This window comes from Phyllostomus discolor, chromosome 8 (genome assembly GCF_004126475.2).
Source record: "Phyllostomus discolor isolate MPI-MPIP mPhyDis1 chromosome 8, mPhyDis1.pri.v3, whole genome shotgun sequence".
In the NCBI taxonomy this organism is placed as follows: domain Eukaryota; kingdom Metazoa; phylum Chordata; class Mammalia; order Chiroptera; family Phyllostomidae; genus Phyllostomus; species Phyllostomus discolor.
The window spans coordinates 2,667,943-2,950,428 of NC_040910.2; the positions used below are offsets into that span (position 1 = coordinate 2,667,943).

Here is a 282,486-nt window from a genome sequence, read left to right on the forward strand (position 1 = left end):
CGGGAGGGATTGTGCAGGGGGCGTGGTTTCGGAAGGGTTCTGGGGAAGAAGATCAGGGCAGGGATTCCAGGCCGACAAAAACAAGTGCCTGTGTTACTATTTGTGCCACGGATTCATGTGAAATTTTAGTTTATTCATAGCAGGGATTGCAGCGAAAGACAAATGTTATTCGCAAGTCAAAATGAGGAGTTCTGAATCCAACACGAACTTGTTTTTAAGACATGGTGTGTTTTTTTTTCCTTAATATACCAATTAAGTTTTGAGGATTGGGTTAATATTTTAGCCCTCTGTTTAATCGTTCCAAAAGCTACTTTTGTTTCCAAATTGAAGGGGGCTGTGAACATGTCTCATGTCGAGTGTAAATTGCAAAAGGAATGAAATGGAAACCAGAGACGTCCTTTGTGTTACCAAATCGGGACGATGACAGACGAGCGATAACACAGTGAGATTCTTGAGCGGAGCTATCTATTATGCTCCATCAAAGCGACGATTAAGAAGCCCGATGTAAAGTCATACAGCGTGACTGGGTTCGTGCCAGCCTCTCTGACTGCTTGTCAGCGAAGACCGTTCGGTTAGGAGCTGCCTTCACCATGCGTTGGAAGGCAACCTCCTGTTTCTTCCTTTCCTCTGATTCAGCCTGCACGGAAAGCTTCTCGTCGCAGGATATCGAACACGGGGAGTTCCTGGGAAAAGGAAGGCACACTTCACATTTTCAACTAAGCTTCGCATTTACTGTGAGTTCAGGGACTCGCCTTTTTAAAGAACCGGACCTCCAGATCTGCAGGAACTCGAGACTGCCGCGTTTTCCTTGGCACAAAGACAGAGAGACGTTAATTTCTTGTCCCAGAATAACAGGACATCCTTTATTTCCAATGGAGGTAACTTGAAAACACTGCAGTAATTTATGGATACTATGCACTTGTAAGACAGCATGTTATTCCAAAGGCTGAAGAAAAATGAGCTATTCAGGAGGTGGTTTATCTGAGTCAAAGTTATGGCCTCGCTTTGCCCGGAGCCTTCCAGGGTCTCACGCACACGCGGCTCCTTTTACGTTATCACCTGCGCTGCTGCGCAGTGTGACAGTGCGGTGAGTGGCAAGGCCTGGGTCGGGGGCAAGGTCGTAACCAAATGGAGAGACATCTAAAAAAAGCCCAGTTCATGCACTGTCATCTTTTTATATCTTATTAAGCAGACAGCATCCATCACCACAATGCACAATGATAACATGTTACTAAAGGGAAAAAAATGAGTCCCAAGTGGAAACTGACCGTGGCTGGCTTTCCCCAAGGAGGAGGAGGGGGGGGAGGAGGCGGCGGCATAACTCACTTCAGGGGAGGAATCAATCTCTTTCAGTCTCTGTGCAGCTCCTCCTTACTGACAAGAGGCTGTGGGGGAGGGGGGGGACTGAGCCCCGGGGGACTGATGGTCCCCAGACTCTGCGCCATCCAGTGGGGGGAGGGTAGAGGGCAGAGGGAGCCTCAGCGCCCTCCCCCACCCCACCCACAGCAGCAAGGACCACTGCTGGCTTTGTGGTGGCAGCTGTTCGTGGTGGCGAAGAGGGAGGCGGAGGCAGGGCCAGACAGCTTGGGGGGACGCCACCAGGGGTCTTCAGGGGAGACAGCCCCGCGTCACCCTCCAAGTCGTCTGTCCGGAAACCTGCTCCGTAACCTCCTTGCCATCATGCCTTGGGATCATGAGTGAAAATGTCCTATCTGTCAAACTGCACTGGTTTTCATGACGGGGAGGGTACGGCTGGAAGTCAAGTAATAACATCCTGAGTCCCGCATCCAAGGTCGTGTGTGTGCGTGGGAGAAGTGGAGACAGACGCCGGCGAGACCAAGCAGGAACTGAGTCACACGTGTCCCCGAGGTTGGCACAGAGAGTCTGGGGAGGCGCGGGGGCCGCAGCGCGCGGACACCTGGGTCACCGACATCCTGGTAGTTCTCTCCCTGACGCGGAGATGGCGGAGTGCCGGCCTCGGTCTGAGAGTCTGCACGGGCTCCCGCGTTCCTTCCTCGAGACAGTTCCCCAAGGTTTGCATGGATCTCCCGTGCTGAGACGCAGGAATCTGGGGGCAGCAGAGCCGACTAACTGGCCGAGGGTCGTAAGGGCTGGAGCTGAGCAGAGGGTAGGCACCCGAGGGGCACAGCCCCTGCCCCCCAGCCCCGCACTCAGCCGGGACCCCTCCTGGGGCCAACGGCCCCACCCCACTCTCAGACCCACACTGCTCCCCTTTAGTATGAATAACTCTGAGACATGCTGCCTTCAGATGCTGCCCCGAACTCCCAGATCTTTTTAGTTTTGGAAGACAGCCCTGTTGTCCATAACAAGCTCTGCTTGACTATCTAATTAGTGTGCGTGAAAGGAAGAAAGTGTGATGCCTAATTCCTAGCCTTTTGAGAATTACACTCAAGTTGGGCAAATAGGATAAATTCAAAAATAGAAATAAAAACCAATGTATGGCCGGGCAAACTAACCCCCAGAGGCTCCACCGGTGTGGGATTCTGTGGAGTTCTGGAAGGAGGCCGGCAGCAGTGTGGGGTTCCGGGGCGGCTCCCCGGCAGCGGTGCGGGTTTGGGCAAGTCCTGTCAGCTCCCTCGGTCACGGCTCCCCCTGGCAGCGCGGGGAAGGTCAGAGCGCTTGCTTTACCCTCCGGAGCAGCGACGTGGCGTGAGTCCAAGCGAGATGACAGATGGAAACTTGCTTTGTAAATTGCAGAGCGCTATACAGATTCCAGGTGTTGTTCTAGAATTCCAGTGGAAACGTGCCTGTTTGCCCGTCTTCCATGTCAAGGGCCAAAGGCCAGAAGGTACGATAGCTGGTTCGCTCAAACAGGGTGCCACTTCTTTGCTGTCCCTCACCGACTCCTGGGGGCAGAGTGGTGGGCGGGAGAGCCGGCAGCGGGTGCAGTGAGGATGTAAACAGAGCAGATGTGATCAGTGGACCAGTGGGGCCCTGTCCTGTCTTCTCTCGGCAATGGGAGCAGCCGGCGTGACACCTCGACCTTTGTTAGGGACTCTCTCTCTTCTTTGCTGAGTCCCCACTGCCGTCCCGTGGTGCTCCTTGCCTCTCGCCTGGGCCTTGCCCCAGCCCCTTGTCCACTGCCCACACAGCCACCACCAAGGTCACCTTTCTGAAATGCAGACGTGATCCATGGCTCTCCAGCCTCCGTCCCCATACCGAGTGCCCAGGGCCTGGAGCAAGTGTGGCCTGTTGGCGCTCACCTCCTAGCCCTTCTCCGGCTGCACCCTCGGGCCCTGTGACTCTGCCTTGCAGCTCTACACAGAAGCCACTGCCACAGCCACACTTCGTACGTGCCCTTCCCCCTTGTCCTGGCGATTTGTCACCCGCCCTTCAGGACTCGGTCAACAGCACCCTCCTGCCCGCACCTTCTCCCTGGTCTTCTCCCGCCCCCATCCCGCCGCCCCCCGCCCCACGCAGAGGCAGAGGTGGGGTGGGCTTTGCCCCGTGGACACAGTGCACACACTCCCCTCCCAGCCTTTCCCACAGGGAGCATCATCATTCGAGAAAGGGCAGGAAAAGGCACAAAGTGCAGACACGCCAGGAGTTTAGGGCAAGGAGCCACTACAGCGAGAAAGTTAGGCCGGGGTCCAGTTTGCACGGGGATGTCTGCGCCAGGACAGGGCGCTCTGGGGACAGTGCCCCCCAGCCCCCACCCCCCAAGGAAAACAATATGGATTTTTATCAAAACTCTTTTTGATCTCCATGAAGACCCTTTTTTTAACACCATGAGGACAGTAAGACCTTTTCGACATGATTTGGAATAGTTGTCATTTATTGAGTGCTCATGGCTAATTACTGTGAGCCAGGCCCTTCGGCCAAGCGCTCTGAGAGTGGGGAGAATGGAGACTATAACTTGCCCGAGGTCATACACCAACTAAGTGACTAAGCTGTGGCTTGAGCTCCTGTCTGTCAACTCGGAGCCTCAGTTCTGACTCCCTGAGTGTCCTGCCCGTAAATGTCATTACATTGCCCAGGCCCCGGAACACCCACACCTGTGTCTCCCAGCCCCAGGCTTCCTGCGCGGCACGTGGCGGGCTTCAGGAAGCACGTGTGGAATAGGCACAGACAAGGGGGGCCTGGTAGCTCAGCCCGACTTGCTGGGGTCAGAACGGGCCAGGGGTGGCTGCTCTGCTTCCTTCTGGGCATGCTCCATTCCCTGTGCTGGCCACGCGCACACCAGGCAGCCTTCACTCCCAGATCCCGCTCTCGCGCTTCCTCTGACTGGCAGGGTTAGGGCCCAGCTGGGTGAACCCACACCGGGCCAGCTGGCGGGACTCCCCACTCATGTTCCAGCTGGGGCCAGAGTCGAGCCTTGGGCTCCAGAGGCAGTACAGCTGGAAGAGACATGGGGCATGAGAGCGGTGAGCGGTCACACCCCTCCCCCATGAAGAGGCAGGCCTGAGAACGAGAGGAGGGCCTGGGGGAAGAAACCAAGATCTGAGACAGAGGAACCCTGCGAAGAGATGGTGCACAGAAGGAGAAGGCCCCCACAGCACCCGTGACTGGCAACTGAACAGCCCCAGTGTGCGGCACAGCCATGTCCCCATCGGGGACTTCCATCACCAAGACCAACGGTAAGCACCCTTCCGTGGCTCCCCATCATTGGCTTTTTTACACCAACGAAGGTCCTGGACATGCTCACGTTACTTTCTATAAATAGCAGCCCCACATTCCAGCTTTCTAAGGAGCACGTTCTGCTAAACATAGACCGTGGAGACAAGTAACCTCTGTTTTCCTTGCGGTATATCATGGGTGCTAATTCAGGCTGAGTTTTCCCAATCCCATCCCAGCGTGACCTTGGTTATTTTGGTTCTGTCACAGAGGTCACCATCTGACTTCGAGCGCCCGATAGTTGGAGCTCAGGCCGGCAGCGTCCGGGCCTGGGAGCCTGGGGCCTCACAGCTGCGATCCCCATCAACGGGAAGGGCCGCGCTGTGGCTAAGTCTCACGGAGACTCTGATCCCAAAACCAGCGGTTCGGGAGGCTCCTGGTGATTGGAAGAGCCATCGAGCCCAAATAGCAGCCTATCACATGGTGAGAGTTCAGAATTTCTCGTCACTGCCTCTCTTTCCTAGCATGCATCGGACTTGGTACTGCCTCCCTGTTTGGACCAGGCCGTTCACTGACTTTTATTTTTTTTTAGTCATAAAGAGGCAGAAATTATGACATGACTTCCTTCCACTCTTTTTTTTATCAGTGCAGTGTCTAGCTGTATCCGGATACTGGCTGTTCCGCTTGCAGCCAAGTTTCTGAAAGTGATGATGGGTGTCTCATTTGATGACTGGTTCTGATCTCCGAAACCGATGGCTCTTTGGTAGTCATTCAAACAGCGTAACTGAGAGGAGTTGAGTGAGGGACGATTTGCAAAAGTGCAGGCTGGGTGAAGGGCGAACTCCCAGGGAGGGGTGAGTGCCCCCCCCCCCCCCCCCCCCGAGCAACTATAGGCCCGCTGCACTCTGTGGTGGGAGGGCAGGGAGCAGTCCAGGCGCCTGGGCAGAGGCACAGCCCTCGGTAAAGAAACGCAGCAGCGGCCAGTGCAGCCCGGCACACCCTTCCTTCTGCCCTCAGACCTGCACGCCTCCTCCTGTGACCTCCCACTGGTCAGAGTGTGACGGCAGGGACATCCAATGACGTCACCCGAAAAGGCCTTTCCAGGTCAGTTCCTGGGACTGTTGTAACCGGGCACCCTACACCGGGGGCTAGAGAAACGGAGACTGCCTCTGTCCTTTTGTCCCCCTTCCTCCCCCTCAGCCAGCGGCCAAGTCCAGGGTCACCGCATGGACCGGTGTTCTACTCAGCTCACACACGTGTTCATGACGGCCCTTGGCCGGCCTCCTTGTCTGCACTCTCCCCCGTTTCAGCTTCTCCTTCACTTACAGAATGGTTTTTAGCATCTACTTGGGAAATGATAGACACTTCCAACTACCAACCAGAGGCAGCTCAGTTCTGTCCAATCATAGAGCTCCTTCTTGGCGTCCTGACGGCACCCAGCCTATCAGAAGCAGCTTCTCCTACGCTCGCAGTGGTCGTTGCTACCCCTTGGACGTGAGCCCTGCGCTTCCAGCGCGAGATGGAGCTGGCGTTTCGCCGACCAGGCAGGGACCACCGCAAAGCCCAGGACTCAGGAAGGGTGTTTTGGTGGCATTTGCTACTGTGGTAGAATTATTATCCTTAGCTTAGAAAGCTTTTCAGACTTCGGGTTCATCTGGTCAACCTGTTATTTGGCAACTTTAAAAAATATGTCCTAACCGGGCAACCTCCGCCTCCCACAATTAGGTCATGAATTAAGTTTTAATCATACTAATCATCTATAAATTATGTGGGCTAAATGTGACCGACGGCCCTTGCTAACTAAGCGAGGAAGTATATTGGAGATTAAATCACTTAACGGTGCCTAAGCAGGTAACCAGTCATCTGGTGGTCAAGTCTTCACCAGCTTAGCAACTACATGGAATATCACGACATTTTGCAGAATGACTACAGCATTAAAGATTGAAAGTTAGAGCCCAGAGTCTTCTCTTTGGCCGTGTATATATTTCAACTTTTACAGCAGAAACAAGAGGCTACTTTTATCCTACTATTTATGGTAGCCAATTATCTCTTTGTTAAAAGAGGATTCCGATAACCTACTTTAGGAAAAACACTTCAGAGGCTATTTTGGTTTCCAGTGTCCAGGGATTTCGCATCTGCATTTATAGCCCAGCGCTGTGCTGTGGTCGGAGCAGGGGTTCGGGCCTGGGTTTCCTGGGAGTGTGGAGGGAAGGGGCCGACCTGTTAGGAAGGAGCAGCCATCTCAGGGCCCGCAGGAAATGACTCAGCCTTCTGCTTCCCGCTTCCCTGAAACGCTTCTGCTCCGCGCCCGCCGAGAGAGCAATCCCCGCCCAGGCCCTATAAAGCTAAGCGCACCCGCTGTGCGGGGCCCAGCATTTGGAGACTGCCTCGTCTGGGTCCGCGCGCGTGAATCAAGAACTACTTCGCTCCCCTCCTTGTCTGGCCTGAGTCTTTCCCCGCAGCAGGAGGAAGCTACTGTAACTCAGATATTAATTAATCCCTGCCCCTCGGCAGGGCGACCACGGCTCAGGATGGGTCAATGATTCCCGGTGCTGTTTTCCAGGATGGATTGGAACAGAGCCTGGTGGGGGCGGGGCAGGGCGGTCCTTCAGACGCTGGGTAGTGAACTCTAGGAGAACAGTTGCCTATGTGCGCACGCGCAGTCGCTTGGTTTTGCGGCCTAGCGTTGCCTCTCGGGCTTCGGTCTCTCCACGAAGTCAGGGAGGCCCGTACTCCCTGGTGGTGTCAGTTCGATTCCTGACTTTACCGGAAAGCCCTTCTGGTTGTCTCCGTCCCAGTGTTAGCCTCAGCTCAATCAATTCCTCTTGTGTTTGTTATCTTCTGTCTCAGGAAGGGCTGCCTTGGAGTCAAAGTACAGCAGTGGCGAGGTCTGTCTGTCCGTCCATGCAGAACCAGCTTCAGGGAGAAGGAGCTTGGCCCTTGGAATAGCTGCAGTTTCTACGTGCGAATGTGTAATACGTTGAAATGTTAGCTGAAGAATTGAAATATTTTTCTATTTACTGTACAAAGTTCTTCCTCCTTATAAAAATTTTACTGCAATATAACTGGCTCATTGCCTTATTAATAAAAACAACAGTAGGCGAAAACTTATGTAAGTAATACATTACCATGCAAACAATACTAATTGTCATGGCTCTCGCCGAGTGGGGACCCCACGGCCTAGACGGTGAAACCATCTGTCGGTGCCATGGAAGGGCCCAGCGGTGTGTGGCGCTGCTCCTGGGTGAAGACGTGATACGATCTCCAGACACAGAGTCCCGGGCCTCCTCCAGGCCTCCTCCAGGTCACGTACAAACTCCGCATTGGGATCGAGACACTTCTCTGCTTCTGGAGCCCAATCTCTCACGGGCTCGCCCCTTCACCCACTATTTACATAACAGATGGTGTGTGCTCATCCTGTATGTTTGCCGTCAGAAATACTGTTGTAGCCAAAGCACTTCAAAAGTCGGAGCATCTTTATATTCTCTAGAAGTTGCTCAGTGTGCGTGGGGCCCTAGTGTCTCCACCTTCTGTATCCCAGCTCACCGAAACGCAGGGCTTGGCGATGCGAGATTGAAGGCACTGAATGACCAGGTTGCCCAAATAATGATTTTGCAAAACTGCTTCTCAATATGTAAACAGGAACGTTCAGCTTTAGTTACGGATGATAAAACGTGGGACATCAATGCTGATATATATCATTTGAAGACTTGGCCAAAAAAGTCTAACACTGCTTCAGGTTTGAAGAAATGGTTTCACCCAAAAAACAGTCAAAGTAACCCTAGCACATGTGAATATTAAACACTTGGTTTCAGATCAGGGGCGCCTGGGACATGTGGACTTGGGGCAGTTTGTTGAAGGGCCTGATGCAAACCTTACACAGAAGAGAGTCCAGAGGGTGCCCGGCGACGGAGTGGGCGGGTGCAACACGGGCCATGCGGCTGGTGTGGGAGAGAAACCAGCCAGCTCAGGTGCGACAGGAGAGACCTGGTCTCCGCCGCCGCCACTGGCCGCTGGTGGTCAGGGTCGAGCTGAAGGTTGATATGCTCCCTGAGACCTGGCAGAGTGTCTTTAAAAGGCTGCAGCACTGGGGAAATTCGTGTAAAATGGCAGTAAACGAGAGTCCCAGTGACTTTATGGATTTTCCCCACACTTGGAAGGGCTTTGCCTCTTTGAAGGGCGTCGTAAGCTACCGAGCGCTGTGGTTTTTCCTGCGTGCTGCCCTGGAGTTAGTGCAGCTCCCTCGGAGATGCTGGCCCTGGGCACTGTGAGCTGTGTGCCGCCTGCTCCGTGGTCAGTGGGGCTGATACTTGTGTTCCCATGCGGGTGTTTGTCGCAGGGCGGCGGCCGTCCTGGGCCTCAGCGGCCCCCGGGCGCCTTGCTGTTGTCAGTTAACTCCTGTCGTCTTGGGTGACTTCAGGACACCAGCTGTTTGAATCACCGATGCCGCTTTTCTTAGTTATTTGTATTTATTATTGTTATATAATATCATAGCTGGCAGTTGCTCCCGTGTTAGGCAAACAGCAGTGGGAATTTGCTGGCAGCAGTCTGGGTGCCCAGTGCACTGATCCTAGAACCCGTCCAGGGGCAGTCGGCCACGTGTGCCAGATGTGGGGATGGGGTGCAGTCCAGCTCTCCCTCACCCCTGTCCCCCACACCCTGTTCCCGTGCGGCTATGGAAACCGTAATTGTAACACTGCCCCGATGGCCAGAAGCACACTCAGAAGCCCCCAGTGGGCTGGTCTCCTTATTCTCCCCTTATTCTCCGTGTTCACATGCGGTAAACGTACAAAAATGAGGTTTGTCCTCAGTGCAGGGCGCAGCACAGAGCAGGCGCCCTGAGCACGTTTGCGGCGGAGGCTGCGCTGGGCTCACCCTGGGAGTTTTCTCTCATCCGCCTCAGATCTGCTGACCCGGTTTCTGCTGTCCCCCATCTGTCAGACATGTCTGGACTCAAATGCTGGAGAGTGTTGAGTTGTTTTGTGTGTGTGTTTTCCCCTGAGAGGCTCCTCAGCCCTGTGTAAATCCGCGGTTCAAAAAGATGGATGTTCGCACTCCCTCTGGCCCAGCCCAGCCCAGCCCAGGACGGAGAACTGGTCACAGCGGGAGCAGGGGTGATGGACATGGTTGCTGTACCCCTGACCCGGAAAGTGTGACGCCCGCCCGGCCAGGGGTTCGGGGAGAGTCAGGAAACCGGCACAGAAATATGGTCACGGCCCAGCCAGACGGAGCCACCCTCCTGGGTCAGCAGGGACGGGGGCCTGGGAAGCACTGTGTGACCCACAGGATGGCGAAGCCGCCGGCTGCCCCAGGGCCACACTAGCCATGCCGGCCGGCAGAACCGAGTCCCTTGCCTGTCATTAACATGGAGGGGAAGACGATGCCTGTGAGAAGCCTTTTGTTTTCCGGATGAGGATTCTGAAACCACTGGACAAGTGACATGGGGACACAGCTGGGTCGCCTGGGCTGCCTCCCCCAGGACTGGGGTTTACTCAAGGCCACTGGAGAGGGTGGGGGTCAGGACAGTGACCTGGAGGGACAGCTCCAGGCTGACAGCGAGCCACGTGGTCTGCGCGGTGGGAATTCTGGCAGGACCGGAAAGGAAGTGGATGCTGTTGCATTTTCTCACGTGACATGAACCAAAGCGGGCACATCACCAAGCCCGAGCACCCTCGACCCCTCCCTCCCCCCTCCCCCGCTAGGAGTGAGAGGAAAGAAAGCCAGGGAGTGACTTTCTCTACAGTCTCAGGATACAGGAGCAAATCGTCATCCACTCTCTGTTTTCATTTTGCCAGAGTAAAGCATTATAAAAACATTGTTTCCAGTTTAAAAACAGACAAAGCCATTGAACACTGAAGGGGTTTCCGGAAGAAACAGGCCAACCAGGAGAAAGACTCAGGCGTCTGAGGTCCCTGCACGGCCCGAGGAAGCCCAGGCGGCTCTCTCCATGGACATGCCCCGGCTCTGGGCGCGTCTCCACCCCTGCCTGATGGCTGTGGGGAGCAGCACGGTCCGAGCTCTGCAGACGGAGAACTGAGCTTTGCTGTCTAACTGGAGGATTGAGAAATGGAGACCTAGAAAGGCCAGGTCTCTGGAACACTTGTCCGTGGCTGCTATTGCCGCCGTCTGCCCCCGTGTCACTCCCACGGATCTGTGGTCCCTGCCAAGGACCCTTGGCTGCTCCAGAAGCAGATCCCTCACACCCCGCCCCTGCCCTGTCTCCAGACTCCGCACACCCTGCCGGCATCAAGCCGGGCCTCCGAAGGGGACCCGCTGGGTGTTGCCCACTGCCGAGAGAGGGTCCGAGAAACAGACCAAGCAGGCAGCTCGTGTCCCAGTGCTGGGCAGCGCCGGGGATGCACAGGACCAGAGAGACTGTCATTTACCGGGAAGTGTCTCTCTGGGCTGCAAGTACTTGCTATTTTCATGTTTATGAAATTACCCCACAGGGAGAGGGGAAGCAATTCACTGTCGGAGTAATGTCAAAGGGCAGCACTGCAAAGTTCAGAGGAACAGAAACAGAGCAAAGTGAACATTGTTACTGACACGCCCGTTTACAGCGATCAGAGAACGTCCGTGCACGCCCCTGTTTGCCCAGCGCCAGGGGATCTCGGGAGTCCTAGTGACCCTGAGTCCATCCCCCGGGGAGATCACATACACGGACTGCAGGCTTGTCCACGGGAGCACCTGCTGTGCACGAGAGGCATGTTTAGAAGTGAGTGTTACACGCAGTGGTGTGTCTGTAAACCAGCTCTCCCAAAAAACAACTCTGACTGAACATGACTTCAGTGGGCACGCTTGTCACTGTGAAATGCATCAGTGATATCAAGTGACGATTATCAATGCAGCTGCGTCCGTACCAAGTGCCAGCCACCCACAGTGTTCGCGCTTTGCTGTGGGGCAGCTGCGCCCACCATGGCCGCCACCAGATGCAGAGCTGGGAGGAGGTGTGCACACTGGTCTCCCGGGAGCCGGTGCCAGCCTGCTCCAGACACGCCCATCCTTTGTCCACAGGCACGACACCTGAGGGGCGCCACTCAGACCACAGGTGACCCAGACGTCCGGGGAAGGGAGGCTGGCCAGCCAGACTCCCACGAGGATGCCTTCGTGGGGGAGCAGGGGGTGGGGACGGGGGGAAGATCTTCCTATGGGGCACCCTCAAAGGGTAAGGCTGCTGGCCTTATCCCCCCACCTCTCCCACTCCCTGGCACAGCCTCTGCCCGTAGCAGAGACTCAATAAAGAAACGCTTGTTGAGGAACACAAACAGATCGTTAGACTGGAAGGAAATGTGTCACAATAAAAATATATTTAAAGGAGAATTACGTAAACGGAGGCACGGGAATCGGAATGAACACCATGGGGAGGGTGCTGAGTAGATGCTGCGCTCCGAGCAGAGGGTGGCAGGGAGCCACGAAGTCAAGGTCAGGTGTACGGACACAGGTGAATGGGCCCCCCCACCCCAGCAGGCTGCCGCCTGTCACACTTCCTCCTAAGCGATACTGAAGGATCCAGTCCATTCTGTCTCCTTGGAGTTATAACTCGTGGGTTAAATTTTGAATTTCCGTGTTGGTGGGGGAAGATTATGAGCATCGATCAAAATGAGAATCCGATGGGGAGGGAAACATTTAATCTAATTTCAAAGGGAAGTGAATAGCTCCAACGGACACACTGGTCACTGTGAAACCAATCAGTGGCCTCACGTGGTGTCTTGTCCGCGCGGCTGCCTGCACACTGAATGCCAGCCATCCCAGCTGCCCCTGCCTGTCCCCGACCCCAACACACACACGTGCTTCGAACTCCCTTCAAACAGTGTCCAGGGGCGCAGATGCGTAGGATGGCATCGCGTCCCCTGAATGAGAGCTCCGTGTTCCGTTCATTGCACAAAACAAAGAATAAACCGAACGTAAGTTTACACACGGTTGGAAGTCCACCGTAGGTAAAATGCAAGAGGACTACATGTGACTGTCACGGCAAGCTGGCATGCAAGGCCCTGGAGGAAAGGCAGAGAGGAGCACTCCCCACCCAGCCGGCCATGCGCGCATCGCGCCACTGTGGGGGCGCCCCGCCGGACTGATAGCAGCTGGGAAAGGGACTCGGAAAGGGCGGGAAAGCGCTCGCAGGACACTCACGCCCCTTCGGCGCGCTGCGCTTGGTACCTCCCACACCCTGCAGACGCGCCGCCCCATCACAGCCGCAGGAAGACGCCGGCGCTCGCCGGGAGCACAGGGTTTCTGGAACCGAGGACGGGGCGCATGTGACTCTCCCAGGCTCTGGCCAGCGAGAGCTTGCTCAGACGAGCTCCGTTAGAGCCCATTTACAGTGAATGGCGGCAGTGGTGGCCATCCACCCAGCAAATGGGGCCGCAAATCGGCCACGAGAAACAATCTCCTAAAGGAGATTGGTGGCGGGTTTGCTGGCTGAGGCACACTCCGTGTGCACCCAGCACATGCACGGGGCACCGGCAGACGGTGGGAGCACACACCCCTGTCTGGTGTTTCCCACCCAGGCAGCTGCGCTCGGCCTGAAGTAGTCTGCTGCGCATCCCTCCCTCCCTCCCTCCCTCCCTCCCTCCCTCTCTCCCTCTCTCCCTCCCTCCCTCCCTCCCTCCCTCCCTCTCTCCCTCCCTCTCTCTCTCTCTCTCGTCATCAGTGTCGCTGCACAGTCTTTGTAAGACTCTCCGGGTTTGCCCTCGTGACATTGTTACAGTCCCCCCAGGAATGAGACTCCTACCAGTTACTGTGGAGTTTCTAGGTCAGAGGCTTTCCTCTTGCCAAATGTTAAGTCACGTAAACAAGAAGAGGAGACTCTTCTCCTTCTCCTTCTTCTTTCCCACCAGGCTTCCCAAAGCCTGGTGCTCCCAGGCCGCCGCCAGGGACCCCTGGGGCACCCGGGGGGCTCGCTGCGTCTCGCACACGTTAGGAGAGCCTGTATGCGGAGCAGCCCCCACTGCGGCGTGTCCCCATGTATCCTAGAGGTGCTTCGGCTCCACCTGCCTTCCTGGTGGTCAGCGTGTGGGGTGCAGACCGTGTCCCTCACTGTCACCCCCTCGTGCTCTGCCCTGTGCTGAGAGCGGAGAGGCTCCGTGAACATCCGCTGAAGGAGTGAGCGCCCGTTGCAAACAGTTACCACCCTCACTCCGGCGTCTCAGTAGAAGGGTATCTCAGTCACTGGGGCCGCACAGTCTCACTCCCTAAAGTAAGAGATAGCAGTGGTGTGAAGACTTTCAGTTTCCAAACACTTCCCGACCTCGGCAGACCTCACGATAACCTTTTTTTTCCCCATCAAAGTCAAACAAGCCACCTGCCTATCCAGTCATTCTATGGGGCCCCAGGAATGGAAAATTTATAAAGACCCGCCACAGAATAGAATGCCAGAAACCATGCTGTGGTTGGTATTGCTGCTCACTGTTGGACCTTGGATTGTCAAATATAACATCTACTTCTACAGCATTGTATACGGACGCTTGTCTTTGCCGATACATTTTAAGTTTACTCGATAATAATTGAAATGTATTCTTAAAAACACACAGAACTTTTGAGTAAAGAGAAAATATCAAAGTCATTATGAACCATTATGTCCTGTTAGGAAATCGTCTATTAAAAGCTTTTAATGACACTGACCTTGGGCAACCTTTTGAGCGCATTACAGTTAATGGTTGTGAAGTATTTCCTCGTGCATCCTTCTGGACGTCTTACTGTTAGCTATTTTGAGGAGAAGGGAACACTTTTCTTTTTTGTATTCGCAAACAACATGATGGAAACCAAGATATTTTGCACCAATTAAAGAAGGAGTGCTGCCTCACGTTTTTTTAGCACGTGAACGACCGCGCTGCAAATTCTCCAAAATAGAACAAAAATCGCCGCCTCTGCTGCGTGTGAGTGTGACTGGCCACAGTCTCCTGTCAGGGTACACGACACGGCAAAAGCAAATCCGTCCTGTGTTGGTGCAGCTGCTGCTGGCTTTGCTGAGTGCGAGTTGGTCGGTTAGTCACTCACAACCGGGGGACTCACTTCCAGGGCAGGTGCTGCCACCACAAAGGAGCGGGAGCCTCCTTGTTCTCAGACAACGGCAACAACAACAACAACAACAACAGTAACAAACCATCTCTCTTTCCACTTTGCACTTCTGCCTCCAGAAAATGAGAGCCAAATTCAAGCTCCAAGTTTTCTGCTCTTTCCAGGTGCCTGTGAGCCAGCATTTGTTGTATAATTCATTGACTTTTGAATGCACGCAAACATCAATGAGCTGATCACTTAAGGTTACGTGGAGGGTTTTTGTATCCATCCATACCATACCCAATGCCAGCAAAGCTCAGCCTTGCTTGTGGTAAGGCTCAGTCCACATCGGCCCCAGGTTAACAAAAATATGTGAGAAAATTCTGGTGATTTTACAGTCTCCCTTGCTTCTAGTCGAAGCCAAAACAAGCCATCATCGCACGACATTTTTGCCTTCTGATTCAGCTAATAAATCCAGGTGGAATCTGGACTTTTAAAACAAGAAGGCAATTTATCTCAACAGAAGGAAACCAGCGTGATTTTCAGAACTTTCAAATTACTGCTTTCGTGTGATTGAATCTGGAATCAGGGTCTTAAAAACACCTGCTGCGGTGAATGGGAACACGTTACACATTCTGAAACCAAGACTGCGTTGCCCCACTTGCTGAATTTTGAAATCAAGCAGCCGTGTGAGAGCAACAGCACTTCCCTGGTTCCCATTCAGTGAGCTGCTTTCATGAGAATTGTAGATGACCACAAACATCAGAAAGCATGCACACGGGCCACTTACCTGGCCTCTTTGGAAATTCTGCAACTTGGGTCCATGTGAAAACGGGTTCTAAGTCCACCACTGGCTGATGCCTTCCTTGTCTTGACCGGCGATGGTCAGTAGCTGCCCACTGTTCCTGATTTCTCGTCTGACAATTGCTTAGTTTTCAAGGAACTTCAGTTTCTGGGCTCATTCATATAAAACTCAGCCACAGCCTCGTACCCTCCTCCACCCGGCCCTTGCCCCACTGTCAGTGCTGCCCTGAGAACTAAGACCTGTCTTCCAGCCCCACTGTCAGTGCTGCCCTGAGAACTAAGACCTGTCTTCCAGCCCCACTGTCAGTGCTGCCCTGAGAACTAAGACCTGTCTTCCAAACGCACACACAGAGTAAAGCCTCCCCGACGGGGAGGATCGGAGACGTGGATGTTCACCGTGGTGCTCACACACAGCCCCCTCCTGTGGGTGATGGGCAGGCGTGAGCTGTGCAAAGCAACCTGTCCTCCCAGTCTTCAAGCACTTCTGGGCCGAGAGGAATTTTCAGATCCCAAGTTTACAGTGAAGTCAGGGTGATGGCGCTCCCCCTGAGTGTTAATTATTCATTGGAAAGCTCTTTAAAGGCACAGTTCAATGTTTCTTTACTGACTCACCGCTAATTAAATCACAAGTAAGGAGTCTCCATTCCTCCTAATGGCACTTACCATTGGTTTCCTTTCTAAATCACATTTAAAGCAATACAAGCAATTTTGGGGAAACGTCAAAGTGAGATATTATTTTTGTACATTAAGCTACCATCACTGCCGGACATTAGAGGATGTCCCCAGCCACATGAATGTTGATGCAGCCACTTTCTTTTTTTCTTTTTGTTGCGGTAAGGACCCCTGCGATCCAGTCTCTCCACAGCTTTTTAACCATAAAACCCCGCATCGTGACCTGCAGGGACAGTGTCGTACGTGCAGCAGGCCTGTGGAATTCGTTCCTCTCGTGCGACCGAAACTTTACAGCCCTCCGTACCAGCTCCCTAGTCCCCCACCCCCAGCCCCTGGCGACCACGTTCTCTTCTTCACGACTGTTTTAGACGTTTTTCTCACCTTGATATCTGCACAGGCTAAGGCGAGGGGAGCACACAGAATTATTCTTAAGAGCAGGGGTATCGGGTTTGAGATGGGAAGAGTGTCGGCAGTTGCCCGTTTTTGCTAATTCCTGCCCTGGCTTCCCACGCGCTGAGCCGGTGCCCCCGGGAGAGGAGAGGCCGTGTGGGCAACGGCCAGCGTCGCCGGCGGAGGAGGCCGCACGTACAGCATGCCTGCAGTTTCATTACCTGTCGTTTGGGACGCTGTTAATGTTATTACTGGGATGCAAGCATCAAAGGGAATCAGATCGCCCCCCCCCCCCCCAGGAAAGCCGTCCCTGCCGGAGACGCTGTTCTCCAGCCTCAGTTACGCGGGGCCTCCCCGGGGCAGGAGGCTGTGGCTGCCCCACCGCCCGCCTCTGAGTCAGCCACCCCACGTGCACACGGGTGCGACTCATCGAATCAAGTAAAATGCGATGCGAGTCTTGTCTTGCTCGGATTCAGACTGTAGCATCATCAAAAGTACTCCCATTGCCCGCAGTCTGTCTATGGGTGGTTAAGAGAAATTAAGTTAAGATAAGTTAATTGGATCGAACCCGCATCGGAAAGAGAGCCTTTCAGGTGGAAAGCTCACAGGCTCTAACTCGGATGTTTCTTTCCGGATTGGCGTCCGTTGTTTCCCGAGTGTAACTCAGGATCTGTCGGGTTCCCTCCGTTGTTGTAGTCCCTGAAGGGAAAGCACAAGCGTGTGTTGCACGCAGCCTTTCTGGTTTCCCCCCGTATCGTGTAAAAATGACGCTTCTTCATTCTTTAAACATTTTTTTCTTTTACTCATAGCCAGACGCGTTTGACGGACGATCCGTGTTTTGCTGCTCCAGTCCGCACGTGCAGAAACTGCAAGTAAGAACGAGAGGAAGCGAAGAGCGAGTGTTAGGAGGAGGAGGAGGAGGAGGAGGAGGAGGACTTCACGCTAGTGAGACAGGGGCGGACCCACACGCGAGAGCCGCCTTCCAGAGAAAGTCCTTCTTTAGAAGTTGGTGCTTGTCCACCGCCCCAGAGAGCACTGGCTCGGATCCCCGTTTCATTTGTTTCCGCCCTTCTATGTGGCCCAACAGACATTCTCGGTTTAGCACGAGAAGGTCTTCGGCGCGTAACAGATTCCGGCCTAAACTGTTCACAGAGCCGGCGTCAAGCTCAAGGCCCCAGGCAGGGAGTGACATTTAACTGGAATTTAATAACATCATTTCCCTTCCGTTGAATTTGCTTCTATGGTTTTATTCTATTAATAGCCAATGACACTGGTTTGCTACTTATGGTAATGTCAACTTTTTCACCTTTTAAGTAAAAACCGTGATTTAAGTTAGAGACAAATACTAAGTAAAGGTCAGTGCAGCTGGGCCAGGGGCGTGGCGGACATCAGGGAGGTGACCCAGGACGGTGGAGGTGTGGAGCGCAAGGCCCAGGTGTTTGAGCAACCAGGGCCGAGAGGGCGCTGAGGCCGCGCCTGTGCTGGGGGCCGCTGGGTGGGGTGCGGCCTTCCGGTGAGACTGTTTGCGGGGAGCTCTCTTCTACTTCACTTCAGACAGACTTCCCAGGATTGGTTAGCTCAGACTCCAGCATTAGGCATGCATCCGCTGAGGTCCCACTGCCCCGCCCTTGTCCGAGCCTTCCCAGGTCAGCCACGCCCTGGGGGTCGCTGTCTCCCTGCTGACAGGGAACTGCAGGGTCACACTTGCGTTTAGACTGTTTTTATTACTGTCAGCGCCTCCCCTTGCCACATCCTTCTCCCTTTGCTGAGCTCCAGCACTTATTAACTCCAGACCTTACTAATTCTGATCCCCGTAAAAGGAATCTTAAAAGAGGTCTTCCGCTCTAACTCTACCCCAGTCCACGTCCTGTCCATCCTTCAGGGGCCACCTCCAGAGTCAGTCTCTCCGTGAAGACCTCCCAACGCTCACTGCAGGGAGAATTTGCCTCCTCCCCTGCGCCCCCCTCAAGGGAGCTAGTGGAAGTCTGCTTCGCACACTGCCGTGCGGACGGAGGAGAGAGGGGACAAACTGAGAACATGGAGGTGTCTGCGTCATCTCCTTAGTAAACACCCCCAAAGCATTTGAAGCGAGTTGAACCATTATCAAGTCACAAATCTAAATTATTTTGAAATGATCTTGTAATTATTTTTTAAAAGTGCTCTTTCGTCGTTTCCATAATAATGTCTACTTTCCTCATCATTCCGTTTTCTCCAAAAATGGGTTAAAGAGTCTCAGTAGTGGAAACAATCTTGGGGCATTGTGTTACAATGAAAGGGTATCATTTTAACTGTCCCAGGGCAAACTTGTTCCATGTTGGGAGACATCCAGAAACTGTTGTGTTATCTTCCTGAGAAAGCCATTTCAGTTTTTTTGCATCTTTTATTAGCAGGAAGTTATTCCTCACATTGAACCTAAACCACTCCAAGCTTCAGTTTAATTTGTTTCTCATCATTGGTCTCATCGTCTCCATGAGAAACAGCTGGTCACCATCCATTGCATTGGTTCCCACCACAGTCAAACACCCGCGGTCTCACCAACCTCTGGAAAGTGCACACACAACTCCCTCTTTAATCTGGAGTCGGTAGGTGTCCCACACTAGCAGGGTGAGCCATGACGTTCTCTAATGATGGGCATGGTGAGCTCTTTTAAATAGAGTTCCATAGTTTACTGTCAAGAGGGCAGCATTTTTTCAGAGGTGAAATTCAAAGGGAGACTATATTATACTGCATTTAAGGAAGAAAAGGGATCTGTTAGTGTGTAGGAAAAGAATGTGCCAAATTATGCATTCGAAAGCATGTCTGCAGGTCACCGAGATGATGTGAAAAAAGCAGGTGTTGAGGGAGAGACCGCAGGAAGTGTACACTCTCGTGACCCCAGAAATGAAGTGCTGCAAGTGCTCAGCTGAAATTCGGAGGAGAGGGCCAGCCTGAAGCTTAACTGGGGGCCTGTGTCCCTCCTGGGCACCCTGCTGGCAGGCGCAGCTCCCCACGCGATGACATCAGGAGACAGAAATGCTCATGACTCTCTGAGCACGTCTTTGCTTCCTGGCACAGACGTTCCGGGCTCACCCTGTGCTCGCACTTCACTCGTCTCAGGCCAGGAATCTTCTGGTTTCCCGAGGAGACCTGGTTCCTTTGAATGGGAAGTAGCTTTTAGAAGATGGAGTTCTGGATGCAATTAGAACAGAAATGTTATTTTTCCTAGGCCCTTTCACTAAAAAATGTACTTATGTACTATATCATAAAATCATGAGTTTATACTATGTACAATCAAATACAACACTGTATGATTCTTTTTCTTTATCCTCTTCTTTGTGTCTCCCTTTGCCTCGGTGAAAATAAACTGAGGTTTCCAACCCTAAAATATTTATTCCTTAGTTGTCTCCAACATGCATACAAAACAGTGTCAGAATTACACCACCAATAACAAACACAGAGGGTAAAATCGTACAATTATTTGCAGTGTCTATATATCCTACATTGGTATACAATCTAGAGAGTGCGCTTAAAATTTACTTGAATTAATTTTTTATATGGCTATGCTATTAATTTCACGTACCACTAAAATTATTTGTATGTCATTTTAGTGCTTAATTTTTTATACTTTTTAGTTTAGTTGTATTTTTAAAAAATATATAACATTGACAAGTCTCATAAGTCAAAACTATATTAAAAAATGTCCTCAGCAAAATCTCTCTCCAAACTCCTTCGACTTGCTCCTATCATTGGTGGCCGGCTGGATGGCTGATGACCCTAGGTTAGATGATCGGCAGCTGGTAGATAGATATTCACACGCATCCTTCGTTCACCTTCTTTCTTGCACGAAGGTAGCACACTGTATTTTTCTTTTTTGTCTCTTGCTTTTTTCACTTAAGGTTATATGCTGAAATGACTCCATTACAATAAATAGAGATTTTTTCATTCTACTATCACTCCACTGTTTATTTAACCAGTCTTATATGGATGGGCATTTAGGTTACGATATTTTACTGTCGCAAATAACCCCACAATGAATATGCTTGTACATGTGTTGTTTTGAATTTGCAGAGGTGTGTGTTAAGGGCAAACGCCCAGGAGTGGACTTGCAGGGTCTTAGAGCAAATAGCTACATAGTTTGGTTAGATGTTGCCAAATTTTCCTGCAAAGGAGTTAGGACATTCTGTGTTTCCATCAGCATAGATGAAAGTTTCTTTTTCCCTAGTGCCTGGTCAGTGGAATATGTTGCCAAGTTACTGATCTTATAAGTAAGAAATAATAAATTTAAAAATAATTTCAACTTAGAAATGTAAGTATGAGCAAGTTGCTGAGCCTTTCTGAGCTTGAATCCCCTAGTGCAAATAAAACGCCCATCTTAAAGGGCTGTTCTGATGACCAAGTGCGTGTTAACAGGTAGAGAATTGTGCATACACTAAAAATCTATGACTTGGAACATAATAGACACTCAGTAAGTAGCATTTCTTATTACTATTATTACATACTTAGTGGGCAGTACATTTCAAAGTAACATTTATCTTAATAACCAAGTCTTGGTAGCTAACAGGGAAAACTACTATTCCTATGACAACAGGGACCAGTAGACTCAGAAGCCTTAAAGATCACTGAAGGCAAATCACGTTTATCTCATATTCTGCCTTCAGTTGCTTAGTAGTGACTTCCGGAGTATTGAGAATGACTGAGATGACAAACCTTTGTCGAGCAGGTAAGAATACTTGGTTGATAAGTTATACCCACTGTAGCCATGAGTGTGAGGAGTACCCACATATTTCCTATCAGTGATTTGGCTCAGTGCATTGATTTTTGTAGTGGAGGATCTGAGGGCACAAAGATTGGAATATTCTACAGATGAGAAGCAGATTAATATCAAAGTCAGGATTAAACAGTAGAATTTCTAACTCAGCGCCATGCTTTTTCCATTGTACCTTAACGTTCCCCCCAACCCCCTCCTCCCCACACACGTGCGCACACACACGCACGGGCTCCCCTCACACTTAGGCGGGGGGTGGCCTTGTGGGGTTAGGTTGTGATCGTCGGCCATGTGCGGGGCGGGGGGTGAGCCTCCCGAGTTTGTGCAGTGGGACCACCTTAGGCAGTGGGTGGGGAGCTCAGTGACAAGCATTCCGACCCAGCAGCACATGGAGCACAGACAGCATCTGGTGCCGTCCCGCCCAGCCATCGCTCATCTAGGGGCGCAGCGCTGCAGTGTCGGAGCAAATGGACACCCAGGCTGGGTGATGCGTGCGCTCCCCCAGAGCTGTCTGACTGAGCCACGAGGCGGAAGACTGGGAGGGCCGCGGCTGGCGTTCCGGAGAGGGAAGCTGGCCTTGCTGTGGTTCTCGCTGGGGTTAGTGCAGAGGAGCAGCCCGAACTCCATCCCTAGGACAGGGTTGCCTTTCCCTGAGGACACACCTGGGCGGGACGGGTCCCAGGGCGCGCAGGGAGGCCAGTCAGGAAGCGAGGCCGTGGTGCGGGCAAGAGGTGATGGAGGCGTGGGTCCAAAGGCAAGAGCAGTCCCACTCCGGATATAGGTGGTAGGTGGGGCCAACAGGCTCTCCGGTGAGAATGGATGTGGGAAGCGAGGGACACGGAGGAGGCAGGGACGAGTCCACATTCTTCTCCAGGCAGCTCTCAGGGTGGTATTGCTGCTACAGAATGGGAGAGATGTGGGGCAGGCAGTTTGGGCAGGGAGATGGATGCCTTTTCATGATGGTGCCCCTTGGCAGGAAGAAAAAAGTTAATTTATATTTTAAATGGATTTGGCTGTAAAAGACAGAATGACTAGGTGATATGTCTTTACAGAAAACCTAGCTTTAAAAACCACTCGGGTGACTTACCATTGGCAGTTAAAGAAATAACATGTGTTTCAAAGTTTTTTCCTTGTCTAGAACAAATCATTCCCTCCAAAATGCGGGGGAAGAGTGTTTTCATGACTAGGAACCGAGAGGACACAAAGGAAAGGAATAACCAGAGGCGACTGGGAGAGTCTTCTGGGGCAGGCAGGGTGTAAGGCGGGGGAAGGCAGGCAGAAGGAATCTTAGAGGTGAGCGGCCCTCGGCTTGGAGAGTTCAAGGAGCCTGCTGCTGAAGGCCAAGCACATCGATTCCGGGAGGCAGGGGCCACCGGGGGTCTTGGAGAGGCTCCGGGAGGAGGGAGGAGGCACCGCTGAGTCTCTCTCTGAGTAAGACAAGGAACACACGGCCAGGCGTCAGGCCTTCCGGGCTGCCGCAGACTTGAGGGCCAGTGCCCACTTCCTCGGCGGAGGGGTCGACTGAATCGTGTCACAGGCACCTTTGTGCCTCAGGTCACACCCTGGCACTTTAGGCGAGACTTCCACCTCAAGCCTGGGAAGGGGCTAAGACTCGGAAGGTATGAACCAACTGTCCAGCACCTCCCGCGAGGACCGGATGTGAGGGCCAAGGAGTGTAGGTTAATCCCAGCAGAACTTCTCTCCTGTTATTAAATCTCAGAATGAGGTCCTGAACACAGTCTGTCGCCGGATTAGACCTCGCAAGCACCACTCTGTGCCACTGGCCTGCGCCAAACCCCGTGGTTTCCTGTCGCTGCCAACCCAGGCCTCACCTGCTCCGACCTCAGCGGCCTGGCCCCCAGGTGGCTGGGCAGACTCCACGCCTCCCCCTGTGGTCCACACGCCCAAGGGTCCGGTCAGCGGGAGCGTCCATCCGTCTGCCCATGGAGGCAGTGCCAGCAGCCTCCACAAAGGCTCACGGGTACCACGTCTCCTGAACATCTCCACGTGTGTCCTGCCCTGTGCCCCTGTGGCTCCGGTGCCTGCACACTCACCGATCACCTCTGGTGCCCTGGTCTCTCTCGGCGTCTTAAAATAGCAGTCTCTGTGAACAAGTGGATGGTATTCTCTTGATACTCTCAGCAAACAAGACAGAGTGGTTTCTTGTTGGTTTGGGATAATACAAAGTCCTGATTGCTTAAGTAGAAACTTACAGCTTCTTACCAATGATGAGACTGTTTTCCTCAATGCCGAGTAAGAGGTGGAAAACCGTATGCCCAGTTAACAGTTCACTGGGTTCCTGTTGGCTCTGTGTGCTCACGGTTCTTACCGGGACTAGAGGACGCGTTCCCTGGGATGGTAGGTGCAGGCTAACTCCAGGTACCGACTGTGACAGAATATTTTTCTTTATAGTGCAGAAAGCCAGCAAATTTTTTTAAAAAAATCAGAAGCACAAAGTACATTATTTCAGGTTATCTATGAATTCTAGTCATCACATACTACCTTTACGATAGAGCATATTTTGCCGTGGATAATGTGTACTTTTTGCCCACATCTTTGAGGGAAAAATAAGGGTGGGCATTATACATGAGTATGATGATGACATGCTATGGGGGTAGTGATCCTGTGTATGGCGCACACAAAAACGCTGGTGTGCATTGCACAGGCAGAGCACAACACCAGTCCCACGGGGTGAGTGGAGGAGGAGGAGGAGGAAGGGCCGCATGAGCTTCCCGAAGCACAAAAGAGCTGTTTTAGCGCCTACTGATGACCCTAATCGGAGGTTCCCCATTTTATAAACCATGATTTAAAACATGCATATGTTCCTCAAACTTTAAGAAATGTTTGGTGCAAATTTGGGGAAATGCTCTTCTTTCGCTCTGGCAAGTGACAAGAAGTGAGAGGTGGCCTAGGTGGCGGTGGCCACCGCGCTGTGTGTGGTCAGTGAGCAGGAGGACAGCACCAGGACGCGGGGTTTGAATCCGGCCCCCGGCAAAGGGACCGCCTTATCCATGGCAACGACGTACGCCCAGCTCTGCTTGGCGGCACCGTGCGTGCACTCAGTTTCCCCGGCTGTGATTTCAGATCTCTGCGCGAAAGGTTTCTAGTCCGACCACGTGGGCACGTTGCCTCTTGCCAGCGCTGGCCGTTGCAAGGGTGTCTTCTGCTCACTGTGGTCGTTCTTTTATGGTCCCCGTACTCACGCAGGAGGGCTGGCTGCTTGGCGAGGCCCTCTCGGGAGAACACTGGGGTCGATAACCTGATTTGACACGGAGGAGAGCGATGCCCGCAGAAGCGTGTAGGCACTCCTTTCTCCTCCCCAGGTTTCCGTTCCTCCGCCTCTCTCGGGCTCAGACCCTAGATTTTGAAACGAGGAAAACATATGACACATGTTTTAAGAAATGGAACTCTCCCTGGCTGGCGTAGCTCAGTGGATTGAGCATGGGCTGCGAACCAAAGTGTCACAGGTTCGATTCCCAGCCAGGGCACATGCCTGGGTTGCAGGCCATGACCCCCAGCAACCGCACATGGATGTTTGTCTCTCTCTCTTTCTCCCTCCCTTCCCTCTCGAAAGGTGAATAAATCTTAAAAAAGAAATGTAACTCTCCAGCATTTCTCCCTTGAAACAAATCTAAAAGAATCTCATCATGGATCAGAAGCTGTAAATTCCTACTTAAACAAAAGGTTCCTTTCCTTATTCTTTTTCTTCCCAGAGGCTCAACCTCTTACATTAAGTAGTTGACAAAATGCAGAGTCTTATCGTGGAAAAATGGTAGCAGTCGTCATAGAACCAGGAAGGAACCCAAAACGCTCAGTTTCAAATAGCTAAATCTACCTTCTCCACCGCTGTTAATCTCAGGAGGGTTTTTCCTCCTTAAGAGTGACCGTGTATGTCTGTGTGTGTGTAGATTAATTTTGAGGTTTTATTTGATTTCGATGCAGCCCAGTGTAATCTGCAGCCTGGATGCTTCTCTTGGTTGTCTGACGGGGTGATTGGTGGTGGAATTGTTTGATGCCTATGACAGAAGTGCTGGGCCACAAACATGATGCTAATCTCATGAAAACAGCAGGACTGCCCTCCCCCTCTTGTCTCCCCTCCCCTCCCCTCCCCTCCCCTTGGGGCAGGCTCAGGGCGCACCTGCAGGCGGAGGCCAGAGGCCCTTCAGCTGAGAGCCCGGCTGCTGGCCGAGAGCAGGGCGGACCAATGCCTTCAGACAAAATGTCTCCCTGTGACAGCCTCCCCATCTACTCACCTGCTTCCAGACCGGAGCAAAAAGAGCAGTTATTTTAAATTAAAAATATATATAATTTCAACTGTATAAAACATAAAATTTAAAACGCAGAGAATGAAAGTTTTCTAACCATCTTGACCATGAATTGCGTTTTCACAAAGCCCCCGAGTCTCCAGCTTTGTCCTGAGTGACACCAGAAGTTTTGCCCACCCTCTGGGTTCCTCTCACATCACTCCTCTCCTGTGTGCTCCCTCTTGCCCCCCAACTCAGAAAGTCCTTAAAGTGCCTGGAGTTCAGAGGCGCTGCCCCGAAACTCCCCGCCAGGGCCCCGTCTGAAGGGGTGGCTGCTGCAGGCCGCAGTGCGTGCCGTACGCCCGAGTCACACGGCCTCGCGAAGGATCCTGACTTTTTCCTGGCAAGAGGGGATGGCAAGGAGGGAAGGAAGTGCAGGGAGCCTGGATTCTAACTTTTCAGCCTCACGTTTGAGTTTAGCACCGACGGCACGTCAGACACTGCTATTCGTTCACACACACGCCCCACGCCGAAGTGTGTAGGAGCTGGCTGAATTGTTTCATTCCCTCGTGGGGATTGATTTCGCACGCCCTGGACACGCTTGTGTCGAGATGCTGCCATTCATGAAACTGTAGGACTGACACCGCGCTTCCTCACGGGGAGGCCGACCGCCTCTGAGATCTACGAAAAGGCAAACGGTGATCATTCCTTGGTGGTTGAGCTGTCGTCAAGAACGGGTCCTCCCTCCGGAATCTTCTCTTTTGTGCGGCAGTAAAGATTCCCAGGGGGCACGTCATACGAAGTTAGAGGATCCAGAGGAAGTGAAAACTTTCCGGAAATGAAAATGCCAGTTTTGTGGTCGTAGAAATCATCCTGAGCGCAAACTTCACGTTAGCAGGTGCGGGGCGTGGAATAGGGTCCCGGCACAGATGTCCACGCCCAGGCCCCAGGTCCTGGGAGCCGGGCAGGCTACGTGGAAAGGGGATTGAGGGTCATTAGGGAGTGGGCTCTAAAACAGGGAAATTGCCACAGATTATCCAGGTGGGTCCTTGAAAGGGGAATCGGGGGAGGGGAGGCAGAGCAGTAGACTCCAGAGAGGCGGCCCCTGAGGACTGGGCCTGAGGTTGTCACTCTGAAGGTGGGTGACCGGGCTGCACACTGAGGGGACCAGGCAGCCCGAGGGGGTGGGTTTCCCTGGAGCTCCGCAGGAGATGCAGGCCTGCCCACACCTCCACGCAAGCCCGGTGAGGCACCTGCCCGCCAGACTCCGACCCTCCGACCCCCAGGGCCGTAAGGTAATGCGTCTGTTGTTCCTGTGGGCCGTCCACACCGTGGAATACTCGGCCACAAAAAAGAAGAAAATGTTACCCATTGCAACAGCATGAGTAGACCTGGAGAGCATTATGCTAAGTGCAACAAGCCAGTCAGAGAAAGACAAACACCATATGATTTCACTCATGCGTGGAATCTAATGAACAAACTGAACTAACGAGGAAAATGGAGACAGACTCATAGATGGAGAGCAGGGTGACAGCTAGTGGCGGGGGGAGGTTGGGGGTGGAGGGATCTAGCAAAAAAGAAAAAGGACCCATGGACACGGACAACAGAGGGGTGATTGCAGGTGGCAGGGGGAATAAGGGGACTAAATGGTAGTGGGGAAAAGATAGCAAAAGAATTAAAGTGAAGGAAAAAACATAAAACATCTGTGTTGCGTTACACCTGTGAGCGAGCGGTGGCCGTCCCAGCACAACAGGAAGCTCACGCAGCCCGTCTCTGGGCGGTGGGGCGGAGTCGGGCTTCCCCTGATGACCTGCCACTGGCCTGGAGCCTCGCCCTCGGGGTGGGCACTGCTGGGCGGTGGGGAGGGGTGGGGGCTTCCTGAGGCCAGACGGCCAGGTTTTCTCGGTCTTATCATGAGTCTTCTTCTAGAGAGAATTCCGGGGGAGGACAGAATGGGTTGGGGTTGGGGTTGGAATCTGAGCCCTGACTTCTTAATCTGAAAACGAGAAGGTTGGATCATCTCAAGGGAAGACCGGCTCCACCTCCACACGGCCCTGATTCCGCCGACGAGGAGGTGTGGGCCCGTGCACCTGTGCAGAGCGCCCGACCTTCATCACCCGAGGTCTGCGGCTTGCGTCGCTGGGTCGCCTGGCTCCGAAGGGTGAGGACGTGGGGCATTCTGCTCGTTTCACTGCACTTGAAAGGCCTGTGCTTCCTGTGCTAGACAACAACACCTTCTGAGCTGGCTTGCAATTCCTCAAATGTGGGGTTAAACTCTGACCGGAGCGAGCTCAGTGGGATGGGCTGTGTGACTGGCAGTCACGGGTAGGGGGTGGGGCACTGCACGTGGGTGGGGTACTGGGCTCTAGCTGCCTCCAAGTGATTCCCGGTCTCCCAAGTTTCCCCGAATCCTAGCCACTGCTCTTACTGAAGACTGAATGAATGAAAAATGAGTGAGTGAGTGAATGAGGGAATCCATGAATGAGAGAATGAATGAATGAGGGGCTCATGAATAAGTGAATGAACGAATGAGTAAGGGAATGAGTGAGGGAATGAGGGAATGAATGAATGAACAGGCTTCCCCCCTGCTGCTTGTCTCTGGTCACCCCGTTCTCTGCGCACCCCAGCCGGGAGGTGCGAAAACACAGCGGCTGCCCTGATGCAAGACTTGCATTCCTCTCCCCCAGTGTCTCTCATAAATAAGGTAAGATTGTCTTTTTGTTGAAATGTACTCTTTGCTTTGATAAGTAGGATTCTTATACTAAAGAAAATGAAGTAGGAAGAACATATACCCCTTTAGAGTCTTACGTCTAAAACACACGAACAATTACAGAGAATCACAAGGCTTGAAAAACAACCAGGGGGAAACGAATTTCTGCCTCAGACTGAGCTGTAATGGCACGCACCCCCGACCAGACTGCTCTCCGTGCCCCCCCCCCCCCACCGCATTCTCGCTCGGCCCTCACGGACTCACTGCTCTGCTGCCAGTAGAGCCGTCCACGTCTGGGTGTTGACTTGCGTGGCCTGAGTTTTTCCTGCTGGTCTTCTCTTTGAGTGAACTGAGATTGTCTGTCCGTCTGAATGCATTGCCTAATGCCATGAAGCATGGGGTAGTTCATCCCTTTCACTTTATTTTCCCCACCATGTGACACTGACACCATATCAGAGGCCAGCCTGGGTGGGCGGCCAGAAACAATAATGAGGGAGGAAAGCAGAGGACGGTTTTCAGATATTAGGTCTTAGAGTGTTCGGTTTCCCCCAAAGGCCTGAGACATTTTAAGTTTTCATCAAAAAGAATGTCTTAAATGAAAGGTAAATTACTTACAGAGTATGCCTAGCAACATGTAGTGTGAAGAGTCACACTTAGGTCAGCTGATGGTTGCCTCTGTCACCGAAGGGGAACGGCCTTAGGAAGAACGCACTCCCTTCTTCCCGCCCTGAAGGTCACGGCCGCAGCGAGCACAGCCACACAGCTCTCTGCTCTCCGTTTCCCAGGGCGCTGGGACGCCGCGCAGGAAGCCAGCACAGCCGAGTCCATCTGTGTCCTAAAAGCCATGAGAAAAATGTGAACTGCTCAGAAAGTCACACCCAAGGGAAAAGGCTCGCGCTCAGACCACGGATGCTGTGAGCGTGCCCGGTTACTTTTCTCAAGAGTCCACTTCTCGTCGCTGGGTCAGGAGGCCTGTGGCCCGTGGAGAAAGAGCCCCCTGTCCAAGGTCACGGGGCTGGGGAAGGACTACGCTTCAGAGGCCTCGGTCAGGGCCAGGGACGTTGGCTGTGGCAGGAACAGGGCCCTCCACCCGCTGCCCCTGTCAGCTGCTTGGCAGGGCACGGATTTGATGTGTTGTTCAGTGTGTTTACTGGCTGCCTTCCATCCCCATCAGAGATTTTCATAACATTTCTTTTCCCTACGCCCCAGGCTGCCTTTGTTTATGGTGGTGGCCTCAGCTCTTGCAGAGTGAATTCTGCGTTTAGGTCACCAGCAGGCAGAAGTGTAAGTAAGGAAGCGTCATGCCCTAAGGGACTTTTGGGACAGTAGCCGTCAGGAGAATAGGAGTTGACACAGAGAAAGTGCGGAGTAAGCAGCTCTGCCCGGTGGTGGGCAGAACGGGGAAGTACTGGGGGTGGGGAAGGGAAGGAGAGAGCTCTGTGTGTGAGGGGTCTCCAGAGAAAGCAGGAGAGCGCTGGGTTGGCAAAGGGCGCCACAATGGAAATGGGCTGGGCCGCCCTAGCACAGCACGCAGGAAGAGGCAGCATATCCAGCTTCATTATTTCATAAAACTAGCTCCCCCGATCCAACGGTCGGGAAACGAGCTGAGGAGGCAGAACTTGTGGAGGATAATGACAATTCAAAGGAGACCTCTGCATTATTCTTCGGCAGGGGTGCTATAAACCTTGAAATAAAAAGTGGCCATGAGGAAGGGCTGTAAAACATAAACGTCTCAAGCACATGACTTGAACCTTCTTACTTCTCTTGAGAAAGCCGTGTCTGCCCCTGCGTCTCAGCTCCCCAGCTCCTGGACACGCTGCCTTCTGAGTCGGGCTTTGCTTCGTTAGGTAGGAGTTCTGCAGCCAGCCGGTGGTGGGGCCTCTGTAGCTGTCTGCAGCTCCTACCCCTTTCTCTCAGACATTTTATCTCATCTCATACCTCTGTCTTGATGACGAGGTGTCCCCTGCCCACTACTGGCTTTTTCATCCATCAGAAATTTTGTAGAATAAAGGCAGGATCACGGCAGCTCATGCCCACGGAGCCATTCGTAAGGTGGCAGTGACTCTGGAACGCAATGGCGGGCTCAGGTCATTAAGTGGCAAACGTTGGAGCCCTCAACCTCCTCTCCTTTATTATCATCCAGAGTTCTTTTTAAGTTTTTTCTTTTTTGTCTTAGTAAAATGCTGGCGAAGGGGTCCAGAAGATGCAACTGGTGTGAAGGTTACTTTGTGCAGGGAGTGTTTGAGGATGGGCTTTTTCTCAGCTCCCTCATCCGCCTACGGGCAGGGCCTCTCAGAGAGAACCTGGTTGCGAGTCCCTGCCCCGTGAGATTCCCCACCGGGGAGGGCGGCCTCATCCATCCCCAGGGAGAAGCCAAGTGCGCACATGCCGCCGAGACGTCACTGCTGCCATCTGCTCTCCGGAGGGCCCACTTACCGCTCCCCAAAGTCACTCAGTTTCTCTTCGTCCCTCCCTCTCCTCTGCTAAGATGATAAATAAGCCTCCAATTCTACGTACCTCCTTGAGTTAGATTTTTCTGTGAACTCTCCTGCCTAGTTTCGGGGATCAAATTTTGGCTTTTCTCTTCCTCATCTAATGCGTGGGCCCCCACGTACGGCATGCATGTGGTCAGAGGAGAAGCTTTTCCTCCCTGACACAGGCCTTTCGGTCCGAGCTCCGTCGATGTCCTGCCCCACACGTCTGCAGAGTCCCGTGTGTTTGCCACCCCACTTCGCCCTGTGTCCTGGGCGTCGCCCACCTCCCAGCCACTTACGGTGGGCCTCGCTGTCAGCCTGTGGGCCTCTATTTGAGACATACCTATCTTTTACCCTTGGATTCTTCCTCCTTCTCCATGGCAGTAGCAAGCCCCAGCAGTGAGAGCAGCTAACATCTCACGGGGCACTTACCCTGGGCCAGGAGGTGTCTCTGCTGTCTTCCATTTGAAGGTCAAGAACTGGTTGGAGCTCTCCCGGCTCCAGGCCTCGGGCAGGGGCTCCGGGGCAGGCGGTCTGGGGCCAGAGCTCGCCTCTTCACCGGGGGACACTGCGTTATAGTTCCTCTCTTGTTTTCAGGGGCCGACATCACAATAGTGCCAGGCATGAGACAGTAGGAAGTCATGTGGCCTGGGTCTACAGAAAGCATTCAAATTCAAAATTTTAAAACGTTGTTTTTGCCAAACATGACCATCAGCCTCTGGGTGAGGACTACTGGGCAGGCTGCTGGCGTGGGGCCTCCCCTCTTGGGAGAGCAGATGTCAAAGGGTGGATGGGTAGCCCACTGACATTTCAAGCTCAGAGTGGTTAAAATTAGATTGAACTCCTGCACCCCCAGCAGTGCCTCATAATGGGTTGTCTTTTTAGTGTTTTTGAGTCTGTTATTCTGTAATTAATCTATGTCCAAACCACTAACCTGTGTTAATGGGTATCTATCTGAAGAAAATGAAAATACTATGTTGAAAAGGTATGTGCACCCACCCCTATGTTCATTGCAGCATTATCTGCAACAGCCAAGACATGAAAACAACCTACATGTCCATCAATGGACGAATGGATGAAGGTGGATAAATAAATGGGATACACAGCCACACACAAGGGACTATTAATCAGCCATGAAAAGGGAAGGAATCTTGCCATGTGTAACCACGTGGATGGACCTAGAAGGTATTGTGCTCAGTGAAATAAATCAGACAAAGACAAGTGCCATATGATTTCACGTATATGTGGGATCTTAAAAAAAAAAAAAAAAGAAAAATATCCTTGATGAAAATGCAGCATCCTGTTAATGGCTTATATAGTGCTCGAAGTGTTTTAAATGGACTCTTGCCTCTACTTTCTCATTTGGTCGTCACATGAAGTAAGAGAGACTACTGTGATTTCTTGTTACAGACCAGGACCCCGAAGTTCCAGGACAGCAGTCAGCAATCTTAGACCCCCCCCCCCCCCCGGTCGTGTGCCCTCTGCGAGCTAAGGAGGGTTTTCCTGTTTTTAAATGTCTGGGGGTGGGGGGTGGGGATCAAAAGAAGAAGAATGTTTTATGATGTGAACATCACATGAAATTCCCATACCAGTGTTCACTAGAAAGTTTCACTGGGAGACGCATCTGTGTTCGTCTGTTAAATGTTGTCCCGTGGCGGCCCTCACGCTCCGTCCGCACAGCTGAGCGGCTGCAGCAGAGGCTGTGCGTCAGGCAGAGCTGAAAACACAGGGTGGGGCACACGCAGGCTTAGGCTGAGAAGTAATGCAGCAATCAGTAAGTGAAAACACAAGAATAAACTGTTTCGCGTACTCACAACTATGAACCTACTGTTGCCCCACCCCGTACCTATTTACTGACCAGCCCTTGATGGAACAAGCTAGCTGGCCACTGCTTGGGGAGGGTAAGTGACTTATCCCAAATGACATATTGTAGGGCTGTGTTCTAGAACCTGCATGCTGATCTCTCGACTCTCTCAGAGGACAGGCTCACTAGGTAGATGGCTCATTGCTTTGTCGACAAGAATAAAAGGCACGTTTCTACACATTTCTATGCTTTTGAACTGCTCGGGGATGGCCAGGCTTCTCAGCTTCCATTGCAATTGTAAAGCGCTTCAGTTAGGGAAGCAGGATGAGCAGAACACTCTCAGCCCAGGCTCTGGAGCGCAGCTGGCGTGAACACCTCTCCTGGCTGCTCATCAGACGGCCCCCCCGCCTCGGCCCCGAGCCCCCCTCAGAGCTGATTGTCACCCGCAGGACGCTCATCTCTTTTCCAAGAGCAGCAGGACGAGACTTATTCTTAGCCTGGCCCTGGCCGCAATACTTAACAAGAGTGCTGCCCCCCTCGGTGCTCTTGTGGCTGAGGACAATCGAAATAGCAGATGGCGCAAAAAAACAGCACCCTCGAATCCTGCCTCAACCGTGGCTTCCACTGAAGAAAAAAAAAGGTGTTTTCATGACTGCGGACAGTATCTGCCTGGCGGACAGGACACGCAGAGAAAACGTTCAGACTCCAGGATGCGTCTGCTGCCGGACAGGCTTGCTCAGGGTCGGTGGACAGCCGGGAAGCGGGCCAGCCGTTCTCAACAGGGAGCACGTGGCCCAGAGTTTTTGAACAGGAGCAAGATGGCCAATTTGGGCAGTTTCCCAGACATTACTGGGTTAGCCCATGGTCGCCGTTATTTGCTCTTTCTGCATGAATTCTCAGAAAATTAATCACATCCCTGTCCCAGTAGAAATATATTAACATGTTTCAAAGCCCAGTTAATTTTTAGAACAGCCTGAGCTCTGAAATAAGGCCCACTCTCCCTCCCCTGTGTTGCTGTTGCTGGCCAGGAATTTCTACTTCAGCTTTAGAAAACAGCGTGTTTCTTTTCCTAAAATTACATGGGGTGATGAAAGCAATTACTCGTTAGGGGCTCACATGCTGTGATTTCTGATATATATTATGGTTACTAATGAATTTGTCAAGAATACAGACAAAACACAGAGATAGTACAACACAAACATGTGTAAGGGCTATAGCTAGCTGTACAGCAGTTTATTTCATCGTCATCTTCTTCATCATCACTAATCACAGCCTGTTGGGAAGGCCTCGGGCTTGGTTTTCTGCAAAGCTGTGCACCAGGGGTGCCTCAGCCCAGGCAGAAGCTGATCAGACGCAGCGAGGACGAGTAGGGCCGAGGCTGCTCGCCCGCCGGCGTTCACGCTTGCACCAGGTGGCGGAGCCCTGCTAATGCATACAAAGCGTTTTGTGGTTTATCCTACCAGGGCGGGTCTTGTTTTCTCAGTTTTTATCTCAACGTGATTTAAGACCGACAGAGAAGTCGAAAAAATACTGCGAAGACAAAAGATTTCCCTGCGTACTTCACCCAGATTCCTCAAACACGGACATTTTACATTTGCTTTATCTTTTTTTTTTGTGCACACAGAGCGAGGAGGCTATAATTCTGGTTGTTGCACCCTGGGAGGGGGTGGGGCCCCAGGCGGAGCAGAGGCTGTGGAAGGTGAGGCGAGGTTGCAAACAAAGACGGGTTTAGCGTTAGACTTGCGGAGCGCAGTCCTCCAAGGACACGTCCTGGGGGACTGCCCCGCGCCGGAGAACGGAGACCCAGAGCGCAGGGAAGCAGCAGAGCTGAAGGACCAGACCAGGGGTTGTGCGAGACGGAGGCCTGGGCAGCCAGCGAGCAAGCAGCCTGAGCGGGACAGAAAGCCCACCCGGAGGTGACAAGGGTGGGGTTTCGGGAGCGCCTGTGATTCAAAGGTCGGAAAGGAAGCAGAGCAGGGAGCTTTTTCACACGGCTCCAAGCCGAGATAAGAGCAGTTTCGAAAAGCAGGGAGTGGTCAGTGGAGCCACACCCTGAGGCTGGATAGACCGATGGGTGAGATGAGGTCGTAAACCTGACAATGAGGAAGGCAGTGTCACCGTGAACAGAAGCTCCATAATTTGCAGGCGAACAAGGTGACGTGAGGCCGTGAGAACAGTGAACACAACATATACCTTCAGGGAGCTTAGCTGGGAAATGAAGACCAAACGTGCCAGGGGCGGGGCAGGAGCAAGAGGACTTTTCTTAGGCTGGACGTCGGTCGTTACCGCTGCTGCCTCTAGAGGACAGAGAAGGGGGCAAGATCGAGACTGCCTGTGGGCCCACCCCGCTCCAGTTACTGTTGACTCCGCTGCCCAGAGGCACTGGGCCTGTGGAAGGGGGAAAGTCTTCCCCTAGCTGGAACCCAGGAGGGGACAGGTGTGAAATTACAGAGAGGTCATGGCATGAGGAGGTAGGTGGGTGGCGGAGGCTGATTTTCTCAGTACAGTCAGGGTGAAGGAAGAAAGAGAATGGCCCCTGGCTGGTGTAGCTCAGTGGACTGAACACGGGCTGTGAACCAAAGGGTCGCCGGTTTGATTGCGCATTCAGGGCACAGGCCTGGGTTGCAGGCCAGGTCCCCAGTGGGGGCCACATGAGAGGCAACCGCACATTGATGCTTCTCTCTTTCTCCCTCCCTTCCTTCTCTCTAAAAAATAAATAAATAAAATCTTTTAAAAAGAAGGAAAGAGAATGGATTTGGAGCTGTCTGAGGCGGGGAAATGACTCTGAACAGCGGCCATGGGACTGAGACAGGCCCGAGGGCACTGCAGTGGTGTTCACACGCACGTGAAACCTGACTGTGCGCGCTGTGTTGGTGATGGCTGAGCATGGGGATACCCCAAGGCCATTATGGGTCCGGACGGAGAAACGTGAGGGGATGGGGGGGATGTGAGCGTGCCAGGCTCCTTCAGAACACGGACGGGTGTTGGGGCAGGGCCAGACGTGCGTGAGGGGGTTGGAAGAGGGGGAGCCTCAGCCTGCGTGGGTCCGACCTCTCTGAAGGCCAGGAGAGGCAGGAGGACCAGCCAGGAAGGCTCTCAGACTTCAGCGTGGTCTTCAGCGGCTTGGCCGAGCCAGTGGGAAATCCTGGAGCCGAAGTGCCCTGCCAAGGAAGTGTCCGCCTTGCAAGAAGGAGAGGGCCTTTGTTCTCCGGCCCTGGGGCAGGCCTCGGCTCACTCAGCAGCAGGGGTTTGAGGGACGTATTCCACGGCGGCCAGGCGAGCGTGTGATGAACTCTTTATTTTTCAAAATCAACTCCCTGGGAGCAAGCTGATCACCAGGAGGCCTGCATGTAGGAGGACGTGTCGTCTGCAGTCGGCGGGGACGTAGGGCTGGACGCTGAGCCCTGGTGCATGGACTCAGGGGCTGAGGAAGGTTCGAACTTTCGACCAGAGGGAGGGAAGGAAGGCTGGGGCAGCATCCAGGCAGATCCCCCGCGAGCAGTGCCCAGGCCCTTCCGTCACCGAATCAGAATCCGAATGGGCAGGAGGGCGGGAAGCCCGCCCTGCAGAGGCGCCCGGACCGCTATGACAACTTAATAGGAATATGAGCTGTGGTGCCTCAGACCGAGACATTCGGGGGTTCCGTAAAGGTCGTCGCCACTTCCCGGGAGTTCAGGACACGCGGCTGAACTTTGCGAAGCGGCTGCTGGGGTGTCCCGGGCACTGAGGTGAGGGTGAGGGTGAGGTGGGCGGGACAGGGCTGTGCGTTTGAAGGGGCGGATGCTGTCTTTGCTGAAAATTTGATATTTTGTCCCCCGTGGGTTTTTGCCACTAATTTCGTTGAGTGTTGCCTTACAGTGTTTATCAGGATTACAGAGGTTTGGGCACCCCCTTAAACGGCCTCACTCTGGCCCCAGCCCTGGTTCGTTTCTGTGATCATTTCTTTCTGCTGTTGGTGCTGGGCCGTCTCATGGAGTGGCACAGGCATGAAAGGAAGGACACGCCATTGGGAGGGGAACCGCTGGGAGCGGGAGTAAGGATCTCCTGCTCAGTGCCTCCTGGACCAGGCTTCCGATGGCTCTCTGCGGTGCGTTCGCGGGGGAAGCGGCTTCCTGGCGGACACATTAAAAGATGGACTAGAACACCCGGGACGCAGCTGAGGCCGGGTAGGTTGAATTTTTAATGACACTAATAGCACAATTGATAGGAACGTCCGAGGAACATAGTGAGCACTCTATTAAGTGTTTGTTGAGTGAATGAAAGCAGGTTCCCTTAGATTTTTATGAGACATCCAAGGTCCTTTCGGAGGATAAACAAGAAAACCGGGAAGTCAAAACTTCTTTCTTCGGGCCATCCCGACTACAGAACGTTGTCAGGTCATGGTCACTAATTTGCCTCCCCTGGTGTGTGTCCGCGGGTCCTGTTGCTTCTGGTGTAGATAAACACCACGGATAGCTCCTCTTTGAAAGCTGCTGTAGGTCTGGGTTCTCCAGAGAAACAGAACTGGTTAGATAGGTAGAAAGATAGGCAGATGATAGATAGAGTTTACTGCAAGGAAATTGCTCACAGGATTGTGGAGACTGAGACACTCAAGGCTTACCGTCAACAGACTGGACAGTCTGGAGAGCTGAGGTGTCAATTCTAATCCGAGTCCAAGGTCAGGGGGAAGCCGATGACCCAGCTCTAAGACAGCTGAATTGGCAGAGAGAAGGACTCTTTCTTTCCCAGCTTCTTACTCTGGTCAGCCCTCCAGCGGGACTGAACGAGGCCCGTCCACGCTGGGGGGGCCGTTGCTCTACTCGCACGCAGATCGTACGTTTGTCTGATCCGGAAACACCCTCGGCCACGCCCGGAAGTCACGTGTGACCGCGTTTCTGAGCACCCCGTGGCTCAGTCAAGGTGACACATCGCGGTTGCCATTTGAAAATCTAGGAACATAGAGGTAGCTCTGTGAATCAGATATTTAAATAAGTGGCCCTCCCTTCCATTTTTCCTGCAAAGATAACTGCCTCTTGGGTGCTTCGATGCCAAAGGAAACGAAAACTAGACCTGGCTAAGTCCCAAGTTTTCAGAGTTACAAGGCCGCCTCAGTGAGACCATTGACCAGGGCGAGGCTGTAGAAAACAGCACTTCCCCTTGTAATGCTACGTGACCCTAGGGCACACGAGAGACGTAAAGAACCCAGTGACAGCCGGCGGTCCCCGGGGCCAGGAGAGCAGTCCTAGTTCTGACTACACGTCGTTGTCCTTCAAGGTGTGAGCAAGGGGCACGGCCAGGAGACTTCCGTTTTTAGCTACTGTTCATCTCACTTGAGAATAAGTTCAATTATTTTTCTGACTCGGCATTGGACTTTTCAATCCCTTGCTCTGAACCCAGCTCTTCCGAGGCGTGGTGTTTCTGTGCTCAGCAGCTCCCGAGCGGTGAGCGAGCGGGAGCCGGAGGCCGGCCCCTCTCTGGCCGCAGGCTCGAGGGAAGGAAGTGAGGGCCTAGCCGTCCGCCAACCCCGTCCCGGGCCGGGTCCCTATGTTTTTAACAAGTGAGTACAGAATGCGTTGGAAACTCCTCATTGGAACAAGATTTCATCTTTGCTTAGAAAATTGTTTTCAAGTTTTAAAGCAGGCAGTGGTAAGATTTTTTTAACAGGAGACAGTGACATTGTGTTTTGGTTGTAAAGATAATAGAATCATAGGGAAATTTCTTCATATCTCTTTTCAAAGTGTTCTTTTTCAAAAAGGAGCTATTTTCTCACTTTACTTATTTTTGCATATATCACCTTTCCTTTGATGGCACAGATGGATAAAAAAGTTGTTTTAAAACTAAATGCTACAGTCAGGTGTGGTGTAATTATTTCAGCGTCTTAAAGTGGCCCAGTCAAGTTCACACCACAAGTAAAGGTACGTATCTCTTATGGGTGTGTGAGACCTATGGGCCAGCCTGGCTAGGTTGTGGTACCCAGCCGTTTAATCCAACACTGGCCTGGGTGTTGCTGTGAAGGTACTTGGTAGATGTGATTAGCACCTAAAATCAGTGGACTCGAAGTAAAGGAGTTTACCCTGCACAATGTGGCCAAGAGAGCAAAAACAGGCTTTCCCAAGCATAGGAAAGTCTGCCTGCAAACTGCACCGTTAACTCCTGCTCGGGTTTCCAGCCTGCCCTGTGGATGTCAGACTGGTCAGCTCTGCCGCTGCATGAGCTTGTTCCTTAGAAGATGTATGGTGGGGGGGGGGGCGGGGGGCGGGATGGGGGGGGAGAGAGACATTCCGCAGACACTCCGTTTCTTCCTAAGAACCCAGCCTGCCACCGTTGCTACCACGCTGTCTGCCGTGTTGATTCTGTTTCTCTAGGAGACGCTGACTGAGCACAGGGAATGGCTGCGGGGCAGGGAGATGGATTGGTGGGAGGTGACTGTGATGAGCACAGAGGGGTGGGGAGTGGCCAGGTGGTCTTAAGACTTGGAAAATCCGAAAAACAAGTAGAGATGACAAACAACAGGTTAAGTGAGAAAAGAAATCAACTTTAAGAGGTCGAAAAAATTAAATGAGGTGTTTTGCCAACCAGGTTGGCAAATATTCCAAAGACAGACAGCCTGCTTCATGGGTGCGGCAGTGAGAAACCCGAACCCTCAGACACCTGGGCTGGGAGGGTCCAAGGCCTGTGCCCCATAGGAGGGAATTTGGTGATACCTAACAAAAACTTCACGGTGGCTTATCACTGGATCCAGCATTCCCAGTTCAAGGCCTTTACTCGGAAGATGTGCCCTGACAAATGTGAAAAACACAGAAGGTTACTCTTTGCATCAATTTTTTTTGGAAATAGCAAAATATTGGAAGTAACCTCAGTGCCTCTGCATAGAAGATGGGTTAGCAAAGTCTAGTCCCTGCACGCAGCGGAGTTCCGTGTAACTACATAAAAAAGAAAGATTTCTATGTATGGGTATGAAATGATTTTTAGGGTATTGTATTAAGTGAAAATCAAGGGGGAAATGAATATAGATATAATGCCAACTTTTAAATAAGGAAGGGAATACAAGAATGTGTGTGTGCACTTGCTTATTTTTGCAAAATAAAAATTGCAGTAAAGAAAAAATCCCAAAGGCAGAGCAAAGGAAATGGTTTCTGTGAGATAATAGGAAGTACCTGTGTTGGTCTGTCCCCCAGCTCCTGACACAGGCTCCCAAAACCTTGCTTTGTGCTTTGCTGGGGACGGGAGTGTCTTCCGTTCTGATGACACTGGCTGGTTCCTAGCCAAGGACCGGTCAGGAGACGGAGTTAGCGATGGCTCATGCCGACGTGACGAAGCCTCCGTGAAATCCCAAAAGTGCAGGGTTTGCAGGACTCCCAGGTGGGTGAAGAGGTGGGGGCCTGGGAGAATGGTGCCCGGAGAGGGCATGGAAGCTCCGCCCCTTCCCCCCACACCCCCCCACCCCCGCCCTGCACAGGTCTTCCATTTGGATGTTCATCTTATCCTTTATCGTAGCCTTTCATTATAAACCAGTGAACATGAGTGAACTGTTTCTCTGGGTTCTAGAGCCCCTGTAGCCAATTCATCAAACCCGAGGAGGCAGTGTAGGGCGCCTCCCCTCTGGACATCCCAAAGACCCCACCCTGATCCATTTTGCTGATGGGGTTGTGATGCGAAACACGAGCACACAAGAAGTGGCCGCACGCTGGAGGCCTCCAGGAGACCCGGGCGTTCCTGGCGGCGGAGGGTGCTCCCTGAGGAGTTGCAGGAACAGGCTACATCTGTGACAGTTTCCAGTTCCAGGGGTGGGAGTTGTGTTGGACTGTCCCCTGGAAAGTGTAACACAAGTGCCCTCCTCCTGCACCTCCATCCACAAGACAGGAAGCACATTAGCCGGTGGGCTTGGGGTCCTGGAGGCCAGATTTCTACGGCTGGAAACTGGGTGGTGAACGGCCTCGGGCTTCGGACAGAGCCCAGCGCCAGAAGGGGCTCCGCAGCGCGTCCGGGTTGCGAAGGCGGCGGGGCTGCGGCTGGGTCACGTGATCTGCAAGTCTACAGTGCGAGGACATCAGTGGCAGCAAAGGCTGCTGTGTGGCGTTTGTCTCAAGTCCCCGCAAGAAAACCACAGAGCAGGGTCTCTGGGGTTCTAGAGCAAGGCCGTGCCATCCGGAGCGGAAGACCCTGCACCTGGCATGCTGCTGGGGCCATGTCCCATCCCTAGAGATGGGTACCTGGATGTGAGGGGCCAGGCAAGCACGTGTCCACCCTTGCCTCTCCCGGGAACGACACCTCCGGGGGTCCAGCGGGCTGGCGTCAGTGTCTCACGACAGGGAAGAGGTGCCCCTGGGACTGAGCCTGGTCAGGCCGGCCGGACTCCCACAACGCCCACCGCCGTGGGGCCGGCGGCCCTCTCTCAGGTGGAGGAGAGCGGCCGAGTCTGGTTCCGGTTTGTGGATGGGCCAGCTCCATCTGCGGGCCCACGCCGAGTTGAGGGCAGCGCCTTTGACAGTGATGGGGGGAGTGAGCGCAGAGGGTAGCGGTCCCGTTCCTGCTTCAGGGTCCGGCTGTTCTCACTGACAGTGCTTTGATTCAGTCTTAGTGTAAGACACGCCTCCTGTTCGTCCCTCTTGGTTGTTAAAATTGATTTATGTGTTTGTGCACTTTTTGTTAATATATAATGTATGATGAGTTTTTCTGTATTCCTTACACTGTCAGCTGCATTGAATTTATATATAAAATATAATTTGTACTATGCTAAACGGAAACATTGTGAGCATAGTTGTCTCTTTACTTACTCAGATCTTGTATATCCTTTAAAATTTTGTTCATGAAGACACTGAAATAGAGAACAGGCTGACAGTGAGCAGAGGGGAGAGGGGAGGGAATTTCAGGGGAGCATGGGAAGGGTTTGCAGGAACAAGTATAAAGGACACATGGACAAAAACTGGGAGGGGGGTGGAAATGGGAGGGAGGTGGGGAGGGATGGGTGGGTGGGCTGGGATGGGAGTAAAGGACACAAAACTGTACTTGAACAAGTATTAAAATAAAATTTAAAAAAAGGGTGGAAAGGAAAAAAAATAAATAAGGAAATGATAGCCAATAAAAAAATTTGTTCATAAAGGTTTATACATTCTTCGGTTAACTCCTCGTTCATGCTGGTTTTGTTAATTATGTCCTCTTTTCTAGTGGGACTTGGTTAATGAAGGTATATCATAGTAAGTATACACGATAAAAAGCCAGTGTCAGACAAGATTGTGCGTGTTCAGGGTGGTATGGCCGTGGGCTATAAAAAGCCGGTGTCACTGCTTGGGAAGGAAGTGGACTTTTGCAGTAGGTTCCTGTTTACGAAATGCAGACACTTCAAGAGCACTGTGCGTGTGACTCGTTCCATGGGGAACCCTGTACCCCGTTCTGCTCTTCCCCCTACTCTGCTCAGCATCACCGTTCTGGCTTTCTTTTCCCAGGGTTATAGCATGTCCTTTCCAAGAAACTGAAACGATGTGAAGTCTTGTACAACCTTCATATTCACATACCTTGAAAGTTTTCATTACTTTCATGTCTTCTCAGTTTCGACTCATTTCTTAACTCAAAAGAGAGGAACTTCGGAGGTATTTTTGGCCCCAAAAGCACACAACCTGATTTCAGTATTTCCTAACATTTGTGTTGGCTGCTAGGGAGACAATTCGTTTATATAAACTGAGATGAATTATAATTTGCTGGTTTTTGTAAGAATTATCATTACAGTTTAGGACAAAAGTGGCTTATGATAGCTTGGGTGAGTGGGGCCATCATTCAATTACTTGTTATTGAAGTGGCAGTTTACGGAAGGGAAAATATGATTAGAGTTTAGTAGAAGTATACATTAGAGCATTACATCCTTGATGCATGGGAACAAGGACACATTTTTTTCTTAATGAAAATGCTAACAGTCTGATTTGTGACTTTGACATTACTTAGACGTTCCATAAACATTGCTCTTGAGAATTGTATCTATTGCTGAGAAATTTTAGTAACTTTAGAAGAATAATTCAACGGTGGGATGTCTAACATTTAAACTTGTTTGGAAAACAGAAGAAAATTAATTCCAGAATAATGAAATTGGGTATATGTGTGCCAACTGAAATACATCTTTTTCCTAAGCTATTTAAGTGAAGAAGGCTGGACACTTTTTGCTGTTACTCATAATGCTGATTCTGCTAAGGAGAAATGATAGAAACCTGCAGTCAAGTTTATGGGATTTGTCATTTTAGTTTACATATTCATCCAAAATAGAATCGATGCCATAGGTTTTTTGTCTGGATGAGCGCTCCCCTAAGCGCTCTGTTCCTAGAATGTCTGCCTTCCCAACCACTTGCACGTTCCTACCAATAAATCATACCGATATTTTCTTGTGTATTTTCATCGTCGAGTCCTAATAGGTGTTTGTATATCCGGGATACAAATTCCTTATCAAGCACATGGTCACAAAAGTGTTTTCCCATTCTGTGGGTTGTCTTTTCACTTCTGGATGCCGTCATTTGTAGCGGACATGACCTAGTTCGCTCCCCGGAGTTAAGCCCCGAGGAGAATGGCCGGGCAACCCCAGGACCCGCAGCAAAGAGACCTAGAACTCGAAACGGCCTTCGAATAAATGACTGCTGGAGGGGACAGAGGACACAGTGGGCCTTGAGGAGGTGGAAGGACAGCACAAAACCAGTGGGACTATGTCTCTCCTTAAAGTCCGTCAACGGCTTCCTGTTGAATTTAACATAAATGCCAAACCCCTCATCACAGACCATGACCTTGAAGCTCAAGCGCAGGGCTCAGAGCAGCAGCAGTGCCGCCCGGGGCTGTGGAGCATGCAAAACCTCAGCTCCCGCCGCAGGCCTTGAAGCAGAGTCTGTATTTTATGAACGTCCCCAGGTGGTTTGTCTGCATATGAAAGGATGAGGGGCACTAGCATACATGATCATTAATGAATAGTTTAAACTAGGTGGCGATAGTCAAGTATTTGTTTTCTCAAAGAAGGAGCCACTGTATGTTACATTTGAGGCCTAAAATCCAAGAGTGAAACCCTGCTGGTCCAGTGCCTCAAAAACACCCAAGTACTTTTCCCCTAGTTTGCTGTGCCCCTCCGCCAGATAGACCGTCTAAGGAGAAACTAATCCCACCCATCAGCCCTTTCTGGAACACACACAAGATCAAATGATAACTTACAAAATACAAAACAAAGGTAGCAAGAGTTTTAAAATGGTACGTGGGATGTTTGTGTCAAAGAATCATGGGAGAGTGAGATGAAAATGAGGCCAGTTTTAGGAGAAGATCTTATTTGTCAGGTGTGGTGGGCTCCGCTGTGTGCCCTTGAAGTTGTACGTGGAAGCCTCCCCCCTCCCCCCGGACCTCAGAATGCGACTGCGTGTGGAGGTCAGGCCTCCAGAGCATCACTTCAGTTGCAGCGAAGCTGTCAGGGTGGCCCTGGATCCTGTGTGACCGGTGTCCTCGCAAGAAGAGGAGATGGGGACGCGGGGAGAGACACCAGGGGCACTCGGGCACAGGGGAAGGACCATGTGAGGATGCAGGGAGGAGGCGGCCGTCTGGAAACCACCAGCAGACGGCTCACGAGAAACTGAAACTGCTGACACCCTGATCTAGGACGTTCACGCTCCAGAACACTTAGAAAGTATCTGCTGGCTAAGCCATCCCCTCTGTGATGGTTTGTCATGGCCGCCGGAGCAAACCAATACAAGCGGCAACCCATCTTGTGTTTGGAGGGAGAAAGTGTGACTTGATGGGAGAGCCAAAGAAAAAAATACTTACGGTTCATTAAAATACTTCATTTGCCCTGGCTGGCGTAGCTCAGTGGATTGAGCACAGGCTGCAAACCAAAGCATCACAGGTTCAATTGATTCCCAGTCAGGGCACATGCCTGGGTTGCAGGCCACATCCCCAGTGGGGACCATGTGAGAGGCAACCACACATTGATGTTTCTCTCTCTCTCTTTCTCCCTCCCTTTCCCTCTCTAAAAATAAATAAATAAAATCTTTAAAAAAATACTTTATTGTACTTTAGAATAGGTAACACGCACACGTCACAAAACTTGGTTGTTATAAAAAGGGTATACGGCGGAAGAGAACTTTCCCCAAACTCATCCTGGGTCAGGGCACCCAGTTTACTCCTTGCCCTGATGATAGTCTGTACCTGTTCCTCCAGCATTTGTGCAGTTATACCCTGTGCCTAAAGAGGTGTATGTGTGTGTCCATGTTATCTTACAGTATATGCAGCGACCAGAAAATTTAACTTTTGTCCAATGAGTCTACGCCCAGTATGTTTTGCCAGTCAATGTGTTGGTTTTGGCCTCTTTGCTTATTATTTTTCACACATATGCATGTATTTCTGCTCTCTAGCTTTTTCATACTGTATGTTGTGGCTCCTCTCCTGTCAGGGCATGTGTCAGCTGTCACATTTTGTCACTGCTCCACAATGTTCCACACGTTTTAAACTAGTCTTTTAGGATGGAACATTTTTACACGAACAATCTTTGGCTTTTATAAACAGCGTGGCAACGCGTAGTTTGCACAGTGGTCATTGCGAAGGGACCTGGATGAGTCATTCCAGAAGTGGAAACGCTGGGTCGAAAGAAATGTGCACTTAGAGTTTTAAAAAGGAATCGCCGTATTGCTCTCCATCGAGGCTGATTAATTCACGTGCCCACCAGCAAGATAATGAGGTGTCTGTTTCCCCAAACCCGTTCTAGAACCATGGTGATGAATAGTTCTGAACCTTGTCTGCAGTGGTGCTAACCTGAATTTACATTTAATAAAATGACATGAAGCTTTATGCACACATTATACAGTTGCCAGACTCCTGATGCTGTTTTGCTGTGTATAATGCACACTTTTTTGCTCAGAGTTTTGAGGGAAAAAATAACGATGCACATTACCCATGTGTAGTACCTGAAATACCTTGTATCTGTTCTTGTGTTTTGTAATTATGTGTCACATAAAATTTCTCGTACCATAATATGTTAAAAAATAAATGCTAAAATTCCTTTATAATACAAAAAACAAGTATCTAAATATAAATAAATAAAACAGTGCATTAAAAAATTAAAATGAAATATTTTTTCCTGAAATTTGGGCCAAAAATGTGGGTTTGCATCATGTGTGGCAAAATATGGTAATTATGTAAGATACAAGCATTGGGGGAAATTGGGTGAAAGGTACACAAGGCTACTCTGTACTTTTTTTTTTGTATTTTCCTGTGAATCTATAATTATTGCAAAATAAAAAAATTAAACATAAAAAACCAGTAGAGGACTTCTACCATCAGAGCGATTCTTACTGAGGCCTCTGGATGGAGACAGTGGCTTCTGTGGCCTCGTTTCCTGACCAGCTGGCGGAAAGTGAAAGTAGGCGGGGAACTGGGGATGGAGGGAACCTTGCCAGGATAGTCAGTGAGTCCAATAGACGATCAGGGAGCTGAATGATCTTCACAAAATCAAACATCTTTAGAATAGAAAGCCTTTTAAAAAATAAACAGTTCACTTGGATAATGTCGTCTGGGTGCCTACGTCCAGTTGCAAGGCGGCTCTGGTCATAGGGACGGAAAGGAAGCAGCGTCGGAAGCTCTCCAACAGTCCACTCAACATTTAGGTGCGATCCACAGTGAATTTCTGCCCCTGCCCCTTCGTAATGAACCCTTTCCCCTCGCCCCAAGGCAATTTAGTTTAGTCAGTTTGGATTGGAGGCAACAGAACCATATCTACATAATTTCTACTACAGAGAACTTGTCCTGGGACAATTTCCCTCTTTCTGCAGAATTTGTTTAAACTTGAACCCTTGTGGGGGTCCTGGTGCCTTACTAGGGATCAAGGTTAAGAATGACGAGGATTCTTCCAACCTTTGGAAAGACCGTTGAAATTAATCTCTTTGCAGAAGTACAGAAATAAGCTCTAAAGAGCCCATTCAGATAAGGATGGTAGGTGCGTCCTGATGGCCAATGGAAGGCACTAACATAGGTGGGCGTGTCTCGGTTTCCATGCAGCGCTTCCAGAAACCACTTCTGCCTGGGCCTCCGTTTCCTTCCATGCAATAAAGGCTAATATGGTACCTCACGTGTGTAACCTTTCCCGACTTTATTTTACATTTGGTTTCACGTCTCTTCCTTTCGGGCACGCGTGGAACTCCTATGTGGAACTGTGAGATGAGGGACTTCAACTCGGGGAGGAAGGCAGACTAGAGATTTCGACCCGGAACTCAGCAGGTAGGATACAGGAATATTAGAGGGATGAGCTTTGGAGCCACACTGCTTGTGTTCAAACCCTAGCTCTCCATGTGATTAACTCATGCAACCTCGCTGCACCTGAGCTCTTCATTTGTGAAACAAATAAATGGGGATAAGAGTGTTTCCTTTACAGAGTTTTGGGAGGAGTAAGTGCTTAGAATAGTGACTGGCCCACACTTAACACTAATTGCTATTGCAGGTCTCCTTGTCTCACGTGCGTATTTCACACCTGCCCCTAGCAATCAGAAAGCTTCTGCAGTTAGGGCTCTTCCCCACTTTTCCTGCTACAAATTGTGCCTCGGCCCCGCCCCCGGCCCGGCGAGGGGTGGGGCGAGGGGCGGGGCCCCGCCGATTCCTGGGCGTGACTCGGCGGGCGTGCCTCCAGGCGCTGGCGCCGTGACGTAGGACGTTACCAGCTCACGCAGCCGCAGTGCAGGCCGGCCCCCCAGCTCGGACTCCCTCCCACCTCCTCCTCCGCCCTCCTCCGCCGGTCTCTGTCAGTGGCCTGGGTCGGGGCCAGCCCTCCGACGGCGGGCCTGGGTCTTGGGCAGCGGGCCCGGCTGGTAGGGCTGGAGGGTGTGGGCGCGGGCCGCGTACAGCCGGCGCCGCTGCCGCTGCCCCGGGCCCTTGGCGCCCTCCAATGAGAGGCTGGACGGTTCCGGGCCGCCCCGGCGCTCGCCCAGGTGAGGGGACTGGGCTGGGTTCGGCCGAGCGGGTGGGCGGCGCGTTACCCGGCGTCTCGGGACCTCGGCCGGGTCGCAGTCGGGAGCTGGGGCTCCGGCGCAGCTGCGCGCCGCGGCGTCGGCTCCTCTCCTCGTCTTTGGCCGTGCTCACCTGCGGCACTGAGACGTGCGGAGCCGGAGTCGAAGGTCGGGGGGAAGGCCGGGCGGGCCCTGAGAGTCGCCGGGCTGGGGCTCGGAGGCCGGAGGAGCCCCTGCGGACGGCGCTGAGGCGGGTGGGCGGCGCCCGCTGGCGGGCGTGTGGCCTCGGCGGAAAGGACCGTGCACCTGCCAGCGGCGGCTGCGGCTGCGGCTGCGCGGGCGCCCGGTTGCGGGAGGCTGCGTAGCGCTTCCTCCCGGGCGGTGGGGCTTCAGAGCCCCCTTTCCTGCCCAGGCGACGTGTGTCTGGTGTTCTGAATCGGTGCTGGCTGAGCCTGCACCATGGGAGTGGACACCTTTCAGCGGAAGCATTATCTTGATCAAAGGGAGGTGAAGGGAAGCCGATTTTGTTCTTTAGAGTCGTCGCCGCCCCCCGCCCCCACCCCCCACTCCCGACTCCCGACTCCCACCGCGTTGGCCTTAGTTTCTGCAGCCGCAGCAGCAAGTTAGGGACGCTTGTTTAAGGGAAGGAGAGCTGGTAAATTTCCTCTGTAAGGAAATCGTGGTATCCGAACTGCCTGAGCGCGTAAGCTTCAACTGGTGTCATGTTGCCGGTTCCCCTCTGTGCCTGTCCACGAAGCTGATTTATTCTGAGTTAAGTAGGCACGGGAAGTACAAAAACAGATGAATTTACCAGAATACGCATCCTACAGCACTGCTGAGTGGTACATTAGGTGCATACGTTACCGCATGTAATCGTCATACCAAGCCTATCATGTGAGGTCTGTTATTGTTCTCCTTTTGTATGTGGGGGAACTAAAGCCCGCAGCCCTAAAAAACAGCCCGTCCAAAGTCAGAGCTATGAGTGAACCAGGTGACCTGGCCCCAGGTTACAGCAGCCCCTGAATCAGTGTGCTTTGCCATCTCCCAAGCATATTAGGAGTTTGCAGGGTGGTTTTCACTGGATGGAAAGTGCTCCGGGGGCCGGGAATAGGAAGGAAACCAGGGAGCCGTTCTTGCCGGCAGAGGCCCAGCATTTGAGAGAACTTCTTTAAGGCCACACTTTGAGAAGGTTGTATAGGTAGGTTGGACCGCTAGGACCCTCTGACTACCAGGCCATGCGCGTTCCACAAGTACCGTAGTTTTGAAATGCCTGGAAGGCCATGGGTTGGACATTGTGGCCTTATTGTGGATTTAGGAGTATTTCTTATTTGGAGACTTTAAAGAAAGAAATGTAGTATTGAATTAACATTAAAGACTTACATGCAGGTGCAAATCATTTAATCTGAAATGGCGCAACTGCTGGTAAAGCCAGAATATCTGGGTAATTGGTTGAAATCCTGTGGTTTGGGTTTTTTTTTTTTTTCCAGGTCTGATAAGATGAAACACTGCAGATGGGCCTTTTGAAGATAAGGAGGAGGAAGAACAACACTGAAGACTTTGGGGGAAAAACACCAGGTAAATGTTTTGGCTAAGTTAGAAAGAAAATCTAATTTCCAGTTAAAGCTCAGACAGAGGAGATCAGACTTTCTCTTTCAGTTGTGTTTTAATCTGCCTTAAACGGTGGGGGCTGGGGGTGGAGTGGGGTGGAGTGGGGTGGCGCCCAGCGTGGCCCGTCAGTCACTTGACTGGACTTCGGAACCACTGATGTCTTGCTGACGGTTGGGTCACCTGCTGAGCTTGTGTGTTCGGAAGCACGAGGCCGCGGGCAGCTTTGGCTGGGCCACCCAGTGTTGCTGTGCTTTTCTCTCTTTTGCGCGCACACTGATCTTCCCACGTTGTAAAGGATTTAAAAAGAAATGATGGAAATGCGTTGATTTTTGGTTTGTTCTTCATAGAGTGCTGTGTGTGGTTGAACTCTGGTGCACTTTTACTGTGGGTCCTCTGCAGAAGAGTAGAACATACGGTTTATCGGGACTACGAAACATTTAATTCACTTGGTAAATAGTTAGTGGGTACCACAGTGCCAGGTATTATTTCAGGCTTCCAGTAGTAGAGCAGTGGTCACCCTGGCCCTGAAGACCGTCAGCGCAGTGAGACTTTTTCTAGAAGGTAAAATTTCATAAATCCATACATTTTCTGTTTTTTTTTTTTATTCAAGTGTGTTTTTGGTTTATGTAAGAGACTAGGAAAGCAGCCCTATGCAACCATATTATAGATGTTCGTATTTATAATCTTTCATATTATTTTCATTATTAAAGGAAGATACTCTTAGTGCTACTTCAAGGGACAGTGGGAAACTAGGATTCTTACAGACTTCATTTCTGCACACTTTTTCGTGTTAAAGATAGTGCTAGGATTGCAGAATTTCATGGGAGGCTAAGAAAACATTAACTCTTAAATTTGTGAAAATTTCTGGGAATTTCCATATGTGACAAACAGAAGTGACACGGTCAGGTAGGCAGTCTGGATGGTGGCCTGGAGAGAGAGGAGCTCGGGGCCATGGTGGTCAAGTGCAGGCCGTTGCAGTCCCCCAGGCGGCAGGTGAGAGACAGAACCGAAACCGTGCAGATGGGAAGTGAGGACGCAGATGGACTGGACAGTTGCAGAGGCGCCAGCATGGGTCGGTTTCAGTGGGCTGGGGGGACAGTGGCATCCGGTGCTCCCTCGTCACTGTCACATTCAAGCACATGACATGTAAGAAGTACTTGCAGTGTGAGTGAAAGGGGTCACCTGACGTCCCGGGACCCTGAGCGGATGCCGGGGCCGCTGCTGAGGGAGCGCAGGGGGAGCGGTAGGGTTGAAACACGGCCGGGGAGAGAAGCTCAGCGGGAGCGACTGCGTCTGAGGCCTCTGGGATTTCCTCCAAGAACTGCCATCGGGCAGTTGTGCGTGTGATCTGAGATGTGACCTGCGGACTCTCAGGTCACAGGGATAGTGAAAAGCGGTGCAGGTGGATGGGGTCACTCACGGAGAACAGGGGAGCAGGGGGTCCGACCTGCGGCCCGGGATGGCTGTGAGTGCGGCCCAACACAAAATTGTAAATTTGCCTAAAACACTATGAGATGTTTTTTTGTGATTATATATCGCAATGTGTTTAATGTGTGGCCCAAGACAACTCCTTTTCTCCCAGTGTGGCCCAGAGACGCCAAAAGGTTGGACAGCCCTGGACGTGGAGTGATAGAAGCGAGGATGGGGCACACTGGTCCCGAAGTGTCGGGTGGGAGGAAAACAGGACTCAGGGGAGGCGGGGTAGGCAGGGAGGCAGGAGGGAAAGTCACACGGGTCACAGAGGTCAGTGGAAGAACTGGGTCTGGAGGGAAGGAGTGCATATTAGACCTCTCTGAGACGTCAGACGGGATGAGGACCACACAATGTCCACTGGACAAGCCAGTCAGGCAGCTGTTGACCGAGCAGGAGGAAGTCCATAGCAGGAGCCGATTCACACGGGGTGAGGGATGAGGAAGGAGAGTCGGCAAAGCACCTTCCCTGACCGAGCTGGGTGGGCCGCAGGTCCAGGGGGCTCCAGGCAGGCCTCTGCCGAGACGGGAGGTGGGACGGTGTGATGGTCATGGGCGCAGGTGATGGGTAAGAGCTCGAGCAGAGGGTGCGTCAGAAAGTCCGTGCGGGAGACCCCCACTTCCAGGAGAAAGAGAAGATGGGTCCTTTCCAGGACTGGCAGCTTTTTTGGTGTGGGCTTGCTGGCTCCTGATCTTTCGGTAAGGAGGAAGAGAGAAGGGTGGGGGTGGTTTAGCTGAAGAGGACAACTCTGAACCGTGTGGGTGGAGATACTTTGCAGATATCTTGCAAAATTACCTTCTTAAACGTGGGATTCGTCACCTATTGCTGAGTAACAGCTTACCCCAAAACTTAGTGGCTTAAAACGTTTATTATCTCAGAGTTTGTGGGCTCAGAACTTGGGCGTGACTAAGATGATTGTGTCTGGCTTGGGGCCTCTTAAGAGCTTGCAGCCAAGACCTTGGCTGGGAGGGACTCAGTCACCTGGGCCTCAGCTGGGGCTGGACGATTTGCCGCCCCGACGTCTCGCTCCCGTGGCTGTTGGCTGGAGGCCTGGGATCTGCCCAGCGTGCACCTCTCTAGGGCTTCTTAGCGTCCTGACAAGGCAGCGGGCTTCCCCCAGAGCAGATGCTCTGATGGAGGGAGCCGGGAGGAAGCTGTGGTGTCATCTGTGACCTGGTCACACACCGTGGCTTCTGCCCTGTTCTTTTAGAATTGTATCAGCAGTCCAGCTCATATGTGGGAGGGGGATTCATTAAGCTCCACCTCTTGAAGGGAGGAGGATGGAAGAGTTTTTGGACATATTTTAAAATGACCACATACCTTTTGTCAAGTGCCAGTTTCTTTAGGGGGCGGAGCTCTGCAGAGTGGTGTGGAGATACCGTCTTTATGACCAGGTGAGAGGGAGGTACAGGAGAATGGGGAAGTGGTTCAGCCAGAGTTGCCCATCGGGCTCCAGAACCGGATGTGCTACTGCTTGTGGTTATTTAAAAAAAAAAAAATGACTGCCGATCTTTGATTTAATGGAGGATTTTTTAGGAGGAAAAAAATGCCACAGTGGGCAAAACATTAATTTCTTCTTATACTGAGATATGAATTCTGGTAACATTCATTTTAGCTCCTAAAGTAGCACCTAGAGCTGGGAGGATGGAACTTATTTTTCACAGAAAAGAAACTATGACCCAAGAGATGGTTACTGGTTTCTGTGAACGTAAGTGGTAGCAGGCAGTAGGACACAGACTCCAAAGCCAGGCAGTCCAGTTGTGATCCCAGGACGACCTTGGGCCGTGTTCGTGCTCAGCTTCTGCCCCAGTTTCCTCATCTGCGAGAGGGGAGTTGTAAGTGGGTAGTTATTTGTGGTGGTTAGATGAACAAATACACGTGAAGTGTTTAGAACAGTGCCTGGCACACAGCAAGCAGTGAATCCATGCTAGCCATTGCTTTGGTAGCTCTGTTTTAATGGCGAGCTAATTCCACGGAGTTAACATTTCAGAGTAAGATAACAGTGACCCCAGACTTTAAACTACTGACCTACCTTGTTGTACCTTGTCACTTTCTATTGCATGTGTACAGTGTGTTTCTCTCTAGCTCCATACCCATTTGAAGTACTGTGTCAGATGTCACCAGTAGTGTGGTGTAGGTCATATCCCTATAAAACTCCCTGAAGCAGGCTTTGACATTTTTTTTCTACAAGAGTTCAGTTTCATTTGTAGCAATATTCTTTGCTCATAGGAATTGGCTGTAGGATGAATCTGTTGGCCTCTTTCCATGGCGACATGCTAATAAAAGACATTTCCTTTGGACGGGATGCAGTGAGGGTGCTGGTGAGCAGGTGTGGCCACTGTCCTCCCCCTCTGCCTCCACACCCAGGGCACCCGTTTTCCTGTCCCGTTCTGTGGGTAGTTCGAAGAGCGTTAGGGAAGGTTTTCTGACTGAAGTGACTTACGGGAGAAGATGAGAGAGAAGCTTAAGGAGTATAGACGAAAATGGACATCGTTTTACTACAAAGAAACCCTCTTTAGAATTTTACCTTGGTAATGCTTTTCAGTGTCAGGCCTTCTGATATATTTCTAATCAAGATGGAAGTGATACATTGAATTCTTGATTAAAAGAATTAAAAGAAAGTTGCACAGTGGGTTTACCAGCCGGTACAGAAGGCAAAACAAGCCCACAACTAATTCCTGTGTGGGCTCTGGCGGTGGCAGGTTAGCCCTCTTCTCTACGGCCCTTCCTGCTGGCTGGCCCCTGCAGCCCGGCAGGACGGACCCTGCCGTCGTGGCGGTGAGTCCTGGGGGGCTGCTGGAGGTGGGTGCGGAGAGCGGAGAGGCGGTGGTCAGCTGTTCTCGCCCTGTAGTGGGCGTGTTCTCCGCAGCATTTTAAGGGCTTTTTTTGTCTTTCAGGAGGTATCTAGGTGAAACAGCTTAAGTTTCTGGTTATAAAAGTGAGGATTGCTGCAGGGCAACATTTTTTATTTTTTTTTTTGTTGGGTGACATGATTTCCCAGATGTTGAAAGTTCTTTCAGCTCTAACATGGAGAACCATTTTTATAACCATGCATTACGGTATTGAAAAATGCGTCTGTTTGGTCGGCTGATGGGCGGTGTTCGAGTCAGTAGTCACGCAGGTGAGCGTCTCCGTGGCACTGAGTGCCTGCCGAGGAGCGGGCGTGCCCGGGCGCCTGGTCTCTTCCCACGCGCCCTGCTGCTCGCTGGTGCTGGCACAGCTGTGTTGTTGATCTTCGCTTTGTGATTTGGCCGAATGATGTCTTTGGTTATAAAGCTCTGTTATTTAGCTAAGTAAATATACTTTTTGTTTTATATATTGCAATAAATGAGACACAGGTCATCGTTTACTGCTATAAATTTTACTGTTTTTTACCTTAAACTTTTTTTGTTGAACTCATTTTTTAAAGAACTTAATCACAGTGATTGTAACGAGTTTCTGGTCAAGCACCGTGCTGTGGGTTTTATGTTTGCGGTAGCATCTCCTAACGGCAGAGAAGGCTGTTCCCACCGAGGACGACGCGGCTCAGGGCGGACAGCGACTTGCACCAGCGGTCTCCCAGTGACGGGGGGTGGGGGACCCCCAGCTTCCCATTCCCAGTCTGACTGCAGAGCCCACTCTGGCTCCAGGTGGCAGATGATTTCTGCTTTTCTGATCGAATGTTATGTTGCCACTTAATTTTACTGGGCTTTAGAGTTAGTGGATAGTGAAGTTATGCTGGTCACGGAGAGAATCCCGGGCCTGGAAGAGACCGGGAATGGTTTTTGTGGGTGGAGAGGATTGTGTCTAAATGTTTGACTTCAGAGAGTGATTGTCTGTTTTGTTTGTTTAAATGAACAGAACGGGCAGTTAGACCCCTTTGCTTTATGTACACAACTGCTGACCCTGGCTGAAATTGTTACAGAAGCTAAGTTTGCTTTTGCTGTCCACCCTCTCCTTTTGAAGGTTTTCTCCATCTTCAGGAATCTTGGGACTTGGATAGTATTCATGGGTCTTGCTCATAGCATAACACATGCTAATAATTAATGGTAGCTATTATTGACAGAGAGTTACCTTTGTATTTGAGGAAGAATAGTGGTTAGTGCTCTATTTAAATGAATGGATGGTGGATTTTAGGCGTTGTTTCCTAATGGGTACAAATTTTTAGGCAGAGATTTTCAAATCTCTATACACGCAGGGGTACCACGTTCACGTGAGATGCTCAGTTGCAGTAGGTGCTGCTCCGTTTTCTGTGCTTGATCCACGCAGCAGCGTGGACTCGACTCGGAAGGAGCATCACAGACCCATTCACTGTAGGACGCCCGCCCGCCTGGGATGCTCGAGGGCTCGGGCTGTTTGAGCCACTGCAGAGATGGTTCAAGGAACTGAACACTCTTAAGACTTCCTTTGGATAAAAGTGTTGTGATCGGATTTGTGTTTTATTTTGTCTTGGAGTGTCAGGCAGGAGAGACAGGCAGGAAGTGCACTCAGGAGTTCCTTTGTGTTGGTGCAGACCGAGGTATTTGGGCCAGTTACCCTGCTTGGTCTCTTAACTGTTAAGGAGGACATAAATTTGACATTGAAATTGGGAACCCTGCAAAGGTATCTCAGGATAGTTTGTTACATGTGTGCCGAAACTAACCAGTAACTCCAAAGTTTTCAAGTACGTATGTATGTATTCTTTCTTCGTCCTCTCCAAGGGTATGTTCTTACTGATTTTTAGAGAGAGGAAGGGCGCCCTGGCCGGGTGGCTCAGTGGGTTGGAGCACCGTCTGCACCAAAAAGTCAGGGGTCCGATCCCTGGTCGGGGCACACACTGGAGGCAACCAATCGATGTTTCTCACGTCCATATTTTTTTCTCTCTCTCCTTCCCTTCCTCTCCCTCTAAAATCAGTAAACATATCCTTGGGTGAGGATTAAAAAAAAACAAAAACTAAAAAAAAGGAAGAAAGAGAAAGTTTATGTTGTGAAGTTAGCCCCCACATTTTAAGTTGCTGGTTGATGGATTTTTCAAAGCTTTGAAAAGTCTGAGAACATTCTTTTTCCAGTTTTATTGCGATATAATTGACATGTAACATTGTATTTTCTTGAGGGTGAAAAGGAAATACTTGCTTATCTTGGGCAGCAGCAGTTCACAATTACGTACTTTTGTAATGATACATTTATCTCATTCAAATGTTATCTTCCTTCCTCCTGTGGAGGAGTGAAGCAGGTTGACTTGCAAGGTGTGTCTTTTCCGGTTGGAGAGTGTAACGGATGCCTTTTTGTTGGGCGTGTGATTGAAGTTGAGTTGGTGGTGTGTGAGGGCTCCCCCTTCTGGCCTCTCCCTTCCTTAAGTGAGGTTTCCCGTTATTACAATAATTTTCACAATACTCTCTCTCTCCGCATGGTTGAGATGAGTATCTTTGATTGTATTTCAGAATAATGATGTCCCTTTTATTTGGATCCAGAATACAGTAACTGAACCCGTTTTTCTATTCATACTTAGAATGGTGAAGTCAGGATGTTAAAGTACGATGTATTGTCTTACATTTTATATGGAAATGTGGACATGTTTTGTTGTTGTTTGTTGTATTTTTGCATTCTTGTCGCTGAAAGACCAGACTGTGGTTTAATAAACTTGCATGTTTATTAAATTCACCTTTTTCCCCCCTCACTCGATTTTCCTTGCAGATTAATAAATCTCTGATTCTAAATTTAACTCTGAACTCTGCCAGACCTGTGGATGCTGCCCTGGGAAGCCTGCAGCGATGGATCAAAAGAAGAACGAGAGCATCGTTCCCAGCATCACCCAGCTGGAGGACTTTCTCATAGAGCACAACTCCAATGTCGTCTGGCTCCTTGTCGGTAAGGGGGATGCATTTTCTTACACATCACTGTTTTTCGTGGACGGAATAATGACTGCCACATTTTAAGCAGTGGTTGGCTGCAGTTGGAATGCTTAAAATACCATTTGTTTACTTTTTGGAAAGGAGATTTAATCTATGTTTCCATGAATATTTGCTCTGGGAACTGCTCTGGGAAGCTCTTTCTCTTAGGCTGCGGCCCTGGCTGGCTGAGGGCGGGGGGCGGAGAGGGGAGACCCTGCCCTTGGTCATGCCTCTGCGCTCCGGTCCACTCCCCACCGCATCCCCCGCACAAGGGAGGCACCTCCTGGTAAAATGGGACACGTGGGCCTAAGAACCTCATTTCCTTCCTCGCTCCTCACACACTGGGCAGCGGGCTCTCCTGGTGATGACGCTTTTGTCTAATATCCTGAACGTTTCCTAGGAGCCCGCGAATAATACACAAGAGTGTGTGGTTAAATGGCAGAGCGAGGGATGGAGTGTGAGTGGTTGAGCCTGTGCGATCAAACGAAAGGGAGAAATACAGAAACAGTGTCCTGCAAGGGCAGGGTCCTGTAGGCAGTTTCTCGGCAGAGTGGCGTTTGACTTGAGTCTGGGGTAGGAATTAAACGGGGAGGGGGAAAACAGGAAGGGTGTGGTGGGGTAAGAGGGGACAGGGAGGCTAATGGTCTGTATCGAGCATCTTCTGTGCGTGCACGCTGTCTCCCTGAATGCCCCGAGCAGGCTGAGGAAGGCTGGCGTTACCCTTTTCCTTCAAACACGTGGGGGACTGAGGCCCGTAAGGATCACGCTGTCGGCTCTCAGGGCCGTGTTCTCTGGGTGTGCACTGATGCTTCTGTCCTGCTGCCGCAGACATGCGGTGGGGCCTTGGGTAGAGGGGACGGGATAATGATGATTCATGCATTGTAGGGTTAGATTACCATTTAAACTTCAAGTGCTGTTTTTTCCAGTGGATGAACATGAATCAGTGTAAATTATCATTTAATAAAAGCAAAAAAAAAAGTAAAATGAAATGCAGAACATTGGTATGAAGTAGGACTTCATAAAAGCAGCATCGTTTAATTAAGGACAGAATTCTTCCTTATTCCTTATTTGTCCGCTCTGCTGCCGTCCAGAATTTCTCTTCTCTGGTGTGTACAGCTCCTTTCTTTAAGGAGAAATCAGCAGCAACCCCCAGGAAAACACTGAGCGGCCTCAGGAAATCAGAGGGGGTGGGGCACGGTGCAACGAGAAGGCCCCCAGCCCTGGGCTGTGGAGCACCACACGCTCATCCTGGGCAGGCGCGGCCTCAGCAGGCGCCCCTGGCCTCCCTGAGCTGCCTGCAGCAGCGTGCCGTGGGCGCAGTGGTTTGTAGCAAAAATTCACACAGCAGGACTTAAAACATGGTAAATCAGCAAAGTGACTTTTCAAAAGAGCTGCTCTAGAAACAGGTTTTTGGGCAGATCGTAGCGCCTGCTGCACCAAAGCTGTCACCGTCAATCTCAGCCACCCTGCGGCGTGCCGGGTCAGTGACGGCCTGGTCTCATCTGGATTAAATGATGCTTTTAGAAGTGAAGAGCTGAACTCGACGTTCCTGAAAGGTTACACATGTTAGATTGCTTTGTATGACTTTGTCCTAATTTAGTAAATAGTTACACTTTTTAAATGGATGGGTAAAAAAATTATTATCAGAAAATGCTTTCTTGTATTTCACCTTTTGTATGTTCATGAGCTAGTTTTTTGGGGGGAATATTATACATTATATAAGTGACTATAAACTTCATGACAAATGGACAGGTTTGGAATATCATTTATTGTAGTGTATTTGGTAAAAGTAGGCATTCTTAAAAGGTTATTGTCCTATCAATTACAGCAAAAATAGTATAAGCTGTTCTGTTTAATATAGATATGTCTTTAAGTGGGCGAAATTCCTCTTTACTTCCATAACTTTTTTTAAAAAACAGAGTTTATTGATTTAAAATATAGTGACTTTTCTCTGATTTAAAAAATCATCAATTTTCTTTCTTTGTAAGCGACTTTAGCCCTTAGCAATAGCTTGGGAATGAGCTTCCAGCCCCCTGAAGGTGGGCGTTGTTCATGACGTGTGGAGTGACAGGCTTTGTCGCCCAGAACGCCCTTACCTGTGTTCGGCAGCCGAAGCCGCACGGAGCAGTGAAAGGGGAACCGGAGGAGGAAGGCAGAGGGCGTTCTTGGTCCGACTGGGACCTGTGCCTTTCTGGCTGAGGGGCCGGAGGGAGCCAGGGAAGCTGGGAAAGTGGGACCGGCCTTGGCCTCTGCTCTTCGAACCCCGGGCACTCCGCTGTAAGAGGACGCACTACCTCGCGCTCATTTCTGGACGCGGTGAACGACTGCTCACGAACGAGGTTTTACGGAGATGTCAGTCACGGCGATCGAAAGTGACACGCGTCTGCATTTTCTTCTCCCAACAGCTACCATTTTGTCCTGCGGATGGATTATTTACCTCACCTATTACAATTCTCGGAATGTTGGCCTGATTTTAACGTTGGTTCTTAACAGATTATACAAACGTGGCTATATCCACATTGGTAAGTTTGAGTAATCCTGAGTTTTTTCTTCTGTGTAATCTTAAGGTATTTATTATGTATAAATTTATGTTTTATGATCGGGCAGTAGCTTTAGAAATTTACCTTTGTTTTATGAAGGTTAAAGTAGTCTAATGAATTTCTCTCATGTAGCAGTTTGTGACCTGTCCTTTACCTCATTCTTGTTTCTCAAAGTGTTTTCACAGTTCCTTTTTTTCCCTTGTTTTCCTTTTTATTGATTCTAGATAGAGGGGAAGGGAGGGAGGAAGAGAGGGAGAGAAACATCGATGTGAGAGAGACATCGATCGGTTGTCTGTTGCACACGCCCTGACTGGGAACCGAAGCGCAGCCCAGGCAGGTGCCAGCCCGGGAATTGACCCCACGACCTTCTGGTCTGCAGGATGAGGTCAACAAACCGAGCCACACCGGCCAGGGCTCCAGAGTTACCTTTGACTGTGACTTGAAAATATGGATAAATGTAAAATATGGAAATAGAAATTTCTCATGATTCTACCATCCAGAGGACGTTTTGAATGGTCGATGAAGTATCAGTTATTGGTTTTTCTTTTTTAAGTCAGCCATACTTTAAACATGGGAGTCATCCTGGGTGTTTCATTTTGTGGCCTGCTTTGTTCATTCAGTTTCTGACGACTTATAAGAGGCAGAGAGATAGGAGGGTGTGTTAGGAAGCTCTGTGCTTCGGGAAGTCCCCAACCAGTGGGAACAGGGGGGGGGGACGCCGAAGAGAGCCCTTCTGCCCCTCCCTGGAGTTGAGTGCCTGGTAGTGGACGTAAACCAGTGCCTCTCCAACACCGTCTTCCATCAGTCTGTGGCAGTGACTGGGTCCTGGAGTCACACGAACTGATGGAGAAAAGTGGTCAGTTAGGCGCCGCTTTGGGTTTATTTAATGGCTGTGCATAACTCAGGGAATTATGGGGCAGCTGTTAAAACTGATGTGACTATCTAGTAGCCCAGTCCATGGTGGTGATACATGTGGCACGTGTTTTGAAAGAGTGACAGAAGTTAGTAAGGATGTAAGGATATCAGGAAGGGAGGCGGGAGAGGACATTTAATTATTGAGTAACATAAATGCTAAGGTTATTGTAAGCGTTAAAGGCTCTACTATCTATCAGAAGAATTACATTAATCGTTTTGTTTTTTTCCTGTAACAGGCTCCTTCTCTTTCTCTGTTCTTTCCGGAAAAGTCATGGTTCGTGAAATCTATTACATTACAGAGGACATGTCTATTAGGTAAGAAGCAAAACAAAAGCAAATATAAGAACCTGTCTTAAGCTTGAAATGTTGAAAAGATTTTTCTGATTCTGATACTTTATTTAATAACATTACTTGGTTGTTCAAATAAAACCATAAATCAAAAATCATTACTTTCAGTAAATCAGACCTGATGAGTTAATGTCCTAAAATGTTTCTTTCAGTGGATTAATTTACCTAAGGTTCAGACTGGCAGTAAGTTTACCAAATAGCAGCCTGTAGAAATAGATGATCTCATTTTATTCTAAGATGAAAAATTGAGCCGTTAAATTAACTGATCATTTCTGTTGTAGAATTCATGGTGGCCATTTGTTAGATAAAATCAGGATCAGAGATGCTGATAACTCTCACCCCTTTGGTCCGTATGGGGTCATAAGTTTTTAGAATTGCTTAGCATCTGCTAACAACTGTAATTTTACTTTATAAGAAGGAAACACAAATCTGAATGCAGTAAGAAATTATAATATGTTTGATATGTTCTCTCTCTAAGCCTTGAAAGAAAAGCTTACTCTATTTTTGTGATTTTCTTAAAATTTGCTACTAAGATACAACTTGGAAAAATTTGTGCTATTTGAGAGATGCCAGGGTTTGGCAACACTTATACTTCCCATAAAACAGTAGAAGCAACTTCTTTGTGAGTCTAAAATTACTCCTAAAGTAGAAGTAAAAAGTAAAAGTTGAGATGCTGTAAGTTCATCCTTTTGGAGCATGAAGTGATACATCATTACAGAAAGGAAGGAGTATCTTTAAAAGTTCCCCTTGGTGTGCTAATGTTCCCCTTTCAAGATTGGCTTTATGTAGTTTTCACACCATTAGGAATGTTTACAAAAGAAATTTTTCGTTAGCACTCCATTGCCCTGCCGAAATTACATTTCTCCTGAAGTCAGCTAGGGGAGGTGAGCCCTGGGTGTGCCGGTGGTCTGCTGAGAACTCTTGTGTTTCCTCATTGCCAGTTGCCTGCCTTTTGTGATAACTAATTAAGAATCCAGTTAAGTGAATTGTTGCTTACATTTTTATTTTGTAATTTATCTTAGAATTCAAGATGGATTTGTAATTTTTCGGTGGTGGAAAATGTATAACCCAAAGCAGAAGCAGCACGGTGAGTTCCCGTTTTCTCAGGCATTGGAGATTGTCAGTCATGTAATCAGGTTTCATGTATGGGTTTTGAAATGCTTCACATTTTATAACAGATAAAAATATTTGGAAAAGCTTGGACTTCACAAAACTCTGGCCGAAAATCAGAGTTTTTACCCGTTGGCTGAAAACGCTCCAACTGCTTCCCTATCAGCTGGCTTAATCGGTTTCCTCAGTGCCGGTCTGTTCAGGGGCATCCTCAGTGCCACCCTTACCCACGTTTCCAGCCTTGCCTCGCGCCACCCCTGTGGGCCTGACCCGCCCCGGGGGCGGGCGGCCTCCCCGCTCCCCTTGACCGTTCCTCTGAGACGCTGCTCCGCGTCCCCGCTGTGCTGCCTGCCTTCACACTCCCCCGACATCGCTGCTACTTCTCATTGATCTGGGGTGGCAGCGATGGATGGAAAATGGGGAATGCAGACTGTCTTCTGGTTCTGCTTTTATCTGCAGAATTTGGCTGTCACAGAATCTTCCCAGTTACTTTATGGCTCCGGTCTGTGGCCCTAACCCTCCTACTCAACACTGACCAAACCGGGGGCTTCAATGGGGGTAAAGACCTTCTTTACCTTCTCAGACAGCGGGTCTCAAACCTTCTGATCTCAGGACCCTTCACCTACTTGTAAATGATTGAGGCCCCGCAGAGCTCTCACTTATGTAGTGTATTGATGCTTACTGCACTCAGAATTACACCCAATCATCGTAGAAACACTTCTATTTCATTAAAAATATCTGTGATACATCTGTTACAGATGAAAATAAATAATATACTTTATAGAAATAATGTTTCCAAAGCGGAACAAAAGTGAGAAGAGTATCATTGTTTTGCATTTTGTAAATCTTTTTTAAATGTCTGGCTCCATGGGAGATAAGTAGATTCTCGCCTCTTTTTGTGTGTTTAGCCTGTCGAAGTGCCATACGTCATGTAGCCTTTAAAAATACCCCACTGTCCACTCATGGAAGAATGATTGAGAAACCAAATCAAACATCTCAGTATAATAACACCATTAAAATAGTTTTGACCTTTTGGTCCTCTGGAAAGGTCTTGGGAGCATTCCACAGGTCCCTGGACCATACTTTGATAGATGCACTTGACCCTTGAACCCCACAGGGGTTAGGGGCACCCACCCGCCTCCCTCCCTGTGTGGTCAAAAGTTCACATATAACTTCTTATTCCCCCAAAACTTGACTGGTAGCCTTCTGTTGACTAGAAGCCTTACTGGTAACATAAACAGCCTGTTAACATATTTTGTATGTTATATGTATTATATACTGTATTTTTACAATAAAATAGAGAAAAGGAAATGTCAAGAAAAGTCATAAGAAAAAATATATATATGGTATTTATTTTAAAAATATCCACGTGTAAGTGGACCTGAGCAGTTCCAACCTATGTTGTTCAAGAGTCAGCTGTCATGCTCTAGAAGGCTTTAGGTGGGTCCTGGGAGAGTAGGGTCGGAAGAGGATGGATAAAACACTCCCCCGTGTCTGAGCTCTCAGGCCCTCCCGTGTGTCGCCAGGGCTCTGCATGGTGGTGGGTTGTGCGTGGGGCTCCCAGGGAGCCTGGCCATGGTCCACCGCTCCGGCTCGGTGCTGCCGGAGTTCTGTCAGAGGGCAGCACCGTGTCTTCGTGCCGGGGCATCCCAAGGGAGTTAAAGCTCTGTGGTCGTCTGCAGGTGTGTGGAGATGGGGGCTCTGCTGTGCTCGTCCGGCACGCTGGGTGACACGAAGAGGGCTCCTGCCCTCGTTCGCCTGGTCGGCACTGCTTGCTCAGCGCTGCCAGTCAGCCAGGGGCGAGTCCAGGCTCTCCTGCGCCCACCGCTGCTTCCGCGGCCCCTCTGCCCGTCTCCACGGCACACTCCTGGCGATCGGGTGTTTGCGCTCGGGGCTCGTGGAGAGCCATTGTGTAAGGACATTTGAACACAAGTGACCTGAATGGGTTTGGGGGTAAATGGTGATTGAGTTGGTTAGGACCTTGCAGAATCGTATGATAATTGGTCCTATTTGTATAGATCAGAGTGGGAATAGGAAAATCTACTTTGCATTTACTATGCCCCTGCGTGTTGGGTTGCCAGCCGGTCTAAGTAAGATCTATTTGTGGATATTTGTGCTTTACTCAGGACTGTGTCTTGCAGTGAGATGCTGCGGCATTCTTTCACGCAGACAAGCCCTCTGTGCACTGGGAATTGTCCGGGCACCAGGGACACCGCAGCGAATGAGACTGGTCATTCCTCTTGCGGAGCTGGCTCCATTCAAGCAGTTGAGTGGGAGGGTTTCAGATAATTAGCAAGTAAATACACACACACGCACACACACACACACAAACACACACACCCGCAGTACTCCTCGGCCTCAGAACTCATCAAACCCTCTCCTTGTCATGTTTGACGAGAAAAAGTGTTTCGGCACTCTGTGCTTGTTTGGGACCTGTTGCACTTGCTAGAATTTGCACGAGTCACAGTGCTGACCCTCGAGAGAAGAATGCTGTATCGTTTGCTCCGCATTGGTTTCGGCGCTCAGCAGGAGTTCTGGAACGATTTAACCACGGGTACCGAGGTACCAGTGTAGTGCACATGCACATGCGGGGCACGAAGGAGTGAGTGCGGGAAATGGGCGCGGAGGAGGACGGGCGCGGGGCCAGTGGAACCTCGAGCCAGTCTGCGGGGAGGGCGTCAGGGTGTCCCCGGGTGGTCAGGAAAGGCCGTGCAGATCGGAGCAGGTCAGCAGAGAAACATGAAGCCAGTGAGGAAACGCGTGGCTGCCGGTATGGGGGGCCGGGGGAGAACACCCACTTCCTGGTGGTCGTGTCCCGTTCCGTTCCCGAGGTGGAAGCCAGCTCACTGGGAGTGGGCACTGCGAGGGAGAAGCCTGCAGCCCCGCAGGAGTTTGTACGGTCCCTGAGAGGACCTTGGCATTGGTCTGAGAGAGGAGAGACGCCGCCAGAAAACTGGGGAACGGAGTGGCATGGCGTCCCCTGGGCTTTGAAAGGCGGTCTGGCCGACGCTAAAGCCCGGCTCGGTCGGGGTCAGGTCGGGGTCAGGGCCGGAGCAGGGAGGCTCGGGGGAGCCACGGTGCTGTGTTCCGTGCTGTGTTCCGTGAAGACGCTCGGGGTGCAGCGGTGCGGGCCTGGGCCAGGGCCTGGGCCAGGGCGGTGGCGAGGGGCTGGGCAGTGGGTCTGCACTGAACGAAAAGCTGGTGGCGCCTGGGGCGGGACAGAAAGCGAGCGCCAGAAGAGACGGGCTTGCGGCCGAGGAGATGGTTGCTGTGGGACAGGTTCAGGGAGAAACCGGGTGTTCGGTTGGTGTGCAAGTGGGAGGTCCTGGGAGCCGGCACGGAGGAAACTTGGAGTGGGCTGCCGGACGTGCGGCCCTGGCGCTTGGGGCAGAGGCCGTGGGTGGTGGCTGGGGAAGGCTTAGCCCTGGTCAGGGCTGGAGCCTGATTTCCTTGCTTGGAGATGGATGATGGTACTCACTACCATCAGGTCTTCAAGTACACGTGTGTGCTAGGTCTGGAACAACTAGTGTGTCTCCTGTTCTTTGCAGCTGGGAGAACTGGGCCTGCAGCAGAGCAGGGGCGGACTTCGGGACGCAGCTATGCAGGGTCACCTGGGCTTTTCGCCGTGCGGCAAGTCCGCGGGGGCCGGAGGGAGCGCGGGCCGAGAGCTAGCGTAACAATGCCTGAAAAGTCACAGCTCCCAAACACGGTGCTTTGAAGGGAGGGTCGGGTTTATGTTTCCCATCAGTGGTCTCAGGGAGTGACGAGGGAAACAGTGGATTGGAGCAGAGCTGAAAGTGTTACTGGGAAAGGTGGAGCCTTGTTGGTTGGTTTTCCTCAGTTAACCTTCGAGACGGGAGCGGCACTGTGTTTCTCATTTGTTAGTTTAAACTAAAGTTCCTATTTATTTAGAGCATTTGGCATGTCATCTGCTCTTTTTGCTAATAACTTGAGAAATTTTGGAGACATTTGGCATCTTACCACAGGTATATATACCTCATATTTAAGCCACAGCTTAAGGTAATGAAGTGAAAGTTAATACGGATTCTCTGTACCCATTTTTAATGGGTCGTATTGAATTTTATTTGCCTTTTAATTGAATGTTCTATATGGATAAAAGTGGGTAAAGGTTTAAAAGGAAGTCTCAGGAACACATGTGAGGCCCGTCACAGAAGCCAGCACCTACTGTCCCTGTTGTCCTGGGACAGCTGGCACTGCTGTCCCTGCTGCCCCGGCCCTCTGTGGCCAGGTGTGCCGCCCCGACCTCGGCGTTCTCCCCCGTGGACAGGACAGGGCCCCGTCCGTCACTGTGCAGACGGGTCTGGTGATGGCTGCTGTTCCCTACGCTGCATGTGCTTGTGTTTTTCGTTTGACACCGGAGCCTACATTCCATACCGTCTTGTTTCAGCATTGGGTGGTTTTTACAGACAAGCCTGTAGCTGTGAAAAAAAGTCCTTCCTATGAAGCAGAAGTTTAAATGCTGGTGTGATGTTTAAATGCATTATACTTTGAATATTTTAGTATTTACATTTTAGTGTAAATTTATGGCTATATTAGAGGGTCAAGTTTTACTTTTACTCTGTAAATGGCAATTTCCTATTCTTAGCGTAAAATCTGTAAATTCTGGTATTAGATAACCAGAATCTAGAAATTTAGGTTGTATTTAGTACACTAAACTAAAATGCCCTAGTAACGTCAGCTTTTTTCTTTTGCCAGTGTTTTATATACATTTTAAATATGATTCTCCTTCTCATAGAATTGTCTAAAGTAAATCATTTAAGTTACTTTGCTGTGAAAAAGACATGACCAAAGCTCTGACTAGCGTCTGTGGGAAGTTGACTAAGAACTGCGTATGTGTGTCGTTGGCGTCTCCAGATCCAAAGGCAGAGACCAGGTTGTACATCACGGTCAACGACTTTGAATTTCACGTTTACAACCGTTCGGATCTTTACGGACGCCTTCAAGAACTGTTTGGTTTGGAGCCAACAATCATCCCACCCAAGAAAGAGGATGATAAAACACGGGAAAATGGAAGAACAAGAGCCCAGTCCAAGATCGAAAGGTTTGTTGTCACTCTTGAATTTTATCAGTCTCAGACATGTGAACATTCGCGTGTTTATTTGGTATATGGGAAAGTGGGAGGCTTTTTTATGTTATTAACTCCTGTCCTGCAGCCTTGCTGTAACCACTTGTTAGTTCTAGGAGGTTTTGTTGATCAGTTCCCTCAGACTTTCTGCATAGACAGTCGTGTTGTCTGCAAACAAAGAAAGTCTTATTTCCCCTTCCCAGTCTCTGTACCGTTTATTTCTTGTCTTGTTGCGATGGCCCGCACTTCCAAAGTTGGAAGGGTGTGCTGAGGTAGGACTTCCTTGCTTTGTCCCAGACCGTGATGGGAAGGCTTCCAGCCTCTCACGCTTCAGCGATACTAACTGCAGGCACTCTTCGTGAAGGTGAGGGCGTTTCCCTCTGTTCCTAGTTTACGCAGAGGTTTTAACCCTGAATGGCCGTTGGACGTTGTCAGGTGCTTTTTCTGCATCTAGTGATATGATCATTTGCTGTTTTGGCTTTAGCCTGTTAGTGTTAATTGAGTTTTGAGTGTTGAACAGCCTTGCATACCTAATAGTTTTCTGTGGAAGTAGGTAAGGAGGACATTTATTCGCAACTGAGTATTTAAAGGATGTTATGTCCTGGGCGCTGAGCGGGGCACCTGCGACGCTGGGATACGACAGCTCTCCTGTCTCTAGGGGGTTCGTAGCTGAGTTGGGACTTAGATCGGTCAATAGGCGAGGCCGTTTTTGTGCGAGAAGTGTTACCACAGGGACCAGAGCAGGTTCCTGTGGACACACGCGGAAGGGTCCGGAGGGCTGGGACCTGGAGGCAAACGTGCAGGGGAGAGGCGGTCTCGCGGGTCCCCCACTGAGGGGACATGAGGTGCAGTGGGAACTGCGTGGACAATAGTTCTGGCTGTCCCGCAGAATGTCCTTTTGGGGTGCGGGGGGCACAGTGGTAGGCGTAACGATAGCATCTCCCGGTTTGCACTCTGGATATTAACGCTTGTCGTTCTGGGAGGGCAGTTTTGTCATTAGAGCTTGCTGACCCCAAAACTGACCTGCGACGGACTGCCTCCCTCGGGGCACTGCAGGGATGTCGGTCTCCGGGGACGGTCTCAGTTTTGTTTGCAGGAGCCTCCAGGAGGCGTGTCTGGAAAGGCGAGGCTGGTGTTAGTGATGGATGTGTTGGGGAAGTCCACTGTTATCCTCAGGTGTTTAAGTTTTTAGTACATATGTCAGTTTTTACTCTTTTCCCTCAGAGTGAAAGTGAAAACGGAGTCTCAGGACCCCACATCTTCCTGGAGGTCACTCATCCCGGTCATAAAGGTCAACGTGAGCACAGTGAGTCGGTTCTGCCGAGAGCGGTGTTTGTTCGGTGCGTTTGCAGCAGGGGCTTTTTTTTTTTTTTTTTTGCAAACATAATTTTTACTTAAGAAAATAATGTAATTTTGTAGTTATTTTGGTTCCAGCTCTCATAAAGTGAGAAAGAATTGCTGTAACCCCAGCACCACGTTAGCACAAATTTATTAGGCCTGAAAGGCTGTTTGCTCACAGGGCTCGGATCTCTGTAAACCCAGGTGTGCACCGACCGGGGGAGTAACGTGGTCACACGCAGTGGTAAAGTGGGATCATTGAGTCACTGCTTGAAAATGCTTGTTGTTCGGTCGGCTAAGGGGGGAAACACGGCCTGAACAGCCCGGCCCCGCGTCTCTCCCCCCCTTCAGGGGCGCCTGGCCTTCGGGAACCACTACCAGCCGCAGACCCTGTGCGTCAACTTCGACGACGCCTTCCTGACGTACACCACGAAGCCGCCCTCCAGCCACCTGGACCAGTTCATGCACATCGTGAAGGGGAAGCTGGAGAACGCACGTGTCATGCTCGTGCCCAGCCCCCGCTACGTCGGCCTGCAGAACGACGAGTGAGAGCGCCCGGGGTGGCCGCCGCTTTCCGCCTGGGATTTTTAAAAAGATTTGTTTACTTGTTTCTAGAGAGAGGGAGGGAGGGAGGGAGGGAGAGAAACATTGATGTATGGTTGCCTCTCCTGCGCCCCCTACTGGGGACCTGGCCCGCAAGCCAGGCATGTGCCCTGACTGGGAATTGAACTGGTGACCCTTTGGTTCACAGGCCGGTGCTCAGTGCACTGAGCCACACCAGCCAGGGCAACAGTGATCTTTTTATATCTAATACAGAGATTAACTGAGACCTTTAGCATCCTTTCAGTTTCTTTGTTACAAGTTGGGCAGTAATGAGGTATGTTTTGCTATTAAATCAATGAACAGTGTAGTCCTGCTTTATAAAAGGGAGTGGATATGCTATCCATTGGTAAACCCTAATTTTAAATATTTTTCTATAAGATTATGTAGCTATAATTTTTTACCCATTTCTCCTTCTGAGTATATTTGGGAAACTCATTTTGGGCACCTAAGCCTTGATATTTGATATTAGAAAATACCCTTTGCAGGTAGGTTTTTTGTTTACAGAAGGAATCAGTGAACAGTAAATTCAGTAAATTCACTAGAGCCGAGTACCATTGTAAGTTAATGGAACTTGAGAGTCGAGTCGGAATTACTCTCGGGAAACGGTTGGAGGGAGGCTGGCACGGTTAGGACGGGCCTGGCTTGGCACTCAAGTCCTGGTCAGCTTCCCACCCAGCTCTCCCGTCTGCCCCCCGCCCCAACCCGCCCCTTGAGTAGCTGCTCGCATCGGGAGGTGGGTGTGCTGGTGATGCACCGTGGGCTCCCCCTCGTGGTGGTGGGACGCTCACGTATGAGGGCCTGGGGCGCTGAGGCACCCATGGACACAGAGCTGCCACCCGACGGCAGGCCACACACTCGTGGTTGGAGCGCGGGGCGTCCCGTCTCCTGGAACCGGGCTGAGCTCGCCTTGCGCCCCCTTGCAGACCGCCGAGGCTGATGGGAGAAGGCTTCGTGGTGATGCAGTCGAACGACGTGGACATCTACTACTACATGGATGAGCCAGGTGGGCCGCCCGGGGGGAGGGGCCGCGCTGCGAGTCTGTCTCCTCCGGGCAGGGGGCAGCTCACCGCACGTCAGGGCTCCTTACTTGGGGCGTAAGTGAGCGTCAGTAAGGGGTAAACGTTCCAGTCAGGCACACCTCAAAGGCTGTGGACGCGCGTGACCGTGAGTGAGCACCTCTGGGAGGCGTGCCGGTTAGGGCGCTCCGCGTTCCCCGAGGGAAGAGCAGCGCGGTGTGTTGGACGGGAGGCCCCGGTTCCGGGGTAACGTCCAGCTACGGCGCTTCGCGGGCGGTCTCGATGTTGTAAAAGTAGCTAGATATTGGGGTCTTACCCCCTTTCTCGCTTCTGATCTTTTTCTACCTTTCTGGAGGTTTATGAGGTCAGAGCGTTTCACAAGTAAAGCTGGGGCACGGTTTGCCTCTCGGCCGAGTTGGCGTTAGCACGGGCGGTGTCGTAGCCGCGCTGGGGAAACTGCTGGGGCCCCAGCACGAGTCCGGGCGCCGGTCACAGCCCGGGCGAGGGGCCCCGGCTGCCAGGCCGTGTGCTCCCGGGAGAACAGCTGCTGGCGTCACCGCGATGCAGCTGTACGGTTTCCGTGGCTCCAATCCGGACCCTCGGGAAGCTTTGACCGTTCCGTGTGATGAGTGGCAGGCACACACACACACCTGTGCTGCACACACAGAGCACATGCGTGTTCGGAGGGAGCACGTGCGTCACTGAGGCCCGGGATGAACCATTGGCTTGTTTCGTGGGACACCAGTTTTACCTGAGAGGGTAGCTGGGGACAAAGTGTGGTTTTGAGCTTTCCTGTGAAAATTAGGGTTCTGGGAAATTTGGGTCTGCAACAGTGAGGTTGGTGATTTTCCCAGATGAGACCGCCAGTGGTAGTCATCGATGTGATTTTTGAAGTGTCTAATAACGACACTTATTAATATTTGGAAAGCTGTGCTTGTCTTAGTGAACCTGTTCCTTCCACACGAGTGACGCGTGAGGTCCCAGAGTCCTGCGGCGGGTGAGGGACCCGCGCCGGGAGCGAGAGAGATGGTGTGTTTCCGTGTGGCCGCACACGGGACAGCCGGACTCCACCTTGTAACTGACCTTTGTGAAAACGCTGCTTGTGGCGTGTTGGCGAAGTGTCACGGAAGAATATCCAGAGTTACCAGAAAAAGCTATTAAAATACTCCTCCCTTTTCTGTGCACCTGTTTGTGTGAAGCTAGGCTTCGTTGTCACCTCCTTAAGTGATAGAATTAAAGCAAAAGCAACTGTGAGAACCCATGTGTTTTCTGTTAAGCTGATGTTACAGGCATTTGCCAGAATAAAAATAACGCCAACACTTTTCACTAAGTTATTGCAGAAAGTATGGTTATTTTTCATTGAAAATATTTTTATTAAAAGTGAAATTAAAATGTTACTTTTTATTAAAATACACAAAATACATACATAGTTCTGTTAAGAGTGTAAAGTGCTCCTGAGATCAAAAAGTTTTTAGAACTGCTGATCGAAAGAAACATTGTAGTGGTTCTTTTAAGTAACTGCCTTTATTTTCTGTATTTTGCAATGTGTAGGACTTGTTCCAGAAGAAACAGAAGAAAATGTCGAAGGAGAAATAAGCAGTGAGGATTGCAAATTACAAGATTTGCCTCCGTGTTGGGGACTGGATATAGTCTGTGGTAAAGGAACAGATTTCAACTATGGGCCCTGGGCCGATAGGCAGAGGTACGTGAGTACATTACATTTCTAATGAGTCTTTCAAATGTACTGAGCTCTGCCGTTAATTTTTATTAAAACCAGCCTAATATTTCCCTAAGCTGTTTTGTTGTGGCAGGGTAAGCTATCCCTAGACACGTGAATCTACACAATGACTTGTTTGTGGAGAAACAGGCTTGAGTTGGTTGTAAAGGAGGAGTTCATCCATAGACAAGGTGACTGACCGGCACATTCGTAGTAGGGTCTTTCGTTTTCCCGTTTGCATTTTATCAGTGAATATGTCAGCCACAGTCGGGCCTGTGCAGATTCCGAGGTGAGAACAGACAGTTCAGCGTCAGAGGGGGGCAAGAGAAACAAACGAGGTTTGTTGTGTGATACGGCAGAGGTCAGTTAAAGCTCCTGGGAAACTTGGAAAGGTACCGAGGTGGTTCGCTCAGGCGTCCATAACGAAGCAGCACAGCCTGTGTGGTACAAACAACAGGAGCTTCTCGCAGTTCTGAAGGCGGGGGCTCTGCAGTCGCGGTGTCGGCCGGGCTGGTGTCTCAGGAAGGCTGCGACCGCGCGGAACGACATGCTTGAGGTCTGTCTCCTTTGGCCTGTAGACGCCGTCCTCTCCCCGTGTCTCCGCACGGTCCTCCTCTGGTGTGGCTTGTAGGTCCCTGTGTCCACGATAGACAGGGGCCCACCAGAAGGGCCTCACGTGAGCTTGATTACCTCCGTAGGGACCCCGTCTCCAAGTATGGCCGGACTCCGAGGTTAGGACCTCAACATAAGGGTATTCAGAGGACCACGGTTCAGCCCATAAGGGTACATGAGTCACATTAAAGATGAAAAGAGAGGAGAACTGGGGGAGGCTTTCTTGTTGGGGGCACACGTGAGGTGAGTTTTGGAACATACGTTAGCCGGGGAGGAGGAGTTCTGTATTGAGGAGAGGACGTTTGCCGGCAGTGACAGGGACACATCCGGCTTTGATGCGAGCAGACGCTGCTGGAAGTCCGTCCGGCGCGTCTCGTCCGGGCGGCTGGCGTGCCCGTGGGGGGTCTTTCTCACGGTGGAAACGGCTTCTGTCTTCCTGGGAGGACGCTGGAGCAGGCGTCTGTGATTTAATGTTTTTCCTATTTAGGCTGTTTGTTGAGTAAGATAGTCGTGATAATGTGAAGTTAAAATACTGGTTTTGGTCCCTTACCAGAGGTCATCTTGTTGGAATAACTTGTTGCTTTTCTTTCTGCCTTCTCCTGCAGGGATTGTCTGTGGAAGTTTTTCTTCCCGCCCGATTACCAGGTTCTGAAAGTGTCCGAAACCGCACAGCCGGGGAGGCCGAGGCAGATCCTGGCCTTCGAGCTGCGCATGAACATTATCGCCGATGCCACAATCGATCTGCTCTTTACCAAGAATCGGGTAATTATTGAAATAACGTTCAGAAAATAGTGTTTAAAATGTGAGCACCGTTTCCCAGGGCATTTTTCTGGGGGCCGGTTCTGTACTTAGATTGACTCACTTCTGAATGGGTGGGGAGAGCTTCCTGCCCCCCCACCGTCAATAGCTGTGCACATGGTACCCTCACTAAGTGCTGGAAGTGGGAAGAAGTTCACTACCGTTAATAAAACGCCTTCCACTCCCGTCTGGCTCACTTTCTCCTTTATATTGGCCCGGACTGTTTCAGTGTATTTTTGGTATGAGTTTGAACTTGCGTTCTTAAGAACTTTGGCTACGTATTTAATGTCCTTGATGACTGTACTTTTGCCCGTGGTAAGAGCTCAAAAGTGAAGGCTTTAGAAGCACCTGCAGCAAATGCTCTGTGTGAACTGACTTTTCGGCAGGAAACGAACGCCGTGCACGTGAACGTGGGCGCCGGCTCCTACCTGGAGATCAACATCCCCATGGCCGTGGGGGAGCACGGTAAGCTGCCGCCCCCAGTTCTGCACGAGCCGTGGGGAACCAGCGCGCAGGCGGTGGTGTGTCAGCTCGTCCAAACTAACGCTCATCCCTGGGGCTTGCTTCCTCAGCTTTCCACTGTATTTTAATGTGCCCGTCATGATCAACAATAGGTATTACATAGTTAAATCATTTGTGTGCCTGGAGAGAGGGGGAGAGGTTTAAAAGTCAAGTTGGGCCTTACAAATCCGTGCTTTCACTACACCCTGTGTTTCTCTTGTGTAAGCGTGAGCAGCGTTTGTGTGGCCTGTGTGGTCCCTGTGGCCCCGTGGGAGCAGCTGCTATGTCCCTCTTCCCGCTCTGTCCACCTGACGCTTTGCCCAGCAGCTGGTGCGCAGACCGGCCAGTGACTGACCAAGTGACGCACAGGCTTTGTTGTAGGTCATGTCGTAGATGTTGTCAGGGAGTAAGCTGGGGACTTTGAACAGCAAAGGTGTGATGAGATCGTTTCATATTTCAGATACTAAATAATGCCCCTGTAACTAGTTTCACCTGAGCTGAAATAATCTAATTCATTATACACTTGAAATTTGGGCTCTGATACAAGTGAATCAACAGCATGATTAAATACTTGTGTTGGGCTGAACCAAATATCATACATACCCACCTTGATTGTTCTTGTTCTTTCTGTCCTCTTAGTACATCTGTAACTGAGGGCAATGAACATGAACTTTCACTTTCTTTATTCACGTTCTCGAGCGTGTGCAGGGAGTAGCACCTCACCGGTGTTGAAAACCACTAACCAGCAGGGTCAGGATTGCTGCGTGGAGAATGGTTTCCCCACCGTCCTTGGGGCCCGGTGCTTGTTGCTGTCACGCACTTCGCTGCTCATCTCAGGAGACAGCGGGCGGGGTGGCTGGGCCCAGCAGGTCACACGGGACGGCAGCAGCCGGTCTGCCTGCTTGGACAGCCCGCGGAGGAAGTGACTGGGATGGCGGGGGTGCCCTCCCTCCACCTGGGGGCTGTTTCGGAGGAGAACGAAACCTTCCTTCAGTTAGTTTTGAAAGAATAACCCCACTGCGTCCTGAAGCGGAGCCCCTGGGACGGCCGGACTTGGGCGGTCGGTCGGAAAGCAGCGTCTTCCAGGACAGCCGCACCTGCAGGCCCGGGACGGGGGCAGGCGACCGGGGTCGCACGGAGTTGAGAGTGGCTCTGTCGTAGGAGTGCCGCTACCGTTTGCACACTGACGACGCGTGTACCAAATAGGATCTGTACAACACTTGTCACACCGCTGCTGCTGGTGCGCCGGGGAGGGGCCGGCCCGGGGCTGAGCGGTCTCGGCACCCCTGTGGGGGCTCACAGGCGTGCTGGCCGTGGGTCCAGGGGGAGCCTGGTCAGGCCCTTGGTCAAGGTCAGGTGCTTTTAAGAAGACTGAGGGAAAATGGGCTTCTGTCTGAGACAGAAAACGGAACTCAAATGCATGTGAAACCTTTTCTCAGAGATTCGGGTGTTTGAAAATAAAGTGCCCAGAGCAGGGTGCGTTTGGAAGTGGCCGTGTGATGAGGACCGAATGGTTAGGCTCCTGAAGGGCAGCCCTGACCAACAGGAGCGAGAGACCCGCCGGTGCCGCTCTCGTGAGAGTGGGCTGCACGCGTGGGGTCCCTGTGGTCACCGAGGAAGAGCGGTCGTGTAGAAGCTGCCCCTGAGAGGGGCCTGGGAGTGACAAGAACGTGCAGGCTGAGTCAGGGAGCAGGACCGGGCCGGCACATTCTGAAGTAGTCCGGCACCGGCACCGAGAGCGAGGGGGCCCGGGGTTCCGCACGAGGGGGCCCAGCGCGGTCTGCAGGACGTGGAGATGAGCGTTCTTCCTCCGGCGCTGGTTCACGCGGGGAAGGCCGCCTGCTGGGGAGCGCACTGCTGCCCCCCACTGGGTGCATTCACAGAGCCACAGCCACTGCTCTCCAGGGGTTCTTCTCTGGGTGGCGGTGGGGGTCCCGGGTTTTAAACTGTGTACGTAGACATCTGGGCTCCCAGTTTCCGTGTTTTCACTCGCCAGGTTACACCCCTGCAATTAAAGGACAGCTCTTACACGTCGACGCCACCACCAGCATGCAGTACCGGACCCTTTTGGAAGCAGAAATGTTGGCGGTGAGTCTGACATTTGGCCCATTGGACTCTTTCTCAGGGCTTAACTGTTCATTCTGCTTTTTACCTGAGGAGTGAGGTGAACAGAGAAAACCCGGACACCCTGTTACAAACAGGAAACTTTGGGACACGCTCGTGACCGAGTGTGAGGCCGGGGACTCAGCGGTCAGGCAGACTGTTGCTTCTGTAGGGTCAGCAGCAGTAACGGAAGCCACTCTGTGCATGGCGGACACTCAGAGCGGCTTCTTTTCTAAAATGTGGTGCCAGGAGGTCCTTCCGTGGTTCCCCAGACAAGCAGCTTACACGTGGTGTGGGTCAGTGAAAAGGAAAGTTTCGAATTGACCAGGAAGATGCTGAGTACCACAAATAGGTCTTGAACTGGCACGGTCAGCGTTTGAACGGCTGCCGGGCCCTTGCTGGTCAGCACTGCTGGCCGGGTCAGGCAGTGCGTGCCTTCGCGCGGGCATCCAGCTATGGTGGGGGGAGCGCGGACCTGTGCCGGCCGTGCCACCGACGGGAGCCCGGGAGGCCCTGGGCGCAGGCCCCCAAGTGACAGTGTGCGTCGCCCTGCCCCACCCCTGAGCCCGAGCCTCTGGCTGACCAGTTGGGGCATGCAGACGGGTTAGGGGGTTGCCTGCTCCTCTGTGGACTTAGCTCGAGCACGGTTTTGAAACTGTAGCCTGGTGGTTGTTCCTCAAGCTTTTGACCACATCATGGCTTAGTATTTCAAGGAGCTGGACGTAACCATGGATACTGACCTTGAGCCACAGCGACACTGAAATGTCGAAGGGACCTCTGTTCCGCTCCGCAGGAAGAAAATGAACCTTACTCACCAGGGTGTGTGCGTTCATCTCTGATGCCGTGCCCCCAGGGTCACGTTTGAAGCGCTAACCTTTTGACCTGACATTGGTTTTCAGTTCCACATCAATGCCAGCTACCCCCGGGTGTGGAACATGCCCCAGACGTGGCAGTGCGAGTTAGAGGTGTACAAAGCCACCTACCACTTCATCTTCGCACAGAAGAACTTCTTCACAGGTGATTTTCCAGTGCGCACGGCACTCTGAGATTCGTCGGGGAACGGCCGTCCATTCCGCAGGCTGTGCTTTCAGGGTCAGCCTAGGGGCCTGGTGACGCAGCTGCTTGGGGAGCGCCTCTGGGAGGAGACGGGCACCAGAGCCTCCCTGCCAGCAGCAGGCAGAGTGTGGGGGGGGGGGTGCCGGGGGCAGGAGGAAGCCACCGTGGCAGGCCAGGGCGGCCGTCCTCCGCAGAGAGCTTTTCTCTGCTGCGGTGAACAGTAGTTGAGGCCCCGAAGGATAAGCACACTGAGAGCAGGCGCACAGCTTAGAGAGCAGCAGTTAAACCACGCAGACCAGCAGGAGGGCAGGTCAGCCGGAGGGCAGGTCAGCAGGCAGCCAGGGGGTGGCTCCCGACTGTTAGCGGGCCAGGTCTGTGTTTCGTGCCCCAGGCTCCAGAGCTCAGTCTGGCTCTCAGTGCACTTCTGTGGGTGTGTGTTTGACGAATAAACAGCTTCAGCAAATGACCAGCTGTGCTGCAATTAAAAATTCAATGAAATGAGATGCCATCTTCCAGGGACTGTCCGTTTGCACCCTCCCCTCAGAAAGAGGGAGGGAGGGGGACGGAGAGGTAGAAAGAAACATGCAGGAGAGGGCACAACGAAGCAGGCAGACTTACGTCTCTGAGAGGAGCCTGTGCATGGTGCGGAAACCTACACAGGAGGGCACCCTCAGCGTTGGGTGTTCGGGCAGTGGCATAGCAGGTGATGTTTTTCTCTCTGTGGGTTCTCTAAATAATTCCTGAAGTGCAAAAATTTATTCTGATTTGGAACTGTGATTAGTGAGTAAACATCTGTTTGCTGTGAAATCCTTTAGTTGTATCTTAATCAAAATCTTTTAATATTTCAGTATGAAAGTTCCTTTTATTTATAAATAAATATTCATTTTGGACTGTTAGAATCTTTACATTTCGTTTTCTGAATTTCAGTTAATTTTAATTTCTGTCTTTCACCCTGGTAATTTTAGACTTAATTCAGGACTGGTCGAGTGACAGCGCTCCGGACATTTTTTCGTTCGTGCCGTATACCTGGAACTTCAAAGTCATGTTCCATCAGTTCGAGATGATCTGGGCGGCTAATCAGCACAACTGGATCGACTGCTCCACCAAACAGCAGGAAAACGGTGAGACTTCTTAAAAGTTAGGTGAAGTATTCTGTTTACTGAGATAAATGCCAGCAAATGGGCATGGAATTTGTATTTGTGACAGATACTGGAATTGATCTTTTTTCCATTACTGTGTGGGACTTTCAGAGAGTTACTTGAGTTTGTCTTGGGTTAAACATACAGTGTTAAATTTAACTTTGTTGGGTGTGTATTTGAGGCAGTTGTTGTTTAAAATTGTACTGGAGTTAAAAGTGCCTTTCCTTCTCCTCTCACCTCAGTGTACCTGGCAGCCTGCGGGGAGACGCTGAACATCGACTTCTCCCTGCCCTTCATGGACTTCGTCCCTGCCACCTGCAGCACCAAGTTCTCCCTCCGGGTGCGCACGGCTGGACGCACGTTCGTCCACAGGGCTGCCAGCGAGCTGGGCTTCCCAGAGCTGACCTTCCCTCCCTCCCCAGCCCTGCGCGCCCCCCGGGGTTCCCTGGCCGCCCGAAGTAGCTTGTTAGCTTTCCCCCACTGTCCAATGACTTCCAGGTCACACAGTTGCCCTTCTTTTGGGGGGTTAACTGTAGTGTTCTACCATTCCCCTAAGTTTTCTGACTTCTCCTAAGAAGCTGGGCAGTAAAGAAGCAGTTCCCTGAGTTGATTATTTCCTGACTTCTGTGGGTAATCTAGTGTTCACTGTCTATGAACTAGACTTCAGACTTCCCTCTCTCTCATTCCTCATTGCAACCATGAACTCAAGCAATAACCAAAAATGCTTTTGCCTGAAAGCTGCTCTCATGCATTCACAGTCTTGGGGAACACCCAGTTTTCGGGCATCAGTAGTGGTAGTAGCGTTGACGGAGGTTGTGATGGTGAAAAGTAGCAACAATGATAGAAGAGCAGCTAACACTGTGAATCACTCCGGATGTCCGGACACGCCTTCCAGTGCTTCTGTGTCGTCACTAGTGCTCAGGACAACCCCTGGAGGCAGGTGGTGGTATCACCTGCATGTAAGGAGTAGGAAACCGAGGAGCTGAGCTTAGTAACATGTCATACAGCTGGTGAGCGGCCCAGGTGGGATTTGAACCCAGGCAGTCGTGCTTAGGGGCTCTAAGCCTTTCAGGGGTGGGCTGTGAGCCTGTTAGGAAACCAGGTGTCAGGATGGGAAGGTTTAGAAGACCCAGAAGGACAAAGGGGAGGCTGAATGAAGACCCTTCGATGTACCATTTCAGGATTCCTTAAAGCCCGTTGAGGAATCAAGACTTAGTAGAACCAGAAGAGACCGTCATCCTGTGAAAATCAATACAAAAACGAGCATATTCCACCTGAGCTTATATTAGTGATACAGTTTTTTATTTTACTTTTTGCTGAATTGCATGCAAAATGTCTGTGGGTACCTGTGGAAGGTAATCTTTTCACCATTTTGTGGAAATGCTGCAGCTTATTTCCCTGGCTTTTTTCTTGACATTTTTATCAGAATTTAGTTTTAGTCAATGTAAAATCTTAATTCCAGTTATTTACCTGACTGTTCAGTGTTAAATCTGCCTTTTGTGATTCATGGTTTCTTTCTTTTTAATTTATTCTCAAGACTATTAGAGAGTAAATAGTAACCTAACATGTTCATGTGTTTACTTTATTATTGTTATTGTGAATTCATTTCCAGGGAGAAGATGTTGATCTTCATCTGTTTCTACCAGATTGCCACCCTAGCAAATACTCACTGTTCATGCTAGTGAAGAACTGCCGCCCAAACAGAGGGACTCACGACACCGGCCTCCCCGCCGAGTGCCAGAGCAGCCAGAAGGCCGTGAAGCCGAAGTGGCGGAACCTCACTCAGGAAAAGTGAGTGCCTGACGGGGCGGGGGCGGCTCGAGTGCCTTGGGTTTCGGAGTCTTTTGGAAAACAGGGGTCGCCTCCCTACCCGGACCTGTCATCGTCGCCCTGGGAGAGGGTAAGCTCCTGACCGGGGACCTTGCTCCTGCCTCCCACCTCCCGCAGGGCTGGCTGGGTCGAATGCTGGGCTGTCCCGAGTGTCGTGCTCACCATCGACTACACATGGCACCCCATTTACCCCCAGAAGGCGGATGAGCAGCTGAAACAGTCGCGTAAGTCTTTTCCTGTTATCTGTCCTTTGAAAGTCTGATGTTATGATTGATGATCATCAGATGCAAGAAAGGAAAAGTGCATCTATTCTTTCGACATAATTGTATGCATTTAAAATCCTTTAAGGATTTTGGTATAATTACGGCTAACTTTTATCGAGCATTTACTGTGTATCAAATACTAGGCCAAGCTCCGTCCTGACTTACGTTATCTCCTTCAGTCCGTACGACTCGGAGGGAGTGTGCCAGAGAAGGCAGTTACGTGCTTTTCCCACGGCCTGCCAGGGCAGGAGCGGCCGAGCTGGCGGAGCAGACACGGCGTGTGCCAGTCTGTGCGCTAACACTTCCAGCGCTTGATTTTGTGAAGCGCTGGTTTCTGAAATGCACTTGGTAACGTCATAGTTACCCTGAGGCTCTGTGCCTTGTAGCTGGGGTCCTCTGTGTTTTTCCAGTAGGTTATGCTCTAAAGAACGGTTTTCAACATTGTTCTCATGTATGGAGCTGGGTCACGGCACACTGTTCGAACAGCTGCTTGTAGGACAGCCAGCACATCCTAACCCGAGCGGAGCTAAAGCCTAGCTGTGACCCACGTGGTGTGCGTTGCGGGGCTTGGTGTTCCCAGGAACTTCTCATTGATTCTGTACAGTCGGACTCGTGTATTTCTGCTTGTATTTCAGTGGGGTCTCTTCCGTTTTACATTCTTAACTGTTAGTCTTTCAGGTTTGTTTTCACTGTATGCTGTAGGCATTGTAACAGGGTCAGTTGCTTTCACATTTGCCAAGTAGAATTTCTTAGTGAGTAGACCCTTGGGGAGCTTCCCAGAGGTCCTCGGCGCCCTTCACCAGGCCTTCTGCCCCTGACCCGTTCAGTGTCGGAGATGGAAGAGACGATGCTGTCCGTGCTAAGGCCGTCCCAGAGGGTGTCAGACAGAGCCGCCTCCGCTCCCCCCTCGTCCTCGCGCCCCCCTGTCGACCCCTCGGAGCTCCCGCCGGACAGGCTGCACGTGGAGATGGAGCTGTCCCCAGACTCGCAGATAACGCTCTACGGGCCTCTGCTAAACGCCTTTTTGTGCATAAAGGTATGTTGTTAAAGGAACCGGCACCTCTTCTGCGGTCTCGCCGCTGCGGAGGCTGGGCCAGCGGATGCTTAGCTGACAGGGGATGCTGCGGCCTGCAATCGGGGTGGGGGGGGGCGGTCACTCCTCCGGGGCGGTCACTCCTCCAGGGCGCTGTCTCCTTCCCGCTCTGAGGAGCGCAGACGAAGGCCGTCGCACCTTGCAGATCTCCAGAGATTTCTTCCCGGATGTAGATCGCACATTCTTGCTATAATTGGGGGTGGTGCTGACAAGAAGCTTTACTATATAAACTACAGTAATCTTGGGGGTTTTTTTGCTATAGAATATTGATTTACTTAGCAGTCAAGTAAGCATATGTCTTAAATGTGTGTACCTTTTTTTTTTTTTAAATTTTAAGGAAACAGACCAGATGCTCGTAATGAAATAGCATAGGTCAGAGAGATGCTCAGTTTACGGAGTCTGGGCTCCAAGGAGAGAGGTTACTGCTGCACACCCTTGACAGCGGTCTGTCCCCATACCTGCAGGAAAACTACTTCGGGGAGGACGACATGTACATGGACTTTGAGGAGGTCATTTCGAGTCCCGTGCTGTCCCTGTCGACGTCCTCCAGCTCCGGGTGGACTGCTGTCGGCATGGAGGGCGACAGGAGGGACAACGGGAGTGCGGCCAAGGCGCTGCACCCGCTGTCCCTGCGCCCCTGGGACATCACCGTGCTGGTGAACCTGCACCGAGTGCACGGGCGCCTCCCCGTCGTAAGTGTTCACGTAGCAGAGGGCGAGACCCCCCCCCCCCCCCAGCACGGGACACCGTGGGTGTGCACCCTCGTGGTTACTAAAACATCCACATGGAGAACTTCCAGATCTATCCGTTCATCTGGGTGAAGTGGGCGTGTTCTTTTCTTCAGAATGTGATTCCTCCATCGTGGACAGTTTTACTGTTCCCCTCCTCTCCCTCACTCCGGTTTCTTCTTTGCTGTTCTGTGTGACTGCGGGACGTTTAGCCCTGGCCCTGGGTTGCTTTGTTTGTAGTTAGGCTGGTGGGTGTCCTAGGACTTTGCATGTCCTGAGCCTGTGTCTCCAGCTCCAGACCAGCTTGGGCACTTCCGGTGGGCTCCCTACAAAGTCAAGGTTCAGGCTCGACTGTGGAGGTTGAGCGGCGTCCCCGGAGCTTTGGACCCGGCTTTGAACCCTGGTTCGCTCTGAGGTTGACTGCGGGCCTCTCGGGCTGACTTGGAGCGGGATTATGTTCCCCCCGGAGCCCAGGGCCCCTGGGGCCCGATGGGGTCGGGGTGGCCCCGAGCTTTGGGCCGCACGTGGGCTCCGCGCCAGGTGCCTCGGGCCGTGCAGCAGAGACGTCCCCTCCGGGGCACGCGGCCCTCACGCCCTTCCGGGGTGCCGGTGGCGTGCGCGTCAGGAAGCACTGCTTCTCTTTTTAAAATCGAATCTCCTAGTCACGTACGTGCAATTTTCATTTCCCGTCCTCCTTGGTCGTCACCTTTTCTCCGTCCCGACCGTGGCGTTTCGTCTGACTTCAGCACGGGACGGCCGACGGCCCCGAGTGCCCCACGGCTTTCCTGGAGAGGCTGTGTTTTGAAATGAAGAAGGGATTTAGGGAGACCATGCTGCAGCTCGTCCTGTCGCCCCTGACGGTGTTCGTCAGTGACAACTACCAGGTAACGTGGCCGTGTGCTGCGGCGGAGACCCGGCGGTCTCGTGGCACTCTTCACGGGGACGGCACGCCGTGTCGGCTTCTGGGCGTGAGCGTTCGCTCTGTGAACTGGAGGCTCATCGTCCAGCCGTAATGAGGTGTGTGTGTGTGTGTGTGTGTGTGTACAAGAGTTTTTCAGTAGTCTGTCTGGTTTTCTTTTTCTTTCTGTTACTTCTGTTTATCTGATCCCAGGCATTTATATTTTACATCTATTGTTTTTAGAAATGGAAATAAATACTTTATAAGTTTTTCATTTATTTAGGGAAGGGAAAATGTAGAAAATGTTGGTGGGCTCTACTGAAAACCGCCACCTAAATATTACCATTAACCAGTACTGGAAGTCTTCAAAACACGCATATTTGCTTGGCCAGTGATGGAGCCTTTCTGTCTGACACACCCACAGGATGCTTCGCTAATTCTTTCATGTTCTCTCCGGGGCTCCTTTGGAAGAGAACCAATGATACTTATCAAGTGGCATTAATTTACATCCCTGAGTAGAGTATCGCCTTATAATCAGTGCTTTTCAATGCCAAACGGCTTCTCTTTCTACCACTCCTTTAGGGCTCTTCCCTGTGTTCAGGCAGATTGTGTGTTTTAGAAGTATAAGTGGGTTTACACAAAGCCAAGTGCACATGTAAGTGGGAACGTGAGTCCGACACCCAAAATCACCCGTAGGTAGACCTGGGGGCCGGCGGGCAGGCGCTGCGAGCTCCTGACTCTGGCCCCCGACCACTCCGTGGGGCCCCCTTTCAGCACTGACCCCACAGCTTTCGGAAGCAGCGAGTCTTCGCAGTGCTGGAAGCATTTGGGGCTTTTAGTTAGACTTAGTTACACGTGTTTACTCAGTGACTCTGTAAACTCACTCTACCCTTTCCAAACCTACAAAAGCTGTATGGAAGATGGCTTTCTTCCCTAGGTATTCATTTTATGGTCTTAGTGGTCTGTTGTTCTCTGTTATTATTATTTTTTTTTAATATTTTCATCTCTTGGTTCCTGTCTTCCCACAAGACCCGGGCCCGTGATGTCTCCTGTCTGTCCGAGTCGGGTTTCCTTTTCTTCGTCAGGCAGCGGTGGCCCCGAGACCTGCGGTCGGTCCAGGGCTCGGCTGCCTGGCTGTGCGGGCGGGCCCTCACGGGCGGCGTCACTGCAGGAGCCCGGCTCAGGCTCGGCTGTGGTCGAGAGGTGTGCTAGGAGCCGGCGCAGCCGGAGTCTGCCTTCCCGGGCAGCGTGCGTCTCCTGCTTGTCTCTCGGCGGGGGGGAAGCAGCTGGAAACTGCGGTGCCATTTCCGTGTCCACTCACGTCGCAGCGTCCCTGTTTCCAGCAGCGGCCCCCCACAGACGAAGCGCTCAGGGAAGGTCACATCGGCCTGTCGGGCCTCCAGCTGCGGGCACACGCCATGTTCTCCGCCGAAGGCTTGCCTCTGGGCAGCGATTCCCTGGAGTACGCGTGGCTCATCGACGTCCAGGCGGGGAGCCTCACGGCCAAGGTCACGGCACCGCAGGTACGGGTCTCAGGGTGCTGTCCTCACGCCCCCCCCCACCCCCCCGTTCCTTTTCCTTCACTCCCCCCAGCTCCCGCTCACCCCCGCTCCCACCCTGGGAGCAAGGTGCTGGGCCCTGGGCCTGCCCACTGCGCTCGAGCCGCTGGCGCTCCGACCGCTGGCATTCGCGGCTCTCCGAACTACAGAGCAGCCAGAGACGCACGTCCCTTCTCTGGGCCACATGGAACTGAGGAGTGTGGTGTTCTGTAGCTGCACGTGACAGTTTAAGAAATTTGACACTTTCTGTGGGAAAACCTCAGGATGGGATGTGTACTACACATACGTGTATTATTAAACTCACACGAGTTGGTTCTCCACTGTTGGAACAATCTTCTGTTCCCCACACATAGAATAATTTTCTAAGAACTTCGGTTTCTTTGTCTATTGCTTAAGTAGGATTTGAAATGGCACCTGTGCTATTAGGGATTAAGTAGCGAGGTTCTTCACTTGTCTCGTCGTCCCCCGGAGGAGGTGACGTCGTTTGTGCCCGCTGTGAGCGCTGTGGCGCCAGCTGGCAGAGTGAGGACGGACTCCCCAGTGAGCGGGCCTAGTCTGGGGGGCTGGCGGGGGTCCTTCGGACGGGCCCCTCCCTCCCACCACCCGTCCCACTGTGTCTGCTTTTTCCTTACTTATTTCACGTAATTTTCACTGCATTTGCCCCATTACCATTGAGTCCTGTCCCCCTCCCCCCCCCCCCCCCCCCCCCCCCCCCCCCGAGCCATCGCCACACTGCTGCCCACGTCCCTGGGGCCTTTTCAGGACAGAGGGCTGTGACGTGCATCACTTTGTCTCTGGGAGACTCGGAAGACTTAAGGATCGTTTACTTCTAGAAATGAAGCACTGAAATTTAGTTGGATAGCTGTATTACTGTGACACCTCACCCGCTGAGCCATATCTTTGACAGTATGCATACTGACCTTGGCGTTTCTAAGGACTGGAATGTGGCGGAAAGGTACATACGCAATTTTAGTGAAGAGTCACGGAGTGGGTACGAGACATACAATGGAGAGACAGGCGGTAGCAGCAAGGTGACTAAAGAATCTAAGCACCTTCTGTGTTTAAAAGAAATTGTTGGAAACAGAGAAAGTGAAGATTTTGGAAATAGTTGGAAAACGAATGATTTTTGAAGGGATGTTTTATGTAAAAATGGATTAAGGCAAATAAATATTCAGTGCTCTCGGGCCTCATAACCAGCCTCTCCTCATCACCCGCCACTCCCTGTCCCCACACGGACAAGTAAAAGTGGGAGCGCGGGACAACCGGGGTGATTCCCGTGAGCCGAGGCGGCCCCAGGGCGGCCGGGCTCCCATGTCTCCGAGCCGAGACGGGGTGCTTCCGGCGGCCCTGGGGTTTGTGACTCCGCGGGAGCTTCTCACGGGCCTGCTGCTCTCCATGGGGTTGAACGGGGCGCTCACGCTTTCCGGGAGGTTAAACGGTGCACTCTTTTCCAGAGAGGTGATGTCCCGTGTACCCACGTCTCAGTGTGCTTATTAACAGCTGTAGTCAGTTACGGAATTAGGAGTTTTCTAACTAAAGGTTAGATGAAGAATTGATATGTGGTTACTTAAGCTTCTAGTTACATAAACAGTAGTGCTTCAATCTTCAAAATACCTAAAATTGTAGTTCCTTATGGTAATTAAATACTCAAATTTCCCGTCAAAGCCTGGGTGACTATTACGTAGAGAACTCTAGGTGCTTTTCTGTGCTGAGGGTTCTGGTTCTTCGTATAGGAAGAAAGACACAACCTTGAAGAAGAGTACTTGCTTTCGAAGTTGAGTTTTCAGTTGAAATCTGAAATGAGTTCGCGTTTTGGCAACGCACCTGTCCCTCACGAGTGACACGCAGCTCTAGTTTACAGGAACGGTGCCGACGTGGGGAAGGCGCGGTGCCGGCTGACGGGCAGATGGGCTGTGCCGCGGCCGGCGCAGGACGGCCTTCGGGCTCTTTCAGGCGGCCCGTGTTCTGGACCCGCTGGTGGCCCGAGCGCTGGTCCGGCGCGCTCACGGCGCTATCGCTCTGCCCCACTTGTCTGCAGCTGGCCGGTCTCCTGGAGTGGGGGCAGACCTTCGTCTTCCACGTGGCGTGCCGGGAGTACGAGCTGGAGCGGCCCAGGTCGGCGGTGATGTGTCAGCATGGAGTTGACCGTCGCTTCTGTGAGTCCAAGGTGCGTTGACAAGCGTGGGAGCGGTTCCATGAGTGGTTTTTTACACGACAGGTCGAGGTGTCAGCTTGAAAGCAAATGTGTGCGTAGCCATGAAGTCAGCACTGTAGTTCAGTTTTTTTTGCTGTGACCAAGTTATTTTTGCAAATGTAGAGCCAGTTATTTAGTTGTATGTAAAGTATGAGGTGATTGTTGGAACATGCATTCACAAATACATGGACATATGAAAATTGTATCTTATTTCTTGCATGTTTTCTGTCAACACTTAATCTTACTGCGTTATTACACTCAGTCTTTGGGATTTGCTGTGTGCTCCTGTAGAAGAGTTGGAAATTGAATCAAGAGCAAGTTCGGACTCCTTCCATGACACTGTGTGTTGGTTTGAGTAGAATTAACTGTCCCAACCTCTTTCCTTGCAGTTGAGCTGTGTTCCCGGGCCTTGCCCAGCGTCCGACGACCTGAAATACACTATGACGCGTCTGGCGGCCGACGGCGCCGACATCTACATCGTGGAGCACGGCTGTGCCACCAACATTAAGGTGCCTGTCATACTGCGTCTGGGCCAGCGCGGTTTTTTGTCCCCTGGGCCAGACCGGGCCTCTGTGTCTCTAAATCTCACAGTCCGTAACGTGCTGTCCCACCCAGCACTGCGGAGGTCCTGGGAGGTGGCTTCTGCTTTTCACTCACTCGCTCACCTTCTCCGCCAGCATTTGTTTTCCAGGCATAACCTCACTGCTTCCTCACTGTGAACAAATTATTATAATATTAGTTTATGGCTGAGAGACAGGCCAGTAGCCTGCTTTTATGGCAGGGGAGTGAGCTGATAATGTTTTTCAGAGAAAAGCTTGTTTTTAAAAATCAAGCTTTTTAAAGATTCTGTGATTCTATTACTTATCACCCTTCTGGTTTCATTCCTTCTCTTGTTTTTCTTTGGACTTACATTCTTTCCCTTTTATTTTATTTTTTTGAATTGAATAGTTTTATTCTGTTGCTTTTATTTTTTTTTCTATTTCTCTCCCCCCCCCCCCTTTTTCCTTTCCCTTTTTTCTTCTCTTTCACGCAGCTTGAACTAATTACCTATTCTGTAGTTTATTCTGAGTTGCCACACAATGCAGACGCCAGAGCTGTTTCATTTTCTTCCCTTGCCTGCAGATGGGCGCCGTCCGGGTGGCCGACTGCAACCTCCACAACCAGACGGTCGGGGAGGGGGTCAGCGCGGCGATCCAGGACTTCCAAGTGCGGCAGTTCGTGGAGCAGCCGCGCAGCCCCCGCGCCGGCCTTCAGCCCGCCGTGCTGCGGCGGGCCTGCTGGCTGGAGGCCGGCTCGGCCAGCCTGGGGCTTGTCACCGTGGACGTGGCGCTGGCGGCTGACCACCACTCCAAGCACGAGGCGCAGCGGCGCTTCCTGGAGACTCACGACGCCCGGACTAAGAGGTGGGCGGCGTCTAGGGTGGAGGTGGCTGCGTAACTGTAGAGGCAGTGCTGGTGGGGAAGGAAGAGAGCCTTTTAAGTCAAGACCTCACATCATCGTGTCCCTGCCTGGTGACCGCTCGACCTTCAGCTTGGGGTGCCCTTGTGGGTACTTGTCTCCCGGGAGTTTGGGGAGCTAGGGGTGTTTGTTTCTGGTATAACCAGGCAGTGGCTGACCACACGTTAGCCACTGTGCCGTGAACCTCACAGGGGGACTGCCGGGCAGTGGCTGACCATGTGTTAACTGCTGTGCCGTGAACCTCACAGGGGGACTGCCGGGCAGTGGCTGACCACGTGTTAGCCGCTGTGCCATGAACCTCACAGCGGGGAGACTGTTTTGCTTGGCACAGTACTCGGCCCATAACAGATACTCGGGAAATCTGAATGAATGAGTACAAAATGAAAATGCTAATATCAATTCCGTCTCCCTGAGTGCCCTGAGAATCCAGCGAGGTGATGCATATGAAAAAGGAACAAAGACAGAGCTCTCAGATTTGCGTCATGTAACGTTTTTTAAGAAGGGAGGGAGTTAATGCTGACGGATTGTGTGTGGGGGTCACTCACAGAGTCTGAGAATTTTAATACATTGTCTCATTTCTTCATGTAGAGTACTTATTACACAATTATTATAAATTTTTTTCTAAAATAGAGCATAGTGCATTATTTTGGTTTTATTGAGAAAATTTTTTACTTGCCCCATATTTATAACATTTGAGTGTATTAAACTTGCCATATGAAATAGGCTCTCAAGTACTAAAGGTAATAATGCATTATCTACTAATCAGAATCTATAGTAACAGCTTCATCCATTTTTTAGATTCATGTTGAAATTTGTAGTCCTTTTGAGGACATATCCAATGGTTTTTAAACTGGAAGATTTGTTTCTTCCTAGCTCTTTTGTTTTTTTTAATGTGTGCTATAGCTCTCTTGTTATTACTCCTATTTATTTCCATCTCACTGAACATGGTGAGACTATTGTTTGTGTTTTTAGAATGACAAAATGATTGAAAAGACATACCACAGTAGAAGTAAACCTTTTTGGTTTGCTGTGTCTTTTTTACATACTAATAATTAACTTACGTGTATCTGCCAAAACGTTTTTCTTAGTGAGTTTTCGCTCCATTATTGTTTCTCATTCCTTTGTTTGTTTGTCTGTCTGTCCGGTGTCCTGAGCAGGCTGTGGTTCCTGTGGCCCGAGGACCCCCTGAGGAGTAAGAGGTGCAGGCACAGGTGTGGCTGCCTCGGTGGCTGCAGGTTCTTCGGCGGCACGGCCAGCGGCCTGGACTTCTTCAGACTGGAGGAGCTGACCCCTTCCAGCAGCTCCGCGTTCTCGAGTGCCAGCGTGGAGTCGGAGATGTGTTACGGGCAGTCCCTGCTGCAGCCCGGAGAGTGGATCGTCACCAAGGAGGCCCCCAGGCCTGCCGAGGGTAACGCTCGCATCCCGTTGCCTCCGTCCCCGCGCCGCCTGGGAGCAGGGCACCGCCGCTCTGTTCCTCTTGGTTTTGGGGCGGCCCTGGAGGGGCATGCGGCCATCTCCCCGTGCCCGGCCGGTGACTCAGCGGATGCCAGCTCAGACATGAGTTTTTCAGACTCGCAGGGAAAAATGGGCCCGCTGTTCGTCCAGGCTTGTTCTAAGTATCTCCTTCTACGTCATTATTGTCCCAGAAGCCACCTTCCAGAGATGTACTTTGGAGTAGTTGTGCTTCAAAGTCACAGTTGTTTTACCTACCAGTTTACTTTAGTAAAAAAAAAAACCCCTTAACAAACGTGATGTTCACACCATCGGCCCCAGTGTCATCACCTGCCTCTGTGGAGTGTCCTCGTCACTAACACCGAACCTGTCAGGAAGATGAACGTGGCCTTTCTTCAGAGTCTGTGGGGTGACTGCGCACATGCGTGCGCTCGGTGTGAGCGGTGCGCTCGCTGCCTTGGGTCTGTCGTGTGTCCCTTCCCCACGACTCCAGAGAGGGGTTCTCCTCCGCGTGTCTGGGCCGCGTGCCCCTGCAGTTCGGTGCGTGTTCACTGCTCCAGGGCCAGTGCCTGGGGAGGGGTCGGGAGGCCGTGACAGTACACCCGTGCTCAGCCTCTCTTCCTCGGTCCACTCGGAAACACTCCCTTAGCTCTGCCTCGTTCCCGTGGACAGATGAGGTTGGGGAAAACAGTCTGTTCAGGAGTTTACTGGAGGGATTTCCCACGTGTGAGGAGCTCTCAGTGGAGAGAGCTGGGCTGCATGTCTCCATGTGCCAGATTCCTGTTTAAACGGGTTTTCACCGCACAGGGAGACGTAAGTGTGTTCACAGCCATTTAAGGCTGGTTTCAGCAGTTGTGCTCATAAGAGCAGATTGTCTCACGAACTCGGCAAACACTGAAACCTCCTGACGTGTAAAGAAAAGGAAGTTCTAAGTACGGTTTTACCTCAGCGTCTTCTTCACAATATTACTTCCTTACACTCGAACGATGCTTGTGTCTGAAGATTTTCACAGGCATTTTCTTGTTTCATCCCCAAACTGCCGTGTGAGTCGTATGTCACCCCCGTTGACAGTGACTGAACTGAGGCTCGTCACCGAGACGGGGCGCACGAAGTCACACAGTCAGGTCTGTGGCTGAGCCCGTGTGTGATGCCACAGGCCCAGCTACGGGCCTGAGGACATGTCCAGGTTAGAGAGGACAGGACAGCCGTGTGCAGTGACGTGTGGTCCTTGAGCGGGTCCTGTGCGGAGGGGCACGGCGCCGTAATGGAGGCCGAGGGGCCGGCGAGGGGCTGGGGAGCGGTGGCAGGTGAACCCACAGTGCTGTCTGAGCACCAGGGGGCTCACATCGGCGCTGGACCGTGGGTATGTCGTTCTTAGGAAATAAACACTCAGGTGTCTAGGGAGAAGGCCCCAGTGTCTGCCAGGCACTCTCAAAAAGTACTGTGTGTATTGTATGTGAATAGGGTAAAGGGGACAGAATATTTAAAATAGGTAATTCCAAGTAAAGGTGTGTGGTGGCTTTGTGCTATTCCCGAACATTTTCTATTAAGTTTGAAAATTTTCAAGTAAAAGGTTAAAAACAGAAGAAAAACCTCACTGTCTCTGGACTCTGGACCCATGTGTAGGTGGGTACTGTCTCTGCGAAGTCACACGCTGGGCCTTTAGAAAGTGGGGGCGCTCAGAGACGGGGGTTTGGACCCAGGGCCTTGTCTGTCCCAGACCGCCGTGGGGACGGTCGTGGGGTGGCCGTGCTCACGCAGCCGCCCTGGCTCCCTGGCGCAGGTCCTGCGAGCGGCGTGAAGCGGAGAGAATGGGAGAGCAGGCCTGTGGGCACCGATGCTGAGCGGAAGACGCAGCACCTGAGCCTGCAGGTCCCACTGCGCTGTCACAGCTCGTCCTCGTCCTCCGACGACAACAGCAGCTCCAGCGCGGCCCAGCCCCTGCTGGCCGGGGACCGGGAGAGCCCGTCCTCGGGGGCCGACGACCATGTGCTGCCCAAGGAGCCCCTGCACGGCGCGAAGAGGGACGAAGGCCAGGGGAGGTCAGTGTCACGTAGAGCGGGGATGAGAGTGGGGGGGTGCTGCTCAGAGTGGGGTCGTGACTGCCCCGAACGGTGGCAGGAGAAACTTCTGTCCTCTGCACTCACCCTCTGTGGACGGTGTTGTTCTCCTGGACGTGTTTTCAGGTGTCCATTTGCTGTTGTCTTTCTGCTTGTGAAGGTGACACAGGTCATCCCAGATACTAGGAACATACAGAAAAGCGTGACGAGAAACGTTGTTGGCCGTCTGGCCTCTCAGAGCGCACCGCCGTTGGCATCTGGGCAGCCCTGGGCCGGGGCCGTTTTTCGTCCTCCTCTTTCTGCAGCAGTCGACCCTCCTCTCTCGAAACACACTTCCCTCCCGCCTGGCCGCGCACTTCGGATTTCCCTGCCCCTGCAGGGCTGATCGGCCTGTTCCCACGGCCTCCGTCTCTTCCCTCCCTTTCTCCCTTCTGTCCCTCTCACAGCGGCCCTGGTTACACGGCGCCGTCCCCAGGAGAGCAGGACGCCCTGTCCCGCGCCCTTTCTCCCCTCTCTGTGCTGTTTCCCCAGACGGCCTCTGTACCTGTTCAGCTTCCACTAGCATCTGTAGCCCACGTCTTTAAACTGCAGCCCAAACCTTTCTCTTGACACACCCACTCCCCCCCCCCCCCCGCCCCTGTGACGTGTCCACCGGGCTGCTGCACTGAGCTCTCAGGCGTGACAGTGGCCCTGTGCCTGCCACGGCCAGCTGGCTCCACGTCAGCTACCACAGTCAGGAATATTGGGACGGTCCGTGGTTTTTTTTTTTCTCTCCTTCAGGTCCTCTCAGGTAACAAATGGTCTCTGGTATGTTTTCTTGGACAAGGTTTTAAAGGATGTGAAAAAAAAAAATGATGAATGCAGTACTTTTCATGGATTACGGATAGATTATATTATGGGTTTAAATCTTTTTTTGTTTTGTCTAAAGCTTCCTCAATTTTTTTGAAACTATATGGGATGTGAGCACATTGTATGGTTTCATTACTTTTTATGGTTATTTTATTCTAAAATCTTAGGTTTTCCTTTGTTTGTAAAATAAATGATTCAGATTTACTAAAGGGCTTTGTTTTAAAGATTTTATGTATTTACTTTTAGAGAGAGGGGAGGAAGGGGGGGAAGGGGGGACAGAAGCCTCCGTGTGAGAGAGAGACGTCGGCCTGCTGCCCTCTGGCGACCTCTCGCCCTGTGGGTGATGCTCAACCACCTACGCCATGCCGGTCAGGGCCTGAGGGGGGTTCATGAGTGCTTCCGTGTACACTTGGGGTCAGTCGTGTGTACAGTACAGGGTGACAGCTCTGCTCTCCGTTTCAGTGCCCCTGCGGAAATTTCAGGACACAGCCCCGTGTCTCCGAATACGCAGGACAAGTCGGCGGGGCAGTCCCCGCTGCGGTCCCCGCTGAAGCGACAGGCCTCCGTGTGCTCCGCCCGCCTGGGCAGCACCAAGAGCCTCACCGCGGCGTTCTACGGGGACAAGCAGCCGGCCGCCGTGGGAGTGCAGTTCAGCAGCGACGTCTCCCGCAGCGACGAGAACGTCCTGGACTCGCCGAAGCAGAGGCGGAGCTTCGGCTCCTTCCCCTACACGCCCTCGGCCGACTCCAGCTCCTTCCCGCAGTACCGCTCCATGGACTCCAGCATGTCCGTGGCCGACAGCGAGGCCTACTTCTCCGCCGCCGAGGAGTTCGAGCCCATCAGCAGCGACGAGGGCCCCGGCACCTACCCGGGGAGGAAGAAGAAGAGAAAGCAGGCGCAGCAGATCGACTACAGCCGGGGGTCCATCTACCACAGCGTGGAGGGCCCGCTGCTCGGCCACGGGGAGAGCCTGCAGGACCCCCGCACCCTGCCCTTCAGGACCCACCCCTCCCAGGCCTCCTTCGTGTCCGCGCTGGGTGGGGACGAGGACGCCCTGGAGCATCTGCACGTGGCCGAGGGGGAGAAGGCGGCGGAGAGCGAGCCGGCCGCGTCCCAGCAGCCGGCCATGGGCTGCTACCAGACGTACCTCACCCAGTTCCAGGTGGCGAACTGGTCGGTGAAGCACCCGGCCAACAAGAGGACCTCCAAGTCCTCGCTGCACCGGCCGCTTGACCTGGACACGCCGCCCAGCGAGGAGAGCTCCTCGTCCTGCGAGCAGCTGTCCGTCCCAGCTTTCAAGGTACGGACCTAGTCGTCAGGTCCCATGGGCACGCTCACCTGGGGAGTGGGTTCGGAGGTGTTCTCAGAGTTGCGCTCAGTCACTTTAGCTACTTTTCTGAAAGGTAGACTCCCTGAAGTCTGGGCTTCACCATGGTGGTAGGTGTCAGGGCTATTGATAGACATTACAAAGTTACAGACTGAGAAATAGTTACAGACTCGAACTATCGCTATGTTCATTAATGTGGTAGTTCCTTTCTACACTGTACTCTTAGAATAGGATCATATCTCTGTGAATCGATATTTTCTGTGTCTTAAAAATCAATTCTGATGTTTTTGTTAGTATTGGGAGTTCTGATCTGTGCCTGCTCCTGTGCAAACCCAGCTCCCCCCACTCGACACCGGGGTCTTGCCGTGTGGTGCGGTTGGTCGTTGGCCACCCCTGTGATGCACTCTGTGATGGCTTTCTTTAGGAAGGCCATGAAGGAGTCAGAGTAGACGGAGTGACAGTAACCCATATGAAAACTGTTTTTAGAATTACACATTGCTAAGAGACATTTTTATAATTTTAAAGACCAAAGCAAGCATGCGACATCTTGTGGAACTGATTACACGTAGGTGAGCACTTACAGCGTCTTAACGTATTCACCGGTAACTCCTGTGTCATGTACCACGTGTGCCCAGCGAGTGCTGGGCAGTGCAGAGGGAGGGGGGCGTGGGGCGTTTCGTCTGGGGACAGAGACAGACAGCGGATAGACGCACGGGTAAGTACGTCATGACAAGTGAGAAGAGTCTCATGACGACAGCCAAAGGGTGCCGGGGTGGGGAACCACAGGTCGTGTTGACGAGACAGCCCATTCAAACTGGGGCTCGGAGGGCTCGGAGGGGCGGCGGGTGGGAGACCCAGGGCCGCGTGTGCAGACACAGGGGTTGCCTCGCTGACGTGCTGCAGGGGACGGATGTGGGTGTGACTGGGGCGAGGCGGGTCAGCAGGGACCCGCTCCTGCTGGCCGGGAGACCTGTGCAGGGGTGGCAGAGCAGGTGTCGAGTCAGAATTTCATTTCAACTTCATTCGGAAACTCGCAGGAGCTTGGGCAGTGGCACGTGATCGCGCGTGCTTGGGCTGCTTAGTGGGCTTGAGCTGTCGGTGAGCAGGAGAGGAAGGGGGTGGCCGCTTAGGAGGCTGTGGCGGCTGGGGCTCACGCCGTGATGGGAGTGTGGTAAGTGGAGGTGAACATCCTTGTAGGTGTGCAGATGCATGTGCGTGCAAGCAGCACGGACTGAAGAAATGGAAATGTTAGTAACGGGAAAAGTTGTGGTTTTGAGGTTGTGCCCATAGCTTTCCTTGCCCAGGCTAAATTGCTCATGCTAAGATTTAAAAGTGCTTTTTTTTATTCCATGTGAAATGTTGGCTTGTGAATTTTCTCGTATGAAATTGAATGGTACTTATACAGAGTAGTATCTGAGAGGTTAGGATTATTTTACTATTTTCAATAAATCTTTTGGGTTTGATTAAGCAGTCAAATGTCTGGAGAAAATAAGTCAAGGAATTCATATCTTTGGACCATTTTAAAAGTAGAACATAGGAAGTAAGAAAGTTCTTTTTCTCTATTAAATCTAAGTAGCTGCCTAACATTTAAAAGGGTTTAATTTGCTTGTTCAAGTGCTTTACTTATACTTTTCATCTTTCATGGACCTAAAATACAGTCTAGCTTTCCTGTTGTGTAATGTTTGGGTGGGCTTTCCCACTTGCAAGCTCGTCGTGCTGGGAAGAGACTAGAACTAGCCTCACGGCTGGATGTTGGAGCCTCACAGCTGGATGTCGGAGCCGTGCCGGAAGGGAGGCCCTGGAGCACTCGCCTCCGGGCCTTGTCGTCTGGGCTCCCCTCACTGCTGAGCCCCGAGGGCCCGGCCCGGCCTCTCGCTGGGTCACCTGGGAGTGAAGTGCCAAGTACATCCTTTCTGGGGCTTCCTTGGTTTTTCTGTCAGATGTTTGTGTCGTCATGTATGTCAGAGTCACCTTGACGAGGCAGTCTGGATGTCACAAGTAACGCACGGAGCGGGAGAAGAGCGCTGAAGTTCTCCTGCACGTGGTGCTCTGTCGTTCCAGGTGATCAAGCAGGGGCTCGCTGCTAATTCTCTGCTGGACAGAGGCGTGCAGCTTTCGGGGTCATCTTCCAAGTAAGTGAAAATAAATCCTTTGAAAGCTTCAGGCCTGCCTGTCTTGACTATCAGACATGCAGAGTTTATTCTAAACAGCATCTGTCCTGTATCTGAATGTAGAATTTGTCTTAGGAATAAATTACCCCAAATACTTCTACTCTAGGCTCACGTGGCTTTGCCTGCATCTGTCAGTGGTTGGGGGCGTTTCCCGCGGCTCCCCCTGCAGGCCGTGCCCAGCACAGCGAGACCGGGGGTGGCAGGAACTCACAGGTGTAGTCTTCGTACTTTGGAAAAGCTTCATCAAGGGCACACATCACAGCGTTTCTCTCACTTGCTGTGTTAACCGTGTTTGATCAGTTTGTACCTGAGTATCTCACTTGTCCTGTCTTTGGAAAGTGTTTGGGACAGGAATGTCTAGCCCAACTCCACGAACTTTTCAGCTGGGCTAAGCGTAGGCTGAAGTGTTCGCTCCCCTAAGGACGGTCCAGCTGCTTCTCCGCGGTCTCTGTAACGCGCACTTGGCTTGTCCAACGTGCAGGACGCCGTACACCCCTCTGGAGAGGAGAGCCACGGAGAGTGCGGAGGATGAGACGGTGACGGATGAGTGGGCCCTGGACCAGCCTGTCCCCCAGACCAGGACGACGGCCGTGGTGGAGGTCCGAGGCGCTGTGGACGTCGTGCTGACGCCCCTGGTGGCCGAGGCTTTAGACAGGTACTGCGTTTGCCGAGGACTGTAGCTGTTACTTTATGCAGTGACACGTGCGGGGTGTGTGATGAGGGTGTGTGTGGGGGGGTGTTCACAGAGAAGGGTGCAGTGGTGGCCGTTTGAGTGAGCAGACGTGAAGGGATGTTGTCAAAGGCCTCTGTCTTACTTGTCATTTGTTACTTTCCAGCCCAGAGGATTATCTTGCAATGGTGTAAGAATTATATTGCGTAATTTTCATTTGTTGCTTTGGGCCAATGAGCATAAAGTGATCAGATGCCAGTAGCTGATTATTGTGTTCGATATTGTTACTGCTGTCCGGCCGCCAGAGGGACAAAGGGAAGATAATGGCCCCCCCGTCCTGCGAGAAGTCCGGGGCTGTCTGGGGAGACGGAACTGACGTGCACACAGCCTGGAGTGGAGCGCAGCGGAGCCGTCTCGATCAGCTCGAGCCTTTCATTTACTGTTCTCCGCCCGCAGATACATCGAGGCGATGGCTCATCACGCCAGCACCCGCCACCCGGCCGCCATTGTGGATGACCTTCACGCCAAGGTCCTCAGGGAAGCTGTCCAAAACAGCAAGACCACCTTCTCAGAAAATGTAAGGACTTCTCCTTCAGTTGAGTGTGGCGAATTGAGTCTTCTTCGTGTGTAGCTAATATCCAAACTCGAAAAAATTGAACACGTTAAAAATGTGTTGGTCATTTAAATCGGAACACGTGGACATTTCCAAATGGCCCTTGTACGCACTGGCTCCATAGGAGGTGGCGCTACATTACACTACACCACGGGTTAAGTAGTGGTCAGCTGTTTGTTGCAATGCAGCTTTGTTTTCCCTTTTATTTCAGAAGTGGCTTAATTCTAGCTCTTTCCCAAGGAGCTTTGGCCCTAAGTGAGCGCACCTTCTCCGGGGCTGGTTTTCGTTGCCTCAGGAAGCAAAGCTGTTAGTATTTTGGTTTTTCTCTATGATGAGAAAACTTGTCTCTCACTGTTTTTGAGCTTTGTTTGCTCAACTCGGCGAGTCAGGTCCCCTCCCCCTGGCGTGTGACATCCAGCTCGTGCTGCGGCCGGAGCCACCCTGTGGTGCGGCTGTGGCGTCCTGCTGCTCTGCTGCCAGGCACCCCCCACCCCTGGGCTTGCACGTCGTCTGGTCCTGCGTGGACTGGGCGCCCGAAGCCAATGTGGGTGGGGCTGACGGTCTTAGTGACCCGGGTGGGTTGGGGTTAGGGTGGAGGGCGCTGGTCAGAAGAGACGGGAGAGAGGAGACTCGGGCAGCAAGGAGCCAACTTGGGGAAACCAAATCTGCCCTCAAGTACAGTAAGTGGAATGTAGCGATCCTAAAAAATACCCCTTGTTGTTGTTATCACCGTTTTTCTGTTTCTCTGTAGGCCTGTTTCACTTTTCTCTGTATCACTTCTCTGACCTCTGAAGCTGCCGATCTGTTTCGTGCAGTTTGGGCTTTAAGACCAGGGTGCTAACCCGATGGCAGAGGGCCCCCCAGGGGCGCAGGGGCACAGGGGCGCAGGGAGAAGGAGCGGCCGCTGGGGTGGAAACCGTGGCGCGGTCGTGAAGTAAGCGCCCTGCTCCCACTGTTTCCAGTTGTCCTCCAAGCAAGACGTCCGAGGGACGAAGCCTGAGCACCCGGCCCCGGGGACGACGCCCGAGGGGCAGACGCAGACCAGCCTCGCGGCGAAGCCGGACAGCGTGACCATCAGGGGCCTGCAGGCCAACGTCAGCATCCCGAAGGTGGTGGGCCGAGGGCTAGCACGTTCTGGGGTCTCGTCTTATGTGTTTACTGAGCGGAGTAGGGGCGGAGTGGGGGCGGGGGGCGGGGCACAGGCGTCGGTTCCCTTGAAGGGCTAACGTAAGAGTTAACGTAGCAGAAGCGAGCTCACTTGAGCAGAACGCTGGGCGTGCCACACTGCACTGTGCGCACCCACCCAGTAGGAACTGACGACTGTTTTGTGGGAGTCTGTCTTCATACGCTTTGTCTCTGCAACTCCAAACACACGCACGTGCCGTCCCTGGCCGTGGTTTCGCACTGTGCTGTGCAGCTCACGCGCGATAACTGCTCACTTCTCGACGCTGACGGTTATGCTGTTCTCTGTGTCAGATCAACCTGTGTCTGTTGCAAGCCTCCGTGGAAGAGGCCCCCAGCACGGCCCCCGGCAGAAGCGTGACTCACGTGTCCCTGGTCGCCTTGTGTTTCGACAGAATCGCCACCCAGGTCCGCATGAACAGGTAGGGAGTGTTCAGTCGTGGGAGCCACGACGCTCTCGCGGGACGAGAGGTCAAGCCGTACCCATCTTTACAGTGCACTTCTGAAAGTTCCAGAGTGAGAACTCAAAACTGGCACTGGGACTTTAAACCTCACTTCGTAGGCATTTAGGAGTTTGTACTGCTTTTATTTCTGCTGTCCTTCAGTAAAGAACGGAGAGTCCGTCTTGGTCGTTAGTGCCGGGTTACTCAGAGCAGGGGAGTGTGTGTCCGCGAGCGCAGCGCGGTTCCGGAGCCGTGCTGCCGAGACGTGAGCACGTGCTCCCTTTCTTTTCCGCGAAGGGGTGTGGTCGAGGAGGCCGCCAGCGGCACGGAGGCCGGCAGGGCATCCCGGCTGGACCGGTGTGTGCAGGCCACCAGGATGCAGCCGCAGTCGTCCGGGTCGCTCAGGTCCAACGCCGGAGCCGAGAAGGGCAAGGAAATCGCCGCCAAGCTGAACATCCACCGAGTGCACGGGCAGCTCAGGGGGCTCGACACCACAGGTAGGGTTCCACAACAGGTGTCTGTGGGAGGAGGCACTCCCCTTTGAGTGTTGCCGCGGTGGCAGTGTTCCGTGAGACAGGGCAGGGGTCCGTGCCCTCTCGCTGGCCCTCGAGGCCGGGCGGAAGGCGGGCTGCGGTAGGCGCCTGCTCGGAGGGGCCCCAGCCAGGAGCCCGCCTGCCGCTCCCCGCCGCCGCTGCTGCTCGTTGTCCTGCGCACTTCGGTGCCTGTTCTGTCAACCCCGCTTCATTAAACGTTGTTAGCCACAGCGTCCGCGACAGACGGCGAGTCTGTGAAGCGCAGCGGCAGCAAGAGCGGTAGGCAGCCCAGCCTGTGTGCCTCTGAGAGGCCCTGCTGCGGGGGCAGGGCAGGGGCGGGGGGGACGGAACGCACTGCTGGCCGCTTGAGGCTCTCGACTGCGCCCCGCGCCTGTGCTCCTCCAGGGGCTTGGGCCACCTCAGTGTCCAGGTTCAGCCCAGAAGAGGACGGGTGGGTTAGTCGTCCTTGCGGGGACTGCTATCCTGAGTGGCCCGGTCATTGCTCTGGAGCCACTTGCTGAGTCCTGTGGGCTCAGAAGTTCCCGCGGGCTGCTGTGGCTGCGTCTGTGTGACCTCTGAGCGTTCCCGAAGCTGTGTCCCCACCCTGTGTCCGAGGCTGGAGCACCGAAGCAGTGTGTCCGACGCCCCGAGCCCTGCAGTCCCTGTGCAGGAGCAGAAAGCAGTGGCGTCAGCATGAAAGGCCCCCACCCTCTGCAGTCTGCACCCTGCACTGCGGCCCCGTGCACCGGGGTGCCGGGCAGACCAGAAGCGGGAACTGAGTGTACCTTGAAAGGTGCATGATCCGGTGGAACTCATCAGACTCCCCGGGAAAGTTTAAGGAGATGATAGTGTATGACACAGGGGAAAATGTGAATGTTCAGTGTGCGTAAAAACGTCTGTGAAAGCACACGCAGTAGCTAACGACTGGTGTTACCTACAGAGAGGGGAGTGTACGTGCAGGGGCGCTCGCCGCAGACCCTCTCACACCCCTGGGAGCTTCGCGAGTGCGTTATCCAACCACAAGTTTAAGTAAAATGCAGGTTAGATCTTCAACTTACACCGCATTTCAGGATCAGTTCATGCAGTTCGACCAGTGTGAAGTAATTACGTAATGAGAAAACCACGGGAAAATGACTTGGGAACCTTTGTAATCATGAACGCAGAGTAGAGTATGTTCCTGGCGGAATATCCTGCAGCCGTTCAAGTGCTGTCTCGGGGGAGCTGCCGAGGCCTGAGGGCACCGGCAGTCCCTGCTGCTGCCGCCGCCGCCGGAGATGGGGCAGGGCGGGGCTCGCTAAAGGGCTAGGAGGGGGCTTCACCTGGGCGAACTTACCCGTGTTTTCTTAATATTCTTTCTTTTGCTTTTTGATTTTTCTGTATTCATTAACTGTGATCAGAGAAATTTTAAAAAGTAAGGTAAAAAGAAAGTGCCAGAAACTCTGGATGTTTATTTTTATATCATAGTTATAAGAGGTGGCCTATGGCCTGTCTGTGCTGAATTATATGGGATATGTCAGCATAAAGTGATTTTTTTAGTAAAAGCTGGTGCTGCTTTTTTTTTTTTTTAGCAAATAATGTTTTTTCTGGGGCTGGGCAACTAAGATAACTTTTTACATAAAATAATGAGAAAATACTTAAAGAGAGTTTTCTGTGAAGCTGAATTGCGCAGGAGCTTTTAAACTTCAGACTTTTGAGTACCCTCTGACCCTTCGGAGATGAGTCCGTCCACCTCTGGGCAGTAGTCACTTGCTAACCGCGGGACGTTCTTGCCCCAGCTCCCTGCACCGGGCGCCGGCACTCTGTCAGCAGCGCCGCGTCAGGCAGCACCGTCTTCGTGGGGGGTCGGTTGGTCTGTTCGTTTTTATGCCTCGTGAGCACAGCCGCTGTGCCAGACATTTGCACTGTTTGTTGTTTGAAAAGCTACGTGAAGCCCGTGTCTTTAAGAGTGGCGGTGTCGTTCTCTCGTGGCGACAGACGCGGGCACCTGCGCCATCACCGCCATCCCCTTCGAGAAGTCCAAAGTGCTGTTCGCGCTGGAGGAGCTGGAGGAGCTCACGTTTGTGGACGAGACCGGCCAGCAGGCTGTGCCGGACGTGACTCGAATGGGCCCCAGCCAAGAGAGATGGGGCTGGATAATGTTCGAGTGTGGGCTCGAAAACTTAACCATAAAAGGTAGGTTTTTTTGTTTTTTTTTTGTTTTTTTTTTTAATTCTGCTTCAGTGGGGACAGATGGGCCCGCACTGCTGAAATGTTCGGAACACTGACGACTTTCGATAACCTGGACAGCACACGCAGGCGGAAAGCGTGGGCCTGGGGTTGTTTACCAGGCGTGGGCGCCCCGTCCCGGTCCCCTCCATCGCGTGGCCCAAGGCTAGCAGAGCATCAGGACTCGTCGTAGCATCTCAGCGCCCAGGCAGAGCGGTCAGTGGTCGGGCCAAACCCGCCCCGCTCCCGAACGCTTGCGTCTTTGGGAACTGGCGCTTCCAGGAGCAGGGCTTTGCCCCATAGGATGGAAACACTGCGGTCTGCCCGTTGCTCAGGGAGACGGAGGCCGGCCCACGGCGGCGGTGCTTGCGTTCCTCCGCGTGGCTGAGCGGCACGTGAGGCGGGAGGGCCGACCCGTGTGGAGACGTTCGGGGCTGGGCGTGTGCAGCAGGGGTCGTGGGAGCCCACGACGGCCTCCCTGGGGATCTGACGTCACGTCCCCTCTGTAGGTCAGGCTCGGTTGTGGTGAGAACGGAAAGGTTCTTCCTGGGGTCTGTGATTTTCTCCCTGCGGGGGTGGCGGAGTGTGGCGCCACGGGCCCTGATGCAGACACTCCCGCGCCCGCAGGGGGAAGACAGTCGGGCGCGGTCTTGTATAATGCTTTCGGGACGCTGGGCAAGGCGAGCGCCACCGAAGGGGGCGGCGTGCTGACGTCCAACCACTCCTCGGACTCCCCGACCGGCAGCGGCTACAACACGGACGTCTCCGACGACAACCTGCCCTGCGACCGGGCCAGCCCTTCCTCCGACTTAAACGGGAACTCCGTTTCTGACGAGCAGGTTGGTGAATGTCCGGCAGGGGCACTTCGGGAAGAGAACGCGGAAGCAGCGTGCCGACTCAGACTTAGTTTCTGGAGCACACGCGCTTGGCTGGTAGCGAGGCGTTGTGGCGGTTCCCCTGCACTGGAGGTCAGTTCTGTAGGCGCCGTGCCACGGACACGGGTATGTCCGTCACGGCACCCGTCACGGCACCCGCCGCAGCACCCGCCGCAGCACCGTGCTCACGGCGGGCGCTCAGTGACGTTTGCTGGTTGCCGAGTTAACTCACAGAATTTCAGAACGTGATTTGTTCTTACGTCATTTGAAGGGTTTTCGCAGAATTCAAATTTCAGTAATTAGTTTTGTTACCGGTAGCACTTCATGTAAGTTCTAAATATTTTTGTCACTATCTGCCAATTCCAGTCAGGCCCCAAAGAACACCTTAGATGCCCCCATTTGTTATTTTCATGGAGGGAGAAGTTTATGGTGATAAGTACGGGAACCGCAATGATGAAAATACTTGAAATCCTAGATTGCAGAAGCACTGTACCAGTTACCGAGGGGTGACCTTGGGCAAGTCATTCACCCTCGCCAGCCAGCCTCTGTGTCTGGGACAGGAGCATTTGTGCACTCTGCGTTTCTGGAGTCGCGCAGGGTGGGGGCGACCACTAGCGTGGACGGCTGGCCTCAGGGTCTGCCACCAGGACGAACCCGTGAACCTCGTGCTGGAACACGCACTCCCCTGCCCCCCCCACCCCGACCCTGCCGTCCTGCAAGGCGCCCACTGCCCCCACCGTGGCGCTCCTTCCCGGCCCGTTTCCTCCTGCGGCTCCTCGTCCGTGCTGTGAGGTTTTGCCGTGCTCTGTCCTCGTTTCCTGGGCCAGCCCCCTAGGTGACACCGCTCCTGCCCAGGGGCTCTGCCGCCAGCACCAGCCCTCCCCGAGCTCCCGGGTCCTGTCGGGGGCCTCCCAGATTCCCCTCCCCAGGTGCCACGTGCACACTGAGATCCACTGAGGTTTGTACCCTTCCTCACTTCCCATGCCATCACAACTAGTTGCCTAGTGTCTGCTAACCCCCCTCCCTTTTTGAAAGTTCGTGTTCCTCAAGACTGTCTCCTGTGCCCTTGTGCACCCCGTGCCTGGCTTACAGCCCCGGTCCGAAACCCACGGGCCGGGTGCGTTTGAGAATTCAGGTGGCTTTCCTTTGAAAGAGGGGTAATGCGGGGTGTGTACGATGTGTCACCTGAACTCCCAGTGAACGTGAGGCAGCTTCCCCTTGAAATTCTTAAGTATTTCTGCAGCACGATTTAAATCAAATACCCGGTGGGGGAAAGAGCTTCTTGTAGGTCTGGATCAGGTTTCGGTGCCAGGCGTGCAGGCAAGGACTGGGTTTTCAGAATCGCAGACTCTGGGGGGTGCGGGTGGAGTGCCGGCCCGCCCGCTCTCACGTGCCTGGAGTCCACGTGCTGTTGGGACACGTGGGGCTCGGAGCTGCTCTGTGGGCCTTCTTCGTGCCTGGGTCCCTCCACGGGAAAATGCCGGTCTGGCCTTGACCGTGAGCGGTGCTATCTGAAGGTGAACCCGAGACCTCCAGCAGGCGGCAGAGGCAGGAGACCTGTGTTTGTTCTCTAAGGTTGCGCTCCCCACCTCCCTGCCCTCCGAAGGGCGGGCGGTGGCTGCCCATCCGAAAAACAACGTTCTGCTGCTCAGGACGGCTTTAGAGGCCAGCACCCCTCAGGGTTTTCCCAGGGCGTTGTTGGTTTGGACGTGGTGCTGGCTGTGGCTCTTCACTTGGCAGCTGGAAGTGTTCTGTGGGATGGAAAATAGCGTTTGGCAGGCAGCAGAAGACCTGGATTCTGCCACGTGTCCCACTCACTAGCTGCGTAACTTCCGGCAAGTCACGCAGCCTCTTTCCGTCGCTGCCGTCCCCTGGGAAACGGACCGTGCGTCCCTCGGCCGCAGCCCCGGGTCTTGTGTGTCGCGCAGGACGAAGGCGTCGAGTCCGACGACCTGAAGAAGGACGTGCCCCTCCTGCCGCCGCCGCCCGACTCCTGCAGCATGAAGCTCACCATCCAGGAGATCTGGTTCAGCTTCGCGGCGCCCACCAACGTGCGGTCTCCGGCCCACGCGTTTTCCCGGTAAGGGGCCTGGAGAGAGCGCTGCTGTCGCTCGCCTCCTCGCCTCAGCGACGTGCGGCTCTCTGTCGTGTGTGATTTGAATCACCTTTCACATACACCCAGTGCGAGGGCCGCCCCGTCCCCCCGCCTCGCCCGCCCCAGGTGCCGTGGGCGTTCCTCTGACGCTGTTTCCTTTTCTGGGCTTTAGTTTTATGTGCTGCCCTGCCACGAACTTTTGATTTTTCTCACCTCTAATAGGCCCTTTTATATTTTTTCTTTTCTATTACCTGGTGGTCAAAAGGAAAAGTCATTTTGTTTAAACACAATAGCCACTAAGTACAGTAGATACGGAAGACTGTTTGAAATGCAAACTTGACATTTGTCTCTACGACTTTCTGAAATGCACTTGAAGGCAGCTGAACCTTTTGAGCACGGCGACCCCGGCCGTCGGTGCGTGGCTCGTCCCCATCGACCAGCTGAAGTCGTCCCTGCACAAGCTGGACACGGAGGGGACGCTGCGAGTCTGCGCCGTGATGGGCTGCATCATGACCGAGGCGCTGGAGGTGGGTGCGCGGCGACCCGAGGCCGGCTCGGCGTTGGCGCCGCGAGCGGCCCCGGTCACCCAGACTTCCCAGTGCTGGGCTGCTGGGTGTCTTGTGTGTGTTGTCTCCGGTACATCGTTCTAAGCCTGTTGTTTTGCTTTGTTTCAGAATAAAAGCATGCATTTCCCCCTGAGAAGCAAGTACAACAGACTGACAAAAGTTGCCCGCTTTCTCCAAGAAAACCCTTCGTGTCTGCTGTGCAATATCCTCCACCACTACCTGCACCAGGCCAACTACTCCATCATCGACGACGCCACCATGGTCAGTGGCTGGGACGCCTGTGGCCACGGGGGGGCCTCTGCCACCGGGGACCATGACCCACAGGGCGGGGGATGCGTGTGGGCGGTTAGAGGGGGAGTGCAGGCAGCCACTTGGGCCCACCGACTGCAGCGGGCTCCAGCGGCTGCGGGGGTGGGGTGGGCGGCGTGAAGTGTTAGAAGCTGTGGTCGCGGATGAGACTTCTCGGGGTGGAGTGTCGAGTGAGCGACCGGTCAAGGATGGACCCCGGAGAAAACCAAAGTTGGGGGGGTGGGGAGGGCAGGTAGAGCCGCCAGAGTGCTGGCGAGGGAAGGGAGAACCGGGAAAGGGCATCCTGGGAGCCACAGGTGTGGTGACTTCTGAGCAAGGGAGTCGTCACAGGAGTCGCATCTCACAGCAGCAGCGTTTCGGTGCAATGAGGACTCTCTGATGGCCGAGGGGCGGTGACGTGGTTGTGCAGAGGAATTCTGCGCACCTGTGCCTGCGGAAAGCTCGTTGGAAGGCAGTGGGGTCAGGGGTTCAGGGCCGCGGGAGCCCTCTCCCCCTCATGAACTGCTGTTAGCAGAACTAACTACCCAGGGACCTTTCGCCAGGTCAGGGGTCAGTGGGTCACTGTTGTTCAAGGCCAGCCCAACGTCTAAAATTCTACTCTCCCCATTTCTGAGTGGCAGTATGAGACTTAAGTGAATCAACACATGCAAAGCACTTTAGGGGAGCTGTCGTCGCTCTAGTGAGGTGACTGCTCCCCACACCCTTGTCATCACAGAGTGACGGGCTTCCCGCTTTGGTGACCTTAAAGAAAGGCTTAGTCGCGCTGGCCAGGCAGTGGATGAAGTTCATTGTGGTGACGCCGGCCTTCAAAGGAGTCAGCCTGCACCGGCCGGCCCGGCCCCCGCAGCCCCAGGCCACGGCGGACCCCGACCACGAGGACGGGCTCGGGCTGGACAATGGCGGGGGCCTGCAGAGCGACACCAGCGCTGATGGGGCCGAGTTCGAATTCGATGCAGGTGACTCTGTAAACGTTTTAGCTCATGATTGTGCACTTGGTGGCCTAGTACAGGTAGTAATTGTAATAATTTGTGCCCCGGGTTTGAGATTTGAATTTGCCATAGCTTAATTATATAAATATGGTTTGTCTTAGTCCAGATAAATGGTAATAATATTGGAGTCTTACACTGATTTGATTCTCAAGTTCAATTTGTGAGCTGTAGTAGACTTCTCCTGATTGATCCAGGACAGACAGCAGACAACTTTGCGTGACTAGAATATTTTGAGTGAGACATATTAATCTCCATTTAAAAATTGTATTTGTCTCCCTGTCAGCTTGCCCTGTGCCACGGTGTTTTCAAGGGGCCTTTGAATTTCACCCGGTGCCTGTCTGAGCTGACTTTAGGTCACGGTTGGAGGCCTGGGCTCCGCCCAGGATTCTCTCAGCATAATGGCTGAGCACAGGGGCTGTGTGTGTGTGCCTCTCACACACCCACGGGGCGGGACACACGTGGGCTCGCAGTTGTGAGTCTGCAGGACACAGAGTTTGTTCTTGTGTTGCCGTTTACTGATGCGTCTGTGAGCTCCCACACCAACAACCGTGGACCCACTGCCGCCCCACCCCGCGCGCACTCCCGTGCTTCCTCAGAGTGGCGTTTCACCGTCTCAGGAGAGGTCCTGCCCACGCAGTCTATGCTGCGGTAGTTTGGAAAAATAACACAAGCGCCATGGGAAAAGACAGTCTTAAACTCAGAGCTTTCAGAACCCCGATATATAATGCTTCACCCAGATTGTTTGTTTTCAAACACTTACATGTGACACTTGAACGTGTTACAGCCTATGAGGCACAATAGGCTGTATTTTATTTATTTTGACAAATTTTAAGTCTGCACACAAGCTGGGAGAACAGGGTGGAAAGTGTCCCTCCTGATTAATGCCCCGCAAATGCGGGCGTCACCCTGTGAGAACCCTGGGCTCTCGGGGCTCAGCCGAACTGGCTCTGCTCCCTCGCCAGTGGGGCGGCCCGTGTGAGGGCACGGTGCGTGTCCCTCGTACCGGCTCAGCGCGGAGGCCGGCAGGACGCGCGAAGTGAGGAAGGGGAGGGGCCCGTCCGCTGAGTGTCGTTGCCCTGCCAGAACCGCTGGGCAGCATTCAAGGGGAGGGTCCGGGGCTCTGCGGCCACTCACTGTCGGTCCGTTTCAGCCACCGTCAGTGAGCACACGATGCTGCTGGAGGGCACGGCCAGCCGGCCGCCTCCCGGGGGCCCGGGGCCCGTCACCGGGGCCGAGATCATGAGGAAACTGTCCAAGACGCACACCCACAGCGACTCCGCGCTGAAAATAAAGGTACGGTTGGCTGTTCCTAGAGTCGTTTAGACTTGCAGAGGGCACCCAGACTTTGGCTATCTCAAGCTTAAATATTGGGTACCCACTGTAAATATTTAAATTTGGTAAAGATAGTATTTGTTTGTTGAATTTCATGTGATTACTAGCTTTTCATGCACACGTTTCTTTGCAAATTATACCACCAGCAATAACTAACATTGATTAATAAGGACAACTTTAACTACCAAGCCTTAGGTTTCAACTTTCAGTCCCATTGAATATTGCGGTCAATAACATAGAGCATTGAGAGTGCTGATTATCTTGCGATGGTGTGTGACCAACACCCAGTCAGAGGCAGGCTGGTGTGTGGTTCTGAGGACACCATTTCGTGTGGGGTGTGTGCGCTGCAGCGGGCAGTAGCGGCAGGGGTGCGGCCGCTGCGGTTCTCAGCCTCGGAGGCCGTGTGGGTGAGGAAGAGCCTCCTGTTCCTCTGCAGGGCATCCACCCGTACCACTCCCTGAGCTACACCAGCGGGGACACCGCCACGGACTCGCCGGTGCACGGGGGCCGAGCCGGGATGCCGGTCAGGGAGAGCCCGCGCAAGGAGAGCCTGCTCAGCTACCTGACCGGCAGCTTCCCGAGCCTGCACAACCTCCTGGAGGGGACCCCGCAGCGGGGCAGCGCGGCCGGGAAGAGCAGCTCCCTGACCAGAACAGGTGGGCCTGGTCTGCTTGTGTGGGGGGCACCGTGGCGAAGGCAAGACTCCAGCTTATGGGGATCGAACTCATCTTTCATGTGTCCTACACGTGACACACTCGTGTCTTAGAGAGGATTTGGGGAGACTTCCACTGGTGACCTGTTAGTGTCTTCTCGCCCTCGGTCTGATTTTTAAATTGCAGCATTTAATAGCCCTCTCCACCCAGGTGTGGCGTGGGTTGTGTCTAGACCAGGCAGTGATGAACCCGGCATAAATAATGCATGAGCTGTCTGTTACCGCCTCCTGTCCGAACGCCAGCGCCGTGCAGTGGACCTGAGAACATCTGCGCGGACAGATGCTCTTTCACCGCTCGCTCCCTGCCCCTCGCACTACCTGACGCTAACGCTCAGCACAACTCTGCCTCAGGAAACACCCTGGCCACGGACATGCTGTCGGAGCACCCCTTGCTGTCGGAGCCGTCCTCCGTGAGCTTCTACAACTGGATGTCCAACGCTGTGGGCAACCGGGGCAGCGTGGTGCAGGACTCCCCTGCCACGAAGTCGGGGCACAACAGCCTTCCCACAGGTGGGCGCTGGTCGCGCCGTTTCCCTCCCACAAACGCTAAAATGTAGAGTTCAGTTGAAGTGGTAGACCCATTTGTGACACCCCTGAGATTCTGCAGGCGAGGGCGTTGTAAGCAGCCACTCCGTGTTCCTGTGGAGTCGGACAGGTCAAGCGGGAGAGCGCCTGTAATTTAAGGAGTTAAAACTCCCATTTGGTGTGTCTGGTTTGATTTTCAGACGGCAGAAGGAGGCGTGTGACCACAGCAGTGTGTGGTCGCAGCGCCGTGCGCCTGCAGTGCGTGCAGGCAGTGGTTTTGGTCCACCCGGGTCTTGGGGGTGCAGGCACCAGCGTGCTCATGCCCCGTGTGGTCGCCTGGACACGCAGTTCAGGCTCAGGGGATACGAGGAGGAATGAAGTAAGATTCCCGCCCTCAATGAGGAAAAGAGATGAGGGCAGTTGATTGCTTTTAGAGGAGAATGCTTAAGTAGCGAGAAGGCTGGCGGGGAATGGACCCAGAAGGATTGGGGGTCTCTCCTGGAATGTGAGTGGAGTCAGCCCTCCTGTCCTAATTTTTATGTTTTTCCGAATTTACTAGATGCGTGTATTTTTTTGTTAAAAAAAGTATTTTTTAAAGAATGTGTGAGGTAGCCTTTGATTCTAGTTATGGAAAGCAGATAAAATTAATCTGTGCCACAGCTTTTGGTATTGCTAGTGAATTCTATTCAGACAGAAGAGACGGTACTGTGAAAAGTGGTTGATACGAGACCACGCAGTCACCTTTCCTGCTGGAGGGTGACCACCTCTGCCTCTGGACCCACCCCGAACCCCAACCACCTCAGTCCTCCACGCCGCCTAGCCGGGGAGGGTGGACCGCTGGTGCTGGGCTGGTGGCCTGGCTGCTTTCCCTGGAAAGTGAGTTTCCGGTTCAGGAGCACCAGAAGGGGCCGTTCCTTCTCTCACGGGCCCTTGCCTGGGCGTTGGAGGAGAGGGGGGAAGAGGAGAGGGAGTGCCCTCTGTCGGGCAGGGAGTTTGCACGTGCGACTGTGGGCACCACCTGGATGCAGCCTGCCCCTGCGCTGCCTCTGCCCTGCCTCTGCCCTGCCTCTGCCCTGCTGTCCAGCAGCTGCTGTGCCCTCTGCTCCCGGGGCAGGCTTCGTGTCGGAGGGTGACGGACATGTTCTGAGAATCTAGTGTCACTTCGCTTTATGTTAATCATGTCTGTTATTGGTAAAGGGCCTAAAAGTGCTCTTTTTTTCTCTTATTGTTAATAATTTAGGTTTCATTCTCGAACATTTCTCCTGGTAGGTGTTGCGCCCAATCTTCCTACAATACCCTCAGCCTCAGACTTCAACACCGTGTTGTCGAGCGAGCAGAACACGCTGGACGGGACGCACTCCCAGCACAGCACGAGCCAGGACGACGTGGGGGGCGTAGAAGAAGCCAACCAAGGCTTCCCCGCGGTTCAGCTGGCTGACGCGCAGGTGAGCCGGCCCGCTGCTCCCTGGCCATCACAGCCCTCACAGGGCAGCAGGGAGCGGTGGCAGCCATCTACAGCAGGCGCCTTGGCATTGAGTGATGGCCTTTCTCTGGGCTTGTCCACCTAGCTTGGTGTCCAACCCGTGGCCTTTGGGCCGCATGCAGCCCAGGGTGGCTATGAATGCAGCCTAACACAAAATTTTAAATTTACCTAAAACCTTTTTTTGCTCATCAGTTTTTGTTAGTGTTTGTGTATTTAATGTGTGGCCCAAGGTGACTCTTCTTCCAGTGTGGCCCAGGGATGCCGGAAGGTTGGACAGTCCTGCCCCAGGGCCTTCAAAAAACGCGTGGGTTGATGGACATTTACCTGTGTTCATTCCACAGAAGAGCGGTGGGGCTGTGTGTCTCACACAGCAGCATTCTGGCTATTCGGAGATACAGACTGGCTGCCTCCCAAGACTAGGAAGATACATTTAGTCATATCCGGGGTCTTTAGTGCTGTGGGAGGGCTTTCGAGTGAGCGGTGGGGCGGCACTGACGGTTCCAGACCAGAGGAGTCACGTGACTGGGGCTCCGCGTGGAAAGCTGCTGGTGGGGCGGGGCGGAGACGGGGTGGGGAGGTGAGTCCCTGCTCACCCCAGGGGTGTTGAGTCTCGTGGTGGCTTCCATGAGGGGAAGGAGGAGTGGCGGGAAGGTCTTATTGAATGGACCAAATACAGAGAGCACAGGGCGAAATCTCTGACATGGTCTTAGTTTCGGTGGCCTGGAGGCGAGGGGCAGCTTGGGCCCTGGGCAAGGAGGCCATTGTTTTCCCAGGACGAGGGAGGCTTGAGTGAATTTCCGCACCATGGCCCTGTCCCCAGAAGGAGGGTGCAGGGCCAACGGGTAGAGCCAGGTTCGGGGAGGATGAGCCCTGGAGGGCTGTGGGGTCCTTCACAGAGAGAGGCTGTCGACACAAAGGGTGCTTTGTCCTCTGAGTCTTTGGGGTGGTGAGGACACCTCACGGCCCTATGGGTTAGTCTGCAAACGGGGAGCTCCCGTTTTCTCTCCCAGGAGGAGGTAGTTTATGTTAAAACAGTTCCCAGACACGTAAGTTTTCTGGGACTGACTTCTCCATGACCTTGTGGTTGCTTTGGGGGGCTCCTTCACTTTTTCTTAAAAGGGAGAGTGGGGGAAGAAATAGTATTTTGTGTTTTGTCCTTTATAATACATTCATTGTGTTTATTAGCATTCAGTACACATTTTTACAGTACTGTGCTGTTTTACGTGTTGAACTCTGAAGTGTACCTGACACGTGAACGTGAATGCTTCAGTGGGAACTGTGGAGTGACTTAGGTGTGTGTAGAGGAGGGCACGTGAAAGGGAGCTCCCCACAGACCCTGGCGGGGCCCCCAGTGCTGAGGGTCCAGGGGGGTTGAGGGAGGCTGGGGCTCCCCTGAGGCCTTCAGATCTTCCCCTGTCAGTGTCCTTGGCTGCTTGGCTCCCAGAGCAGAGGAGGAGGGTTGATCCAAAGTGGACACGGAGAGGAAAGTGTGGGGATGCCTCGGAGATCGCGGTCTGGGTGGTGGCCGAAGCCGAGGCCCAGCCAGGGCGGGGGTGAAGGAAGCCACACGACTGTGGAGTGGGAGCGCCGGTTGGGTCATCTGCTGGCCGCAGCGTCATTCCAGTGGCGAACTGGGACACGAGTACAGGAAAGTCGGTCAGGAACCAGGTTCCCCGGTGGGCACGGAGCACAGCCGGGGCAAGAATGGAGGATGGTCTGAAGCCGGAAGGGGGAAGGAGGAGAGAGCGTGCCAGCCAGGCCTCAGGGAGAGGGCGTTTCTCCCGGGGCTGCCCCGTCCGGAGCGTGTGCGTTCTGTCCCTCACGGCCCAGCCTCCTCGGCGCCAGCAAGGGGCTCCCCTAGTGACAACTGAGAGTGTGGACCGGTTCTCATCATGCAGTGGCACCTGTCCATGGTGGCAGGGGTTTTGAGCTTCAGGAAGTGACCCCTAGGGAGAGTGCACAATGAACGAGTCCGGAGGGGCCAAGGAAAGCGTTGACTGACACCTGGATTGAGGATGTCCGAGACGGGGTGGGGGGGGCGGCACCTGAGCGGGCAGAGTGATCGCTGTGAGCTGTTGGACCTGAGCAGCAGCTCCCGCTCAGGTTGGCTCTTGGTGACCACGAAACTCAGTCACCTGGAGAGTTAACCAGGGACACGTGTTTCCGTAAGCGTGTGTGACACTGAAAAGTAAAGGAAGTTCTTTGTCAAATGACTGTTATGACCAGGTAACACCATTTAAAAATAGGTCAGTTATTCTTAATACGTGAAATTTTTACATTGACACAGGAAGTTGGTGAACTTTTTGTGAACTAATATACCAGATGTTTGCGGAAATGCAGATACTTGTGCCTTTTCCGAAAGCAAGAGGTGGGGTGATTTAAGCTAACTCACGATTCTATTTTCCTTGTGTTTCCAGATGCTCAGGCAGCGCTGAGTAATCTTTGTCCTTATGATTCATTCGCAGACAGTAGGGGCTCCACAGCGCGGCTCAGTTCTGAGTGGAATGACGGAGGACCTCTTCCGTGCCCCACACCGCGTGGGGTGAACCGGGGCGGGGGGAAAGCAGCCCCGGCGAGCGGCGAGCTGTGAGTCATGCTCACGTGGGCGTGCCGTGTCTTCCAGGTCGTTTTCAAGCCTCTGCTGAGCCACACGGGGATCCAGTCGCAGGACGCGATGCCGCTGTGCTACCGGATGTACTTTGGAGAGCACCTGTCCTTTTCCGGGACGCTGGACTGCCTCCGGGCGGACATCGTGGACTCGGACACCGCCAAGGAGAGGAAGGGCAAAAGGGCAAGAAGGTGCCTTGCATCGTCGTCGTTTTCACGTAAACTCTCGTACAAGGGCCATGGCACTGGTTTGTTTTTAACTTTTGCCTTCTTCCCATGCCGAGGGGAAGTCCGTTTTAATGTCCTGGTGAGAAGGTGGTTTCCCTTTATTGATGAGTGTGGCCGCACTGGCACTTGCGAGACCTGCTCTCAGGCCGCTCCTCCGAGCCCGGGCGCACCCCCTGAGAGTCGGCCATGTGCCTGCGGTCGTGCAGGCACATGCTTAGAGCTCCGTGACTGCTGCCCTGGCTGCACGTCTGTGGTCTTATGGTTGCAGTTTTATGCATCCCGCTCAGAATTCTTTCCTGACTCCCTGCTGAGCTGGCGTGTGGCAGGCGGCATGTCCTGTAGGGACAGCAGAGGTCGCGCGAGCGCTGCAGGCGGTGTGGTGAGGGTTAGGGTCTGTGTTTTACAGTCAGCCTCTGTTGTCGCAGGTAGTTCTCGAGTTTCCTCGCTGTTTGCCTAGGAAATAGTGTGCCCACCAACAGGGTTTGACTCATCTTTTGTGAACTTGAATTTCACTTTGGGTCTTGCGACAGTGGGCAGGGGTAATAGAATATGGACATAGGTTTTTGCTGTGTGCTTGGTGTCATCCAGCTCGTGCTTTTGCAAGGTGGTAAGTTGATCTGTGATTGACTTTGAATTCCAGTGCCATCGTGAGGTGCCCTGAAGGCAAGGAAGATTGTCTTCAGTCCCTCGCCCACACTGTTAACCGAATTCTAACTCTGACTAGTCAGCGGTAGAGCAAGAACGGGGAGGGACTAAGGCCCAGTTTCCAGCTTCCAGTAGTCTGGCGTAGTGAAAAAAGTAAATTCCACTTGATTTCACGCTTAGAATTATTTAAATGGCTTGGAGATTATTTTGCTAATAAATCAATGAAAAGTGTGCAGTTCTAGAAAAGAGGAGGCAAAAACCCCTTTACTTTCTCATTTTTAGGCAGGGCCACGTGAATCTGCCCCCGCTGGAGTTCAAACCCGCGCTGATGCTGGAGACCTTCAGCCTCAGCGCCGTGGTGATGGAGAAGTCCGCGTGCGCCGCCCGCAGCTCCGCCAGTGCGCTGTCCTTCCACGACCTCGGCAAGCGCCACTACAGCACCTTCCACTGCAACTTCACCGTCTCCTGCCAGTCCATCAGCCAGCACGTGGACATGGCGCTGGTGCGCCTCATCCACCAGTTCAGCACGATGGTCGACGACATCAAGGCGACGCAGACGGACATCAAGCTGAGCAGGTACACGGCGGGCTCCGCTTCGCCGACGCCCACCTTCAAAACCAGGAAACACCGGGATTTCCGCTCCTCCGACTTCAGCCGCAGCTCCAGGGGGAGTCTCAACGGTGGCACCAGAGTGAACAACGCGAAGAACAAACGGGCCGGCAACGACAACAACAGGAAGGAGGCTCGGAACAAAAACTCCCTGGGGCGGTCCGAGAGGAGGACTTCCCGAGTGTCCCGGAAGGGCTCCAAGGACGTGGTGGACCACGTGGCGATCCCCATGGACGACTCGGACTCCATCACCGTGTCGGAGCAGAGCGAGCCCTCCGCCGAGTGCTGGCAGAACATGTACAAGCTGCTCAACTTCTACTCCCTCATCTCCGACCCGACGGGCATCCTGGAGAAGTCTTCCGAGGCTTTTGGACCCACAGGTGATGGCTGTCTCTCTGTTTTCACAGTTTCTGTTTGGAACCGCAGAGCCACTAGGAAGGCCGCAGGTTGTTCGGCGTTCTTCACGCGGCGAGCGGGTAGTGGAGCTGCCCAGCAGGGGTGGGCGCTGTGGGGGGGACAGTCACCACACTCAGACCCCTGCCGTCTGCCCCCCACCCCTCAGCCAGGCACAGTGCCCCCATCGAGTCACACACGCCTGCCCACCAATCCCAGATGCTGCTGTTGGCTTTCAGTGTGGCCAAGGGGCCTGTGGAGAAGGGTGAAGTCCTTTTGGTGGGGACGGGGAGGGCGAGGGCTGGTCAGGAGGGCGACAGAGACGAGGGGGGCGGTGTTTGGAGTGTCTTGTCACGGTGCAATTCTCACCTGCGCGTGTCCCCTTGCTCATGCAGGCGTGCGGAGCCCGACGGAGCCGGCCTGCCGGGTGGTGTTCGAGAATGAACAGGACAGCAGCAGCATGACCAAGAGGAAGCGCAGCTTGGTGACGGCGGAGCCCCAGCACGTCACCCTGATCGTGTTCGGGATCGGCATGGTGAACCGCACGCACCTGGAGGCGGACATCGGCGGGCTCACCATGGAGGCGGAGCTGAAGAGGATCCACGGCAGCTTCACCCTGAAGGAGAAGATGAAAGGTGTGCGCCCCGCGCGGCCCACGGCCGCCCTGACTGCTCCAGAGCTGGCCAGCCCCCGGCCTGGAGGGCCAGCCCGGGCCCTGCCTTTCTCCTGTTCCTTCTGCTTTTTAAAAAATGCCAAGCATTCTGCACCGAGTGCTCCTTCTGAGTTATGGTGTCATGAGGCTGTGTGATGCCGCCAGGCCCTGGGTTGCACGAGTGCCGAGCTCAACTGTGCACGCAGCATTATTCCAGTTTTGACGTATAGTGTAGATGGATATCTGAACATATTGAATAGGACTTCAAGGAGATTTTTATAAGTAGTTTCAAAACGTAGTTTAAGTTTTATCACAACTTTAAAATGATCTTTTGTCACTGAACGTATATAACTAAAATGCATTTTTAATGTGAAGTACAATTACCTTATTTCCGGAATTCACGTAATTATCTTTTATCGGGTTTTAGACGTTTTACATCAAAAGATGACGGAGACCTGTGCCACCGCGCACGTCGGAGGCGTCAACATCGTGCTGCTCGAAGGGATCACTCCGAACATACAGTGAGCGTGCTGCTGGCTGTCCTTCCCGTCCCGGGGCTGGGTGCTGCGGCTTTGCGGGAAATGGGAGACCCGTGGGCTGTAAACCTCACTCCCTCCGAGTCTAGGTATCTGTGTACTCAGTGTTCCAGGGACTGCGGTTCTGCCGTTGGGAATATCACCCCATGAAATGTTCTCAGAAAAATGATTTTTTTCCTCTTTAAAGCTGTTTTTACTACCTCACTTCCCCCCTAAAACATTGATTCCTGGGGCAGTGTAAGGCTGTGTATCAGGAAAAGTGATTACAGTACAAATTTTGGTTGAACATATGAGATGCAAAAGCTCACACAAATAGGTAAATGAAATTACAGTCGAAGGATGCAGACTCTCTCGATTTTATGTTAAACAGCTATTACCCATATTCATGCTGGGATTTAAAACTTCCTCTTGCCACTTTTGCCTTGAGATAATTTACCAGCAGTGCCCATGAGCCCTTCTCACTGTGCAGGTGAGCTCCTTATATGCCGCTTACCTTCCATGGCACTTCCTTCTGGCCCTGTGTCCTCTCCCTATGAACCCTGCTCCTGGATCTGTTCAGAGCCACTCTGAGAGCGATCACCTGTGCACACGGTAGTCAGGCCACCCCTCCGTCACCAGTCCCTGAAACCGCGGACTCGGTGCATGCCACGTGGTGGATGTTCCCAGCTGCCTTTCAGTGGAGCAGCTGCATCTTGTGATCACAAAACATGGATAGGTCAGGTTTTGAGATTTTGCTCTTAAGGTTATAACTAGTTATTGTTGTCCTACTGTGGTCCCAGGAAGCTCCTGTCATGGCCTCTTTACTGAGCAAGGAGCAGATTTGGTTCAGTATTATAAAAGTTAAATATTAGTCGTAGATTGACTAGTTACAGGCATATTCATAGTATTTTAAACATGGGTAATGTGACAGCTGTCTTGGGGAACATTTCCTGAAGGGGACGTGTAAGCCTTGCCGGGCAGTTTGGACTTGTAACCTCAGAACCAAGGAGAACACATTTCGTTCCCGTAGCTGGGAGACGTGACAAGCCCTTTCCTGACCACGCCTGTGGGAGAGGGGCTGTCACGCAACCACTGCACCCTTCAGAGCGCCTGCTGTGGGCCAGGAGCCTCTCAGAGGTTACTTCCCATTCTCTGACCCAGGGCGGGTTCATCCCCACTGCCCACCAGCACACTGAGATTCGCCAGGACCCAAGGGTTTGCCTAAAATGCTGCTTTCCTGGCTGCTGGCCCTGCTGCTTTTGCAGAGTCACCTCCAACCCGGGCTCCATGGCCCCTGGGCTGTGAGCGGGAGCACCCAGCCCCTCCCTCTTCCGAAGGGAACTGGGTCTGTGGCTGTCCCTCCTGTCGTGTCTCCCAAGTCCCACTGCACCTCATGTCTCCGTGGTCTGCCAGCTCTGCGGAGACTGACATGCACAGTCTCTGAGCTCGCAAATCAGAGTTATAAAACGGATTTTTAGTAATACTAGATGGTTGATTGTCTTTCTTTTTACAAAAAAAGCAAGAAAGATCTCTTAACTTTTATGTTTAAAAAATAAAAGGTATGACTCACTGCCAGATTCTAGTAGTGTTAAGGGTTTCTGGGTTTATTCTTAGGCTTTTTATTTCCAGTTTTAATGAAAAGGAAACAACTAAAAATTTAGTTTAAAAGGTTGTTGGAAGGAAAATGTTAAAAGTGGGAAATAAAGAACTTTCCAGGTGATGGGTCATACTGTAACTGATTCATGCACGAATGCTTACCTGCATCCTTTTTGTCTCCTGCTTTCCCTGCATCTTCGTCTGTAGACTGGAGGACTTCCCTACATCTCCTACAAGCACAGCCAAACAAGAGTTTCTGTATGTCCTGTTACTCTCTTTCATGGGCTTTGTGGTCGACTTAGTATTGCATAGTTTTAGAGATAATGTTACCTGCATGGCTGTGAGTGTGTGTAGTTAGTTACTATCATGTAGTTTCAATGTAGACTCTGTTGTAGATTAAGGTTACTGGCGTTCCAGGAGAACGCACGGGCAAGAGCCGCCTTTTAGGCGGGCTGCTCTTAAGGTTTATGCTATCACACGTCCTTATTCACGTTCGACGTGATGGCAGAAGCTAAAGTGTTTCGCTTTGCGAAAGATTTTCCACTAACTGCATAAGTAGTTATTAAAACGCCAACACTGAAAACGCCTACGCATCTCAACCTTATAATTCTGACTGTTCAGAGGAGGAGCGTGTTCTGCTCCCCTGACGGACTCTGTGTGTGGCTGTCTCTGCGTGTGCTTCGGTGTTTGGGTGTGTTGTGGCAGTGGGCTGTACTGAGCGCCGGATTTGGGGCGTTCGTCACGGGAGTCTTCCCGCCACGGCAGACAGATGTGTTACTTGGCACTGGCTGTCTCCTTGGACGTTTCCTGTAAAATCTGAACGTGCCGAGTGAATGTGTGAATCTGCGTATTGTGTTCCCCGGTGGTAAGGGGGTGAGAGCGTAAGAGCATGACAGTGTCACACCTGGTGACGTTCGTTTCATGCGTATTGGTAACAGGCCATAGACAGAATGTCAGTTACCAGCCCTTTGTTGGGGTTGATGGGATGGATATCATTTATCAGCCAAGTAAAAATACTAATAAAGAATAAATGCACTCATATTAGAGAAAGGATTGTTTTCTAGAAATCACTCTTCCCCGTCAGTGTCATCTTCGCAGATACTGAAAACAACCTGACTGCACGTTGGTAGTCGCAGTAGCTGAAGAGGGCTCATTGTGTCCCTTCTGTCACTGAGTCATCTGGGTGTGCAGCCAGAACAATCAACAGCTACGTGACTTTAAAAGACGGTGCTTTTAAGTGGCTGAAGGTGACGTTTCCATCCATTCAGCCGTTACTGGTCACCCATTGTGTCCTGGGCCCCATGTCTGGCTCAGAGGTGTGACCGCAAGCGCGGGGGAGGTGACTCCTCAGTGACACCACTCTCAGGCCACGCCCCCCTCCTCTCGGGTTTCCCGCTGAGAAAGTTAACAGGGGAGGCACAGTTGCCGAACGGGAAAGAAAGTTCCAGTGGCTTTCAAGAGTTGAGTAAACAGCCTGTGGTCAGAGCACTCCAGGCCCCAGCGCACAGCTGGAGCGGGGCCGGCAGCGTGAATCAGCCCGGCTCCGTGTCCTGCCCCTCAGGCCTGGGCGCCGATGCCCACAGGGAGCGGTGGGCCGGGGTGGGGGTGGGGCAGGGAGACCCCGGCGAGAATCCTCCTCGAGTCGTCCTCTCGCCCTTTGCATGGGCAGGGGCACCGGGCCCTACCTCGAAGGCCCCGCTGCCTGGACGCAGGCGGGAGGCACCGTGGCCACAGCAGTGAGGCTCGCTGTGGGGCCAGGGGGCCGGACTCACTGTCAGGGAGTTCTGCAGCGCCCCCATCCCTCGCCACGAACTTCTCATGCTGATGAGGCTCGCCTCGTCTTCTCCTTAGAGGAGCGTCCATCGTGCCTTTGCCCTGCAGAAGCCTTATGCACACGGCATGTTCCAGCTCACGTGGTGGTTCTCCCCAAAGAGCGGACTACACTTAGGAGTCGGCAGCTCTTCTGGCGGCTTGCGAAGTGCGTGGTTCCTCACCCTGGGCCTCTGACCCCTCTGACGAGAGTCGCTCAGGTGTCCTCGCCGTTTCTGGCCCAGTGTGATGAAAGTGGGACCCGCACGTCCTCCTCCGGCGGCAGGCGGCACCACCCCCGTGGGCGCGGTGGGCGCGGTGGGTGCGTGGCGAAGACCGCACGTAGCCCGAGTCCCTGACAGCAGCATTTCCACCAGAAATGCCACGGCGGGGTCCACAGCAGCAGAGCGGTCAGCCCATCAGCCTCCATCCTGGCTGTGGCGCACGGTTGGAAACCCAGTGTCAGGGACGTGCTCACCTGGTCCAAAGTAATAGGCGAGCGGAGTGCCATCGATGACGAGGGTAAAGCGGTGAGATCGCCCTTCTTGACCGTGGTGATGACGAGACAGACTCTTTGTCAGCGTGTGTCGAGTGGCGTTCGGCAGGGGGTGCGGTTTACAAGTAGAAAGCCGCTTGCGCTGTAGCGTTGTGGGAGTGCGTTCCGGCTGATGCTGAAACTGAGTTCAAAGTGAAGTGTCGTGGATGACTAACAGTTGCTTTATTTATTATAACACGTCAGAAAGGATTCAAGATTCAGTGACGAGTCGGCCCCCAGACCTGGGTCAGGCCTTCGTGCTGGCCGGACCAAGTCCGCAGAACACTCTTTCTCCTTCTAGTCAGTGATAGTCGCTGGGAAATGGTCACCGTTGCAGACGAAAGCAGTTTAGTTCTCTGTAGCCACTTGCGAGTTTTATAAAGGACCTGGATCGCACCACCTGTAACCAATCCAGACCTCTGACACAGCCACCCTCGGCCTCTCAGGGCTCCGTCTCACAGGCGTTCCGTGTGGTGGCTGAGTCCTTAGGCCCTCGAGACTGCAAACAAACGCTCGGTGAGCCCTCTCAGCCTCAGCGGAGAGAAGCCTGTGAACCCACAGGGGTTGGCACGGAGTTGCGTTTTGTGTGTTGTGCTAAATCGACTCATCTTCAGGCATCCTTGCCCGTTTGAAAGATAGTGTTCAAGTCAGAAGCGGGCCTTTCCGGGGGCAGCTCACCGAGGGGAGCCTGTCCCCAGTGTCACATTGCCTAGTGGGGCACTGTCACATGTCCCTCCATGCGTGGGGCCTCCCTGGGCTGTCGGCGTGAGTCCCCAGCCACCGTGGGCAGCCTCGTCCTTCTGCCGTTCTTCCTTCTGCTCGTTCATTTCACGCCCTCCAGGGAGCGCTGGTCACGCTGAGGGCGCTGTTGCAGCCCCCGGGGAGAGGGGACAGGAGACCCGGGCAGCGCAGCACCTTCTCACCGAGGCGCAGTGACCCCTCCTGGGTGGGACTTCCGCGCCTCTCCATCACTCACTGGCAGTAGAAAGTCCAAGTTAATGTCTTCCTTTGTGCTGACTCCTCTCAATGTATTTTAATGTACTAGGTGATTATTAATTTCCTCGATTTGATTTTAGGAAATACATTGAGCATTTTTATCTTTTCATAGTCAGTGTCTGTGTTTTCTTAGTGGTTGTACACGGTTCCCAAAAATAGGTTGGAGGAGAAAATGGAGTTCTAAGTAGAGAAAAAATGGAAATGGAGTTTTGTGTGTTGTGTGCATGTAATGTGTCAGTGTTCATGCGTTTACTTGCGTGTGATCACAGACCTTTATTAAAATAGAGTATTTGCTGTGTCCAGCGAACATTGTAAGATAAATGTATTTCAGTATTTTTTAGGATACTTATTTCTTCAATAAATGATTTAGACGCATGAGAAACCTAAACTCGGTTAGTTCAGTGAGTGATTTAACAGCACTTGTCTTGCTCTCTGAGCTACCACTGTGTGCAAGCTCTCCCTGCGCCGGGCCGTGCTCTAACGGCGCTCCGTCTCTGTGGCCAGGACCGTCGTGAAGTGCAGCATCGCCAAGTCCCAGGCGCTGTACAGCGCCCAGCGGGGCCTGAAGACCAGCAACGCCGCCGTGCTCCGCGTGGGCGCCGTCAGCGTCAACATCCCGCAGCACCCCGCCACCCTGCACAGCATGATGGTCCGCAGCTCTCACCAGCTGTCGAAGCAGATCTCCGACCTCATCAGACAGCCCTCCACTGTGTAAGCCCCGCCGTCGGGCCCTCCCTGCCGCGTGAGCGGGAGTGGGGGGGCAGGCTTCACCCACACGGCGACCTGGTGGGAGTGGGGCCCCTGGGAAGCAGGCAGGCGTGTTTGTGGGTAATCCTGGGCGTCACCTGGTGACACGTCACGGCTGCCCTTGTCAGTGTGCCCTGCTGCTCAAAGCTGAAGGGGCCCTGGCGCCGTGTGGGCACCGTGAGGGGCGCTAACGACACAGAGCAAACCGACAAGTTCTCGGACTCTGTCGGTCCCTGTGTGCCTTTAGTTCACAGACACGCGTGACTGCATGGGTGCCCGGGAGCTCAGTGGCCATTGGTGCCCCGTGCACCGTTTTGTGCCGCCCTTCCTGTGAAGGCAGGACGGGATCCTGCCCGCGAGCGTTGTAAAGGGCAGCGGTCAGGGCCTCGGTGCGCTGGCCTTCCTCCCCTGGGCCACAGCCCCTGTTCGTGGGGCTGCACTGCCGACTCCGTGGTTCCCGAAGCTGTAGCTGGTGAGCAGCCAAGAAAAATAGGTGTTACTTGTGTTTCCTCTCCCATAGCCTCTGAGGTAAAACACCAGCAGAGAAAACAGTGTGTCTGCTGATGGTGTCCTGAACCAGTGACTTTTCCAACTGTTCTGGCTAGACCTTCAGTTCTAATACATTAATTCACACGTGAAGTTGCCTGAGTAGTAGTAATTTGAATGCTTCTCCTGCTGATGGAATTTGGAATCCAGAATGTGCACGTGAGCCTTAATATGAAATACCCTGAGCAGTGCTCCTTAGCACGCGGTGTGGCCCGACTAGGCTGTGACAGTTACGGAGTGAGACTCGGGAGCCAGGCTGGCCGAGTCCATGTCCTGGTTTCCTCACTTTCCGGCTGCGCTTCTTCACGTGCAAAGTGGAGGTGACGGTGTCTGCTCAGAGGGTTCCGTGAGATACACGGACACGTGCTCCAAAACATGCGGCACTCGGGAGAGCCCCTGGCACACGTAAGCACCCGGTTCTCGTGGGTGTTGGCGGTGGCTGTGTTCTCAGGCGCGGGCGCGGCAGTCACGGCCACAGCGGTGCTGATCCTCCCGTCAGCAGCAGAGAGCAGCACGCCGCAGGCGGGGGTCCGAATCAGACCCCTGAGTCTAGAGCCCAGTTTCACGTCGGCGACAGGAAGGACCTTGGTGGTAGTACAGTGTTGCAGTTTATCGTGGTGTTGCTCCTGTTGGTTCACTGCTCTGGGTCATCGGTTTTCAGTGGCTGTTTCCAGGAGTGTGAGCTGCGTTAGGAAGAAAATGTCTGTTCACAGTGTGTTTTTCATTGAGAACTCCAGTAACTTCACATAATAACACAAGATACACTTCTGTATCTTTTTTATTTATTCTTGCTTTGTAGCCCACAGCCAGTAAAAGAAGATATTGCAACCCCCCTGCCTTCCGAAAAAACCCCGACGAGCGTGAATCAGACGCCTATAGAAACAAACGAGTTCCCGCAGCTGCCAGAAGGCCTGGAGAAGAAGCCGCTGGTCCTCAAGTTCAGCACCATGCTGGACGGCATCGCCATCGGGGCCGCGCTGCTGCCCTCCCTGCGGGCCGAGTACAAGACGGGCCGCATGCGGAGCCACGGGATGACAGGTAGCGTCCGCCGGCCCCCTGCCTCGGGTGCGCACGGGTCGCGGGGTCAGCAGCCGTTCGACGAAGGGGCCGATTTGGCTTCGTAGCTGTTGCATGAAAATTTAAATAGTTTTAGTCAAGGTACTCTTAAATGTCATCAGTGACGTTCCTGAGCCGAGTAAAAACCATGGGTCCCCTCACCGATGAGCACGGTGGCCCGGCTGTCGTCTGGAGTCTTCAGGCGTCGTTGCTCTGACCTGACGTGAGGCCGGAGAGGCTTCTGCCCCGTCAGTTCCCGCGGCTTGAACGGGCGCCGTCAGCCCCGATTAGCGGTCGCCTGACTCCTCCAGATAGCTGCTTCTGTGCGGCGTTGTGGTCCTCGCGTTCCTGCCCCGGAATTCTTTGCTGGTACACGTTTATCCTAGAATGTGTCACATACACAGGTTAAGTTTATGTGCGCAGTTGAAGGAATAGTAAAGAACTGGAACTTACCGGTTCGTTACACACCTGGAAGTTAGAAAGCACCCGCACTGGCAGTCGCCTTCGGGGGATGCTGCCACCAGCAGGCGGCTCCCCCGGCTGCTCGGGGGCGCCCACTGTCGTGAACTTCCCCTCCCGTTCCTTGGCTTCCTGTGCAGTCTCGCACACGCGCGCGCACACACACACACACTCATGAGCGACCGCGAGTCTGCCGCTGCCTCTTTTGAACTCCATTTACACGGAATCCCGTTGACATTTTTTTAACTCGGAGTATTTTTTTGCTGTCCATTTTGTGTAAGGTTCGTCTGTTCACGTATCTGATGTTCATTCATTTTTCTCTGAAATATAGTAGTTCTCTAAGTGATTGTACCACAGCTGACGTGTCCACTCTGCCACTGAGGGGCCTCTGGCCCATTTTGCGTTTTTGCTCTTCCAGTTGGTCTCACGTCCACGCCCCAGGTGTGGTTTCCTGGGGTGTGTGTTAGGGGTGGTGAGACTGGGGTGAACGTTCCCTCCCTTCCCCGAGGAGAGCAGGGAACCCCAGTGCTGGGCCCGCCAGCACTGCCTCCTGCAGGCGGGGCTTGAGTCCCCGCCTGGCAGCTGTGGCACTGTGTTCCACGGCGGCTGGAGTCCCCCTGCAGGGGTTACCCACGAACCTGGGGTTGTAAGTGTGATTTCTTACACGGAACTCCTGTTGACGGTTCTTGTTTGTCTGCTGCCCATTTTACCGTGGAGTCACTTGTGTTTTCTTGGCTCACAGGAACTCCTTATGTGTTCCGTTTGTTAGCCCTTTGACTCTGTGTGTTTAACGTGCACCGTCACCCGGCCAGGGGCTCATCATTTCACTCCGAGTCATTGTTTGATCGGCAGACACTAATTTCAGTGTGGCTGAGTTTACCATTGTTTTCCTCTGTCGTGTGCATTTTTATGTCTTAAATGCTGCTCTTCCCAGGATCATGAAAATATTCTGCATTTCCTACTAAATGTTTTGAAGTTCTCCTTTTTATATTTTTAGTCTGTATGGAAATGGTTTTCTTAAACTCGGGTGTGGAGGCAGCGGTCCGGGCAACCAGCCACCTCCGCACCCGGGCAGGCTGACCTGGCTCCACTCCCCGGGGCTCAGCTCAGGCTGCCGCCTGCCGGCCGCTTGTGCTCACGCTCGAGGGTCAGCCCCGGGGCTCGGCTCTGTGTCCCGGGGCTTTCGGCTCCAGTGCTGCCCTGCTCCCCGACTTCCCCTTCTTTCGGGAGCTCTGGTGGTTATTTTTGTCCGTGCTCTTCATGCACATCTTACAGTCTTTTGTCAAGTTCTCTGAAAACAGCCTGTTTGGATTTTTATAGGAACTTAATCGAATCCTTAGATTTACTTGGGGAAAATTGATGATACTGAGAATTGGTACAATATTTAACCCTTCAGTTCCCGAATATGTCTATTTTTCTGTGTCTTTAGGTTTTCTTTATTGTTTTTCTACAAAGCTAAAAATTTTTCTGCCTAAGGCTTTTGTGCACCTTTTGCAAGGTTATTTACTTAGATCCTTCGTTACTGAACGTGGTGGTGGTAGTTATTGCGAGTGGTATACTTTGTAAAATGGCACTTTTTAAACTGTTTGGTGGTCATGTGTACAAATGCACTTGACCATTTTATGTTAATTTTATACTTGGCAACCACATTAAACCTCGTTATTGCTAATAAGATTCTATGGAGTTTACCACATAGACATTCATTCTGTGTGTAAATAATACTTGAGTTTCTTTCTTTCCAGGATTTTTGCCCTTTTTTTCTTTTTCTCGTCTTATGTACTTCTACTATAATGTTCAGCAAGAGGAATGTTACAGGCGCCCTTTCCTACTACAGTTTTTCAAGGAAGTCAATATTTTGCCAATGCATATGATGTTTACTGTAGGATTTTGCTTGGTTCTCTTTATTGGGTTAAGAATATTTCTATTTCTAGTGTGCTAAGGCTTTCCATGAAGACTGATTGGAAAATATTGTCAGATACTTTTTTCTGCATCTGTGAAATTAAAACATTTTTCTCCTTTATTCTGTTAATAGGATAAGTTTCATTAACACTTTTAAAAACATTCATGTACGTACTCATATATGAGTGCATGCATGTGCCTTTCTATGCGTATGTCCTTCCTCCTGCCCCTAGCACGTGAGGCCTTCTGTAGGGGAGGGGTTGGCCCGGCATCCACATCTTTGTGTCGCTGGAAACAGACACCCTGCCGGTGTCCCGGGGCCGGCGGAGTCGGCAGCGTCAGGCCCGCAGACGTGGGGGCGGCAGTGAGGTGCCTCTTGGTTGCTTACTCAGGGCGACCCTGGAATACGAGGGTCAGCAGGAGCGGCAGGCGGAAAGCCAGTGAGGCCGTTCTGGACTTGGAGGATACAGGTGTCCAGGAGCAAGCGAACGTATTGTTAAATTCCCAGATGGGCCAGACCCGTGATTCTTCTTGAGATGCAGCAGAGGGACCAGAGCAGCTGAATGATGGCTGCACTTGTACAGGGTGGTCCGAGGCTCAGGGTGTGGCTGGCAGTGGTCCCTGTACTTGGTGACCCTGGTGGTGGTGGTAGCAGTGGCAGCTCCTGCGGTGGCCAGCCCCCCCCCCCCCCGGCCCCCGAGCGGCCTGCCGTGGCAGTCTGGGCACGTGCCTGGCGGGGTGGGGAGCACAGCCGTCAGAGCCGCCGGGACCTCTCGGGCCCGCACAGTGGCACCAGCGGGTGGAGAGCCCCTCCGTGTGTGGCTGACTCAGTCCCAGTGCAGACCTCACTGTGGGGTGAGTGAACGTGGCGAGGGGGACAGGAGGAGGTGACCGTTCATAGTATTTGAGAATGACTGATTTCTGGCACAGCTGAGGGCACTGGGACTATATGATCGTAATGTTTTGTGCTTGTATACCTATGTATGTACGCGTGATAGTCTGCTCAGCCGTGTTGGAGCGGGGAGAGCTGGCGGTACACAGGACACTCGGCAGCGGCACGTGTGTGCACAGGACACGGTGTGTGTGACAGTCGGTGATAAATTCTGATTTTAGTGGGATGTCTGCTGCTGCTTAGTGCACTTCTGTTGCACCTGACTTGCTTGTTGTACCTCTTCTGCAAAAAGAGTAACTGCTCTTCCTTCTCCTCTGTGAAACGAAGGGCGTTGGTAAGGGTTTCTCTGGCACCTGACACGTGTTGGGCCCCAGCGGGCTCCGTGGATGCTTCTTCCAGGCCTGACGACGCTGACTGACTGGCCCTCTGTAGCACCTGTAGACGGTTTTAGAGACAGGAAGCACTCTACCTGTCTTTGGAAACAGCATTCCAAATCTCTCCACGCAGGTTTGGGGGATGCATGCGTTTTTCCTAGGCGCCACTGTGGACAGAGCAGGGAACACGCGTGTGAACGAGCTCCTGAGCGAAGCAGCGTTTCTCCCTTCTCGCAGGCGCGCAGACCAGGTTTACGTTTGAGCTGCCCAATCACAGACTGCGTTTCACCTCCAAAGTCTCTGCCACGGACATGTCGACCATCCCCCCCTCTGCCAGCCTGAACCTGCCCCCGGTGACCATGTCCGGGAAGTACGTGATGGAGGAGCACGACAGCTATTCCGACCAGGTGTGGAGCATCGACGAGCTGCCCACCAAGCAGGGCTACTACCTGCAGGGGAACTACCTGCGCTGCGTGGCAGAGGTACGCTCACCTTGTCATTTCTTACTCTTCGTAGTTAGGCGTCTTCAGGCTTTAGGTGTACCGAAATATGTGGTGACCCCAGCTGTTAAGGCAAATCGTTAAATCATTTATTCTACAGAATTCTGTACCAGATCTGGTGTGGGTGTGCATGCATGTCTGTCTTCTTGTGGGTTACTGAAACGTGTTTGAGTTTGTTATTTCTTACGTTGGGTTTCACATCCATCTGTGCAGTATTTTCGTGGTTCATTCTATTATGATGGTGTTTGCTCCTCGCTCTAACGATACAGCAGTGGTCATTAAAAATAAATACTGCTCTAGACAAAATTTCAGCTTCGAAATTGGCAGGTTACATAATTAAGGAATAATTTTTATTATTTTCAAATGATTTCTTACACCTTATTGGCTACTGTCATTTATTTTAAATTGGGGGAATGGCCCATAATAGGTCAGTGACGTATGGGGGAATCTGGATATTTTTAACCCTTCTTCAGGGTATTGATGTCAAAGAGCATGTGGGTAATCGTTGGCTCCGGAGCTGGGGATCACTTATGTGAGCGAGAGATGTATCCGAAACTCTCCAGGCAGTAGCGTTAACCCCGCACCCCGCCTCTCTTTGCCAGGTTGGTTCTTTTGAGCACAACCTCACAACCGACCTTCTGAACCACCTGGTGTTCGTGCAGAAAGTGTTCATGAAGGAAGTCAACGAAGTGATACAGAAAGTCTCTGGTGAGCCGACCTGTCCCTGCATGGTGTGGGACACCGGGCAGTGGGTAGCCCTCCCTGTGGGTTGCGTGGGGCCTGGAGTCTGGGAATGAGCACTGGCCCGGCGTCTGGGTGGGACTGGGCAGGACCCCCTGCACACCAGGTGCACCTGCCCTGGCTTCCCTGCCTGCAGGCGCCTTTGCTGATTGCTTTTGTCATGTGTAATGTATACGTCCATGGTTTATGAAACAAAGCAAAATTTGCTGGTTTTTCTCCACCTTTAGTTTTTTTTTTTTGGTTCTTTCATTTGTAGCACATCTAAATATAAACAACAAAGTTTGAGTTTGTGATTAAAGAAATTAGTTTACGGTTTTTGCTTCAGATAAATTTTCTGAAGTGTGTAGTCACGTGTGGTCGACTTACACGGGCAGTGTTTTAATTCAGTCCTTGTAGGACGCTCTGCGCAGCGTGTGTGTGCGCAGCTTCGTCCCGGCCTTGCAGGCGCCCGCCTCTGTGAGCCGGACCTGCTCCAGAGCTTGGGCGGACGCTCGGGGAAGACGAGTGTTTTGGGGGTGTCCAGTGCACGGCATAGTTGGTGGTGGTCCTTTAAAGAAGCGGCCCCTCACCCTCGACCGTGTCTCGCCTCCTGCAGGCGGGGAGCAGCCGATTCCTCTCTGGAACGAGCACGAGGGCACCGCGGATGGGGATAAGCCCAAGATCCTCCTCTACTCCCTCAACCTGCAGTTCAAGGTGACGCGGGGAGGCTGGCGCTGCCCTCGGGAGCGTGTGCCTGGTGAACCAGGGCGCGCTTGCTGCAGGAGACGCACGCGATACGTAAACGTGCCAGATAGAGCCCAGAGGTGACCCGTGTCCACTCAGAAAAGCTCTGGCAAGCGTGTGGATGTCCTGTAGGGCCTCGCTGTGTTTGCGAAGGTCTTTTCAGTGTGCCTGTGTGCACGTCTGAAAAGCCTCGGGTGCCTTTCCGTGCAGACCATTCAGATCAACCTTATCTTCTTGAACGGCCGTACTGTATACGTATACATTTGCAACAATTTACTCCCTTCTGTTAACATGTTATTTTTTTAAAATAATTGCTCTTATCAATTGCAAGAGATATTTTGTGCATTTGTCCAATTAACAGTAGTATCTTAATAGAAAACCTTCATATTTCTAATATTTAAGACATTAATGTTCTTAAAAATTATTTAAACTGAATGGTTACTTAATTGTAATGTATTTCACCCATAAACAGTTTAGATTTTAAATACAAAATACTGAAATCAAATTTAGTAGCTAAAAAGTCCCTACTAATGAGAGATCAAAGACTATTGGCAGTTTTATCTGTTTGTTAGACACCTTGTACATGTTTTAAAGCACCCTGTTTGATTTATCATGCACTGAAAGGCTTCACTTGAGCTGGTGGCACTGTTGCTTCAAGGCTCTTGTCTCCTTCTCCCCCGAATCTGCCAGGGCATTCAGGTAACGGCCACGACCCCGTCAATGCGGGCCGTGAGGTTCGAAACTGGGCTGATCGAACTGGAACTTTCGAACCGGCTCCAAACCAAAGCCTCTCCAGGAAGCAGCAGCTACCTGAAACTGTTCGGTAAATGCCAAGTGGACTTGAATCTGGCGTTGGGACAGATTGTCAAACATCAGGTGAGTGCAGAGTGTGCTGACATCAGCACTGTGGCTTTGAACTTGTGCACATCAGGTTTACCTACTCTAAATATCACTGTATTTATTAAGTATCACATATAGTTATGCTAACATTTCTGATTGAAAATTGTAATGAAAACTTATTTATGAAGGCCTTTGCAATCTTACCTGGGTATTTCATCGAGTACTTTGGTGGTCTATTGTTAGAGTTTCGTGCAAATATAGTCACATGAAAACTTAAGCCGGTATCTTCTTAAATACTTCCTTATTTTCTCTTCATTTCATTAAACATTATCCTTATTTCTTAGTGCTTTGTGCTAACATTGATGAGTTCTTACAATGTCACTAAGCTTCTTAGCTACATTATAGTATTAGCAAGTTTTGCATACCATAATGCTAAACATGTCTTTTTATGTTTACACACACACGTACACATTGATCAGACTCTGTTTTATAAAAATTAATATTCACAGATCATGGGGCCTTTTTGTTGTTTTATTGTTGGACATTATGTAAATTTTAGCCTTTTCCCTTCTGTGAGTTGAAAAACTGATTAAATGAATACCACAGTTTCACAGTTGAATGTCTCTATTAAAGAATACGTGGTGGGAATAAATGAACAAAAGTTTTTTTGTCATTCCTAGAAAACCAATCATTTGTCCAAATAAAAATATTTTGAGAGGAGCGAGTATCTAATTATCTTGAAACATGTAATATTTTGCCATTCAGAGTGTGGACCTCACCCTAGGTTTTATGTGAACTTGATGTTTGACTTTATAGTCACTTCTTAAAAACCCACTCATGTTGTGTATGAGGTTCGGGTGTTTGTGGTATAGAATATAAATTGGGGAAAATGTACTATAGTTGTTTTGGTGCACAAAACCAATAATGTTGTTAAAAAACTTTAGTTTCTCTTATTAAAATGTTTTTCATTATTTGCTTTTCTTGAACTTTTAATTTAGGTTTATGAGGAAGCTGGGTCTGATTTTCATCAAGTTGCCTATTTTAAAACCAGAATCGGATTGCGAAACGCCCTCCGAGAAGAAATCAGTGGGTCTTCGGACAGGGAGGCCGTGCTCATCACCCTGAACAGGCCGATCGTGTATGCGCAGCCCGTGGCCTTCGACAGAGGTGAGGCCAGGCAGGAGGGCTGAGGCCAGGCAGGGGGGCGGTCCCACTGACGGTCCCCCGCAGCTCCCGGTGCGAGCGCTGGGAGGGACAGCTGGCTGTCCCCTGAAGCTGCGGTGTGGGCATCGCAGGAGGCTCTTGCTTGTTCCCTTCAGTTTTTAGAGTCACTTTACTTTGTAAAATTATTTGCTAAGATTTTTGGTCTGGCAAACCAGTGCACCTGTTTGTTTGGTATCGTCTTTATCGCTTGTTCTCTAACATTTTTTGCTTTTTGGTCTAGAAGTGCGGTCTGAAGTCTCCTGCTCTCCCGGGACTCTCAGTTCAGTGGGTGGAGCAGGGCGGACTCTGGGGCATTGGAGATCATGTTCTAGGCCCCTAGGGGGCCTCGGCCCTGTCCTGTGCCGCGTAGAGGGTCACCAGTTGTTCAGATTGGACTTGGAGCTGGGAGTTCACGGGGAGACGGGAAATGAGAGCTGCTCTCCCTTGCCTCTGCACCCCGACCTGGAGCAGCCCCTGGCGTGGGCAGCCAGAACCAACTCAGGATCTGCCAAACGGGAGAGCCTGATGACGAGGGTGCGCGAGCACAGGGGTCTCCGAACACGCAGCAGCAGCAGCATTCACAGAGGAGATCATGGGGACTGAGGCTGAACGATGGGGAGGGCCTGGTCAGTGCAAACTGGCTCACTGTTTGGGAGGCGTGTTTCGGAAGTAACAGAGAGCCATGTAGGCAGCCCCTGAAGATTCAGTTGGTGGCGGGCACTGGCTGCTTGTCTCTTGGCCAGGAAAGTGCCCGTGGGCGGTGTCGTGGGTAACTTTTTGTTTTGCTGAATCAGTGAACGGACCTGGATTGCGTCTTCCTTCTGCCGTTTTGTAGTTGTCTGCTTCCTGCTTCCTTTTTTTCATTTGTCAAGCAGACTATATCCTCTTGGATTCTTTCCAATTCTAACGTTACGATTTCCTGGGAGTAATTTTACGTTTGTCTGTGGGAGTTTGCAGCTGTTGAGGTTTACTTGCTATACAGCTTTGACTCCAACTGTGTTTCCGTCCTGCCTTCATCGTGAACAGCGGTGCTGTTCTGGCTGAACTACAAGGCTGCCTACGATAACTGGAACGAGCAGCGGATGGCTCTGCATAAGGACATCCACATGGCCACGAAGGAGGTGGTGGACATGCTTCCCGGAATCCAGCAGACCTCCGCCCAGGCCTTCGGGACGCTCTTCCTGCAGCTCACGGTCAACGACCTGGGGATCTGCCTGCCAATCACAAACGCGGCACAGGTACGGACCGAGCCAGGCAGTCCTCCTGTCCTTTCTAGGGCCGTAGTGCGCCACAGTGCATTTGCCTAGGAGAACAGTTTCTAATCTCAGCCTCGTAAACAGCAGGTACGATTGAACTTCCCCAGGGACTCTTCATTCATTCGAACCCCCCGAGATCTGTCTCTGATGGCTCTGCTGGGCCTCTGGACAGGGATAACATTAACACCGTCTCAAAGCCCCTCATTCGACCTTGACCACGAAGCATCTTAGTTTTCAGAATCTTTTTATTGTTCTTGTTTGTAACCAAAGAAGGCTTTGGCATACACTTGTTAATAAAATAGAAACAGAAGAACATTTAACAGTAGTACTTAATAACATTTACTAATCTCATCTTAAAAAGGGTGGGAAATTTCAAAGTGCTTTTAAACTGATATTTAATGGTGATGAAACTTCCAAGTTATATGTGCACCTGGATAAAGCAAGAATTTTTTCCTCAGCCCTGGCTGGCGTGGCTCAGTGGTTTGAGCGCAAGCCTGCAAACCAAAGAGTCGCTGGTTGGATTCCCAGTCAGGGCACGTGCCTGGGTTGCAGGCCAGGTCCCCAGCAGGAGGCACTGGAGAGGCAACCACACTGATGTTTCTCTCACTCTCTTTCTCCTTCCCCTCTCTAAAAATAAATAAGTAAAATTTTTAAACAAAAAGGATTATAAAAAATAGAATCTTTTCTTCATAATTTGGGACTACTTCTCAGAAATACATATTTGCACACTCATGTGCCTGAGAGAGAAGAAGGCTATTAAAACCCTGTCAGACCAAGAAGTTGCAATTACAACAAGAGCAGATGCCTATATTTTACTGTTGTAATTTGTCTTAAATGGCCTGTAAGCAGTTACTGAGTGAATTTATCCTCCAGTATTTTGTTTGGACAGCCATGTTGAGAAAAGCTCTGGGTGGAGGACTGGCACATGGACAGGTCTCTGGGGGCCGCTCACACCCAGGCTGGTGATGCGCTTGAGGATGCATGCTCCTCACAACGAAATCAGAAGCTTGAGTTAGAAAAGTAGACAGTTAGCTTTTTGCAAGTTTATTTAAAAAATATACGTGGAAATGCATTTCACTTGAGCAAGCTGATTTTTACAAGTAGGCATCTTTGTCGGCTGCTCTTTAATGGAGCTTTCTGGGCTTGACCCTTTACGGGTTTCGGCTCTTACGAACCCTACGAGACTCTCCAAGTGTAAACAGCTATCACCTTTTGTCTCGCTGCTTCCCTAATGCGTCCGGCAGTCCAATCACGCCGGGGACCTCGACGCCGGCTCTGCCCTGGTGCTGACCATCGAGAGCACCCTCATCACGGCCTGCTCCTCGGAGTCCCTGGTCAGCAAGGGGCACTTCAAAAACTTCTGTATCCGCTTCGCCGACGGCTTTGAGACGTCGTGGGACGACTGGAAGCCGGAAGTGCGTGGGGACCTCGTGATGAACGCCTGTGAGTGTCGTCTGTTTTCTGTGCGCGGGGTGGGCCTTTGAAAAATGAGAAACGAAAACAAGAAACCACAACCTTGTGTCTTCACCTGTGAAAGGATGCTCAGAGGTGGGAATGTTACTGGGCTTTGTAAAAGGAGGGCTGTTTCTGTTTTAAAACACGGGTCATGTCTGTGGGGAACCGCAGCCTTCTGCAGTGCCAGCCCGTGAGCCACGCAGCCCTTCTTGTTGACGGCTCGGCCCTCGAAGGTGTGCTCGCTGCCTGGGCGTTCCTGCGCTGACCCCCCAGGGAGCAGGTGAAGCACCGCTCTGGGGTCTGCAGCGAACGTGTGACGCGCAGTTCCTCACGTAGCACGGAAGAGCTGTTGTGGACAGCCAGGGGTGGGGAGCCAGCCCTCGCCAGTGCCGCCGTGTCTGTGAGTGAGTCCGCACGTCCGGCGGTGTGGGGTGCAGAGCGTAAACTGCGCGGATTCCTTCGTGGATTCCTGCGCGGATTCCTGCGATCCCATAGTACTCAGCGCTGGGAGTAACCTAAGCTGTGCTCTTCTGCTATTTTGAAGGTGTCGGGGTTTATTTTATCTATTTTAATATTTTATATATTATAGCAGGATTAATAAGGCATCATTAATCTTAATAATGAAGAAAAACTATATTTGAAGAGTGAAAGATTATGAACTAAAATTTCTTAGCCAGTAAGTATACTTAGATATAACTAACATGTAATACATTTTTTTAAAAAAGAGTTGAGGCCCTGACTGGTGTGGCTTAGTGAGTTGGCAACATTCCACAAAACAAAAGGTTACTGGTTCGATTCCCAGTCGGGGCACATGCCTGGGTTGTGGGTTCAATCCCTGGTTGGGGAACATACGAGAGGCTGTTGATTGATGTTTCTCTCTCATACCAGTGTGTCTCTCCCTCGCTTTCTCCTTCCCTTCTCTTCTTTCTATAAATAAATAAATAAATAAATAAATAAATAGAATCTTAAAAAAAAATAAGAGTTGAGTATCGGGAAGAGAAATAAGAACAGTAGGAGCATACCTGAGGATTTTTTTAATACATTATTTTAAAGTTCTGCCCTAGGAAAAAGATGGTCTGGTCAAATTTCCCCTCTAATGTTTTTTTGGGAAATACAGTAAAAATTAGAATGGCCAATCTAATTTTTAGAGTGTAGGAAGAGTCCAAAGGACCATGTGAGGAGATAGTAAATCTTAGATTCTTTTCACTAACATGAACTTGGAAAAATTACATATACCGTTCACTTCCTTGGAAAGACTGCAAGCTCTCTGTCAACACGTGGGCAGCATTCGGTCACCAGAGCTTTGGAACTGTCACCCTGGACCCAGAAGGGGGGTTGGCCCCACTGGGGGATGTGTCTCTGCCGCAGAGACCGCACCCCCTGGGCGGAGTCTCTGGGCTCCGGGCTCGCCTTCAGGGGACCTCCCTCACCTTCAGGGGTCAGGGCTGCCCCTCAGCAGCTTCATGGTCCTCGTTCCTTCTCCAGGCTCTGGGTTCTGTGAACTCACAGAATCTCTAATCTTTTTAAAAAACTTTATTTTAAGAGATCCTTTGACATTTAATGGAATTGGAAATTTCACAAGTTTTTTTACCCTTTTTTTACTTACTATTTGTTCCTTTCACTTGGCCTCAGTTATGTTACTCAGATTTCCAAAGGTTCTGTTTTCATCCCAGCATTCTTAGGTTCGCGGCGGTAGCCTGGGCTTCTGTTGCTCCGAACTGTAACCGTGACTATGAGGGCTGACTGACTGTAAGGGCGAACTGGGTGGTCTTCTCCCCTGAAACAAGATCTAGTTCTTTCTTATTTTATAATTGTGTGCGAGGCACAGGTACCATATGGTTCAAGAATATAATTTAGATGTTAAAGTCATTGGCACTATCTTAAAAATAGAAACCATGTAATAGAAGTTGTTACTGAACAAATTGACCCTTTCTCCCAAAATGACGGGTCTGTGACCTTCCGCGTTGGGCAGCACGGCAGCAGCCGCCTTTCTGCAGAGCGCTGCTCATGCCTGCTGGCTCAGACTGTCACAGACTGTCACAGCACCCAGAGACTCGGGCGGGGCAGGGCAGGGGGCGAGGGGCAGTCAGCCAGACGTGGTCGCTCTGGCGAGGACGGCACAGGCAGAAGGTGGAGGCACAGCCGCAGCTGAACGCCTGCCATTATGGGTGAAATTCCAGGGATGGGAAGTTGATGCTGCCCGTCGTGGGAGGCAGCCCTGTCTCCAGGCTGGCAGCTGACGCCTAGAGACGCTCGTGGTCCTGGTTACGTTGGGTGACAGTCTTCTTTGGGTGAAAAGTTTCAGTACAGTATTTCACCTCCAGCGCACTTTCATTGCCAACCGTTCTGGGTGCTTGTGTGCAGGTGTGGTTCCCGACGGCACCTATGAAGTGTGCTCCCGGACCGCGGGACAAGCGGCGGCTGGTAGGTCCACGTTTGTGTCACTCCTGCTCCCTGTTGGGGGAGCCCCGCCTTCATGCGTGTTTTCTGCCTGTACGGTGACGGTGGGGGTGGGGGTTGGAATCTGCGAACTGATGCTGGTGTTCCCCAAACTTTACACGTGTGCACTGATCACCAGCATGTTCTTATTTAACAACTGTGAAGATAGACCGCTCATGTTCAGGGAAGACGAAGATAAATAAGGTATGCTTTCTACTCTGTAAATTTAAGTTGTAATAACGTAGTTAAGGCTCTGCAGTGTAATTAAACTATAGCGTGTGCTAAGTAGAATGAAATATAAAGTTCCAATCGCTATAGACAGTTACAGGAGGGAGAAGACGTTTCCAAACTTGGAAGGATACTAGGATCAGAGCCAGCTTCATGTCCCTGGGCCCCCGGCGGGCATGCGGCTGCCAGCCACTCAGGGCCCGGCGCCCCCGACACAGGAAGACAGAGCTCTGCAGTCCGGGGCAGGGCTCTTGCTTCGCAGCACAGACCCTCACCGGGCTGATGATTCCATTGCTCTGGCTAATGACAGGGGGACATGGCCACAGGCACTCAGCCGTGGGGCAGGATGAGGGACAGGGAGTCCCAGTCCCAGGAGCAGCTGCATCCTGGGCATCCTGGGCATCCTGGACAGTCGGGGCCGTGGGGCCGTGGCCTGCTCCACGGGCCTCTGTCCGTTTGACCCCTGAAATGTAGAATGACTTAAATGTCCCTTCTCTGTGCAAACAGAGAGCAGTAGCGCCGGAACCTGGACCCTCAATGTGCTGTGGAAGATGTGTGGGATTGACGTGCACATGGACCCCAACATCGGCAAGCGGCTGAACGCCCTGGGCAACACCCTGACCACCCTGACCGGCGAGGAGGACGTGGACGACATTGCCGACCTGAACTCCGTGAACATCGGCGACCTGTCGGACGAGGACGAAGTGGACACTATGTCTCCCACTGTCCACACTGTACGTAATGTCGCTCTTGGGCGCGCTTCGACCAGAGACGGGGGTGCTGCTAACTCAGCGGTACTTATTATATTGTAGTTGCTACTTGTGCAGGGAGGAAGGGAGTGGTGGGTGCCGTGTCCACAGTTCATGGTATTGTTTTTAATGTCATAATATGAGGGGAGACCCCCAGAAACCAGAATTATCTTATGGAGGGGGGCCCCTTGTAGTACAGGCTTCTCCTGCCTGGTGAGTGTTCTAGGAACCCATCTGTGTCTGTGGACCAGCTGGTGTGGTTGTGAGAGGCTGTGCTGGGTGGGCTTCAGTGAATTTTTTTTGATGACTCTTTCAACCTGGTTGCCCATTTCATGATGGGCGGTTTACAAGCATGCCTGCCCACGCCTGTCCACACCGCGCTGAGTGCTCAGCAGTTTCTGACCAAAACGACATGACCCCCATGCCCCACCCTCCCTGTTCACCCAGTCTCACCCCAAGTGACTTTTTCTCCCATCGGGATGAGAAAAGTCCTCAAAGGGAAACGTTTTGCCTGTGTGGAAGAGGTGAAACCAAAAACGGCAGAAGCACTAAAAGGCAGCAAGGTTGATGCATTCCAAAACTGTTTGGAGCAGTGGGAAAACGGTCTCAACAGGTGTGTTGCATCAGATGGAGAGCCCTTTGAAGGGGCCTGAAGTTTAAACGTGTAAGAATAAATACACAGTTTTTAAATAAGTATATTCCAGGTTTTTGGGGTCCCCTTTCATACTGTCTTTTAACTCGGTTCTTGTCTCATTATGATGCCTGTCCACCACCTTGTGCCTTGACCTGCAGGTGACACGGTGACAAACTGAAGTGCCGCAAATCCGTGGAGGCGGAGAGTAGATTAGTGGTTTCCTCGGGCTGGGAGCGTGGGCGGAGGGGGTGTCCGGAGGGGGGGTGTCAGGAGGGGCCCCGGAGAGACTGCCGGCAGTTTCGAGGCTCCATTCGTGCGCCCAGGCAACGCCCTGGGCTGACTGTGCTGATGGCCGCACAGCTCTGAGAGTGTGTAGACCCACTGAGTGCGCCGTCGATGTGGGTGCGCTCTACGCGTGTAAGTTACGTCTGAGTAAGGACGTTAAAAAATGAAGCTGGAAAGCAGAGTACATGCCCACAAAATGTAGGCATTTGAAAGATATATATCTCCATCTATACTGTCCATTTTATAGTATCAGATTTTTTCATGGTTAAGAAAAGTTACTCTGCTTTGTTCTGGTTACTGACCATTCAACAACTTTAAGCTACCTGCTAACTGTTGTGTGATGAAGTGCTTCTGTTCTTGGAAAGACGTCGTGCGAAGAGCTAACGTCCCTGTGTGTCGCTCAGAGTTCAGACGGAAGCTCAGTCAGTGGAGACGGCCACAAGCTCACCTTCGGGCAGCGACTCGTAAACCACCTGCTGGGCCTGACGCCCCCGCAGCAGCGCTATTCTGTCCCCGCAGAGTACCTGTGCGGCCCCGGGCCGCGGGTCCCCCCGCAGGCTAGCAAGGCCCACGTGAGAGTGTGCAGAGCCCACTCGTGGGGAAACGTAGGTGGCAACGAAGTGGGTTCCCGTGAAAACCCAGGGCTGCCAATCACTGGAGAACTCCAATCACCCCGCCCACCGTAGACACCTCTGATTCTTGCATGCATCCTTGATTGGTGTCGGTCTGAGGTAGAGTAGATCCGCCGGGTGGCCGGAGGATGGCACCGACAGCCAGACGCGCTCTGACTTTCCAGGAAGCGGTGGAGTACCGGAGGCCAGGTGCGCCTTGCAGCCAGCCGGGGGACCTGCGGGGCAGGAAGCTGGTGAAGCGCATCGTGGACATCAGAGAGCTGAATGAGCAGGCCAAGGTCATCGATGATCTGAAGTAGGTGCCCCGGTGTTCCACGGAGCGCACGCTCCCCAGTGATGGAGCCATCATTGGGTCTTAAGGTGGGGGGGGCTGGGCATGGTGAAGGCAATGAGCACGGCCACCACTGGCAGCTGGCCTGAGGGCGTGAGTCCCGCAGGCACAGGGCCAGCCCAAGCTCCTGGCCCCGAGCCACCACGGTGCCTCATTTCCAAGCATGCGTGGCTGGCTTTGTGTCCCACACACACGTGTCTCCACGTGTGCAAGGCCACTTACATGTACCTTCATGTGCGAACGTGAATCTGTCCGCCTATCTGCGGGGACATCAGTATTTCGGGAATCAACATTTCTGGCAGGGGAAACAAGCTGAGGGTTTCTCAGCATGCGCACCCGACTCGTCGTCCCCGTTTGCTGTCCGCAGCACCTCTGTGAGGTGGGGCGGCCTCGTGCAAACCCTGCAGTGGAGGGAGCCAGCTTGGGGGGGTGGGATAGAGAATGAGAGCGGGAGCCTGTGCGTCTGCACTCAGTGCCTGCCTGTCCGCCTGCCTGAGTCAGCCCTCCTCCAGCACTGGGGCGGGCGCGGGGAGGCCTGGGGAGGGCCCGGAGAGGGGAGCGTGGCCGTAATCTGTTCTCTGCGTCTCCTGTCGGCCGGGTGGCGCTCGCTCGCTGAGGGGCACTCCTTCTGCAGGGCTCTTCTCGGCAGACTTGAACGTCCGCTTTCCCAGAGAGGGTCGCCACGCCTTGCCTCGTAGCTTCTGGTCCCCCGACACCTGTCCCTGTGGTTCCTTTGAGTTCAAGGACTTGACACAAATAGATGCATCTTTACAGTGAAAGGCGTCCCCTGAAGCTTGTCTGAAAATTAATAGTGATACTGTGATTCACACTTTCCTGTTGTTGACTCACGTTACAGTTTGAGTTTTGTTCTTGGGTGGAAAAAATGACTTGAAGCAAAAATATACTTCCTCCCTAAACCCTTCCTGAGGCTTAAGTTATACACAGGCAGGACCTGCCTGCCAGCGTTCTTCCGCGGAGCGGTCCGCAGTCCCCAGGACGAGAGGGCCGCTCCCCGGAGCGTTGGAGCCGGGCCGGCACGGTCTGCCCGGTTCCACCGTTACCCTCCTGAAGGGTCTTGGCTTGTTCATACATAGTCTCTGATATTCTGGAAAGTGAAAGAACTAAGAAGGAGCAAGTAAAAATCAACTTTAATTTTTAACTTTGTTATACTAACTGCCATATGTGTTTTGCACCCAGAAAACTAGGTGCGAGTGAAGGAACCATAAACCAAGAAATCCAGCGCTACCAGCAGCTGGAGTCCGTGGCTGTGAACGACATTCGGAGGGACGTGCGCAAGAAGTTACGGAGGTCCAGCATGCGGGTGAGTCCGCAGTTCCCGGGAGCTGTATCGAAGCAGACTGTTTCTTTCTCGCTTCCTGGACTTGACGATGGCACCTGCGCTGTTCCCTCCTCCCTCCCCCCTCCCTCCCTCCGATGCTGGTGACAGCACCGGCTGGCTCGTGCGCCCACACCTGCTGTGCCCCAGCACCGTGTAGAGCACTGCACGCGCAACTGCCCAGGCTGCCCTGGGAGGGGCTCGTGTCCTTGCCTGTTGTAAGGGTGAGGGAACGGAGACACGGAGCCAGGGAGAGGTGGGGTCACGTGACCACGGCCAGGCCCCAGCAGTCCCCACGGCACCGGGAAGCAGACCCACGGCCTGTGCCCTCGGTCGGTGGGCTGGGGCTGCCTTTCGGGAAGTTGCCCTTTCTTTTCAGTCTCCACCTCAAGCGGGAATTCTCTTGCGACCTCCCTTCTCCCCTGCTCCGTATGGCTCGCTCCACCTCTCAGAGATTTACTCCTGCTCTACCGTGTGCTTGTTCGCTTGTCTGTGGTGGAGTGAGAGTCTCTTGACGAGCAAGTTATTTACCTTTGACCCCACTGGCCACCACATTTTCTGGAATTTAGTTCAGTTGCTGAACAATTGAAATAAATATACAGCTATGCTACACACAGCAGAAAAAAACTCTAAAACTTATTCAACTGGAAGTAAATTGCTTTGGGTCTTGTTAGTGGAAAACTCACTTTTTAAAAAATGATAAACAGCAGAACCCTCCATGTCTTTGTTCCGGAGGAGGGTGCTGGGGGTTGCCCCCGGACACGCACACGGACCGAGGCAGCACCACCGGGTGGGAGCAGGGGCGGGACAGGCCCAGCAGTGTTCGGCTGGGACTCTCCTCCCTTGGCCACCCCTGCGTCCCAGACAACTAGTTTGAGTGTCGTTCTGAGTTACTGATTTCAGTGAAATCTAAACTCCAACTTGAGTTCTTCATCACTGGCTTCCGGTGTTAGTAATAAACACGTAATCCTGCACACGGGTAACTAAAATAGTGCTTGCACAGTGTGCGTGTGGTCGCTCACACTCAGTCATGACTGGAAAACAGAACTAGGCGGGGAGGACAGGGGAGTGGGCGAAACCCGTGTCCCTAACGTGGGTCTCCCTTGGCGTCCCCCCAGCTGCCCGGCGAGGCCTCCTGCGCCACACGCCTCCACCGTGCGCATCCCTTTGCCCTGCGGCTTCTGCTCCGTGCTTGGAGGCCCAGAGAGTGGTCCAGCCACCGCTGCCTTCCCTGCCGCTGTGGGGGAGCTGTCCCAGCTGCCTGCGGGTGGGACTTGAGGGGCCTGGGGTTCCTTTCCTCTTTCTCTGTAATTCTCATCTCCTTTTTACTCGTCTCCTCTCTTCCTACCTCCTCTCCGTGCCACTCACCCTGCTCCCGTGTTTCTCTCAGGCCCCCGGTGGCTGACGAGTTTGCCGTGCCCTCTCCTGGCAGACCTGCGGGCTGGGGCTAGAGCGCAGCAGCCCAGGCTCCACTCCCACCGTCTGCGTGGGCAAGTGGCACCTCAGGTCGCTCGCTCTCCCCGACCTGGGGAAGCCGCGCTGGTTCACAGTGGTTTGCACTCACCCTGTTTCTCCCCGCCTCCTCAGGCTGCTTCCCTGAAGGACAAATGGGGTTTGGGCTACAAACCGAGCTACAGCCGATCCAAGACCGTCTCTGCCTCTGGGAGGCCGCCTCTGAAGCGAACGGAAAGGGCCAGGTAACGTGCACTCCAGCCGGTGGCCCGGCCACCTGCAGCCTGAGCGAGGCCGCTGCTCCTGTGCAGCGGGCGCTAAGGGCGGCGCCGCACACTCGGGAAAGCCAGGGCGGGCGTCGTGTTTCCCACACCAGCAGTGCGCGCCTCCCGGGCCCTGTCACATGCAGTTCAGCGAGGACGCTCATTCCGGGAAAGCCACCGCCGTCGTGCGCTTCTCAGGAATGAAGTGCATCGCTTTTCAGGCAGGACCACGTGTGAACTCACGGGCCGTCCGAGGAAGGGAAAGGTGCCGAGTGGTAGCCGCTGCTCTGAGTTTGTCCTTTGAGAAAATGTGTGAGCTCACACACACTCATTATATGGATTTACATATCGAAGGAAAATACTGTTTTGCTAATAAATGAGTACTGGAAAGTAAAAATTATAAATTCTTTTTTAGAACATTTTGTGTCAGCGAAACATTCCATTTTTTTTATGGGATGCTAAAAGTTAAGAAATGCAATACCAAAACTTCAGTCTTCGGTTGTGGTAAATATTTAGAAATAGAGTGCAGTGTCACGAATCAGACTGTGATAAAGTCCAGGGATTTTTTTTAAAAACGGGAGTGCTGATGTTTTGTAAGTTTACGTTTCACTCACAGTTCTCGAGCAGGAGACCCCGAGGAGCTCCCGGAAATCCGTGTGGACGCAGCATCTCCTGGGCCCCGCGTGACGTTCAACATCCAGGACACGGTAAGCGAGGCCCCTGGGTTAGACGCCCGGGGCTAAGGGACCACACAGCTGTGACGGCTCCGCGATTTCAGCGCGCGAGTCCCGCCTGCAGCCGGGTGGGGGCTGTGTCGCTGGGGCACTCCAGCGAGAGCAGGGCACCGCCCACTGGCCGGCCAGTGTCCTGCGGAGTGTGTAGACACCACAGCGAGGTCCAGGCAGAGGTTCCGCTGGGCATTCCCTTCCTGTGGCAGAGCCACACTAAACCAGGGCCTGCACACAGGTGGGATGCGGACTGCTTGTGCATTTCGTACTTCCGCACTTCAGGGTCAAATGTGTAAAGGTAACAGCAGAAACCAGGAGGAAAAAAGTCAGCTTCAAAGTTGCAGCCCAATTTAATAACATGTTAAAGATGTTTTGTTTTTTGTATATTTGTTTATTTTAAACTATTTTTGTGAGTTTTTATAAATTTTCTTATTATTTTAAGTTGAAAAAAACAGTGTGGGCAAGCACACCTGAGTCCAGCTGTCCCGGGGAAGGGTACTTTCAGGTACTTTTTAAGAACAACATAAATTCTGCTTTAAAACTAATTAACCACCTCGGAAATCATCTTTCTAAATAAATGTCTTCCTCTCATTTCATGCTGAACTCAGACCTCAAAAATATTTCAGATAAAGGTTTAAGATTTTTTGAGTTACAGAGCTCTTGCATAAATATATTTTAGTTTTATACTTTTTCATAGTTTAATACTATTCAATCTTCACAATTAAAAGGCTAAATCAACTCAACCAAGTTGTAAACGAAAAAATGCAGTTTTATTACAGTTATTTGCTAATCCTTAATACAAAATGAATGTTTTCTTTAAAAAAAAATTGCTGACTGGTTCAAATTAAAATCAAACCTATCACAAAACAACAAATTATTGAATGTTATTTCTTTTGAGTCACTGGTATAAAAAAATGTATAAAAACTCCACTTAGAAAATTATTCTAATTTTTAAAATAGTATGGAAAATATGCCACAGTCATAATTTATAAGTCAAAATAACATTTATATGAGCTAGATATTTTCTCTAAATAAATCATAAAAGTAAAATTGAATTTTAAAATGTACCTACATACTAGTTATATAAACCTTTGTCTGGAAATTGTCAAGTTACTTTTAAAAATTGCCACTTCTTCACATACACTTGGTTTCCCTTTCCAACTTTTAACGCTACACTCTCAATATACAGGGTCCAGCACAAATAACGCCCCTTTTTTATTACAGAACCTTTTACCACAAAATCATAAGCATGTAATTCTGTAACATGACAGTATCACACGTGAGCACACTATGACATTTTAGGTGAAATGCTCAAAGTAAAACTATACACTATTACACCCATGTGATTACCCTGCCAACCACACTCAAGCAGGCATTACTTCTGCTGCACCCTGTATTTCCCATAGTTGCACTGAATTTAGTTGCACTGAATTTAGTTGAACTGAATTTTTTTAAATGTATGTGGCTTTTTAAGAAAGATCTTATTTTAGGAGAAGGGAAGGAGAAAGAGAGGGAGAGAAACATCAGTGTGTGGTTGCTTCTCACACACCCCCTACTGGGGACCTGGCCTGCAACCCAGGCCTGTGCCCTGACTAGGAATCGAACCAGCAACCCTTTGGTTTGCAGGTCAGCACTCAATCCACTGAGGCACACCAGCCAGGGCTGAATTTTGTTTTAAAACTAGAAGATTATAATAACTGAGCTTGGTAAACCTATCCTTTTTCTAAAAATGAACTTGGAAATAAATCATTTACAGTGGATTGAGTGGAATCTACCAATTAAGTGTTTGTAATGGATATGATTGACATATTGTGTTAGTTTCAGCTGTGCAGCATGTGATTCAGTGTGTGTATGTACTGGGAAACGACTGATTCCTGAGCGCGTTGAGTCAAGCCCTACTTTTATGTAACATGTACGCTGTTAGTAAAAATAGTATGTGAAATTATAAATTACAAAATAAGTCATTAGGCATGGTTAAATAACAAATGAATAGAAAACAAAGGGATGTTTATCTACATAAATTCTTACTATAGTTTTAAAAACTGAAGGTGCTCCGATAAACTTTGATTTACTTTATATACACTAAACAACGCGTATCTTATAGAAAGTAAAGAAAAGGTGAATCCTGCAAATGCTTGAAGTTTTGAATTAGGAAACTAGAACTTCAGTAGGAATCAAATAGTGGCAGCAGCAGAAAGTTGCTCACCTCGCATGGCAGACGGGACAGAGGCCCTCGGGGCCCCCCTCCTCCCCCCCCGCCGGAGGGCAGGCAGGCAGGCAGCTCTCAGAGTCGGGGGTCCAGAGCAGGTCGTAGGCGGCTGTGTTTCTGCCGCCTCCTTGAATGCAGTGGCCACCGGCTGCAGTCCTCAGTGAGTGCCACGGTGTTGATACAAACCGTTCACCCTCCGGTGTAGGGTTCTTAAGTCTGAGTGACTGACGCATCCCTTCCAGAAGCTCTGTGCTGTCTCCCGCCCGGACGGGACCCTCCACCACTGCTGCTGCCTGCCACGCTGCGTGGGGCGCCCCTCCGTGTCACCGACGCTCCCCTGCCCGCTGATTGCGGCGGGTCCTCGTTTTCTTCGCTCTTCGCAGCATGTTTGACTTGTGCTTCCTACTGATTAACACGGCGGCACACGCTTATCTGAGCACAGTTTCACTCGAGCGTTTCGCATGTCGGTGGTGTGACTTTCTGTGGTTTGACCTTCCGCTTCCTTCCTTGCTGTGCCGGTGCATGCGTTCGCAAAGCTGACCTTTCTTTCCGTTCAGAGTGAGGAAATTCGACTCTGGGACAATTCTTAAATGCTTAAACGTGTGTCTTGTTTTAATCGAGAAGTTTGTGATTGGAACCTGATTCACGTTTCCTCTTTTCACGCCCAGTTTCCGGAGGAGACAGAACTGGACCTTCTGTCGGTCACCATCGACGGCCCCTCCCACTACTCGCCCAGCAGCGAGGGGTCCTGCTCCGTGTTCCGCTCCCCCCGGGTGCCAGGCTTCTCCCCCGGCGCCGCCTTCCAGCCTGAAGACGGCCGGCGGGACGACAGTTTGTCTTCTACGAGCGAAGATTCCGAGAAGGACGAAAAGGATGAAGACCACGAGAAGGAAAGGTTTTACATCTACAGGAAACCCTCGTGAGTACCCTTTAGTGTTCAGGTCCTCGGGTGACGTCTGCGAGTCTAGGACCGAGCTTAAAGCATCGCGTGCGGCTGTTCACGGGAAAGACTCTCCGTGGCCGAGCGCAGCGAGACCGAGAGACGTGGGCGGGGCTTACTGGTGTGACGGGGCTCCGTGGTGCACTGGCTCTCTTCCTTTCCCTGTGCCTCTGTCCCGTAACCCGATCGCAGAAGATCTGCCGCGTTTGCAAAACGCTCTGTCCTCCCTGACGTGGAGGTGGTGCCCGCAGGCACCTGCAGCTGCCCCCCACGGCGGAGACCGTGCCCGCACCTCAGCGCACGGCCAGGCACACAGTGGCCGCTCTCAGTGCGTGGGTGTGGAGTAAAACGGGCTCCGTCACGCTCAGGAGACGCTTCGGTCGGTGTGAGCTGGTGGAGTGTTTCGCGTGAACTTGTGAGACAGAGCAGTCTCCTCAAAGACTGCGGCTCGCACAGCACGCTGGAGGGCAGCGTGCGCACCTCCTCCCGCTCTGCCCTGGGCGGTGACCAGTTGTTCTCGCCGTAGACACACGTCGCGTAAGAAGGCCACGGGCTTCGCTGCCGTCCACCAGCTGTTCACGGAGCGCTGGCCCACGGCCCCCGCCAACCGGAGCCTCAGCGGCACAGCCTCGGAGAGGAACATCGACTTTGAACTCGACGTACGGGTGGAAATCGACAGCGGGAAGTGCGTGCTACACCCGACCTCCCTCCTGCAGGAGCACGACGACGTGGGCCTGAGGAGGTGAGGGGCGCCCCGAACAGGGCCTCCCCGAGGAGGGTCTCCCAGCATGCTGTCTTACCAGAGGGGGCGCTGCTGGCGCGGTGTCCGCGGACGGGCCCCGACCCCGCAGCGCGGTGTGCGGAGCAGACTCGGTCACGGTTCAGTGTCCGAGGGGTCGCTTGGGTAGCACACTGCTTCTTTAGACCAGCGTGTGATGTGTTTTGGCGACTGGAAGTGGGTGTCTATTTCAGATTCTAGGGAATTCTTTAGTTAAAATAGTTACCCCTTTGGGTTCCCCTTGAAGCCAGCGTGAGTCTCTCCACTCACGCTGCCCCTGCAGAGCCCCCTTCTATCTTAGAGAGCGGGGCTGCCCTCAGGAGGGTCTGGTTACTGACCGCTGTGATGGACCCGCGGGAAACGAGCACGGCGGGGCCGCTGGCACACGGGGCCTGTGTGTGCCGGGCCTTGTCCGGGCACACCTGCGGCCTCGCCGCCTGCTCCCACCAGTAGCAGCTGGCGCTGCGCACAGGCTGGATGTTAGGTTATTTTCCCGTCAGACTTTTGGTTCGCTTTTCTTTCCCAATCTGGCAGGGAATTAGAAGAAGAAGATTGTGGTTGGGCGGGGGGTGGGAGTGCGGGTGGGACCAGAGGGGGAGGCTCGCAGACCTGGAGGCCGGGAGACCGGCGGGGGGCTCCAGCCCCGTGTGCTCACCTCCCGTGTTCACCCGCGGTGTTCCGTGAGGGAGGTCTTCACAGGGTCTGCTTGTCGAAGGCGGCTCTGCTCCTTTCTCAGCCCTCACCCGGGATCATGGCCACTGACCCTAGAGGGAGGGTGAGGAAGGGAGGGAGGGTGAGAGAGCAAGGAGACAGGCATCCATCAGTCGCCTCGCGAACACCCCAACCAAGACTCAAACCCATGACCTTTTGGTTTATGGGTTGATGCTCCAACCAGTGGAGCCACACCATCAAGGGCTGAGGAGGCTTTTATAAAATCACAAGATAAAAGTGAAATTCTTGCAAAGGTAGTAGTGATGGTAAAAAAAAAAGACCATTTATTTTGGGTTGAACCCTAATAAACCACAATAGCTTGCTGCTACCCGCTGTTTTACCTCTGTAAGGGGCAGCTTCCTTGGTTCAGCCTCTGTGCGCAGTGGGACGGGCATGAGCGCAGTGAGAGGAAAGGTCACAGACCACAGGACAGAACCGGCGTCCGGGCGAGGGGTCAGCCGGCTCAGCCAGACACCCCGAACAGCTTTCCCTTCTCGACCTCATTGTTGAGGGACGACATTCCATTGACTGTGTAAATGACAGTTTGATTTTAAACAAAAAGAAGGGAGAGGAGTGTCATTTTTAAAAAAGATAAAACACTTCTCTGTTTCTAGGAGCTACGACAGAAGCTCCAGGAGTTTAGATCAAGATTCTCCTTCAAAGAAGAAGTTTCAGACGAACTATGCCTCTACCACCCACCTGATGACGAGCAAGAAGGTGCCGTCGTCGCTGCAGACCAAGCCCAGCGACCTGGAGACCACGGTCTTCTACATCCCCGGCGTGGACGTGAAGGTGCCGGCCCGGGGGTCCGTCCAGGGTGCGGGGTCCTGTCCCGGGGGCTGCGTCTGCTCCTCCCGCCCAGGCTCTTCCCCGCCGGTGGCGTGGAAGTGGGGCGGCCGAGGTTCCTCCGGAACGCGTGAGCGTCTGTCTCCGTGGCGCGCTGTCACTGCTCCGAGGCAGCTTTTGCCACGAAGTTTGAGCAGAAAGTTCATTTTACATTTTATGCATTGACAGGACATGTTTACCAAGCCTTGCCTACTGCAGTGCTATTAAACAGCTAGTTTTTAGGTTCTAGAGCTGTGGAATCCTAGAATGCTAAGCCAGAAATAACTTTAAATACCACTGGGGTGACCTTTTCAGTTTTGGAAAAGCGAGAAAGCTAAGAAGCGCCAGGGTCCCAGAGCCGACCTGTGACCCCAGGGCCTGGCTCTTCCTTCCGCACCCCTCCTGCACCTCCTCTCTCTCGTGGGCGTGGCCTTAACTTCGGAAGGTTCTTCCTCCCCATGCAGCTGCATTACAACTCCAAGACGCTGAAGACCGAGTCGCCCAGCGCCTCCAGGGGGTCGTCCTTGCCGAGAACGCTCTCGAAAGAGTCCAAGCTCTCCGGTATGAGAGATAGCGCCGCCTCTGCTCCTCCTCCTCTGCCCTGCACTGTCCAGAGCAAGACTAACACCTTACTTCCTCCCCAGCCCCCACCTCTCCCCTCAGGTACTGACGGGAGCGTGGGCTCTTGCTTTCTCTGTGGCTTACTGTGTCGTCGTCACCTCCTTGCTCTGCCGAGACTTTCAGACTCGCGGGTTTAAGGGAAGAGGAAATAGACTTAATAGTGGCTGTGCCGGGTTCACAGATGGGAGTGCGAGCCAGCTGCTCTGGCCTGGTTTTCAAACTGATACTACCTTAGAGTATCAGTTGTTAAAGTAAACTTAGTATACGAAACACTTAGCTTTTTTAACTCTGCATATTTAGAAACAGTTCTCTGTAGTTCCAGTTTGGAAGTGGTGGTCTAGACGGAAACATCAGACTTATACAAGACAGGGTGCACTGGTGTGGCCACATTCGTTATCTGTTATCACACAACAAATTGTCCAGAGCCGGGTCGCTTATAACCTCAGACCCGGCGTCTGTGGATCACAAACTCAGGAGCAGTGTGGTTGGGTGAGTCCGACCTCGCTGTCCTTCCCGAAGCTGCTGCCAAGCTTGGGCGAGGGCTGAGCCACCTGAATGCGTGCCTGGGCCTGGGGCAGCTGCTTCCACCGGGTCCCGGGGCACGTGGCTGCGAGCTGTGTCCTGCCCCCGTGGGCCTCTCCTCCGGTCTGGGGAGTCTCTCTGGAGGAGTCCCTGGCTGAGGCAGCCTCATCTTGTATGGCTTAGCCCCAAGCCACGTGTCATCCCATCCACAAACCCCTTGGCCCTGCAGCCCAGCCCCGCCCAGAGTGGGGGTGGGGGGAGCCACGTCCAGATGTGGATGCCGGACCAGGACGCCGGAGGCCGTTCTGCGGTCCGGGTACCGCACGGCGTGAACAGTGTCCTGTCTGCATGGCATTTCCAAAACAGGGGACGTCAGGGTGGACAGCGACTATCTGAAGCAGTGTCGTCTGGGAGATGGGACTTTATACATAAGCCTTTTAAAGTGACCTGTGATCATGATGACAATGCCAGTCTTTTTATATAATTTCCAGTTGACAAGGCGCATCTAACATCTGTGCCCACTGAGTGCAGGACAGCCGTTATTATTCCCATTTGATACGTGAGGGAAGTGAAGGCTCATAGAGGTTGGATTTACTCCCCAGGTTTACACAACTAGTATGTGTTGTCATAGCTGCCATCCTAAGGCAAAGTGAGCCGCGTGTGCGGTAGCCACTGAGCTCGCCCTGCTGAGGTGGGGGTACCGGGCTGGGGAGAAGGAGCGAGGGGCAGCCCACGCAGGGACCAGTTACAGACGTGTGCGCGCTAGGAAGAGCGAGAACAGAGGGAAGCCTGAGAGGAGTGGCGTTTTTCTTCACTTGCCACTGAAGACTGTCGGTCAGAGTTCTCCGTATCGAAAGCCTGACCCAAATCCGTGAGCTGGAGCAGGGCAGTAACTCGTTATCCACACATTCGCCACCTGTGTGTTCTGACGCTAACGTGTCGTGTCTGTCAGCCGCTCTCCATGTTGCGTTCTCGTGTGGTTGTAACTGCGTCGCTGGACTGCGTGGGACTCGGGTGTCTCGGGAAGGCGCCGTGTGTCGTGCTAAGCTCACCCTCATCTGTCGCTGCCCTAGCCAAGGGGAAAGGAAGCGGGGGCGTGAAGACGGCCAAGCTGTACGCCTGGGTCGCCCTGCAGTCGCTGCCGGAGGAGATGGTCATCAGCCCCTGCCTGCTGGACTTCCTGGAGAAGGCCCTGGAGACCATCCCCATCACCCCCATCGAGAGGAATCACACAAGTGAGCACCCCTCCCTGCTCGCTCCCCATCACGCACACTTTGGGGCCCAGGACTTAGAAGGATTGTGCGGTGATTTATTATTACTTAATACACGACTTTGGCACTATCTGCTGTTACGTAACGTATTCAGTGATAACATAAAAGAATTGCGGAGCTGAAAAAGAACTCGAGGGGTCAGCTAGTCCTCATTCACAAGTAAACCAGCCAGGTCCTGGCGAGGGTGCGGGGTCCCCCCACGGCCACACTGAGCTCATGACAGCTCCCTCCTGAGGCCCCGAGGCGGCTCTTCGCTGTCAGTCCTGGAGGGCGGAGGCAAAGCTGCCGCTGCTTTGCGGTGTTTGGTGGCCCCGTGGGGGGGGGGGCTTGGGGACTGTAGCGGGGCTCGAGGGGCCGCAGAAGCAAGCTGGCGGCGTGCTCACAGCCCTGAGCGCAGGGCCGGCCCGGTCCTGGCGGCCAGACTGAAGCTGGGCCTTCCCACAGCGGTCAGCTCCCAGGATGAGGACATGGGGCACTTTGACATCCCAGAGCCCATGGAGGAGTCCACGGCGTCACTGGTGTCGTCCTCCACGTCTGCGTACTCCTCCTTCCCCGTGGACGTCGTGGTGTACGTCCGCGTGCAGGTGGGCGCCGCCTCCTTCCCTCGGCCCGAGAGGGAAGCGTCTTTCCTGCGGTCCCCTGGCGTCTCCCACTCGGTCCCCTGGCATCTCCCACGCGGTCCCCTGGCGTCTCCCACGCGGTCCTCTGCGGTCACGCGGTCTTTCCCGGGGCTCACGGACCTTTGGGCGCACCGTGGCTGCGAGGCGCCCGGCACCTTGGGGAGGCACCTGTGCAGCTTCTTGTGTGTGCTTTTCTGCCAAGGAGGGTTTTCAAAATCCAGATCTCACACCTGTGTGAGAAAACAAAAACGTGTAAGTTCAAATCCCGCTTCAGCGCCACCAGTCTTTTTCAGAACGGCCTGTGCGTTCCTTGCCCCACTGCCTGGGGCAGAGGGAAGTGCAGGGAAGTGCGGGGAGACAGAAGGTCGCAGCAGAGCCTCTGAGAGTTTTGCTGCGGGTCATGTGATTGCTCTTTGCTCCTTCACGTTAAAATGCAGTCCTGCCAGAGCCCCTGGGGAGCGTAAGTCAGCCTCTGGCAGAGCCCGTTTGGCTAGGCGATGGGAAAACTGCTCGTTGGTGAACTCGAGGGTTTCGCTCACCCTCACCTGGAATCGCACCCTCCGTCTCCGGAATAAAGGAGGCGGCGGCGGTCAGTGCCCTGTGCAGGCTGCTCTCTGCAGCGGCTGCTTGGCCAGGAGCGCTTCCTCCTGGTGCCGTGCACGGCTTCCCAGGGTCTCCTGAAACACGCAACGACGGAGCGCTTGAGAGCTTATGGAACTGTAACTAATGCAAGTCTTTTAGAATTTTAGCACAAGGGAAAGTACTTCCTGGACTTGATTACCAACAAGTGTCTTTAATGGTCTGAATGATCTAGATACCTAAATATCTATCGCCCAGCAGTGGCTCTTCAAAGACTTAGATGTTAAAAGCGACCCCATTGTGCTAATACAGTGCTGAGTGTCCCGTGGGTCTGTTTGCCAAAGCTGGGACGTTATGTGTCAGTCGCTTGGCATCTGTGGACTGAAAGGGAAATGTAGTTTTCGGAACCCGCGGTGAGCTTGTCTAACCCGGAGCCTTTTCTCCCCTTTGGCTGTCTGCGCTGCAGCCCTCCCAGATCAAGTTCAGCTGCTTGCCAGTGTCCAGAGTGGAATGCATGCTGAAGCTGCCATCCCTGGACTTGGTGTTCTCCTCAAACCGGGGAGAGCTGGAGACCTTAGGGACCACGTATCCGGCTGAGACTTTGTCCCCTGGAAGCACCGCCTCCCAGGGTGGGGCAAAGGCCTCTGCAGGCAAGACGGGAACCCCAGGTAAAGCAGCCTTCCTCAGCCCCTGCCTCGTCCGTGCGGAGCCGAGGGCTGCCCAGCTCTGGCGCAGACGGTCTCGTGTTGTTTGTGTTGACCGCGTATCGGGGATCAGCCTGTCCACCCACAGAAAGTTCGGACGTGGGGACGCCTGGTCTCTAAGAGAGAGGATCCACAACTTTCTGCATTTTGGGGGGGGGCTTATCAGTGGGGGTTCTTCTATTCCATTTATATTCAATATTATTTTGTATTAGTCTCAGGTATACAGCACAGTGGTTAGTCAGTCACATACTGCTTTACAAAGCGATTCTGCCCGTATTTTAAGTGCCCACCTGGACCCATACGTGGTTGTTACAGTGTCCTGACTCTGTTCCCTATGTGTATGGTACCACCCTGTGACTATTCTGTAACTACCGGTCTGCACGTCTCAAACCCTACACCTTTTCACCCAGGCCGCCAGCACCCTCCCTTCTGGGAGCCGTCAGTCTGTTCTCTGTGCCTGTGAGTCTGTTTCAATTCTGTCTGTCTGATTCGTTCATGAGACTCCACGGGTAAGTGGAGTCCCATGGTACTTGCCTTCCTCTGAGTGGGTGACCTCACTGAGCATCATCCCCTCTGCGTCCGTCCATGCTGTGGCAGACGGCACGACTTTCCGCATTCGTGTGCCTTGCGCTGTCCCCACTGTCTCCTGCTGAGTGCAGGCTCCTGCTGTGTGACTTGGGCTTCTGTGCCGCCTGTCCAGTTTGTCCCCCACCCGCTGCCTAACCCTCCACTGTTCGGCGTCTCTCCTGTGGCTTCCGGTGGTGCGGGGGGAGAAGAAGCAGGATGCCAAGGAGCTGGTCACTCACACGTGCACCTGGCTCTTTCAAGAGTGTTCAACCCCGGTTTACCGAGTAAATTCAGTAAATTAATTGCAAAGTACGTCTAAGACATCATTTTGTTTTCAAGGGTTTAAAGCTGTCGATGAGTTTATGGTTGAGCATCTCTAGTTTATTTTCCGGTCGCACTGGGCTCCTGAGGCTGTGTTGGTGGCAGGCTTTGGTTTCCCGCGGCTCACAGAGGTTCTGGGTGTCTGTGTCGGCTGCAGGTTCGTCGGGCCTGGGCAGCCCTCTCGGCCGGAGCCGGCACAGCAGCAGCCAGTCGGACCTGACCACGGCCAGCAGCAGCTCGTCGGGGCTGAGCTTCACGGCCTGCATGTCCGACTTCTCGCTCTATGTGTTCCACCCGTACGGGGCCGGGAAGCAGAAGACCGCCGTGTCCGGCCTCACGGCCGGGCCGGGGGCACTAGGTACGCTGGCGCACGCGCCTCTGTCTCGGCGTGTCGGCCCTGCCCGGGCCTCGGTGGTGTCAGAGCATGTGATGCCTTTTGTGATGGGCGTGAAACGAGACCAGAGACCTAAACCTGTTTCCTCTTGGTAATATCTACCCGTCCCTACAGATCAGTAAAAATGTGCAATAAGTAAGTAAGGTAAATTACTTACACAAGAATGTAAAGGCTCCTAATATTTTACAAGTGATGTGCACAGCACAGTAATTTCTTTGGATGTAGGTTTACTGGCATAAGAAACTGCTGTACAAACCGTGAATTTTTAAAGTGTGTGACCACGTTCACTAATTCATGATGAGAGTGTGGCCAGTGCTCCTGTGGTCGCAGCTGGGGAACTGGACTCTCACGGGCACTCTGAATTGCAGCGTCAGCTCTGAAAGTGCGCGTTAGAGGGCTTCGCTGGAGCTTTTGCCTGGCGGAAGTGAGCTGATGGATGCTCACTTCCAGGGTGTGGGATAGTGTCACGGAACTGCAGTAGGTAGTTTGTGTGTGTATGTGTGTGTGTGCATGTGCACACGTGCATAGCCTACATGGAAGTGTGTGTGTGTGTTTTAAAGGGAATGTGGATGAAGAACCCACCTCTGTCACCGGTCGGAAAGACTCACTGAGCATAAACCTCGAGTTTGTAAAAGTGAGTTTATCTCGGATACGGCGATCAGGAGGCACCTCGTTTTTTGAAAGTCAGTCTGTAAACAAGTCTGCAAGCAAAATGGACACCACACTCATAAATATATCCGGTATACAATTTTATAGCTTCTTAACTTAAATATATTGTTTTCCAGAATTAAATGAGGACCTCCTTTTAACAGTGTTCAGGTATTAAATGTACTTACCATCAGACTTTCAGTGGGAGAGGGAGGGCGGGGAGGGGCTGCAGGGCGGCCCAGAGCTCGCGGCCCCCCGGGTCACCCGTGCGAGGAGCAAGGTGTCCAGGAAAGCACGGAGAAAGATCTCCCAGGGGCGGGGATACACCTCTCTAAACCGCCAAAAACTGCTGCTTTTCCTCACTCCTCTACCAGAAACTGGTAAAATCTCTAACTTTTTACTTGACTTTCAAATTGCAAATTCTGAGCACACTAAGATGTTGCAGACACATGTGATTTTGAGTGTTCGAGAGGGGCTGCCCGCAGCTGCGGAGCTCGTCCGGACTCTGGTGCTGGCGGTGCGCGAGCACTGCAGAGAGCTGGGCCGGAGACGGTGCTGCCCCTGCGGCGCTTCCTGTGGGCAGTACGGCCGTCAGAGCGGGAGGACAGCGTCGTCCCCAGAGTAGCAGAATGTGTATCGTACACTGAGGACAGATCTCACCTGAGTGCTCAGACCGTAAGAAACAAGGCAGAGTTGGACACAGACCATCAGCGGCTCTGCTCGTACGTTTCTGTACATGAAAGAAGAATTCATGCCGGCGTGGGCGTCGACAGTGGTGAAGGGGAGGAGGATAGTGTCGAGAGAAATCGAAGAGAACCCACACGTCTGTTGAGGAGCTGCAGAGGGGACGAGGGGGGCCTCAGCCCCCTGCCTGGGTGACAGAGGACTGAGAGGCCACCAAGCTGGTGGAGGATAAAGGCGCAGCTCCTGGGCCTTCTAGGGCGGGTGGGGTGGGCTGGGCTGTGTGGGCGGGGGCTCAGGTGTTCTCCCTGACAGCCACTGCTGCCCACAGCTGCCTACAGCTGCCCTGCACACGGCCCCTTCTGAGGGGGTGTGTCCCAGCTGGTCCCCCCGAGCCATCTGCCATATTTGGGGAGAGCCCTGGGTCACAGTTAAAAGCTGTCCCTGAGACCAACCTTTAGAGCCTCTCTGAGAATTTCATGAGAAACTGATGATTCCAGCTTGCCCCGCCTCACCAAAGGGGTGGAGCCAATGGTGTCAGGTCGGAAGGTGCTCTTCTCTCCTCTCTGGAAGGAGCACGTTATCACTGACTGATCAAACTGTGCCACGTTCTCTGGTATTTCACGACTTGTAACAAGTGTAACGAGTGTAACTTGAGTGTGGTGAGCACGGTGTGACACCGTGTCATGCCGTGCGGGAACATCACAGGTCTGGGAGCCGGTGCTAACAGGTCCTCTCTGTCTCCCTGCCAGCCGTCTGTGACATAGGCTCTGCTTCCTTCAAATACGACATGCGCCGACTCAGTGAGATCCTGGCGTTCCCCAGGGCCTGGTACAGGAGAAGCATTGCAAGGCGCCTCTTCCTTGGAGACCAGACTATAAACTTGCCAAGTAAGCTTGCTGTGTGGTTGGACTTAACACTTCGGTTGGTTTTAATTTGGGCAGCACCAGTGACAAGATTGACGGTTCGTAAGTCGCTCCGTGCCTTTCGCTCCCTCGTGCAGGAAGCGTCTGTGAGCCCGGGTGTGCAGGAGCGCGGTGCTCAGCTGACTTGTGGCCTCTAGGCGTTCTCTGTAATCTTTGTGGCACCTGCAGATGCAGGAATTCAGGGCCTGGCACAAATGAGGCCCCTTTCTTATGTCAAAATCTTTTATCACAAAGTCAAAAGCATGTAATTCTGTAGTGTAACAGTATCACACTCAGGCACACCATATAACATTTCAGGTGAAATGTTTGAAGTAAAATGAAAATTATCACACCCGTAGTATCACCCTACCGACCACAGTCCAGCAGGCCCTGTATATTTCACTGCTCCGGTCAGTCACGGCTGACGAGGCACGGAGCACAGAAGGTGCTGGGTGGGGCGTGCTGTCACAGTGCCTGCGGTTTTCCTCCTGGACGTAGGTAGTGCTGTCGGGTGACGCTGTGTGAGTGAGGGGGGAGCTAGCAGGACACGACTGGAATAGGAGACGTCCAGCCCAGGCCCGCCCCTCGTGTGTAACGGGCACGTGGTGCCCCTTGAGCCCTTCCCCCAGCCTTGCTGTGAGGAGTAAACGAGCAAGCTGGAGGCACTTGGCCAGCTGGAAGCTTCTGCTTCCGTATCAAACAGAGAGCCGGGAAAAGTGCGTAATGGGGTTAGAAGCGGTAACAGTGGCGAAATTTATTACTTTGTGACGTGCTGATTTTACCGTTAATTGCTTTTGTCCCTGCGTCTTGTCAGCGTCCGGCCCAGGGACCCCCGACTCCATCGAGGGGGCGAGCCAGCACCTGTCCCCCGAGTCCTCGCGGAAGGCCTACTGCAGGACCTGGGAGCAGCCCAGCCAGTCGGCCTCCTTCACGCACATGCCCCCGTCCCCCAGCGTGTTCGGCGAGCACCTGGCGGGCAGCACCGTGTCGCCGGGGGTGGCGCAGAGCCTCAAGTCCCCCGCGGCCGTGAGGTCCAGGAGCGTGTCGGACTCCTCCGTGCCCCGGAGAGGTAACGCTGCCTGTTCTCAGTGGCCCCCGGTGCCGGTGCCCAGATCCAGGTCTCAGCGAGTTACCCCCAGATCCCTGCCCCTCCTGCGGGCAGGTCTGACCTTGCAGGTCTCTGCAGATGAGGGCGGGGCAGGGGCGGGCAGCCAAGCAGCGCACACCTGGAAGTTTCTGCCTGCAGAGGAGACAGCTGGTGCCGGCAGCTTTGGCAGGGAGGCCGAGAGAGGGGGATGGCCTGCTTTAGTGTGCTCGTGTGGTGTGGTGGTTTTCATTTGTTCTTTCCCTTACAGTTTCCACGCAGTATCATTTTGCATGAGTTCCCGGTGTACAGCACAGTGGCTAGACAGGCGTGTGCTTACACGCTGGTGCCCCCGGTAGTTCCAGGGCCCACCCGGCCCCATCCACAGCGTCAGTGTCATTGACTGTGTTCCCTGCGCTGTACTGCACACCCTGTGACCAGTTTGTGACCATCAGTCTGGACTTCTCCATGCTTTAGTGTTTGTAGAAGTCAAACCTACAATGTTGGAAGAGAAGTTCGATACTGAAAAAATTAGTCTTAGTATTCATTCAGTCAGTCTTTCGGTGACTCCATGTGTTTTGAACTCTCGTATGCTCACACTCTACTTGTGTCTGAACACATAAAAACAAGCGCGTAGTTCATGTCATGAGGTAAGAGAGAGTGCAGTGAGGGTGTGCGGGATTCCTGACACCCGTGCACCCGTGAGCCCCAGGAGAAGGCACGCAGCAGCCTCGGCGTCGCAGGGTGGGCCCTGGCTCGCGGTCCTGTCTTGGCCGGTAGCAGCCAGGGGTTTCCAGCCCCGTTGAGGTGGCCCGGGGGCTGAGCGACCCAGGCTGCCATGTCCCGTGCACACCCGCGATGGAGCGCGTGCAGGACTTCACGAGCTCTCGCGAGCGCGGCTGCGGCCCCGACGGGACGCCGTCAGGAGGTGGCCGCTCTGGGACGGGGCCTGAGCACGAGGACTCCGTGCCCTCGGTTCTGGGGCCGTAGTGGTGGGCGTGGTTTGTGCTCGGTGATCGCTGAGCATCTGTGTGAGTAAACGTGCATTTGTTTTTGTGTTTCCAGATTCACTGTCAAAGACATCAGCTCCTTTCAACAAGTCAAACAAAGCAGCGAGTCAGCAGGGGACCCCGTGGGAAACACTCGTCGTGTTTGCTATCAACCTGAAGCAATTAAACGTCCAGATGAACATGAGCAACGTGATGGGAAACACAACGTAAGCTATTCCGGTTCAGAGAGCCGTACCTAATCGTCAGTTTTAATTTTCCTTACATTGTGGTAAAGCCACTCAAAACCTTTTTTTAGTGCTGAAATGTTTGAAACAGTAAAAACAGTTGAGAAAAGTGTAAAATTGCTTTATCCTGACAATGCCTCAATCTCATCCTAAAGATGCTATAAAACAACAGGAAATATGGTCTAAAAAGAGAAAATTATAAGTAAAACAGCATAACTTGCTAGTTGAGCAAAAAGCCTCATCGTAAATGTTAACATTTAGGCACCAGTTTTTGTAGTCAGGTTCTTTCTGAACTGTTTTGGAACCCTCTCACTCGCGCTGTGACTCGCGACGCTGGGAGCCGACGTCTCACCGACGACCTTCTCCCATAGCTGGACCACCAGCGGCTTGAAGAGCCAGGGCCGCCTGTCGGTGGGGAGCCACCGCGACCGGGAGATCAGCATGTCCGTGGGGCTGGGGCGGTCCCAGCTGGACTCCAAGGGCGGGGTCGTCGGCGGGACCATCGACGTCAACGCTCTGGACATGGTCGGTATGTTGACGCCCCACGGTTTTCCAAAGCCGAGTTTGGCGTCGTCCCCGGTGGGCGTCTCTGCGAACGGGACCGTCGTTTGTTTCAGCTCACATTTCTGAGCACCCGAACCAGCAGCCCAGTCACAAGATCCAGGTCACCATGGGCTCCACCGAGGCCCGCGTGGACTACATGGGCTCCAGCATCCTCATGGGCATCTTCAGCAACGCCGACCTCAAGCTGCAGGACGAGTGGAAGGTGAACCTGTGCGCCGCCCCGGACTCCAGCATGGCGGATAAGAGGTACTGGGGGGAGGGGCGCCCCCCACCCCCCCACAGCAGGTCCCGTGCCGCAGGATGACTTTCCCTGGTGCGCACGCCGGGCACGGACGTCGGGTGCGGACATCGGGTGCGGGTGGGGGTGCGGAGGGAGCCCTCCTCGTGCTGCTGAACTGTCCCCTGTGGTGAGGCGCCTGATGAGGCTCTGCTTTGTGTTCCAGTGAGATTTTTGTCCACGGCGACCTGAAGTGGGACATATTCCAAGTGATGATATCCAGGTCGACCACGCCAGACCTCATCAAGATAGGAATGAAGCTCCAGGAATTCTTCACGCAGCAGTTTGACACCAGCAAGCGAGCCCTGTCCACCTGGGGGCCCGTTCCCTACCTCCCGCCCAAGGCAGTGCCCAACCCCCTGGAGAGGAGTTCGCAAGAGCAGCGTGAGCGTTAGAGCCAGCCCCCTGTGCCCCCCGCGCGCTTGCCCCTTGGCCACTGTAAGAGAGGGAGCCCTCTCTGAGAGCCATGAGGTGCCGTGCGCCCTGTGCTCCCCTCCAGTTAGCTCGGGGGCGCACCGATCCCCACCCACCAATGGGATTCCCGGCCGACCTCTGAGAAGCCCCCCTCCCCCCTCTCCGCCCCCTGCCACAGTGCCTCGAAGCCCCCGAATACTCCCTGTACCGGTTCCGCGTTCTCCCCTGGGCCGCGGGCCGTGGAATCGGAGCGTCTGCGCATGCCCCTGTCAGCGTGTCACCTTAGGCACATGCCCGCTTTCCCTCAGTAATTCAGTCGGCATGTGTTCATGAAGTACGGCACGTTCTGAAGCACTGTTTTAGGCGCAGAAGGTCTAGTGGACAAAGTTCTGGCCTCATGGAGTTTACATGCTAAAGGGGAGAGACGGACCATAATTAACTTACTAACTAAAGTGAAGACAATTTCGGGTAGAGAAGTGCTGGGAAAAGGGCCGGAGCAGGGGGAGGAAATGGAGAGCGAGTGTGTGGGGGTGGCTCTTTCAGAAAAGGTGGGTCAGGGAAGGCTCTTCTCCAGGGCAAGGTCTAGGCTGAGACCTGGGGGAGGAGCGTCCAGGCCCCGGGGCGGCGGGGGGCGGCTCGGGAGGGGGCTGAGCTCCTGCAATGGATAACAGTCCCAATATGATGGGCGGCTGTTGGAGAGTCTTGGACAGACTTGGTGTTTAACTCTGTCTGAAAATAGTCCTTCGTGACGTGTCGTCCTGGCCGCTGTGGGGAGAAGAGACTGAGGGTGGCAGTGGCTGCCACTGTGACATACAGGTTCACTGCACCTCAGTGAGGGGCCGCTGCGGCAGCCCAGCTAGACCAGGGGGCTGTAGCCAGGGGATAGAGGTGATGCTGGCAAAGCGTTGTTAGAGTCGGGGTGACTTCTAATAAGTTTTTGTTACCACAGAAGCAATACTTGCACATTGGGGGAAATCTAGAAAACACAAGCGAAAAATAAAGGCATCTCATTCCACCCAGAAACCACACCATGAACACCTGGAGGCCCGGACCCCCAGACACTTCCCTGTGCACCTGTGTGTGCATACGTGCGTGCGTGTGTGTGTGTGTGTGTGCTTCCTGCCAAAGCGCTCGCACTGCTGCCCGGACCCCCAGACACTTCCCTGTGCACCTGTGTGTGCGTGCGTGTGTGTGCGTGTGCTTCCTGCCAAAGTGCTCGCGCTGCTGCCCGGACCCCCAGACTCTTCCCTCTGCACCTGCATGTGCGTGTGTGCATGCGTGTATGTGTGTGTGCTTCCTGCCAAAGCGCTCGCACTGCTGCACGGCCGTTTCCACCTGGCAGCCCCCCAGGCTCCTTTTTGCTGGTTTACCTGCTCCAGCCTGGGGCCAAGTTCCACAGCTGACCTAAATTATCCTAAACCGTCCAAAACAGTGTCTCCAGTTCAAGATCACAGGTTAATCTGGTTTTGTTCCTTTAGTCTTTAATTCAGCATCGTCCTTTGTTCAGTGACCTCACTTGTTTGAGAGATTTGGACAGTTCTCCTGCAGTCTAGAATGTTCTGCCTTCTAGATATTTTTCAGTTGCTTCCCTGTGGCTTCATTCATTTTGTTCCTCTCGGCCCCGTACTGCCCTCCGGCTGGAATTGGTGCTGGGTGTCTGCAAGCAGGGGGGGTGTCCCAAGATGCCCGGCCCGGCTTCCCTAAAAAGTCGCTGTCCCAGAACACAGACCAGCCCAGGGCCTTGTTTCAGACTGAAGGGAACTAAGGAGACGCACCAACCACACATAGCTCACGGTCCCTTGTCGGGTCTGGAATGAGGGCTGCGGGCACAGCCGAGAAGGACACTGTTGCGGGAACAGGAGTTAGCGTCCTCACCCATGATGGCGCGTCCGAGGTCCCCGGAGACCTCACTCACACGCAGACCCCGGCACTGCAGGTGTGGGGGCGCCGGAGTCTGCCTCTCAGACAGGGGCCGGGGCGGTGCTGATGGTCCTCAGACCTCACTTTTGAGGAGCAGGGGTACGAAAGAGTGAAAAAAAAAAGGTACTGAAAATAAGGGGACCGTGTCTGATTTCTAAGTCTTGCGGTCCCTTGTTCCTCTTCACCCCTCCTCTGCGTCGCTTGGTCAGAATCCGACGAAAGCCCCGCTCGCAGAGGTGCTGTGAGAGCTGTGGGCGGTGCCACGTGAGCGTGTGTGAGGCAGTGCCGCAGTGTGAGTGGTAACCGTCCTCAGCAAGCTGCTCCTTTCCTGTCGAGTCCGTCCCTGCGCAGCGTCTTTCCCGAGACTGTTAGCGTCTGCGTCACCGGGGCAGCTGGGGTTGGTGGTGGTTCGCTTCCCTTGCCCGAGTCCCCGCCGCCGCCCTGGAAGGGTGTCCTGCTGCCCCCGGGCTCCTGCCACCGCCGGCCAGGACATGCGCGGCAGGCGGCCGGGACAGGCGCTGTCTGGTTCTCTTGCAGTGCTGGACGCCGCGCACCACCGGCACTGGCCCGGCGTGCTGAAGGTGGTGTCGGGGTGCCACATCTCCTTGTTCCAGATCCCGCTGCCGGAGGACGGGATGCAGTTCGGAGGGTCCATGAGCTTGCACGGCAACCATATGACGCTGGCTTGTTTCCACGGTCCCAATTTCCGTTCCAAGTCCTGGGCCCTTTTTCACTTAGAAGAACCAAACATTGCTTTTTGGACCGAGGCTCAGAAAATCTGGGAAGACGGTAAACTGGCACATTTCGAGCTCTTACTCTCTTCTGTCTCCTCATGTGATAGTGTATTACCTGGCAGAGGGATTTTTTTCTTACGTGCACCTTTTGTCTGTTTTTTCTTACACTATCCCTGAAGTCCATCTCGGTTTGTTGTCACGTGGCCGGTGTGGCAGGAAGTTCACTGCATGGGCAGTGCCCGTGAACGTGGGAAAGGGCTTATTCCTGAACCCGCCGTCCACTCCGGTTCTGCTGCTGTGGCTGGCCGTAGTCACGGTAGCCGTTCCTGACGTGCCTTACCCGAGCACGGGCGTGTGGGAGATGCCCACAGGGCCGGGGAAGGGAGAGCAAGGGCACTCTGAAGGGCGCAGTGGCCGTGTGAGGAAGTGACCTGCCAGTCGGGACGGAGGCGTAGGGCTGCGAAGGCCAGGGCTCGGCTTTCCCCCTCATCGGCGTGACGAACCCCGCCCCCGGCAGCCTGAGGTTCCTGCTCAGCGGTTCTTCAGGATGACCCGCCCCCCCACCCCCCCAAAAATGGCAGGTGCTCTTCCTCTTACTGGGATAATCCAGTTATAACTAAAAGAAAGAAAACTCATTTGTGACATTTCTTCCCACTTATTTACTCACGTTCACAATCCTCTTTATGACTTAGTTAAATCTGTTGCTCTTACGGCCACACTGTTTTCTTGCATTGAATACAGTTTGTTACATCAAGAAACATCCTTTCCTCTAGGCTCCGGTGACCATTCCACATACATTGTGCAGACCCTGGATTTTCACCTGGGCCACAACACCATGGTCACCAAACCCTGCGGCGCTCTGGAAAGCCCCATGGCAACGATCACCAAGATAACACGGCGTCGCCATGAGAACCCACCCCACGGCGTGGCGAGTGTGAAAGAGTGGTTCAATTACGTCACGGCCACGAGAAACGAAGGTGCCAAGTTTGATTTTTTTTTTTGAAGATACTTGTTTTTTTCTGCTTTGGGCTCTTTTGACTGTTTAGCATTTAAGCAGAGGGACAGCTTTCATTCCTTCAATTAAGCTCCATTCTAGCCCTGCTACTGTAAGTAACAATGTTGGTACCGGGCTTCACCACCCCAGGGGTGCAACATCGCATGGTCTCACATTAGTTTACATGTAACGGAAAACATTCAACATAGAATTGTCCCACATAAACGAAATTAAGTTTACTTCATGATGATTGGAAAAATATTTTCATACTAATGCTAAACATTTGAGATTTGGGCAAGTTATTGCACACCTAAGTCATAGAATGCCACAACTTAAGGTTGAGGATAAAGTGAAATGAAACTAAATAATATTATTCCTACAAAGTCATAAGTTTTAAAGAGTAGTTTTGGTGAGATTTTTCCTTTGATTAGATTCACCAGTCTTGTATTAATGTAGTTGTGAACATTTTTATTTTATGCTAGTTTTGTGTTCAAGGTTACAGCACTGCTTTTACCAAATTGTTTCACTTCTATTGGAAAGCTGACCAGATTGAGACATACTAAGACTGGAATGTTTTACTTGAAAATGACTTTGCAAAATGTGAAAGATTTCACATTTTCGCCTGGGCCCCGTGGGAAACGGTTACCGTGGCACGGGCAGCCCCCGGGATGGAAGGCTGTTTGAGAACAAGGCGAGAGGAGGAGGCGGCACGCCGGAGCACCGGGCGCGTCGTGCTATTCCCCACCTCTCCCCCCCCCCCGCCCCCCCCCGCCGAGTGCACGTTGTGGGGTGGGGGCCTTGGGGGCCTTGCTGGCTGGGGCACGCCGGAGGGGCCAGGAGCGTACCGGACTGCTGCAGTGTGCCTGGCGCTAATCTTTGTAAGACAACCGTAATGCGATCACGGCACATTTGTCGAGGAGAATCAGGGCTTCTACCTGATTCCAAGATCAGGGTCATGTTTAATCATCCATTGTCTAAGAGTGAGGTATTCAGTGTATGGAAAACTCTGAGATTAATGACACTTAAATTCAGACATGAATTCAGTTGAGAATAATATTTATTTTAAAGTTCAAGGAACAAAAAAACAAATGGATTGTATTACTGGATTTAATCCAAAATCACATTACAAAGTTTTAGTCTTGAGAAATAGTTATATGTGTTACTATTTATGTATATGTGTATATATGTATACATAAATATAAATCACTCCATCTATTTTAGCACTGTGTTTATTCATATAAATAAATATATGTATGCTCCTATCTATATAGAGAGAGAATGTAACTGTTCTCAAGACCACAGCCTTGTATGGCTCCGCGTTTTCAGATGTGAGTTCACTTCCCACCTTGGAAACGATAAAAGCCCTCGTGTCAGAGTGTCGTGAGGGCTGAGGCTCACCCAGGCCTGCTGGTTTGATCTGGTCCTCACCGTCTTCCTCGTGCCCGTAGAGCTGACCCTGCTTCGTAACGTGGACGCCAACACCACGGAGCACAGCGCGGCGGTGAAGAACTCCAGCCTGCTGAGCGGCTTCAGGGGCGGCTCCTCCTACAACCACGAGACGGAGACTATCTTCGCGTTGCCGCGGATGCAGCTCGACTTCAAGTCCATTCACGTCCAGGAACCACAGGAGCCTTCGTTACAAGGTGTGCGGAAAAACACCCCTTAGTTTCTAATGTCACCAAGGAAATTGGTTCTCTTACCAGCCACATGACTTGCAGCAAGCAGTTCAATCCATTTGCACCTCTCTCTCAGCAGAGTGGAGGACAACAACAGGACTTCCTTCACTGGGGGTTCATGGGGAGTGAACGGCACACTCTGTCCACAGGCGTCACTGTGTAAATCACACACAGAGACCGCTCATTTCCCCACCGTCGCCCTCACGGGGGCGCACGCACACAGACCCGTGGGTCCCTCCCTGACTCGGGGCGGGGGAGGCTCGGGCCGCCGCCCCGTACTGTAAAGGGACCCTGCCTTGCAGACGCCAGCCTGAAGCCCAAGGTGGAGTGCAGTGTGGTGACGGAGTTCACGGACCACATCTGCGTGACCATGGACGCCGAGCTCATCATGTTCCTGCACGACCTCGTGTCGGCCTACCTCAAGGAGAAGGAGAAAGGTGCGCGGGGCGCCGTGTTTGCGGGGCTGTGGGTTTTCGCGCAGGCTTCAGGAGAGGCAGCTATCGGCCACTTGTGCGGGCTCGGTGGGCTGAGGGCAGGAGGAAAACGTGTCTCCTTCCTCCCTGAGCAGCGGATGTCAGTGATGAGCACCGGCAAGTGCTCCGTCAGTGACGGTGTGGCAGGCGGAGTGTCCGCCGGGTGCGCACGGCCCTCCCTGTAGCCGTGCCTTGCACCGGGAGGCATTTCCCACGTCACGCTGTTTCCATGTGTGCGTGGACAGTGCCGGACGTGCAGGAGTTTCTCAGAGTAGGGGAAGAAAAGAAGAGAAAACCTCTTCAAAGAGGCATTACTCCTCAAGCGAAGTGACTAAGGAAAACGACCGCGTGGCACAGTGGCATGTTGGTTATTCCACATGAGCACCAACTTGGAAAGGCTCGGTCGTCCAGAGGACGGCGGAGTGTCTGCTGCGTGGAGTGAAAAGCCTGCTCACGGAAGAGGCTTCTTTCTGAGTTGGTGCCGCTGCCGCTGCTCAAGCGCACACCCAGTCGCTCACAGGCTACACCCGTGGGGTCGCACGCTCTAAATGAATGAACTGCACGGCACGTGAGTTACATCTCAACATGCTGTGAGAAGAGCAAGCCGGTCACCGGAAGCCACTCTAGGAAGCCCACAGCTGTCAGCTCAGCGCCCCGGGCCTGCCGCCAGACCAGGCGCCGCGCCCTTCCCCTTCGTCCTCGGCCCACGGATACACGTGAAACCTGTGCCGCCCCTCAAAAGTGAATGGTGGCAGTATTTCTGATCGTGAGGCCGTGAGATAACTGATAATTGTCTTTCTCCAAGCAGTATTAATTATTGACACTTACTTATAGATTACATAAAAACACTACTTTTTTAAGAAATGTAATTAAATGAGGTTTTGGCCAGTTCATAGGTAAAATGACAAGTGGAGCCTATTATTCTGTCTGTGTTGTGATTTAAAGTAAACTGATAAACATTTGCAATATTAATCTATTACTTTCGTCGTAGCCATTTTCCCGCCGCGCATTTTATCGACTCGGCCAGGACAGAAAAGTCCAGTCATCGCCCACGATGACGCTGCCTCCGACAAGGACAGGGAAGACGGCATCACCTACACCACGGTGGACTGGAGGGACTTCATGTGCAACACGTGGCACCTGGAGCCCACGCTCAGGTCAGCAGTGGGTGTGTGTGCGTGTCCACCTGGGTGCTCCGGGGCCGTTGGAAAAGGGTCACAGTTATGTGTTAGGTTATTAAGTACTTTTCCCCAAAACGCACATTTAGAAGTTAGCCGGTAGGCTCCTGTATAAGCAGAAAGTGACTTCGTGTTAGTAGTTTGTATGCAGTGAAACTTGTAACCAAATCAACAAAACACTTTGGTATGAATAGCACATAAACGCATGCAAAGTATTCACAGTGTCAGTACTAAGGAACAACTTTAAAATATTGCCAAGGTCATAATGCATAAAACTACTTGGAGAACCTGTTTTGTATTTGTAAGTCCAGGTAAACGTACCTGGCTAGTTGAGTCAGCCCCTCACGTCAGTGAGTTGGTTCCGTGACTTTAAGGGGAACGGTGGGCGATGAAACAGCGTTGCGTAGGCTAAGGGATCCAGATAAGAGTCGAGGGTCCACAGTGTTTTAACGGAATGCTGTCTAAGGACCTGTCCTGCCTTCTAATTTGAAATGAGCGTAAAATAGTTCCTTTGCCATAAGTACGTTCCTTCCTTGAGCAGACTAGCCCGAGACTCGATGTGGGGCAGGGCCGGACAGCGCGGTGCAGAGCCGGGGTGCTGAGCCCTGCTTTCTGGCGAGGTGACTCCCCCAGCGGCCCTAAGAACCGCTCTCTGCCGCAGTTGCCACACAAGAAAGATCTAGAAAATGGTATTACGTGCCACGTAGGGTTGTTGCAGTGGTGACGTAAGTTAATTAACACCAGATGCTTATGATTGGTAAGCGTTTCAGGAGGTCCGAGCTTAGCACCGGCCTTTCCCCTGACTGAAACAGCGGGAGGGGCAGCTGGAGATCATGACAATTTTCTTCCTGGTGAAGCCGGTCACAGAGGCTGTGGTTTGGGTGTCTAGCAACACTGGCTCTCCACCACAGGGTCCGGGGGGTGGGGGGCTGCCCCTCTGGGTCTCGGCGCCGCGGACCTTCCTCGAGGGGGGCGGCCGGAGCTGCGCGCCAGCAGCACCCGGTGCTCCCCTAGCCACGGGCAGGCAGCCAGGAGCAGTCTGGCCTCACCGATTTAGGGTCCTGTCCTTGAAAAACCTGTGGTGTAAAGGGACAGCCACCGTGAACGGTTCCCAGGAGAAGGCGGGGAGGAGGGAACCGAACTACACCCCTCCATTCCTCCGTCACTGTGCAACCAGACAAGCCTGCAGGAAGGGGTGGACCCAGCCAGGCGCGGTCCACGGACGGCTGTTCTTCCACATGGAAAGGACCACAAGAGCTGGAAGGAGACGGTTCTTCCTTCAAACACGTTGAGCACACAGCAAACACTCCGAGTATTTTATCCCCCCCACCGCTATGCCACATACACAAACTTGTATTTTTTTCAGCTTTACGGAGGTGTAATTGACAAAACAGAAAGATACTTGAAGTGTATGTCATCCTGACTTGCTACACATTGTGAAAGGACTTCTCCCACCATGTTAATTAACGTCTTTTAGAGTGAGCCAGATGTCCTTTAAATGTTTAAGATGACTGTGTACCACTAGGCTCAAAAGAATCAGGTGAAATTCACTGAACCTCATTACTGTGTGTAGGCTTATCAACACTACTAATAATCACACGTTTTTTTAATGCTATTGCAGTGAATCCAAGAATTGTAGGTTAGATTATTCAGATGCACCTACTGAAATACTTTGCCTTGAGCACATAATGGAGGCTGCTCTTGAACTTCCTTCAGGACGGTGCTGGGACACTGTGCTCCTAATTATTGTTTATCCTTATTTTAGATTAATTTCCTGGACTGGAAGGAAGATTGATCCAGTGGGTGTCGATTATATCCTTCAAAAGCTGGGCTTTCACCATGCCAGGACTACCATTCCTAAGTGGCTTCAGAGAGGAGTCATGGACCCCCTGGACAAGGTTCTGTCCGTTCTCATCAAAAAGCTCGGGACCGCACTACAGGACGAGAAGGAGAAGAAAGGAAAAGACAAGGAAGAACACTAAAAAAGTCACTTGATCTGTGAGCAAATTGTGATTGTGTCCATTAAGTTTTATTACACTGGTTTTTTTTTTTGTATAGTAAAATTATTTTAACTTTAAAGTAATTCTAATGTTGTGGCCATTATATTGAAGGTTTGTAAGTTAACCTGTCTGTTCTAGTTCCACCATTCTGTGTACAGTGAAGTATTGCATGATAATGTAAATTTTGTGAAAAATCCTAGATTAAAATATATACATCTGCTCCATAGGGTTTATAATTGTATTATGTGCAATATGATTTCTGCATCTCAAAACACTTTCAGAGTAACTGTGAATTTCTTGTTATTGGCCATACTTTTAGAAAAAATCTTGTTCATAATGTGATATTTTGGTTATTAATTACTTTTCCTTTTTTAATGCAGACTTGTATAAATATCTATTTGTATATAGTTTGAGTAATTGTGATATGATTAAATACTATTAAAATATTGTTTGCAACTGTTGTAATAAAGTGACAATAATTGGTTTCAGTCTGTAGTTGAGTCTTTTCTTCCCTGGATAGCTTTTTTAAATAATAGATGCCCACCCTGTGTCGGTTACTGAGTGTTTTCACAGAAGGTAAGTAATGCTTATAAAAATGTCTGTACACAAATGAGCTCGAGGAGGGTGCACCCTGGGGGGAGGCCCAGCAGACGCTTCAGAAACAGCAGGTACTCTCCTAGTTCCTGACTGCTGCTCACCACAGCTGTGTTTATTAGAGTATGTTCTTCACGTGTATGTCTACATGTATTCTTTCGTGCATGTGAAGGTGGGTGCATATGCATATATATATGTTGTGCTTATGAAGGCACATGTATAATGTGCATGCATTAGTATAATAACAAGATTTTAAAAGAGTAGAAAATCTAAAATAATATTAGAAAGTAACTATAATCTTCTTAATCACACCTCGGGTTTAAAATCAGCCAAGTCGGTGCAATCCATTTAAAATCGGGGAAACGATAGAGCTGAAGAGCCTGGAGCTAGAAAACACCTCAAGGAAGCCTCTGGTGCAGACTCCTGGGCTGGGGTCCATAAGGCAGTATTCTCCCTGACAAATTAAAAAAACAAAAAACAAAAACACGTCCAGAAGACCCAACATACTTAGATTAATCCACCAAGGGCATGGATTTTTGGATGGATGGACAGATAGCTGGACAGAAAGTGTTAGTAGGGGAATTAATAATTGTTCATTATTGTCACGCTGCAGCTTAAAAAACCAAAACCCCAGTGGCTGGAGTGGACCACCTTACCTACAGCCCGATCTCTGTGTTCTCCCCAGGCACCCCTGCCGCAGGGGCTGTGGGGACATTGTGCCCACCGCGCAAACCTTCAGAGAAGCTAATTCTGTGCCCGCTGTAGATCTAAGAGGATACTGTCCGAAAGTTACTTTGTGAAACAAAGTAACTGAAACTTAGTACCAACGTTACTTTCTTAGTTTTGATAGACTGTGGTAACGGCAAGATGTTAACATGAAGGGAAAGTGCATGCCAGGGTACAGAGGGATTGCTATTAGTTTTCCTGTATAAAATTATTTCAGAAGAAAACATGCTTCAACTGTAAGAGTAATACCCGTTTCTTTTACTTCTCGAGCTTTCACCTCTATTGCCTGCCCCCTCTGAAATTAGATCCTAATGTAATTATGTACTTTTGTACTTGGAAGTTTGATTCCTCATCCTTATCATGCTTCTTGGCAACAACATTTGAATTTTCTCAATTTCTTGCGACCAAAGGTTTCTAAATGCTAAGAAGTAAAATTCTGGATTGAGTTAGGTTACAATTATTAAATGACACTTCACCAGAACGACATAATGAACACAGTTGGACAGTCAGTAAACACAGGCTTTTACTGAAAACGCACTGCTCAGTGAGCGGAATGAAGCTGCTTTTCCCACCCAGTTAGCCGGTGCCTGTGCGTGGATACTGCTTCTTGCTGTGCGGGAGGCACAACTCCACCGAGTCCCCGGGTTTCTTCTTCTTGGGTACAGCGGTGTACCTTCAGAGACCTTGTCCACGTAGAAGGCAGCGGCGCGCACTTCAGCTTTGTTGTAGCGCCCTCACTCAGCTCCTCCAGCGTCCCGCGCCAAAACCCATCAGCGACTCGCGAGAAGCACGTGCTCCACGGTCCACCAGCGGACACCGCCCCGAGGGCCTCGTGCACGGTTCCGGGGGCGAAGAAGGGAAAACGCCCGCACCGGCGGCCACGGGCCCGCAGTGCCCGGACGTGTGTCCCAGATCACAGCGGAAGGTGCCTTCTGCCAGCCCGAGGACCCGAGGGAGCCGAGCCGCAGGCACGCACTGGGCCTCGTCTGCGTAGAACTGGGGGCAGAGCCTAGGGTTTCCTCGAAGGCGAGGGCTCCACGGACGAGGGGCCCCACGCAGGGCTCTGGGAGGGCTGCTGGGGCAGCAGGGGGCGGAGCGAGTGCCCCGCCAGGCCCGCGCCGCCGCCGCGCCAGACTCCCCGGCGCGCCCGCCCGAACGCCCGCGCTCGGAGCCGCAGGCCTGCACCACGTGGCCCCAGCGCACGTGACTTTCCCAACGCACCAGGCCTGTGGCGGCTCCTCCCCCTCCACAGGCGCTCGCCACGTGTAGGGGCGGGCCCGCGGCTCGGAGACGGCGGTGATTGGACGAGGGCGGCAGCGGGCGTTGTCAGTCCGGGCCTCCTATCGCGAGAGCGCTCTTGAGCGCGGCAGCGGGCGCCGGCCGCGTGGCTCCCTCACAGAGGCCAGACGGGAGAGGTTGAGGCGAGGAGCGGGGCGAAGCACCAGCGTCGGCCGGCGAGCCCGCGGGCCGTGGCCCGGCCTCAGCTTTCCGCCCGCAGAGTCGGGCCGCAGGGCAGGGAGGACGCTTTCGGTGGGTGGGCGTTGGCGGGAGCGGGGGAGACCGCCCTCAACGGCCGCGGCGCGTCCCGCTCTTTCCCGGACCCCGAGGGCCCCGGCCTCCCCCCGCCCCGGGCCCGGCCCCCTTGTCCCCCGAGACCGGTGCCGCAGCTGCCGCCACGTCGGTTAGAGCGGCGGCCGGCCGGCGCGTGTGCCGCCCTGAGCCGCCCTGTTCCCCGCCGCCCGCAGGCGAGACCATGTCGGCCGGCAATGGCAGGTTCCAGAGCGACCGCGTCCCCAGCTTCGCGCAGATGCTGAAGAAGAACCTGCCGGCCCCGCCGCCGGCGCCGCCGCCCGCCGCGCCCTCCTCGGCCGACAGCGACGGCCTGGCCCGCCTGGCGTCCAAGGTCACACCGGTGACGGGTACGCGTCCCTCCCGAGCCCCCGCGCTGCGGGCGGGTCCCTCGGGTCCGTCCGGTCCGTCCCCGCGGGGCGCCCCGGGGGCGCGCAGCGGGCTTTCCCTTCGCCGGCCGCCGCCCCGCCCCGCCCCGCGGTGTCGCCACGGCCGCCCCGTCGGCGCGCGGTTTTCTAACGCTGCATCCGTCGCACCCGGCGCGTTGCCGCGCAGCCGTTTCACACGGCGGGCGAGAGGGAACGCGCAACATTGTTTGCTTGTTGTGCTTGCTCGGAGGGGGGTGCGGATGCACCCGAGGGCAACAGATTTGTGCCGTGGGGGGCGGGGGGGGCTGTGGCTGGCGGGACTGCCGCAAGTGGTGTCCGGCCGTTCCTTGGTGCCGCTGGCGTTTTGGGGAAAGTTTTTTTGCTGCGGGGCTGTCCCTGGCCTCCGGCCACCGGAAGCCAACAGCAGGACATCGTCGCGGTGCTCCAAGTATCCAAGTCGGTAACACCGGGGAAAGGGAGGTGGTTTTACGGGATAAACGCGACAGCCTGGTCGGCCGCCCCCCGGCAGCTGCGGCTGGGCCCCACCCGGAGCTCGGCCCGTGGACGCCGCTCGCCTGGCTGCGCAGGTGCGTTTCACTGCCGGCTCTCCCCCCGGGTCGGGGGTGTCTAGCCGGCGCCAGGTGAGGCTGCGGCCCCTCCGGGCTGTGCTCCGCAGGTCGCTCGGCGGAGCGTGCCGCGTGCAGCAGGGCCAAGCGCCCTTTAACAGTCGGGCTGAATCCAGCGCGGAGGACAGTGCGAAGCCAGGTGGGAAACCAGAGACGCGGGCCTAGCCGCAGGCCTGTGTCTGCTCCTTCGCAGGCATCAGTGGTGCCGCGGGGACGAAGGGCTTGCGGAGCCTCCGCAGACCTCCGCGTCCCTGGAATGCCGTGCTCCTTCGTCGCTGGGGACGCGGCGGCCAGAGCCCTTCTTTGCAAATTAGTCTCAGGACCCCGAGAGTGCGTGCACTGGGCGTTTGTGCCCGGGTTGTTCAGCAGACTCGTGGGTGTAAGGAAAACACAGGAGACTAAGCGTGTCAGGGACAGTCTTCCCCTTTAGAGGAGGGGTTAGTGCTTCTGCTCACTTTATTTTTTTTAATTTACCAAATTGACTAGTGTAACATTTGTTTTCAGGTAATTTCCCAGAACCATTGCTTTCCAAAGGTCTTGCATCTATTTCAAACCCTGTTCTTCCTCCAAAAAAAATACCTAAGGAGTTTATAATGAAATACAAGCGTGGAGAGATTAACCCCGTGTCGGCCTTGCACCAGTTTGCACAGATGCAGCGGGTTCAGCTTGACCTTAAGGAAACAGTAACAACAGGCAAGTGAAAGCCGCCTCTGCTTATTTAGGGTGGGGGCGGGGGCCTCCTGTTGAAAGCAGCACAGGCAAATGGTGCTGAATTTGATGGTTTTCTGTATTCACATGATGTTACAGCTAGGTAACTACTAGTATTTTTTACTAGTATATTCCAGAAAATTTACATCAATATTCAGCTTTTTGAGAATCTGTAGATAACTCACTCAAAATATTTATAACCATAGCATTTAACTTTTCTGTGTATGGCTTGTTGAACTGAAATCTCATCAGCCTCGTGCGTGATTCTTGTTTGTAAATACATGTAGAATAAAGATGCTTTTTAGGGATATTAAATATTTGGATTATGATTATCTCATGAACAGGATTCTGTGAGGTTGATGCCTAACAAATTATGGTCAAATTTGGCTTCTGAGATTCAGGGATCACAGGTCGAAAAAGCACATAGTCGTTTGCAGGCTTGTCTGTGACTGTTTCCTCTCAGCTGTCTCCAAACGGCTGCACCCAGCAGCCTCTGTCACCACACGTGCCCACGGAAGGCCGAGGCGTGCAGACCAGCCACAGGTGGGAAGTAGCCTCTGGTTGCGTCACCCGTGCCCAGCGACCAGGAGGCACTTCAGGGGAGTGGAGGGACAGGGGAAGTGCTCCCGAGAGGCGCCGGCGGTCTGTCACACTGAGTGCGCACGTGGGCAGATAGGGTCTCCGAGTGGGAGGGAGTTCTGATTGTGAGTGGTCCGCCACTGTTCGTTGGGTTACTTCGTGTGATCAGGACTGGGGGCCTAGTTTCTGTGTAACCAGCGGCCTTCCTCCGTTCTTCTCAGACTGCCCTTGGGAAAGGTAAACTATGGCTCACAGGAAGAAAAGAATTGATTGGGGCGCATCTTCACTGAGCTGAGCAAACACTATGTAAAACACAGCCCACTGATTGTGAGTGGAGTTCATCGAACGTGCAGAGTACCAACTGGTCACTGTGATTCAGTGGGTCTGGTGGTGAGACCAGAGTATCAGTGCTTTGCACGTGCTCCACAGGTGACTCAGATCCATTCGCTCCGGAGCTCCAGAGTCTCGGGTGTGTTGGGGCTCCGACAGCCCTCGACAGCCCTCGTGAAGGGATCCGTCAGGCGTGTCTCACCTATAGGAGCCATCTGGGCCTCTTGTTAAGTACAAATAGCATTTTCAGGTGTGGCCAACCTGGACTGGAGCCCAGGTGGTCCTGGGGGAAGAAACGGGGGCAGCAGCTTTCCCAGGTGCAGCCGGCAGTTGCTTGGAACCTGAGGCACTTAACAACCAGCAGTGCACGGACTGTTCTAGAAGATGAGGTGATGATAAGGAGGCTGGTGCGGGGTGACGTTGTGCTCAGCATCCATAACCAGAGTAGCGACCGGCGTCTCCTAAAGGCCTCCTCAGGTCTGAGCACCAGCAAGTAGGACTGGAACCAGGAAACTCCTTAGCCTGAGAATTTAGGAAATGGTTCCATTTCAGTTTTTATCAGGCAAAAGTGAAATCTGGTCAAAGTAATGGTGCAAAGGTGATCCTTGTAGGAATTTTGGATGACTGTACATTTATTTTAATTCTTTTGTTTGGTTTTCCCTGTGAATCCCTTTCACCTGCCGACGACTGTGGTGGGCTGAGCTGCTTTCTGTGACGCCCTGAGAGCGGCACGGGGTTTCTTCAAAGGCCTCCCCTCCGTCCTGGGGCTTTGAGAGTATCAGGGCACTTGGAGGGCGGGAGAAAGGCCATTTTACTGGTATTGAAGTTGGCAGGAAGAGAGGGGTTGCCAGAGGCTCTGCCTTTGGCCTGTCCCTGGTCATTTGGCAGATACTTTTGGAGGCTTAGCACTGCCTGGCACTGTGCCAGCTGCCGTCACTCCTGTCGTTAAAGCGGGCCCTACTGCCGAGTGTGGCGGCCAGCTGCTCGAGGGACTCCTCGGAACTGGTCCCAGGAGCCAGCAGCTTCCCTCGGACCCTGTGCTGGCCCTGCAGAAAGGCGGACAAGCCGAGACAGCTCGTTCCCCCTGGTGGTTCTTCGACGCTGCCCTGTGTGCCGAATCCCTTTTGCGGGTTCATGCTGTGAAGTCCTGCAGCATTCACTCTGAGTTCTTTTTCAAGGAAACGTTTTGGGACCGTATTTTGCTTTCTGTGCTGTGGTGGATGGTATTCAGTACAAGACTGGACTGGGGCAGAATAAAAAGGAGTCGAGATCCAATGCAGCCAAATTAGCTCTTGATGAGCTCCTACAGCTGGATGAGCCTGAACCAAGACATTTGGAAGCCTCAGGTACATACCTTGATTGTAAAGCATTAGTACGATGTTATTTTCTTAGAAGGAATCACCTGGAGGATGTTATGTTAATGAAGAGTTACTGGGCAGCTACAAGGTAGAAGTGAGAGGATTTGGAAAATCTCCTTACCATTGCTGTTTGATTGCTGATGTATTTAATAGTTAAAATTGTTCTGATGTATCCCAAAAAGAGGGATACATCCCTCCCAATGGAGGGATACAAAAAGAGGGATACATCTCTTTTTCAATCCCAAAAGAGAAAAACATGTTGCTAAACTGTCTGATAACTTGTCAGATTGTCAGTGGGTTCCAGCCCTGAAACTTGCTTTTCTCTGTAATTTACTGGATTCTTAGTTTTCATTTAATACTGTGCTTTTAATACTTAGAGGTTTTCAATGCAATTTTTGTGACATTTGCCTGTGTTCAATTCAGTAATGCTGGAATTATTTGAGAAAATAACAGCCTAAAGTAGCATAGCAAATATGCTAAGAGTGTAAACTGCAGAATTGGATTGCTCAGGTTGGACTGTTGATGCTGGGAAGACAAAATACTTGCTCTCTAAAGCCTAGGTTTTTGTCATTTGAAAAGTGGGGCCACTGGTAGTACCTGCCTCCTGTGACTGACACGCAAAACCCTTCGGCAGAGTGTGTGAATAACACACAGTCAAATGATAGGCCTTCCCAGTAAACATCAATTTGGGGAACATGTTAACCTGTTACAAAAGCTGGCATAGTAAGCATGTGTTCATTTCATGTTACGTTACATTTTGGTTTACCTCTTGGTTTAATGTCATGTTTTCTTGTTTTTCCTGGATTTCCTAACTTTGGAACCAAATTGCAAAGCCATTGGACTAAAAACGTAAAAAACTTTGCATGTAGTATTCCTCTAGAAAACACTCTAGTCAAAATAACACTAAAAATGATCATTTTTGCTTACTCAATTTTTAATAAACTATATTAGTTTTAAATGTTTTACACAGTATTACTGTAAATAGGAAATTGTTCTTAAGCATTTAAAACACGATTTCATTTGAACATTTTCTCATAACATGGTAACTGTTACAAAGCAAGCTTTATAGTAGCATGAGATTAGGAAACCCAGAAATGCACTTGTGTAATTGACTTCAGATAGGAAGGACCTTCCTCGAGACTTAGTCAGTGGTATTTGATGGTCTGGAGTTCGCAGAGGCGCACAAACTAGTCCTTCTTGGACTGCCGTTTTACCACAGAGTAGTGAGCTACTGGCTCTTGGAACAGTGACGCCTTATGTTTGCTTCTCTGTTGGCTTTGTTCGCAGGTCCTCCCCCCATCCCTGCAGAACCTGTTGCTTCGCCCGAGCCAGCATATGTTTCAAAAGTGCACTATGGTAGGAAAGCCCTTTGTAGTGTTCTGTTTTAGAAGGGTAACTTAACTAAAAATTGCATCAGGTTGGCCAAAAAGTCCAGTTACGTTTTTTCCCTACGATGGTATCTTTAACTTCACTGGAAACAATTTTTGTTAGATTGTATTGTGACAGCTGTCATATCAGCGTGTATTTATAAAAAAACTAACCAAAATTGGTGAATTTTTGTGCAGCCATTTTAATAGTAAAGATGGAAGAAAATAACATGTTTTCAATGTATTTTGCTTTACTATTTCAAAAAAGGTAAAAATGCAACTGAAACACAAAAAAAGATTTGTGCAGTGTATGGAGAAGGTGCTGTGACTGACTGAACATGTCAAGAGTGGTTTGCAGAGTTTCTTGGTACTATTGACATTGTGGCCAAATGATTCTTTGCTGTGGGGCTGTCTTATGCGTTGGAGGATGTTTAGCAGCTCCCCCGGCCTCTACCCACTAGAAGCCAATGGTGGGAGACAGCCGACATACTAAGAATATCCAGATCAATAAAGTTATTGGTGAAAATGAAACGTCTTTTTTTTTAAATGGAAAAATTGTAACAGACTTTTTGGCCAACCCAATAACAACATATAATTAAAATATGCACAAGTATGAGAATAAACATTAATATTTTATTCAAACCTGTCATATTTTCTCTAAGGAGATAGTTCGTCAGTTTCATGTAACTGCTGTTTTGAGAATTCTATTCCTTGTCATTGGTAGTCTTGTCATTAATAAAAAGCAATGGCTTTCTGGTGTTTGTTTGGAAATTGATGTCAGTTAATTTGTTCATTTCTTAATGGTAGTTACTTGTCACTCAAGACCAAGAAAACTACAAGTTAAATACTTTAAAAGCTCAATCATGACAGAAATATAAACTTTCTGTCATGAAGTTACATGATAGAATATAAAGACATGACACTGTCAAAGTTACATGACAATATAAAGATATATAAGAATATATCTTTATAAATTATTAACTCATCCAATTGTGAAACTATAATATGAATAATAGAGGCCTCTGAGAGAAAACACAATGTTCAAATTCATATTGCATTTGATTGTTTTGTTTTCCAGAAGGGAGACACAAGCAGTATGCAAAGATTTCTCATATTGTTAAAGAGACGTTTAATCAACTAATTTCTAGTCATTCAGAATATCTGAAATGTAGCAACTCATTGGCTGCTTTTATAACTGAAAGAGGTAAGTCCAAATATTTGGGATGTGTTGGTGTGTAAAAAAGCTATTAGATATCTTAATGATCCAAACTATACTATAATCGTATTTTAATTAATTGTCTTTGCTCCCATTGACAATAGTGTTTTATTGAAGTGGCCTTTTCTAATAGGTGTGGGTTGTTAAACAGAGATTCTCTTCACAAAGGTGACGTATACTTAGCAGGAAATGGTAGAGAACTGCAAAATGGTAAAATGCCTAGCATTTTAAACAGTAATTCTGATCTAACCTCCATTATAACAAACATTGAGAAGGGCTCTGTATGGATTAACAGACTTTATTTGTTTTCAAATAAATTGTCAGTATATGAAAAAATCACGAACCCTCTGGTTTTTCATGTAGATATTATATGTGATTCAATTACATTTTATTTATTTACTTTTTAGTGTTTTTGACCATTAATTAAAAGTCTTTGGATTGTATAGTCATCTCTGAATAAAGTATTAAAGATGATATAAAACAATTTTAGATTTGGTCTCCATTCTTAAGTCAAAGGTGAACAAAAGGTAAAAATTGTTTTCTGTAATCCACAAATGCATAAGAATTCATAGGAAGGAACTGATACGGTTAAGTTGTTTGGGGCAGGTAACACTTCAGCTGGCCCTTTAAGGGCTAGCGCAGTTGGACGAATAGAGGGAAGGAAGATGTTCTTGGAGGGAGAGGCAGGCAGACACAGAGAGGGGAGAGAGCAGCAGGGGGAGAACTCGGTGGTGCATGCAGAAGAGTCTGTCTGTGGAGTGATACAAAGCAAGCAGTTTGGTGAGATGTCACCTGCTTATGGGGGGCTTAAAAGCCAGCCAGAAGTCAGATTTAATGAGGTTGGTAGTGAGCTGTGAAAGAGTTTCAACAGGGATTGATAATGTGCCGTGGTTGTTGGGAATGTCAGATTCAGCTCTGCCGCTTCATTGGGCAGGTTACATGCTTAACATCTCTCTGCTTCAATTTTCTTCTCATTTCTTAAAAGTCGAAATTGTAACGACTTCTACTTCATGGAGTTGTTAGGATTGGATATGATAATGTAAATAAAGTACTTAGCCTAATACTTGGCATTTAGTAACGGCTTAATAAACTATGTTTGCGATGATTAAGATAATTGATGTTTAAGCAATAATGGGCAACAAACAATTTGCTACAAATATAAGGATTGGATCTGAATTAGGGAATCACAGCTAATGGAGTACAATATGAGAGTTGAGATAGACGTGAACAGGAGGAGAAAAAGTGCTTTTAAAAAACATGTGATGTTTACATGGGAGAAAGGTGTTTCCATACACACAGGGAGGCTGACATGAAGCTGTGTGGCGAGAGCATGGGAGAGAAGAAGTTAGAAACAGGATGAAAGCCTGAGGAAAACCACGTGGGTGTTCCTGGGACAACTCACACAATCAGTACACACTTAAACTGTGTGGTTGGAGACCTCACATGGGTGCTTTCACTCCCCAGCCAGCCTGTCTGGCAGGATTGGTCACGCATGCCCAGTGTGATGACTGTTGCACACTTTTCCTTTGTTCCCAAATACCCCGAGACCTCTCTTCCATCCTTGTCACCTGGTGGCCTCATCTCATAGTTTTTAATCGGTCTGCAAGAAACTAATTTTTAATCGGTCTGCAGGAAGCTATCAAATCCAAGCTTGCTTCTCTCCGCTGCCACCAAGTCTGTGTCCTTTCCTGCTCTCGTGTCCATCTTCTCCACTGTAGAGGAAGGGTCTCCTCCAAAAGATTAATCCCGCCCCTTAAATGCTGATTCTGTCCCCTCCCATCTTGATTCCTTCTTTTTGGTTATCCCTCTTTCTCTGCATCATCAGACACTAATGCCTGCATGAAACATTGCAGGTTGAGTTACAGGTTGAGAAAGAAGCTGAATTCTTGACCACGCTGTTGCCCTTCGTAAGTCAGAACTTGCATCACCATCCCAGGACTTTCCCTTTTACCACCGCCCGCCCCCCTTATGGATGGAGCAGCCACACTGGAGGTCACAGAACTTTCTTTTTCCCATCTGGTCCCTCCCCTCCTCTGACACCCTCCATCTCAGTACCCAGCATTCACCCAGTTGCTCAGCCAGACTGAAAATCTGAGTCATCCATTCTTGGTCCCTTTCTCCAACACCGTGTAATTTATCTCTGGGTCCTTTTGATTATATCCCCAAACTCCATCTCAGACCTGGTCATTCTTTGCCATTTAACCTCCATCATTTGAGACTGAAGTCATTGCTTCTTACCTAGGCTACTGTGCCAGGCCCCTCATTCAGGTTCTTGGATCCTGCATACCGTATCCTCCACACAGAGAATGTGACCCAATATGCTGTTTGCTCCTTAGCTTCAGTGGCTTTGCCGTAGCTCCCGGGTGACATCCACAGCTTCCTTAGTACGGCTCACGATGCCTCCTTCTCTCACCTCCTCTGATGCCATGCCCTTCGTGGCCCTCTCCCGAAGCAGCCACACTGGTCTCCGTCAGGCCTGGGTCTGCAGCAGCTATTTCTAAGTGACTGAAATACCATTCCCTCCCCACTGTGCTGCTGGCGCCACCTCCTGAGACTTCCAGTGTTGGAGGGGAGGACTGTGCACGCGGTCTGAGGGTCTGCGCGCGGTAGCATTTCCCTCTCCAGTCTTTGCATTAGGCCCGTGTTTGTTTCCTTCAAGGCTTTGATCATAGTTCGTGGCTTATTCAGTCTTCTTTCTGTCTCCTGTTAGAAGCTTCATGAGGGGATCTGGCTCAGCCTTTCATTCCCAGCGTCCACTTCCGTGCCTGGTACTTGTTAGGGCCTCAACAAGTTTTGTTGAATTAATCAAAGTCCCTTAGGTAATTGTAAATGTGAAACTGAACTTCGCTTGAAAGACTAAGGATAGATGTTTCTCAAATCATCAACACCAAAGTAAAAGAATAAGCAAGATAATCAGAGGAGAATATGGACGGAATAGAGAGAGATGAAGTAGGCATGGGAAGCCCCCCTCCCATAGTTAATGCAAAAGGAAAGGGGAGCAGTGTCTCCTGGGAGCGTACTGTCAAGGAAATCTCAAGACGCAGCAAAAGGAAATGGAGCAAGACTGGGAAGAAAACAAGGTGCTTGTTTCCTCAAAAAAAAAAGTTTCAGAACAAAGAAATGAGAAGTTGGTGTGGTGAGTTTGAGTGCATTAAGAAAAAAATAGAGGCATTCTATAATTTGCTTTACAGAAGTAGAAGGGCAAGTGACATCTTAGCAGGCAAAATCAATCTCGATGGAGAAGGATATCGGGTGATTCTAGTGCTTGTAAAAATTTAGATAAAATAGCATAATACAAAACATGCTGTTTTAATTGAGCTGTTGAAGACTCTCAAACCCTTATTTGAAATTGTAGAATTATTTTTCTGTGACTTTGGACTGTATATTTTACTGACTGTAAAACGCTCAGCTGGAGGTGTGGTGGTCGGACCTGGGGCAGAGGGAGGCAGAATAAATAACCTGCTGCTGTCCCTGCCCCCTGCAGCCGGACGGCACGAAGTGGTGGCTCTCGGCACAGGCGAGTACAACTACAGCCAGTGCATTAAGCCGGACGGAAGAGTGTTGCACGACACGCATGCTGTGGTTACGGCAAGAAGGTCTCTCCTGAGGTAAGGTAGTAAACACAGTTCATGCCGCCAGACGTTAATGCTTCCAGCCTAAAAAGAGCCGTCTGTGTTTGTCTTTATTTGCAAATGGAGTTTCACTGCTCTCTGAGCCAGGGATGTGACAGTCTCTTATCCAAGCCGTCTGATCTGATTGTTTCCATGTTACTTTTGGAAGCCTCCTCGTAGGGACTGCAGTGTCCAATCTGTGGGGTTTAGTGGCTTTAATAACAAGACCTTAAGAATCCAGTTGTAAGGGTCCTACAACCTTTTTTCTCCAAGATAAAAATACCATCCTTATTACTGATGAAAGTAATTGGGGAGTATAGCTTTACATGTGGACCATGTAGGCTTGGTAGTATTTCACCTCTCAGTTTGCCATGCTTGTCCAGAGCAGTACGGGAGTTGGATGGGTGTCCATTCAGGAGGTCTGTGCAGGTTTACCATGTAACAGTGTAGGTAAGGTCACCTTTAGGCTGACAGACCTCAAAGAGAGAGAGGGGGTGAGGTGAGCACACCTGGTTTCTTTTTCTGAACTCATCAGTCCCTCCACTCCTTACAAGCGGGTCAGTAACAGGCAGGAGAGAGAGGCCAGCAGTGAAAGACACTTGATTAGTGGTGTCTTTCAGGAGACCTTCATTCTTAATACAGCTGCGGTCCTCCCTGTATCATTCCTGTGCTCTTGGGTTTTGGTCTCTAAAATCTGTGACGGGAGGGAGGGAGGGGAGGGGTCAGGAAGAAAACGGGTCTTCTGCGTGCGGGAGGGGAGTGGGGCGGCAGTGGAGGAGTGCAGGGTACTTTACCACGGGTCCCGGGGCAGCGGGGTCCCGGCTGAGGCCTTCTCGAGGGCCTGGCTCTGAGGAGTTCTTATTAATGAGCGTGCTGACGTACAGGGACACTGCTCATCACACACGGGGACGTGGTGCTCATTGAGATAATTTTAAGCTGTATGACTTGGTGACGTCATTCATTTATTTTAGGTACTTTTACAGACAACTTCTACTCTTCTACAGCAAAAATCCTGCTATGATGGAAAAATCAATATTTTGTACTGAGCCAGCTTCAAATTTACTCACTGTCAAACAGAACATCAACATTTACCTCTACATGAACCAGCTGCCTAAAGGATCAGCCCAAATCAAGTCACAGCTGTAAGTACCACAGGAGTCGTTTCTAAGAGCAGCTGGGGTGGCCGTGTTGGCTGTTCTGAGTCCCTTCCGCGGGACAGCAGGTCACATCATCTCTCACATATTCCCCTCTAGCCATGGGATGTTGTATCTGTGGACTGCAAGAGGCCACAAATTCTGCCTGCCTCCCTCCCTCTACTCAGTCCGATCTATTGCTGCTACTTAAATATTGGTGCACTTCAGCGCTTGCTTTTCTGTGCTATTGAAAATCTCCAGTTTTAACATAAATTTCAGAAAACTGTGGCTTTGTGCACTATTCACACAGTAGTAACATAGGAGTTAAGGAATGAGTTGTTTTTCTGGTGAGTATATGGCCAACATTTCATTATCTTGAGTGGGTAACCTTAGCCTGAAAATTAATACAGAGAAGCACAAAAAAAGAAAGTAAAATTCACTTCAAGTCCAATCATCTGCAGAAAACCATGGTTAATATTTTGTTAAAAACTATTCTCACACCTTTGAAAGCAAAGGCAATGGTTGTTTCTGGAGAGAAACCTCAAGAAAAATAATTTTAGATTTATTGTTTTAACATTGTGTTGGAGATGAGTCTTAAATAAAGACTGTCAGTTTTTGTTTTTTTATTACTTCATTTTGTAGTTTTTAAAAATTTTTGTACAAAAAAATTTCGTTTTTGAAACTGTAGTAAGTACAAAAAGTTAGGTTTTCATTTGATTTTAAGGCACATAAAGAATGTTTGGAAGCAAACCACTGCATTCCTGCCTCGGTTTGGGTTTGCATCTGCCTCTGGTGCTGAATTAAATGTATGCTGGCCAGTTACACGTGTTTGCGATCAGTTCTTACATACATGTGGCTTTTACCTTGTCAACTTTGTTAAAGGAAGAAACTTTCTTTTTCCAGGCGTCTTAATCCACATTCAATATCTGCATTTGAAGCCAATGAAGAACTGAGTCTCCATGTGGCTGTTGAAGGCAAAATTTACCTGACTGTCTACTGTCCTGCAGATGTTGCCAACAGAGTAAGCAGTATGTCTGCCAGTGACAAATTGATGAAATGGGAAGTGCTCGGTGTCCAGGGGGCACTGCTGAGTCACTTCATACAGCCGGTCTATGTCAGCGGCGTTCTTGTCGGTGAGTGCGCCCCGTGCCTCCTGGCGCTCCTACAAGGAAATACAGTGTTCGTCAGCGTAAACTCGGGCTGTCCGTATGTGCCACTGTATTTCAGGGAAGAAAACAGATCCACTCTTCTGTGATTATTTCACACTTAGTATAATGTAGCTTTCATCATCCTGCAAGAGGCCGAGACTTAATACTTTGGTTTGCCAATTAGATGTGCTCTGTCTGGAACTTAAATTTTAATTTACACAATGTTAAGTTTTTACTTTCTTTTGGAAGATGTTTCCTTGAACTTCTCAAATCTAATAGCTTATATTTAGTTATCCCTGAAACAAGAATGATACTAAATGCCTGTTTTGGTTCTGTCCTACCTTTGTCTTTTTCATACATTTGGTTATGATCTCCGTCCTCTGAGTAGGAGGTAAGTAGAACACAAAATCAATAAGGTGAATCAGTAAATTATCTTTCTTTGGCGGGGAATATTACAGAATGCTGTATTTATATTTCAGTGGCTTGCCAAACTTATTTCAGTGACAAACACTTTTGGAGCTCATTTCTGTAGTTTTTGTCAAGTCCTAGTTATTTCACAGCTGCAGGTACTCCTGTGGATCAATTTAAGCACCACCATTATGTGGCTTTTTTGCTGTCTGTTAAATTTTGGTAACAGTTACACCATGTGCAAGCTTTAGATTATCACCTGGGTAACATTTTTTTTAATATTTTTTATTTTTAGAGCAAGTAGAAGAGGGAGAGAGAGAGGCAGAGAAACACCAATGTGTGGTTGCCTTTTGCATTTTTCATACTGGGGACCTGGCCCTCAACCCAGGCATGTGCCCTGACTGGAAATCGAACCGGCCACCCTTTGGTTCACAGGTCGGCACTCAAGTCTACTGAGCCATACCAGCCAGGGCAAGCCAGTGCATTTTGTAGGGACACATTTAGTCTGTAGGACAGTGCATAAACAATATCTAACGTTTTCTTTTGAATTCATGTCTTCTGTTCATTGCAGAAATAATGACTATACCACAAACCTTATGTCTTCCCAACTTCTTTCGGTGCTCAAGTGTATCCTTGACTAGCCTTCATCTGTCAGTATCTCTTGATTTGAAACATTCAAAGGCGTGCTTAGGATGAAGGTGTCAGAAGCGACTCGGGTTCTTTTTACATCGCATTCTAGTTCCCAGATAGTCATGAGTGTGAGTCTAGTGACTGAGTCGACTCCTCCAGTGATGTGGACACAAAGCTTTATTTGTGAAATAGGTCTCGTGGTACCAACAAGGTTCTCTTGTTGTGAAAACCTCCAGCACTCCAAGGCAAAAAGAGATCTGCTGCTGTAGAATCACTGATTAGTGAATAGTGATTCAATTAGTGACTCACTATTGAATAGGAATGACTACTCCCTGACTTCTATGCTAAGTTTGGCACAGCCCGTACATTCTACTAAACCCACTATCTTTTTGAGCTCTCTTCAACAATTATTTTATCTGAAAACTCTAAGTTTTGGTATTGCCTGCAATTTCAATCAGAAATGATTATCTTTAAAAAAACTTTGTGTTGTGAATCTAGACTGTTGTGATGCTGGAACAGTTGCAGTTTGTGGCCCTTGAGTATGGAAAAGGAACATACTTTCACTAACTTTTTCTCAGCATATTTAAATGCTGCGTATGTGCTGCTGCCTTCATGCTGGATTCTGAGAAATCCAGACAGAAGGAGCCAGTTCTCTCTGGCAAGCCCTGTGAAAAGGACCAGTTTCCTTCTGCATCAGCTCTGGCTCTTTGCTTTTATTCACTGGGATGCTAATTCATCCTTCTCTGGGGGGATTCTTTTTTGAATGGAGACTCTGACTGTCATTGCTTTGCCCTGGTTCTGGTTGGGAATATGGAAGTAGCTGCCCGAGAGCAGGAGGGGAGGGCAGGTTGCAGGGTAAGGGATAAGGAAGTGGATGTGAGACTCCTCAGTGGATTTTGGGGGGCGTCTCTGATATCGGTAGTGTTTGTTCTGTTTTTGTCCTCCAGGGGATGAGAACTGCAGTGACACAAGAGGCTTAGAAATCGCCATCAAGCACCGTGTGGATGACGCACTCACGGCAAAACTTCCCATGTTTTACCTGGTCAACCGACCTCACATCAGCCTAGTGCCTTCTGCGTTTCTGCTCCAGCCCGATGTGGACTGTAGGTTCTTGAGTCTGAACTGGGCACAAGGAGATGTTTCTTTGGAGATTGTGGATGGCCTGAGTGGGAAGATCACTGAGAGGTCAGCATAGTTAATTTCTTTAAAAATGACATATTACACAGAGCACATTTTAATACAAGTTTTTATTCTAACTTTTTTGGATACGATTATTTGAATTTTGAACAATAACAGTAATAGATATCATTAATTGAATGTGATGACTATGCTGTAGGCAGTGTATTAATTTAAAAAAATGTGTTTTTTTTCCTGAAGAGAAGACAGGCCTAGAGAAATTATATAACTTACTGAAGCTGTAAAAGTGGTGGAGCCAGCTTTCAAAATCAGTTTCCAGGACCTGTGTTTCTCCAAGTGTCATTTCATGACCATGGAACGGCTCTATAACTTTTGGTTCAAAGAGGAAATATAAAATGCAACTGCAGAATATGTGGGAAACAAGGCTAGTAAAAGCATTACATATCAGAACTTGTAGGGTGTGCAGCTAAAGCAAAGCTGCTGGAAAAGCCAGCATTTTAAATGCTTATGTCAGCAAATAATGGAAATGAGCAGAATGAAGAAATTCATGAAACAAGAATGTTAAGCACTAGAGAACAGAAAGAAGTAATCATAAACTGGTTTTGTGGAAAAAAAATCACTAGCTAATCTCTTGTAAAATAATGAATTAGGGAATAATTACTCAGAAACAGGAAGTTAAAAGAATTATAAGACACTTCTTTGCTCGACCACCCTAATGTATTTGAAAATCTGGGTTAAAATGCGTAAATTTCTAGGAAAAAAATTCTAAAACTGGTACAAAAGAAGGAAAAATCTAAATAGATTATTTTCATGAGGAAGTTATCAAGAAGGTATCCTAACTCTTCCTCAGAGAAAGCACCTTTCTGAAGTGGCTCAGAGGAATTTTGTAAACCTTTAAATAGCACAAATTTCCAGCATTATCTAAAAAGGAGAACATTAATATGCTTTTATTAATCGTGTATCAGTGATTCTTGAGTATAATAGAAGATTGCTGCTCCTCCCTGCCAGAGTTGCAGAGCAAGCTCACTTTTATATCTGAGGAAAATTGCTAAATAAAATATTAGGAAGCAGAATCGAGCAGTACATTAAAATAATAATGTATTTTATACAACAATATCAATTGGGTTTTTTCCCTAGGAACATGTGGGTAGTAACATAATAAAAATAATACTAGGTTAGAAGCTCTTATTAGTGTAATTTGTCAGATTAATTGATCTAGGGAAAAAAACCATATCTCTATAAATTCTAAGAAGGTATATAGTACAGCTCTACAACTATTCTAGATAATAAAACGGGAATAGATTTTTTGTTAAGGATAAAATGTATCTTTATTAGTCCAGAAGTATCATGATTGATGAAGAAATCTCAGAGTCATGTTCACTAACATCTAGACACACACGATTGTTTACTGTTATTGCTGTTACTTAACATTTTACTTCATGCAATTGGACAAGAGAAAGAGATGAGATATAAAATATTGGAAAGAAAGAGGTAAAATCACTACTCTTTGCATATATACCATTCTATACCTGAAAAGCCAAATGAATAATCTGAAAAACTGTAAGAATGAAAATCAGTGGAAAATTAATATATAGAGACCAGAAGCTTTCATACAGAGGAGTGTACATTAACTTCTGTTGCACACAAACTACCTCAGTAGTTGAGCGGCTTAAAACAACAATCATTCATTACCGCCAACAAGTCCTGCGGCCCACTGAGCTGATTTGGTTGGGCTCCCCCATGTGTCTGGGGTTAGCTCTAGGTTAACCAAAGGTCCACCTGGCGGGTCTCAGCAGGACGGCTGGGCCTGGCGCCTGCACTCTCACAGCCTGGTAGGCGTGTCCCAGCTGGCTCCCGTGGCAGAGGAGGGAGAACCGAGAGAATGAGAACACAGCGCCTCCGGAGACCCCAGCTCCGAGCTGGCACATGGGCTAGTGTGTCTGCCTCAGCCAGTCCCAAAGGTAGCCTAAGTTCGGGGGGGAGGGGAGAGCTTATTGATGGGTGAATCTGAAAGGTGATATTGTAGAGAGTGTGGAAACAGAGAAATGAAGGATTTGGGCCATTTTTGTAGTCTATCATAAGAGCAAGTAATGAGAAGATAAGGGAAGGAGTTACAATAACCAAAACGTTCATGATATGTGGACCTACTTTTATTAAAAACAGGAAAATATATACATCTACATGTACATACTTGCACGCATATATGTAGGTTCAAGTGTGCATGTTTTCCTTTAGCAGGGAGTTAGAATTTATACACAGTGAAATGCACTGGGCAGTTTCATGAATTCTAACGTAGGTACATACCTGTGCCGCCATCACCCCAGTCAAAATGCAGGGTGTTTCTGTCATCCCAGAAAATGTTCCCGTGCCCCCACTTCAGTCAGTCAAGTAGTAGAACCACTGTCTACTTTAATTTCTGATGAAATACTATAATAACTTAAACTGTAATTTCATTAAAGGGGAGTGGGGAGGAGGTACCGGGGGAAAGGAAGTGTCATCAAAGAACATGTATAAAGGACACATGGACAAAGCCAGAGGTGGGAAGGATTGAGGGTGGGAGGTGGGGAGAGTGGGGATGGAGTGGGGAGGGGGAAGATGGAGACAATCGTACTTTAATAACAATAAAAAAAATAAGAAAAAAAAGTTAACTTCAGAAAGTAATGAAATATTCCAAATATTGTATATAAAAATTTCACTGTATGCATTGTACATAATTGAGATAAGGAACTGTTGATTCTGGGCAGATTTTAATCCCTGCAGTTGCCTGCGTAGTAAGTCCTTGTGTGACGACTTGTGACTGCTGCATTCCTTTTTGTCTCAGCTCCCCGTTTAAAAGTGGCATGTCCATGGCCAGTCGGCTGTGCAAGGCTGCAATGTTAAGTCGATTTAACCTGCTTGCTGGGGAAGCAAAGAAAGAGGATGTACTGGAAGCTAGTACATATCATGCAGCTAAGGTAAGTCCTGAAAGGAGTGCAGTGATCGTAGGAATGTAATTTAAGACAAAAATAGTGTATTTTCATGATTATGTGAAGCACAATTTGTTTGAATAGGTCTTGAATATAGGATATTGCCATGTAATGGTAAACCTAACTTTAAATAAACGTGCTAGAAAACTAGGTATGTAAGTGTTGTCACTTGAAGTAGCCATGGTATGTCCTTTGTATGGCATGTGCTTTGACAGCATTGCTCAGAACCTGCTGTCCGTGCCTAGAGCAACCAATGGGAATAAAGTTTCGTCTGTTTTGCATGTTAACTGTTGCTAACAACAGAAGTTAACTGTTCTAAAATAATACATTAAGGTACCGAAAGAAACTAATTTTTCTGTATCAAAGTTGTGAAACAGCTTTAATTCCAGCTTGTAATTTGGCCTGAGTAAATAGGTGATGTAGATAACCTTTTTCTTTCTTTAAAAATATTTTTTTTAGTATAATGCATGTTTAAGTGGATAATTTGGCAATTTTTTTAAAGTATAGAGGAAAAATATTACTTGTAATCCCATCTACTAGTTGAATATAATAATCTTGTAAGCATGTTATTTCAGTTTCTTGTCATGCATATAAATTTTGGGGTACACATGATTTTAAAATACTAAGCTCATCCTGGATAATGATCTTTTTTAATCTGTTTTTTTATTCCACATAATATGACATGAGCCATATTCTCATAATATGACATCCATGCTCTCAAGGTATCCAATTGTCGCTGATCGTCTAATTCCAGTCTCAGTAATGATGTAGCATCATGTGAGCATCTCTCAGTCTCACCGGTACCTTAGTGCTCTGACTGTGTGGCCACAGTTGTGAAGCGGTTGTGCTCAATGTAGGTGTGTGTGCACATACACACAGTCATAAATGTAAAAGTTCATGTGGACATTTTCTGGTTTTGGCAGCATAAAGAGATTGCAAATCATCCCTATAAAACAAGTATGAAACTAGACAAATAGTCAAAAAGACTTCTTTTCATGACTTTGGAAATTGACTAGAGGCAGAAAACACACTGAGAAGTGTGTATTGTTGAAAAATGGTTAAAACTCAGGATCAAAACAGGAGCTTGTGTCGCCTTTGCTGGGGCCATTCCTGTCCCTCCTCTTCCTCTTTGCTAGTTCAAATGGCAAGAACTGTAGTTTTATCAGAGGGAGAATGCCCCCAAAAGCGGGGCATTTGCTACTAGAGGGCAGTCTTGATTTGGGGCTTTGTCAGCTGAAAGTGTCCAAGTGGTAGGATACTAATGGGAAAAATCAAAAGTGCAGTCCTGCTTGGGGCAAGTGGTGAGCCAGCCAGGGACTTGGGTAGATTTTGCAGTTTAAGAGCCATGAAGGGCTGAGGCCGATCCTCTGTGTATCCTGGCTGCCTGAGAAACTGCCCCTGTGCGCAGGGAGACCCGGGAGAAGCCAGTGGAGAGTGAACCGGTGAAGGTGCTGGAAGCTTCACCAGTGTGAGTTTGCCCAAGCGCAGAGGCCTGCTGAAGCCCTCGGCTGGTCCCGAAGCTCTGCAGACGCAGGGCGACCACCAGGAAGCCAGGCTGACATAGGAAGTAAACCCAAATGTGAATGGCGGTTATCTGTAGTTCGGGGATTAGAGGTGGTTTTTATTGTCTTCTTTATGTTTTATCTATTTTTCCCATTTTATGTAGTGAGTGTGATTACTCTTAATCAAAAATGTTTAAGAAATTTCTTTCAGGAGTGTGGGGAAGGAAAGTTTTCAGTTTCAAAAATAATATTGAGAAAAAATAGGAATTCAAACATTTTAATTTTTAAAATGTGAAATTAAAGAGACAAGGTTAGGGCTACTTACTTTTCATTAGCTAATTCTGCCTATGTTCTATAATTCCATTTTTTTCTTTCTATAGTGTATGTCTGGATCCTATCAAGAAGCTAAAACTTTGTTGAAATCCTACTTACAGCAACATGGCTATGGCTCCTGGATTGTGAAATCTCCCTGTATAGAACAATTTAGTATGTGAATTAGGCAACCCACTGTCACATTAAAAATCTTCTCTTCTTTTTGGGTGTGTTTTGACTAGTAAAAATTTTAAAGCATATTAGTGATTTTCAGCTTACAAATCAGAATCTTGCAACAGCAGTGTCTAGAGATTGCCAAAAATTTGTAAACATTCATGTCAAATCACATTGAAGCATGAGGGTTTCAAGTTTTATTTTTTGGAAGAATAATTACCTTATCCATTATGTAGCCATTTTGTATTCATTTTTACAAACATGAGAAAGCCATTACCCTTTTTGTAGATTAAAAGGAAATTCATTCTTTTAAGTTGTATTAAAGCTATTCGCACAGCAAAATACATTCAACATTGTGTCCTGATATTCACTTAAGTTTTTTTGATTAAAAATTATAATCCAAGAATACCAAATAATTTTTACTCATTTGTTGGCTAATTCAACAGACATTGAGTGCCCTAATATTTGCAATCACCATGTTAACATGATAGTAAAAAGCAGTGACTAAAACATTTCTCGTGTCAAACTCCACATGTAAATACAGAATGATGTTAGACATGTTAGGGAATAATGTGGTAAATGAGTTATTCTGCTTAATAGGAGTATCATAAATGCTTTAGATTACTCATTTTCAAGTGTCCTGTAAGATCGATCCAAATATGACTCAATCCTTTATAATCTAGATGAGTAGGGAAGTAAGATCATAAGATTGTTTAGCTTTACATTTGTTGATACAATGCTTAGATGAAAAAGGAACAGTTTATTTGCCCTTAAGATAGGATGTGTTCCTTTAGTGAAACCATGTGTTCCATAACTTCAGCCTCTTCAGCATAGTCCTTAGTTTCAGTCACAGGTAAATCAATTATGATTGGTTCTCAGGCTTTATCCCTTTTATCTTGGGTCTTCATTAGATCTATAAGCTTCATGCCACCCCATATGGACTTAAAATCTCTTAAGAGATTGATGGTGGGTGTTTTTTTGGTTTGTTTTTTTGGGGGGTGTCTATTCCGAAAGGATGGCAGAGTTCAGTTGATGAGCATTGAAGTTGTTCTGGAAAGGCATGCATGTCTTTCATACAGTGGACACGATACTTAGTAGGTTTGAACCATGCAAAATTGCCATTTTTTGATAGTTTTAAGGGGTCAGTTTTATGCAGAGCAACATAAATGGAGCAGTTTTATATGGAGAAACATGAAATGTACCGTAATAAGTTCCATTTCTGTCAATTAGATGAACTGTTTTGCTTATTTCTCCAAACTGGTATTTTCTTATTAAATATTTTTAGTCTCTTTTTCCAAATTTGTTTCCTCCCACAGCTAATACCCAACCTGTATTCTATTATTTTTTATAGTAATTTGCCTTTGAAAATATCAATACGAGATCTTTCACCTTCTCTTGGCTCTCCACGCTTGTATGTGTTCTGCTTGGACAGGCACTTTACACAGTGAGCGCACGGAGTGGGCAGGCTGCCCCTGAGAGTGCCCACCCGGTCAAGGCCCGGAGGGAGGCACTGCTGTGAGAGCCAGTGTAAGACATTCATTTCCTCAAAAAGGTCCAGTGCTGGGAGTAAGGGGAACAAGTGGGCCCAGCTGTTTCACAGACAGAACCCACTACGTGCGCCTTATTTATTCAGCAGACACCCGTAGTCACTGAGCGTCCTCTCTCCGCTCTGCTCCGTGTGTGCACTGTTTCGGTCGAGAGAAGGAAAGATCGTATCTAGACAGGGGCGGCAAGAGAGGGTACGTGAAGGATGAAGGAGAGAGCATTTCGTAGAGGGTTGTCATCTAATCAAAGGTCAGGAGATGGTGGTGAAACCTGACATTGCCTTTTGTGACAGTTACAAGTGACTCTCTCCTGGCTCCGTTTTTCATTATTACAAGGATGCAAGTATTACTAGTGGTTATTGTTCAAGGATAGAAGCTTGATAGAAAAAAGGCCTCTGGGCTACTCTCTGTCAAAGCAGAAATGCTTATTATCTTTATCTATTACGTATTGGGGTTGTACAGCTGTTTTGCTCGCAGAAAAGTAAACTAAATTCAGACTTCTAAACTTCAACTTCCAAAATTGTTCAACAACCACTGAACTAGTTGCATCTAAGTCAAAGCTCTCTTTCAGCTTTAAGGTTCTGTTATCTGAGTAAGCATGGGTAAAATTTGGAAGGCTGCAACAGAGAATACACACCCATTGGATGTAATACAGCAAAGGTTCGAGGGGAGATGTCACTCTGAGGCTAGAGCGTAGCCACTGTGGGTGGAGAAGAGGTGAGGGTTGAGTCTAGGGTATTTTCTCAGTTTGGGAGGTGGCAGTAAGATGGTCAGGTGGAGGTGGTCTGCAATCGAAATGCCGTGGTGGAAACCTTGAAAGTTTTTATCAAGATAAAACTTCCGAATCACTTGCACAGAGGTCATTAGACTGTGGAGAAAGATGTTCGCCTCCACTCAGGGAGATAAAGGGAGAACGTTAGGACCAGCACATCAGGAACACGGAACATCTGAATTGCCCAAGTATGAGGAACGCATGGGGTTGTCTGGTGGGGAGCTGAGGAGTAGGGGCAGCAGAACCAGGAATTTCCCGGGGGAGTGCGGATCCCCGAGTTCCTCCCGGGACAGAACTGCGCTACCCAGCCCTGCCTGCTCGGGGAGGCACCAGTCCAAGGCCCGCTGTGGAGCCGATGTGGGGGAAGGCTGGCGCAGACTCCGCCGGCCGGATCAGGGCTGATCTGTTCCCTGTGGAAGGCCCACACTGCCCTGAGCAAGTTATTGCCGGCGCTCTGGTGTGGGCGGGTCTTGCCAGCACCCTTGGGAAGCACCACCCTCCCGGCGAGGAAGAGCTGCATGGCGGTGTGAGACCGGCTGTGGTCAGGGCGTGGATGCACAGTGGGGGCTGGGAGGGAGGCACACACTGAGGTTGCCTTCCAGTGGCTTGATGGTGAGACAGGGCTGTGGCTAGGGAGTTCGTTTGATTTTTTACTGTTTGCTTATAAGAGCAGGAAGATTCATCGATGTGCATGTATTTATAGTGGAGCCACCTAGTGTAATGGGCGTGACTTGTTTGGGGGCTGTGGGTGCTAGCAGGTCAGGGACATGGCCCTGCCGTTGGGGAGTCCTGTGTGGTGTGAGTGCCTTACTGAGCAGATGGGGAGGGAGCCCCAAGGAGCAAGCAGAACTGAGCGGAAGCCAAGCACTGGCCTTGAGGAAGGAGGGGTGGGCAGGTGTGCGAGGACGGGAGGCTGTGTCCAGGCTGTGTCCCGTTTGCATGCTCAGACAGACCCTCGGCCCTGCGTTTTGTCAGGCTCCCCTCGCCCTGCACCCTGCTCAGTCAGGAGAAGCAGTGCGGCCCTTAAACTCGGGAGTGAGTGGGGGCTTATGATGGGGGCTTGGTGTCGAGTCCCTCAAGCTGTGTGGGGGCCAGGACAGCTGGAGCCCCTCACAGTCGACCCCTCGCAGTCGGCCCAGCCAGTTTTTACCACGTGTTCGGTTAACCCCATCTTATCTGTGCCACGGGGTACAAGTGGTTTGAGGGCGGTGTCCTGAACCTGTTAGTAAAAGACGTAGTTGTGCTCGTCGTGCATTAAGGCAGTGCTCGTATGGGGTAAAACAGTCAAATGAGCATTTTATCTGTTACGGAAACTTAGGGTTTTTTATTTGGGAAGTATTCTTAGATAATTTTACAGGGTCTGGCAGAAATAAGGCCTGCTTGAGTGTGGTTGGTAGGGTAGTAATGTGGGTATAATAATTTATGGTTTTAATTTGAACATTACATCTAAAATGCCATTCGGTATGTTCGAGTGTGGATACTATTAATATTGTTATGTTACAGAATTACATGCTTATGTTTTTGTAATAAAAGATTTTGTAATAAAAAAGGGGTGTTATTTGTGCCAGGCCCTGTATTTCATTTTGCACATGAAATGAAGTGAGGCATTATTTTGAGAGCCTTAAATGAAACTAAATAATTTGAGTATAATGTGTGCATGAAATACATAAAAACATTTTGCAGCTATTGATGGGAGCTAGATATGAATGTCATCAAGCTTCATACCATTAGTTAATGAAGGATTACTGTGACTTAGAGGCAAATTTATTTTCTTTGAGAAAGAGGTGAAATTCATGGTTCCTAAATATAATGTTCTTTGATGTGAGAAAGGAGAAAGAATATTGTTACGTGAACAGGAAGTATGAGAATTTCCTCTTTAAAAATCTTTTGATCCTAATACATCCTATAAATTGACTTAAAATGCAACCTACTACTCTGCCATTTTCTCTGTGGTAATAGATGTCAGATACATTTGGTGTCTTCATGGTTTTTAGTGTTGCCGTAGAAACACCATCTGTCATCTCTGGCCCTAAGGAGGAAAATCTCCGCAGAACTCAGGGGGCTGCTGCTGCTGCCCCTCACTGAGGTGTTCCTGGTGTCTTCCTGTGCCAGAGTGAAGTCCCCTGTGTGGATCCATTCCAACGGTGGCCTTTCCCTGGTCAGTGAAAGAGGCCACTTGGAGTCCAAGCATAAACTCAGTCAACTATTAATGGCATTTTGTAAGTTCTCATTCATTCTGAATTCCAGGGAGTTCACGCATCTCAATTAAATCAGCCCGAACAAAGACTTGTTTTCCACCCCCTGTTGGTCTACACACTTTGTAGCTCACTGCCCAGCAATGTTGAGATGTTAGCAATTCCCAGCTTAGGCCTGGGGGAAACGAAAGCGGGGAGAGGCGAGGAGGTTGTGCAGAAAAATCACCCTCAATTTGTGAGTCGTTGAGATGCTCTGAAGGAGAGGAGTGGTTTTTTTCCATTTTTTCCAATGAAGACCATTTTAGTGATCGGAGAAGGAGCTGTCTCCATCAGTAGGACGGAGGGGTGTTTTCAGCCTCTGTGCACACCCTACCGCTCAGGGTCCCTCCGCCTCCTGCCTTCAGAGTGAGAGGCATGGGAGAGCCCGCTGCCTCTCTGCAGACCCGATCAGGCACTGCTGTCAGACCAGTGAGCATGGCTATGCATGCTTTTTCATGAAGTTGTATATTCATAACTCGAATTTTTCCCTTTGTCTTGTGTCTGGACCATTAGAAGAATCTAGGTGATAATCACAATTTTTATTACTATTCTTGCTGTAGCAATTAAATGTCATGGCCTTGGATCTCACAACACCTTGCCCTCTATCTGCATTCATCCTGTGCTACCTTTGATGATAATTTAGTAAGGATGCTACTACACCCCCAGAGATTTCCATATCCCACCATCACTGTGCTCTTGAACTCTGAGTCCCAGGACCCTGTGTGAAAGGCTGTCTCTGGGGCAGTGATGGTGTCTGGGTCAGGAAACAGATGGCACACTGAGAGTCACACGGGGAGCATCTCATGGAGAGATGACTCCCGAAGCTGGGCCCAGGGACACTGTAAGGGCAGCACAGCACCTGAAGAGTAACGGTGGACATGCACCACCCTGGCTGGAAGGGAGGAGAGGAAAGACGGGTTAGCAGGACTCAGAGGGAAAAAGCTTAGAGCGAGGCCATCTTTGCTGAGAGGCACGGCCACCCAGAGGCTGCGCCCCTGGAGGAGTCAGGAATCTCTGCTGCCCCCTGAGCCCTCCCCACCTGGATGCCTCAGCAGCCAGGCCCGGAGGACAGGGAGGAGACTGAGGGCAGAGAGCAGGTGTGAGATCGGAGAGGCACACCAGTCTATGGAGGGTTTCAAGACTGTGTTTGGTGTCTTGTCTAAGGCATGACCTGGGGAAGGAAAATCCTACAATTTGATGAGGTTTTCTCAGACTACAACTAAGGAACTGATCAGCTTGTGGCAGGAGGAAGCAAGAGCTTTAAGAAGCCCATTCTCTCTCCCACGTGCCTCTCCAGGGGAAGAGCAGCTTCTGCAGCATCTTAACTGTCTGAAGTCACATGAGCATTTGGAAATATTTTAGTGATCAGTCTGTGCTGTTCTCAGACTAACATATCTGGGCTTGTTATTATCCATCAAATTTATTAAATAATTTTATTAACTGGTCTACATGTACATTATATTTACAATTCAACAATAAATACTTTGGGATAAATAATTTACGTACATTTTTAGAGCCCTTAGGGCTTACAAAAAGAATCTTAAAAGATCCATATTTACCATCTGAATAGTAGGAATAATTACAAAAGGTAGCAAACCATACATCAAAATAAATAAACTTTAAATATTTAAATAAATAGAAAGCCTAATCCATTTGAAATGGGAAGCCCTTAGTTCAGCGTCGAGAAGATGCTCTGGCAGAAGGTAACCCACTTGTTCAGGAACTCCACGAAGGTGACCGTCTCGTCGTCGTACTCGCATGTGGGTCCCATGTGGGTTCCTATAAAACAAAAATTTTTTTTTAAAATTTAGGGTAGTTTGCCTTCAATATATTATTCAATAGGCTTATGGGCTTTATTTTCAAGTAGATTAAACATATTCACATTTTCTCAAAATGATCACATTGACGTGCCAAAATTACGTTATGGTATCAGGTGACAGTAACACACCAATCTGAGATTTCCCTCGCTTGTTAATTTGGTCGATCTCAATGAACACAAGATGTTTTTCCTTTGAACTAGAAGCGTTTTAAATAAAAACAGATCTAGGCAAAATATTTCATTAAATGCTGCATGCAAAATAAACTTCTTACCCCTCCTTTCCTCTGGGTGCACATCTGTATCTGCGGTTACATGTATGCAGTGCTGTACACATTGTACTTTCCTTTTTTTAAACCTCCAGTCTCCTGTTCCTCCCCTGGAGTGAATCTCTTCATATTCCCCCAAACCAGATAGAACCAGCCAAGAGTGAGGACGAACTTTGTTTGGGGAAGTTGGCATGAAAGCACCTTCTTAAATACTCACCACCCACCCCCACTCCACCTCAGCACTCGATCAGGTACCAACTTTTGAAAACCTATATGTTAGGAATTTTGTTGTTTGGACTGATTTTTTGGAAATTAGCCTTCTCTGCCGATAAGGGCTATTTCAACTTGTCTTCTGCGGGCCGAGCTAAGGCTGATTCATAGGAAGACAAAGAGGATCTTTCAGATTTGAAGTAATTTCTATCCTGGAAACATAAACTGAGTGAGAGAAAACTGTTGTCGTGTGATACTCTTTACCTATGGGTCTGGCACAAATAATGCCTTTTTTTTAATTACAAAATCTTGTATTACAAAATCATAAGCATGTAATTCTGTAACATGGACAATATCACACTCAAGCACGCCCATATGACATTTTAGGTGAAACGCTCAAAGTAAAACTATAAATTATTATTACACTCATCCTACCCAGCAACTCAAGCAGGCCTTACTTCTGCCAGACCCCATATAATTGAATATTGTGATCTCTTAGAGGGTTTCATTTTTAAAATACCTGGCTTTTGAAATGCAGTGTCTCTGATTTTCACATAATTTTATCTTAATTTTGAATCAAGACTTTAGAGTGAGTTTACCTATGTTCACCAAAAACTTAGAGCAAACCTTCTGACATAGATGAGAAACAGTCTATTGATGTCTAGATGATGTTGCTGTCAGTGTATTTTCAAAAAATTAGATGGAAAGAAAACAGGCTACTAATAAACTGACTCCTATTTGGAAACAGCTAGCGTTAACATTTTTAGAACCTTGGTCCTGCTATCATTGAAATTACGCTGTTTATTCGGGACAGTTTTTCACTCAGGAATTTTGTATCCTGGCAATGAGAATGGGGAAAAAAGCCATGAACCTCTATCACGGCACCTGAGTCCCTTGCAGCATCTGTGCTTCCCAGGCATAAGATACTCAAGAGTATGAAAGTATTGCCTCTAAGTGAGGAGTTAACCATCTAGTCCATTTGGCCATTTTAATAGTTGCCATTTTTTTTGTTTTGAAAGATCTCTTGTCCTTCTACCAATGGTAGGGAAGCCCCATTCGAAAGGCCTTTCAGGTAATCAGCGTTGGCTGTTCTGGAAATGGTCTACAGGAATTTAAAACATATAACACCTGCCAGCTTTCTGTGGAACTTCAACCCAAGTGCCTTCTGCTCCCAGTGAAGGTGAACAGGGAGGTGACCAGTGCAGGGCGGGGCCATCCCTGTGGCCTTGGCGGGAGGAAGCCTCTGGCTCTTACCTCACACCTTCACCCCTCCTAGCCCCACCCTGAGTCGCCCAGCACGGAGCTGGTTCGTGCTCACAGTGGGCCCACAACATATGAGCACGTCACAAGCGCCAGACACGCAGCGCCACCGCAGAATGCCCACTGCCACGTTCTTCCCAGGCAAGCAGCGAGCGAGGCCTTACCGCTAGTGCGTTCACTGTTACGTTGATGTTTTCCACTGATCGCACCATCTCTTCCAAGTGAAAGGTTTTTCTTTGAGTTAAGTTTAGCACGTCCTTGAGAGGGTTGAGTTCGTCTGTTAGACACAGCAGATGTTTCAATTCCGTGACCTTGAATAATAAAAATAATGATCAGGTCAGTTTGCCCTGACTAAGGGTGAATCAGAAGGTGGTCTCAAATTTACTCTGTTAAAATAGAGCGGCAGTATATCACCTTTTCCACTCTCCTCCCTGTGTCAGCATTACTGTCAAGATGAACCAATAGTGTTTACGTTATAAAACTGGGAAAACTAGAGTTCAGCTACCCACCATTAGAATGAACCGTTAACAAATAACGAAGCATTAATTTCTGCCTAATTTGGCTTTGAAAAGTGAACATTTCTGCACCCAATTGCAAATCACAGATAGAGGCTAAATTCTTTCCCAGTCTGTACAGAGGTCATTAGGACAGAGGTCATTCGTCAGAAAGTGGAGGTTCAGGCTCATGCTGCCAGTGTGTGGCGGTTTATGAGTTGAGACTCACAGAAGGGCTCTGGGAGGCCATCAGGCAGTCCCAGCGCTTTACGGACCAGGTGATTGTCACTGTATATAGTGATGACCCTCAAAACAGCAAGTCATAGAACTGCATCTTCATCGTTGACTCTTCTATGAGTACATTAAGATGTGTTTGAAAAATAATGCCAGCCAAATAAAACATGGCAATATTTGAAGGATTTTGGATGGGCCCTCTTTGAGTTATGCACACACACACAATGATACGATTTCACACTTCTATAGTACATCATCATTTCAAAGCACTTTCTCCTAAGTTTTGTCCCATTTAAGCCTCACAGCCACCTTCTGAGGTAGGCAAAGCAGCGTCATCTCAGTTTTACAAATGGGGAAAGTAAATCTCGGAATTTGTTTTCTCCCCGAGGCCCCATGACGAGGGGGAGACAGGATTAAATTTCAGTTTTTTCTTTTATGGCATTACATAGCATCCTTTGAGTTAAACGTTTGTATAGTTTTCCAGAATCTCTCAGAATCATGGAATGGTGGTAAAATAAACAGTTGAATGGAGTTTATCACATTACTTTTGGTTTCAACTAGATCTTGACTTGTCATTTAGAAACTGTTAGGTTTCAAAGAATCTACCACCCCTTAAACTGTGCACACATCTCCTGTTATCTTTCTAACAATCTTCAGGGGGAGAGGCAGGACTGTGCCACACATCTCGTATTTGCATCTGCTGGTCTCTCAGCTTCCTACTGCAAGTTCTGTGAGTTCAAGGCTTTAGATCTTGGCATGCGTGACTTAGAGGCAGTCCCGCCAGCAAAGCAGAGCCTTTTAAGTTGCTGGAGGTAAGAGATGTGTGCCTCTGGTTAAGCTGGAGTTATTTCTTTTCATCTTTCAAAAGAGTAACCCGAAACATAACCTGAGAGGTAGATCAATGAGGGACTCTGGGATCCGGTAAGTCCCCTTCTGTGGGCTGAGCTGCACCCTGGGATGGGCTCTTCCCGTTCTTTGTGGGCAGTCACTGCCCGGCTTTCAGCAGCCCTCGCTGGGTGACCAGGACCCGGCCAGCTGTGCTGCTCTCACTGCCTCAGTCCCCAAACAGCCAAATAGAAATTTTACTTTCTCCTCTCCGGGGAGAAGTTTATCTTCACCACTTGCTGCTACTATAACCAGTACTCGTGCGGTGTTTGCCGTATGCCAGGTGCTATCAGGAGTCCTTTTCATTGACTCGTTAATCCTCACAGAACCATATAAAGTATGTACAATTATTCACAGATGTAGATAATAGACTGAGTTACAAAGACAGTTGGCGACTTGCCCAAGTTCACAAAAGCTAGGACATGGCAGAGTTGAGATTCCCGCTCCGCTAGCCTGGCCCTCGGCCTGTGCCATGGATGTGGGCTCTGCTGTCCTCAGGGCAGACCCTTAGGCTCCCCGCTAAAACAAGGGATTTCCCAAGTGGGCTCTTCTGACACTGGCTCTGATCATCCACATGGTAAAAGTGCATCATAGAATATCTCTGGGGTTCTCTGTCTTTTCAGAGAAAGCAGTAAATCAACATCATCTGTTTTAAAACTGTCCCAGCAATAAGTGAGAATAGCATTCTTGTCTCTTCTTCCCACTTCCTTCCCCCCAAACATAAGCAAGTACACACAAAAATATACAGGGAAAGCCATTTTACAGAAGCCCCATTATCAAACTTGGGTTTTTTAAAAATTGAAGTTACTAATTCTTTTTCTCAGTTGAAATGCGATTAATGCAATCAGTGTGTGAGTTTGCAGGCTACTTCAAATCTTAATAAAGCCCAAAAACGAACTTAGAGAGTTGTACTTACCTTCCTGGGTATGTAAAACTTAAACGTGAGCATCGTGGAGTGTTCGTGGTTCTTGTAATTCTGAGAAAGCACAACAGATTGTTAGCACAGAGCGCACTGCAGGCAGAAAAGTGAAATGGCGTCTTTCAGTAGGAGAGGGGAGAGACTTACGTGGACCCCTTTCAGAAGCTTCTGCAGGTCCTCCTTGATGTCCGCCAGCTTCTGCCGGGCGTCCCTGTGGGAGCCCGAGGTAGGCGCACCGTCTACGACGAATGCGAGAGTTAGTGCAACGCAGGTTAAGAAGTGCATCTTGTACATTGTGGCAGGCACTGAGGCTGCTGTGAGTAGGACTAGAGCGGCTGACAGCTCTTGAACAAGAGAGGATATTTATACTGTTATTCTGGAAAAATAACATGGGGGTGTCAAATATTTTACATATTACACATATTTTCAAAGATGCTACCTGTGTGGCAAAAAGCATTACCTTTTTTTCCTCTTCTGATGACTCTTTGGAATTTCTTTAAACCCCCATAGTTGACTGGATGGATGTAGGTGAAATCCCTCCGGTTACTTGAGCCCACACTTCTGCGGCGGTTCCAAAGCACACGCCTCGCGCCTCCTGTATGAACCAGTTTTTCCTCCTCTTTCTCTAAGGGGGCGGGGAGACAAAAGTGGCTCATGAACAATTTCTTCTCTGCACTGAACATGTGGCTCACCCCGTTGTGGTGGACAAAAGCCAGAGTAAATAGTTAAAACAAAATAAATTTTTAGATTTGTTGATTAGACAGGAAGAATACTGGTTTCCTGTTTCAGGATGGTTTTACCTTTTTATCTACACAATGCCTCAGCTAATGCATGCAGCACAGTAGACCACTTCTTGCATAATCAGCTAGAGAAATATTAAGACCAGGACCCATGTCATGCTCATTGATCTTGAGATGTTTTATGTTGTTTTAATTTGAACGTTTCTTGTATCTGTTTTGATCTCTCTCTGTGGAACTTTTTAAAAACATGTAGTGTTCAACAAACAAATACTCAGAAGATGTATTGCATCCAAGGTACTGATGTTAGGGGAGTGTGTGTGTGAGAGACTTTTATTTTTGCTCCTTTATTATTGTTGCTGGGTATCAAGGGGATATAATAAGAACTGGAATGTCCTGGCTGGTGTAGCTCAGTGGATTGAGCGTGGGCTGCGAACCAAAGTGTCGCAGGTTCGATTCCCAGTCAGGGTACATGCCTGGGTTGCAGGCCGTGACCCCCAGCACCGCACATTGATGTTTCTCTCTCTATTTCCCTCTTTCCCCTCTCTAAAAATAAATAAATAAAATCTTAAAAAAAAGAATTAGAATGTTATAAGACCCAAGGATGCCCTACTTCCTCTTGGTTTCCAAGGGGTCACCTGAGCTATTAGATCCCTCCCCATGTCCATTTCATTCCCCACCCCCACTCTCTTACACACATGCTGTTTATATTCCTTTCAATATAAGGCAGGAAACAAGCCTAGCAATAGGGATCCCCAAGTGTATCTGAAGGAAGCTTACTAAGTGGGGTTTCTGGACACCATTTGCACATCCTTTAGGAGAAAGATAACATCGCGTGGCCCGCATGCAGTGTACCGGTAGTGGCCCCCTACTGTGGCTGGCGTGGGTAGCCAGGAGGAAGTGGGGCCAGGAGGCACGCGTGTGCTTTGTGGGGGAGAGCAGTCCCCAGGGCAGGGATAGCTGTGCTCCTTTACTCCAAGATGACTCTTCCAATGCAGCAGGCAGAACTTAGTGACAGCAGTTGTTAGGGGGACATCCATGACCATTCCTGGACCACCTTCACGAGAAAATGAGTAAGCTCCAAGAAACTGTAACAAACAAAGGCAGAAGAGGGTTTGCATTCAAGGGTGCTGATGTTAGTTTTGTAATAAATAGACTTTACATGGGTCACGTTATAAACCAATCCATATGTTTCTAGTTTTTATATTGTCACCTCTTTAATAGATTTGCACTTACCTGCTGAAGCTCCTGGGGCCCCACGAGTGTAGCAATACTAGTCATGGAAGAAGACCGGTCTTTTTTCGTCAGTAGGCTGAGGAGGACACTTAGGGTGTGTGTTCCTTTGTCAGCAGTATGATGTGCTGGCTGACTGGCGGTCTAGGTGGACGTTTCTGATTTCAGCAGGGCGCAGTCAAGGTCCAGTTCTGTCCTTTCTCAAGGAGATTGTGTGTAATTCCTCCACTCCTACTGCCACACTCACTTCTTGTCTAGTCTCCACACAGGCGTGTGTCTGGCACCTCCAGTGCCCTCGGAACGGCAAGAGAAAGCCCAGCGTGCTGGGGCCCGGCCTGGTCGCAGCCTTATAGCAGCGAACCTGGTGGGCGAGGCTTTCCATTGCGCAGATTAGAAAACTGGAGCCCGGAGAAGTGCGGTCATTTCTCCTGGGTCATTCAGCCCTTCCTGCAGGACGGGGCAGAACAGGGGTTTGAAAGTAGAAAGTTCTGACTCTGCGTCCACTTGTAACGTCTCTAAAAGAACCTGCGGTGTCACAGGGCAGACGTGCACAGAGACGTATGCAGACCTGAGAGAGGTGGGGGGAGAGAGTTTTGAAGAAGGAACAGATTGTAACCTGGGCTTGACAGCGTGGCCAAACTGTGGTCATGGAACTGCAGGGCTAGGAGGGCGGGTGGGCAGGCAAGGTTAGGCACCCGAGGGACCCTCACCGAGTGTGGCTGCAAAGAACAGAGAAGCGATTTGGTGCTATTTATGCAGTAGGCAATATTCTGAAAAGTAGAAAACAGTACAATTTAAAAACAAGCATTGTAGTTCCTCAGGTGGAAAAAAAATGAAGGTAAGCCAGATTAGAGACAGATAGTATTTTTTAGAAGAGAAGACATGGGCTAGAGACAAATGGTCATGATATTTTCTTTATATTACTAAAAAATGCAAAACACCTCTCGGTGCCTTTCAAATCAAAACCACAAAATTAGCATTCATTCTAAGGGAAAGGCTACTTGGTGATCTTGTTTCGCTTCTCTAAAGATTCTGGTGTTTCATCCCGGCATCATCAGCGCAGGCCTCACCCTTCCAGAATGGAAGGACTCGGGCCCACGCATTGCTCCGTGTGGGGGCTTTTCCAGCGGGGCCTTTGATGTTCTCCGAGTCTTGGTACTTCTTCTCCAGCTGTTTCCATTAGAGAATGGGTCAGCGTGGCGACATTTGTGGGACCCTGTAGAGACGCTGTTGCGTAGCCGACACCATTATGGAGGCTGGCCTCATTTCTTTCTTGAAATGCTTGGGGAGAAAGCTCCCATAGGCTGCGGGCGCTTTCACTTTTTACCGTGTCTGACACATGAGCTGGCCTTTCTAACTGTCGTGGTGACAGAGGCGGCAGTAGACTGCTCACTACGCCTCGAGTCACCTCCGTTTCCTCTTTGAAAATAACAGTTTTCTATTCAGTAAGAAGCTATTTTCATCGCTCATTAGCGTCATTAGCGTCATTTGTGACTTAGCCTCTTGGACTCACGAGCGGCCCAAGTTCTGGAAAACAGGAAACCCTGCCCCTGGGGCTCGCCCGCCATCCATCCCTCAAAGCTGGCTTCCCAGGGCTGCGCCTGCTGCTGCCGCAGTTCCTGCTCCCGCCCCCCCAGCTTCGTGAAAGTCTGGTTCAGCCTGGGGCTCGACTCCTGTGTTCCGCATCTCTCGTCGGGGTCTCGGAGGGCCTCCCGGCCCTGCAAGACACATTCCCTCCCTTTGGCATCACGACACGTTGTGGGGCAACCTCCAGACCTCCCGGAGCTCAGCCAGCGGCTGTGCTTCCCACAGAAAGCTGCGTTTCCTCAGGCGCGGGCCGGTGCCCGGCGCTCGTGCCTGTGACCCGGGGTCCTCTGCAGTGTGACACCATGCCTGCGCGTCTGCCCCCCGTGTCTCGTTAAGTCTCGTCCACGTGTGCTTCGGTGTGTGGCCACTTTTAATAGTGTCCATCCCCCTTTGGAGTGGGAGAATTATTTCCTCGGTCCTTGCCATTTTGCAAGTGTTTTCAATTCATTCTCTCATTAAGTCACATTTTACTGGTGAGAAACTTGATGTTTGTAGAGACTGAGTGACTTCACCAACATCACATTCTTAAGTTAGAGGTGACATTACCATGTTTTGTCATGTATAATGCGTACTTTTTTCCCCCAGATTTTTGAGGGGGAAATAATGTGCACATTATTCATGAGTATAATGATTACATGCCATGGGTATAATAACTCCATGTAAAATGTGCACAAAAATGTCAGTGCGCATTGTACATGGCAAAATACGGCAGAGCAGAGACCCAAGCCTTCCTGGTTCCCAGTGATCACGCATTTTCCGTGTGAGATAGTGATGCCCAGCGCTGGGCCCACGAGGCCCTGCGGAGAAGGCTGGGTCAGAGCGTGCCTTCCAGCTGCTCACCCTTTACTCTCTCGCGGCATCAGCTCCCTTCACCTGAGCAGCCCCTGGGAGCAACTTGACGACTCCCAGGAACTCAGAGCAGCTGGCTCTACACAGTAGCTACAGAAGTGGGGTTCTGCTCACGTTCTGAGTCTCCTTCGGGGTGGGGGTCTTCTAAAAGCACTCGGGCACTCGGTGTTTTCCGAGCACTTCTCCTGTGTCTAAAGTAAGGGCCTGCAGAGGCCACTGTGGGTCAAAGCCAGAGGCGATGGCTGGTCTGTGCCGATCAGGTGAGTTCTGATTGGAGGCTTCCATTCCTGGGAAAGCCGAAACTGCAGGTAAGTCGTGGTTTGGTGATGTGGTGCTGAGCACTGGTGACTCTATTTTGGGCCTATGGTCTTTAACACTAAACAATATATATTTTAAAGAATACATCCTTGTCCTGGCCGGCATGACTCAGTGGATTGAGCACCAGCCTGTGAACCCAAAGGTCACCAGTTTGATTCCCAGTCAGGGCACATGCCTGGGTTGCAGGCTGGGTCCCCAGTCATGGGCGGGCATGCGAGAGGCAACTGATTGATGTGTCTCTCACACATCAGTGTTTCCCTTCTCTCTCCCTTCTGCTCTCTCTAAAAAGGAAGAAAGAATATAGCCTTATTTCTGACTTAAAAATATAACTACTATATAATTATAAAATAATATTCAGTATAGAAAATTTGGAAAATACAATGAAGCTTTAAAAAATTAAATGGAAATTAACTGTATTCTTACCAGGTAAAGGTAACTCTGGTAACGAGTTATCACATACTGACATATGTCCATCTAGTCTTTTTTTTGGTTTTTCTACATGTTCTTTTCCCTTAGTAATGTGTTATAAATGTCTCATGTTAAGTATTCTTCTAAAATATTAGTTTTAACAGTTGTAGAATTCTTTTGTGTGACTCTATTCTTTTAATGGAATTTACATTAATTCCAATCATGCACAATTATGAATAGTGCTATAATTCACTAAACTCTTTTGCACATAAATATTTGTGCAAGTGTCTGATTATCCTCTTAGGTTAACACCCTAGATGTGGAATTCCTCGGTCCAAATACATGCACATTTTAAGGTTTTTGATGCTCATTCAGAAAGTTCCTAACAACCTGACACTCCTTGTCAGTGGGAGGAGCCCGTTTTCCTCCGCTGCTGGCATCGCCTCTGTTACTGACTGGGGAGGGAGCATAACAGAGACTGGAGAGGGCGTGGGGAAAGTCCGCCCACCGGCTGTCAGACCCCTGCACGAGGGTCCACAGCAGGGAGCAAGTTCTGTTTGTCACCACTGGCTATGTGACTCTGAACAAGTTACTTCCCCCTGAGCCTGCCTTCTCCTTTCTAAAAGGACAGCTTGGACTTCACTGGACTCTTACGAAGGACAAATAAGACAGCTTAAATAAAAGCACCCAGCACTAACCTGTTAACTTGGAATGAATGAGTGACCACACGAGCTGTTTTGGATATGCTACCCCCTCCCCTTTCCATTTAAGACACATTTTTTAAATGATGACACTCGTTTTGCATAATTTCTTGATACCGTCCGGGTTTACCAATCTGCCTGATTTAAGGATTGAGGGAGACAGGTGGAAATTTCGACTATGCCAGCATTGCCCAGATTAAACTCAGGGAAAAATCTAATTAATTGACCAAATAATTTTAATCGTTCTATATGGTTCTGAGAGGATAAGAGGTAACAAATATTATTGCATACTAGGTCAGTTCCATCTGAGGGTATCCCTGTCCATTATGGGGAAGGAACAATTCTTTTCATCCTTCTAGGTGCTTTGCTGAGATCAATTCCTTCCCCTCCCCCCTCCCAAGTTATAATAAAAGAGAAATTCATAGGAGAAAAAACAAACCATTTTAATTATATGTATGTGCCTACAGGAGCCCCACAAAGCTAAGAGACTCAAAGGCAGCCAGACAGCTGAGACTTATATACCATCTTCAGCCAAGGAAGGAGCTAGGGGTCTGGGCCCGAGACATGGGGAAGGCTGCGTGGGAAGGAGAGAAGAGGAAGGGTTCAGTCAGCTACCCTGCAGACAAGCCTCTCGGTGACCAGGTTCTCTCTGGTGACAGCTCTCTTCCTGGCGTAGGCCCCCTTGCTACAAACTTCCTTCGTATGTGTAGGTGTCCTTTATACGAGGTTTAACGTCTGTTCTGTTTTTGGAGCTTCTCCTGGCTGCAGTTTCTCAATTAATCAACTCAAAAAATATAATCCTTTCACCAAAGAGGCATATTTTGAGGTGGCTTATTCTGCTACCCTTGACCATCAAAACTGAACTATCTTGACCCGTAAAGCAGACATAGGGAGGGATGCCTTACTGTGAGACAGCGAATGCAAGGGGGTAGGCAGGCAGTCCGTCACTAAGGGTGACGTTTTGTAGCTTCTGTGGCAGAACTGTAGACACAAAATCAACAGGATGCAACCGAGAGCCCCTTACGTTTGTGGCTGATTGGTTTTTGACCAGGGTGCCCAGACAGTGCGATGGAGGAAGAATGTTCACTCTTCAACAGCTGGTGCTGAGGCCATTGGACATCTACCCGCTAAAGAAGGAAGTTAGAGCCCTGCTGTACACCATGTACAAACGTACACTCACAGTGGGTCGCAGACCTAAACTTTAGAGTGTAGGTTAGAGACTTGAAATAAGACAAGGAAGTAAGTATTTTTTTTACTTTCAATCAGTCAGTGGTTTCTTAAATATGTCACTAAAAGCAAGTTTAATAAAAGGAAAAAATTGGACTAGGCTTCATGAAAATTTAAAACTTGCTTCAAAGGACACTAAAACAGTGAAAGGACAACCCACAGAATGGGAGAAAATATTTGCAAATTAAGTATCTTATAAGTTATCTGTATCCAGAATGTAAAAAGAACCCTTGCAACCGAACGACAGACAACCCAACTTAAAAATGGCCAAATGGTTGAAATAGGCGTTTCTCCAACAAAGATGTACACGTGACTGGGAAGCACACCAAAAATGCTCCTTCTCTTTGATCATGAGGGAAAGCAAGTCAAAGCCAGGAAGAGATGCCTCTTTATGCCCATTAGGATAACTGAACTAAAAAAGACAATTACAGCATTGGTAAGGTTGTGAAGAAATTGGAACCATGATGCCTTGCTGATGGGAATGGAAAATAATGGTACAGCTGCTTTGAGAGACAGTTTGGTAGTTTTTCAAAACATTAAAATTGAGTGCTATACTCTATGACCCAGCAGTTCCACTCCTAGGCATATATCCAAGAGAAATGAAAACATGACCACACAAAAACTTGTACACAAATGGTCATAGCAGCATTCATCCAAAGAGGCAGAAAGTGGAAATGACACAAATCCCCTCAACTGATACGTGGGTAAGTAAAGTGTGGTATGTCCATACAATGAAATACTATTTGGCAATAAAAATCCTGAAGGACTGATGCATTCCACAGCACTGATGAACCTTGCACACACCATACTCATTTCAAGACCCTGGGCGCAAAGGGCCAAACATGGCCTGCTTCTGTGTATGAAGTGTCCAGAGAAAGCAGACCTGTGGTCCCCAGGGGCTGGGTCAGGGGAGGATGCAGAGTGACTGCCCATGGGCGTGGGGTTTCCTGCTGAGTGCTAAGAATATTCTGCAGTTTGATAGTGATGGCTGCACTACTTTGCAAATATACTAAAAACCACTGAATTGTATGCTGAGGGTATGTAAATTATATCTCAAAGCTGTTAATTTTTTTTGCTAGCTTCACAGTTGTGGTTGAAAGATAGGCAGTGTGCTTTTGGTTTGCGGCTACACTGAAATAAGTAAGGTCCCCAAATGAAACTCTATTTCTCTCTAAGAATTGTGTACATAACCAGCATGTGTGAAAAAAGCTGTTACTACAATTAGAAAGAATGAACTAAATGAATTGAACTTCCTAAGTGTCTATTGTTAAGTGGCGAGATACCACATGGCATTCAGTCACTACTCCTGTTGCCAAAGTTCATCCCCTGAGTGAGTCCCAAACATCGAAGAAGCGGTCGTGCTCTCTCTCTGACTCGTAAACACAACAGCAACCTTCACCACGTCAGCATGTGTGAGTGTTTGAGAACTGCGCTTCAGAATAGACAACTGTACAAACACATGCTGTGGAAATGTGGGGCGGCCCCACAAAAGGTGGTTCGTGGACTTCCCTGTCATTCGTTAGTGCTCTTGGCCATGTATACCGGGCTAGGAATTTCTGTCCAAACCATAAATGAGTCAGCTACTAGAAACAGAGTAGGTAAAATACTAAATTTATTAGGTTAGTGGAAAATGGTTAATCTCCCACTGTCCCAAATTTGCTGTTTAATCCAGATTTTCAACACGATATTTCTTCTATTTCTCCAGACAGACAACCGCAGGCTTGGCGCAGGGGCAGGAGAAGGGCCTGGCACATTCAGGGAGCCTGGGAGTAAGCCCACTGCCCCCGCTCCCGGGGGGGGGTACCTCAGAGAGCTTCACTTCCTGGGGGAGAGCAGCTCCGTTCCCAGTTTCAAGTCAGTGTGAGATTGAGGGTGGGAAAAACAGGTGAAGCCACAACCCGTGGCACACAAGGTGGAGTTGGAGATTCCAGGAAGGAGCAAGCACTGCCTTTTAATTCTGTCTGCAGTGTGTGTGAGACTCAAAAATCTTCCATAACCGAGGGGGGTATTGTTTCAGGGACAATCACTTTATTGAACTGGGAAAATTTTTTACATGTGATAATTGACCACATGAAAGAGATAGGTCAACTATATCTGAACCTAATTTGTAAGCATACAAAGGCTTTTCAGAGTTACCATTTTTTTCATAGCGTTATTGAAGTGTAGTTGATATAGAGAATACTGCACATATTTAATGTGTGCAGTTTGACGAGTTTGGACATAGACGTGTTTATGAAACCAGCACTGCAGTCATGCTAATAAACATCTACCTTGTACGCCCCTTCTTATGGTAGTAACAGTTAGCCTGTTAGCAGGAATGTTAAGCACACAATACAGTATTGACAACAATAGGCACCAAGTTGTACAGCAGACCTCTAGAACTTAACTTCTCTTGCACAAGTGAGACTTCATACTGTTGAGCACCGACCCCCAATTTCCCCCCCCCTCCAGTTCTCGGCAACCACCCTGCCCTGTTTCTAGGGGTGTTGCTGTGTTAGCTGCCTGGTGCGAGTGGGGTGATGCAGTGTTCACCCCTTTCGGACCGGCTCATTTCTCTTAGCTTCGCCCTCCAGGTTCATCCATGCTACTGCGTGTGGTAGGGTCTCTTTCTCTGTAAAAGCTGAATAATACTTTATTGTACGTATATAAAACATTTTCTTTATCTACTCACTTGTCGATGGATGTTTATTGCAGGTTGTTTCCATATTTTGGCTACTGTGAATAATGCTGCAATAAACGTTAAAATGCAGGTATCAATTCTTTGACTATACCCAGCAGTAGAATTACTGGATCGTATGATAGTTCTATGTTCAATTTTTTGAAGAATCACCATACAGTTCTCTATGGCAGCTGCACCATGTTACATTCCTATCAGCAGTGTACAAGGGTTCCAATTTCTCCATACCCTTACCAGCGTTTATTTTTTATTTGTTTTAATAACATTGATCCTGACAGGTGTGAGATACTATCACAGTGTGGTTTTGATTTGCATTTCCCTAATAATTAGTGATGTTGAGCATCTTTTCACATGTATGTTGGCCATTTGTGTGTCTTCTCTGGAGAAATGTCCAAGTCCTTTGCTCGTGTTTTAATCAGGTTATTTGTTTTTGTTCTTATTTCCCTGTTGAGTTGTAGAAGTTCTTTATATATTTTGGATATTAGCATATCAGATATATGTTTAGCAAATATTTTCTCCCATTCCGTAGGTTTTCTTTCATCCCATTGCTCTTTGCTGTGCAGAGACTTTTCCGTTGATGTAGTCTCCCTCGTGGATGGCTGTTTTTGATCGCTGTGCTACTGGTGGCATATCCAAGAGCTCCTCGCCAAGATCAGTGTCCAGAAGCTTTTGTTCTAGGAGTTTCAGAGTTTCAGGTCTTAACATTCAAGTCTTTAACCCATTTAAGTTGATTTTTGTATTTGGTGCAAGATAAGGGTTCAGTTTCATTATTTTGCATGTGGATATCCAGTTTTCTATACAAAATTTGTTGAAGAAATTATTCTGTTCCCATTGTATTGTACCTTTGTTGAAAATTAATTGACTGCATAGGTTTAATTCTGCAGTCTCTATTCTGTTCCACTCGGCCATATGCCTGTCTGTATACCAATATCATACAGTGTTTTTTTTTAGATTTTATTCATTTATATTTAAAGAGAGGGCAAGGGAGGGAGAAAATGAGGAGAGAGGCATCATCAGTGTGTGGTTGTCTCTCATGTGCCCCCAACTGGGGACCTGGCCCACAACCCAGGCCTGTGCCCTGACTGGGAACTGAACTGGCAACCCTTTGGTTTGCAGGTCAGCACTCAATCCACTGAGTCACACCAGCCAGGGCCAGTACCATTACAGTTTTAATTACTGTAGCTTTGTAATACACTTGAAATTAGGAAATAGGATGGCTCCAGCTTTATACTTCTTTCTTTGCTTTGGCTATTTTGGGACTTTTATGCTTTCAAAAAATTGTAGTATTTTTTCTAATTCTTTAAAAATATTTTAATTTTAAGGGGGTAACATTGAAACTAAAAATTGGTTTGGGTACCATGGACATTAATAAATCTTCCAGTTCATGAACATGGGTTGTCTTTTCATTTATATGTGTCTTCTTTAATTTCTCTTACTAATGTTTTGTAGTTTTTCATTATATCAGTCTTTCACCTCCTGGTTATTTGTTCTCTTTGATACTATTGTAAATGGGTTTTTTAAAAAATGTTATTTATTTAGTTTTGGGGGAGGGGAAGGGAGAAGAAAGAGACATAGAGAAACATCAATAGGTTGCCTCTCGTACGCATCCTGACCAGGGGACCAAATCCACAGCCCAGGCGTGTGTCCTGATTGGGAATTGGACTGACAACCCTTCACTTTGCAGGACAACGCTCAGCCAGCTGAGCCACACCAGTCAGGGCAATGAGATTATTTCATTGTTTTTTTCAGAAAGCTCCTTCATAGTATATAGAAATGAAGCTGATTTTTGTGTGTTGATCTTGTAGCCTTCAGCTTTACTGATTTATTCTAACAGTTTTTTTTATGGCATCATCCGTGTTTTCTACATGTAAGATCATGTCATCTACAAAGAGAGATCATTTTTCTTCTTCCTTTACTTTTTGATTGGGTTTTCTTTCTTTTTCTTGACTAATATTTCTGGCTAGTACTCTGAGTATTATGCTGAATAGAGGTGGCAAGAGTGGGCATCCTTGTCAGTAATCTTAGAGGAAAGCTTTCAGTTTTACTGTTTAGTATGGCCTCCCTTATATGTGTTGAGGTAATTTCTTCATTATTTTTTTAAAATAAGCTTTCTGTCCCCTTTTCCCTCCCTCTCTTTCTTATACTCCGCAATGCATATATTGGTTCATTTGATGGTATCCCTCAAGTCCCTGAGACTTTCTTCGCTCTTTTTCATTATTTTCTCCATTTTATTCCTCTATGACTTCCCTTAAGTTCACAGATTCTTTCTTCTGCTTGATAAAGTCTGATGTTGAAGCTCTCTGTTGAATTTTTCAGTTCATTTATTAAATTCTTGAGCTCCAGAATTTCTGTTTGGTTTCTTTTTTATGGTTTTCATGTCTGTTGATATTCTCATTTTGTTCATGTTACATTTTTCTGATTTTATTTAGTCATCTGTTCTTTTGTAATTCACTGAACTACTTTAAGACAATTATTTTCAATCTTTTTTAGAAACATACATAATCTCCATTTCTTAGAGTTGATTACTTGAGCTTATTTTTCTTAGTTCCATCATATTCATATTTCCATGAATGTTCAAGTCCCTTGGAGCTTTGCATTGGCATCTGTACATTTGAAGAAACAGCCACCTCTCCTCGTCTTGACATATGGCTCTGACCAGGAAGGACCCTCACCAGTGGCCCTTGTGGAGTGTCTGGGAGCCTCCTCTTCTCTGCGGATGTGCCCACCCTCTCCTCTTCCGCCTTTCTGTTTGGTTTGTCTGTCTGTTTTCAGCCTGCACGGCTCAAAATTATTGGACTCTCAACACACTTAGATTAGAGGCCATAGACAGAATGAGCCTCCCTGGAAAAGACCTATATTTCTTTTTCTTCTTTTCTGCTATCAGATGGGCCACTTTTAGTCCCTGCTGATCTCTTTCTTGTAGGGTTTTACTAAGCAACAAGCAGCTCATTCATTCCAACATTCCTAATTTGTCCTATTATTACCCCAAATGCTGTACCTCTAGTAGGCATATGTCTGCACTCCAGGTAAAACAGTTTTACCAATGGTTTGCCAGACAAGTTTCCAGAACTTGTCAACCAGCCACAATGGCAGGGTACCCATTGCCACTGGTTCCACTTTCTCCACTAAACAGATTTCACATCGTGTTTAGAGTCTGAGACTTGTAGAATTTCGGTTTCATGGACCAAACAGTCTATCAAACAGGATACCCCCAGTCATAAGTAACAGATGCCCTGCTTCGAGTGGATGTGAGCTCCAGGGCATTTCTTTCATGTGTTTGGAAACCTGAAAGTAGGGCAGGCTCCAGAGCCAGCTGACTCAGCAGCTTAGTGATGTCACTGGGGACCTGTTCCCTGCTGCCACCGAGCTGGCTTCCTGATGAGACTCCTTGCTGTCATGGTTGTGGCGTGGCTGCCGGCAGCAGTGAGGAAAACCACGCTTCCCTGTTCACATCCAGCAGGAGAGAGGAAAAGGAGCTCCTCTCCCCGGAAACTTCAGTAGGCCCTTGACCCAAACTGGCTGAGGTCTGCCCCTCTCCTAATTAACCAGCTCCAAGGGAGACGGTCTTATACCGTGGCTGGCTTGCACTGAGCGTCAGAGACAGGATGGATGTTGGAGCATTAGCTCCAGTCTCTCCCTTAGCCGAACCTGCTTCATTGTGTGTTCGTATGCAAGTAAGTACCCGTCTCTCAATACTAGCTAAATTCTTCCCTGGGCTCTCCTGCACCTAAGAGCTTAGAGTGAATGACTATTGCATGCACGACTAGAGTTGCAGGAAAATTGACCAAGCTATGCGTTTTTTATTTTACCGTGACCTAAGTCATTATCAAGAACCACACTTTAATCATTCAATACAGGTAGCTGGACCTCCTGTATTTTAGGAAAGCTTTGAGGTTGAGAGTAATATAACCCAAATATGGTACTTAAACAAATAAGGTTTATTTGTGTCACGTAAGGAATCTGGCTATATGAATTTGCTTGTTTTGGCTTAGTAGCTCGACAATGTCAAGGTTACTTGTGGTTCTCAGCCTTAATTATATATGTCTGTCACCTCATGGTGACAACATGACTGCTGAACTTGTAGCCATCATTTTCACATTTTAAGCAGGAGGAAGGGGGCAGGGTGGTAGGTGACTGTGGAGAGGGGGTCTGGGTAAACCAAACCCAGTGTCAGTCACACACTGCCGACCGGGTAAAGTGCGTAAGTGCACACGGTTCAGTGCAGAGTACTCTGCTTTCTTCCCGGAGCCGGAAATGGATTTGTAGGTGGTGATAGACACAAGCATCCAGATCTGCCCAGCCCAGCTGCCCCGTCCTGTCGGAGTGCCCTGGACGCCTCGCTGTGGCAGCCCCCCTGGGCATGGGAGACTGGGTGCTATTCTTGGCTCCTCTTACCTTGTGGTTTTCAGCCCACCTTCCCGGGTTTCTGTCCAGAGGCGTCCAGTTGGCCTGGAGAACTGAATTGCAACAGGCTGCAGGAAGCTGTGGTTGACCTGGTTTCTTACTACCCCAGACACAGAGTTGTTCTCTTGACTTCTTCACAGCGTCTGTGTGAAGAATGAGAGGTCCTGATTCTCCCTTTCCTCACCCGCCCTCTGCCCTCATCCCTTTAGCGCTGTGCAACTCTGCAGATGGTGCAGATGCCTGAGCCCCAGCAGTTGCCTCCGACTTTGCTTCGACTCCCATATCTTCTCTCTGGTCATCTGTACAGCTCGCCGGACAGTGGGTGTGGAGAGGCTGCAGGAGAAGGAAAAGGGATTGGAGCAAGGGGAACCTCACTTTGGCCTTCCTAAGTCTGCTTTGTTCCCATAGCATCTAGGAGCTGGATGCAGAAGAGGGCGAGGCTGGAGGACCTGCCCCCACATCCCGCACCCCCGGGCCGGTCCTGCTGTGCGCAGAGAAAAGTCGAAGCCTCCTGGTGACTCAAAGACAGCCGAGCCTCCTAGAATCCCAGAGCTCCTTGGAGCCGGGGCAGCGAGTAGAAGGTAATCGTCTTCTGTTGCCTTCCGCGCCACTCTGCGCTCTGTCGGAACAGAGCGTCCCCCTCCTCCGTGCAGCCCCCTCACCTGAGACGCTGGTGGTCCTGTTCTGAGGCCGAGAGAAGTAGGAAATTACTCCAGACTTTTGAGTCTGGGCAACTGGCTAATGGTTTCTCACAACTGGAGTCTGAGGGGAGAGGACACACATTTTCACTTTTTGATGGAAACTGGATGCTTAGGCAGAGCAGTGATAGACACGTGGAGAGTCCATGCCAGAGACCCACGCCTCACTCGGGAGGCCAGGGTCGCTGCCAAGGCAGGAGGGTTCACTCACAGGAGGTGTCGGATGTGGAGGAGCTAGGTGGTGGCCGCCCTCTGCACGGACTCAGGACTCCGTGCTCTTCTGCCCCGGGCACGCAGGGTTAGCACAAGGCTGAAGGAAAACAGGCATGCGTTGTTTGGAAGGGCAGAATTCTCCTGACATCTTTTTTTTTTCCTATCTCCGTCCTGGGCATGTTACTGTTTTTCCTACTCAGAAGCAACCCCGTGTTTCCTAGATCCTCCAGCAGCCGAAGGTGGACTAAGAGTCTGTGCTGTTTGTCGTCGGGAGACAGAGAGCATCCCGATTCCCTGAGCAGGTTATGGGCTGCTCAGGGTGAACCCAAAAGACATGCCTGAGGGGAGGGGGACGGAAGTCCCGGAAGTTGCTCAGTGTATGGTACAACCTCCAGAAAGCACCTGGCCTGACCTCTATAGACGCCCAGCAGGCTGAGCTCCCTGCTGCCCGTCGGCCCTGTCCGAGCAGGTCCCCCACTGCCGGGCGAGGGTGAGCCCCCGCACACCAGGGAGGGCAGACCACTTCCCTCAGGACCAGGTGCCCCGTCCAGAAGCACCCTTGCAGACACACCGGAGTGTGTGACCTGCTCCCTGGGCACCCGGTGGCCTAGTCAGGTCGGCACATTAAATGAAGCATCAAAAGCACTTTTCATGATATATAGTCTTTGTGAGCATAATTTATGTAGCCAATTTGGATTACTATATTTTTTATAGTTTTCTTTTTTTCCACTTGTAAATAACACCACGAGGAACATGTCATGTTTCACCTATTCCATATTTTTAAACTATATCTTTGCAATAGCTCCCAAGATGGGCTTCATTTTGTCTGGGGGTTGGGGTATATGTTCAGTTTCCTAGGGCGGCTGTAACAAAGTCCCACCTATTGGGTGGCTTAAAGCAACACAGTTCCTTCTCACAGTTCTGGAGTATAGACATCAAAACCACGGATCCGGCAGGGCTGGGTCCTGACGAGAGTCTCCTTCCCTCAGTGCTCCCCGGCTCCTGGCGGTGCTGGCGGTCCCTGGCCTTCCCTGCTTACAGATGCGCCGCCTCTGCCTCCGTCTCTGTGCGCACACATGGTGCGGCCTTCTCTGTGTCCTCCCGCGTCCTCCGTACAGGACACCGGCCACCAGATTCAGGACCTGCCCTAACCCAGTGTGACCTTGTCTTAACTGATTACGGCTACAGGGAACCTATTTCCAAACAAGGTCACGTTCCTACATTCCAAGGGTTAGGACTTCAGCATAACCTTTTTAGGGGTATCAGTTCACCACATCGCAGGGTGTCCAGCTGTTCCTGGTGGATACTGTCAGGTTGTACTTTAAAGGGCCTGTCTATGTCGGAAATATGCCATAGAGTGGTTTTATTTTACGTATGTTACAGTTTTATGATAGCTACAGGCATCTCTTGGAGACATTATGAGTTCGGTTCCAGACCACTGCACCAAAGCAGCAATTGCAGCGAAACAAGCACATGATTTTTTGGTTTCCCAGTTCTTATAATGAAAGCTATGTTCACCCTGTACTGTTGTCTATTAACTGTGCTATAGCACTATGTCTAAAAATATATACACACCTTAGTTTAAAAATATTGCTAAAAAATGCTAACCGTCATTTGAGTCTGGAGCTAGTCATGGTGTTTTTGCCGGTGGAAGGCTTCACCGAGAGGCTGGTGCTGCTGACTGAGCGGGGTGGTGGCTGCCGCAGGCTGGGGTGGCAGCGGCCCTTTTAAAAATAAGACAACAGTGAAGTCGACACGTAGATCGACTCTTCCTTCCATAAACAATTTCTCTGTAGTGTGTGATGCACTTTGATAGCATCTTACCCACAGTAGAACAACTCTCAAAATTGGAATCAGCTCTCTCCAACCCTGCCACGTTATAAACCCTTCTTTGTCATTGCAGCAGCCTTAACAGCATCTTCACTGGGAGTGTATTCTATCTCAAGAAACTGCTTTCTTGGCTCCTCCAAAAGAAACACCTGCCTGTTCCTTGTTCATGTTTGGTCACAAGGCGGCAGAAGTGCAGTCACATCTTCAGGCCCCACTTCCAGTTCTGGTTCTCTTAGTATTTCCACCACCCACAGTGACTTCCCCCGCTTACGTCTCGGACCCCTCAGTGTCAGTCGTGAGGGTCTGAAGGAGCCTCTTCCAAGGCCCTGTTAATGTTAATATTTGGCCCATTCCCGTAAATCATGGATGTTCTTAATGGCATCTGGAATGGATGAATCCTTTACACAAGGTTTTCAGTTCATATACTTTCCCCAGATTCATCAAGGGAATCACCATGTATGGCATCTTTAGTAAATGAATTTCTTAAATTCTAAAACTTAAAAGTCAGAATTACTCCCTGATCCGTGGGCTGCAGAATGGGTGCCGTGTTAGCAGGCATGACAACAGCATTCGTCTCGCTGTACGTCTCCCGCAGAGCTCGGGCGACCAGGCGCACTGTCAGTGAGCGGAGCATCTTGAAAGTCATCTTTTTGCTGGACAGTAGTTCTCGGCAGTGGGCTGGAAATATATGCTAAACCATGTTGTGCACAGATGTGCTGTCACCCCTGCTTTATTTTTTCATTTATAGATGCACAGGCTGATTTAGCATAATTCTTAAGGGCCCTAGGATTTCCAGAGCCGTAAATGAGCCCTGGCTTCAACCGGAAGTCACAGCTGCATTCGCCCCTAATGACAGAGCGAGCCTGTCCTTTGCAGCTTTGAAGCCAGGCACTGCCTTCTCCTCTCCGGCTGTGAAAGTCCAATGAAAGGCAGCTTCGTCCGCATAGAAAACGTGTTGTTTAGAGGAGCCGCCCTCATTAATCACCTGGGCCAGACCTCTGGGGCACGTGCTGCGGCTTCTCCGTCAGCACTGGCTGCTGCTCCGTGCACTTTGGTGTTAGGGAGAAAACTTCTCTCTGTACACCTTGAGAACCAGCCTCTGCGAGCTCCCAGCCGTCCTTCTGCAGCTCCACCCCCCGCCAACCCAGCCTGCACAGAATTCAAGAGAGGCAGGGCCTCGCTCTGGGTTAGGCTTTGGCCTCTGGGGACACTGGGGCTGGTTGGGTCTTCCATCCAGACCGCCAGAACTTTCTCCATGTCAGCAACCAGGCTGTTGCACTTTCTCATCCCTCACAGGCTCGCTGAAGTAGCACTTTTAATTTCCTTCCGGAACTTTCCCTTTGCACTCACAGCTTGGCTGAGTGTTTGGCAAAAGAGGCCTAGCTTTCTACCCATCTCGGCTTTTGACATGCCTTCCTCATTCAGCTTGGTCATTTCGAGCTTTTGATTTAAAGTGAGAGTCGTGGAGTCTTCCTTTCACTGAGAGGCCACTGCTTGGTTATTAACATCAACATAACAAGTGATAATGGACACACTTGGAATGTTAGACTTACTAAAATGTGACACGGAGACACAGAGGGAGTAAATGTTGGAAAATGGCTCTAGTAGACTCGTTCCGTGCCAGTGGCCACACACCTACCGCCTGTAAAACACGCGGTGCCTGCCGAGTGCATTCGAGCGAGGTGAAGCGGAGCCAGCCAGGCTTGCCCGTGTCGCTCGCTGGTGCGGCCACTCCTCATCGTGTGATGACCCCTTCCTCACAAGAAAGGCTTTGTGGCTGCCGGGACAGGCCTGCTGGCCAAGTTCTCACAGAGGGGGGATGTGCAGGCTCTCCCAGGCGGGTCAGAGGGCCTGGCGAGCCAGCGGGCGGGCGCTGGCTGACCCCCGCCCCTGCAGTTGTGAGGAGCGTTTCTAGGTGACCTCAGGAAATGCAGGAAATGCAGGAAATGAGGGATTCTTGTAAGGACGTTGGGCAGACCAGGAGCACTGGGGCAGAGCTGTCTAACGGGGACATGAACATCATTCTGGAAACAGCGGAGATGGCTCAGTCGTACCCTGGGGCAGGCATGAGAAGCCCACTCGGGTGCACTGCTCACTGCAGCCGCTGCATCATTCCCCCCTAAGCAGGTGTCAGCTGCTGGCAGTAGAGTCAGCTCTACCGTGTGGCTGTGGCTTGACTGTGCTGACAAGTGAACTGACCTTCATGTCCCCCCCACTCATTCACCAGTGGCTTCTACTCTGCTGTGGCCTCTATTTCTTGCTCCCACTCACTGTCTCCTGGCTTCCACCAAAACTGTTGTCTGCTGGTTGTGATGCTGAGTGTTCTGAATTCACGCTCCCCAAGAGTGTGGCTCAGGCCTCACTGGCCCATCCCTATGTCAGCTGAGCACGTGCTAGCTCAGGTAGAGCACATAGCATGGGCCTTCTGGTGAGGGCGGGGCTTTGAGGATGGTCTGTGATCTGCTGGTGCAGTCACCTGTAACCTCACTGGTGCGTCCTGGGCCAACAATGTGGCAACTCAGGCTGGGGACCGCGCTCAGAACGAGCGTCAGACACTCCGAGGCTCTCCCGTGGGTCAGTGCAGCTGGCCTGGCCTGTCCATTCACAGCAATGCACTGCCCCCAGGGAAGCCTTCCCAGAGAGACGACTGCAGAGCAGAATCTGGAGAGCAGTGAGAGCTGGATGAGGAGGGAGGAGCGCGCCGGGCAGAGGCCACAGGCTGAGCAGCAGCACAGCCATGTGGAACTCTGTGCCGTGTGCAGGGCACTGCAAGCAGTCGGAGCAACCTGAACATCGGTGTTCAGGCAGGACCATGGATGAAGACGCTGTTTGCCAGGCTACTGAGCTTGGACTTTCAGTGAGAACGTCACTGAAATGGTTTAAGCAGGGAAATAGAATAACTTCCTAGTCCAAGTGTGAAATGTGGGTTTAAAGGGAACAGAATCGCCACCACGCCAACTGGTCAGGAAGCTATTAAAGAGGGTGGGGGTTGGGGTGCAGATGGAGAAGGTAAAACGGGCAAAACTCGGCCACTGAACTGAGAGAGAGGGGCCGTGTCGGGAGTATGTTCAGCACAACACCCATGCTTCTGACTTGGGCAGCCCGTGGGAGGCCCCTCAGCCAAAGTTCAAGGACATAACACGAAGGGCAGTTCTGGGGGAGAAGACGGAGGGTACTGAGTTCAGTTTTAGACATTCTGAGTTTCAGGTACCCGAAGTACACACACTTGGATACATGCCTCCAAGTTCAACTGTCATGTCTGCAAAGAAAGCTTCTCTGCCAGTTGCAGGGTGCAAGTAGGCCAGGATCTGCTAACATGCTACCCTGGCGGTGGTGCTAACCACAGCATCAGGTCAGTAACCATTGTGCACTTAACTGTGTCATGGAGTCCTCTGGAGGGCGGGCCATGTTGCCTGGGCCTAGGCCGGAGCCCCCTCCACAGTGGCGTCAGGAAACATCCGCTGGACAGATGCTAGGTGCTTCTCAGTGACCCACGAGTGACTGACTGCCACTCGGTGCCTCCCACGCGCACAGCTGGCAACTCTGAGAAGCAGCGTGCCTGTGTGGGCCCGAGTGGGGGAGTGAGGGGGTGCCAGATTTGGCAGGTACAGTCCAGGATGCCCAGGCTGCCTTGCCTTTCTGTGCGATGGTGTTCCAAATGCCGCATGGAGCACACTGGGACACGGCCCAGGTGAGGGACTTTGAGTCAGAACTGCCTGATTGCAGAGAGGAAACATGGGGATTGCACCAGACCGCTTCTCCTCCTCGCTGGTAGAAGTTTTGTTTCATTCTGTGTTGTTTTTTCTTAAATTCCTGCTTTGATGGAAAGTCAGTCAGTTTATCCTGGATGTAGACCAGCAATTAACCGTTTCCAAAGGTTTTGTCAGAGTCTGTCTGGGCCTTCTCCGAGTGCAGGGGTAGCCCTGCACGCGCGGGCTTTCTGCCGCATCACGCGGGGGAGTGAGCTGGAGGACGCTCCTGGGCGGGAGGGCCCCCCACCCACACCTGCGGTATTTCGAGCCACTCGGGAGCCGTGGCCCTATCAGATGATGTGCGTCAAAGACGATGCTTTCGCTGCGTGAGTTTCCTCACTGATGCTGTTCTGAATTGTTCTGGAAACTAGATAACAGTGTGGTTCTAGCAATTTTCCTGAGCAGTCTTTAGGGATGTCCTGTGTGGTTAATTTGATCTGTGGAGCTGCTGCGTGCATTGTGGGTAATTTTGAAACATGGGGTTTGCTTATCTATCTGTCTTCTCTAAGTGACAACATTTGGGCGCCGGTTCCAGGGGCAGTGCCAGGCTTTTCTTGAAGGACATAGAAGGGCTCTCACATGCTCGTTGTCCCGCCACTTGTTCTCCTGTCTGTCGTGTGTGTGTGTGTGTGTGCAAGTGTGCATAGACAGACACATGTAAGTTCACTAGAACACTAATAGTGATTATCCTCTGCACAGTGTGAATTGGCAATCATGGTTACTTTTTCTTTACATCTTTCTATACTTTTTGAACTTCTGACATAAACAGTATTTTATAATAACACACATACCCTTTATAATAACAGTAACAATGAAGACTGCCTTCTTTGGGGGAGAAAAGTGGTTTCAGACTTCCCTTTATAGATGATACTCTTCTGTTGTTCTTCTTCCTCTTATCCACTTATGAAACAAAAATAAAAGAAAAATAAGAAAAAGAGGAGAGAATCTTCTAAGAGATTATTCAATAAAAAGCAAAACAATCAAAGAGCTTTTAAAATGGAAATATAATACTGCTCTCATCTTCAGAAAGAGGCAGGTTTAGATCCCGAGCAGTGAAGACACCAGCTCAGGATTTGGCACATGGGTCCTTCAGACGCCCAGACCTGCGGCTGGTGCGGGGCCTTGGGGCAGGTGCGCCCCTCAGGCCTTGGGCCCCAGGCCCGCACACCCGCCCTGCCACTGGGTCCTCACAATGCAGTTCCCAGCGGCTGGTTCTTACCTGGCAGTCCAGGCTCATTGTCCAGAGTGATGTCTCCTCCCTGCAGCCGCCGGCTGCTGCTGCTGTTCACGAGGATTCCCGTCGAACAGCTTTTGAAGCCTTTCAGTTTACAGAGAGCTGATGGAATGCAGAAGACCTGGCAGCCTTCCGAGGAGCGCACACTCAGGCCTCAGCGGTGTGTTTGTGTCCCAGCCTGGACCAGGGGACAGAGAGCCAGGTGACAGCCACAGAATGGTCTTGTGCCTGCCGTGTTTCTACCTGTGCTGCAGAAATTCCTCACAGCTAATTCTGAAAGGCCTGGTGGGAGGTCCCGGGCCACACTGCTCCCACGTGGCACTTTCCATTCCTGCCCAGCTCCCCTCGGCCACTGCCTGAAGCTGCCTGCACTGTAGGGCCCTGCTGGCTTCTACCGAAACTCTGGAAAAACTCCCCCTCCTGATTTTCCTCTGGAAAGTACTGTCTTGGGTTTCCCAAGGTCTACAAAGTTTAATGAAGCAGCTCTGAGTTTTTTTCCACTTTCTTGTAGCCCCTTCTCCCTTGGACACAGGAGCTGGGTTCATGGGAGCTGGACCGAGAGACTACCTGAGCTGTAACGGCCTCAGTCCCTTCCCTCCCTCCCTCCCTCCGCCCGCCTTGGTCCTTGTTCCCGGGCCAGACTGGAGTGGGTGGGCGCCTGCATCTGCCTGCACTGACTCCTCCACCCCTAGAAGGCTCGCCAGTCCCTCAGGCCAGGGGCCCGCCGTGTGCTGCCCTGCTGCCTCGGCCTGCCCAGATGGACCCGAATGCCAGGGGTGATGCAGCATAAGGTGCCACACTGCTCTGCTCTCTCTGAACTTCCTTCCCTCTGGGGGTCCAGCTGTGAAGTGCCTTGCGGGCTGGCAATGTCAGCACTTCCGCCAGCACGGAAACTGCTCGCACGTCCCTGGCACGGGTAGGCACCGCGGGTCCCCTTTTTCACGACGGTAGTGTGAGCGATCCCACATGGTATGCAGACCAGAGGACGCAGACGCCCTCTGCCCGCGGGGGATGGTGGGACAGGACTGGGGCATAGCCCAGCAGCTGGAGGGGAGGGGTTGATGTGCAGTGATGCTGCGCCCTCCTTGGAGCCAAGGGGGGAGGCCTCTCCAGGTTCAGTTCGCTAGGGCCTTTCAGATGGCCTGGGGGGCTCTGCTGAGCCTTTCCTGCAGTTTGAAGGGCGGGTGCCCTGGCAGGGGGGAGGGGGAGGGGCCTGCTCTGACGGGCCTACCCAGGGGGCTCAGCCTTTGGAACAGACGCTTGAGTGTGTGGTCTGGCAGGCTGGCTCCTTAAAGCCAGTGTAAGAGGACTTCAGCCTGGGCATGGGCCGGGGGCGGCAAGGCTGTCAGTTCATGACGAGGTGACAGTGTCCACTGCGCTGTGCAGGACCCACAGCAGCAAACGAAGCAGACGTTCTTCACGAGGTGCTTAGACTCGACTGGTCTTGACGAGCTGAGCAGGCACCTGGCTGCTGTGGGCCGAGGACTGAGGGAGGACTGGGGGGGCTCTCCCAGAGGTCCTGCGCTTGCTGAGGCTCACCAGGGGCTGCTGCAGTCAGAGCAGTGTGGCCACGGCGGTGCCTCCGGGCCGAGGGGCCAGTCCCAGGTCAGCGGCACAGACGGGAAGGGCTCACCATTTGCCTCTTGTTAGTGGGAAGATTATTGTCCACTGTGCCTTAGGGCTCAAGTGAGGTCTCAGGTATATATTTCTAAGTTTAATTAAGTAATTCCAGGTTGTAAAAGTAGAACTTACTGTAATTGCTTGCCCTTCCCTGGTCTCCTGATAAGCCAGACCTGTTCACACCCGGTCTCTGGATCAGTCCGGACCATCCCTCTTTGGCTGGCGCCCCTCAGTGGCGCTCTCCAGGGTTTCCTGCTGTCTGGACATGAGGCTGGCTCCACTCCTCCGCTCTCCCGGTCAGCCCAGTCTGTCCTGGGCTAGGTTTTCCGGGCTGGCAGGCGTACTCTTCCTCCAGCCTGGCCTTGCGCCAACGCCCCCTTCCTTCTGCCCTGTGCTCCCACTCTGAGCCGCCCCCTTGTTAGGGGAGCGGGCAGTGGGAGCCAGGAAACAGGCTGAAGGCCCTCTTCCCGGCCGCAGGCCCCTCCGCGCTCTGCTGCCTCACCTGTGTGACGCAGTGCGGGCTTGGAGCCCAGTGGCCTCCTGTGCGTTCTGAGCTAAGGAGCAGACATTGTTTTTGTGCTGCTCGTATTTGCAGTAACTTTGAAATGCACATACCAAAAACGAACAAACAGAAAAACCATTCCCTTCCAATCAAATGTGAATTTTTGCCCTGGAGTATTCATAGTGCATTCCTAGTGCTCTGGTTTTTTCCAGGGTCCTGATGATACGGACTTTTTAAAAAGTTAAACCTTAAAAAATGGAAAACGTAAATGGGGCACAAGGCACTGTCTCAAACATTGGTATGTATTTCCCCTTCTGAACGGGGAAGACGGAGGCTGATTAGAGAGTTGATATAATGGAAAAAATGCTGAAATCCTGGCATTAACTTTACCTTAAAAATCTGGAGTTTTTATTCACACCAACCTGATAATACAGGCAGAAACGATGGAGACTTTGCCCGAGGCTCGGTCTTCCCACCTTTATTCAAATGAGCGTCCGCACGGCTTTCCACAGCTCACCGCAGGGAAGGCCGAAAGTGAGGGCGGTGTGCGCCCGCCTGCCGCCGCCGCTGCACTCATACCTTCCACCGCTGAGGCGGAGAATGAGCAAGCACTTTGTTTTTCCACGTTCAGAGATTACATTGTTTGAAAGGCCCGATTTTTAATGGCATTCAGATTAAAAGCAGCCAACAAAGGCAGGGAAATTTGCTGTGGAGGAAGTGAAATTCCTTCTGGTCACAAACCCAGAAAAACGCGGTCCAGTGGTTTGATCGCGCCAGGAATCTCCTGGCCGTTCTCACGAAGAACCTGCTGGCACAGCTCTTTTTTAGTCACGCAAGAAGGTGTGTCTCAGACACACAGTCGTGAAGACATTTGTAAAATCAAATTCTTAAGAGGCTTGTTAAGTTAGGATTGCCCGTATCCTCCTTTGAAGTTCTTTTGACAAGAACTATCAAACTACAAAAACTTTCTAAGATTTCAAACCTGAAAAGATTGTTTAATTTTTTTTTCAGGAGGGTGGGTAGGCAATACATAGGTCTACTCTTTATCTTCAGTGAGATCTCGATGAGTAAACTGAAAGGAAGATTGGGTTGGGCTTATGCAAACACAGTCTCTTCCTCTGTCCCCTTCCTCCCTGCTCTGCCTGCTGAGGTTCACCTCTGCATGTGCGAGTCCACCCTTTCATTCCCGAGCGCAGCTGCCCGGTCCGGCATTCTCTCATTCCGTGCATAAATCCCAGCCTGAGTGCACAAGGTCAGCGCTGCGTAGGTAGGGCCAGCCTGTGGGAGCAGCCTCTAAACTGAAACGTGCGAAGAAACACACTCTTCACTCACACTCACGGGAACAGAAATCATTTGGGGCTGTGTGGCCATACCTGTTGAGAAATATTTATTAGGTGCCCACTCATACATAAAACTAGACTAAGCAAAATGGACAGTGAATGCACCTTAGGCAGAGTCCCAGCCCCCCAGGGCACAGGGGTAACAGTGCAGATAATGACAGCCACCACTTAGGAGGCACTCTGTGTTGCCAGGCATTTGTGTTCTTGTTTCTTCTCTACAGCCTCTGAAATAATAAGATGTTGTCAGAACAGTTTATGGTGTAGGAAGCCGAGGTCAAGAAACACAAGTGATTTGCCCGAGGCTGCACAACATACTGCCCTCATCTCTGAGGCACACACACAGGCCCCAGCGCCTAAGTGAGCCTACATGAAGACAGCGCTGGGGGTGGAGGGGCCCTCTTCCCCACCTGCGTGCTTGGGGCTGAGTGCACACACACGCACGGGGCCCGGGCGGAGGGGAGACAGGAGCCGGCACGGCCGCTTCTTCAGCGGCCCTCTTGCGAGAGAGGGGTGAGGACGGAGCAGATACTAAAGGAAGTCTGAAATACCTACGTAGCCTTTTTCTGGGAGCAGGGTGTTTGCAAAAGTAGTACAGCCTAGTTAAAAATTCAAAGAATATAGAAGTTTATAAAATAATTCTGCCTCAGAAGGTTGCTGTTAATAGTTTGTGTATATTGTAGATTTTTCCCATATCTAAGTAAGTATTTAAAAATAGGATCATAATATGCACACATACCTTTTGTCTAATAACAGGCTATATAATTCTTTTCATATCTTTATGTCATTTTTCCCCAGGACTTATTAATATTTCATTGTGTGTCTGTACCATAATTTATCTCATATTTCTATTGATTTGGACATTTAAATTTGTTTTTCAGTTATAGCATCTTTTTATATGTTTTTTTGACCACTTGTGTTTTTCTTCTGTAAATTCCTAGTTATTTATTTTTTTGAACTGGGAATATAATCATTTTCTTATGGATTTTGATGAATTTCTTATATATTAGGGACAGTTTAGCATTTGTCTCCTTACATATTGAAAATATTGTTTCCTGATTTGATTTTTGACTTCTTAATTTTCTTACTTCCTCTCTGTTTCCACTATATAGATATTTTTAATTTTTATGTAAAAAAGTTACGACATTTGGACTTCACATATCTATTAGAAAGGCCTTTCACAATTCTAGGAGAATGCAAGTATCAGTTTATGTTTTCTTCTAGTACTATATTTTTTTCCTCAAATGTTTGATTTGAAACTGTGAATTCTTTCAAATTTAGTGAGGAATCCAACTTTTATAAATATATATATAAAAACATGCAAACCAAATGAAACAAACTTGGCGGCCATATTCGGCCAGGAGTGCCAATTTGTGACTTCTTGCTCCAGAGATTGCAGATAAGAAATTAAACAAGATCAGACTGTCTCTGCTACATTGCTGATGGAATAAAGACACTGCATAATGCAATAGGAAAAGCACATAATGGCCCTCCAGCTCTGTCCCTGGGGAAAATTACTTCACTCTTCTTGTTTTTCCATCTGCGGAGTGGAGACAGGAGCAGGGCTTCGTCTGGCCTTGGATGGGGTCTGGCACACGAGACGGCTGTCCTGGGCCGTTATTCTGAGTGGCTTTAGGGACTTGCGGGCCGGCCCCTGCCACGCCCACAGCCAGCTTCCCGGCTTGTGCTAAGTCCGCTCCCAGAAGAGCCGCCTACGGTGGAGAGCCTGCTCCAGCCCACAGTGCTGCGGGCCCAGGCGCTGTGCGTTAGAGACCAATTCTATGGGAGCCTGCGGGAGGCCAGAGATGCACTCTTTGCTCTCGGGGAGCCAAGTTCATTTGGGGAAACTTAGTTTGCACTCAGGAAACAAATGAAAACTCAAATAAGGATGCTATAGTTAAGTACCAAATTGATACTGATGAAATGTATTTTAGCTCAGGAGGATGAAGCTGAAAGGAGGATAGACCCAAAGGCCTTAAAGAGCTGGTAGGGTTTGTCTGTGCCGAGAAAAGGACGCTCCAGCTGTGGGAAGCAGAGGAACACAGCCCTGAGTGCGCCACTGTGCTGGCTGTTTTGAGAAGGGTGTGAGCGGGTGTGAAGGGGACAGGAGGGGGTGGGCAGAGACATGGCCAAGGCAGGGTTGTGGGACACGCTGGGGCCCACACAGTGAACTCAGTGAAGAGAGGGTTACGGTTGTGGGCTGAGGATTGTGGAGGAGGGGACACAAGACGCTGTGACAAAGGCTAAGTAGTAATTGGGAATTACAAGCATTCACATGGAGGTTGAAGTTGAGACCGGGAGTAAGAATGTAAAGGAAATACTAGCTATCATTTATTGTCACTAACATGATCAGTATGTCACTAACATAAAACATTTTCAAGAGTTTTTTAGTCTTATTCAAGTTTATCACTTAAACATTACAGCAGGCACAAGGGAGGCGCTGTCATTCTCACTGTACAGATGGAGCAGGGGGTCCAGCGGTCCAGAGCCGGGCTCAGGGGGAGAGACCTGTCCTCAACAGTGCCGGTGGGTCTGCCGCGTCGGGCTCCCTTTTAGAAAAGCCACCTGTGAAAACAGTCCATGGGTCACACTTTAAAGGACACTTGCACCTTAGGATGGAGGCGCCTGGGCAGTGAGGGTGGGGTCACAGAGCCCTGGTGACACCTGTACCCTCACTGCGTGAGACCCGACAACCTTTCAGGGGACTTGAAATCAGCGAAACAACAAGGCTCAAGGAGCAGAGAGAGTCTGTTCAGGTGAAGAAGTTTCGCTTTTGACTCACTGATTTTCTCTGCTCATTGAGTCACGATTGCTTCATCCTGCCAGAAGCTTGAATAATTCCCTTTCCATTTTTGACTGTTAGGTACTTTCTCTCACTTTTCCTTTTCAATTTTGGGGATTTTTCAGATTTTAATTTGCTACCAAGAAAGAGGGGAAGAGAGATCCACTGATCTTTATAACTATTTAATTAATATTTAGGTAAACCAAGTCACAGAACAACCGAGAATCTTGTCCAAGACAACAAAATCGATCTCTGTAACAATAGGAATGTCTTGACACTCCTCATTGGGTCTTTATTAGGCAATTCTATCTTTTAAGCATTACCCTCTGGGATATTGTGCTGATTTCCATCCTGAGAACCAGTAAATGCATCTTTTATTTCCCCAGTCCCTAACAACAAAGTAAGTCATTCTCTGGACACCGCTGGGCCGGTTAAGGGCCACCTGGTGAAAGTGGAGAGGACGGGGAGCCTGACAGATCGTTGTCCTGAAGTGCACCTCTTCAGAGGCACAGTTATGGGACGGTTCACCCACGTAATCAGCGGAGGTCTGCTTCTCTGGCATGTCAGCTCACGAATCTAAGGCTGAACTCAATCTAGTGTTTAAGCCTTGACCCCAGAATGAGCCTGGGGTGCACTGTTGCCCTCCGAGGGGCAGAGGGGCATTGCATCTGGGATGTTTGGATTACCCTTTTTTCATTCATGTTTTCAGAACAAATATAGCCCAAGATTTCAGATCTGGTATATGAACAGCCACTTCCTGCCGATGCAGACAAAAGCTCTGCTGTATGTTACTTCTTTGTAAGACAACAAAAAGTCTGTTTGCTTATTTGCTGTGCCTATGGCTTGCGTAAAAATCCCTCTTTTCTGGTTAGAAAGAATTCACTAACACATGCACGTTTTTTTAAAAAGATCTTTTTTTGAAAGATTTATTTATTTATTTTTAGAGAGGGAAGGGAGGGAGAAAGAGAGAGAGAAAGAGAGACATCAATGTGTGGCTGCTGGGGGCCATGGCCTGCAACCCAGGCATGTGCCCTGACTGGGAATCGAACCTGTGATGGTTTGGTTCTCAGCCCAAGCTCAATCCTTTGAGCTGTGCCAGCCAGGGCTTCACATGCACGTTTTTGACAGGTGACATGGCAGCAAACAGTTGTTAGCACCTCCATGATCTCAAATTCGTCCCCCTGTTCTCAGCCTCACCACAGCCATGCAGGTCTAAGCCTCTCACTGTCACTTCTGGCCTGGACCACTGTAGTTTGCTTCTAGCAGCCAGAATAGTTTTAAATCCAAAATCACTTCTCATTCTATCCTGTATAGGATAGAAGTTGCCAGAACCCCTCCCCCCTCCATGACCTGGCCTTTGCCTTTCCAGTCTGGACTTGTCTATGCCCTCCGGTCCCACCCTCCGGCCTCAGTTTGGTTTTAAAACTGAACTCAGGTCTCCCTCCCACCCTCCGTCTCTGCCACTGTGGCACAATCAGTGTCCTCATTCTCACACTTGGCAATGCCACCTCCGTCCTCCTGGATCTCAGCCTCTGGTCAGCACCGCAGAGACACCGCCCCAGAGACACCGCCCCTCACTGCCCTGACCACGGGGGTCCCACCATTTTACCCCCTACTTTGTCCTGTCTGTTTCTGTTGTAGTGATTATACCAATTAATTTGTTCGTTTCCTATTTCCTCTTTGCTTTTCTTTCTAGAAAAATCTGTTCATGGCTGTGTACCTAGCACCCAGGTATGCGCCAGGCACACAGTGGGCTCTGCACTGCAGTGCACCTTTGCTGGTCATTTGTTGATAGCAGATGGTATCAGTTAGTACCTGGTGGCAGTCAGCCAACTTGACTTTGAGACGGCAGTTCAGACTGGGTGGGTGGTGTACAAGTAACTAAGACATGCTGCATGCCACTTGAGCTGCTGCTCTGCAGACGGAGACATTCAAGTGCCCTGATTCATCAGCAGACACTTTGGTGATCACACAGCAACACTTCACACCGAGTTTCCGAGGGGCTGTGGTAAACCGAGTGTGTTCAGAAGAAGACAGCTAAGACCCGGAAGAGTCTAGAAACCATGAAGTTGTAGAGAAGGGTGCGCAGGAGGGGGGCAGGGGAGAGAGCTGTGCAAGACAGAATGCCATGGACATCAGGTGCTGTTATAATGATGTTATATGTTAGATGTATTCTCAACTGTTCCAGCGAGAGAGCTAAAATCAGAAAAAAAATGTATTTCAAATCATCATCAAGAAAGACTTGGCACAGTTGTCCAAAAACAAAGATAAACCTCCTTGTAAAGAACTAAGCTTTTAATCACGACAAATGTTCAGGCAAGACCAGTATTTTCCGATCTGTTCGTGTGCAGATTCTTGCATGTAGTGAATAAACACTCAACTCATGTTGGCAAATAATTGTAACTGAGAAGTGAGGGATGTGTTAATTAGCTTAATGTGGAAGTCATTTCACAATGTGTGCAGATGTCAGAAAACCATGCTTTGCTCCTTAAGTATACATGGTTTTTCTTTGTAATCATAGCTTCAGTGAAGCCAGAGAAAAGGCATGTTTGGTTCGTAAGAGAGTGTATTATGGTGTATTCAGACCTGGTGGCCGCAGAGTGGGGAGGAGTGCTGGCTCTCTGATCTGTCTGTGTCCGCTGTGCAGCAGGTGGGGGCTGCAGGGGAGAGCCTTGCTTAAAAGTAGCGGAAAAGATCAAAGACATGGTTGGCACAGTTAGAAATCGTAACAGATTGTTATAATGGAGAAGGTACACACTCCTGAGCTGGGTAGAAGTGTTCTCAGAGGAGGTAGATGAGTTCTTCCTGGAAAGATGAAGAAAAACAGAGTAAAGAAAATGTAGCAGTTTAGAGAATTAGCACAAGGCTCAGAGATAAAATGGAGCACAACACAAGGGACCGTGAGCAGACAAGCTGGTCAGGTGGTTGTGTCCCCTGGGGCAGGAGGACAGGAGGCGGCTGGCCTGTGGGAGCCTGACGGGGAGCTAGGAAGTTCTGTAAGTTATTAAGTAGAAGGCTGTGATTAGATTGTAGCTGAGAAACATCCACCAGCCAGGCCCACAGTAGACAGGGTCCAGCTGTGCTTTCCAGACTGGGGAGTCCCACCCTCACATTCACACCAGAATGTTTGATGAGCACTCCTTTGACTTGAAGCTCGAGGTGGGGCGGGGGGAGATAGTCTAGCCTGTAAGTAATTGAAGACATTATTTTACATCCAACACACATGATCAAACCTAAGACATTCTTGTTACAGAGCGGCCTGAGGTTCTGCTCTGGGGCTGCTAGGTCTCTGGGGTTCTTGGCCAATGGTTCATGGATGGGGAGGTGTGAGCAGCCAGCCAGAGAGGCCAAACGGCAGGGGTGGTGGCCAAGGACTGACACGAAAAGGTGCCACGCTGAGAGCCAGGCTGGAGAGGCGAACACAGTGTGGCCGGCAATAGTTACTCATCTGCTGGGGAGACAGGCAGGTAGACAGGTAGCTTTAGCACGTTGAATGCAGAGGCTAAGGGGGACGCAGCAAGGACCAGACCAAGAGTTCTGTGAGGTGGCAGCAAACAGGAAAGGTGGATATGAGATCAGGTGCCCACAGTGTGGCTGTGACAGAGCACCTATGTGCAGCAGAACTGAGCACTCAGGCCTGGGAAGAAAACAGCACATGAAAAAGACACCCACTTGGAGAGGCTGCTGTCTGTGCCCACAGCGTCTGTCCTCGCCCCGTGACTCGCCCACCTGCCTGTGCACACGAGCTCCTTTCCGTCGGTGGTTCTGAAACCCAAGTCCTGATAGTTTCCAATTTTTAACCTGCCCTGTCTGTTGAGAATAAAGCCAGTCACGGTCTCCAGAATTCCCTTTTCAGGACAGAACCCAGAGTCCTGCAGCTCTTAGTAAGAATTGGAATGAAGATCTTATAGAAATAGAACATACCTTGCTGAGGTTGGTATGTGAGGTTGGCCCACAAAACATAAACAAGGGACATGTCTAGAGCACCCAGCTCAGGAGGTTGAGGAAACCCACAGGACACCTACTACATGAAGCTACCCCATGAAGACCAGGAATCATAGCAGCTCTCCCTGATACGTAGAAACAAGCACAAGGAGACAGCCAAAATGGGCAGACAAAGAGGCCCCAGATGAAAGAACAGGAGGAATCTCCAGAAAAAGAGCTAAATGAAATGGAGACAAGTAATTTATCAGATATAGAATTCCAAGTTATGGTTATAAGGATGCCCAAGGAACTTAGAACTACAACAGCATGAAAAAGGATATAGAAACCATGAAATAGGACCAGTTGAAAATGAACAGTAGCATATATGACATCAAGAATACACTGGAAGGAATGAAAAGTAGGCTGGATGAAGTAGAGGATCATATCAGTGATCTGGAATATAATGTAGAAAAATCCAATCAGAGCACAAAAAAAGAAGAAAGACTTATGAACGAGACTAGTTCAAAGGAACTTGGAGACAACATGAAGTGCAACTACACCCACCTCAGAGGGGTACCAGAAGGAAAAGAAAATGAGCGAGGGATAGAGAACATCTTTGAGAAATAATGGCAGAAAACTTTCCTAACCTGGTGAAGGAAAAAGTCACAGACATTCAGGAAGCACAGAGTCCCAATCAGGATGAACCCAAAGAGACCCACACCAAGATACATCACAATTAAAATGTCAAAATTTAAAGACAAGGAGAGAATCTTAAAGGCAGCAAGAGACAGTTATTTACCTTTAAGGGGACTCCCACAAGACTGTTAGCTGATTTCTCAACAAAAACCCTTCAGGCCAGAAGGGATTGGCATGATGTATTCAAAGTAATGAAAAGCAACCTGCAACCAAGACTACTCTATTCAGCAAGGCTGTCATTTAAAACTAAAGGCAAAATAAAGAGCTTTGCAGACAAAACACACACACACACACACACACACACACACACACTAAAGGAGTTCATTAACACCAAAGCAGTATTGCAAGAAATGTTAAAGGGTCTGTTTTAAGAAGAAGAAAAAACAGAGAGAGAGGAACACTGACATAAAGAGAAAACAGGAATAAATAAGTATCTATCAATGATTACCTTAAATATAAATGTATTAAATACTGTAATCAAGAGACATAGGGTAGCTGAATGGATAAGAACTCATGACCCACATATGTGCTGTCTACAAGAGACCCACCTCAGAACAAAAGATTTCACACAGGCTGAAAGTGGTGGGATGGGAAAATATATTACATGCAAATGGAAACAGCTGGGATAGCACTACTTACATCTGACAAAACAGACTTCAAAACAAAGGCCATAATAAGAGACAAAGGTCACTACATAATACAGAAGGAAATGATCCAAAAGAGGATATAACCCTTGTAAACATATGTGTGCCCAAAATAGGAGCACCTAAATATATAAAGAAACTCTTGTTGGGCATTGAGGGAGAGATTGGGAGCAATACAATCATAGCAGGAGATTTCAGCACCCCGCTGTCATCAATGGATGTATCACCCAGACAAAAAATTGACAAGGAAACAGTGACCTTAAATGACACTAGATTGGATGAATTTAATTGATATCTACAGAACATTTCATCCCAAATCAGCAGAATATACATTTTTCTCAAGGGAGCATGGAACATTCTCATGGATAGGCCACATGTTAGGACACAAAATAAGTCTTAACAAATTCAAGAAAATTAAAATCATATCAAGCGTCTTTTTGGATCACAATGACAGGAAACAAAATCAACTATAGTGATAAAATGAAAACCATTCAAACATTTGGAGGTTAAATAGCATGTTATTAAATAGCAGGTTATCAGTGAGGTCAAGGAAGAAATAAAAAATTACCCAGAAACAAATGAAAACACATGACAAGCCAAAATCTATGGGACACAGCAAAAGCAGTCCTGAGGTAGAAGTCATAGCATTACAGGTACCTCAAGCAAGAAAAATCTTAAACAATCTAACCCTACACCTAAAAGAACTAGAAAAACAACAGCAAACAAAAGTCCAGAGTAAGTAGAAGGAAGGAAATAATAAAAGAGCAGAAATAAATGACACAGAGGCTAAAAAAATACATAAAAGATCAATGAAACCAAGAGCTGGTTCTTTGAAAAGATAAACAGTATTGAACTTTTCACCAGACTCATCAAGGAAAAAAGAGGACCCAAACACACAATCAGAAATGAAAGAGGAAAAGTAACAACTGACATCACAGAAATACTAAGGATTGGAAGAAAATACTATGAACAATTATATGCCAAAAGATCAGGCAATCTGGGTGAAATGGGCAAATTTCTAGAAATACAATCTACTAAAACTCAAATAGGATGAATCAGAAAACTTGAATAGACCAATAATAACTAATGAAATTGAAGCAATAATAAAAAAAAACTCCCAGCAAACAACAGTCCTGGGCTGTATGGCTTCACAGGTGAGTTTCACCAAACATTTAAAGAAGAGCTGACACCTGTCCTCAAAAATTTGAAAAGGAGGGAAGACTTCCAAGCTCTTTTTAAGAGTCCAGCATTATTCTAATTCCAAAATCAGATAAAGATACTACAAAAAAAGAAAATTATAGGCCAATATCTCTGATGCACATAGATGTTAAAATCCTCAACAAGATATTAGCAAACCAATTCCAGGAATACAGTAAAAGATAATACATCATGATCAGGTGGGATTTATTCTGGGGATGCAAGTTGTTACAATATTTAAAATCGATAAATGTTATACATCACATAAACGAAAGATTAAAATCATATATCAATAGATGCAGAAAAATCATTTAATAAAATCCAGTACCCATTTATGATAAAAATTCTCAGCAAAGTGTGACTAGAGGGATCATAACATAATAAAGGCCATATATGAAGAACCTACAGCCAACTTATTGGGTAAAAACTAAGTGTTTCCCTTAAGATCAGGAACAAGACAAGGTGTCCACTTTCACCACTCATATTAGAAATACTAGCCACAGCAATCAGACAATTAGAAAAATAAGAGGCATCCAAATTGGAAAGGAGGAAGTAAAATTGTCATTATTGACAGATGATATGATCGTGTACATAGAAAACCGTAAAGACTCCATAAAAAACCCCACTAGATCTAATAAGTGAATTTGACAAAGTAGTAGGATACAAAATTAATATTTGGAAATTGGTGGCATTTTTACATGCCAGTAGTGAGTAATCAGAGAAACTAAGAAAAGTGTCTCATTTGCTATTGCAACAGCAACAAAAAAAATAAGGTACCTATATAAATAAATTTAACCAAGACCTATACTCAGAAAACTATAGAACATTGAAAAAAGAAATCGAGTAAGGTAAACATAAGTGGAGGCATATACTGTGTTCATGGATTGGAAGAATTAACATCATTAAAATGTCCATAGTACCCAAAGCAATTTATAGATTCAACACAACTCCTGTTAAAATACCAGTGACATATTTCATAGATCTAGAACAAATATTCCAAAGACTTATATGGAACCAAAAAAGACCCCAAATAGCCTCAGCAATCTTGAGAAAGAAGATCAAAGTTGGAAGGATCACAATACCTGATATCAAACTATACTACCACAAGACCATTGTAATCAAAACTGTCTGGTACTGGCATAAGAACAGACATATAAATCAATGGAACAGATTAGAGAGCCTGGAAATCAACCCATACCTTTATGTTCAATTAATATTTGATAAGGGAGGCAAGAGCATATAATGGAATAAATATAGTCTCTTCAATAAATGATGTAGAGGATACTGGACAGGTACATACAAAAAAATGAAACTAGACCACCAACTTACACGATATCCCAAAATAAAATGGACAAAAGACTTAGATGTAAGTCATGAAACCATACATGTCCTAGAAGAAAACATAGGTGGTAAAACCTGAGACATATTTCATAGTAATTTCTTTGCCAATACATTGCCTAGGGCAAAGAAAATAAATGGAAAAAAATGGGACTGCGTCAAGATAGAATATTTCTGCATAGCAAAAGAAACTATCAACAAAATGAAAACGGAACCCACTGTATGGGAGAAAATGTTTGCCAATGATACATCCAATAAGGGGTTAATTTCCAAAATGTATAAAGAACTTACACAACACCAGGAGGCCAAACAATGCAATTAAAAAATGGGCAAAGGACCTGAATAGACACTTCTCCAAAGAGGACATACCATGACCAATAGACATATGAAAAAATGTTCAACATTACTAATCATCAAAAAGGTGCAAATTGACTTCCGGCAAGATGGAGGAATAGGTGGATGCACTGTACCTCCTCGCACAACCAAGATTAGAACAACAATAATTTACAACAATAATTTTCAGAATAACGCCCAGATCCGGCAGAAGATTTATCTGAATGGAAGTCGGGCAGCCAAGAAGTTGAAGTAGACGCGTTCATCCGGACGTAGGAGAAGACGAGCCGGGCGGGCGCTGGGCTGGTGCGGGTCAGCGGCGCGCGGAGGTTGGGAAAAGTTTCGCACGAAATCGGCGCGACAGCCATCTAGGGCGCAAGAATGCAGCGGGGGTCCCTGAGTACACAAGCTGCGGCTGGCAGACCCAGAGGGATAGTGATTGTGGACCAGGGCAGAACTCGCAGCCCGGGAGCCCAGAGAAGGGTCTGAGTCCAGGAGAACGGAACTATAGCCATTGTTTTCTTCCGTCCCTGCTCCCGCCCCTGCCTCTGCCCCCGCCCCCACATATAACGTCACAATCTAGCGACTGGGGTGCCCAGCCCCAGTGAACACCTAAGGCTCCGCCCCCCACCGTAACAAGAGCAACCAGACCGGGGGAAAAAAAGAGAGAGAGACGGGAAAAATATGTTTTCAACAGAGCAGATCAGTCCCCCAGGACTCATCCTTTTGAGTGACCAAGAAATAGCCAATCTATCAGATGCGCAGTTCAAAACACTGGTGATCAGAAAGCTCACGGAATTGGTTGATTTTGGGCGCAATTTAGATGAAAGGATGCAGGTTACCATAAAAGAGATGCAGGAAGATATACGGAGGAGAGCCAATAGTGAAAGGAAGGAATCTGAGTCTCAAAACAATACAGTGGACCAGAAGGAAGATAGAATCAACCAAGCAGGAAAGCATGATGAAATAAGAATTCAAAAAATCGAGGAAAAGATTAAGAGCATCCAAGACACCTTTAAACGTTCCAATATCCAAATTATAGGGGTACCAGAATCGGAAAAGGAAAAGCAACAAATTGAGCACGTATTTGAACAAATAATAAAGGAGAACTTCCCCAATCTGGCAAAGGGAACAGTCTTCCAAGAAATCCAAGAAGCTCAGAGAGCCCCAAAGAAGTTGGACCCAAGAAGAAACACACCAAGGCACATCATAATTACATTAGCCAAGGTAAAAACGAAGGAGAGAATCCTAGAAGCAGCAAGAGATAAGGGGACAGTAACCTACAAAGGAGTTCCCATCAGGCTGTCAGCTGATTTCTCAAAAGAGACCTTGCAGGCAAGAAGGGGCTGGAAAGAAGTATTCCAAGTCATGAAAGACAAGGACCTACATCCCAGATTGCTCTATCCAGCAAAGCTCTCATTTAGAATGGAAGGGCAGATAAAGTGCTTCTCAGATAAGGTCAAGTTAAAGGAGTTCATCATCACCAAGCCCTTATTTTATGAAATGCTAAAGGGACTTATCTAAGAAAAGAAGATAAAGAAAAGACATGTATAGTAAAAGGACAGCAAACTCACAAATATTAACAACCACACCTAAAGCAAAGCCAAAAGAAACGAAGTAAACAATTAGAACAGGAACAGAACCACAGAAATGGAGGGCACATGGAGGGTTAGCAGCAGGGGGGTGGGAGGAGGAGAGAGGGGGGAAAGGTATAGAGAATAGCATAGAATGTAGGTTGAAAATAGATGGGGGGGCAAGAATAGTACGGGAAATGTAGAAGCTAAAGAACTCATAAGTATGACACATGGACATGAACTAAAGGGGGGAAATGTGGGTGGGAGGGGGTACAGGGGGAGGGGAGAGAAGGGGGGAAATGGGACAACTGTAATAGCATAATCAATAAAATATATTTAAAAAAAAGAAAAAAAAGTGCAAATTAAAACCACAGTGAGAGATCACCTCCCATCTGTCAGAATGGCTATCATCAATCAGTCAACAAACAAGTGCTGGCAAGCATGTGGAGAAAAGAGAATACTTTTGCACTGTTGGTAGGAATGCAGATTGGTGCAGACACTGTGGAAAACAGTATGGAGTTTCCTCAAAAATTTAAAAATGGAACTGCTTTTTGACCCAGCAGTCCCACTTCTGAGATTGCATCCTAAGAATCCCGAAACACTAATCGGAAAGAATATATGCACCTCTACGTTCATCGCAGCATTATTTACAATAGCCCACGTGCCCATCGGTAGATGAGGGGATAAAAAAGCTTGGTACCCTTGCACTATGGAATTCTACGTGGCTGTAGAAAAAAAGGAACTCTTACTCTTTTGTGACAGCATGGATGGGCCTGGAGAATATGATGCTAAATGAAATAAGCCACTCAGAATGACAAATACCACATGATCTCACTCATATGTGGAATCTAATGAATAAAATTGACAAAATAAAACGTGGGGTATGGATTCATGGAACAGACTGATAGATCTCAGAGGGGAGGGGATGGGGGGCACTGGAAGAGATTAACCAAGAAACATATATGCATATGTGCAAAGTTCATGGACACAAACAACAATGTGGTAAAGACCAGGGTGGGTGGGGTGGGGGCTTGGTGGAGGGGAGATTGGAGGGAAATGGGAGACATCTGTAACAGAGTCAAGAATAAAGTTAAAATTAAATAAAATAGCCTGGAAATGGTTAATTTCATAAATATTGTCTATACTACTTGAAGAGTAGACTTAATGCAGGTCCTCATCATGTCTCACCTAAACTAATGGCACAGCCTTAAAACTAATCTCACGGTACCCAGCCTCTCCTTGCTTACACTTATCCCCTAACCTGTCCCCCAAATTATAATACCTTTTAATAGCACAAACCAGCGGCACTCTCCACCCCCATACCTGTGCCAAGCGTGGGGCTCCTGGCAGGGACTCTATCCTAGGCTGCAGGGCTCAGCGCCGTCCCAGCCGTCCCAGCCGTCCCAGCCGTCCCAGCAGGGTGGGCTCCTCATCTCTGCCTGCACTTCCCTACTTGGCAGTGCCTCCTTGTGTGAAGGGACCAGCCAAAGCGGTCCCTTCACACCGGTGCTCACCAAAGCCCAGCCAGACGCAAACAGGAGGAGGGGAGGGTTTATCAGTGGAGGGAATGGCACCACGCCCAGGGTCCCAGGTGAGCTGATGCTCTGGAAGACCCGGCTCCCAGTGGCTGCCAGGGGGTGGGTTGCCTCGGGCAGCATTCACGGACCCTGGCGGCTGAAGGAGTGGAGGTCGTGGGCTCTCCTGATTGGTTGGGGCAGGGGGAGGGGTGGGTGACTGGTGTGTCAGGTTGCTGGTAGCCTGTGCAGATGCTCTGCCCAAGGGTGTGGTCCTCAGGGTCATCTGCATTCCTGGACCAGGGGCCGAAGTACTGCCCAGGTCACAGGTCATCTTTAGTTTGACAGGAAACTCTGTTTCTGTGGTCAGCAGATCCGAGGCTGTGTTCTTAGTGACAGCTTGATGCTGACCAGAATCTGAGGACGTCCTGAGGACTTCGCGGTGGAGGAGGGAGTAGAGGGACAGAGAGGGGGTCGCCGCACGGAAGTGGGGTTTCTGCACAGTTACATTCATACTTACGATAAGTCAGTACAATATAACATAGTAACTGTAGGCTGAACCACACAAAATTGCCATTTTCGTAGGCTAAAAAGTGGTAAGTTGGCATAATATGATACAGTTCGATCCTGTAATATAAAAGTATATTGAAACTTCTCAAGAGCAGAGCCCTGGTCTCATTCATCTCAGTGTACCTGGTGGCAAGCATGGTTGTTGATTTGTCACAGGCCCTAAAAAAGTTTACTGAATTAATTAATCATTTTATACTCAAGATGTAAAAAATATGGAGTATATAGGGAAGTTTCATTGTCTTAGATGTTATTCTAACTTCCTTTTTATTGGAATTATGTTTAAAGATTCAAGTTAGAAAAGCAGTTATTCTCAGAGTTAAGTATTTCTAGTTATTTCCAGTTTATTTACACATTTAAAAATGTCCTTAGTCTGAATGGAAGAAAAAAATAGAGAATATCTTAAATTTAACTTGAGCTAAATTTTAATACTCAAAAACTAATCCACTGCTGTGGCCAAAAAAACTCCCTTCTGAAAGTAACACTTTGGGGTTCGTTGGGCTTTTTGGGTGAATTTTTTTTCTGGCTTTAGAAATGTGCTAAAAATATAACTTACTGAACTCATGGGAAAAGTGAACCATTGTGATCACATGGGGCCTGTCCAATCCTTGAGCGCGCCGGAGACGTTTTTTAATTTGACAGGAAATAGAAAGCCGCTCACCAGGGATCTCTCTGGGGGAGAGGTCTTGTGGAACGGAAGAGCAAGCAGGGGCTTCCGGAGACCGAGCTGTCTTCTGTCTGCCTGCCGGTAGCACAGTCTTTTAACCATTCCCATCAGGTGGGAACCTATCCTGTTCTTAAAAGGCCTGTAAAGAAGTAGACATTTTAAAACACAAAGCCTCTTATGACCTAAATAAGTAGTGCACTCCCCACGGGGTTTGCCAGTAGTATAATTAATCTCGCATGTGAAATGCTTGGGGCATGGTAAGTGGTCAGTACTTACTGGCTGTGACTAATTTTGTGTAATTGAGATGGTCATAAGAAAAGTAGATTCTCTCAATTACAGAAAGCAAAGCGTGTCTACTTATCTATGTAATTATTTTGGAACTGGGTGGTACACATGATACACTAGAAAACATATGAGCTGTAGACCCTCGCAGACGTAGGTTTAGATTCTAGCTCCCCTGAATTTCTTCTTCCTACAATGGGGGCATTTGCACACACCTGCCTCGCGGGACTGCCTGTGAAAAGTCGTGGGCAGCGCCTGCCCACTGGAGGCCCCCCTTGGATGGGCCCTCCGGCCGCCACTAGACCACAGCCTCGGCATCCACGCGTCCCAGTAGAAGGGGCGGGGGCGATGACTGTCCTGCCCAGTCAGTGTGTGACAGGGCGACAATCGTGACTCCAGGAAAGGTCTCATTTCTTACCCTGTGCTTGCAGAAGCTGGATGTTCACAGATCAAGAATGTTGTAAGGACTAATCCCTGGACCACTGACTGCTAAACCTCTCACTCGCCTAGGGGCCTTCTGGAAATACAGAGTTCGGACCTCTAAGTTAGACCCGGAGAATCAGCAACTCCGTGTGTGGGAGAAGAGGCAGGAATCTGGTATTTAAAACAAACAAAAGAAAAACCTTGGCGATTCCCAAGATAAAGTCAGTAAGATGACCTCTGTATTCCCTCCCAAGTTTAGATTGTGTGATTCTAATCAGAACTTCTGAGTCAGAGTTTATAATTACTATGCAAAATGAGGTAATTTGTGGTTTCCTGTCTTTAGACTATGGTACAGGGAAGGATCACATAATGGGTATTATGTGATAAGTTAAGGGGGATTCACTCTAACACAGAAAAATGAAAAATTGCCCGATTACACACTTAAGCTTTAACCCTAATATCGGATCCCTAGTATTCTGAGGAAAAAGTGAACAAAGCAGACTAGATTTTAACATGATGGATATATTCTGTGCCAGAAAAAAAAACTGTCACAAAAATGGAAAAGTAACCAGGGAATACTCTAGCAAGTCACAGTCGAGGCAGCAGTGGAGCACCCAGGTCAAGGCAGTGTAACAGGGTGCTGAGCTACAGGCCCCCGCACCCCCACTAACACGGCTGGGGGAGGGAGAAGGGAGCAGGGCCTCGGAGAGTCACCTGCATGTCTGAAGAACTCGGCCAGGGTTTCAGTGATGCTGAAGGCTGTGCCTGTGGCGCTGGAGGGCTGCCAGGAGCCTGGGAGGCAGTGCCCGGGCTGCTGCGCCAGAGCGAGAGCAGGGAGGTGGTTCCCACGCCATGGGACCTAGACTGCCCGGACCAGCAACGGCAGCCAGAAAGGCAGAAGAGACCCGAGTGCTGGCAGGTGTAACCCTTTGTGGAAGGAGCTGGAAATGGGGTTACAAGGAAGATCCACACTGGGGTTGAAACCCAAGCGAGGGGCAGCCAGGCGCTCTCAGCTGTGTGAGGCTCTGCGACCTTGCGGCTCGGGAGTGGAGAAGGCAGTCTTGGCCCTGTGATCTGAAAGGATGCAGAAGGACCCTCACCGGCCCACCAGGAGGAGGGGCCACGCAGTTTGGGGTTCAGAGCGGGAGCCTAGCCGAGCACGGATTATGGGGAGAAGCCGGGAATGCTGTTTCTTCTCCTGGGAGCCGGTCCTCCTCACTGGCTGGTTCGGCATGGGGAGGCGGGCTGCGTGGGTGTGGGTGTTTTTGTCCCTGAAGGGAGTGGGACTTGACGGCAAAATCCTGCCATTATTCTAAACCTGTGTAACTTCGGAATAAATAGTCCCTTTCCTTTTCACAAGACTCTGGCGTTGGGGTCACGGTGTTTTGGCGGCGGGCACTAGAACCCAGAGGAACAGAACCCAGTGGTTCTATTTCAGCAATGACAGAGAGACGCCTTGTTTTCACCTCGTAGCGGAACAACTGCCGCCTTGAGGCTGAGTCAGCAGAGAGAAAGGATGAGGCTCCGCAGGCCCACACGCCGCTCGAAGGGCATTTGGGGGCTACGTGGCCCAGAGAAGTGGCCACGGCAGAGCTCGCCGGTGCAGTCCATCCCGCCACAGGGGGAGCGCGCAGTAGCGTGAGGCACGCTGAGGGCCGGGGCGGCAGCTGGTGGCCCGGGGCGGCCCCTTTCCGAGGACTGAGAGCACACGGTCCTTCCCAGCGCTGCGGCGGGCTCCCCAGAGCCCGGTGCTGCCCCAGAGCCCGGTGCTCCTCACGGCCGCCGGGTTCCTGCGAGCAAGCGGACTTCTCAGGGAGGCCTCCCCCCTCGGGGAGGCCGGGACCGAGGCAGGCAGAACTCAGACACAGACACGGGCCGGCGCCGGCCCTCGGCACCCTGTCCCCGAGGCGGCGTCCAGCATGCGGGTCAGCTCCTTGGGGCCTGGGCGGTGCTGGTCATGCCACGCACTCCCCTTGGGAGTGACCAGGTGCCCTGAAGACCTCACGTCTTGGCAGAACCAGAGAGCCACCCGAACTTTCAACCAGGTGGGCAATTTATTAAAGTCTCGTTAATTTACATGACCCTAAATTTCCCAGCTAGTGTTGTTAACACCGTTTGGAAAGGCAAGTTCCCGTGGAGGGCCGTGTCCAGGACCTTCGTCAGAGAAGGCCGTCGGGGACAAGGTGGAGAGGACTCTGACCGTGGCCGCACCACCGTGCCCCGGCCGGCCCGGAGCTGGAACCCGCGTCCGCAGCACGACGACCTGTCTCGGTGGAGAAGGCCGAGGCCCGCAGGCCAGCGCTGCCGCTGCTACGGGAAGTGCTTCTGAAGAGCTCCATATCCTGTCCTGTTTTTCACTCTCCAAAAGGTGTTGACCTATTCACCCCTTGTGTGGCTGACACAGACTAGGAAACGATCAGGTTTGGTAACTATTTATAGCTTTCTGATTCACTCTCCCTCGGAGATCTGTGGGTGTTGACAACAGCTTAGCAACTTTCTTTCACGAAACAGTGCCCGGCAAACCTGCCCTTGGACCACAGCCAGGTCCAGGCGGGCTCGGAGCCCTGCTCTGCCTCGGAGCGCCTGATGGCCTTCAGGGAGGGCGGGGGCCGTGGGAAGAGAAACTTCTCCCCAGCGCCTAACCACCAACTGAAAAGGATTCTCAATGGCAAGTGAAGAGTGTTTTCAGTTTCAGCTCCTAGACTCGGGGCTGGGTTTAAAGGGGCCCACGGAGTGGAAGAATTGAAGTCTAGTTGTGGGATGATTTGGGGGAAAACAGAGGTGTTTGCTGCGGCGGCAAAGGGAAGGGGCAGCGTCTTCCTGGGAGCCCTGTCTCCGGGGCAGGCGCCGGGTTCTGAAGGAACCCCGGATGGAGCCCTTGAATCAGCACCTCTGGCTGCGTCTTCTCGGAGGAAGTGGAGAGTCTGTCTGGCAGGCTGGCCCCACTTTCTCTTTCTTTTTCACATGTTTGCTGCACCCCCTTGTCCCACTGCGTTTCCCTTACCTGCCCCCGGACCCCAGTCCCCTTTTCTCCACTCCCCGGTCCTTTAAAAACCTGTCACATGGCGTGCCCATGGGGTGGTCGAAAACACATGCTCCTCTGGCTTAAAGTCAGATGGGAAGCAGAGGCCGGATCTGTGCGCTGGTTTGTGAATTCAAACTCTCTGACACAGGAAGGGACCCTGGCTGTGGAAACCAGGCAGGTGAGCCGTGGGACCCGGGATTGTCCCAGCCAGCCCACAGACGCCGTCTGCGGAAGGCGGGGTGGCGAGGCACCGAGCGGGCACCGTGAGTGTCCCACCAGTGGGGGAGGACTCCGCTGGAGACAGAGGGTCAGGTTCCCCAGGGCGCGGGAGGAGCTCCTGCAGGCTGAGTGTCGGCTGTCGGCACCTGGGTTCAGAACGGGGGTCTGAGATGGCCCGTTGCCTGACCTCCCAGACTGAAGGACAGGCCAGTGTCCTGGCGTCTGAGCTGCAACAGCACATCTGACTGACTGGCCTAGAGCTGCGCGTGGCCAGCCCAGGGAACGTCCTCGACTTGGACCCCCTCCGCCCCGGCAGCAGTGCCCGCACGCACCCGCAGAGGCGCGGGGGAGTCGGGCAGAGGGGTGGCGGAGCCGTGCTCTGGGGCCTGGGCCGGGGCGGGAGGAAGGCCTTGAGGAGAATGCAGTGACGGGCAGCGCCTGTGCCCTGTCTGCTGTCTGGCTGCTGGAGCTGGTCTGGAGCCCCGGCAGCCCTGTGGGCACGGCGCTTGTCCTGTGCCCGCCTCGGGGCTGAGGGGGACAAGACTGCCAGGGCCAAGGGCTGAGGTCTGCATGGACCGAGGGGTGGAGTGCGCCGCCCGGTTGCAGGGGAGCCTGCCTCCCTGCCAGGGTGCAGGGCGTTGGGCCGGAGGGTGCCTGCCCTGGGGGTCCGGGAAAGCAGCCTGGCAAGGGCCTCCGTGAGCGGGTGGGTCCGCAGTGGTGTTCCCGGCAAGGCCCCGGCCCGACTGCGGAGCCTGGGAAGAGTGCCCGGCGTGGGGCAGGCGGTAGGTGTGCAGGGCGCCTTTACCGCTGCTCACAGAGCCTGGGGGGACGCCGGGGGGTGTGTGTGAGTGTGTATGTGTGGAAGGTTGTGGAATTTCGTATCAATTGTGATTACGTACAGTGGGGGGCATGTTTGCTTTATATCAGTAGGTCTTCCTTGCCTTGCTTTTCCTGTCTGATCTTTTTAACGGCCCTTAAATTGGGTGACTAAGAATTGGTGGAGGCTGGATCTAATTTTAATATTGTATACCGCAGAAAACATTTTTTACCACAATTCATCTTTAGGAAAAACATCATAGCCTCAGAGATATTACCATCTTTTTTTCCTTTGAAGCTTATAATTCATGTACTTTTTAGATACTTTCCTCTTTTTTCTTGTGAAATAAAAACATGCGGCCCTGACCAGTGTGACACGGGGGGTTGGGTGCTGCCCTGGAAGGGGAGAGGTTGCAGATTTGACCCCTGGCCGGGGCACGAGCCGGGGCTGCAGGTTCAGTCCCCAGTCAGGGCGCGCGTGGAGGGCGGCCAGTCGGAGTTTCTCTCTCGCGTCTGTGTTTCTCCCGCTTTCTCCATCCCTTCCCCTCGTGTATGAATTATATGGGACATTTGAAGCCACGGAAACTTAGAAGGAAGGAACAATATCACAGCCCGTACACTGAACCGGTGTTTGGGGAAGTGCAAGCCGCTGGCGCGGGCTCAGAGGAGTGGCGTCCGGCCGGCCCCCGCTGGGACGAGCCGCAGGGCCGCCCTCCGCTTGTGAATGGCAGAGATGGGGCTGAAGCAGGGCTCCGGCCTGCGTCTGGCTGCGTCGTCTTGTCAGCTCCAGGTAGGAAGCGTAGGGGTCAGACGCTGGCGTGGTTTACAGCGTGGTCCCCGATAGTCCAGTGCCCACCTGGCCCCCGTCTGCAGTGATCACAGCGTCACTGACTCAGCTCCCTGGGCTGGCCTGGACATCCCCGCGGCTGCGGTGTGGCTACAGACCCGTGCTTCCTGACCCGGTCCCCTCCACCCAGTCCCCCCGCCCGGCGCCCCCCATCTGTCCTCTGTACCCACGAGTCTGTTCCTGCTTGGTCCGTTCGTTCGTGGTGCTCGTGAGCGTCTGCGTGAGAGTGAGACCAGGTGCTGTGTGCCCTCCTCTGTCTGACACGGACCGCGTCTCAGCTGTGGCCTGCCAGGAGCGGTGTCTGTGCTCCGTCGTCCAGGCCGTGCGGAGCGCCCGCCCTGGGGACAAGAGCCCTCCTGGCAGGGCAGCAGCCCAGGAGGCTGGGGCATACCCGTGGGCGTACCAGGCCAGCGGGGCTCCGGGCCCACAGGCCAGGCTGCCTGCTCCAGTAGCTTCCAGAACCTCAGACCATCTGTCTCTGCCCCTGTTTGCTGTGGACAAAAGGCAGTATTTCCATTCTCCCACCTATACCATTTAGTCCAAAGGAAAAAAAAAATAGAAAAATTAACTTACTCCAATTTAAATGTAACCCTCTCCCAGAGACTGTTGCTAATTTAGAAGGACTGAAGACCTAAGTTAATGGAATTAATCCTCATTGTGAAGGTCACATCACTAATGAGAATGGGAAAGGGGCCGTGACAGCGGCGGCTCCTGTGAGGAAGGCGGTGCACATCAGCACCCAAGGCGGCCAGCCGGCGTTCTCAGCCCCGAGGGGTCTGGCTACAGCCACACCGCATGACAAGTGCGACACACCCATGACCCCATCTCAGAGACCAGGAAGAGCCCAGGGATGACTTAGCTGGATGGAAAACCCTCTCCAGAGTGCGTGCACTATGCACCTGCTGCAGGCAAGGCTCGGTGCTAGACTTGCATGGGCGTAACAGGTTCACGTTTGGCTTCCTGGGCTTCAGGGGTCTCTTGCAGTAAAAGACACCAGACATGCGCACAGGTAGCATTAGCACAGTTAACACATGAGAACGCTTCTCTTAGAACAGAGACTGGCCCTGGCTGGTGTGGCTCAGTGGATTGAGCACCGGACTGTGAAGCAAAGGGTTGCTGGTTCGATTCCCAGTCAGGGCACATCCTTGGGTTGCGGGCCAGGTCCCCAGGAGGGGGCATGTGAGAGGCAACCACACATTGATGTTTCTCTCTCTCTCTTTCTCCCTTCCTTCCCCTCTCTAAAAATAAATAAATAAACTCTTAAATAAAAGCACAGAGACTGGAAGGTGCTAGAGCACAGTATTAATAGAAGAAAAACCGTCAGCGAAGAGGGATGACTCTAGGGTCCAAACGAAGAGATTCTTTGCGAGAACACTGCTCCCGGGGCCGACTTGGCGGAGGGCCGGGAATGAGCCAGGAGGGGCAGTCCGGGCGCATCTGCGACGTGCTGAGGAGATGGATGTCGGAGCGGAGAGGTGGTCTGTGTCTCGTGGCCGCGGTCCACCCTCAAGGGCAGGAAGCTGTTTTCTGAGAGTGGCTCTGGCAGCACACGTGGGGGCGTGGTAGGGAGAGAGAAGGTGCCCAGCTCTGCCAGGGAGCAGCGGGGGCCCCGGCGGGTCACCTGCGTGCTTCTGTTGTGACCTCATGCTAGGGTTGAAAGCAAGCGCAGAAAGACTGGGTGGGGTTTTGAGCTAATGGGGTTCGGCAAGGGGAGACAGGTGGAGAGAGGCAGAAGAGGAGCGAGAATGCCAGTGGTGGCAGCTCAGAGAGGGCAGGCTGTGGGGCTCGGGTGAGTGGGGAGAAGGCGCGTGGCGCTAGCGGGGCCCGAGGCCTGAGGGGCCCCGTGCAGGTCCCTCCCTCCCTCTGGCACCTCGGCCCGCTCCCACCCTCACAGGCCCCCCGACACTGCCCTGCAGGTGCGTCTCCTCGCCCCTACACCAGTTCTGCAGGAGAGGAAGTGCTGACTGGGATGGCGGGGCTCAAGGGCAGAATGTCGTTGAGGGCATGGCTGGGTTTTGTAGAAAGAAGTCATGGAAGTAAAACAACATGTAGCCTTTTCCACGGGAGTTTCTGAAACGTGAACAAACACTGCAAAGCAAAATTAAACATCTGCATAAGTCATTTGTTTAAAAAACAGAAGAGATGAACACTAAATAAGAATACTTAGGAACAGTTAGACACTTTACACATTCTTAGCTGTCATCAGGCATTGTTTAATCTTGCCCTGTTTTCCCTAGGCTTGTGTCGATTTTTTCCTCTTCCCTTGAGTCTTTATACTCTGTACTCCGAGTTGAAGACCGTTCCGGAGTTGGGAGCCCTGTGCCAGGACCCGCTGTGTCTGGGGGCTGTTTCTGCTGCGGGGGTCGACAGCCCTGACGTGGAGACCCTTCTTTTCCCCTGTCCGGCTCGCTCGCTCGCTCTCCTCCTGCGCGGTGGGGGAGACGCTGTGTTTCCGTGCTGCCGCCGCGGAGACGAGGGCTCAGGGCCCTACGCAGAGCCTCGTCCTCTCCCCGTCCGAGATGTCCCGGTTCCCATCTCGCCACTGCAGAGAGGACGCCCGCCCGCGGCCCCAGACCCCACCCTCCCACGTCCTCCCCTGCGGGACAGGGCAGCGCTCCTCAGGGCCGAACCCCAGCGCCGCCCCTGGCTGTGAAGACTGCCTAGCGCAGACGTGTGAGGAGAGAACCCCTCAGGCTCTCCGGGCAGAGCCGCAGGCCCAGGAAGGCCTGTCCTGGTGAAGGGTGAAGGGCTCCCTCAGCCCGGGCCCCTTAGGAAGCAGAGCCTCTGAGGACGGCTGGGACAGACCGTCTGCGGGGTGGCCCGCGTTCCTCTGGCTGGCTTCACAATGGCATCTGCTCTGCCTCCCCAGGGATCGGCAGGGCTCTCCTGTTAACTACCCCCCCCCCCGCCCCCGCCCCCGCCCCCGGTGCTCAGACTGACTGTGTGGGTGACATCAAAGGGGCAAGCTTCCTAAAAATGTTTGTTGATTGCAGAGGGAGGGGGAGGGAGAGAGACGCTGGTGTGGGAGAGAAACATCCACTGGTGGCCTCCTGTACACACCCCAACTGGGGATCAAACTTGCAGCCTTTTGGTGTACAGACGCTTTGACCACTGAGCCACAGCAGCCAGGGATAAAGGAGAAGGCTCTAAAAATGTATTTAAAATAGTCAATACAGAGGATCAAGACCATGGCTGAAACAGTGGCTTTTTCCTGAGGAATGGCGTGGTCCCTGTGCCTGCACATGCTCTGCAAGCCTGGCCTGGGTGCCAGGCTCAGGGAGGCACCCCGCTGGCAGCTCGGGGCTCTCCGCCTGCCCCCCCCCGGCCCCCCACCGGGCTGGCTCTGCAGGAAGAACTGCATGTTGAGCAGGAGGCCCCTCACTTGTGCAGAGTGAACAGTGGCCCCTAAGGTGTACTCATTCGTGCCACCTAAATCCAAATACACTTGATGTTACGGTTTCCTGGGAAGGCTTCCCAGGCATCGAAATGGGGCGAGACTACTGGGCACAGGGCGTAGCCTGGCTGGAGCGGCCCTGCGTAGGTCAGCCTGGGGTGCGAACGCTAGGTGTCAGTCAGGGTGTGCGTCGCACCCTGTCCCCACAGAGGACGTGTTGGCGTCCAAACCGCCAGCACCGCAGACTGCTTGTTTAGAAAGAGGGTCATCGCAGAGGTTGTTAGTGAGGACTCGGTCACGCTGAAGAGGGGGAGCCCTCACCCAACCTGACTCGTGTCCTAATAAGAAGGTGGCCGTGTGTGAAGTCACAGACACACAGGGAGGACACCCAATGACGACAAAGACAGGGACTGAGGCGGTGCAGATGTGAGCCGGGGAACGCCAGAGACGGCCAGTAACCCCCAGAAGCTAAGAGGGGGCGAGGGAAGTCTTGCAGGGGAGAATGCCCGCCGACACGGTAAATGTGAGACGAGTTTCTGCTGCTTTAAGCCAGCCGCGGCGTGGTGTTTCGTCACGGCAGCCCAAAGAAACGAACCGCCCCGGAGGCAGAAAGGGGTTGTGGCTGACCAGACCTGGCACTGAACAGGAAGAGGGTCTGGCAGCAGCAGTCACTCCTGACCAGCATCGTAGCCGGCCGGGTGCTGGCCCCAGAGCCACACTGCGGTGGGGCCACACGTGGTCTGTGCCCTGGGCGCAAGGGCGCCGACGCGCATCCTGAACGCTCTGGGCACCCCCAGGCCTGACGTCAGTGTGTGGGCTCTCAGCGGGGACTTCGGTGTGGGAACCCTTGCGATCGCCACTTCCCAGGCAAGAAAAGGGAAGCGCCCAGCAGTGAGGTCAGGGTGCGCAGCGGCTGTGGGCAGAGCCGGGAACCAGTCTGAGGGCTCGCACCCTGCGCGCAGTGCCCCGCGTCAGCAGAGGGTGGTTTGGGAGGGAGGCGCCACAACTCGTGCGTGTCTGTGGAGTCGGTCAGCGGCAGTGGGGGGCGCGGGCCCAGGGCCCAGGGCAGACATTGCCCGTCCGTGTTCTGGTGACGTGGGTCCGCTCCACCGGTCCTCCAGCCATGGGACACGCTCCCACCAGACAGGAAAGGAAGTCAAAGCCGTTCCCTTGACGACCGATTTGGGTCGCTGAGAGTTTTGCTCTGTTGGGACAATACAAGAATAACGCAGACTTTCTGCAGCATAGCTGATTGTGCTCTCTCGTTTGAGTGAGTGTCAGTGTGTAGAACGTGGAAGTCCCTGGGCTCACACAGCTGCTCAGTACCTGCCGCCCCACTGTGGGCGGACTTCACGAGGAATTGTGGGGAACGTGCGCGGTCCCCATAGAAATGTGGGGTGTATTTATGTTGCCTTATCACGGTGAGGAAAACTCCCAGTTTTTACTCAGTGCCTGTGCGAACTAAGTCCTTCCCTTGTACATGCATGCGCCTGGTGATGACAGGAATTTGTCCCAGAGCAGCTTCTCGCTTCGCACATTGCAAACCTGTTTCCTGCTCTCTGCGCCGGGGCCCAGCAGGGTAGCCGCTCCCTGTCCTCCCTGCCACACACAGGGAAGTCGGCGCGGGGTGGTCGCGCGTTCCTGGGGCCGCTCCCAGCCTCGCTCACCTGTAAACAAAGGGACTGCCAACCACGTAAGGACGCCGCGGAGCCAGACTGAACACAGCCCCTCAGCCTGGTGTTTCTGCACCTCTTGTCCACTCGTCGCCCTTTTCCTGGCCCCCCATGAGACTGTAATACCAAAGACACGTTGCACGTGGGTTTCGACAGTGTCTACCCCTGTACTTCATACGTACGCAGAGCAAGATGCTTCCCCACCGAGAAAGCGCGACTCGGCCGAATCCCCCGAAAGGTTCGTGGCACTTTGATGCCACTCAGCCCAAGAGGAGGGACGGAAACATGGCTGTGCTGGACACGCTTGCGGTGACGTTTTCATGTAAAATGTTCGTGGGTTTTGCAGTGGGGACTGAAAACATTTAAAGTAATTAAAATGTTCATAGTCGTCAATATGGTACTCTAATTATTGGTTTTGAAAAACAACTTCAGATTCCTTTTTCCAGTGTTCTGAGTGTTGACACACAGTCAGAGAGCGTTCAGCCTGCAGGTGTTACCCCGGGGTGCCTGGTGGTGCAGCAGCTCGCACAGTTCTTCCTCCTTCGCAGGGGCGTGCGCCTGAAGGAGGGCGCTCTCGCCGTCACCGCAGTCACGAAGCCTCGTGCTCTGAGACTCCGCAGGGCCGCCTCGGGGGCCGTGAGGCGCCGCTGGGTGCAGCGGCCTGAGCTGGGGGCCCGAGAACACTGCCTGGGAAGGGCTGGTCAACATGTTTTTACAGACTTAAAATAGAAAGACAGGTTTTACTTTTTTCCATGTAGGAGAGAGCGGAACGTTTTAAATTGAGAAAGTTAAAAAGAATTCCAAGATAAAAGAAAGTGAGACTTGAAATTTCTAAGTAGTTTTGGGTCTTTTAGTCACAGTCTCCAAGTCATTTCTCATAAGGCGCTTTTATCTTTGGTACGTTGTGCACCTGTTTGTATAGGAAGAAATCCTATTGACGAGGGCTTCACTCAGCAAGTGGATGGCGGTGAGCAAACCACCGTGAGGACTGAGCACGCGCATCGCAGACAGAGCCACGTGTCTTTCACGCACTGTGCAAGGCGTCCTTCAGACTCACCCGTTTCCTCTCCCCTGAAGGGTTAGAATAAAACAGTGTTCAGAAGGGCGGTTCAGTGGATCCAGTGAGATAACACCCTACAGCAGTGTGGAACTTGTCCGGTGAGCACAAGGAAATGCTGCCGTTGTTGTTGCCGAGAGTTGAATCCTCACGAAAAACAGAGCCTCTTCCCCAGGCCCCTCTGGTCCCCGGGCGGCGGTCTCCTTGGCTGCCTCCATCCTCATCGCTCGGGTACAGGGCTGTCAGCACCTGCCTCGCCTGTGCTGTGCACACTTGTCTGGTAATCGCCTGTGCGTGTTCTCTATTGAAACCCCTCTTCACCTGCCAGGACCCGCAGCGAGACCAGAAGCTAGAAAGGCAGCTCGTCCGTCTCGCTCATCACTCTGCCCAGGGTCCGGCGTACGTGACTGAGCACCCAGTAGGTGCTCACCTGTGTGCTGAGTGAGCACGAGAATGGAAGGCGATGATTCATGATTAGAGAGCTGTACACTTAGATTTCTTTAGGTAAAGTGTTTTTCCCATGTGGTTTTAAGACCTGCCTCAGTTGTGGCCTGAGGCCCCCGTGACTCATTCCGCCTCCCAACCAAAAACACCAGGAGTGCTGTTACTGGAAAAGGCGATGTCTTCACAAAGACGGGCATCCACTGACAGTGATAAACAGAAACCACCTACCGCCCCTCTCGCGCCGGCCTGTCAGCCACCGGAGAGCAGCAGTTTTCCATTCCCACCCGCGGGGATGACTCTCGGCCCCGGACCCCCTCTGGGGGGAGATGGGTTTGGAGCCAAGACGCGATCTGCCACACCCTCCCCCGGGCTGTCGGAGCCCCCAGTGCCAACCGTGTGCACCAGATTCACGGGGGTGACGAGGGGTGCGGAAGCCCTGCCCCTGCCCCAAAGGACTTGCCCCCACGTCGGGGAGCCGAGTCCATGCTAGAGAAGGAGAGGCTGATTGCTGTGGCTCTCGGCTGGTGGCTCTGGGGCTCCCCCTGGAGGAGAAAGCAGTAACTCTGAGATGCTCATTTTCAAAAATTACAGTCTTAGCATTAAGAATTACTTAATTCTGCATTTTAGTTGTGTGGATGTCTGTGTTGTTGGGATGGTTCCAGAAGAGCGAGCCCTGTCCGTTTCTTGTGCTAGGCCTCCTTCGGATTCTGCCTCCAGTGCACAGCCCCGTGGCTGAGGAGAACGCCGGCCTCGGCCCTCCCTGCCTCTCAGAGGGTGCCGCGGTTCCTAGGTGCGCTGCCGGCTTCCGGCAGCCGGTGGAAAGCCGTGGTCAGAACTTGCAGGGGGCCGGCGGGGGTGGGGGGGCGGGCAGGGGGGTGGAGCCGGGTCCGGTCACGCTTTGCAGACCTTTCTTCCCATGGTGTCATCTAGGCCGTGTCTGAGCAGGGCGGGGCGAGGCAGGTGGTGGGAGCAGAGGACAGCAAGGCCGGGCAGGAACAGGGTGACGCAGTGAGGGGCTCCAGGGCTGGGGGGTGCGCCAGCGGAGGTAAAAGTCCTGAAACAAAGTAGACTCGGGGAGCAGTGGGACCAGGGCGGGGCGAGTGTGCCGAGCGGGTCGAACGCCGGGCTCACCTGCGCAGGTGATGCCCAGAGGACTGTCCTGGAACAGTCGGGCAGGAGACGGGCTTGGGCCGGCCGCCCTCAGAAGAGGAAGGTGTGGGCCCAGGGTGGCTGTGCGTGCGCCCCAGCACAAAACCACAGATTTACTTAAAACCTTTTTTGTTGCTCGTCAGTTTTCATTGGTGTTTGTGTATCTAACGTGTGGCCTGAGACAACTCTCTTCTTCCAGCGTAGCCCAGAGACGCCAGAAGGTTGGACACCCTGGTGGGGGAAGCAGTGGCCGGGCCTCCCGCCTGGCCCGGCCCCGGGGGGTTCGCGTCTCCTCTGCATCCATTAGACCCGCCTCCTTCCTCGCTTGTTGCGTCGTGGTCACAAGACGGACGTTGCCCCTGCGGGTGTCACGCCGGCCCGTCTGAGACCAGAGGAGAGGGCCAGGGGGGATGGGCGAGTGTCCACAGGCCTCCTCCGACGTCTCGTTGCCGGAGTGGTGTCTGGCAGGGCCTCGGCCCCTGCGGGGGGACCGGGGAAGAAAGGCTTGGGCTCCTGCATCCTGTCCGACAGACAGGCAGGAGAGGCCGGTGCGTGGGTATGCAGGAGCCAGCGTGCGGTGTCTGTCCCCAGCTCGGAAATGCTCCTCCCTCTTGCTTCCTACTCGCTGACATCCCCCCCCCCCCAACAATGCCATCTTCTTTTTGAAGGACAGAGTGCGCAAGGGTGCCTCCAGTGGCAGTGGGCATCAGACTCGTCCACGCCCTTGTCGCACACCCCGACCTGCTCAGGTGCCACCAAACCTGTCCCTCTTGTTTTGCCGCCGTCCCTGTCTTGTAGCAGAACCGTCCCCTCACAGCCCACCTCTGAGCCCAGCGGCAGCCCTGGGGGCGGTCGTGCACGTCACTGCTCTTCCCCGTTGGATACCCACCCCCCCCCCCCGCCCCGCCCCGCAGGGTTTCGGCACACCCAGGGGAACTCGCTGTCCGGCACGGGTGGGCAGCTCACCAGTGCGGGAGGTCTGTGTTCCCAGCGGGGACCCTCCTCTGGGGAGCGGCGGTCAGCAGACAGACACCCAGTCTCCTGCACGGGGACAGCGATCCGAAGGGGCCCTCTTGGCGGGGTCCCAGCTCGCCACCCACAGTGGAAACCACTCTTTCCTGGTTTTCCTTCCTCTGCATACCTGTCCCCTGTCCCTTACTCCTGGGGTCGCCCATCTCCCTGGTCTCAGGTGGTGCTGGGGGGGATCCTCCACGAAGGCCATCTCCCTGCAGGAACTGCCTGACCATTCTTACCTTTGTCACCCCCCATGGGACCCTTCTCTTCACACCCTCTCCTTTAAGGGGATGGTGAGCCTGAGTTCTCTCCAGAAACAGAAATGCCGGGTGTGTGGGCTGGCACCTGTCGCACAGATGGAAGCGCGTCTCTGTCGGTCGAAACAGGGATGCCAGGGAGTGTCCTCCTCTCGGTGTCCCTTCCTGGACCGAGGTTGAGTGATCCCTGTAATGTGCGCATCCGGGAGACTCCGCAGTAATGCAGAAGCATCTACAAAGCAGTCAGTGCCCCCAGTGCCCAGCCCTTCGTCCAAGGGTCCACCACCGAGCAGGTGGTCTCCAGCACGATTTCCAGCCTCGAGCCCCTCACGGAGCACAGGTGTCCTGTGGGGAGCGCTTGCCTGTGTGGTGTGTGCCGCTTGGACCCACAGACCTGGGTCACTGGTGAGGGGGGGTGGCAGCAGAAAGGACACGGGGATCGAGGACGACTCCCAGCTTCCTGGCCTGGGCGCCGTGGCGGCTGGGACGTCGTTGACCAAGACGGAGAATGCGAAGGCAGTCGCAGAGTCGAAGAGAAAGACGGTGTGGTGCGTTTTAAATGTCGGGAAGTCATGCAGGTGAAGGTTCCCAGCAGACAGAAGTATGGGTCTAGAGCTACAATTTTCAACCAGTGCGCCACAAGAATTTTTAGAACATGCAGTACCTGGCTATTTGGTCAGGGGCACTGACCTCTTTTCCCTCAGATTGTCAAGTAAAAAATGACAACAGCCAACACGACAGTAGCCATCTGGGGTGAATGCCCTGTTTTGAACCATAAATATAGGTCATGTAGTAGAGTTGCTTCTACATATGATTGGTTAATTCTTATACCAGAAATCCTTATGGACTAGTACAGGCTCCTGAGTTTTTTAAAAGTCACTTTGTAGCAAAAGAATAGGTAATTACTATTATTAATATTTTTCTAAATCAGTCAAAAATTTTATTTTTTTGTCAGATTGGCAAAAATATACTTGGTGGTATGCCACAGAATTTTAGTAATCACGTGTGCCATGAGCTGAAAAAGGGTGAAAATGGCTGGTCTGGAGATCGGAAAAGAAATCAGGGCCCACACGTAGATGTGGAGGTCACAGGAGCATGAAGTTAACACTGGGAGCAGGTTACGTGAGCAGGAAAGCAGAGGGGGACGGAGGAACCGGAAAGGGTGGGGGAGCAGGAGCCAGCGACGCGATGTGGCAGACGCAGAGACGGTGGAGTCTGACTGCGGGGGCGGCAGAACAGAAGACTCGGTGGCCTGCGCCCGCACTCCCGGAAGCCGGGCAGCACGTGCCCCCAGGGAAGGGGTGATCGCAGCTGGTGCCGAGCTGTGGGGCGGCCGGGTGGGCCGGGTGAGGACGAGGGCCCTCCGCATTCTTGACCTCGGAGATGGCAGTGTCAGCCGAGGTGTGCTCGGAGGACGTCTGGTCAGCTCGACCTTGGCAGCCGTGGAGGTGGGGCATCGACGCTGCCTTCTGCAGCCTCTGTTTACAGTAACGGCGTCTGCTGACAACCGGGGCAGACCCCTGACCCTCCCTTCTTCCTTCCCCTGCCCCAAACCTGTTGCGGTTTCTCTTCCCCCCGTGGGCTATTAGTCTGCCCCGCCCCCATCCCCCCCCCCCCCCCCCGTTTGCCACAGAGGAGCTGCTGCTGTTCCTCGGCGGCTTTGCTCGGCCGGCTCTGGGGAGAATCTGCTCTGGCCTGAAGAGAGGCTCTCTGAGCTGGCAGGCATTCCATCTTGGGTGAGTGACCTTCACCATCGGACCCTCAGTCCCCTAGCAAGGCCGCGTGGCACATGCCCGGAGGCCTGGTTAAGGACAATTTGGTGAAGGGTCAACGGGTAGAAACCAGCACCGGTTGCAGAGCCATGTTGCCGGCCACTTGCTCTGCCCCCTCTCAGGTGGTGACACCTGCTGCCCTGGATAATGACGAGCCAGAAGGAGAGGCTAGGCCCACATCCTGAGGCTTTGCTGCATGCAGACGTTACCAAAGATAAACTGAAAGGCTTTTTTTACAGAACAGTAACGCACATGACATAACACGACAGTCAGTTGCGATGTGCAGTGCAGGCCAGAGCACACAGTGGCCGAGGCAGCAGCCCCGGGAGGGCCTGGGGGACAGTCCTGCAGCGTGCGAGCAGGTGCTGAGGGTGCCGGCCTTCAGCCGCAGAGAGCTGTGCGGGAGCGGGCTTGGGGGTTAGTGGGATGGTCGTGCGTTTGGTTCCAGACATAGTGAACTTGAGGTTGCAATCTGGAGAGAGGTCTGGTTGGAAAAGTCAACCAGCTGTGTGGACGGGGGAGGGAAGGCCGGAGAGAGACAGGCCCGGAGGCTTGCGCGGCGCCCTGGACTGCGGGCAGGCTGGGTCACCGCCGCAGGCGGGGGAGGGCGGTGGAGGGTTTGAAGGGAGCCCGGCTGCCCGCCCTGGGCCGGCCGTCCTCCCGGGCAGCAGGGCGCAGACTTCCAGCCCTGCGCGTCCCCTCCTCGGATGGAAGGCCGCGCTTCTCGGCTCACCACAGGGCTGTGGCCCCACGCGACGAGCTCCGGCCCGTTATTTGCTGTCCCCAGTGCCGTGGGACTTCTGGACAGAGCAAGTGCTCGTCTCCACCTCTCCTTGCTGCCGCGTGGACGGCAGAGGGGACGGCAGGCACATTGGTCAGGAGGTGGCCTTGAGGGAGCCACACCGAGTGGACCCAACGGTGAAAGGACCTGAGGTTTTGTTGACTCCCTGAAGCTCTCGTACACCAGCTCCGGGCACTCCGTACCTGCGTTTTCTCTCGCTGTGCGCATGCGCCACCGGGCCTGGGTCTCCGTCACTTTCAACTGAAGGGGTCTGCTGCAAACTCAGGGTGGGAAAGGGAGGGGGGGGTGGGGACGGGGCGGGGGAGGCGAAACCGGAGCACTGAGAGCAGGGCTAGGACAGGGTGTGTTTGGTAGTGACCCCCACACGTTGTTACGATTCCCCGCACTGTGTGTCTGCAGTTACTTGTGACACCAGTTCTGAGGCGCTGCGGTCGCCTCTCTCGGCACACGCTTCCCTCTCGCTGAATAGTGTGCTCGCCTCCCCCAGAACGTATGCGGCGTGATCTACGTGATTTTGCCTGGACCGATGAACAGGGCTGCTCACCTTAGTTCCCAGAGGTGAACTTGCCATCCAGCTTTATAGATTTCCTCGTTCCCTACTTTGGGCGGCAAAGCTCAGTGTGTCTTCTGAATGGTTTCTCTGTGCTGATGCCTGGTGCACTTGAGAAGCAGGGGCCCTCGGGCACAGAGCACTGCAGTAAAGAAACAGGTTTATTGCCAGGGGACTGAAAACAAAAACGCTCACCCGTCGGTGTGGCAGGGATGCTGAGAAGCTGGGCGGGAGCATCTCCCTTGCGCCTCTGCGCCGCTCTCCCAGGCCCGGCTCTGGGTGCCTGGGCCCTTCTGCAGAGGCTGGCAGTCGGGAAAGCAGACCCTGGGGTCCTGGGGTCGGTCGGGACTCCCGCAGCGCTGAATGAGGGCCGGGTGGGGACCCCGCCTCCTTCCCAGGAGACTGCGGGGTCACCGCCCTCACGAAGTCTCCTCCCTCATGGGAGGGGCACAGCAACCATCGGCACAGTGACAAAACCCTGCCTCGGAGGGCGCCCCTCTCCAGCCACGTTCGGAGCCTCTGTTTGCCATACTCTCCCCTGTGAAATTCCCTGTCTTCCCCTTCTTTCCTCAGCTGCTTTCTTCTAGAAAAAGCAGGCATTTCTATTGTCGTCTAAGTGTCAGAGCCGTCTGTGACACACAGCCCAGTGCTCTCCTGAGAGACCACAGAGGCGGCCCGAAACCCCTCCCACAGCCCACTGACACCGCCCACTGACACAGCCCACTAACGCCGCCCACTGACACCAACCACTGACACAGCCGGTGGGTCGCTGTGCATCTTCAGGGAGACGGTGTGACGGCCCCGCCAGCCACCCAGAGTCCGTCCTCACGGCCACTCGGCAGGGCAACTGTCCGTGTTAGCCAGCTGACTCTGCGAGAGACAGAAAGCACTTCTCATGTCTGGGGCGGCGGTCCTTTTGTCTCTCGGACACAGAGACCCACCTGAGCTCCCAGCCTCCCGCCAGCCCTGGGAGCAGGCAGGCTCCCTTCGCCCGGCTCTGCTTGCCGAGCAGTTTGTTGTCATTTTGGTTTTAGACAGTCCGCCCTTTTAAAGTGAGGTGTAGCTGGCATAGAACACCCCAGCAGCTTCAGGTGTACAACACAGTGACTCACACCTGTACCTCCTGACAACGGCTGCCACACCAGGCCCGAGTCTCTTCCACCTCAGCGAGTCCTTGTCCCCCGACAGAAGACACCCGGGGAAACCTCACCGTCCCCGAATGTCCTCACGTCGTCCTCGTTTCCTCGCTCAGAGGGTTCCCAGCCCGTCTCTGGGAACCGCTCCCTCCCTCGGTGCAGGCCCATCTCGGGTCAGGCTCCTCTCCTCTCTAAGGAGCACAGGCCACTCTCTGAGTGGGCACTGGCCCTCCCTTCTGCTCTGAGCCCCGTGGGTCCCCCCCCGCCCCGCATTGAATCGTGGCCGGCGTGGACTGACAGCTGAGCAGTGGCCGTGTGTGTCGTAGTGCTCATCCTCCTTGGCCAGCGCCTTTATTTGTAGTCACAGGCTCTTATGAGCAAAGCAGACGGCCTGTGTGGACAGTAAAGGCAGACGCCTAGGGACTGTGGCAGAGCAGCTGCCCGAGGCAGGGCTGTGAGTCCCGCTCCACGCAGCACCGGGCCCGGCCCAGCGGGCTCCGCAGGCGGGCTCCCACCGAGCAGACCCCCACACACAGGCCCGAGCCCCAAGGACCGTGTTGGGATGAGGAGACGGGTGCGCAGGGCAGCCGTTCAGACACCCGCCCCCTGCAGGAGTCTCGGCGCCGTGGGAAGGGCTCAGAGAGATGCTGTCTTCGTCGCTTTGTGGTTTGGGCCCGAGGGAGGCTTAGTCGGGTGCAACGGCCTTTTCGTCTGTTTGGTAGTAATTTTATCTATTTTATTTTAAACATTTAAAAAAATTACTGATTGATTTCAGAGAGGAAGGGAGAACGGGGAAGGGAGGAGTGAGAGACCGGTCTGTCATTCCACTTACTTCAGCACTCACTGGTGGACTCGTGTGTGTGCCCTGGCCGGCATCACACCCGCAGCCCTGGTGTGCCGGGACAGAGCTCTGCCCGGCTGGCCACCCCGCCGGGCTGGGTCTCTGTCCCGGTTTTTCTTGTCGTAGCACCATGTGTCCAGTGACGCCTTATTGTGAAGAGGACTTTGATAGAACCCAGGACAACCTGTGTATAAAATCATTAACACAAATACACACTCACTGGTGTGCATCTCCCCAGAGTGTGAGTTTGGACTCGGAGAGGAAAACTAGTCCTGGAGAAAGACACAACGTACGGATTGATTTTACTGCTCAAACTTTCCAGCCCGGCCCTGCAGCCACGTGGCTCTCGGTTCCTTCAGCAGCACTGCCCCCCAGTGGCCAGAGGGCTTCATCGGCAGGCAGAAAGGGAGACGGGGAGAGGCAGGATGTCAGACAGGAGGTGGAGCAGAAGAGAAGTGTCCTGACGGAGTGGCGGGGGGTCGGGGGAGGCTGCCCGAGAGGATGTTGGGGAGCGTCCCGACGGGCACCAGGGCGTTGCTTCAGCTGCCCACCCCTGTCGGTCAGCTCTCTCGGGCTCCTTGGGACGGAGGAGGCATTGCTGTGTGTTCTGCTCTGTCCTGGAGCCCCGCGGAGGGTTGGTGGTGGTGTCCTGAGTGCCCTGCTCAGCCGCCATGTGCCCTGCACTCCCTTCATCTTGGAGAACTGGACACGGAGATTGGACGAGCACTCTGCACAAGCAGGTGCTTGGCAGGGGAGGTGGCAGGGCAGCTGGGGTCACTGAGGAAGCCCCCACACGGGACATTTGCTCTTTGTAACCACCGCAGAGGCTCGTGGTCAAAGAGGGGCCTTGCGCTTGTTCATAACGCGTGCCGACCCAGTGCCAGTGAAGGAGGGCGCCTCAGGGGCAGGCACGCCCAGGGAGACGTGCAGGAGCAGAGGAGGGAGGCGGAGACTGTGCTGAGGAAGGAGCAGGCCGCCCGGCTGCGGCCCACGGCGATCGCCAGTTCCGTTTCGTTGTCAGTTTCCTGGGAGCCAGGAAAAACGGAGCAGAGGGGCGTTCTCTAGTTTGTGTTGCCCGGAAGGAGAAAATGTAACTGTCCTTCAGAGATACGCAGTTCCTGTGATGGGGTGGAGGTGTGGGCTCATGCTATGGTGGTATCATTTGACAGTGCATAAAGGTATCGAACCTTAAACTTACACGATGTTATATGCCAATTGTATCTCAACAAAGCTGGGAAAATTTTAAACGATTTCTAAGAGAGACAATGGGTGTTTTACATAGTTCCTGGCATGACATTCCAAGAGGAATGTGTTCTAGTATTTCCAGACCAATAAATAAACACCGACTGGAAAGTCATCCCAATGTGCAGGTGACTCTCTTCCCTGGGGGGGTTGCAGATCTGAGACTGTACCTGTCAGGTTCCAGGTGTGATGAGGAGCTCGGTGGAATTGACCAGTGGGGACCCCTAGTGGGCCGTGGAGTTATTGCACAGTGTCCCTGAGTCGGGATTCTAGTCGCATCATTTTAGGAGTGAAAAGATTGTTTTGTACAAACGTGCCAAAATTTTTTAAAATATGAGGGTGAGCATAAGTACGTACCATAACTACTGACTTTACACTACCTTTTGGTTATTGTAAATTTTACTTAATTAGATTCTACTAACAATACACTTACTAAAATTCTGACTTCACAAGTAGGTCCTTATGCTTGAGAAGGTGCCGACCGTGGAGCTGGTGTGTGTGCTTCAAGCAGAGAAGGCGATCCCCCCCCACCCTGCTGCCTGCCCCACTCGCAATGGCTGTTTTCCATGTGGTGGGGTCAGCTCCCAGCCCCCCCCCTGCCCCCCGGGCTCTGCTGCTCCGCGCTGTTCGGTGACCGGCCCTGTGGTCTGAGGAGGCCCAGCAGAACCTCAGGGCTTTCCCCGCTGAGCGCTGGGTTCAGGGGCCTTCAGCAACTTGCTGTGCTTTCGGCAGTGAGGGTCAGGAGCCGCCCCGAGGGCTGGCTGCTCCTGCTCAGACAGGTGCGAGGAGGAGGGGCCACCACGGGCCGGGCCAACATGGAGGGAAGACATTTCTCTCTCCATCTGTCATGGCTCCACGGCTGGGCCTTCGGAACTTTGTCTCTTTGAGTGACAGCTCTTTGACCTGGCTGAGAATGCAGGCCTGCTGGTGGGTGCCCTTGGCAGACCAAAAAGAGGAAGGTTTGCTGACAGGCCAGCCCCGTGGCACCTCTCAGTGACACCAGGTGGGTGGCCCTGCTCTCCTTCCTGGTCTGTTACGTTTTTATATGGGAGCTCTTCTCTCTCTCGGGTTTTGGGGTGGGGGTCCATGGGGTCAGGCCATGGGGGGTCTGACTGTGGCCAGCATTTTCAGAGTCCAGATTTTTTCCCTCAGAGTCAGACAGTAGGCTCCTGGCAGACTCACTCGGGATCACGGTAGAACCCCTCGCCCAGAGAGAGCCCTGCGCAGGCAGACACGACTGTGCAGCCAGCGAGCGGGGCTCAACGGGTGTTTGTTCATGACGGCTATGTATGTGCTAGGTCTTGTCTCTTCTCTTCCAAAGTCCTCACCAGAATGCATGCTCGTCAGTTTTAGAGAGAGAGGAAGGGAGGGAGAGAGTGAGAGAGAGACGTTTCTCAGTTGCCTCCCATGTGCGCACAGACCAGGGATCAGACCCAGAACCCTTGGCGTACCCGACGACGCTCTAACCAACCAGCTCTCTGTCCAGCGGAGCCGCCCGGCCAGGGCTTGGGGTCGGCTCTGCACTGGACGCCTGCAAAGGCGAGCACATGCTTTTACAGCCGGACGGGCACATGTGGTCGCGACACGAAGTAGAATTTCAAAAGAAAATTTCAAAGTGGCAAAAAACATCTAAATGTGTGTGATTCCCTAGCATTAAGGAAATGTAAGTTAAAAAGAGGGATCGTTTCCACTTGTGTGTGTTTGACAGGGTCAGAAACCGTGGCCACCCCCAGTGCCAGTGGGCGGTAGGCAGCCTTCCTGCACCGTTGCCGGAATACCTCCTTTCTGGAGAAATTCGGCAATGCGTGTCAAAATAAAAATGCCCACCTTTATTTAACCTGCCAATTCCCACTTTGGGAATTTTTTACAAGTAAACAATAGGAAAGGGACTCGAAGGTGTGTAGACGAAGATTTTCATTGAAATATTGTTTATAGAAATGTCACTGCAGTGTCGCTAAGCATCTGCAGTGTGTCCGTGTGGTGGGTGGCTGTGTAGTCGGCGTGTGCCTGCGTGAGGACGGCGATGCGTGGACGTGACGGTGTGCGGGGCGTGGTCCCGTTCCGTTTGTGCTCTGTCACGCACCCTCTTCAGGGGGTTGTGCTTACATATGTAGAAGGAAGTTAGGAGAGATCCCCGGACACTATAAACACAGACAGATCTCTCATTTTTTATACTTGTCTATGTTTCTTGAGATTTTTTTTTTGCAGTGAGCTGTAACTGCTTTTGTTACCTGAGAAAGCGTGTTAAAACATACATATCAAGCACCCTGACCTCAGGGATGTCACATGTGCATAACAAGCATGTGTTTTCAAGCTGGTGTGTGAGCTGCCGAACAGTTCTAAGGTCTGCAGAATTGGCACAGCTCGGGAAGCTGGGGGTCCACCTTTCTTTTCAAAGCCCAAAGCCTGGTCCCAGGAAGGGACAAGGGAGCCAGACAAATCCTCCCTCCCTGTCCTCCAGCCACTGTGGCCCTTTTCTCTGCACTTCCTGTCTGTGGTAAATTAGACCCAGGGTCCAGAGTCCAGCCACCCAGCAGACAGGACACTCACATTTCCTCCACTGACCCCCAATTGGCAGGACCATGATTCCAGTCTAGCCCTCTCATCCTGAAACCGTGCTATTCCCTTGGGTTCCTTAGTGTCTGTTTTTGTGTGTTTGCATGTCCACCAAGATACAGATTCCTGCTTTAGCAGGAAATAGTTTATGCCTCAAAATTTGCACTTGAAAGGAGAGGCCTATAGTGGGCACATTTTTCTCATGCCTTAACCTTCTTTAATAGGCTACAGACCTCATCCATCCATCCGTCCGTGCATCCATGTATGCATCCACCATCCATCCATCACCCATCCAACCATCCATCCATCTATGCACCCATGCATCCATCCACCATCCATCATCTATCCATCACCCATCCAACCATCCATCCATCTATGCATCCATCCACCATCCATCAATCACCCATCCAACCATCCATCCATGCACCCATCCATCTAGGCATCCATCCATTTATTTCTCAGTTTTCTTGTCTGACCTTCTCAGAAATAATTTTGTTCCGCAGAGATGACTGGAGCACCACAGCTCGTCCTGCCCGGGAGTCCACGGCAGGCTTGGCAGTCCTCCAGGGCTACCCACGCTCTCTCTGTCTCTCTGTCTGTCTGTAAAGGGGTGAGGGCTACAGCTTTCTGATCACCCGGCTTTAGCTGCCGCCTGCTCAGAACAAAACCCGGGTGTTCTTCACTGCTGTCTTCGTTCAGCGCGCCCCTTAGGTCTTCTCTCTGGCACTTGTGTCCCCCGTGCTAGTCCGAGACTCTCTTTGAAAGGGAAGTGGGGCTGCTCGCTGAGCTGGCCGCCGTTCTCCAGGTCAGCCCCGCCTCTCCTCTCCGCAGAAGGGCTTCCACGGTCTGTCCGAGCAGCGGGCTCTTTCTCCCTGGGCTTCTGCTTGCTCTCTGTTCTTTGGCCGAGCCTCCTCCTTGGGGTGTTTTTGGCAACAGAGCTCGTCTGATGCAGCCTCCTTTCGTTTCTGAGGCCAGCCCGTGCGTGACTCACCCAGCACGGGAGGACTTTCACAGACATGCTGCTCTGTGTTGTGTCACTGAGGTTTGGGGGGGAGGCAGATCTGTTCCCCACTGTCTTCTGTCATCAGCCCCCTGGAGGAGGGCAGCGGCGAGTCCCCTGGGTCCCGCCCCTGCTGGGAGGGGCGGGCTGGGCAGAGGAGTTGAAGCTGCAACACTACGTCCTGTGTCCCTGCCGTGCAGTGCGAGAAGGGCTCTCCTGCCCCAAGCCTGGAGCCTGAACCTGAGGCTGGGGAAACAGCGAGGTACATCCACTCTGTGAGATGCTTGCAGGGCAGCTGCCTTGGGCTCTGCAGAAATGCCAGTGTCATGGAGGGGGGCCTTAGATTCATCCTCAAAATGTGGCCGGGGGCCAGTAGCGTCAGCCTCACCTGCAGCCGTGCTGTTGGAAGTGCTGAGCTCATGGCCTGCCCCAGACTCAGAGCTGGACCCTGCGCTTCACGGGGCCCTGGTGGTCCCTGCGTGCGTTCCGTTCCGAGAGGCTCTGATCGAAGGACACTTCAAGTCTCCTCAGTGGCCCCAGTGACATCCCTTTTGGCTGTTCCCCGAGCCACCCCACCCAAAATCTGAATCTAGTCAAGTATCCCACATTGCATGTCTCTGTCAAAAATCTCCAGTCTCTCTTTTTCCTGGAACGGTGGCTCTCAGATGTCCGTGTGCGTCAGAGCACCTGAGGGTTCGCTGAAACCTAGGCCCCCCCTGCCCTGCGCACACTCCCCGGGGGTCCCTAGAGCTGAGCTCAGCCGCTGCCGGCCCTGCCTCCCGGTTGTCCTGGCTTCCTCCCTGTTCTGGCTTCTTGGCCACCATCGTCCTGCCCTCTGCCTCCCAGTCCCCAGGGGCTGTGAGGTCAGACACGGCAGTCGCCTGGGGTGACCTTGGAGCTAAGAGCCCTGCACAGGTGACCAAAGGCAGGTACCTCCAGGTGGCATGGGGCGACCTCTGTCCCTGCTGTGGAAACAGGACAGTGGCTACACCAGCCTCATGGAGCAGACGCCCAGAGTGCTCGAGCAGCGCCAGCCTTCAGCGGCGGGTGGGCTTCTGTGACCAGGGTTTTCTCTGGTAGATTAGACATTTTTTATATCGCCTCAAAGTTTTTCCTTCACCTCTGTAGAAACGATCTTTGTGAAACCAGACGTATTTTGCTGTCTTCCTTAGTCAACATCACAGACATCTTGAGAAACCCTGTTGTCATCCAGTTTTCACTTACAGCTCCCACCCTGACACCCACCCCATGTGCCACCAACTGTCACAAGCTAATGATAGGCTGACGGGGAGACGGGAGACCCCTGGGACCCAGGGTCCCTCTGTCACCAGCTGCCTCCCTCTCTCCAGCACACATCTGCATCCGCTCCTGCATTGCGCTCTAGGTTCGGCTTCCTTGCTGTCCCTTGATGTGTCCTTCCCTGTGGGCCTCTCTCCGCTGAGGCTGGGGCCTTCCCCACTCTCTCTGCCACCACTTTCGAGCCTGACTCCCCGGACCCTGGGCCGTGTCCCTTCACACCCACCCTGCTCTGCCCTCAGTCTGGTCTACGTAGAATGCTCCGGTGGTTCCCTCCAGCTCTCAGGGTGAACCTCAGGCCTCTCCGTCCTTGAGGCCCTTCCCACGTCGGCCTCCACTGCCTTCTCCAGCTTCCTCTCTCGCGCAGCCCCTCCTCCCGGGAGCCTCGTGCTGCTCCCCACCTGTCTGTCTCACTGCCCTCTTTAGGCCCCTCCCTTGTCCCCCACAGAGCCAGCCCCTGCCTGGTCCCGCCTCCTCCGAGCAGCCCTGTTCACGCCTTGGGTTCCCATCGAGGCTTTTTTAAAGAAGTTAGGTTTAGAGGGAGGGACATCGATTTGTTGTTCCGCTTACTAGTGCATTCCCTGGTTGGTTCTTGGGAGTGCCCTGCCCAGGGATGGAGCCCACAGCCCTGCCGTGCTGGGGCGACGTGAGCTGTCCCGCCAGGGCTCCAACTGTGATGTTACTGACTCAGAAAAACCTGCATGCCATGAGCACTCAGATCTTAGTGTATACTTCAAGGGTTTAAAGAGTTTTATGCCCATTCATGGAACCTCTTCCCCAAGTGAGACACAGAAAACCCCCGCCCCGCCACCCTGTGCTCCTTCCCCAGCACCCGCCCTTCAAATCGACGTCACCACAGATTGGCACTGCCGGCTCTCGAACCTCTCGTGCATGGGGCCATGTGGTGGGCGCTCTTCAGTCTGCGTTGTGTGTGTCTGTTTCTCTGGGTTCTCTGGGCCGTTTCTGTGGTCTGCTTTCTGTCCTCATGCCTGTCTCGGTTACCGCAACTCCGTGCCAGGCTTGGGTTAGGGTTAGATGAGACTGTCTGCTGTGTTCTTTGAGGTATTTCAGCTCATCCGGGTATTTTGCATTCCCATATATGTTAGAATCAACCTGCCAACTTCTGCCCCCGAAAGTCTGTTTGGATTGTGAATTTGATTAGATTGTGTTGAATTTATGGATTGATTTTTGGGAAAATTGACTCTTAGCGATATTCAGTCTTCCCACCCGTGAACAGAAATATACTTCTCCATTTGTTGAGATCTAAAATTTGTCTCAGCAATGTTTTATAGAAGTTTTACTTGTCTTTTATTAAATATTTTCCTAAGCATTTTATAACTTTGATGCCATTATGAATCAGGTTTTAAACTTTCTCATTTCCTAGTTTTTGCTGCTGGTCTATATAGAGTTGATGTTATGAATTGAGACCTTAATAAATTTACTTATTAGCCCTAGTAGAGCTTTTAGATTTCCAAGGGGTTTTCTACATAATGAACCATGTCATCTGTAAACAAAAAGTTTTGCCTGCACTTCTCCAAAATTTATGCTGTCTTTGTCCTTCATTTCCTCCTTGTCCTTGGTTGGACTTCAAAGCCATTTTGGATAAACCTGAGAATAGCTATCCTTGCCTCACTCTGGATCTTAGATGAAAAGACCCATTAAGTTCAAAGTTAGAAGTAGATTTTTTAAAACTATCAGAATAAGGAAGTTTTCCTCTTAGTTTTAGAGGTTTTTTTGACATTGTGGTCAAAAGTCATGATGAGGTGTTAAATTTTATCGAATGCTTACTCTGCATCCATTGAAAAAATAATTTGTGTTTTCTTCTTGGTTCTGTTAATACATTGTATTACATGGGTTGATTTTTTAATGTTAAACGATGTTTGCATCCTTTGCATGAACGATAATTGGTTACCATGTAATGAACTTGCATATATTGCTGGGTAAAATTGGTCAATTTAAAAGTGCCTTTTGTATTCATGCTTATGAAGGGTATCGGCCTATAATTTTCTTTCCTGGGAAGATATCTCAGGGGCCCTGGTGGCGGATCACTCTGGCCTCACAAAGTGAGTCTGGGAGAATGCCCCCCCTTTGTTTCCTGGAGCAGTCTGGAAGCTCGGTAGGGTTTCTTCATCAGTGGCTGCTGAGCAGAGCTGGGTCACGCAGACACCAGTGGTCAGCTCCGGGAAGGAGGGCCGGGGCCAGAGGCAGCCGTGAAAGCTGATTTCATTGGCGTGTTTAAACCTCTCCTCTGTGGCAGCCACCAGGAACATGTTTTATTTGTTAGGAAGCTGTATATTAAAGGACAGTTCCCCGAGGCCACAGTTGTAGATGAGAGGTGCCCACGAGCAAGTCCCCAGGCAGACGAAGAGCGTGGAACCACCCCCAGCTCCATCCCCAGCAGCAAAGCCTGGAGCGAGCCCTACATCCAGCCCAGGCGGACACCATGAGCCCCCTCCAGCCGGAGTCCACGCGGTCCCTGAGAGCGTCCTGGTGCTGTCTCCCCAGTGAGAAAGCCTGCACAGCTCTAGCTTCATCAGTGCCCTGGGGCGGGGCCTCTATCTGACAAGGGCCTGGCTAGATGGGGGCACGGCCCCGGCAGCCTGGGCAGGCGCTTGGCCTGGTGAAGGCCGGCAGGTGGCCATGGCTGACCGCCCGGAGCAGGTACCAGACCCCCATCCATGCCACCCATCCGGTGCGCCGTGGGCAAGGGTGAAACGGCTTTCCTGGTTCGGAACCTCTGGTTAGAAATGACCTCAGTAGTGACGTGTGGGACCGAAAGAGCTGAGACGGCCTTTTAGGCCGGTCCCATCTGCTCTTGGCCAGGTGTGGGCGACAGGGTGCTGCGGGTCGGGTTGGGTGTCTGTGTGAGCACGCGTTGTTTCAGTAGGGGGCAGCATGTCCTCTCCTTTCGGAGGTGTCTTCTGAGAGGGCGTCTGCGGTGGGGAGCTGCTGCCGGGAACCACGCTAAGGAAGGCTCTGGCCTGCCAGGACTGCGGTCCCGCGGGGGTCTGGGTGCACCAGTGGCGACAGCTGCAGGGCAGGCGTGGGGTCCTGGCCCTTCCCCTCAGATTCTACCGGGAAAGCTTGACCAGGGACAGAAGCTTCCCCGTTCTCCCTCTTGCTCTCTCTCGCCCGCTCTCTCGCTCTCGCTCGTTTTTTTCTCTGTGATTTTGTAAGTTAGATTGGGGAAATTACTTGAATTAAGATTATAGGGAAAAACACACAGCAGCACAAACTTTTCTTCTTCAAATCGACCACCTCTCAGCCCAGTAGAAAGATGGTAACATGGTCAGAGCCAGTTTAAGAGGATCGTTGTAAAGCTGTGGTTTTTAACTAAGGCCCCACAATCTAGAAATCTAGCATCTTCCTTTACGCACTCGGTGGGTCTCCCTTGGCCTCCTCCCACTCCCCCCTCCCCGCCCCCGCCCCGCTGGCAGCTGTTTGCCCTCCGCACCCTCACCTTCGAGTTCCTTGGGGAGCCCTGTGTCGTCACCTGCCACAGAGGACTCCTTAAAGCACGTTGTCTTTCGTTTACCCCCAACTTCTTATTCAGGTGTACCCTATGCAGAGAAAATGGTGCAAATCCTAAGTTCGATAAATACCTCGTTCTGGGTCAAAAAAGAGAGCATTCCTTCATTTCTCTCTCAGCCGCTGTCCTCGTCTCCCCCAGGACGACCACCCTGCGCCCTCTGACGCAGCCGGCCCTGCACAGTGTGGGTGGGGTTGTGCGAGCCCGTTGACACGCGGTTCTGCTCGAGGAGTGCACGCGGTGCTGCATATGTGCTCGCACTGCCTCGTGAGTTTCTGAATGACACTTTCTTTTCCCTCATTTACTTCATTGTAAGAAAACAACATACTATATATACATATAACATATGCAAAATGCGTTAATCGACTTTATGTGATCAGTATGGCTTCTGGTAAACAGTAGGGTATTAATAGTTACATTTTGGGGGAGTCACAGCTCTACAGGGATTTGGGGCTGTGCAGGGGCCAGTGCTCCCAACCCCTGTGCAGCTCAGGGGCGCCCGGTACCATCTGTTAGCTCTACCTGTGTGGGAACTTTATATATGTGGGACCATAAAATGTGTGTTCTTTTGTACCTAGCGTCTTTTTTCAGCATAGCTACGGTTCATTCGTTGATTGCTGTATTGAATTCTATTATATGATTGTTCCATAATCAATTTTTTCTTTTTTAAGCAAATAACTAATTGTACTTGAAACACCTCCCAGATCATCTCCTTGTCGTACAGCATAAGCACATCTTTGGGGCTCTCTCTGTTGTCGGGGCTTTGGAGAGAATTTGTTGCAGAAAGGGAATGACTTAGAAAGAGTCCATGCATGCTCTTGCAGCTGAGAGCTGCCTGTCACCTCCCGCTCCTGCTCCCAGGTGTCAGCATGGCCTTGGTCCCCTCGGTGCTTCCCGGCCCTGCCTGCACGCTGGGTCACCCGTGGTGTTTCAGAAAGCACCGTCGTCCTGGCCCTGGGACATCCTGACTGCATTGGAACGCAGTACCCCGGAATATTGTCACGTGCTCCCCAGATGACATGACGCCCGCTGCCAGGGCTGGGGCCACCAGCCGGTCTGCAGACCCTCGTCAGGTGATGCGCGTGACTGACGCACATCTGCACGCCGTGTCGCAGAGAGTTTCCTCTCCGCTTGCTTCAGTGATTGCGGGACGCCGCGGGCCTTCCATGGCAGTCCTCCACGGTCAGAGGGTGAGAGTGGGGCGGTCAAGGACAGTGAGGGCCATGGCCGGGTCAGCTGACGTGGGGACTTACATGCTCTGGGGAGCTGGGGCACAGAGAAAGGGCCGTTGTGACGCTGCAGTGGCAGGATGAGGGATGGCAGAAAGCAGATGGTGGTGGTGTGGTGAGTGGACAGGAGACGAGGAAGTGCAGACAGGTGTCGGCGACTCTTTCAACACCCAACTCTCTCTCCCACGGGAGGCGAGGTCCTGGCCGACCCCCCTGGGGCCTGGAGTCGAGGGAGCAGGTATTGGAAGCAGGTGAGTGTTTAGGGTGGAGAGTGAAGTGGGAAAGTGACCCCAGAGAGCCAGAAGGGGGTCGATGGAAAGGGTCCCCAAAGGGGAGTGGCCAGAGCCAGTGCCTGAAGCCGGATTAGGGGACCAAGACAGAGCAGCCCGGTAGGCGGGTTCTCGAGAAGAATGCAACCGTGTGTGCCGCTGCATCCGCGTTCAAGGGGTGGCAGGGGCCCAGGCTCCGTGAGGGACAAAGGGCAACTAATAGATGGAGGGAGTGGGGACTGGCTGTTTGAGGGGGTCTCAGGGCCAGTGGCACAGAAGCAGGCAGTGTGAGGACGAGGAGACTAGCAGGCGACAGTTTTATCTATGGAGAGACTTCAGACAGAGAGTGGCTCCAGGCGATGAAGTCTGGGGCACGGTTACGGCGGTGGGCCAGGGGTCGAGAGAAAGGCGGGGCGTGTGGGACTGAGGCGGGTGAGGCGCTGGGAAGCTACAGTGTGGGCAGGGTCCTCGCTGTGGGCACTGAGGTCACCAGTTGGCGGCAAAAGGTGCATTCAAGGAAGAGGTTGTGCCTGAGTCCTCAGAGGTCCTGGAGGAGTGTTCATGAGATGACAGTTGTCCAGAGAAGTCAGGGGACAGACAAGCTAGGAGAAAGGTTTGCACAAAAGCAGCGGACATAGGGAAGCCTCCCTTCCATCCCGCCTGGACCACACATTTGGGAGGGCCACCAAGGTCGTGGCATCCCGGGGGCAGGGCAGGAAGTGGGAAGTTCCATTTTGGTTATGTGTGTAAGGCGAGCAGACCATCTCTAGCGTATACACACGCAAAGAAGTGAGTTTCCAGGAGCTAAGGGTCATCTTTTATTTTCTACTGAGACAGCGAACGGAGGGTTTCCAGGGAATGACAGAAGACAGTGGTTCTGACTGGGTAGCATTTAATACGGTCAGGTCTTAAATAAGAAGCCATGAACACAGACATTCAAATCCAAATATATAATAAATAATCATTAAGTTATAAAATACAGAGTTCATATCGAAACTAAATTCTCAGATGCAAATGTCAATACAACAGAGCAATAATACAGATAATAATGCTACAGTTCTACGCAATTGTCCAAAGGAGACGCCTTCAGCTAAAATGGTAGAAGTCCTGACTCATTTCCCTGAACTCCCGTGACCCACAGCAGCCTCTTCCTTCTCCTTCCTTCCTTCCTCCTTCTGGAACATTTTCCTCGTTCCCACAGTGAGTATTGCTACAGATTCTATTGAAATAATGTTGATTGATTGAACCTCAGATTTTAGTAGAAACTGTTACTCAGAAGTGTGGTCAGATGCTCCTATTGGAACATCCAGAATTTTAGCAACTCAGAGACACATAAAGCTCTTTTTTTAAAAAAAAAAAAAGGCAGACTAGCCCTTAGATATTAAGTCCAACAGCCTCATTCTACAGGGGTAAAGTAGAAGCCCCCCAAATGTAAGCACGTGCTACGACCAGCAAGACTGCAGGTGTCCTGCGTGACCGCCTGCAGGTGACCAGTAATGCTACGGGTTAGCCTCCCGGGGCTCTCGAGGGCTGGCCTGGCCTTGCACACGGAGCGGGGGAAGCCGATCCGGTCTCGCTCCTCGTCTTGTTTATGCCAAGAAAGTTGCTCTTCCTCGGGGTGCTGCGAGCCCCTTCGCCCAAGGCTTTGAACTCCGGTTAGTGGAGGCTCTTAGTGAACACCCCACTAAACTACTTTTACTTTGAAGGTAACATCTCTGGTCAAACGGATTACAACAGAGACTTATTAACAGTAAACATACCAAAATAAATATATTATTTTAAATATAAAATCACAGTGTCAAAGAAGTCAACAGCTAGGAAGCCAGCAACAAAAAACGAAGACTCCCTCGCGCCTCGTCAGCCCCGCGCCTGCTCTGCAGCTTCCCCCTCCGCCCGGCCAGCAGCCCGGCCAGCAGCCCGCATGCGGGCGGCCCTCCGTGTGCAGCGGCACCGTCATGCACCTGCCTGCCCGACTCCTCTGCCAGAGCGTCTTTGGTTCCAGAATAGAGTGCCTTGTTGCTGCTGATAAAACATCTCATGGAGATTTAATGACACAGCTGGTCCCTAGCATATCTTTTAGAACTATAAAAATACTTGTTTCTAAAATGCTTCTAAGTAGATCCTTTTTCTTCTCAGAGCACAAAGCATGTCCTATACATCTGCTTGTGCACTCAGCCTTTTGGATGAGTGACTTCAGTCTTTCTAGGAATTCTTTGGGCGGTTTTTTTCTCATAAGAATCACATATTCTCAAATGATGTTCTAGCAAAGATTTCCCCTTTCTGGAGTGTCTGACTGCCCACTCGAGGAAGCCGTGGGACCGATATGAAGTGGCAGTCAGAGCAGTTGCCTGTTTGCACCGCCGAGCCTGGGCGACAGGCACGCCGGCCCCACGTCTGCGCTCCCCACGTGGGCGGGCGGGAGCCCGGGCCTCCCCGCTCGTGTCCTGCCTTCCGCTGTCGGCAGGGGCCTGAATCGGCCTCAGGTAGAGCGTGTGAACACCAACTGTCTGTCATTTTTGCCAGAAGAGAGAAGAGGAAGGGAGAGGGCCTTGGGCGTTTGGAGCCGGCAGCTCCGACCCCTGCAGCCGGCATGGCCATCTCGGGGGGGGGGGGGGGGGGGGGGGGAGCTGCCGCGAGCCCTCAGCACGGTGGTAGCTTATCAGGGGCCTGGGCTGGAGCCGCGCCGCTGGCCCGCTGACAGAACAGACGGAAAGAGTCCATTTCATAAATACATTCATATCTACGCTATTTAAATATTTGATATATCCCAATAAGGAAGTGAGACTTTTTGTGTAGCCATCTGGTAAAGAGACCCCCTGGCACATAAATAAATTATACATTTACATGTTAGACATTCTGTGATAGAAAGTAAACTCTTCAGGTGCACGTTTCTAAACACTCCGTTTTCATTCCATTAGGCAACTAAAGACTTCCTTCGACTGTCCATTCTGACCCCACGCTTCTCTCTATTCCAGCTTGAACAAAGGTGTGTAACTTCTAGGTTATGATTATAAGAGGCCTCATTCTTGTGGTAAACACAATCAAAGTTAATAGAAGATCGATAAATGCCCAAGCTGTATTTTTGGTTAAAAATTTTAAGCCTCTGCCTAACCAAGAAATGTGATAGTTGGGCCAGTAAGCACAAATTTTAGAAGTCATAGAAATCCGTAACATAGGAAACCAGATTCTGATGAGTAGGCGGTTTTTTCAAGTTGGACAAACACAGACCACGTGGACTGAACTGAAGCATGACACAGTGACGAGGGGGAAACAATCCCGACTTTGAACCTGGTCTGAGTTCCCCTCCGCTCACTGGAGTGCCGTGCCCCTGCGTGTGGAGTGCCAGAAGTGCGTCTCGCTGCCGTGGTAGAGCGTGTCCCCTAGTGTCCAGCTGCCGCGGGGCCTCGGGAAGCTCCCCTCCCGGGCTCTAGGAGAGGTGCTGGTGGATCATCTGTGGAGACAGCACACTGTGAGCAGGCAGCCCGGCACGGGGCGCAGCCGGGCAGGAGCGAGGGTGGGGGGCCAGGGGAATTTAGGGGGTACCTTTTGGATGAGCGACTTCAGTCTTTCTAGGAACTCTTTGGGCGGTTTTTTCTCATAGGAATCACATGAAGGGCACACCTAGAAATCAATGAAAAAGTAACATTCTTCTTTAAAACTTGTTTCCTGTTGAATAAAGCATTCATCGAGAATGTGTTTTTTCAGGGTACAGACATAAATCACGTTCACAGAGAAAACCGAGAAATGCACAGAACCGTTCAGAGGGGACCGCAGCGGTGTCTGGAGATGCGTCCTCCCAGGGGTTTTTCTTTGCATTTATGTTATTTACACTGATCGGTGATTTGCTTTTTTTTTTTACACTTAATATATCACAGACATTTCCTGTGTGTTAAATATTCGTCAAATACATGATACATGGTGGTAGCTTCATAATCCAACACAGGACTGAACTGTTACTATTTTTGGACACAGGCTGCTTCTAATATTTCACTATTTTAGCCAGTGCTTCAAAGAGCATCTCTGAATAGTTTTTCATATACATCCTTGTTTATTTTATTGGATAAATTTCTAGAAGTAGAATTACTAAATTAGAGGGATGAACATTTTTAAGGTTTTTGATGTACATTGTAAAAAGTTACTTGTATTCACACAGAGCATTCTTACCATTATTGGGCCTTAAATTTGCTATTGGAAAAAATAGAATTTCCTTGTTTTAATTTCCATGTATTTGATTACAGGGAGCGTGAACCATTTTCCATGTGTGGATTGTTTGTTTATATTTCTTTTGTTGGAAAAATGTCTTGGTTGTGTACTGCACCCCTATCCCTGCGGAGAGCCCCCCAGCAGGCCCCGAGCGGCATTTCGCATCCAAGAGGCCGGTCTGCCGTGGCGGTGTGCGCACGTGACTGAGAGCTAGGGGCTGCATGTCTGGCTCTTACTGTTTGCAGGGTCCACACCCCTTAGCCTCTCCAAGGCCACATTCTCAGCTGGCAGGGGACGGTGCCTAACTGGGTACTTCTCAGCTCAGTGCCAGCACCACCATCCCACGTGTCTTTGATGCTGGATCGAGGACATGCTCAGCTCCTTTCCTTCTGAGGAGTGTGTGTGTGTGTCTGTGAGATACACTTAACCACTACACGTAAAGGAGGCCTCCAAGGCCCATCTTACTTGTCTCTGTTTCTGTCTTCTCCCCGAGCTGGTGGGGGGCAGTGTCCGCGTCAGCTGTTTGGTCAACAGGCTGATTGTCTGCTCGCTGTCTCCTGCGTTTGCCGACTTCAGCTGGACCTTCTGGAAACAGGAAAATGCTGATCGCTCACAGTGTTTCTGAAAGAAAGATAATGTGTAGATGGATGAATGGAAGTTATTTGGAAAGGGAAAATGTCCTTCCCAACGCTCTTTTCCACTTGTGTGACAGTGTCTTGGGTCGCACTCGTTTCAGCAGACGCATGAGGACCGTCAGCTTCCCGTCCCGCTGAGCCTCTGGGCTGCAGAGAAGGAGGCAGCTTGCCCCGCGTTGCTCCTCCTCCCCCCCAAGGCCTCTGCGGGTGGGCGGTGGGCAGGGGCTCGTGCACGTGGGGGAGGCTGAGTTGGGCTGTAGAACGAACATGTTCCCTAGATTGAGAGGCTCCAGAAGTCTCGCTGGTGGTGGCAGCTAGGTGCGAGTCATGCTGTTGCCCCGCAACGTGCACAGAAGTACCGGAGAGCAGCATCCCGCCAGGCCCGAGCCCTGGCTCGTTGCTCGTGCAGGTTCAGTGAACCTGCGGCAGAGTTAACGCCCCTGCTCTGGGGAGGGAGCCGGGCCCCTCCCTCTGGAGGCCACGGTCTCGCCTAGGATTCAGCACCCTGGCCATAGACCACACTTGGCTTTTCTAAAACGCTGTTCACTCTCCCAGGTCAGGGAGGGTTCAGTAGGACTCTGCCCAAGTCAAGCAGCCCAGGGACAGACTGGACGCTTGCCTGGGCAGTGGGAGGAGGAGGGTTCCTCAGGCGGTAGGTAAGGGAATGAGTAAGTTGTAGTCTCAGAGAACGGAGAGGGGGACAGACGGACAGTCACAACGGGCCTCCAGGTTTAGTGGGGTAACTGGCGACTAGGGAGTAAAGCAAAACCCCAGAAATGGCACTGCAGAGGAAGTGAAACCTGTTGGAAGAACAAAGCTGGTACTGACCTGTCAGAAACATTTTAATGCTGATCTAAGACCTTGTGTCCACATTTCTTTTTTCCTTTGGCGAGCGCGCACCTGTGACACTATCGCACCCCCAAAGCTGCACGGCCCCGTTTCACTCCCGTGTGTGGGAGCCGCCGCCACACACCCAGAAACCTCAGCCTGTCGGTTGCTGCCCGGCCAGTCCCGTTCGCAGCAGCACTCCCTGCGTCTCTCCTGGACAATCAGCAGAAAACCGCATCTGGCCTGCTTTGCATTTTCCAGCCCATATGCTCAGCCAGTATGGATGTTGATTAATAACATGCATCTTAAGACACAGCCCCGCCGGGCTTGCTTTGCATACGGGGCCCCAGCCGAGAGGCGCCCTATCTGGTTTCCTCGTGTCAAAGGCGCCTGCCCCTCAGGAGGCGAGGTGGGGTCCTGTCCATGTTTGCCAAAACGCTTATTTAATAGAAACTATTTATAATTGTTAATTATAGCACTTTTTTTTCCTTGAAAACCACATGTTCTTGTTTGTTGAAGTTTTTTCTTTTCTCTTCTTTTTGACCACAACCTGCTTAACTTACTGGAAAAAATAATATTCATATTTAAAGAGGTAAATTTTCCAGCTGAAACTGAAAACGCTAACTGCTTCATCTGTGCTGATCTGAGAAACCAGCATTTCTCACAGCGACCTGTTTTGCTGAGTTAACATTTACACGGGTGCCGAAAGAGAGTCAGGTTCCAAAGAAGGAGAGGGGCCTTGCCCAGCGAGCCCCCTGGGACATTGGCAGGAGTGGTCAAGGCCAGTGATGACACCTTCAGCCTGGTCACCACAGCTGACGCTGATGGGCTGGGCCCTCGCTCCTGCCTTCCTGTGTCCAGAGGCCCTTGGGTCTGGCTCTGTGTGCTCTCTGCAAGCAGCAGAGCGGTCCCTGGCGGTGTGTGGCCCGGACACAGAACTGCTGGATTTGACTCCAGATGCTCATCGGAGGCAGCCCCGGAGGAAAAGGGGTGGAGGAGTGGCCCGCTCGTTGCAGGGAGGGTGTGCCAGCTGCAGCGAGGCTGCGCTGGCTGCATCGAGGGTGTACTCGCTGCAGTAAATGTGGCTGTGAGGGGGAGTGGAGAGAACGTGTCCCGGTGGCCCTGCCACTCGTGGGGTTTCCCAGATGACCCCAAATTCTTGTGTGGCTTTGCCGCCTGGGGACAGAAGCATGGCTTTCCTGGGCTGTGCCTGGGTGTAGCAAGGCTTGGTTCCCTCCTCCTTTAAGACGGGGACTCAGCTGTCCTTTGCTAGTTCTGCTATACAGAGGGAGGAGCAATGTAGGTCAAAAGCCAGAGTAGCCAGCACCCTGTCCCCAGCCCAAGAGTGGTCAGGCAAGGGGGTGCACAAGGCTTTGCCATTTTACTGTCAACTAGTTGAAAATATTTGCCTTCTTACAGCCTATTTTTAACCTACTTAGTTTTTTTCCCTAAAGAAAGCTCTGCCCATTCACCCCAGGAAGTCTTGCTAATTGAACAAAATAACCTTTGTCCCACAGACAAACGGTTTAAATCAGGGCGTCTCCACCGTGGCACTGCTGACACTTGGGGCTGGGTCTCTCTCTTTGCTGCTGGGGCTGTGCCTTCTAGAATGTTTAGTAGCATCCCTGGCCCCTGCCTATGAGATACCAATAGAACGTCCCCCCCCCCCCCCCCCCCACACACACAGCTGTGAAAGCCAGATATCTCTCCAGACACTGACAGATGTTTGGGGCGGGGCAGGGGGGCAAAATTACCACCAGTTCAGGACCCCTGGTTATGATTAGAAAGAGAAAGAAAGACACCTCTGAGACCAATCAGAGGTCTTAGATAATGACTACATATCAACATTTGCCTGCAAAATTTACATGAATTTATTTTCATTAAACTTTTTAATTTTTTAAGTCTCTTATAAACCCTGCTTCAGTGCTAGTCCTGCAAAACTTAACATAACACTACAGTGGCCTTGAACTGTTTTCTTCCTTCCTGACTTGCCTGCCAGCATAGCTTAACGACCTTAGTCAGACCATCACTCACCGGCATCACAGCCAGACTGCTCGGTCAGAGCAGCACTGTATCACCTCACGGGTACAGTGTCACAGAGACAAAGTCCTCATGTTGCGATGCGAGATAAGAAACAGCTCTCTTTAACAAAGCGTACAGAGAAAGTACCCACTAGACCAACTCAAGCTAGAAAGTAGCACATCTTTCTTATTTCTCACTTTGCTAGTTACAGACTGCATCTCGAAACTCCAGAAAGAACTCTAACCACAGCAGTTAAACAGAGGGCAGGAGATGCTGAAAAATGTTCTGTTTTGATAATTAGGACATTGATTAAGACATATTCTCACTTATTAGAAAAGCCTTTCCAATGAACCGAATGTGCTACTTTCATTTTAGACACTGCTTGTTAGAAAAGGCTCCAGTAAACGAGAGTGGTTAGGTTCAGAGCCAGAGAGAGAATTTTGCAGGAAAGCAATCGTTGTGACTCACTCACTTTCTACACTTTTACACGTAGTCATTTACAGTAATTGTTTTCTTTGCGATGCATCCTCATAAATCTCCCCTCTGTAATGTCCTAGTTACTGGTAGCACTTGCGGAGTTACTCTAATTTCTGCAGTTGAAAGTCTGTGACAATGAAAAATTTCCCCAATTGCGTTTGTATCCTCAGGGTAACACGCCTGAAGACTAAGTAAGGACACGCAGGGCTCGAATGCTAGGCCTCTTCTCCCCCGGGCCGAGTGGACTGAGATGGCTGAAGAGGATGGGGTGAGTTGCTGGAAGTGGTCCTTTCAAAGACCTCACCGGAGGCCCCAGGACTGCCTCGTCCAGGCCAGTACGTGGGGCCCCGGGCCCCAGGACAGCCTTCCCGTGCACACCCCGTGCCTCTCCTGTGCTCCAGTCTTCCTTTTTCTCCTCCCTCCCTCCCTCCCTTCCTCCCTTCCTTTCCCTTTCTCTCTCTCTCTCTCTGATCCAGTCTTCCTTTTTCTCCTCCCTCCCTCCCTCCTTCCTTCCTCCCTTCCTCCCTCTCTTCCTTTCCCTATCTCTCTCTTTCTGATCCAGTCTTCCTTTTTCTTCTCTCTTCCTTCCTTCCTCCCTCCCTTCCATCCTTTCTCTTTCTCTCACTCTCCCTTCCTCCCTAGTTATTAAAAGGTGAGTTCTACTTCTTATGGTGCAGGTCTGGATTTCTGAGCAGGGCTACCAGAGGGCTCTGGAACTCTCTTGCACAAGGGCTCTTACAATCTCACTAGTGGGTCGTTGTTCAGAAACTGCCCCCAGTCCGGGCTCGTCTTCTAGCCCTGTTGCCCGTCTCGCCAGGACTACATGAGTGTGATCTTAGACGCATTTGGGGTTAAAAATACATCTTAGAAGGTACATAGCATTTTATTGGTTGGCTTGGTTGGTAAATTAATGAATAATTCACCAAAATAGAAAGAACTATTTTCTCAATTATTAAACCCCCAAATTCATTGAAAGTAAGTATATTCCTAAACAATCATCTTAATGCCATTCTTAATGGAATTTTAAACTTGTATCAAATATATCTTCACAAATAAATTCAACTGGTCTTACCTTCACATCTTCTGGAGCTGGCAGAAATTCAGGGTCCTAGAGCAAAAGAAAATTAGTTCTGAGTTATTTTAAGTCAAAAAGCTTCTTTCACATTCATGGAAGCATATCTTCTAGACTGCGTTTTGACAAGGATGGCCTTACCAAGTCATTCACGTAATTTTTCAGCTGATCAACAACATCAATAAGTTGGCGCAGTCTGACCAAGAGGCGATCCTGCCCCTGCAGGCCAGGCTTGCGGGCCACTGTCCCTGAGAAGAGGACCATCAGGCAGATGGCTATGCCGTGCATGGTGCTGGGACGGGGTCTCGCAGGCGCCGGGAGAGCCAGACCTCGGGCTGCCCTTCCACCTCGACCTGACTGTGAGCAGGCTGCCAGCAGGGCTGCGTATTTATTCATCCTTCAGGAGAGCTAACGCCCTCCCATCGCCGCCTGGAAATCTTCGTCGAGTGGATGGAGGTGAGTAACCCTTTTTCTTTTCCACTGGCTAGGTGTGCGTGCGCTGGCGCGTGGGGGCAGGGATGCACCGGCTCCACGGGCGCGCTCCCTCTGCAGCTCAGACAGGAAAAGGGAGGCTCGCGGTGGATTCCAGCCTTCTGTGTGACTCGGTGGGGGTGCGCCTGGTAAACAGTAGGTGCTGCAGGGCTTCAAAGGAGTAAACAAAAACACTCGACGCGCTCGCTCTCGCCGCCTCCCTAGCCTCTCACCTGCTCCCTCTGACAGTCATAAGGACACTTCAATAATGACTAAGGTGGCCACATGTGCTTTCTCACAGGACTTTTTCTTAGGGTAATAACGATGCCGTTTGACTGATATCACCCAGTATTCCATCCAAAAGGTAGGAGGAGAGCTACCTTTTAGGAAATTTTAAATATCAGGGGTATTTTCCAAGTTAGCAAGAATATCTTAGGTTCTTAATCAGGTTCAAGGGTTTAGAGCAGAATTTGCTCCCGGCTGTTCCCCAAAGCATCTCCAAGTAGCCTTCACCGTGGCTCCTAGCACGTTCTGTGA

The 282,486-nt window shown here is 51.2% G+C and overlaps 4 protein-coding genes across 7 annotated transcripts; 2 read left to right on the plus strand and 2 right to left on the minus strand.

Annotated features, from left to right (window-relative positions):
- The first annotated feature begins 47,104 nt into the window (after positions 1 to 47,104).
- On the plus strand, positions 47,105 to 168,249 carry KIAA1109 (KIAA1109 ortholog). Of its 4 annotated transcripts, XM_036031782.1 has the most exons (88): positions 47,105 to 47,319; positions 48,825 to 48,912; positions 56,068 to 56,241; positions 58,670 to 58,786; positions 59,956 to 60,034; positions 61,090 to 61,154; positions 66,053 to 66,239; positions 67,488 to 67,569; positions 67,953 to 68,146; positions 69,128 to 69,207; positions 70,772 to 70,922; positions 72,155 to 72,311; positions 72,734 to 72,812; positions 74,845 to 74,936; positions 75,851 to 75,968; positions 76,973 to 77,128; positions 77,389 to 77,486; positions 78,759 to 78,937; positions 79,094 to 79,200; positions 80,067 to 80,275; positions 80,797 to 81,024; positions 81,807 to 81,944; positions 83,305 to 83,481; positions 85,556 to 85,684; positions 86,101 to 86,220; positions 86,834 to 87,114; positions 88,327 to 88,577; positions 90,405 to 90,663; positions 91,993 to 92,830; positions 94,919 to 94,989; positions 95,510 to 95,683; positions 96,155 to 96,275; positions 97,274 to 97,420; positions 97,788 to 97,915; positions 98,234 to 98,433; positions 100,444 to 100,641; positions 101,302 to 101,513; positions 103,478 to 103,629; positions 104,021 to 104,171; positions 104,319 to 104,471; positions 105,235 to 105,475; positions 106,659 to 106,801; positions 107,277 to 107,496; positions 107,904 to 108,062; positions 109,347 to 109,522; positions 112,184 to 112,359; positions 113,323 to 114,029; positions 114,438 to 114,677; positions 115,122 to 115,215; positions 117,013 to 117,063; positions 120,650 to 120,856; positions 122,238 to 122,476; positions 126,356 to 126,600; positions 127,221 to 127,326; positions 127,955 to 128,052; positions 128,773 to 128,958; positions 129,921 to 130,089; positions 131,152 to 131,363; positions 132,626 to 132,824; positions 135,201 to 135,260; positions 136,011 to 136,237; positions 137,576 to 137,776; positions 137,968 to 138,098; positions 139,332 to 139,455; positions 141,058 to 141,167; positions 141,802 to 141,892; positions 142,356 to 142,418; positions 144,791 to 145,041; positions 145,589 to 145,804; positions 147,166 to 147,343; positions 147,841 to 148,039; positions 149,593 to 149,754; positions 150,235 to 150,374; positions 151,456 to 151,657; positions 152,739 to 152,939; positions 153,536 to 153,715; positions 155,057 to 155,194; positions 156,024 to 156,278; positions 157,359 to 157,509; positions 157,899 to 158,056; positions 158,145 to 158,337; positions 158,535 to 158,752; positions 161,240 to 161,491; positions 162,210 to 162,413; positions 163,879 to 164,073; positions 164,409 to 164,543; positions 165,571 to 165,736; positions 167,523 to 168,249. In XM_036031782.1, exons 3-88 carry the CDS (start codon positions 56,145 to 56,147, stop codon positions 167,737 to 167,739), a joined length of 15,261 nt encoding a protein of 5,086 aa, XP_035887675.1. In that variant the 5' UTR covers positions 47,105 to 47,319; positions 48,825 to 48,912; positions 56,068 to 56,144; the 3' UTR covers positions 167,740 to 168,249. The 4 variants fall into 4 exon arrangements, with proteins under 4 accessions (XP_035887675.1, XP_035887674.1, XP_035887676.1 ...); XM_036031781.1 differs by lacking the exons at positions 47,105 to 47,319; positions 48,825 to 48,912 and having other exon boundaries at positions 56,145 to 56,241; positions 83,302 to 83,481; XM_036031783.1 differs by lacking the exons at positions 47,105 to 47,319; positions 48,825 to 48,912; positions 137,576 to 137,776 and having other exon boundaries at positions 56,145 to 56,241; positions 83,302 to 83,481; positions 152,733 to 152,939.
- Positions 168,250 to 170,830: 2,581 nt separating this feature from the next.
- On the plus strand, positions 170,831 to 190,466 carry ADAD1 (adenosine deaminase domain containing 1). The gene is made up of 11 exons (XM_028521226.2): positions 170,831 to 170,996; positions 172,145 to 172,333; positions 174,436 to 174,603; positions 175,903 to 175,971; positions 177,061 to 177,186; positions 180,683 to 180,806; positions 181,781 to 181,951; positions 182,846 to 183,075; positions 185,076 to 185,313; positions 188,087 to 188,219; positions 190,114 to 190,466. The coding sequence occupies exons 1-11, from the start codon at positions 170,831 to 170,833 to the stop codon at positions 190,225 to 190,227; spliced, it is 1,728 nt and encodes a 575-aa protein (XP_028377027.1). The 3' UTR covers positions 190,228 to 190,466.
- Positions 190,467 to 196,187: 5,721 nt separating this feature from the next.
- Positions 196,188 to 201,329, minus strand: IL2 (interleukin 2). Its single transcript, XM_028519549.2, has 4 exons — positions 201,004 to 201,329; positions 200,854 to 200,913; positions 198,449 to 198,635; positions 196,188 to 196,548 (listed from the first exon to the last, which is right to left on the minus strand). Exons 1-4 carry the CDS (start codon positions 201,148 to 201,150, stop codon positions 196,439 to 196,441), a joined length of 504 nt encoding a protein of 167 aa, XP_028375350.1. The 5' UTR covers positions 201,151 to 201,329; the 3' UTR covers positions 196,188 to 196,438.
- A 73,622-nt stretch (positions 201,330 to 274,951) lies between these two features.
- On the minus strand, positions 274,952 to 281,998 carry IL21 (interleukin 21). The gene is made up of 5 exons (XM_028519125.2): positions 281,620 to 281,998; positions 281,479 to 281,514; positions 276,910 to 277,065; positions 275,785 to 275,862; positions 274,952 to 275,692 (listed from the first exon to the last, which is right to left on the minus strand). Exons 1-5 carry the CDS (start codon positions 281,872 to 281,874, stop codon positions 275,669 to 275,671), a joined length of 549 nt encoding a protein of 182 aa, XP_028374926.2. The 5' UTR covers positions 281,875 to 281,998; the 3' UTR covers positions 274,952 to 275,668.
- Between the last annotated feature and the right edge of the window lie 488 nt (positions 281,999 to 282,486).

Coding starts and splice junctions, on each gene's coding strand:
- IL2 (XM_028519549.2), bottom strand. CDS start 201,150: ATGTACAAGATGCACTTCTTAACCTGCGTTGCACTAACTCTCGCATTC. Junction 198,636..200,853: donor AGTTTTACATACCCAGGAAG/GTAAGTACAACT, acceptor TTATTATTCAAG/GTCACGGAATTGAAACATCT. Junction 196,549..198,448: donor TGCCTGGGAAGAACGTGGCA/GTGGGCATTCTG, acceptor TTTGTTTTATAG/GAACCCACATGGGACCCACA.
- IL21 (XM_028519125.2), bottom strand. CDS start 281,874: ATGAATAAATACGCAGCCCTGCTGGCAGCCTGCTCACAGTCAGGTCGA. Junction 277,066..281,478: donor CAGCTCCAGAAGATGTGAAG/GTAAGACCAGTT, acceptor TCTTTCTTTCAG/AAACACTGTGAGCGATCAGC. Junction 275,693..275,784: donor TGAAGTCGCTCATCCAAAAG/GTACCCCCTAAA, acceptor CTGTCTCCACAG/ATGATCCACCAGCACCTCTC.
- ADAD1 (XM_028521226.2), top strand. CDS start 170,831: ATGTCGGCCGGCAATGGCAGGTTCCAGAGCGACCGCGTCCCCAGCTTC. Junction 170,997..172,144: donor CAAGGTCACACCGGTGACGG/GTACGCGTCCCT, acceptor ATTTGTTTTCAG/GTAATTTCCCAGAACCATTG. Junction 185,314..188,086: donor AGTGGGAAGATCACTGAGAG/GTCAGCATAGTT, acceptor TTTTTGTCTCAG/CTCCCCGTTTAAAAGTGGCA.
- KIAA1109 (XM_036031781.1), top strand. CDS start 56,145: ATGGATCAAAAGAAGAACGAGAGCATCGTTCCCAGCATCACCCAGCTG. Junction 141,168..141,801: donor AAGCGAACGGAAAGGGCCAG/GTAACGTGCACT, acceptor TTTCACTCACAG/TTCTCGAGCAGGAGACCCCG. Junction 164,074..164,408: donor ACAGGAGCCTTCGTTACAAG/GTGTGCGGAAAA, acceptor CCTGCCTTGCAG/ACGCCAGCCTGAAGCCCAAG.